Genomic DNA, 288,358 nt, shown 5'->3' on the forward strand with positions numbered 1-288,358 from the left:
GAAGCACTTTATCTGTCCTTCCCTTCTAAATAACAGCTTTGCTGGATAAAGTAATCCTGGTTGTAGGTCCTTGCTTTTCATCACATTGAATACTTCTTGCCAGTCCCTTCTTGCCTGCAAAGTTTCATTTGAGAAATCAGCTGAAAGTCTTATAGGAACTCCCCTGTATGTAACTGTCTTCTTTTCTCTTGCTGCTTTTAAGATTCTCCCTTTATCTTTAACATTTTAATTATGATGTGTCTTGTTGTGGTCCTCTTTGGGTCCAACTTGTTTGGGACTCTCTGTGTTTCCTGGACCTGTATGTCTATTTCCTTTGTCAAATTTGGGAAGATTTTCTTCATTATTTTTTCACATAAGTTTTCAATTTCTTCCTCTTCCTCTTCTCCGCTGGCACCCCTATGATTCAGATGTTTGTATGTTTAAAGTTTTCCCAGCGGTTCCTAAGCCTCTCCTCATTTTTTTCAATTCTTGTTTCCTCAATCTGTACTGATTGACTGTTTTTTTCTTCCTTATGTTCCAAATCATTGAATTGAGCCCCAGTTCCCTTCCCTTCACCATTGGTTTCATGTGGATTTTCCTTTGTTTCACTTAGCGTAGCCTTTATTTCTTCTCTTATACATTTGCCATACTCAAACATGTCTGTGAAGTCTGTGAGCATCATTATCACCAGTGTTTTGAACTCTTCATATGTTAGGTTGTCTATCTCCTCATCCGTTAGATTGGCTATCTCCTCATTGCTTAATTCTCCCACTGGGACCTTGATCTGTTCCCTCTTTTGGGCCATACTTCTCTTTCTCCTCATCTTGAGAGGCTTCCGTGTTTGTCTGCCTCTGTGTCTTAGTCTACCTGTTATATTATAAGGGGTGGAGCTTTAGGTATACATCAATGTGGGGCAATCCATTTCACCATGTTGTGGCATTGTATGTGGTCTGAGAGGGATCAATGCTGCTTACTCAGCATTCATCCCTTTTCCAGGCACTTCTCCCATTTCCAGTATAGGACTGGCACCTCTCTAGCTGTTGCTCTCGTTGTGGTTCCCAGAGTGGATGGGTCTGCAGATGTTCTAGGACCATGGGGGCCTCTAAACAAATGCACTCTGCTGAGAGACCAGCAGTTTCTTTCTCCACCCCCAACCCCCACTGGTCTGCACAATCAGAAGCAATAAGGCTTTATAGTATTCCCTTACTTATCATGGGTATTACGTTCTAGACCCCCCTGCAAAGTAGGAACCTTACATTTATTCTACACTCTTAAATCTATGTAACTTTAACAATATACATATACAGTACCGCAAAATCCTACGGTATAGCAAAAAATCGGCAAATAATAATTAAATATTTTTTAAAATCCCGCGATACAGTGAGGCCACAATATAGAGAGTGACTACTGTATTTTCTCCAGCACTGGAATCATGAGCTGCATGGTCTGGTCTGGGGGAAGATCGCTTCCCAGGTTTCCCTCCCTACTTTTTATAATGTGTGACTGTGCTTTCTGCTGGCCAGCCACAGATGCTACCACAGCCACTGCAGCCACACCACATCCTCTCCGCCCCTCCTACCTGTCAGAATGAGTATTACTTCATTATATCTTTGTTTGCTGGACTTCCATGCAGCTCCATTTTCTGGAACTTCTAGTTGCTTCTAGTTTTGAGGCAGTTGTATTTCTTCTTAGTTGTGGAGGGAGATGCAGCATGTCTCTCTATGCCTCCATCTTGGGTGGAACTCCCAAAGCTTCCTTAAAGAAGAAACTCTTTCTAGTGTTTTTTTTTTGTTTTTGTTTTTGTTTTTTTTTCTGTCCTCAGCACTTATTACAATGCCTGTCTTAACATAGCTGTTCAGGAAATGAATGTGTTTAGAAAATTAGTGCATCCACAGTAGCTGAACTTTGGAGTGCATAGAAGAAATCCAATATGGAGAATGACAATGGAAACTCAAGCAAGTAGAAGATGAGTTTGAATTTCCTCCTCTTGGCAATGGACAAAGGCAGTTTTAAGGCACAAAAATAACTTGATGGATCTTTCTTTTCAAAATATAGATAATAAAAAAGAAAAAAATAAGGAAATTAGAAAGTTGAGGCAGAAAGAAATTTAAGAGGCAAATGCCATAAATCTGGTGAGAGAGAGTGTGAGCCAAAAGCAGGAACACTGTGGTAGTAATTGAGAAAAGGTAAATGTATCCCAGAAGTATTTGGTGGTACAGGTTACCAACAAAGTGGAAAGAATGGGAAAACTGCACATTGGACAGGAGAGACCCCAAGGAGTAGAAACACTGCTTTCCTTCTGCATTAAGAAAGAAGGGATGGGAAGCTGGGTGAGCTGTGGGGTCCCTGTCTTCCAAGATAATTTAAACAATAGATTATCTGGTGAGGGCTAAAGCACATGGTTGAACTCGGGTATGGTGATATGATAAAAGTTTTTTGAATTTATGGAAAAGTGGGTCAAATAAGAGAGAAGTAAATGAATTAGTGAATATATTGTGAATTTACTATATACCTCTGGATGGCTTTAACGTGTATAATTGTATGTTATATAATGGCTTTAAATGGTTAATTGTATGTTATATAATTATAGTTTACTTCAATTATAAAAAGTAGTAAGCAAAAGTGAGAGCCCAGAAAGCATGCCATCACAATTAGTATGAGACAATAGGAAGGAAGGGAGTAGGATTCTCAAACACCATAACATGTTCCGCCAAATGTGCTACAGTTCTGTTTTTACTTTACTGACATGAAACAAATTACAACTGAAATATGGATTTATCTTCAAAGGAAGACAGAGAGAAAAGGCAGTATTGCAGGCAAAAATATAAAATGTACAAAAAGAAAAAATGTAGTTGGATATTGGGCCTTTATGTCAGAAGGGGGAGGGGATGGGTCTGTTTAATGTAAATAACTGGAGGAGTTTTTTTTTCTTTGTGACTGAGTAGAATTCGAGTTATTCCCAAGGATATCAAAGTAATGATGAAACACTCCTTTGTAAGAGTATTTGAAAAAAAGTGACATGTCCAGGTTGATATAAAAGTTGAGGATTTCCTTTGAGACAGTTCTGTCAAGATTTGTGAATATGGGCTGCTCTACAGTAATATGAGTCATCTGTTCGGCCTGGGACATGAAATCCAAGAATGAGGAGAAAAACAGAATGAATTTTTGCATGTCAATATCTTCCTTACATGTTAATATCTCTTTATAGTGCAAGGCCTTTTACCCCAAATCACCCTGTTGTGGACTTGAGTAGGGACAGCCCATTCTTGCTTCTTTATAGACAGAACACAAATACAGCCACCTTCAATGTTTCCCGTTCTGTCCTGCAAATGTTCTTCTCTAAATACTCAGTGCTAAAAACTTCATTGTCGAGTTATTGTCTATTCTAGATAATGATGAAGCATAATACAGCTCATATCAGCACATACAAAAAAGGGCTTACTAAAACTCTGACATGTCATTCCTTTTATCCTTATTCCTTGTGCTCTCTTTGATTTTCACTAGTGCCTCTTGATTTTAATGAGCCTAGATTTTTTCAAGTATCCATGAAGTCATTGGTATTTGAGGAAGTAAGAGGTTGTCTGGAAATAGCTGTGGATAAAAAGAATAATAGGTATTTTTCCCATACATAAATGTTTGCAACCTAATTGAAGAGGGAGTAAAGCACATATGAACAATAGAATCTATCTATTCAGCAAATACATATAACTTATTAAATGCCAGGTACTGGGGTACAGATAATGTCCCTCCTTTCATAAAAATTACAGTCTATGGAAAGACACATAGTAAATAAACAGTATACATGAAACTATATACATAGGTTATAAGGTGATTAAAAGTGGGGAGAGCTCCATTAGTCAAATGAAAAACTTAGACCAAGGCACAATGAAGACAAATGGATTAAATGGTATCTATAAGGGTCCACTAAGCAACTGGTCTAATGAGGTAGAGATAATGTCTGGGAACAGGAGGAGAAAAGATTATAAAGGACCTTGGAAACCCTCTAGAAAACTTAAGAATGAAACAAAGCAATTAATGGCCAAGGAAGTAGTCTGTTTTTAAAATGAGTTTAACAACAGGTCTCACCTCTTTTGTCTACAGTGAGGATTTATTTTTTGTCTTATGACTGAAGAATTTTGCAGGTGAGAAAAAAGAAGTCAGGGAAAAGAACCGAGGACTTGTAGCAATTTGCCACATTTGTCCCTAGTTTCCATGGGTTTTACTTACGTACTAAACTTAAATCATAAAAAGTCTGTCCAGAAGGTATACAGCCACATCATATGACAATAGAGACATTTATTGAAGAAGATACAAGATACAAGAAACACTGTATGTAGGACAATGATGCCTCAGTCTCCTTCAAAGTAGGCACCTTGGGACCTCACACAGTTCTCCCAATGGCCATCAGCTGCCCTATCATATTTTCCTGAATTTCTTCCACAGTCTGAAATAACTTCTCTTTCAAAGGTGATTTTAGTTTTGGGAAAAGCCAAAAGTCATAGGGCGCCAAATCTGGGATGTTGGGTGGCTGAGTAACCTGTGTGACTTGATGTTTCTTGAAAAAAATTCTGCATGAGACATGATGCATAAGCAGGTCTGTTGCCCATAGCTGTGGCCTTCTGAATTATCGAGATCGTTTCTGCAGAGGAATGTTCATACTTATCACAAAACTTGATGCAGATTCATCACTCTTCTTGCTCAGTCATTTTGAATGCAATGGCCACATAGTACACATGCTCACTCAACGGCGTCTGATGACTAGTACAGTGAAGTCATCATTGTTCATGCATGCAAATTCCAGTCCACTTTCCTTGGCTGCCAGGTTATATCGATGTTTTGCAAACTGTTCTAGTTACATTAACAATGGCTGGACTTTTCCAGACAGACCTTATAAATGGAAAGTGGATTCAAAGTGCTAATTTAAATGTAAGTTAAGAACAAAAACATTGCAACAACATGAATGGAACTAGAGAGAATTATGTTTAGTGAAATAAGCCAGGCAATGAAAGAAAAATACCTTGTGCTATTACCTATTAGAGGAGACTAATGAGCAACACAAACAAATGAGCAAAATTGAACCACAGAGTACAACAAGGCTGCCAGCCTGTTAAACCAACCACACCATGGTCTGGGGACAGCCAGCTGACCTTGAGTCTGCAAGATCCTTCCCCATGTGGGAAGGCCACCCACCCCTCCACACCCCCACTCTTATTAGGGATTTCTGGACCCAAGGGTAGGTAGGATGACGACCATGTCCAGCTTGAAGCAACTAGAGGAGCACTAGATAATAAAGGATCTTAAGTCTGAGAGGGGAAAACTGTTATTTTTTATTGTTATAAAAATTAATTAATTAATTAAAAAAGAAGAAGAATATAGGAAAGGGTGAAGCCAAAGAACTTGTATGCATGACCCATGGACATGTAAAAAGGGGGGGATTGCTGGGGGAAAGGGAGTATTGGGCGGAGGGCAGCAAAGGGAGAAAAAAATTGGAATTATTGTAACAACATAATCAATAAAATATACCAAAAGAAAAAAGAAAAAAAGAAAAGAAAAAGAACAAAAACAGAAAGCATCTAGTTATATTATTGAATTTGGAATAACTCATAATAAATATTTTAGCTTCTTTTTACAGCCCTAAGATGCACTTGATTATGGTATACTTTATTATGCAATTAATAGAGCTAAATATGACTTCCAGCCAAGATGCAGGCTTAGACAGACATACTGCATCTCCCTCCACAACTAAGAAAGAATACAACTACCTCAAAACTAGAAACAACCAGAAGTTCCAGAAAATCGAGCTGTATGGAAGTCCAATAAACAAAGATATAAAGAAGAAATAATCCAGACAGGTGGGAGGGGTGGAGCTGGGGCAGAGAGGATGCAGTGTGGTGGTAACAGCAGCGGCGGCAGTGGCAGGCCAGTAGAAACTGCAGTCATACGTTTTAATAAGTGGGGAGGGACAGCTGGTGAGCGCTCCCAGCACCAGACCAGACCGCACAGCTCATGGTTCCAACACCAGGGAATATATAACCTCATTGCTTTTGATTGTGCAAACCAGTGGGGGTTGGGGCGGAGAAAGAAACTGCAAGTCTCTCAGCAGTCTGCTTGTTTAAAGGGCCCCATGGTCCTAGAACGTCAAAGACCCACCCACCCTGGGAATGATGGCCAGGGCAACAACTAGAGGGGTGCCAGTCCCATACAGAAGCGGGGGAAGTTCCTGGAAAGGGGGTGAGTGCTGAGCAAGAGGCATTTTTCCCTCAGACCCCTCCCACACATGCAGAAGCACAATCTGGTGATACAGGTCGCCCTGTACTGACAAATACCCAAGGCTCTGCCCCTTACAACAAAAACATGTGTGATAGCTCTACCTAAGACACAGAGGCAAACAAACACAGAAGCCTGTCAAGATGAGGAAACAGAGAAGTATGGCCCAAAAGATGGAATGAATCAAGGTTCCAGTTGGAGAACTAAGTGATAAGGAGATAGCCAACCTAACAAACAAGGAGGGGATAGCCATCCTAACAGATGTAGAGTTCAAAACACTAGTGATAAAGATGATTACAGACTTGACAAATATGCTTAAGTATGGCAGATGCATAAGAAATGAAGTGAAGACTATGCTAAGTGAAACGAAGGAAAATCCACACAAAACCAATGATGAAGGGAAGGAAACCAAGGTTCAAATCAATGATTGGAAACAAGGAAGAAAAAAACAGTCAACCAGTACAGAATGAGGAAACAAAAACTGGAAAAAAGGAAAAGAGGCTTAGGAACCTCTGGGACAACTTTAAACATACCAATATCTGAATCATAGGGGTGCCAGAAGGAGAAGAGGAAGAGGAAGAAATTGAAAACTTATGTGAAAAAATAATGAAGAAAAACTTCCCAAATTTGGCAAAGGAAATAGACATACAAGAAGCACAGTGAGCCGCAAACAAGCTAGACTCAAGGAAGACCACACCAAGACACATCATAATTAAAATGAGAAAGTTTCAAGATAAAGGGAGAATCTTAAAAGCAGCAAGAGAAAAGCAGAGAGTTATCTACAAAGGTAACTATAGGACTTTCAGTTGATTTCTCAAAAGAGACTTCGCAGGCAAGAAGGGACTGGCAAGAAGTATTCAATGTGATGAAAAGCAAGGACCTACAACCAAGATTACTCTATCCAGCAAAGCTGTCATTTAGAATGAAAGGGCAAATGAAGTGCTTCCCAGACAAAGTAAAGCTAAAGAGTTCATCATCACCAAGCTAATATTGTATGAAATGTCAAAAGGACTTAAGAAAAAGAAGATCCAAATTGTGAACATTAAGATGACAACAAACTCAGAGCTATCAACAACTGAATCTAAAAAATAAAAACAAAATCCAATGAAGCAAACCAGAATAGGAACAGAATCATGGGTATAAGGATCATTTGGAGGGTTATCAGCTGGGAGGGAGAAGGGGGAGAAATGGGGAAATGGTGCAGGGGTTGAGAAGCATAATTGTTTGGTACAAAATAGACAGGGGGGAATTAAGAATAATATAGAAAAGGATGAAGCCAAAGAACTTATATGCACGACCCATGGTCATGAAATAAGGGGGGATGGGACTGCTAGAAGGAAGATGGGTACTGGGTAAAGGGGAGCAAAGGGAAAAAAATTGGGGCTACTGTAACAACATAATTAATAATATATACCTTTAAAAAATAGACCTACAAACTAACCTATGCACCCTTATGTTTATAGCAGCACTATTTACAATAGACAAGTGCTGGAAACAACCTATGTGCCCATCTGTAGATGAGTGGATCAAAAAACTGTGGTACATTTACACAATGGAGTACTATGTAGCAGAAAGAAAGAAGGAACTCCTACCATTTGCAACAACATGGATGGAACTAGAGAGAATTATGCTTAGCAAAATAAGCCAGACAATGAAAGAAAAATACCATATGATATCACCTATTACAGGAAACTAATGAACAACACAAACAAGTGAGCAAAATTGAGCCAGAGGTATGTAAACAAGAAATAAACTAACAGTGACAAGCGGGTAGGAAGGAGGAAGAGAAGAGGGTTAGAAGGGGAAGGGTCTAGTCAAAGAACATGTATAAATGACCCATGGACATGGACAACTGAGTGGGGACTGATTGTGGGAGAAGGGGTGGGCTAGGTGCGGGAAGCAATAGGGGAAAAAGTGGGACAACTGTAATAGGAAAACAAACAAACAATAATTTTTAATGGGGGAAAAATGAAAGCAAAATAAATTAATAAATGAGCCAGCAACCCCCCCCCCAAAATAAAACCCTCTCATGTAGGAGAGTGAACAAAAGAAAATGTAAAGTATGGAAATGTAATTTTAGTGACTATTAGAGAGACAAGGATTTTCCTTCACATTGTATATTTTTCTCCCTACCTGATCCCTCCAGAATTTGGCATTCTGAAGAAGTAAGCAATGACATAAGGTTCTTTGCATAAAACTAATAAGACCAGTTGTTAATACAGGTTTCGTTGACCAAGACTTTGACTGGAAGGTCATGCCTAAAGGAGACATAGTTAAGCTCTGGTTATTACCAAAAAGCCCTGAGGAACTGGCATTGACTTTCGAAGGTAATAAAAGCTCACAAGAAAAAAAGGCCTGGTATCTTGGTTGGTTGTGCGGTCAATGGCAGTCTTTCCAGAGAAGGAATGAAGGTTGTTTTCCTGAAAGATGGCTAGAAGGGACCTTAAAGCACAACTGAAAACCAAAAATACTTGGAAAAGACAGGTGTTTACAGGCAAGGCTGAATGGCAGTTTTGTGGCTCAGTTTCTGTGCCCTGAAGGGCAGACTGAAAGTCACCCTGAAGTTTCCCTGTGTAAGTTCCAGCAAAGCAGATGTAAAGATCATATGTAATCATTTGCTGCTCTTGATGTTTATGCAAACAAACAGAATAAATTAAAATTGGTCTTAATGCAGTCCCTTTAATGACAAGGAGGGTAATCTTAAGGAGAAAAATCACAATTCAAGGAAAACCAGAATGCTCAGTGGTAGACTATAAAGCAATGCAGCTGTCTTTAAAGTTTATTTTCATTTAAAGTTTGTTTTCATTTGAAAGTTAAACTAGATCTGTGACATCATCAAAGATGTTTAATTTACAGGCAAGAAGAATGTAAAATGCCTTGTAATTGGGTGTCTTTCCAATAAGAGAGTCTTGCAGATATAGAGACTGGTTTGTGGGTTATGTTGCATAAATTAACATGTCTGTTCTGTTTTCATAGAGCATAAGCCTATGATCTCATTACCTAAGTGATTGTCCGTATGTATAGGCCTCACTTAATCCTGTCTGCATTGCTGCCTCCTGAGACTCAACGGTTTGGCTGAACTAAGTGGCTGGGTTGGTGAAGCATGGGGTGGTGTGTGGACTTCATTTTAAAACTGGTTTCTCTTTTCTATTCTAATAGCTTGGACAGAAAGGGCCCAGAGGTCTGAGAAGGGGGAAACCTAAAATATTCCCCTCGGCCCAAACTAAGTATAGTGGGCAAAAGGGTTTTGGACAGGTGTGATATGCCTTGCACACCTTCCTCCAAAGAGCCTTTTTTCTCCCAATATGAGACATTGAAAAATTAATCCCTGCTTTTTGTCATCTAGTGCTTATGGATTGAATGATGCCTTCTAACCCTGTTGCCAAATCAGTTGCCCCCAGAACACAACAAGGATGCCAGCCTGTTAAATCAAGCATGTCATGGTCTGGGGACAGCCAACTGACCTGGAGTCTGCAAGATCCTTCTCCATGTGGGAAGGCCAACCTCCCCTCCACACCCCCACTCTTATTAGGGATTTCTGGACCCAAGGGTAGCTAGGACGATGACCATGTCTTGCTTGAAGCAGCCAGAGGAGCACGAGACCTTCAACCATTGTCCTTTATAAGATTATAAAGGGTCTTAAGTCTGAGAGGGGGAATTGTTATTTTTTACTGTTATAGAAAATTAATTAATTTAAAAAGAAAGAAGAATATAGGAAAGAGTGAAGCCAAAGAATTTGTATGAATGACCCATGGACATGAAATCAGGGGGGGTGGGATTGCTGGGGGAAGGGGGGTACTGGGTGGAGGGGAGCAAAGGGGGAAAATTGGAATTATTGTAACATAATCAATAAAATATACAAAAAGAAAAAGAAAAAAAATAGAGCTAAATATTTTTCATGTTTAAAGTATTACTGAGTAGTCCCATGAATGCAAAGTAATAGAGAATCCCTAGGAAAATTTTGAAATATATTTTCTTTTCTTGACTTTACCTCAGCATGATCATCAAACCACTTTTCTAGCTCTAATAGACTGACATTTTCCAGTTTTTACTTAAGCACACTAAATGTAAATAATAATAAAGTAGGTAGAAACTACTTTCAGAAACACAGCTTTATTAATTTAAACTGATTTTTAATTTAATATTTGAGTTACTTAGTGTCTTTCATTCTGCCATCCAAAGGGGTCCTATATTTGTATAATAAAATGGATTTTAAAAATTAAAAAAAAAGAACAAAGTATTAAATAATAATTGCCTATATAATGGACTAGATCAGAAAAAAATAATTTTTATTTGAATGGATATATGGTTACAAATAAGGGCAAAGTTGAATATAAAATTTAAGAGGCTTACCCCACTTTTTTTTAAAAGTATATTTTATTGATTATATTGTTACAATAGTTCTAATTTTTTCCCCTTTGCTCCCCTCCACCCAGCACCCCCCTCCCCCAGAAATCTCCCCCCAAGTCCATGCCCATGGGTCGTACATACAAGCTCTCCCACTTCACCCTTTCATATATTCTTCTTCCTTTAAAAAAAATTAATTAAACCCCCCCTTTTTTTTTTACTTTCTAAACCCCACAATCAGCTATCTGCAAATTATAAAGAAAAACCAGAAGATATCAATGCTTTCAAGTAATTTCTGTAGGAAACAACAAAGATATTTTAATGTTTCCAGAGGAAATACACCTAAATTAATTATGCTAATTATTTTTGAGATTCCTTACCTTCCCCCTCATATAATTTATGAGAATCAGAAGTATGTCTTTTGTTAAATGAAAATTGACGTGATACTTAGTTGAATAGCATGTCTGTTCTTGCATCGTAATAAATCAGAACGTATGTTCTAGTGATGTTGGTGAAAATTGCAGTGGTGAAATCATATAGCATAAATACATCTTTTCCCTGAAACAGAGCCTCCTCTCAAAGCCCCTAGAAGAAACTAAACACCCAAGGACTGATTCCAGGGACACTGGCTGTACACTCTCTAGCAGCTACTTAGCCAAGGACTCCACCTCCAGGGCACGGATCATCATCTCATTAAGTCCTATGGTTGCCTTCCTCACCATGGTTAAACTAGTCAAGCAACCTCTTCTGTCTCTCTCTGTACAGAGGGGGGCAAAAGTAGGTTTACAGTTGTGAATATGACAAACCGAGTTTATTCTTGTGTCATTATTTATTAATTATTGTGCTATTTTCCATATGAACTGTAAACCTACTTTTGCCATACTGTGCATTTCCCTTTTTGTCTCTTTTTCTCGGTTTCTATGTCTCTATTACACATCATTTTTTTCCTTTTGTTCCTTTTAATTTTTATTTTTTTCTTGTTTCTGCTTTCTCTTTCTAGACACATTTCTTTTCTTTTTCTTTTTAAATTTAATTCTATGTCTGCCCCTCCTTGTTTTTCTGCTGGAGCTCTTCTGCTCTTTTTTTTCCCATTTATATTTCTTGCTTCTTTCTGTCTCACTCTCTTCCCTTCCCTATGCTTGGCTTATCCTCCTTTCCTCTACATGACATTTTTCTCTATTTCCAAGATCATTTGGTCTTTTTCCACTTGTTTTTCTTTCTCTCTTTGTTCTTTTCTTTTTTGCTGGCCACATAAAATGAGGTTGGAAGCCTTCCCCCCTCTTGACATTTATGAAATAGTTTGAGAAGGAGAGCTGTTAGTTCTCCTCAGAATATTTTGTAAAATTCACCTGTGAAGTCATCTGGTCCATGGCTTTTGTAGTTGGGAGTTTTTTTCTTTTAATTACTGCCTCAATTTCACTAGGTGTAATCTGTCTGTTCATACTCTCTGGTTCTTACTGATTTAGTTCTGGAAGATTGTGTGTTTCTAGGAATTTATCCATTTCATCCAGAGGGTCCAATTTGTTGGTGTGTAGTTGTTCATAATACTTTCTTACAATTGTTTGAATTTCTTTGATGTCAGTTGTTATTTCTCCTCTTTCATTTCTGATTTTATGTATTTGGGTCTTCTATTGTTTTTTTTTTTTTTTCCTTGATGACTCTAGGTAAAGGTTTGTCAATCCTGTTTATCTTTTAAAAGAACCAGCTCTTAGACTCACTGATCTTCTTGTATAATGCTTTTAGATTGTATTTCATCTATTTCTGCTCTGATCTTTATTATTTCCTTCCTTTCACTCACTTTATGTTTTGTTTGTTGTTTTTTCTCAAGTTCTATAAATAAAAAGTTAGATTGTTTATTTGAACTTTTCTTTGTTTCTTGAGATAAGTCTGTAATGCTATGGATTTCCCTTTTAGGATTACTTTCCTTATGCCCCACAGCTTTTGGGTTGTTGTGTTCTCATTTTCAATTGTTTCAAGGTATCTTTTGATTTCTCTTGATCTTGTTGTTGATCCATTCACTGTTAAATAAGTGTTATTTAGCTTCCATGTCTTTGTGTGTTTTTCAGTTTTCTTCTGTGATTGATATCTAGTTTCATAGCACTGTGGTCAGAGAAGATGCTTGATATGGTTTCAATCTTCTTAAATTTACTGACTTGTTTTGTGTCCTGACATATAGTCTATCCTAGAGAATATTCTGTGTGCACATGAAAAGTATATTCTGCTGTTTTGGGGTGAAATACTCCGTGTATATTCATTAAGTACATTTGATCTAGTGTCATTAAAGAGCTCTGTGTCCTTTTTATTTTCTGTGTGAAAGATCTATTCATTGAAGTTAATGGGGTGTTAAAATTCTCTACTAGACCATTTCTGTGTCTCCCTTTATGTCCATCAAGATCTACTTTACAGATTTACATGCTCCTATATTAGGTGCACAAATGTTTGCTAGGGTTATATCCTCTTGTTGGATTGTTCCTTTTATCATTATTTAGTGTCCTTCTTTGTCTCTTAGTATGGCCTATGTTTTAAAGTCTATTTTGTTTGATATAAGTATTACTATTCCAGCTTTTTTTCACTGTTATTTTCATGAAATATCTTTTTCCATCCCTTTACTTTTAGTCTATGTATATCTTTTAATCTGAAGTAGGTCTCTTGTAGACAGACAGCCTGTATATGGGCCATGCTTTATCTATTCAGCTATCCTATGCCTTTTGATTAGAACATTTAAGCATTTACATTTAAAGTGATTATTGATAGATACATATTTATTGATATTTTATTTTTAACTCTTTTCCTGTTTTTTTTTTTCTCTTTTTCTTGCTGCTTTTCACAGCCAGATGTTATTTGGGTTCCTTTCCTAGTTCTGATGCTTAGGCTGGGGAGCCAAGTTTGGGGTTTAGACCCCACACTTCTCAGGGGGAATCCTCCCAGAACTTCAGCTGCTTTCCATTGGAGCCTAGCCACCCCTCTTGGACTTCTGAACTTCCTACCACTGTCAATGTGGTTACATGGTTTCTTCTGTAAGTCCTTGGTTACAAGGCTTCTCTCCAACTAGTGTTCAGCTGGTTATTCAGGATGATTTTTCTATAATTTAGTTGTAAGTCCAGTTTGGTGCTGGGAGGTTAGTGTAGCTTCTACTTATTCTGCCACAATCTTAGATCCTTTACCACCATTATTTCCTAGGGCAGTATCTAGTCCAGACTTCTAATTATATATTTCCAGAATTATTATCAGCATTTGCTCAATTGAATTAAATTATATCACATCTGTCTTTAAAACCATTAAATTAATAATATTATCAACTGAGACTCAATGATACAGCAGGTTGTATGTAGAGCTGGAGATAGAATTTGTTCACTCCAAAAAAATAACATTTGCTAAATGTTGGGATAATTAATAGAGTTGCAGTATAGCTTCAAGTTTGGACATGGACTTTTGAAAGTCAGGTGTCATGGGATTGAATTCCAGATTGGCATCTTGCTAGTTGCATGTACAAAGAAGGCTAAGGCTGTGCCTATTTTTCAGAACAGCCAATTGTCAATCTTCTGCAGCTACCTTGTACATGCCGAGTTGGCTCAGGGAGATACTTAACCCTTACAGCTTGTTTCAGCCCCAAGGTTCAATATGGCTTTAACTACATTTTAATATTTATTCTATTTATATTTATCATTTATGTAATATAACTTATTATTGGTTTATGTATACTATTTGGGAATTTCTGATAATAATGTTAGATTCTTCCTATGTCAGTTAAATATTGGCCCAATCTTTCTTCTCTTCAAATCAACTTGAAGAAGGATCAAATGTACCAAGCTGTTTTTCCATCTGGAGACTAATGTGATTTCAGATTCCACCATTTGAAAAGTTTAGCAGAAAAGAGGATTTCTCACTATTAAACTGAAAATTTTATTGTAAATTTCTCTTATAGAATTAGGGTTATCTTTGGAGTGGGCTTGCTATGGAAAGTAGTTCTGGGATGCAGACATGAGTCTAATGAGTCTATAAGTTCACTCGATGCTATTCTTATCCACAAGGTCATTGCTATGCCATGACAGGTCTCCAGCACTGCAGAAGGATTTGACTGTGGCTCAGGACTGCCTCACAAGGTCAATGGTGTACTACTAGTTCCAAACCACTCCATGCTCAGTTCTTTTGATGTTCTTAACTTGATGTATTTTGATTCAATCTTTTTATGGTGCCAATCTGATTTGGTAATTTGAACTTGCTGTGTTTACATTAATATGTACCAAAAAACTTCATAGGATGCTGATCCATGTAACTTCCCTTCACTGTCACACTCTGCAAACAGGAACACAAGAGCTGGGAGTGGGCCTGAGTACATGACTGGATGAAGTTTTGATCAATGCCTCTTCCATTGGAGAAGGCCAAATTTTCAAATATAGGTTCTATGTGAAACCTTGAAGCCTGGTAATAGTAAGTAATCAATGTGCAAGAGCATTGTCAAATAAGTCTTGTTTTTAAGGAACAAATTACTCTAATATAGGAGCAGTGATCAAGAGTTTTATTTTGACCTCCAATCAAGATGGAGATGTAGGTAAACATGGCTTGCCTCCTTATACGACCACAGGAGAAATGACAACTACACACCAAACCAAAAATCATCCAGAATTGTCAGAAAGTCGAGGTGTATGGAAGTCTGACAACCAAGGAATTAAAGAAGCCATATTCACCCACAATGGGTAGTAGGAACAGAGACGTGGAGATGTGCAAAGAGGGATGAAGACATGGAATGCATGATCCCACACCCACATGTGGTGGATAAAAATTGGGAGGGGTACCTTGAGAGTGAGGGATCCCAGCCCCATAGAAGACCTCCCAGTCCAGGGCTCCAGTGCCAAGAAGATAGGACCCTGTAACATCTGGCTGTAAACACCAGTGAGGGCTGGAGCAGCAGCAGGACCTGCAGGATCTCAGGAGCCTTCTCTTAAAGGACCCACATACAGACTTAAGACTTACACAGACTCACTCCATCTGGGCCTAGTCGCCAGGGCAACAGCTGGAAGGGGACCAATGGCATATGGGGAGAAAGTGAAGTGTCTGGCATCAGGAGGAGTGCCAGGAGACAGGTTTCTCGCAGAAAAAACCCCAGAGTCCAAGCAGCAGCATTGTCCCCTCTCTAAACCCTCCCCCACACAGAGCCACAGAATGGCAACACAGGTTGCCCTGCCCTGGTGATTACCTAAGGCTCCACCCAATCCAACTTACTGGTGTGCTTGTCTACAATAGGCTATGCTACACTACTAAGGGAGTCAAAGCAGCTCTTCCTAATACATAGAAGCAAACATATTCTTTGAGGAGACAAAGAAATATGGCCCAAATCAAAGAAAAGAACAAAACTCCAGAAAAAGAGCTAAATGAAATAGAAATAAACAACCTATCAGATGCAGAGGTCAAAATACTGGTTATCTGGATGCTCAAAGAACTCACTGGTTACTATAACAGCATAAAAAAAAAAAAAAAAAAAAACCCAGGCAGAAATAAAGGTTCCATTAAGTGAAATAAAGAAAAATCTACAGGGAACCAGCAGTGGAGGAGATGAAGCCAAGAGTCAAATGAACAATTTGGAACTAAGGATGAAAAAAGCATTCCATCAGAACAGCAGGAAGAAATAAAAAAAATTAAAAAACAAGGATAGAATAAGAAGCCTCTGGGATATCTCCAAATATACCAACATCCAAATCATAGGGGTGCCAGAAGGAGACAAGGAAGAGCAAGAAATTGAAAACTTATTTGACAAAATGACAGAAAACTTCCCTAATTTGGTGAAGGAAATAGATATACAAGTCTAGGAAGCAAAGAGAACCCCAAACAAGATGGATGCAGAGAGGACCACACTAAGACACATCATAGTTAAAATGCCAAAGGTTAAAGATAAAGAAGATCCTTAAAAGCAGCAAGAGCAAAGCAGAGAGTTACCTACAAAGGAGTTCCCATAAGACTGTCAGCTGATTTCTCAAAAGAAACTTTGCAGGCTAGAAGGGACTGGCAAGAAATATTCAAAGTCATGAAAAACAAAGACCTACAACCTAGATTACTCTATTCAGCAAAGCTATCATTTAGAATGGAAAGGCAGATGAAGTGCTTCCCAGACAAGGTAATGTTAAAGGAGTTCATCATCACCAAGTCATTATTAGATGAAATGTTAAAGGGAACTATATGAGAAAAAGATAAAAACTATGAACATTAAAATGGCAACAAATTCATGACTATCAACAACTGAATCTAAAAACAAACTAACCAAACAAGCAGAACAGGAACAGAACCAAAGCTATGAAAAACATTTGGAGGGTTACCAGAAGGAAAGAGAAAATAGCGGAATGGGATAAAAGGTTCAGGGATTAAGAAATATAAATTGGTAGGTAAAAATAGGGGTGCCTTGGTTGGTGTAGCTCAGTGGATTCAGTGCCAAACTGTAAACCAAAGGGTTGCTGGTTCAATTCCCAGTCAGGAAACGTGCCTGGGTTGTGGGCCAGGTCCTCATTTGTGGGTGTGTAAGAGGCAACCACACATTGATGTTTCTCATCCTTTCTTCTTCGCTTCCCCTTTCTAGAAATAAATAAATAAAACCTTTAAAAAAGAGACAGAGGGAACAGTATAGGAAATGGAGTAGCCAAAGAACTTATATGACTTATATGCATAACCCACAGACATAAACTAAATGTGGTAAGGGACTGGTGGAAGGAATGGGAGGTACCAGGTGGAGGGGGGCAATGGGGGAGAAATTGGGACAATTGTAATAGCATAATCAATAAAATATATTTTTTAAAAGTTTTGTTGCTTTAATTTCTTAGCACAAATTGAAAGAATCTGCTTTTTAACTCCAAGGAACAGAAGAAGTATGAGGCCTACCATTGGCTGACTTGCGTACTGTCATTTACTGCTGTTGGGTTAGCTCTTCAGAGATTCTACTGCCTTTTATTCTACATGCACCGAGTAGTTACTTGATATTTGTTGCTAAATGAATGAATTAGAAATTTCTCACATTTGTCCCTAGAGAATATAGTGACCCTGTATTCTTCTAAACCCATACCATTAATAGCAACATTAAGAAATTTGAGGTAAAATTACTTCCAATATTCTACTTTTTTGTGCTGACCATAGTGATTAAAGGCCTAAGGGAGTTCTAAAAGAAATAAGTTGATTATTAAACATACAAAAAAAAAAAAAAAAAGTCCTCTCTCCAGCAATAATACCAGTTCCAGAATCAAATGGTAATTGGAAATACTTTATAAAACTCACAGGGACTGAGACTGAAATTAAACTTCAGACAGGAAAACTGAGGTTAATAACTGTTCTCACAAATGAACCATTATTCTTACTGATTCCATAACCTATCTCTGAAAATGGTAAGTTCTAGAGGACACTATAATGACTCTGTCACTCGGACTTTTTTATGACACAAAGCTCAAATAGCACCAGATATGCTACTTGGCCTTCATTAAACCACTGTTCTCTTTTAAAATAGGAGTCTGTGTTTCTTGGCAAAGACCAAGCTCAAAAATCATATGAGAGATTCTTAGCGTCAGGTATGAACACTTTCTCTGTCTAAGCCATATGTGAGTCCAACTCAAAGATAGATGGAATTTATAAATAAGTATCAGGATTCTTTATGAAGACTATTGCACGTTGGAAAGTTCTATTTCTAATAAGAAATGTGGAATTGATCCCTACAGCTCAGTGCATTTGGGCATAATGAGAATCAGAGAGCTCCACCCCCCTCCCCCCAAAATTTATTTTCTCCTTTCTTCCGTTCTTTATTTTTTCTCTTCATATACTTTCAGTTTTTCTACTTCCTTACTTTTCTATACCAATGTAACTGCTGAAATTCATCACCCGCAGTGTATGGAGGTACTTGGGAGAGAAATTACATCTAGTAAAATGGTCTAGCACAATTTCTGGCAAACACTCAATATATGTGACTTTTGCTTTTCTTCCTTTCTCAGGTCCAGTCTACAATGCAGGCATAACTACTCATCAAATATTTGAGTTTTATCTGTCTCTGAACTACGAACTACTGTGCTGCTTGAAGAGTTACACATATATTATGTAATTTTATATTTTTAAACATTTTTTAAATTAATTTTTTAGAGAGAGAGAGAAATATCGATTTGTTGTTCCACTTACTGATGCATTCATTGGTTGATTCTTGTATGTGCCCTAACTGGTGATGGAACCCACAGCCTTGGTGTATTGGGATACACTCTAACCACCCATGCTAACTGGCTAGGGCTGTAATTTTATGTTCTGTTCAAAGAGTTGATAAAATATAGATATTATTCATATAAATTTTTAAAAATACACCAATTTATTAGGTTTTACATGATATGAAGTATCTATAGTGGAAAAATTATTTTTTAAACTGTCAATGAAACACCAGATACATTTCTAATGTGAATGGTAGGTTTAGGAGTGATAAAACTGCTTACTTCAAAGGCACAATATTAACTATGTCTCCCTCTGTTATTCTTTCATTAAAATCTATTTTAGTTTTCATAGTTCCTCTTGTCCTTCAATAATCAGTCACATTCTGGCAAATTACTCTGGTGATTAAAGTTGGAATCAGGGAAAACTATGAGCTTCCACATTATTCAGTCTCTTACTCATTCTCTCCATCATGAGGGTCTGCTTTTTCTAATCTAGAGCTTGTGTGACCAAACAGGGCCAAAGTTAAGGAATGTACCCTCTCAGTTTCCACACCCATTCCAGCACGATCTAGTATCTCATGCTCAGAGAATCCAATTAGTAACCGGCAGGATTCATGTGCTGCTGTCATGAAAATATATCCCACTTGTTTTCTAATTCAGTAAAACTACTGGGTTCAAATGTGAAGCCAGTGAAAGAAAGATGAAGCCAGAGCTGGTACCCCTGAGGAATTGTTTTGGAATAAACTTTAAGGCCTTCCACTCAATTCAAATTAATAGGCCACTGTTTCTCCCTCTCCCTTCACTAGGAAGAAACAAAAACAATTAACATAGTACCTGTGATAATCAACAGTCACATGAACATTTGTTTAGGTTTACCTTCTTGCCTTCCAAGAAAAATAGATATTTAAACACCAGTTCCTGATGATACAATTAAAATTTACGTTTATAAACATAAAAATGAAGAAATGTCATTTGTAGCAAAAAAATTCAAATTAAAATTTTTTATGTTTTTCATTATTTAATGTCTAGACAGCAACAGAGGTAAGATTATTTTTTAATGTGATTTATATCACAAGTGAATCTTGTTTTCTTGAAAAAGGGCCTTTTGAAAATTCCAAGAAGGTCAAAGTACTGTAAAATAATCAAGGTATACCCATTCATACATAAAACCCTTCCACTGTTATTAAAACATAAGTATAATTACACCCAGGAAAAAGATGTCATCAGCAGAGAAAAATGACTTAAGAACTCCTTTTGTTTTCCAAAACTGATGGACATGAGTGAGCTCTGATATCATTGTGCTTAGAAATGGCTTCATCCAGATCCAACTGTATACCATTAACATTCACTTCCATACAGCCATTATACAAGACATTCACTGGTGTCACATTGAAGGGAACAACTGCAAAAGAGAATATTAAAATATCAGTCCAAGACTTTTATCATCTTATCTGCTTATAGTTACAGAAATTATTCAGACCTCCCATTTCCAACCAAATTCTAACCTTAAAGGAAAAGTTAATAATGTAATTCTATTTAGTAAATTTATATTAAAATATTACTATGTATATAAGGTATTGTGTGTGGCACTGAATTCAGCATATATGAGTTCCTCTGATTTCATAAACACAGTCAGTTCCATCCAAACCTAAGATAAATACACTTTAAAAAGAAAGACATAAGCACATTCTTACTTATGATATTCTATTCATTATTGTCTCTTTAAATTTGAGCAATAGTTTAAGCATTGTTAAATCACTTTTCAACTCTAAATTACAGCTACTTAGAAATATTTTTTTTTAATGCCAAGATGAATACATCTCTTTTATTGTTACTGGAATAAAAGCAAATTTCTGCATTTTCCAAAGAAATAGCTTCTTGCTGAGCATACAGGGAATTCACTTTTATGTAATATTTGTTTCTAAAAAATAACAATTTTAGTGATGCTTCAGTGAATAGTTTATGGCCCTTGGGTTTTTCTACACTTTCACTCTCTTTATCAAATTTAATACTTAGGCAACACTCTTGGATTCCTAAGAACTATGGTTCATCTTAAAAACATCCATCTCTCTATTGCACGCTCTCTCTATCTGGCATGTCTTCTCCATGAATCTTAATTCCCAGTGAATATTCTCAGTCCTTATTCTTCTTCCTCAGTACCTTATGCAAAAATATACAGTATAGACTTTAAATTTTCTACCTCTAAATTGACAATACAGTGAATAAAGTCCATACTTTTCTGTGGGCTTATAGCACTTATTAAGAAACCCTTTCAAGTCTGGCTAAGCACTATAGATTATGTCATTATTTGATTTTTATTCATAACATACAATTTAGCATGCCTAGTTTACATATCAACTATAATTTACTTATCCCACATTTTATATTCTTAATATCTCAATTTTCAGTTCCCCTTATTTTTCCTTTCTTTTGCTAAGCCCGTCTTGCCTGTAGTCAGTCTTCAGTGCTCTTACTGAAGTCCTGAAACCACTGAAATTTTCATATTTTTACTTCTTTTGAACTCTGTTTGATTTCCTAAAATCATATTCATATAATTTATGAATAAGATACTAGATGGATTTCAATATAGAATTCATTCATTTGAACTATAATTAAAATTCCTAATACTTAACCATGCTAACTTAACTAACTTCCTAATAATAAACCAACTCGCTTAACTATCTTTATCTATCTATCTTTCTATAACCGTTAGAGCTCATTTACTTCTATTCCCTCAAGGCCAAAAAAAAAAAAAAAAAAAAAAAAAAAAAATCCCTATATGGGAAACAAAGACCCTGATTAGTTCAAGTAATATGATGGTTACTACATGACCAGACATCAAACTCAGAATTCTCCCTATAAGAATAACCTGCAAAGGTATTTGAAAATTCTTCTAACAAACTTTCTGCCTCAATTTTTTGCCATTTAAAGTAAAATATTTACGTTAATTTCATATTTTCCAATATGAAGTTAAAGGTGAACCTACTTTTCCTCGAGTTTTCTCCATCTTGGTTTGAAATCTCCACCCAGTGCTACCACTGCTCATGCCAGATACCGAGGAGATCCCATACCTGCCTTTCAATCTTAAATCCTACCAATTTTGTTTCTCATATACATCCCCCATCAAGTCACTGCGTACCCTCTCAACCACCATCACTCTAGTTCAGCAGCTTCCTCACCTGTTTAATGGAGGTAATAACAGTACCTACCTCACAGAACTATTTTGAAAATTCAGTGTGTGGATACATTCGAAGCACTCTGAACACTTCCCAGACTGTTTATTATGCCCCAGTTGATGGTAGTATAGTTGTCGCTACTGTCATTAATACCACTTCATCATCTGGACTACTTCAGGAGCCCCCAAGTCATCTTGTCACTCTTGCCTCCCATCTGTCCATCTCCATCCATTACATAGGGTGGATTTTTAAAAACTGCTATATTGATGATATACAACTTCCTTGTCTAAAACTTTTTAATGATTTCCATAGCTGTTAAAATAAGACTCAGGACCCTGAATCAGGTCTACCACCTCCTAATCTGCACTGCCACCCCCCCCCCCGCCCCAACATGCTTTCACCATCCCGATCTATATATTCCTCAAGCATGTCAACCCCTTCCCATTTTTCCCACACATAGACCATTTTACTTGCATATTAATGCCAATCCCCACCCACACCCTCACCGCCAGGTTAAATTCATTTAATCCTTCTAATATTTTAATCTTTTCTTCAGTAGCTTGTTTCTGTGCAACCCCCACAACCAGAATACTTCCCCATTTTCAGGCTCTAAAAGCAACCCATACTTTTCCTTCATAGAAGTTATGACAATTTTAACTTTTTATAAATTTTCCTAATTATGTGTTTCATGTCTGCTTCTGCCACTAGATTATGAAAGCCTTAACAGCAAGGATCATATCTGTTTTTTTTTATTACTGTATTCCTAGTGCTTGGGGTATAGATTCTTAAGAAATATTGGGTGAGTGATGGATGAATTGAAGAATAAATATTGAATTCACAAGACTGTTGTAAGGATGAAGTAAAGTAATAAATTCTTTCTGGCAAGGATAGTCAAATGCAACAAAATTTGGTTTCAGTTAATCATTAAAAAAATAAACAAAAATGTTCCAATAAAATGCCGATACAAACCCTCAGGAAAATAATAATGGATACTGGAATTTTGTCTTCCTTCTAATGCTCTTTGACTAAAATTACATATTTAAAATACTATCAATTTCATTAAAAGTATACTTTTTAAAACTGATGAAAACATAAGCAGATACCTGGAAGGCCACCCAGGTAAGTGGTTACTGTTCCTGTCACTGCTTCATCCAAGATGCCAAATTGTCTTTGAAGATCTTCAGAGTAGATGACATCATCTTTAAGTGGAGTTGACAGCTCCAGACTTTTTCTGTTGATTCTGAATTCCAGATGGGATTGTTGATTGGAACACAGACTTACGGCCTCTATCCGAGATATTACAATATTTTCAACAGATACCAGGATATCCTGAAGAACAGACAAACTCAGTATAAGCAAATACTGATGGTAATGCCACTTAAGAGTGACTTAGTTTTTGAAATTAAAAAACAATTTCAATGAGAAAAAAAATACATGACAGAGTCTCCAAGTTTAAATGAAAAAAATTACTAGTTATTATAATAACCATAATTTTAGAATATATATTAGTTTTATAAACTTACGGTTTAGCTAAGATGTAAATGTATGGTGGCTTCTGAAAATTCGATAAATAGAGTTGCAGTACCAACCACAGGAATCACAAGTAGGGTCTTAAGCAATAGTTCCTGTCTATGAGTTCTCCCTAACTTCAAAACTTACATATAAAAAAGGAAGGAAGTGAATCACAATTTGTTGGGAAAAGAAGACTTGAAAAATTTAAAGTGCTTTAGTAAGCATATGCCAGCAAGTCAGAGGGTTTTTGTGCCACCCACGCAATCCTATAGACTTGGGATGAAGTATATGGAGAAACTCCCAGAGAGAAAAATGAGGCACTGCCAGCAGTAGTGACAGAGTATTTATCAGAAGATTCTCAAAAGAAAATGTACTAATTTTGCTGAACTTTTCAAACTACAGGTACACAAAATTACTCAACTTGTTGAGAGTTATCTATGCACAGAGCTCACATAATATAGAGAGGAAATGTAAAACATAAGAGATAAAATAAAATCAAAACTAGGGAGATGCATTGCTGTCATGCTTCCCAGATGGTAGAAAGACATTATGAAGTGTTTACTTAGGAACCCAAGATGCTATGTTAAGTGAAGTCTATAAGTCACAAATACAGGTTGTTCTAGAAAATGTGTTACTGTGTTATACATTCTGTATTCCTGAATTCCTTAAGACTGAAAGATGGTCCGATGAGAAAAAGGTCCAAAATGATCATTAGTGTGTGAAATAATGTCATGAAACAATTACACGGATCTTGAGAAAGCAATCAGACATGCAAAAACAGGGAGCCGTGGAGACAAACACAGAAAGATAAATAGATATAATGTTAAAGATAGAAATTCTATCTTGCTTTAAAAACCAAAAACAAACAACCAAATAAAAAGCTAAAATCCCAATGTAGTAAGCTCCTGTGGTGGTAGATTGGAGATAATAACTCAGCAGGATCTTTTTAGGTGGCTTATGGTTAACCACCAGAAACTCCTCCAAATCATCTCTTAAGTTGCAGACAGCACCCTTTTTATTACTACAGGCATTATTCAATTATGTCTCTTTAAAAGCTTGGCGTGAATGCAAGCTTCCTGCGGTAACTGCTGGAACCCACTGTCAATGACACATGGACAGAGCTATTATCCTCTAACAGAAAGATGAATAATACAGATCTTCTGGTAACTCTCATGTTTCCTTTGAAGTAACGGTTTTTCCTGTTCTTCCTCCTAATTTCAAATCAGAGTTGCCAGCAAGAAGCCAAGCGGACTGGTTTTAGTTTTCTCTAGTCTTTCCCAATTTACCCATGGGAGAAAGGATTAAGTGTGCCAGAAAGCACAAAATATTATAATTAGGTACGGAATATCTGAGAGCAGATTGTAGTCAGGCTCATTCTTATTGTGTTAGTACAGACTAATTCCCGTGATACCTCAAGGATTCTGAGTAAGGGTGGACCCCTATGCACTCTGGGAAGGCACTCTGTGTCTGCCTAATCTTAACTACAAATGCAATAAGCTTTTCAATTTCTGACCCACACGTCTTGGTTCAGACCTTGGAAATAAGCTGGTAAAAAAGAACAATAATGGGCACATTGAGTCTTTAATGATGTGCTAGAGAATATATCAAATACTTTACATCAGTTATCTCATTTAATCTTTAAAATAGTATTTTGTGGTAAAAACTGCTATTATGTCCATTTTACAGATTAAAAAGAAAAACAACAAGGATCATAAAGGTTTAGAATAGTTACCTGAAGCTTTTCAGAGGAGGATTCCACCAAGGACAAGGCAAAGGGCACTGTGTTACCAGAAACCAAAGCAAACATAACGCCAGTGCCCGTGGATGGGCGAATATTCAAAGACACGTTTACTTGCCAAACCTCAGGATTTGATACATTATCTGTTTGAACAATAAAACAAAACTAGAATCAAAGTACACCTAAAGTATACCAGAAGGAATTATTACAATCTTAGTATGAAAGCCAATTTTGTGTGGTACTTGAGATTTTAGTTCTCCCTTCTCAATGATCTGTATAACCTGAGCAAAACAAAACAAAAGAAAAAAATTAATGCAGGCAAGAAACACATAAATGGAGCCCCATATTTCTGTTCTTCCTAGAGTAGAATACTGGGCTACGGTGTTTAGGATTATTATGAATGTTCCCTGTTTGCTCTTTATCTGCTCTTCCTTCTGCTTTGCATGTTCACCAAAGCTCACATCTCAGAGTGGCCATATTTTAAAGTACACATTTAGAAGGAAGCTCAACAAATTTATTATAATGTTTCTGAGGGAAAATTTTGTTATGGCTGCCATTACAACCCCACAATTTCTCATCCATAAAGGGGTCAGGGTAGAGTTATAGAAAGAATAAATATGATTTACATGCATAGGGGAGTTGGGTAGTTTGACTGTAGAGAAATACTCTGCAATCAAAGGCTAACTGACATTTGAATAGAAATTCTCTCTGTGATTCTCTCGCCATAATACCTAACATTCTTTTTCTTAAATGTCTACCACACTTGAATGCAAGCTCTCTATATGTCTCTACCATCACTTGATTTTCTACAGAAGTTGCTCAACAAATATTTGTTGAATTAATATGTTTCCAAAATAGTTTGATTCCTAAAAATGTTAGTTCACAATCTGAATGAAGTCTTCCTAATTTAATATAAAGTAATATATAACAATAACTTAGGCGCTTTAAGAGGGTGAATGTGAATGGAGAAAATAATTTTCCTTTGACAAGATGTTCTTCCTTTTATCCACATCTAATGCTGTTACATTTTTTTCATTATAGTCCTCTAATTCCCACCTATAAGAAAATATATATGTTATGTATAATCATTTTGAAGTAAATTTACTGTAAGGTATTAACAAAATTAAACTTAAATGAATGTGGAAATGCATAGAAATTATAATGTAACATTAAATAGTAATTTAAAAATAGGTCTCTTTCAAATTATTTATTGAAAAACTAATTACTTAAGGTATTTTTTTCAGATACAGTATAACCCTTATTTTCATTTTTTTCTGAGAGTTTTTCTTTTTCTTTCAACAAATTGTTGTGGCCAATTATTTTCCTATGTTCAGTAATTAACCTAATATAAACATTTTTTTAAATCCTTCATTTACAGAATGAAGTAAAAGTTACAGACATTGTATTAATTTGTGTTAGAGAAACAGAAAGTACTGGTATAAGGCTCTTTCTCAAAACTGTAGTAAGCCTTTTTTAGGCTGCAAATAAACACAGTTAAAATAGAATTTTTTCTTACAACAGAGATATCAGACTAACAGTAAGTTATAATGCAAACTCTTAGTAGCTCAAATAATAAACTCCTAGCAGAAAAGGACAAATAATTCAATAAAATAATTAACATAACCATATGAAGAGATATTCAACTTCAGTAGAAATTGAGATAATACTATTTAAAACTACATGTAAGATTTAATTTTCCAAATGTCCAATTGAAAAGAAATCTCAGGCACAAGCCTATTTATTCTGTTGGTAGAAGTATAAATTGATAAAACACCCTTGGAACAGAGTTTGATCAAACAGTAAGAATTACACATTGGCGTAAGCTCTGAGAGAAATCTGAGAATCTCTCCCACAGAATTAATTACATAAGGATAAAAGGATGTATGTCTAAGGATATTCATGGAAGTGTTACTTGAAAAGGTCAAAAATTACATAAGGATACAAGGATGTCTGTCCAAGAATATTCATGGAAGTATTACTTAAATAGGTAAAAACCTGGAATCATTCTGGTACATCCAATTAGGCTGTAGAAAACTGGGAAGAACACTGCTCCCACCCTTACACACCAAGACCCCAATTATCTACATAATCCCAACTTTTCTTGTACTATCAAAGAGCTGAGACTGCAGAGTAATTACTACAGAAACCTAAAGAAAGGTGCTTCCAAGGAGGGAAAGGATGAGGTACTCACTTACCCAAGGCAGACACTAGATACTATACAATTAGCTAAGAAGAATTTAGGTAAAATTTTAACAATTCGCTCATATCCTAGTGGGAGCTGGTGTGAAAATGGAAGCTCTGGGAACTGCAAACACATGAGAAATACATACCCATGCACAGGCCTTCTACATGGACCTTCCCGGGTACTCAAGAGAAAAAAGCTGGGGGCAGAGAAAGAGGAGTAGCAACCAGTAGGAAAGGCACAAAGTCCCACCCAGATCCTTCTCTGTCACTTCTACACAACAAAAACTTTAAAGCATGGGGGAAGGGTAGCAAACCTGCCACAGTAGGACACATGTGAAGACCCTAAAGATTAAGGAAAGGAAACAAACAAAAACAACAACTATAAAATGATCTACCATGAAAAAGGAACAGAAGAACACCTTGAATTCTAACCAGCAGACATCACCCCTACTGATGTGAGGGAGAGAGAGACAACAACGAAGAGTCCCCACCCTGACACCCAGGAATACAGCACTCACCTAAGACTGAATCTGTACCAGAGCAATAGAGAATGCTCTCCCTGCCAGTTCCCAGAGACCAAGCTCCTTTAATATGCCGACAAGTGTCCAGGAACAAGTAAACACTTTGCTGGGTAAGGCAAGACCATGGAGACACTCTTGACACATATCATAAAGAGAATGCCTAAACCATAGTATGGATCAACTACTAAAAAAAATCCTCTGGCAAACCATTTGCCCTAAACTCAAGGTAATATTAAAGGAATTTGAAGAGTAGTCACAGAAACAACAAAACCTAGATTAATTCAACACCCCTCATTAAGGGCCTGGCACGAGCAAAGTTGTGTTCATTTCCAGATCTAAATATTATTTACTCAGTCTCTACTGTTCTATATAAGATGCCCACTTTTAAAACAGAAATTATGAGATACAGAGGAAGGAAGGAAAAAACAACACATGGTCAAGAGACAAAGGAATCAACATGATCAGGCTTAGATAAGACACAGATGTTGAAACTATCTGGGAACTTTTTAAAATTTTGATTAATATGTTGAAGGCTCAGGTGGAAAAACTGGACAACAGGTATGAACAGATAAGAAATTTCATGAAAGAGGTGGACATTTTAAGAAAAGATCAAATGGAATCCTATTGCTGCATTAATCATAAAACTAAATGCAACTGAGAAACTGTTGAACCTTCAATTGAATTTACCCAAAATTAATTAGGCTATGTGCCAATAATCATTAAATAAAAACACATGCATATTCAACTATCCCTCCCCAATACGCTGGCAAAATTTTATAAAACATATATAACATGAATAGGCCTAACACTATGCCTGGCACAAAGTAGGTACTCATAGTGTTTACTGAAGGCATTAATGCTGTTTGTCAATGAATACATTTAGTCATTAATGAGAAAAGAAAGATAAAATGGAAAATCACTTACAATAATCAATGTTAAATTGAGCAACTCCAGAACCAGGATAGTAGGAACCCTTTTCCACAGTGATAAAACAATGCTTATTTTGTTTTTCCTGAATAACCTTCTCTACTCTTGAAGTTCCTTGATTCATCAAATTCCAGCCTCGTATACATCCATCTAGACGAGGATTAATCTAACAAATAAAATACATGTCAAGGAGTGCATTTTTAACTTCTCAGGTTGATAATGGCTTCAGTGATTATATATACAGGTCTTTGTTCAGAGGGAAAACCTTTTCTTTGATGGCATTTTTAAATATTTTAAATGCTTTTAATTTTATCTAAAATTTTCTTTTCAAAGTGTCCTTCAGTAGAAATGAGTTTATGCCATCACAGGCCTCCACTAAGATCCTAATAACTTTGAATACCTCAAACTCTACCTGCCTCTTCTACGTCATTCAGGCGTAACTTTTCTGCTCTCGGATTCCACATATGCTTCTAGCTGTTGACCTGAGCTCTGCGCTGCTTTTGTTTTTCTTTAATTGCATTTACCACACAGGTCTGTCTTGCCCCCAGACTCAGAGCGTCTTCATGAACTAAGGTGTTTCCATCCCTTAGCCTCCTCATGGCATCCAGTCACACTAAAGGCAGGCAGTAGCTATTTCATAAATATTTGATTCTTTTTGAATAATTTACTTTATAGTTAAAAATGTCTTGATCTATCAATTTCAAAGAACAGGTATATTCACGGACATAGGTTAACTAATTCAGGTTTTATATTATATTGCAGAAATCTTTTAAGTTAAGGTAACTGTGAATTGCCATGAGTGAAAGGTAGATATAACATACTAAATATTTAAGTTATACCAGCAGGTGCAGTTGACAGATGGAACATTTAAAACTCTTCAAGGACAGTGATTAGATATTCCACTGTTATTAGACAAACATCATACTCAGAAAATTATCTATTATATCTAACTTCAATTTATGATAGGCTGCAGTTACACTCCCAGTAAAGATTTCTTAAAAATAAAAAATAAAATTTCACCTTTTGTGCCATTCTTATCTCCCAAATTTAAGTCCTATAATAGACCTAAGAAAGTTCTTTGACTGACTTTACAAAATAATGTATTTTTGGATGAAAATATATGTATTTATATATTTAATGGCTAAGTGTGGACTATTATGATGTTAGCATTGAACTGAAACTTAACACTTAAAATAAATTTATTTCTCCATAGGTAATGCGAGAGGGTTAAATGGTATCAAAAACACTACACTCATTTTCTTATTCCTTAAATAATTTCAAGGACCACTAATGTTATTTTTCCATGTTCAATTCAATTTGTCATAGTTGGTATGTTCAATAAAATAAATTCTTTTGAATTTTGTAATACTTTCAAATCTATTAGACAAAAAGACGTTATCCATGATGAATGATATAAGCTTGGACCATTACCGGTTTAATGAGTGTATTCTCCACTTTCCGAGGCAATCCTGCAAAGTATACTTTGGTTTCTACAAATCCATTTGTAGCCTTAAAAAGACTTTTGGGTATATTTATATTCATTATGGCCTCTTTAGCTATTTTCACACTAACACTCTGTTCCAATTCTTCCACAGAGACCTAAAATTAAAAAGACAGAGATTATCAAACAATCAAACATTGTTGCACATCATTTTAAATACTAAGTTTGAAAAACCCTGTTATTATTCCAGTAAACAATTTTCCAAAGTAATCATTTTAATGTAATTATTAATTTGTTCCACTTCATTTGAAATGTCAAGCGATTATAAAGGTGATAAAAATGTGTTTTAGAGGAACAGTACTTGAATGAAAATTAAATCACTATATTTTAAAGTATAAAAAAATCAATATTATTCTGTTAAATTTAAACATCCGATTATGATATGTGTCCTTCAAGCCAGTATACAATAGTCCTTCTCTATATCGCAGTTCGCTTATCGCATCCTCACTGTATTGCGGGATTTAAAAAAGTATTACATTTAATTATTTATCGCAGATTTTTCGCTATATTGTGGGATTTTGTGGTACTGTATACGTATGTTGTTAAAGTTACATAGGTTTAAGAGTGTAGAATATGTTTAAGAACATAAGTAGTGTTCATAAAATGTGGAAAAGGTTAATAAGGGAGTGGGAAAGATTAATAAGGGAGTGGGAATAGTTTATAAGTGTGTGGGAAGGGTTTATAAAGCCTTAAAATATATATAAATACTAAAATAAATGTAAGGTTCCTTCTTTGCAGGGGGAGGGGTGTCTAGAACATAATACCCGAGAAAAGTGAGGGAATACTACCTTAAAATGGAGTTTTTAAAAAAGTGATATACTCTACAAACTCTTAGAAAACTTCTAAGTGTTCTTACTTGGCAATTGTCTGATAGTACACATACAGAATCAATAATATAAATAAATTTCTATATAAATTAAAACAGTGGTTTTCAACCTGTGGGTCGCAACCCCTTCGAGGTCGAATGACCTTTTCACAGGGGTCGCCTAAGACCATCAGAAAACATATATATAATTACATATTGTTTTTGTGATTAATCACTATGCTTTAATTATGTTCAACTTGTAACAATGAAAATACATCCTGCATATCAGATATTTACATTATAATTCATAAAGTAGCACAATTACAGTTATGAAGTAGTAATGAAAATAATTTTATGGTTGGGGGTCACCACCACATGAGGAACTGTATTAAAGGGTCGCGGCATTAGGAAGGTTGAGAACCACTGAATTAAAAGAAATCAGTACATCCAGCATTCTGGTCATTACACACAAATTATATTTTATTTCAAAATTCAAAAGTAATTGAGGTCATTAGGGAGCACAATACATGAAATTAAACTTTTATTTTTTTCCAATTTTGAAAGTAGTTTGGGTTTCAAAATAATTATTGGTAGTGACAATAAACAATAAAAAATCTTCCTATAAAGGCAATTTGAAGAACCACAGTTGCAATCTCATGTAAAACTGCAGTACTCAACATGCAAATTCTTCATTTACTAATCACTTATGGAAGCCAAACAATAGGCATATTAAAGCATCACTGTAGGAAGAGAAAAACTATGCTCTAAAGTAAAATAAATTTGGTAATATTTACAGATTTAGACAGTGTACATTCTGTTCTTAACATAGCCCTAATGACTATTCCCTCCTTGAAAGACATTCCTAATAGCTTCTAGGACCTCAGTCTGGCTTGGTTCTCCTACCTTCTTCCCATTCCTTCTCAGTTTCCTTGCTACATCCTCCTCTTCTTAACTTCTACAAAAAGCCCCAGAGCTCTGTGTTCAGACCTTTTCCTTTAAGCCTTGCAAGTATTTCTAAATGGGCACTCTATTGTCCCAGCCGAGCTTTTGGAAAATTTAGGGTGGGGGTTACTTTTAGTTGTCACAATGAGTAGAAGGTATGTCGACATAGTAATATGCAGGTTAGTCATGCAAAATAAAATATTCAATATCCTGAAAATCTTATGATAATCTCTACTTGATATTCATGCTTATAATTATCTGAATCTGTGTATATATAAACACAAAACATTCACTGTAGTATTTTAGCAGCTACTAAATATTTCAAGATTATAACAGCCTTGTAAACCACAGATGGATTGATGTTTGTTTTGTTTGGATCTTCACCAAGAGTTTTCCACCACTTTGAAAAATTACTATTACTGATAACAACCCCATTTATGCATTTATGTTATTCTAGCTGCCAGTACAACACCCAGCATAAGTCTGCATGTGTAGCTTTCATGTTATTCTATATATAGGAGCAAGATTTGATGAGTATTATATTTGAACTTGAACATTTACATATTGAAATATACATTATTTTCTTATACCTTTCTTCATTTATATAATAAAGTATTCTATTGGTTTTGTGCTAGGGATATGTGAAGGTAGCTTGCATTGTTAATGCATTTCATTGCAGGACAGTAAAGAAACATTATAAATATTTGGGCATTGGATGAGAGAGTTTAGAACTACAGGTTGACATACCCAATTTCATGGCCTTTTAAATTTTTATGCTGAATATTCAAAAGTTTATACCTATCCTGATGGCTTGACCTTAAAAATGTATCCAGAATCTGATCTCTTATCACCCTCACACTATCAGCACTGCAACAAAAGTTGCCATCTTCTCTCTACTGGATTATTACAATGATCTCCTCATCCTATGTCCTGTTCTACCCTTACTCTCTACTATCTAGTTTTCACAAACCCATAGGTCCTGATCAGAATTATCTTTTAAAATGCAAATTAGATTATATCATGTCTCAAATCATCCAAGATCTTTCTATTTAATATTAAAATCCAAGCTATCACTATGTTTCCCAAGGTCCTGCACTATGTTACTACAGATCACATTTCAGACCTCATTTTCCACTACTCTTTTCCTGTCTCACTCCAGTGCATCTACACTGACCTTTGTGTTGTTCCTCCTACACAACAAACACTTCCTTTTGCCTAAGATTCTACTTGCTATTTACGTGGCATAGAATCATCTTCCCCCATATATTACTCATGACTTGTGCCCTCAAGTCTCTGGTTAGATGTAATCTCATCAGAGTTAGCTTTCTTGATTCCATATGCATGCTCACCATTATCACTCTCTATTGCCTGGCCTTTTCTTTTTCCTCAGAGCATTCATCATTATTTGAGAAATCTATTTGTTCATGTATTTTTGGTTTTCATCTCACCAAAAGAGTGAAAGCTCCATAAGAGCAATGTCTTTGTTTTATTTACTGTTGTATCCTCATCAACTAGAAGAAGGAATAGCATATAAAGTGCTCAATAAATATTTTGCTGAATGAATGAAATTATGATAACAAATTAGAGATTTCCCACCAATATTAGGATTAAACCTAAATATGAGGTCTAATCATCACTTACAGGAAATCAATATTTATTTCTATGGGTTATAGCCATCTTAAATACTTAAGAATTACACCTTACAGTCAACTTATCTGGATAATAAAACAATTATGTTATACATTTTAATTTTAATATCTTATTTTTTAAGTATTTTATTTAAAAATTTAAAATAATTTAAATTAGTAAAATAATTGCTATATAGTAAATAGTCCACCTGATAGAGCAATTTAACTTAACAACTTTGTTGATTAAAATAGTAGTTAGACTTCTGGTCAAGATGGATGCGTAGGTAAACACGTTTTACCTCCTCGCACAACTACAGCAAAAATTACAACTAGACTGACTACAAAACAAATATCACCCAGATTCATCAGAAAATCGAGCTGTATGGAAGTCCAACAACCAAGAATTTAAAGAAGCCACATTCATCCAGGTAGGTAGGAGGGGCAGACACAGAGAGGCATGGAGAGGTGGAGAGGTGCAGAGTGACATGGACACATGGAATGGCGCTGACAGGAGGTAGAACAGGAAGTCCCACATTCACGTGTGGTGAGTAAAAATTGGGAGGGATGCCCTGGGACTGACGAATCACAGCCCCACACTAAACCACCCAGCTCAGGGTTCCAGTACCAGGAAGATAAGTCCCAATAATTTCTGGCTGTAAAAACCAGGAGGAGTTGGGGTAGGATGCACAGGAGACTCTTCTTAAAGGGCCCACAAAGGACTCAGGACTTATATAGACTCACACCTTCTGGGATTCAACACCAGGGTAACAACTGGAAGGGCACAAGTGACATATGGGGAGAAAAGTAAAGTGACCAGCAACAGGGTGAGTGGCAGGAGAGAGCTACATCCTGGGCAAATCTCGAGAGGCCAGGTAGTGGCATTGTTCCCTCCCTAAGCCCTTCCCCACACAAAGTGGTGAAATTGGTTTCTCTGCCCAGGTGATTATCTAAGGCTCCACCCCACACAATTTACAGGTGACTTTCCTACAATAGGCCATGTTACTAAGACAGAAAGTCAAAGCAGCTCTATCTAATACACAGAAACAAACATATTTTTTGAGGAAATAAAGAAGTATGGCCCAAATGAAAGAACAGAGAAAAACTCAAGAAAAAGAACTAAACAAAATGGAGATAAACAACCTATCAGATGCAGACTTCAAAACACTGGCTATCTGGATGCTCAAAGAACTCATTGGGTTCTGGCAACAACATAAGAAATACCCAGGCAGAAATGAAATTTGCATTAAGTGATATAAAGAAAAATCTTACAGGGAACCAACAGTGGAGGAGATGAAGTTGAGAGTCAAATCAATGATTTGGAACAAAGGAAGAAAAAAAAATTCAATCAGAAAAGCAAGAAGAAAAAAGAATTCAAAAAAACAAGGATAGAATAAGAAGCCTCTGGGACATCTCCAAGTGTATCAATATCCAAATCATAGGGGTGCCAGAAGGAGAAGAGGAAAAACAAGAAATTGAAAACTTATTTGAAAAAATAATGACAGAAAAATTCCCTAGTTTGGTGAAGGAACTAGACATACAAGTCCAGGAAGCACAGTGTCCCAAACAAGTTGGAACCAAAGAGAAACACAAGATATATCACAATTAAAATGCCAAAGGTTAAAGATAAAGAGAGATTCTTAAAAGCAGCAAGAGCAAAGCAAAGGAGCTCCTATAAGACTGTCAGCTGATTTCTCAAAATTAGCTTTGTAGGCTAGAAGGGACTGGCAAGAAGGATTCAAAGTGATGAAAAGCAAGGACCTACAACAAAAATTACTCTATTCAGCAAAGCTATCATTTAGAATGGAAGGGCAGATGAAGTGCTTCCCAAACAAGGTAAAGCTAAAGGAGTTCATCATCACCAAGTCATTATTAGATGAAATGTTAAAGGGAACTATATGAGAAAAAGGAGATCAAAACTGAATATTAAAATGAAAACAAATTCACAACTATCAACAACTGAATCTAAAAAACAAACTAAGCAAACAAGCAGAATAAGGACAGAATAACAGATACAGAGAACATTTGGAGGTGAAAGGGTGAGAATGGGTGGAAAGGTGCAGAGATTAAGAAGTACAAATTGGTAGGTAAAAATAGGCAGGGGGATGTTAAAAACAGTATAGGAACTGGAGAAGCCAAAGAACTATATGCATGACCCATGGACATGAACTAAGGCGGGGGGGACTGCTAGAGGGAATGGGAGTACTGGGCGGAGCGGGGCAGAGGGGGAAAATCGGGCCAACTGTAATAGCATAATCAATAAAATATATTTTAAAAAAGAAAATAAGATGCTACTTAAAATATTTATTTCAAGTAATTTCTGTGCTGCATAAATTTGTTTGAAGCAGTATGACTATTAATAAACCATCAAAATTATAAGCTGATGAAATATCATGTGGTAATTTTTTAAAATAAAAAGTATGAAGTTAGAAAAGGAATCCTTCCAATATGGGGATGCATTCATAAACTGCTAAAACACTGAATTAAAAATTTAAGAAAAACCACCAAGCACCAAATTGATTAGCAGATTAAAGTTTTTCTGTGACTTGTTTATTGTTCTTCAATTTATTTTTATATAAAATTGCATTCAGTTAAGAAAGGTAGATTTTAACTAAAATGTTTTTTTAATGCTCACCAGAGGACATTTTTCCTTTTCATTTCTTTTAGAGAGAAAGGAAGGGAGAGCGAGAAACATTGATCGGTTGCCTGCTGCATGCTCCAGGACAGGGCATCAAACACAACAGGATTGGGTATCGGAGATTGAACCTGCAACCACCGTATGTGCCCTGACCAGGAATCAAATCCTCAACCTTTCAGTTACAGGATGACACTCCAATCAACTGAGCCACTGGTCAGATCTTAACTAAAATGTTTTCATTGAAACATGGCTAGATATTAAATAGTTTCTTTTAAACAAGGATCTTGAACATAGAGAGAATAATTTATGGAACTGAATTGCCTCCTTCCATCCAACCCTGAATCCTGTCTTTAACAGTATGATTCATGGACAATTCCGTAATAAATACGATCTGCAACTCATGATATTAATTTCACAGGTAAACATTTGCCTTCTTCATTATACATAATATAACCTACTTAGACATTTATCAAAATTCTCCTTTAATCAACTATTTTCTATTTGTATAAACTCTTTGGAAAAAACTGTTTGCTCCCTTTTTGCTGAAAAAGTGATTTTAGTGATTTTAGATACATTACTTTGGGACATTAGGCAGTAAAAATACATTCTTTAGCACATGAGAGTAGGAAAGACATATTAGCAAAGCATTTAATGAGAGCATCAGAAGTCAGAGAATTTTAGTGATTTCTCTGACAGCTGTATCTAAACCTGTGCAGACACTATTTATTAGAGTTAGGAACCCAAAATCTATGGCTGCCAAAGGACAGAGAGCCCCCTTTATGGTGAACCACAGCTGTGCCCAACTGTACTTTATTACTACCTCCGCTGCCTTGCGGCATACCTCTTCAGGGGAAAGGCTAAGGGAGTAAACCCCGACAGAAAATCCGGAGCCGGAGTCCCTAAGGCGGTTTGACGCTGTAGTCAACACCGGCAACTCCTGCGGCGCACCTGAAGCCAAGCTGTATTGACTCGTCTTTCCCTTGGACCCTTCAGCTGCGAAGAGAGGGGGGGTCTGCTGCATGGGCAACAGCAGACCCTCCATATCACCCTGCCCAGGCTCTGTAGCTTCAGCTTCACTGGAGAGGACACTCCAGCGTCATCGCAAGATGTCGATTCAACACGGGAGGAGACAGATACCGTGTCACTCCCGAGTCGGACTGCACAGCCATTCTCGGCGGTGCAGATAGACTCTTAAGAAGCTACACCATCGTCTCTCGAGACGGACGGCTGCCGGCGGCGACTATAACATATTTTACATTACATTGCATCAGTCCATAAACCCACATGTATGTGGACAACTAATTCAATAAGGCAACATAAGCCACTAAGCTATGAGGTACTAAGCTCAAGACTAAGGAAAACCTGTTCTATAGTTCTAGCACCTTGTACCTAGGAACTTAGCACTTTGAAAGTGCTCACTAAAAGCTTATTAAATACATGAGTGCATGAGTGGGTAAATAAAGGAATGAAATAATTTAGTGATCACCTCACATGACTTTGCTGCATGGACTTTTCGTAAGCTCCCACAGACTTAGAAAGTTTCTATTTTGGGCACCACATTTTAAGGTGAAGCTGATCTCATATCTTCTGCTGGAAGCAGCAATGATTCTTTTGCAGAAAAGAATTCTCCCCACTATAGACTATCAGTAATCCCTTATCCAAGAAAATCTCCATTTTAATCCAGTTTATGAAAACGTTATTATTAAAATAAAGCCTATTATTAGGGATTATATAAAATGCTAGATTCTAGGCACTCTGATTGCTACTGGCCAATGTAAACTGTACAGACTGATTATCTATATGCTAATATTTAAAACTGAATTAACTTTGATTTTGTTCCTATGTGTAATTCTCTTTCACTAAAAAAATAAATGACGGCTATCCAGTGTAGCTGTCCTTGGTCAGTGGTGTCTTTGCATAAACTATTATGCTAGCTAATAATCCCTGACCTATAGGAGAGATACTACTGTTCACCCAGTGATAGCCACTAAAAAAGGTAAGAAATTAATCCTAGCCAGTGTGGCTCGGTTAGTTGGGGCATCAACCCACAGTGGAAAGGTTGTGGGTTTCATTCCCAGGCAGGACACATGCCTAGGTTGTGGGTTGGACGCCCGGTCCCAGCATATAAGATTCCCAGTCCAGGCATGCACAGGAGAAGCAACCAATTGATGCTTCTCTTTTGCATCGATAGTTCTCTTTCTCCCTTCTTCTCTCCCTTCCTCTCTCTCTAGGGACAATGAAAAATGTCCTCAACTGAGGATTTTTAAAAAAGGGCAAGAAGTTAAAAGATAGACTAGGTCAAGCATGTATCTGAAAACAATTTCAGTTAGGAGAAATCCTGAATATATTAAATGAGGTTATCCTTCCTCAGGCCATTTCAGATATGCAGAACGTACAATATATTTCATATAATATCAGATTAAATCTACCCCCATTTAGGTTTGGTATCACTATAAAAATAAATTATTAATGATTTATATAAACTATGTCAAAGTGGAAAGATTCTTTATAAAATCTTTACAACATACCATATTCCATACTCCATTATTAATAACTTGGCCTCCAGTTATGACTTGGGTTGTATGTTCATTCTTAAACTGAATTTCAAGCTTTCCATCACGAACTGCAATCAGGAACCAAGCTGACTGGTCAAGAGATTCTGCATACAGGATAACACCTTCTGAATCATATGTCCGGAAATCAAATGTGGCTGAAAATCTAAACAATGGACAAAGAGAGAGTTTTAACAATGAGAATATGGAAGGCTCAATGCATTATTCTTTTTTTCTTGTACTGGCAAAAAGTAATATGTTGAAAGAGTCAACTATTTCTGTCCCTGGAATTAATAAAAGAGAAGAGAAGGATTAGATTGTTGGTATATTATCTCTGGTTCCACGTGTGTTTAAAATCAAGTTATATTTTCTTGCTTATTTTTGGAGACTTTTATCCCATTGAACAGATACTTAGGTAATTTTTCATCTTTTTTTAGCATTTGTTTTGAAGGCACTCTTTCAAATGTCGGAATTAATGCACATGTACCAATTTTAGGCATCTTGTATCTCTCCTGGAACCTTTTATACACTATATAATCTGATTAAGATTCTTCTTTCTGCTGTATCTGTAAGTGATTAGTAAAAGATATTACAATTTCATGATTGGTTTATCCATCAAAAAGCATATTTTCCCTATGATTTCATATCTGTCAGGAAGAAATCACTCACACACACAAAACAGCATCTGGATGACTGCAGACATAGTTAAGCCTTCATGTGGGGTAAAAAAGTTAAAGTCAAAAAATGTATCTGTTAGCTTGATTTCAAAAGGTCTTCAAAACTCTAACTGCATAAATAACTATACTAGAATACATGGAAAGAGAGCTCAAAAGATAGTCTAATATTAGCAAACCAAATTCAACAATACATTAAAATGATTATATACTATGATCAAGTGGGATTCATTCCAGGGATGCAAGGATGATCCAACACCCACAAATCAATCAATGTGATATACCATATGAACAAAATGAAGAATAAAAATCATATATCATCCCAATATATGCAGAAAAATATTTGACAAAATTCGACATCCATTTATGATAAAAACTCTCAATAAAGTGGGTACAGAGGGAATGTACTTCAACATAATAAAGGCCATATGACATATCAACAGCTAACAACATACTCCATGGGAAAAAGCGAAAGCTTTTCCCCTAAGAGCAGGTACAAAACAAGGAGGCTCATCTTGTCACTTCTATTCAGTAAACTATTGGAAGTCCTAGCCATAGAAATTAGGCTAGAGAAAGAAATAAAAGGCATCCAGACCAGAAAGGAAAAAAGTAAAAATTATGATTTGCAGATGACATAACACATATAGAAAACCCCAAAGACTCCACCAAAAAACTTACAATAAATGAGTATGACAAAGTTGCAGGATACAAAATCAATGTACAGAAAACTGTTGTGTTTCTATACACTAAAAACAAACTATCAGAAAGAGAAATTAAGAAAACAATCCCATTTACAATGACATCAAAAAGAACAAAATACCAGGACTTCCGGCCAAGATGGAGGCTTAGACTGACACGCTCGGTCTCCCTCCACAACTGAGTAGGAATACAACTACCTCAAAACCAAAGATAACCATAAATTCCAGAAAATAAAACTACATGGAAGCCCAACGTATGAAGTTATAAACCAGCAGTGCTTGCCCGGATGGGTAGGAGGGGCAAAAATCGGAGCAGGAAGGTTGGGAGGTGCTGTCTGTGGTGACAGCAGGGATAGTGGCGGGACTGTGAGAAATGCCAGGGGAGCAATCCCAGCTGCAGTTGAGACCCATCAGCTCTTGATTAAAACGCTAGGGAACGCAGACCCCCCATTGCCTCAGACGGTGAGGCCCAGAGGGCATGGGGACGGAGGAAGAGGATCCCAGTCTCTCAGCGGAGAGTAGCAGCAGGAATCCATCTTGGACCCCCGTCCCACACAAAGCGCCACAGTGTGGCGAAAAAGGTCGCTGTTTGCCACTGGTGCCTGGGTAGCGACAAGTGCAAGGGGCTCCGACCCCCACAGCCCGCCCAGGAAGCAAAGCTAAACACAAAACTGTCAGGATGAAGCAGACCACAATTGAAATCACAGTGACGCAGCCCACCAGGCAGCAGATGCAGGACCTGACCGATGAACAAATAGAAAATCTTTCTGAGGCTCAGTTCAGAGATATAGTCATAAAGTGGCTTACAGAATTAACAACAGATTTGGAACAAGACGGAGAAGGAATGAAAGCTAGTCATACTGAAATGAATGAAAACACATACGAGACAAGTGGTGAGGAAATGAAAACCAGAGATCAAATCAACAAATTGAAACATAGGGAAGGAATAAAAGTCAAGCAGTGCAGAAAGAGGAAACAAAAGGTAAGGCATGTGAGGAGAGGATCAGAAACCTCTGGGACACCTATAAGTGAACGAACATTCAAATTATAGGATTGCCAGAGGGCAAAGAAGAACTAGAAATTGAAAATTATGTGAACAAATAATGAAGCAGAACTTCCCTGACTTGGGGAAGGAAATAGACTTGCAGGTCCAGGAAGCACAGAGAGTTCCAGAAAAACTGGACCCAGGGAGAACCACTCCAAGACACATTATAATCAAATTGTCAAAAATTAAAGATAAAGAGAGAATCTTAAAAGCAGCAAGAGAGATGAAGAGAATTACATACAAAGGGGTCCCACTAAGACTATCAGCTGATTTCTCAAAAGAAACTCTGCAGGCAAGAAGGGACTGAAAAGAAATATTCAAAGTAATGAAAATCGAAAACGTACAGCCACGAATACTCTATCCAGCGAACCTGTCATTCAGAATAGAAGGGCAGAGAAAGTACTTCCAGGACAAAGTAAAACTGAAGGAGTTCATTAGATCCAAACCACTGTTATATGAGATGTTAAAGAAACTGGTTTAGAAGAAGGAGGATCAAAACTATGAACATTAAAATGAAAACTGCATCACAACAACCAACAACAGAAGCTTGGGAATCAAAACAAAGGCAAACTAAATAGGCAATGAGAGTGGAAAAAGAACTATAGGTATAGGGAACATATTGGAGGGAGGTCAGCAGGGAAGGGGGAAAGGGAGGGAGATGGTACAGGAATTAAGAAGCATAGTCGGAGGGAGTGGAGTAGACAGGAAGATGTTGAGAAGAACTATATGCACAACCAATGGACATGGACTAAAAGTGGGGGACAACTGGAGGGAGGGAGGTCACCGGGTGGAGGAAAGCAGAGGGGAAAGAAATTGGGACAACTGTAACAGCATAATCAATAAAACATATTTAAAAAAAAAAAAAAGAATAAAATACCAAGGAATTAATTTATCCAAGGAGGTGTAACACCTATCCACTGAAAACTATAAGATACTGATTAAAAACAAACAAACAAAAAACCTGAAGAAGATACAAATAAATGGGAAAATATTTTGTGTTCATGAACTGTTAGAATTAATATTATTAACATATCCATACTACCCAAAGCAATCTACAGATTCAGTGCAATCCCTATCAAAATTCCAATGACCTCACCCTCTAGCCGCTTGCCCTCATAGGCTGTCAGAAGGCCTGCCCACTAGCGCCCACCAGGATGCTCCCCGCAGGCCCCATGGCCATGTGTGTTGTCTCTCTCTTTTTCTCAGTCTCTGGTTCTTATTATTCTCCCCTCTTCTTCTCCCTCTCCTTTCTGTTTTCCTGTCCTTGGCTCACCCTCTCTCTCTCCATGTCTCCCTCCCCTGGAACTCTCAGTCTGTCTCCCACCTGTCAAACCACACTCATCTCCATCTCCATCTGTCCCCCTCCTCTCCCCCTCTGCCTTCCCGGTCCATAGCCCCTGCCTTCCGAGTCTATAACCCTCCCTCTCCCCATCCCACAGAGTCTCTCCCCTTTTATCCTCTTTCACAAGACACTGTCCAGGCCTTAGGCCCCAGATCTAGGCACCCCCAGAGCCAACTGGGCAGGGGGTACCAACCCTTGTCCCCATGATCTGTTCCCCTCAACCCCACAAAAAATTCCAATGGCATTTTTTGTGGAACTAGAACAAATAATTCTAAAATTTGTATGGAACCACAGAAGATCTCAAATAGCTAAAGCCAGAGGTATCACACTTCTTGATTTCAAACTATTCTGCAAAGCTATGGTAATCATAATGGTATCATATTGGCAAAACAAAACAAAAAAACCCCACATATATATAGGCAACAAATTCATGGCAAAGGATCCAAGAACATACAATGGTGAAAGAATAGTCTCTTCAATAAATGGTTTTGGGAAAATTGGACAGCTCCAGGCAGAAGAATGAAACTAGACCACTATGTCACATCATATACAAAAGTTAATTCAAAATGGATTAAAGATTTGACTATAAGACCTGAAACCATAAAATATATAGAACACAGGAGGTAAGCTCCTTGACATAAGTCTTTACAATGTTTTCATGAATCTGACTCCAAAGGAAAGGAAAACGAAAGCACAAATAAAAAAAAGGAACTACATCAAACTAAAAGCTTCTACACAACAAAGCAAACCATCAACAAAATGAAAAGGCAACCTATTGAACTGGAGAAGATATCTGCAAACCATACATCCAACAAGGGATTAATATCTACAAAATTCAAAGAACTCACACAACTCAACAGCATAATTTAAAAATTGGCAGAAAATCTGAATAGGCATTTTCCCAAAGAAGGCATACAGATAGCCAGCCACCAGGCACATGAAAAGATGTTCAAATTTACAAATAATTAGAAAAATGCAAATCAAATATACAATGAGATATAACCTCACACCTGTTAGAATGCCTATTATCAAAAAGACAAGAAAAGCCCTGGCTGCTGTGGCTCAGTGGATTGAGCGCTGGCCTGCGAGCCAAGTGTCACTGGTTCAATTCCCAGTCAGGGCACATAACTAGGTTGCATGTCAGGTCCCCAGCTGGGGGCACGAGTGAGAGGCAACTGCACAGTGATGTTTCTCTCCCTTTCTCCTTTCCCTTCTCTCTAAAAATAAAATAAACAAATTAATTATTTTTTTTTAAAGACAAGAAAGAACAAGTGTTGGATAAGATGTAAAGAGAACCCTCATACACTGTTGACAGTAATGTAAATTGGTACACTACTGTGGAAAACAGTATGGATATTCCTCAAAAAATTAAGAATAAAACCACCTTATGATCCAGAATTCCACTGATGGATATTTATTCAAAGAACACAAAACATTAACTGGAAAAGATAAATGAACCTCTACATTCAATGCCGCACTATTTACAATAGCGAATATATAAAAAACAATTTAAGTGTGTGATGGATGAATGGATAAAGAAGATGTGTCGCGCGCGCATGCACACACACACACACACACACACACACAAACTCACACACACGACTATTACCTAGCCATAAAAAGAATGAAATCTTGCTCTTTGAGACAAAAAGAATAGCGTGAAATAAGTCAAAGGGAGAAGGCCAAATACTGCATGAATATAAAACAAACAAACAAAACACACCAAAACAAATTCATGATACAGAGAATAGGGTGATGGTACCAGAGGGCACGGGGTTTTGAGGAGTGGATGAGAAGGGTGAAGTGGGTCAATTGTACAGTGAAGGGCAGTAACTAGACTTTTGGTGGTGACCACTCTGTGGTATAAACATATATCAAATTATAATGTTGTATACCTGAAACTTATATATGAGGTGGTGGACCACCCAAAATGGAATTATCTTCCAGAGGGTGAGGCCCATGTAGTACAGGCTTCCCCTCCTAGATGAGTGTTCTAGGAACCCATCTGTATCCATGTACCAGCTGGCGTTGTTGTGAGAGGCTGCATTTGGCTCCCATGAATTTTTTTTGAAGATTATTCCAATGCTTTGCCCATTTGATGATGGGTGATTTACTGAGCACAACTGCCCATACTGCACCCCCATGTCCCACCCACCCTATTCACCTGATCTCACCTGGAGCAACTTTTTTTTGTTTTGTTTTCCAGGATGAAAAAAGTATTTAAAGGGAAACATTTTGCCAATGTGGATATGAAATAGGCAGAAGCACTAAACGGCATCAAAATTGACAATTCAAAAACTGTTTTGAGCAGTGAAAAAGTCTCAAGAGGTGTAGTGCATCAAATGGAGAGTACTTTGAAGATGACTGAAGGTTAACATGTAAGAATAAATACACATTTTTTTAATAAATAAATTATAGTTTTTTTGCCCCCCCCCTGCCCCCCGTAATGTTATATACCAATTCTACCTTCAAAAAAGACATAGTTTAGCTATGTGTTTTGGGGTATCAAAGCTCTGGCAATGCCTGTTGCTGTTAAGACTCTGGACATATATGTAGCTAATGTAAGGGAGAAAAATATCTTAAGGATACTATATTTTAAAATAACATGTATTGATTCAATGCCCACAGGAAACTTTAATAAGAATCAGCAATAAAGTATCCAAGGAACTAGCAAATCAATATGATAAAAAAAAAAGACAAAGAATACAAAAGTAGTTATGTAATCATTAGTCATCTAAGTTAGATTAAAATAAAGATAGTTTAAATTAAAAATCTGGGACTTCTGATTATTGCTAAATAAGGCAAGGAACCCTACACCTTATCCCCACATACAGTAATAACAACAGTGAGGCACAGATCTACCTCAGAAGGAACAAAGAAAAGGTGATAGGATAAACTTTTTAATCTTAGAATTTCACAGAAATATTCTAAAGAGGTAAATGTGAAGTAAAGTGTCTTATATGGATAACAATGTAGTAGAAATTTACTGAACTCAGATTATTTTATAAGAAAATTAAATTTTCTTAGAATAAGAACTTCTCTTTTCACAATCATCACATTTTGCTGATAAGAAGCATGTGTTATCTTGCCAAAACCTAAATCTGTTCATGCTCAGAATCTTCCATAACAATTCTATGACGGAGATAATTTGTCTCTTTGTAAAATCATGCTGAACCAGTAATTCAGAGTCATGTTCTTCATATTTTCTTTCTGAAATACATCAACATACTGATTCATTACATTGGGGAACAATTCATTATCTTTTTCAGAAGTATTGTATAATAAAAAGAGTAAATTTGTTAACTTTTGGGTAGAGTATTTGATCATGGGAATGAGCTAAAGGAATTTGCAAAAACAGAATAAAATAAAAAAGCACTAGCTATTCTTTTTGCTGGTTACACAGATGGCAGTTCATAAAAATTAATCAAGCTGTACATTTAAGACATGTACATTTCTGTATATATTATACCTCAATAGAAAGCTTAAACTAGGTAATTAACTAAATAAATAATATTAGGAAAAATAATTATTTCGCCAATTTGATGCAATGACAGGGCCCAAGCTACTGTGAATTTTCTCTGAGAAATGAATACCCCGAACATGCCTGAAAGTATTCAATAATTATTTTTTCCTCTCTCATTCTCATTATCTCCAATCTATCACTAGATGATATTATTTGTGCTGAGATGTTAAAGGGGAAAACCAGGTCACAGCAGAAAATAGAGTGTTGAAGAAGCACAATTACATCAGTGAATCTTAGAATATATTTCAATGATTCTTAATGCTAAGATTTCTTTGAATTTACATTTAATGAAAAATTGCTCTTACATATAATAAATTAAATTCTAAATATGTCTGCTTAATTAAAATATTTTAAAATTTGGACTCTAACCACTCTCAAACATGTTTACATTATTCCAACTCCAATTTCTTTTTCAAATGGTGTACAACTCTGAGAAAATTTGATAATTAAAGTAGAATCATGACTCAAAAACATAACAACTACTTTCTCCCCAATATCATCCTAACTACAGGAATAGCAGATAAAGTACTCAGGTAGTCTACTAAAATTACGTGATTCATTTCTTCAATTGTACTGAAGCAATCTTATGAATTTTCCTTAGTAAGTATAAATATAACCATATTTAACCACAATATTTTGAGTATTTTCTTAGTTTTTAAAACATACATAAAAAATAATAAAATTTTACATATACACTAAATCTATTTTCCCAGCTTCTTAGTAAATGTGCATTCACTAAAAAAGGAAGAATGAGAGAATATGGTAGAAATGATCACTGGGAAACACCAGCCTAGAGTGACCCGAACTGGTTCTAGCATGAAAATTACATGTGTGAAGGAGTGAATTAACTTTAGGGTTTTTGACATCATCTGATTGATAATATACCTAAATTATCTGATTTATAATGCAACTTCATACATTTCAAGCTTTTCCAGTCACTTCCATCTTCTATCCTGACCTGCTTACCTCTAGAAATTGTCACTGACATTGGTACCTCACCTGATAACATCTGGTAAGCGAAATTTTAGATATAAAACAACCCCTACAAACTGCTCTGCCAAGTAAAGTAGTTCATAATTTTTGTCAAGGTTCAAGGGAAGGCACACTGGAACAGCCTGGAGAAAAGAAAAGAAAACAAAACAAACAATTCCATCAGTATAATTTCGAAGCATAAGTGTGTTTTAAAATCTTGTTCAATGTTTGTGGCTTCATATTTTTGTCTTTATCCTTTGTAAATCAAAATCCAAAACACAAATTTTCCCTCTAGTAGTAACATGTAATGTGTTATTTCACTGATACAAGTATCATTCCTTCCATGAATTATTTCTGAAAATTATTTTTATTTGGAGTCATAAACAGGTGAGAAAATTAATATACCAATAAATGGTGCATTTATTCACTTATTCATTAGTAAGCAAAAATTTTCTGTGCTATCCAGACAGGAAAGGGAATACTGAAAAAACTAGATGGAAAAAATATATAAATAAGATATCATTGTAGACTTCCAGCCAAGTTGGAAGCCTAGACCGACATGCTTTGTATCATTCCACAACTAAGAAGGACTACAACTACCACAAAGCCAGAAATAGCCAGAAGTTCCAGAAAATAAAGCTACATGGAAGCCCAACGTATGAAGTTATAAACAAGTGATGCTCGTCCGGACAAGTAGGAGGGGCGAAGCTGGGGTAGAGAGGTCAAGTTGGGCTGGCGGCGGCGGCAGCTGCAGCGATGGGCGACAGGACTGCAGTAAACACAGACACCCGTATTTAAGGAGAGGTGAGAAGCGCCTGGGAGCACCCCTAGCTGCAGACCAGACCCATCGGCTTGCGATTCCAATGCCAGGGAAGGCAGACCCCCATCGTCTCGGACTGTGAGGCCCAGAGGGCGTGGGGACGGAGGAGGAGGCTCCGGTCTCTCAGCGGACAGTAACAGCAGGAATCCTCTTGGACCCCCGCCCCCACGCAAAGGGCCACAGTGCGGTGAGAAGGGTCTGCTGGGTTGTGATGAGTACACAGTGCTCTGCCCAATAGAGCGTAGGAGGTGTGACAGCACCCCGCCCAAGAAGAAAAGATAAACAGTCAGAATGGCAGAATTAATGATTAAAATACCAATCATGCAGCTAACCAAAAAGAAAATATGGGACTTAACCGATGAACAAATAGAAAATCTTTCTGAGGCTCAGTTCAGAGCTATAGTCATAAGGCAGCTTACAGACTTAACAGCGGGACTTAATTTAGACAGGGAAGGAATGAAGGCTAGTCCTGCTGAAATGAACAAAAATGCATACGAGACAAGTGGTGAGGAAGGGAAAACCAGGGATCAAATCAACAAATCGGAACATAGGGAAGGAATAAACAGTCAACCAGTGCAGAAAGAGGAAACAAAAAGTGAGGAATATGAGGAGAGGCTCAGAAACCTCTGTGACAGCTATAAGCGAATGAACAGTCAAATTATAGGATTGCCAGAAGGTGAAGAAGAACTAGAAATTGAAAAATTATGTGAAAAAATAATGAAGCAGAACTTCCCTGACTTGGGGAAGGAAATAGACTTACAGGTCCAGGAAGCACGGAGAGTTCCAGATAGGCTGGACCCAGGGAGAACCACACCAAGACACATTATAATCAAAATGTCAAAAGTTAAAGATAAAGAGAGAATCTTAAAAGCAGCAAGAGAGAAGAAGAGAATTACGTACAAAGGGGTCCCAATTAGACTATCAGCTGATTTCTCAAAGGAGACCCTGCAGGCAAGAAGGGACTGGCAAGAAATATTCAAAGTAATGAAAATCAAAAACCTACAACCATAACTCTATCCAGCGAAGCTGACATTCAGAATAGAAGGGCAGAGAAAGTGTTTCCTGGACAAAATAAAACTGAAAGTTCTTTAGATCCAAACCACTATCATATGAGATGTTAAAGGGACTGGTTTAGAAGAAGGAGGATCAAAACTATGAATATTAAAATGAAAACTGCATCACAACAACCAACAACAGAAGCTAGGGAATCGAAACAAAGGCAAACTAAGTAGGCAACGAGAGTGGGAAAAGAATTATAGGTGTGGGGAACATTATGGGGGGGGCTCTGCAGGGAGAGGGGATGGGGGGAGATGGTACAGGAATTAAGAAGCACAGTAGGCGGGAGTGGAGTAGACAGAAAGATGTTGAGAAGAACTATATGTACAACCAATGGGCATGGCCTAAGGGGGGGGACAACTGGAGGGAGGGAGGTCACAGGGTGGAGGAGAGCAGAGGGAAAAGAAATTGGGACAATTATAACAGCATAATCAATAAAATAAAAAAATAATTTAAAAAAAAGATACCATTGTAGTCTCCAAGGAAGCTACCAAAAAGTGATTTAGAGTCATTTCTGAAATCAAGTACTTTTTTCTCAAAAAATAAAAATAAACATTAAAATGGAAAGTCTTGTAAGGATAAATTCTTATGCATATATATGACTATTTTGGAAAGAATTGTGTACATAGCAATGTATTAAATCTAGGTCTAAAAATAACATTTCATCTCCTTTTAGAGCTTTAAGAAACCTACTCAGAGACAGACGATGATATGTAACTACAACAAATATTCAAATTATAATAGTAAGTTACAAAAACAAAATAGATGTTCATACAGCATGGCATTTCAAGTAAGTACTTCTAAAGTTACTACATAGGCCAACTATTTCACCTTACCATCCACTACCAAGTAGTTAGCATAAAACTGAATGTTACATTTTTGGGGACATAATACAACTTTGTCTCGGTGATAAAGAGGCATGTGTATACAGTACACAGGATTAAATCATTATTTAGAATTTTGTCTTTTTACTGTTTGCCTCAGAATCACATAAAATCTCACCTTCTCTTGTAAAAAGTAAAAGAGATATAAGAATTAGACTAAGAAAAAAAAAAAAAAAAAAAAGAATTAGACTAAGGATCACTAACACATGATTCTTATTTAAAAAAAAAAGCTTCAGAGGTTGACATATTTATTTCGATAAAGGAAAAACTAGAAGCTACCCTCAACATTCAATTTCTGGGTCAATTATGTGTTAAATCTGAATAACTAAAAACAAGTTTAATAAATAGAGATAAACAAAATGAGCCTCTAAGAATTTTTATATACTTAAGCCCCACTAAATCTTCTAATCTGACAAAGTTGTGTCCACCTGAGATTTTATGAGCACCCTTGTAAGTACTAACATGCCTAAGGTGTGATCAAATTGTCAGAATGGTGAATAAAGAAAAGTAGACACTGGGAAATGTTTACACTAAAGTTTCTACAGAAGATTTTTTTCTCACAAAGTTAAGTATAAACCTCAGCTTTCCTTAAGTTTCTTAAATTAACATATATTTTGTATTTTGTACAAAATATATAAGCCTCTGTGCACTGTGACCCTGCAGCTTTTCTTTTTACTCGGGTAATAATTATTCCTCATTGTTCATGACTTTACATGACCATAATCAGTAAACAGATTGTAACTTGCAGCCTAAACAGAACTATAGCAGTTATTGTAGAACATCTGTATTTTCCTGAAAAGTACCTGAGCTCTTATTTTAGAAAAGAGATAGGATGCTTAGCATTGCAAAATGTTACCTCACAACTCTTCTGATCTTGGGCAAGTTTGAATCCTTTCTTTCCATCACAGTAACAAGAGTAACCTCCAGGGTAATTGACACAAAGTTGAGCACACACGTTGTCAGAGCATTCATCCACATCTGGAGTAAAAGAGAACATAGATCTTAATATCTCCTACATGCTCAATCTAATAGAAGAAGGGGTATTCTGATTTTAGTTTGAGATATCAGTGATAATAGATCCTTAGTGAAAGAGACCTCTATGATACCAAATTACTTTTAAACACTTGGCATGAAAATGTAAATGAGTTACAAGTGTAATTTCTATTTATTTACAAACCTGAAACAACAAATTTAATGTATAAATTTCATTAGTAAATAACAAAAACATGACAACTTTACTAATTTTCTGACTTCGAAGGAAAAAAGACTGAATCTCAAGTTAGTTGTCATTTCTGATTATACAATTCCATTGAGACTACCTCCCAATTCTTTTCTTCAAAGAAAAGAAAGGGAAGGAAGAGAGGAAAAGAAGGGAGAGGAGGAATGGAAGGTAGGAAAGAAAAAATACCTTTTAACTGAGGGTCGATGTAATTGAAGATTAAATGACAACATCAAAACCATTTGACTTTTCATAATGCAATAATTAATGGTGGCAATAGATTTAAGAATATACCTTTATTTCTTCTTTAATTTATTTTTAAAAAGAAAAATCTCACTGTGCTGCATTACCTCTCATATTGTGAAATCTTCTAAGTAGTCTCTGTTTCCACTCCATAGTTTGAGAAAAATTATTCTTGAAAAGTTGTAATAATAAGCTTCAGCTAACATCCACTTCAGAGCTACTAACCTTTTCAATGAATGCACCCAATGAAATCTCTGAAAATTCTCAAATTCATAAGTGCTATAGTAACACAAAATGCTTTAAAATAGAACCTCAAGATTAGTGATCCCTCAGTACCATTAAAATTAATGTTATATGATTAAAGTAATATTATGTCACATAAATATTTTTTAAATCTGTCATTCATTGAATAAGAACTACAATATAGATGATAAAGTTGGCTAATGATAAATCTACAAATGCTTAGGGATTACCATAGCCATTTCTATCTGGAGTGGCAAGAGGGCAGAAATTGTGTGCGTGTGGAGGGGGTGGTGGTATTTTCGGTGACTGCTTGAAGAGGTAAGGCCTCAAAACCTCAAGAGGAGTATATATAAATGAAAAGCCCTATTCTAAAATTATTATTAATTTAGGCAAAAACATGGAGACAGAAAGTAGATTAGAAGTTACCAGGGTTTGAAAGAGGGAGAAAGGGGAATTATTGCTAATGGTTCTGTTTGGGATGGCGAGAAAGTTTTAGAACAGATTATAGTAATGGCTGTGTGACCATGTAAAACATAATTAATGCCACTGAATTGTACACATATAAACAGTTAAACAGTCACATTATATCTCATATATAGTTGGCCACAATAGAAAATAACTATTTATTTTATTAGTTTTAGTCATGGTATTAAATTCATTTTGAAATTTTAAAAAATTTAAAGGAGGATGTGAGATAATTTGTATGTACTCATGACAAAAAAAGTAATCCCCTAATACGTACATCCGAGCTGCCTGCAGCGCACGTGCAGCAGCACTGCAACCAGATGAGGTAATGCCAGTCCAGGGACCTCTCAAATCCACAGGCACTGACAGTACTAATCAGCACTTCTCTCATTCCTACTGCTCAGTTATCATTTGGTTATGATTTTCTTTTTCTTTTACATGTATTTAATTATAATAGAACTTTGTCATTTCTAATTTTACACACCGAAAGTCATAGATAAGAGTGATATAAAATTGAGGGTTTCTAGCCACCCTTGTAAGTAATGCCCACGATTTTTAAACTTGTCTTTCTTTTTGTATATGTGTGTTATTCCTTCCAGCTTAAAATTTTTTTGATCTTTGAATATTATTTAAATGATGTAAAAATGTGTTTATTTTGATTTTCTCAGACAGGGGAGGTCTCCAATCCATGGTTAGCTTACAGAGCCGATCAGAGCACATAACACTAAACCTAACGATCGTGTGTCTTACATATACTTTTACTCTGGAAGGAAGCCAATGATTACTCAACTGGACAAACTATAAGATGGATTTTACCGTCTTAGAAAATCTGACTGTTGATGTCAAACAGAACCAACACTTCCAATATCTAATCAGGGTTCAAACCCACTCTCTCCACCATCAACAATGACACCACCACAACTCTACCTTCACAAGACTTGGATGTGGGATTGTATCTGTAACCTTCAGCACATTCACATTCAAAGTCTCCTGGGATATTCTTGCACACAGCTGTGCCACAAATGCCAGGCCTCACAGAGCATTCATCCACATCTATAAATGAAACCAACATATTAAAGAACATTTTTCTCATACCAGAAGGTACTAGCAAAGAACCCTTGATCTGTGTTTCCTGGACCTGGTTTAATATATGAAATAAGACAAATATTAAATCTATAATTCACTAAATATGATATCTGTATGCAAATGCAAAGAATTTGATTGATGTTTGCAATGTTCCTGTGTAATTATTAAAAGAAAAACAGGATTTCAGTTAATGTCTTATCTACCAGGTTACAGTATGAAAATAAATAGGATAAGGGATTCACCATATTCTTAATGTGTATTCCTAAATACATGTGACTGAATTATAGTCTTAAAAGTATATTCACTGTGTATTATCACAAATATAAAAAATAAAAATGGGAAGGTTTATCAGTTTTATGTTTTTTTCCCTTGGAAATGGACAATAGCTAAATATGCATACCACTATTGTTGCCTAAAATATTCAAGAATGATTCAGATTTAAAATGAGATTCACTGTGAGAGGGAATTGGGGAGCTGGAATGGGCAGAGTAGGGCAAAGGGGGAAAAACTGGGACAACTATAATGGAATAACAATAAAAAATTTAAAAATAAAATAAAATGAGATTGAGTAAGGTCTCAAAGTATTTATAAACCTGCAGTTAATCCAATACAAATTTTAGTGCTAAGTTAATAGTCCTGAAATTTCAGATGCCTTTACCAGATTACATAGTAGAGAAGGACACAAAATATTGATTGCAGTTAGTTACTAGATAAGCACCTGTGAAAAAAACAAAAGTAAATGACAGAGATAGTTAAATGGAAGTCTAATTATAAGTTTACTTTTCTCGTTTGTACTCTCTGAAGGAGGTCAAGTTAGAATGAAAAATACATTTCCTACTCTAAAAAGTTGGGACTTCAATTTTTTCACAGACTAATAGCCAAAATTTTAGACATTACTCTATTTAAAACGACATGCACAAAAATAATAGAATCAATCCCTTGTGGTAAGAAAATTGTTCTGTATTTAGACTGTATCAGTGTCAGTATCTTGGATGTGATAATGTACTATAGTTTCGTAAAATGTTACTATAGGGAAAAACTGGGTAAAGGGTACTTGGGATCTCTTTTTATTATTTCTTACAACAGCATATGAATCTACAATTATTTCCAAATAAAATATTTATTATTTTTAAAAGAAAGTAAAAACATATGCCTAAATTATTTGGTCTGAGAAAAATTACAAGGAATTATTTAAATCATATGAGTTCAGGTTATAGCACATTGATTTTATGACTCCACAATGATTGATGAGAAGTTTTATTCTTGAATTATTAGACATTTACTGGCAACTTGATCCAAGCATATTCTCATGTTGGCAAAGGCCTTATTGTAATAGTTGTATATATATTCTTCTAATAATTCTGTACTGTATTCCTTAGTTATCATGGATAAAAAGCTATACAAATGAAGATCATAGGTTCTGGTCATCAGGGACCTTCTTATTTATGAGTACTTTATATACACATATACAAGTTCAGTGGTTAAGGATTAAATGCCTTTTAATTAAAAATATAAATCACAAACTCTTCAGAAGGACAGACTAATTAAGTTTTTAAGTATAGAAGTCTGTGTGGTTATTATTTGTTTATGGCATGCATATGGTATTCAGCATTGTGATGGTTTTCTATAACCGGAGTTCTAGTGGTATTCTATATTTCTAATCTCAAACAGACTTTCAAAAAGGCAAACGAGAAAGATATATGGTCACAATTTAGATATATGCTTAGAAGAAACTGTTAATACAGTTTACTTTAGTCATTTAACTGCACTTTAATATTACTAAACTATACTATACTAAACACTACAGTGCAGTGAGGGACAGACCATTCCTTGACTATTTAATTTGGTGGATTTACCAAAGTAGATAGAAATGGAGTTGAATAAGAAAACTTTACATTTTAAATTACTAAATTTTTTAACTTTGTAGAAGAACAGGATGAGGAGAAGGAGGAGGAAAGGAAAAACAAGGACAGAGGGAGAAAGAAGGAAGGATGGAAGGGATAGAGAGAGGGAGGGGAAGAGGGAGGAAGGGAGGAAAGGGAAGAAAAAAAAAATTCTCTTCCAGTTTCTAAAGGCAAAGTTTAAATTCAAGCTGGAAAATTCATTTTTAGTCATCCACATGCCTGGCACTTATACTTGAACATTTAGTTATGGCAGTTAAAGCAGTCTAATGGAAAAGACATTATGCAGAAAGAAAAAGGTCAAAATGTGGGGAAAAGAGAAGTATAAAGAAAAAGAAAAGAAATACACTAGTAAAATGACTGTTAAAAAGCTAAATTGACAGAAATTATTTAAGTCTGAAATTTAAAAAAAAACAAAGACTAATGAACAATCATGTGCTCTTATATGTATAAAAATAAAAAAAATCAGTTCTGCATTTTTCCCAAATTAGAAAGGCATTTCTGACAAGGAAATATAAAATAGAATGAGAAAAGTTACTAAGGATTGTGCTGAATTTCTTTGTATAGTCTGTTTATCTTATTGTAATGAAGGAAATAATATGATAGTGTCTGAAAAAGAAAGTATAAATAAAATTCTGCAAACATTGTAGTATGCAAGGACTTGAACTGAAACTTAACTTTTCACCATATAATGAAATTCTTTATTAAAATGTAATCATGTGTGTACACACACATACACACACATAAGAAAATAAGAAAATACTCTATAAATAAACTACAGTAAGAAAACAATAAAATATAAATAATAAAATTCCTTATATATAATAAACTAAAAGGTAGTCCCATAATATCACAAGGCTTCAAAGTGGATAATAATGTGTATTTATTATAAAAGTTTATAACCAGAGAGTTTTCCAAGAATTTCCTAGGGAAATTTCTCTAACTAAATTTTGCTCTCACATGGTAAATACCTTCTTATTCTACCTTCTTGTGCTTGCTTACCTTTGCAGTCTTTTTTATTTGGAAGTAGAATAAAACCAGTTATACAGGAACAATAGTAACTTCCAGGTGTATTATCACAAATCTGACTGCAACCTCCATTTATATTTGAAGGATTTTTGCATTCATTTATATCTAAAAAGGAAAAAAGAAATTATTTTCAAAATGATAAAGCCTTCAAAAAACTTTTCAGGAAGTCAATCCAGATAAGCCATATGGGTTTATTACACATACCAAATTCACACTTCTGTCCTTGCCAACCTGATTTACAAATGCAAGTGAATGTAGCTTGGCCGTCTTTGCAGCTCATATACCCATCTTCATTGCATGGCAGAGGTTTACACTGGTCTGGAATGGCTAAAGGAAATAGACATCTATTTAATTTTTACCACGTACCATTGTAAAATAAAATTATATGCCTTTTAATAGAAATCCTGTGCATAAAGCCTATAATAAACCAAAAAAATTGTAACTCCTTCCTTCAAATAATACTACTTCATAAAATAGTGAATCCACAAATCTTTATAATTATTTTGCAAAAGGAAACTACTCTTATATTTGCAAAGATATATAGTATTTTAGAACTGTAATTTAGATATTTCTTTCATATATATTACCTTATTTGACCCTTAAAACAATTCCATGAGATACGCAGAACAAATAAAACTACTCTCAATATCAACAGGAAAAAAATTGGGGACTTCCAATTTGGGCTAAAATGAAGTAAAAGGGACCAGATTTATCCCCCTGCCTTAAATAAATATAACTCTGGTCAAAACAATGGTTTTCAGACATTAAACAACAGGTAGCAGAGTACCGTCATTCTTAGGGGAGGGACATTTTCATCATAAAATGTCAGATCACTTTAGCACTGCCTTCAATGATATGCCCATTTGTATCTTTATTCATTTGTGGTTTCTCTCTCCTCACCAGACACTGCAGCAGTCCCTTGGTTCCCACACATTTCCACACCTGCCTCTCAAGCCCTCCTAGTCAGCCCTGGGGGTTCCTTCCATCCTGCCAACACAGTCCCTTCTGTTTAAGTTAGCTAGAAAAAATTTGTTACATGCAAAGAAAACAAAACAAATATAGCTAAAACTTAATTACTGAATTTTTCAAAAAAGATGTCCTTATAAGTTCATCATTTTGTTCTTTTTTTTAAGTAGTAATAAGTTAGGTACTAGTTAAAATGACAGAAAAACTAATCAGGAGATTGTTATCAAATTACTTCCCTGTCCTTCGGTAAATTAAAAAAAGATAAAGTGTGAATTAAATATATGTGTTCAAACAGTTTTACTTATGTAAGTATAACCAATTTTAAATTAGAGAAAATATAGATATCTAGATATTGCCAACACTGCATTAAAATATTCACTGAACAAACATCCCAACTCATGTCTTGCAATTTCACCTTTTTCTCTCTGGCTTTTAGTTGGGAAAGTAGTAAATTAGAAAAACATAATGTACTATGTGAACTTCAGAGGGAGAAGACTAATGTGGTATCATAACATTTTCCACATTTATGTTATTGATACCAAAAGTCAGAAGAATAAGCATGGCTCCATTTTGATCTGTTAACTATAGTATTTGGTCACAACAGCCAAAATAAAGCTGTCAGGAATAAAATTCTGAAGTCTATGACCTAAAGCTTAGTAAACAAGGCACACTGTTCAATTGAAACATTAGGTGGAAAAGTCATTTTGACTAAAACAGCAGCATTTACATATGAAAAACATTCCTTCAAATACATTTTGAGAATACCTCCTTGTTGGGCAAAACTTTCAAGTGGTTCATTTGTTAACTTTTAAACATTATATTTTCATGAGTATGCTTTACATGCAGGTTTTTATTTGGTTTTTAAATTGATTGTAGAGGTGGTTACCATTGACACAGCTCCTTAGATCAGTTGGAGCATTAGTTGACTGACGTGCAGCAGTGAACAATCCAGCTCGGAAAGAGCCAAGACAAGCTGTAAATAAAAAGAAATGTAATCTTGTTAGAGTAGACATGCTTACTTGATCTGAAATCATGGTAAAAATTATGCTCCTATGGATTTACAGGAGTCAGCATTCAAAAAACAAGATTGCAAAAACACAAAATTATGAAAAATAGGTTTATAGAGAAGAACCATAAAGCCAGAAGTGAAAAAGATCTTGAAGTAGCAAAGAAATTTATTGTCACATAAATCTATTTTCTTAATTCTGTAGCAGACCTACATTTATCCTCAAATCTGTACACCAGAGCCTAATTCAGAAAGTGTCTACAACTAAATCAATAGAAATTGTTAGTGTTTCTGGTTGCTGTAGACAACTTCCAATTCTTCCAATGTTGCACAGAGACTAACATAATATTTGCATAATACCTCTACCTTACAAAGCAAAGCAGGTTTACTGCATTCAGTTCATTCCTCACTCCATCCCTATGAAATCAGATATGACAATCTGGCAGAAATAACCGTTGAAATAATAGAGATAAAATAGTTATGGTCTCTAAAGTAACTAGAAAAAAACAAACAACCCAATTAAAAATGGTCAAAGGACCTAATAGACACCTCTCCAAAGAGGACATACAGATGGCCAATAGACATAAGAAAAGATGCTCAATGTCACTAATCATCAAAGAAATGCAAACTAAAACTATAATGGGATATCACCTCACACCTGTCAGAATGACTACAATAATAAATCAACAAATAACAAGTGCTGATGAGGATGCGGAGAAAAGGGAACCCTAGTTCACTGTTGGGAATGCAGACTGGTGCAGCCACTGTGGAAAACAGTATGGATATACCTCAAAAAATTAAAAATGCATCTGCCTTTTTACTTAGTGATCCCACTTCTGGGAACATATCCGAAGAAACCTAAAATACTAATTCAAAGAACATAAGCACCCCAATGTTCATTGCAGCATTATTTACAATAGCCAAGATATGGAAGCAGCCCAGGTGTCCATCAGTAGATGAGTAGATAAAACAACTATGGGACATTTACATAATGGAATACTCCTTGGCCATAACAAAGAAGAAAATTTTACCCTTTGCAATAGTATGGATGGACCTGGAGAACATTATGCTAAGTGAAATAAGCCAGTCAGAGAAAGACAAATACCATATGATTTCACTCACATGTGGAAGCTAATGTACAAACTGAACTAACAAGGAAAATGGGGACAGACTCATAGATGAAGAGCAGATGACAACTGGGGGTGAGATTAGGGGGTGGAGGGATTGAGCAAAAAGGAAAAAGGACTCATGGAGATGGACAACAATGTAGTGCTTGCTAGGGGGAGACGGGTATAAGGGGACTAAATGGTAATGCAACAAACATGCAATAAAGATTAAATTTTTAAAAAAGTAACTAGGGCCACTTACTGCCGACAGTGTAACATTTCTCAGTAGTCACTGAAGACAACAATATGCATATAAATTCACTGTGCAAATAGTCACTCGTTTACTAAAAAACGTGGATTTGATTATCTTTTGCTAAAAACAAACCCCAAAATTAGTAGCTTAAAACAATCAATTAATTCTGCTTATTATTTGTGCATCAAATATTTGGAAAGGGTTGGGCTGAACTGTTTCTCTGCTGCAGGTACTGTAGGATGCACCTCCAAGATGGCTTTTCACCCACAAGTGACAGCTCAGGCTCCGTTTGGCATGTCGTGCTGCAGTGCTGCTACATGTGATTGTTTCTCTTAGCGTGTTGGTACGCAGGTGGCACTTCTTTCATGGCAGCTAGCTTTTAAGAGGACTAAAGCAGAAGGTGCCAGGTCAATTGGGTGGCATTTTTGTCACTTCCACTTTTCTACTGATCAAAGCAATCCCAGGTTCCACACAGATTCAAGGGGGAGAGGTGGCAAGCACGGACTCCATGTGGTGAATGGGAAGCAGCTAGATGGCACTGCAAAGGAGAACGTGTGATGGGAGATATTTTTGCAGTCATTTTTGGAAGGCACAATTTATTACAGATGGATTCAAAGGGTCATTTGAAGTCAATGTGTACATTAGTTTCCTATCGCTGCTGTGGCAAATTACCATAATCTTAGTGGCTTAAAACACCATAAATTTATTCTCTTACAGCTGGATATTTCAAGGTAGAATCTATTTCCTTGTCTTTTTCAGATTCTAGAAGCCACCTGCATTTTTTTTGGCTTGTTGGCCCATCCTCTTGCTACATAGCAGGGCCCTCAAATTCCCCAGAGCCTGTGGTTTGGGGATGGGGGAAGGGGACAGCTTTCAAGATGCCTTTGCATATTATGCAAATGCCTTGGTTCTTCCAAGGCACCAAGGAGATGGGAGGGGTTTTGACCACAGAATGGTGAGGAAAAGGCATACCGGGGCTGTGCAAGGTTCTGTGAATGGTCAGAACCAGTTACCCTGCCCACTGCGTCACTGGCCTTGGTCAGGGATTTAAAAATAAGGCGGCAGCCATTTGCAGGGAGACCACCATGAGGTTTTAGAAGGAAAGAGAGCACCATGCGGTTTTGAAAGGGCAGAAGGAGATTCATGCAGTTTTGGAAGGACAAGAGAGAAGCACGCATGATCCAGTGCAACATGGCACATGTTTCCTGGACTATTAGACAGACACTGATAACATCGTACCCCAGATCCTGAAGAAGACAACTGACAGATAAGGGATGGGAAACTTCTGGGCATGTTTTTGGCTTCTAGCCTTTTGGGGAGCAAAGGAAGTGCTGGGTCCCATGGGAGAACAGGGATCTGAGATGAAGTGCTCACCACCCTCCCCAGGTTGGAATATTGTAAATAAAGCCCTGTTTTCCTCAACACTAGTTGTTGGGTTTTACACCAAGGTGCCAAGTGAAAGAACCCTTTCACTCAGTAACACTCTCATCACTCCCAGCTTCTGCTCCAGTGTCATATAACCTGCTCTCTACTCTGATCTCCTGTCTCCCTTGTATAAGGACCTGTCTTAATCTGCCATTTCTAAACAATAGTTCAAACTGCAGTTGCCACCTAAACAACAGTTTTATTGGGAATATAGTGGTCAGTCTCACAAATTTTTCTTTTCTCTGAGAAACCAGCTAATAGCCCTTTGTCTTTATTTTTTAACTATATTTTATTAATTATGCTATTACAGTTGTCCCAATTTTCCCCCTTTGCCACCCTCCACCCAGCACCCCCAATCCCTCAAGCATCCCCACACCATCATATCTATGGGTTGAGTGTAAGTTCTTTGGCTACTCCATTTCTTATACTGTACTTTACATCCCCATGGCTATCCTGTAACTACCCATTCATACTTCTTAATCCCCTCACTTTTTCACCCATTCCCCTACACACCCCCTTCCCATCTGGCAACCATCAAAACACTCCCTGTATCCATGATTCTGTCTCTGTTCTTGTTTGCTTAAATTCAATTGCTGATAAATATGTATTTATTGCTGTTTTATTATTCATACTTTTGATCTTCTTTTTCTTAAATAAGTCCCTTTAACATTTCATATAATAATGGTTTGGTGATGATGAACTCCTTTACTTTTTTCTTGCCTGGGAAGCTCGTTATCTGCCCTTGGATTCTAAATGATAGTTTTGCTGGGTAGAGCAATCTTGGCTGTAGGTCTCTGCTTTTCATGACTTAGAATATTTCTTACCAATTCCTTCTAGCCTACAAAGTTTCTTTTGAGAAATTATCTGACAGTCTAATGGGAATTAGGCTGCTGCTTTTAAGATTCTCTATCTTTAACCTTTGGTGTTTTAATTATAATGTGTCTTGGAGTGGGCCTCATTGCATCCGTCTTGTGTGGAACTCTGTGCTTCCTGGACTTGTATGTCTATTTCCTTCACCGAATTAGGGATGTTTTCTGTCATTATTTTTTCAACTAGATTTCCAATTTCTTGCTCTTTCTTTTCTCCTTCTGGCACTCCTATGATGTGAATGTTGGAAGGCTTGAAGTTGTTCCATAGGCTGCTTACATTATTCTTGTTTTTTTGGACTGTTTTTTCCATGTTCTGATTGCTTGTTTTTTGCTTCCTTATGTTCCAAATAATTTATTTTATTCTAGGCTTCATCAATTCTATTGTTTCCCTGTAAATGGTTCTTTACTTCAATTAGTGTTTCGTTTCTGACTGGATCTTTTTAATACCATCGAGGCCCTCACTAAGTTCCTTGAGCATCCTTATAACCAGTGTTTTGAACTCTGCACCTTATAGATTGACTAGCTCCATTTTTGTTTAGTTCTTTTTCTGGAGTTTAGATCTGTTCTTTCACTTGTGCCATGTTTCTTTATCTCCTCATCTTAACAGCTTCTTTGTCTCCTCGTTTTAACAGCCTCCCTGTGTTTGTCCAGTTAAGAGTCCAGGGGCACATCCTCCCCTATTACCTAAGCTGGGTACTTGAGGTGAACCCATCCTGTGGGCTGAGTATACCCACCTCTTGTAGTTGAGCCTTGAATGCTGCTGGCACATCAATGGGAGGGATTTACCCAGGCCAGTTAGCTGCAATAACTTGCTGTGACCACTGACCACCAACCTCTGCCCTCCATGGAGGATCAGCTGTGCAGGGGCAGGGTGGTGGTGCTCCAATGTGGTCTGTAGCTGTCCACTAGGTGCGCAGGCACTGGGGTTTCCTGGGTGGTTCAGGCCAAGGTAGCCCCCACCTGTGTTCTGCCCAGGGCCACCCTGCATGAGCTATAAAGCAATGTGAGATGGCTGCTACTTGTGCTGGGCTTGGAGATTCTCAGGCAAAGCCAAGCTGTGAATCTAGGCTGGCTGCTTCTAGGCCAGGCCTGGGGTCATTTAGTTGTTGCTTGTTTGATAGGATTTAAGGAGTTGTGAGCCAAAACCAGGCATTCACATGGAAAAGTCATGGTTAACAGTTTGGATGTGCCTATAAGTTTGGTAGGACAGTCTCAGGGGATCTCCAGGGCAGGGCAAACAGTGTTAGCCAGGTTGGTGAAGTCTCAGATATGGCACCTGCCTGCCAGCTCTGTTGCTCCATTAGGGGAGGTCTCAGAAAAGTGACAATGGCCTCTGCCCCCCCCCTTTCTGTCTGGGAGAAAGCTGTCCCCCAGCTCCTGCCTTGATGTCAGACACTTCAGTTCCTCCCTGTATACCACTGGTACCTTTTAAGCTGCTACCCTGGTGGTGCTGGAGCTCAGAGGGAGCATGCTTGTGTAAGTCTGCATAGGGACTCTTTAAGGGGAACTCTTGAGACTCCAGGAGTTTCTTCCACTGACTCAATCCCTGCGGGTTTTTGCAGCCAGAAGTTATGGAAATGTATCTTCCTTGCACTGGCTTCCAAGATATCCCGCTCAAATTTTATCCACCACACATGAATGTGGAATTAGCCTGTCACATTCTGCCCCTCCTACTAGTCTGGATGGATATGATTCCTTTAATTCCGTAGTTGACAGACTTCCATTCAACTTGATTTCTGCCAGTTCTGAGTGATGGTTGTTTTATATTTTACTGTAATTTTCATGTGGTTGTGAGAGGAAGCGAGCCATACTTACCTGTGCCACCATCTTGCAGCCCTCTGTCTTTAAATCATCGAAGATGCCACCACATAAAAGTCTAAATGTTTGCTTATTTTGATTTCAGAAGAGGAAGACTGAGTTATTCATACTCCTTTCTTGATGATATATTACTATTATTCATCTTTTTAAAGTCTGTTGCTTGCTGCTTTAAAAATATATATATATTTCTTTTTATCTCCATTTCTACTCCCATTTACCTCTTATGCAAGCATTCTAATGAGTTAATGTGTATTCTTTATTTGTATGTGTTCTTATAAAATATGTATTTATTGTGTCCACGAGTTTTCATTTCTGTAAATGGTTGTGTATTATAAGTCATATTCTCTGACATTTCTTACTTAGCATTGTATTTTTATGACCTATTCGTGCTACTACATCTAATTTATTGCTTCTAACTACTAAACATTACTCATGGCATGCAATTACCATTTAAAAAATCCTCTCTACCTGTGATACTCAAATTGTTTCCAATTTCCCACCTCTACAAGGGTAGTGCTGCAGTGAATATCTCCATGCATGTCTCGTTAGTACATTCATAAAAAATTTCTTTGAGATAGGTTCACCATTAGATAGGCATGAACTTAGTGGCTAGGTGCATTCCCACAAGCAGAGTATATGAATTTCTATATTCTGCTCTGGCCAGTGTGGCTCAGTTGGTTGGAGGATTGTGTCATAAACCAGAAGGCTGAGGGTTCAATTCCAGGTCAGAGCACAAACCTAGGTTGCAGTTCAGTCCTTGTTGGAGCGAGTACAATAAGTAATTGATCATTGTTTCTCACTCATGTATGAGAGACTACCAATCAATGTTTCTCTCTCACACTGATGTATCTCTCCCTCTCTCTCTCCTTCTTTCTCCTTTCTCTAAGATCAGTCAGCATGTCCTTGGCTGAAGATAAAATAAAAATAATTTTCATATCCTGGCTTTCTAATTTTTGTAGAATAGGTAATAAAATGATATCTCATTGTTTTTCTGATTTCCAGTGAGATGGAGCATAGCTTCATGTCACTTTAAAATATTTTGGGTTTCCTCCTCTGAATATTTTATTTTGTAACCACTTTTGTATTGGCACTTATTTATTGTTCATGTGGGTTTGCAGAAACTTAAACATTTATAAATATCATCTCATTATTTTATGTCTCTTTTTAAAAAATGTTTACTGTTTTTTGAGAGAGAGGAAAGAGAGAGAGAGAGAGAGAGAGAGAGAGAGAGAGAGAGAGAGAGAGAGAGAGAGAGAGAGAGAGAAACATCGATGAGTGAGAGAAACATGGATTGGTTGCCTCCAATATGAGCCCGGACTGGGGACTGAACTCACAACCTAGGGATGTGCTGTTGGGGATGATGCTCCAACTGAGCTTAGTTGGTATACGGTACAACTGAGCCACACTGGCCAGAGCCTCTTATCTTCTCTTAACCTTATTTTTATGTCTGTCTTTTAAGAGAAGTTCTTAATTTTGTTGTAATCAAATCTACCAATTATTTTGTGTTATGGTTTTTGCATTTGAAGTTTTTGCTCCATGCCATTGAGCATGAAGATATTCTCATATAGTTTTTGTTTAATTTCATAGTTTTACTTTAACATTTGTGTTTTTATCTCACCTACAATCCATCTTTACATTTGGTGATAGTTAGGAACACAGATTTATTTTTCTGATTATAGTTAGCCAGTCTTCCCAACATGATCTTCTAAACAGTTCAAAGTGATAGGTGGTATCATCTTGATCAAATATTAGGTTGCCAAATATAGATGTCTCTGTCTCTGAACTCTTTGTTACGTTCATTAATGTACATGTTCCTCTGACAATAGCAAGTGATTTTCTTTCTACAGTTTTTTATTATTAATATTTGATGAGGCGTTTCCTCCTTTGCAATTTTAAGGTTCATTTAGGCATGTGTAAATTTATTCCCTGATTTAGATACTATAGAATTCCTTTAAAGAATCCGGCTGGGCCCTGGCTGCTGTGGCTCAGTGGATTGAGTATCAGCCTGCGAACCAAGTGTCGCTGGTTCAATTCCCAGTCAAGGCACATGATCGGGTTGCACGTCAGGTCCCCAGTTGGGGGCGTGTGAGAGGCAACCACACATTGACATTTCTCTCCCTCTCTTTTTCCTTTCACCTCTCTCTAAAATAACAGATAAATAAATTAATTGATTAAATTAAAAAAAAAAAAAAGAATCCAGCTGGAATTTTAAACAGGACTGCCCCAAATATATAGGTTACTTAAATCTTCATAACATCACTCAATTCAAAAGCATGAAATATCTTTCTATGATTTCAGTTCATTTTCTATATCCTTAGTTTGATTTTTTTTCCCTACAGAAGTTTTATATATTCTTAAGATATTTCTAGATATTCTATGAGATTTGCTGCTATTGTGAATGGCACCAACTTCTTATTTTTTAGTGGTCTACTGTGTAAAGACCTACTACTGATTTTTTTATGGGGAAGACTTAGAACTATTTAATATCTCCTATGTGTTCTAATATTTTGTTTATGGATACTGTTTTTTTCTAGGTATATTATATCAATTACAAATATGTAATGATAGACATATATTTTGCCTTATGATCTACACAATTCTTATTTCTCTCTCCTTATTGAACTATCTGTAACCTAAATTGCTTCCATTCTTGCTCTCAATCAAAAAGAGACTATACCTAAAGTTTATCCATTAAGTATAATGTTTACAGTATTCCCTCACTTATCGTGTGTATTATGTTCTAGACCCCCCTGTGAAGTAGGAACCTTTCATTTATTCTACACTCTTAAACCTACGTAACTTTAACACCATACGTATACAGTACTGCAAAAATCCCATGATATAGCAAAAAATACGCGATAAATATATTTTTAAAAATCCCACGATAAGTGAACCGCCATATAGAGAGGGACTCTGAACTATAGATTTTGTTCTTTTTTTCTTCCTTTCTTTCCTTTCTTCCTTCTTTCTCCTTCCTTTCCTTTTCTTTTTCCTTCCATCCTTTCTTTCCCTCCCTTCCCTCCTTCCTTCCTTCTTTCCTTCCATTCTTTCTTTCTCTCACATTGTATGGATATCATTAGCATGCCCATATATACCAATTTATCCAGGAGAGTCATACTTATTTTTTTTTTACTCGACATTTATCTAGTGTAGAATTAGTCCTCGACAAAATATAAAAATCTGGAAGATAAATTATATGGCTACTCTATATAATCTTTACCAAGTTCAGAAAGTTCTCCTATAATCATAGTTTGCTAAAAGTTTTTTCATCATAATTAAGTGTTGAACTTTATCAACTGCTTTTTCTGTATGAACTGAGGTAGTAATAAACTGTTTATGTGGAGAATTACATTAATGGAGTTTCTGATGTTAAACCACCCTTGAATTTCTGGAATAAAGCCTACTTCACCATGATACATTATTTTTAATATAATTTACATTAGATTGGATGTCATTTTATTTAGAATTAAATTACAAATGAAATTTTTTGTCCTTATCTGGTTTGAGAATCAAAATTACACCAGTCTTTTCAAATAAGCTCACAGCATAGATCTTTTTCTATTTTCTAGGACAATTTTATGAGAAACTTTAATAATTTCTTTATGTGGAAGAACTCACCTATAAAACATCTGGGTCTGGATTTAGGGGATTACAGAGAAGATGGCTTTGGAGTTTTAGCTTATTTATACTCATCTGTATGAACAAGTTCTCCATTTCTTCCTATAAAATTATAGATGTTTTATAGTTTTCTAGAAATGTATCCATTTTACCATTGCTAAATATATCTTATATAGCTACTTGTAATATTTTATGATTATATTTTATTTCATCAATATGATGTTGTTTATTTTTTAATCACAAATCTCATCTATGTTGGGGTTTATAGTATTTCCCATTTTTATCCTATACTTTGTTCTGGCATTCTTTCTTTCCTTTTTTCTTTTCCTGGATTATTCTTGCCAGAGGTTGGTCTAACTTATTATACTTTTCAAAGAATGGGATTTTGCTTTCGATAATCTCTCTTTTGTTTTCCATTTGATTTATTTCTATTCCTTTTTTTGTTATTTCCTTATTTCTTGTTACTTGGGGTTTACTTTAATTTTTATTTTTTTCTTGGTTGGAATGTTTAGATCATTTGTTTAAATATTCCAATCTATCCTCTGAATACTGCCTCAGCAATGAGAACTCCAATTCCCATATGCACATACTAGATGAAGCCAGCCTTTACTCTACCCATGGGTTTCTCATATTTCTTTAATTTTTTTACTTTATTTTGTTATTATTCATGGCTAGACGCTACTGTTTCTCTTGAGATGATTTTAAGAGAAGTCAGCATTCTGGGCTAACTCACCAACTGGCAAGAATGAGAAATTAAAAATTATTTCTAATATTTATATTTAGGCTCATAATTTAGCATTCTTCCCAAGAAGTTTCTCTCCCATTAATAGATTCCTCCACTCTATCAGGTGATAATTTAAAGGTCAATATAGATGATAGAGTTATTTATTCTATTTTTTAAGGAAAAGAACACAACTTAAAAACCCAGAGTATTTCTGTCCAAAATCTCTTTTCAATGCAGTAATGGAAGCTGTGGATAGATTGAAGTGCTTTCTGAATCCCTGAAACTCTAAATCTCAACACTGTCCAAAAAGTATGGGTTACTAGTGGTCTAATATCCTTGGTGTTCTTATCTCGCCATAAGGCACTCCATGCATGGGCTGTGGTAATTAGTAAAATTACTGTTAGGTTTACCAGGGACAGAATTATAAAGGTTTCTATCAAGTAGGAAAATCTGGTCTACAGGATAAATACAATTTAATGACATAAAAGATAAACTAAGAGCATTTCTTTTCTATTTTCAGCCATAGGATTCATCACATATGCCTATGTGTAAATAAGGTCCAAAATATTGTATTTTAATTTAAAAAATAAGCCATAATAAAAATAAATTTTTGTTTCATTTAGGGGTTGGTTAAATAACAATACATTTAAAGAAAGCTTGATCCAATAAAAAGTATATCTCCATAAATAGTTATTTAGTATTCCCAATAGCTCTGGAGTTAGAAAATACAGCATATATTTAAATACAGGACCTGGAAAGCTACATAACTTGCATAACCTGACAGAGTAGAAATTTTTATGATTAGGACTAGAGCCTATATCTTATTTATTTACTCATTTGATATTTAGATTTTCTACTATGCTGCCAAATAAGACAGACCAGAAGAGAAAGTTAGGTTGAACCAACAAAATGGAAGCTGAGAGGGATAAAACAAGAAAAAAGAAAAAATATTTTATCTAAGGTACTCCTCCAAAACACATCATGTTGTATTGAAATGTTACTTATCTTAATCCAAATAGGTTCTGTGATCAAAGGTATATATTTTCTAGAGTGTTGACATCTACAGAAACAATCTCAATACAAGGACCTAAGAGATGGGGATTAATACTATGTTTTTTTAATGCAAGCTTGTAATGTTTAATAGCCAAATATTGTGTTTTAGTATAAAATATTCAAATTTCTACCTAAAATTGAGAAGCTTAAATAGTCTTATTATTGTCTTGTCTCCACTTTAACAGAACAAACCTGTAGTTTTTGCTTGACAAAGTGAGCCCTGTATAAGTTTACAAAAGAAAAGATGTTTTTCATGGATGTGTATCTATATCCCATTGTTCTTTTAAGATGTAGCAGATAAAGATTTCAGAAAATTTGTCCTGACTGTGTGGCTCAGTGGATTGAGTGCCAGCCTGCAAACTGAAAGGTCGCTGGGTTAACTCCCAGTCAGGACACATGCCTGGGTTGCAGGCCAGGTTCCCAGTTAGGGGCGTGCAAGAGGCAACCAATGGATGTTTCTCTCCCTCTCTTTCTCCCACTCTTCCCCTCTCTCTAAAAGTAAATAAATAAAACCTATAAAAATTAAAACAAAAAAGATTTCAGAAAACCTTGTTGCGTCTTCATATCCGGAGACAAAAATAGTATCACTACACAATTTTTATAGCATCTCCTTTCCAAATTTGAATTAAACTATTTAAGTCTGTTATTAGTGGCTAGAAAAGGGAAGTGGATGAAGGAAAGAATAAAATGGAAATAAAGAAATCACAGAAAAAAATTATCATAATTTTAGGATCTTGCAGAAGTGCTGGATTGGAAATTATAAAAAGAATTGTCATAATTCAACTGGAAAACACCTAGCAGCCCATTGAACAGAAGTACGTCATGCCATGGAGTTCTAAAGAGAGATGCCACTGAACTGAGGTCCTGCAGTTAACGAGAGGGTGAAATGAAATGTAGTATGCTATAGTGGAGTCTCCTTGGCTCGGGACGTGCCATGCAAACAAGATTTGGACCGTTACGGATACTCAAAAATGAAAGAGTAACTACTTCAGGACTATGAAAAAGAGCACTTGGCACTAAAAGGGTCTTCTACACAGTAGTCTTAAGCTCTTATTTGTTGATTGTTCTGAAGGGTTGTTATAAGTACATACCATCATTTCAATGGAAGGCTCCCTAGGAAAGGGGGAAAGGAAGAGATATACCCAATCGAAGCTGGTCTCTGGAATCTTTACATGGGTATTCAAAATTAAACAAAAGCAAACAAAAAGTAAAACCCTAAATTGTAATTAAACCTTCTAATTTCAAGAGAAATAGTTTAATAGAAAGTTATTTGCAAAATTATATTAATACATTTTAAGCTACATAGTAATTAATATATATCAGAGTACATTTCCACTTATTTCCCAAGATTCACTTTTCATTTCTAAAGGGCTTGCAGCTCAGGTTGACTGGGATGACAGCGGGGTGGAAAGATGCACAGACAGGGAATATTCTGAGCCTAAAGGAGGGTGAAGAGAACACCTCTGTGAGCTGAACCTACAGAGAATCCCACCAGAAAGAGGCAAGCAAATTATACTCAACTTTTATTACTGAAAATGCCGACAACTATCCCAAGAAATATTAATACAAAATGTTTTTATATTTGCTTAAAGCAAACCAAAATCTTGTTATCTTTAATTGATATTTAGTTGAAATCAATTCATGTATTTGGATATGGAAATGACACCTCATTCTTTGGGAGTCCAGAATTGTGTACAAAAGGGATACTGCAAGGTATGACGAAATGATGTTGCCAAGAGAGAAGTCGTTAATAATTTCAATAATTATTTATGCCACAAGCTCCAGAGAGAACAGAGATCATTCCTTTCATTAAAAGATAACCCATGACATAAATATAACTTAACATTAGTCCAGTGAGTCTATGAGAAAGACAGGAAATTGAAAAGACTACAAGTCAAAATTCCATGTTAATTAAAGAACCATTCTAAATTTTTCTGTGTAAGTTTAATAAAAGGACAGCACTATTGCATACATAATGGGATCTTACTCCCAAGGCTAATGAAATTGTATTGGATGAAATATACAGGTGGAGGATTGGACTTGATCATATCTAAGTTCCCTTGCATTTCTAGAATTATATGAATAAAATCCTTTGAACTTACCTAAATATCTTGGATAAAAATATTCCTAGAAAGAAAGAAAAGTAAATAAATTGTCTTAGCAAACCTAAATTTCACTATAGAGTTAAAACAATTTTAAAATGTGTTTTTATTTTAAAGATGCAAATATTTTTTTTCCTTTTTATTGAATTTATCGGGATGACACTGGTTAACAAAATTATACAAGTTTCAGGTGCACAATTCCACAACACATCATCTGTGCACAGTATTGTGTGGTCACCACTCCAAGTCTAAAGATATTAATAAATTACATATAACTGTCATTTCCATAAGATTTTTTTCTATAGAAAAGTATACGAGGAGTAAATAAAATAACATTAAGCTAATAAGATTCTTAGGATCAATTAAATCATGTTTCAAAAGCTTCTAATCTGAAAACAGGTTCTATTGAAGCTGTTAAATGTAATCATATATGCCCCCTTTTGTAAATCCTTTATTTTTTCCATAATGATTAGATACCCATTTGACACATTTCATGTCAGGCTGATTACACACAGCAGATTCAATGCTGAATAACACTGGCATCATCAAAGTCAACTGAAGTGGACATTTATCTTTTAGCATCATAGGTACAAGTAATACGTTATGTATTAATTGGTTATGTACCAAAAGTCTGTCTGTAAGCCAGTAATCTGGAATAAGAATGCACTTTACCAGGCAGAGAAAAATGTTAAAAAGTGATTTCTAGTAGTAAAGTTCTCAGGCTGTTTCACAAAAGCCTTCTTAAGCCATAATGTATTAATGTGTAACATTACTAGCACAAGAACACCTCATGAGAAACCAGTGTTTCTATACAAAAACGTACTTAAGTACAAAACATAACTTCATACAGTACAGAAACAAAGTCCTCACTGTTTTCTTCTCTCACGTAAAAACCTACAAAACTCTTATCTACTAGTTTATAAGGATGAAATACCCCATCAAATACTTCAGACAGTGGTGTTACTTCAGACAGTGGTGTTACCTCCTACAAAACAAAAGTCAGGACGATAAGCAGCAATGAATGGGTTCAAAAGGAGATTATGTGCTGGGTGAAAGAAATATAGTATTAGGCATAATGGAGAGGTAAACAACAGGGTAGAGATTGGAAATGTGGACTAGAGTATTAGGGATGTGGGGCAGCATAACAGTGAGAAGAAATTACAAATGTTTTTTCTTTTATTTCTTCCATTTCTTCCTTTCTCTGTTATATCTTTCTCTTCTGTCAATGAGACTGATGTCAGAATGAGTGGAATGGAAGCACATTCATGAGTTTTCTTCTCCACTGTCTTCCCATCTCTCCATTATCATCTTCGACCTCACTCCTTATTTGCTACTCATAAGAAGTATAAGAACATATCTACAGGGTTAGAAATACAGACTCAAGTATTTCTGTGTGATATAATATGATATCTCAGGCATGCACACTTGCTTTAAAATGTTGCAGCAAAACAAAATAAGAGTGGAAACAAAATCGGAGTAGAAAATAGGCAAAACACTTAGAGCAGATTATTGATCGTTGTTGAAGAGGGAGGAAGGTATGCTGGGGTTTATTATATTGTTCTCTGTACTTTAGTATATATTTTAAATTTCTATAATAAAATAAATGTGTGTGTGCACATGTGTGCTCATGTATCTGTTCTCTACAAAATAAAAATACTCTGTATATTGTGTAGAATAAAATATTTTTGTCTTAAAAATTGCTTATCCATGAAGAGCAACAAAATTGAGAGAAACAGTTTGATGCAATGCCAGAGAATATTCAAACTGAATCTTTGGGTATGTATTAGGGTAGATGGAAGTAAAAGAATGGAAGAGAACACAAGTTATTACTGTCTTAGACAAGTTCTCCAACTACAGAGATGATTCTTGCTTGTTATCTCTCAACTAGTTTCAAGTTCAAAAAGCCATGGCAGAGGTAAAGGAGGTACTTTGCATATGTTATCTCCCTCATTTCCCTTTGGTTATATAGTTCATCTCAGAAAAAAATATCTGAGGTAACTGCAAAGATTACCACACTTGAATTCTTAGACTACCCACAGGATATGCTAAAGAATATCCTCCACTACGAAATAAGAGGACTAAAGATAAGGTCATATTTTTGTATGATATTTAGAGATGTTTATGAGTAGATTTTTCTAAACTAACTTGAAAACATTTGTACACTAAGATGTAAATTCTAACCCCAGGAATAAATGATGACATAACATGGCTCAGGAAATTTCTCAAGAGTTTATGGAATAAATTAAAATAGACTCAGGGAACACAGTGCTGAATGAATTCTTCAGTAAGCATTCACTGAGTACCTATTATGTACCAAGCTTTATATTAAAGGCTGGTTAAAAATGCCAATGGGGAGATTTAATGAATATAGTGATAACAATGCAATCACATGCTCTAATGGTCAAAGCACATTGCTTTTAGCTATAGTGTCTTCCTAACCAGTCCACCTTCCTTTGAAGGTACTTCTTTCTGAAATGCTTAAGTGGTTATGTGTGAAACATGATATATACACAATCATTAACTTTAAAAAGGCACCCAATGGAATACAGACTCAAGCTGGAATCATTCTGTCTGTTTGCATGCCTAGATAAGCTAACATTAATTTTCATCAGTTCTTACCGTTTCAGGGTAATTTTCAAAGACCTCCCTGGCTTCTTCTTTATTGCATACTTCTTCGATGCATTCTCTTTCAAGATTACCCTTGAGGGTTTCTTCAAACATATAATTTGCACGACGTTTCCTAACCAGAACTTGTGAAGCATGTTGCTTTGACAAAACTGAAGGGAAAAAATAAATTTATATAAATAAATCTTTCATCTCTCCACCCAAAATATATTATTGTATTAAAAAATGAGAATTAAAATAATTTTCTGCCTTTAAATTGTATGACATTTAAAATCACTATGGTTGAACTGAGAAAAAATGCAGATACATAGCACTTGGTTAACAACTCAAAAAGTAAGTTTGGTGTACAACTACAGCCTTTTTAATGATCTACAAAAATTATTCAAGTTCCTGCTAGAGGTCATACATAGCAAACAATACTTACTGTTTACATTATAACTACACTGGCAATATTATCATGCTGAAATGACTATGTCAAAAATCATAGCCATACCATCTTGAAAGCTACTCTTTTAATTTTAATGGAAAACTTCCATGATCACTGAAGCAGGAATATAGTCCAATCAACTATTTAAAAGATACCGGATAAGTTAACACACTTAATTATTTCTACCAACAGGAAAAAAAAAATCATGGTAAAAGCAAGTCCAAATAGAAGGCTCCTGAATCCACATGAACTAATCCTATCATTCCCTCTACAACTTTCTTTATCCCCTAATGAAGGGCATTTAAATCCCATCAAAAAGGCCCCATTTCTTTGCTCTCCTTGACACAGTGGTCTGTATTTATAGTGCCCATATCCTCTCCTCCCATCCTTTCGCACACTCATACCAATCAGCCATGCTGCTTTCATCAAGGTCATGATACTAATGCTAATGGTTAATTATCAGTCGTCATCTTACATGACCTACCAGCAATATTTGACAGCGTTGATTATTGCTTCCTCAATACAATAGTTTAGTTTAACCTGATTTACAGGTCATCAGGCATTCTTCATTATTCTCATTTTTCACTGGCCAGGCCTTAGTCGACTCCTCCTTTTAATGACCTCTTAAAATTGGTTACTTTAGGTTTCATGGCTGCATCCTAATAATACATTATATCTGCAGCTCAAGCCTCCCTCCTCACTTCGCATCATACATCCAGTTGGCTACTGGATATCCCCACCTGGATGACCAATAAAAATCTCAAAGATGGCATCACAAGAGTGAACTTTCAGTTTCTGCACTGTGACTGGCTCCACGTGAAGCTCCAGTTGATAGTAACTTCTAGGAGCTCAGGCAAAAAATCTTGAAATAATCCTTCATTGCTTCCCTCCCAACCCTATCCCACATCCCAGTTCTACCTCATCACAAAATCCTCTCAGGTTACTCTTCAAGATTTATAGAAAATATGACCACTTCTCATCACCTCAACTGTTATTATTGATATAACTATTTTCGTTTTAAAACTTCAATGATAAAAATTAATAAAACATTTTCTTTAACCAACTATGAGTCAAACCTTAAAAATCCGGCAATACTATATGGCACTTGAATATGTGAAGAATAAACGTTTTTACAAAGTTATTGGTAATTTGGGGAATTTAACTAATTAACTAATACCATTCATTATTGTGACAAACCAATATGTATGTATGAGTCTGTCTATCTTTTTTTAAAAAAGGATTAATATAATTTAAAATGGCTAATGTATTACTTTTTCCTACTTGGAACTATAATACTTTTTAAAAATATATTTAATGGCATTATCTAAATAATATAAAAACAACAGAAGGCAAAGAAAAATATTTTAATAGTTGAATAACAACAAAAATGACATAGCATAATTCAACATCAAGCAACAGATTGGAGGGAAATATTTGTATCATATAGAATAGAAAAATACATCCAGAAGTTATAAGCAACTTTGGGGTGAAAAAAAAAAACCAGCAACAGGATGTTTGAAGATGGCGGCTGAGTAAGTGGAAACTGAGTCCACTTGCTCTTGCCTCAAACTCAGTTTTTCAGTTCATCTTCCAACAATTAACCTGAACAATCAACGGAATCTTAGCTGATAGGAAGTTCTGAAGCCAAGGAGTACAGATGATACTTCGTACTATCCATTAAGGAGATTTTACAAGTTGAACGGGGAAATACCGGGTGCGTGGCTCCTGCAGCAGCTGAGAAACAAGACAGAAATTCCAGCTTTGGAGTTTCCTTCCTATTCAGAGAAGGGGTTCTTAGTACAACACAGGGATGCCCAACTCTAACTGCAAAACACTTGGGGGGATATACAGAATCTGAAAAACCCAGACTACACACACACACACACACAGTGATCAGCACATCCATAGCTGTAGTGCCAGCCTGGAGAGTTCCAGATATGACCAGGTTGCTGCTCCTGGGTCTGTCAGAGGCACCTGCAGACTGCAGCCAGGCGTGATCTTCATACACATTTTGCTTTCTGGGGAGGCTGTATGTGGGAGAACCACACAGTGACTCGGTACTGCGGTGCAGGAACTGCATAGACTTTTTAAAAGAAACTGAAACGTGGTTGGACAAGGACCCCGCACACAGCTGCTCTGCCAGCAGAGACCAGATTGAAAGCGCAGTTATGAAGAGAAATGTAGCACAACGGGAAAAGTGCTTCTCTTGGACTGTCCTGAACTTCTCTCTGCTGCGCAGAGCCGTGCTGGACTTACAGGTTCTTTCGCACTGAGACCAGCTGGGCAGAGAGATCAAAGATTGGCACAATACAGGGAGGAGGCCAGAACAGAGATCTTGTTGCGCAGATTGGGAAAGAAAACTAGTTTTCCGAGTCTCAAGTATGTGAACAGGGCCCCACCCCACGCAGCTCCCCACAGCGAGCAAAGCTGCTGCTGCTGCGGCTGTGGAGAAGAACCTGTGGAGTGGGAAGATTGCTTTTTGACCTGTTCTGAACTTTTCTCAGCAGCAGCAAGCCACTCTGGATCTCCGGGTCTGTTCCTACTGAATCCAGCAGGGCAGGGAGATCAGAAATTTGTGCAACAAGGGGTTTGTTGGCCCATGTCCAGCTCGGCTTGCAAGCAAGCTGGGGGCTACGTGGAACAGAGTTCTATACTGTCTCCAGCAAAGGCTGTGGGCTGGGAGTTAGACAGGCAAGAGTGGAACACCTGAGATGATTTTCAGCCAGGCAGACCCCCTCATAGAGTACAAATCTCTGGGAAGGGAGACATGTGTCCACCCCCTTCCTGCATGGTTGCAGACACCACAAACAAAGGGGAACTCTGTAGAACAGTCCTGCTAGGTTCAAGATCCCCCTGCTGGGCGCATTTCCACAGGGGGAAGAAAGAGGCACTCCAAAAGGGGCAATTCTGAACTTTTTTCAGCTGCGCCGGGCCACTCTGGCTCTTCGAGTCCTATCCCACTGAAACCACCTGGGCAGAAAGGTCAGAAATTGGCACAGCAAGGGGTGCTCTATGCCCCACCCAGCTCGGCTCACAAGGAAACTGAGGACTGCACAGATCAGTGTTAGGGACTGTGTCTCTTGCAAAGGCTGTGGGCTGGGAATTGAGCAGGCAGGCAGACACCCCTGTAAAGTACAATTTCTGGGAAGAGAAAGGTGTGCCTGCCCCCACCCCAGCCCTCTGCAGAGCGACACCATATCCGATGGGGAAACTCCACAGAGCAGTCCTGCCAGATCCAGAACTCACCCAGTGGGCGTGTATGCACAGGGGGAAGAAGTAGAAACTTTAAGCAGGGACCCTCAAAGTGTGAGAATTTCGAATGATAGCATCTGGGAGCAGGACAGAGAGCTTAGCCTCCTACTGAGGTCTTAGATTGAGAAAGAAAGTTTAGCCCCCACCTAGGGTCTGGTTTTGCCCCAGACCCAATGGGAGGCTCTTCTGACCTATCCCTTGAAGTATAGAGCTGCTGAGCCCACTCCTGCAAAAGGGAAATAGGAAAGTACCCATCCTGAACCAACAGTGAGCCACCTGAGGAAGCAAGAGCTCCAATCTCTGACAAAGACTGACGGGGCATGGCTTTGAGTAGGGGCTATGCTCCCCTCACTAAGTGCCCTACAGACTGCAATTCTAACAAAGGGGAAACCTGCTAGCCCTATTTCAACAGACCTGTTCTCAGCTTACAGGCCCTTATCAAAAAGTTCTGGAGAGAAACCAGGAAACCACAGGGAAGGGCAGAGGCTCAAAGAGGGAGTCCGACCCCGAGAAGCCTCAGCTCTTACACAGAGCTGCCATCAGCACCAAACAGGAAAGAGCTGACCCTTTTATACAGATTGGTCCCTCATGTGAAATGGACAGCGATCTCATCAGAACTATACACTACTGGAAATAATCTGGGAAAGACCAAGGCGTGTGGCTCAGGGGTTGGGGAACACACCCACCATCTTCCCTGAAATCTGAATGGCTTCTCCCAGGGGAGATCCAGGGGTCCCATCTTCCTAATTGCACCAAATCCCTCTCATAAACAGACGGGTCAGCGGCTAGGCTGAGACTAAGGGCAGGACTGCAGACAGAGGCAGGTGGAGGTGGTAACTGGACATTGGATGACCGACCCCTGGGCCTTGTGTTGATAAAAAGTCAGCAGTGAAGAGCAGCAAAGACAATCTGATCACAGCCAAGCCTGAAGGAGACAACCACAGACTGGATTACTTGTAGCTTGAACAGGCTGCCTAGAGCTTGACAGGGACAGCAGCTGAAATTGGCTTATACCAGCTTCAGACAACATCACAGTTGTATCTAGGAGGAGATCCCAGCAAGCAAGCACTAAACCCTAAGGAGACAAAGTTCACTTCATTCAATTTCATTATTTGTATTATTTTTGCCTTTCTATAACTTTTCCACATCTTTTCTTTTTCTTCAAGTTTCTTCCAGTTTTTCACTATTATTTATCTCAAATCTCATATTGTACTTTTTTCTTACTCCATTTTGCCTTCCTCCTTCCCTTTCTTATTTTCTTTTATAATTTTATTTTTCTACTTTCTTCAGCTGTTTGTGGCAATTCCTTGTTCCTATTCCTTACTCTTATTATTTCTCCTTCCTCTATCCTCTCACAGTCATTTCTCTTTCCTTTAGCAGCTCATATTCTTTTTTTATTTTTCATAATATTCTTATTCTCTTTCCACCTTTATTACTCTTTCCTAACTTGTCATTAATATTGCAGTTGTTGTTGGGGGGTATTTTGTTTGTGTGGGTTTTATTCTGTGTTGTTTTGTTTTCTGTCAGCACCTGTACAACAGTATCTAAGATACGGTGGGGGTTGAGACTCTCAAGTCAGCCAGCCAGTGGGGAGAACCCACAAATGAACAGACCAACAAGTATCAAAACTCAAATATAACAGAAGAGCCCACACAAATTGCATAAAGGACATCCCTAGAGCATCCAGCTCCTGAGATCAAGGAGACTGCACCACTGAGTCCCACAGGACCCATACCACATAAGGCCACCCCACAAAAACAGGGAGTCAAACCAGATAAATCTAATATATACAAAAATAAAAAATAAAAAAGGAATCAGCTAAAACGAGACAAAGAAATCACCTCCAATCAAAGGGAAAGGAGGAATTCCTAGAAAAAGAACTAAATGAAATTGAGGCAAGCAATTTATCAGACACAGAGTTCAAAGTAATGGTTATAAGGATGCTCAAAAAAACCTAGTGAAAATTAAAATGAACTTTATGGGAACTACAAGGAACTTAGTGGGAACTACATCAGCATAAAAAAAAGGACATAGAAACTATGAATAAGAAGAGGTGGAAATGAAAAATATAATATCTGAAATTAAGAATACACTAGTAGAAAGTGAAAGCAGGCTAGATGAAGAGGAGGAACAGATTAGCAAGTTGGAAGACAACAAAGAAAAAAATACCCAGTCAGAGCAACAAAACAGACTTAAAAAAAATGAGGATACTTTAAGGATGCTTTGGGACAACATAAAACATAACAAAATCCACATCATGGGATACCAGAAAAAGAAGAATAGAGCAAGGGATAAAAAAACTGTTTAAAAAATAATGAGAGAAAACCTACCTAACCTGGTGAAGGAAAAAGTCATGCATGTTCAGGAAGCACAGAGTCCCAACCAAGATGAACCCAAACAGACCATATCCAAGACACATCACAATTAAAGTGGAAAATTTTAAAGACAAAGAGAGAATCTCGAAGGCAGCAAGGGAGAAACAGCTAGTAATATACAAGGAAGCTCCCAAAAGGGTATCAGCTAATTTCTCAATAGAAATAATACAAACCAAAAGGGACTGGCCTGAAATATTCCAAGCAATAAAAAACAAGAACCTGCAACCAAGACTGCTCTAGCTAGCAAGGCTCTCATTTAAAATGGAAGGCAAAACAAAGAACTTCCAGATTAAAAAAAAAAAAAAAAAAGCTAAAGGAGTACTTCTCCACCAAACAGCATTGTATGAGATGCTAAAGGAACTGCTTTAAGAAGATGAAGAAAAAGAGAGAAACACAGGTACAAAGGGAAAAATGGCAATCAATAAGTACGTATCAATAATAACCTAAAATGTAAGTGGATTAAACACTCCAATGAAAATATATAGTGTAGCTGAATGGTTAAGAAAGCACAACCTGTGCCCTGGTTAGTGTGGCTCAGCGGATTGAGCACTGGCCTGTGAATCGACGGGCTGCTAGTTCAATTCCCAGTCAGGGCACAGGCCTGGCTTGTGGGCTAGGTCCCCAGTTGGAGGCATGCAAGAGGCAACCACACATTGATGTTTCTCTCCCTCGCTTTCTCCCTCTCTTCCCCTCTCTCTGAAAATCAATAAATAAAATTTTTTAAAAAAGACAAGAAAATATGACCTGCATATATGCTGTCTACAGGAGACTCATCTAAGAACAAAAGATACACACAGGCTGAAAGTGAAGGGATGGGAAAAAATATTCCACACAAATGGACAAGAACAAAAGCTAAGGTAGCAATACTTATATCAGACAAAACAGACTCCAAAAAAGACCATAACAAGAGACAAAGAAGGTCACTACATAATACTTAAGGGAGTAGTCCAATGAGAGAATATAACCCTAGTAAAAGTATATGCACCCAATATAGGAGCACCTAAATATATAACAAAAATACTGGAGGGCATTCAAAAAGAGATTTATAGCAATACAGTAATTGTAGGGGATTTTAACACCTCACTGTCAACAACGGACAAATATTCCAGACCAAAAAATCAACAAGGATATAGTTGCATTAAATGACATTCTAGATCAAATGGACTTAATTGATATTTACAGAAGCAACATTTAACCCCAAATAAGCAAAATATACATTCTTCTCAAATGCACATGGATCATTTTCAAATATAGACCACATGGTAGGACACATAAAAAGCTTCAACAAATTCAAGAAAATTGAAATAATATCAAGCACCTTCTCAGATGACAATGACTTGAAACCAGAAACCAACATCAAGAAAAAAAAAAAAAAAAAAAAAACTCAAAAACATTCAAATACATGGAATTTTAATAACATGTTATTAAATAATGTATGGGTTAACAAAGATTCCAAGGAAGAAATAAAAAACTCTCTGGAAACAAAAAAAAAAAAAGAGAAAATGAACACACAACAACCCAAAACTATCTGACACAGCATAAGCCATCCTGAGAGGAAAATTCATAGCACTAGAGTCCTACTTATAAAAAAGAAGAATCTCAAATAAACAACCTAACCCTACATCTGAAAAAACTAAAGGAACAACAACAAACAAAGCTCAGAGTGAGTAGAAGGAATAAAATAATCAAGATCAGAGCATAATTAAATGACAAAAAACTAAAAAAATTTTTTTTTTCAAAGAATCAATGAATCAAGTAGCGGGTTCTTTAAAGAGAAACAAAACTGACAAACTTTTAACCAGAAAGAGAGAGGACCCAAATAAATGAAACCAGAAATGAAAAAGGAGAAGTAACAACTGATATCACAGAAATACAAAGAATTGTAAAAATTACCATGAACTACTATATGTCAAGGAATTGAACAACCTGGGCAAAATAGATTAATTTCTAGGAACATAAAATACTGCAAAACTGAATCATAAAGAAGCAAAAATCTGAATAGACTGATAACAACCAGGGGAATTGAAGCAGTAATCAAAAAACTCCCAGCATGCAAAAGCCCTGGACCCGATGGCTTCATAGGTGAATTTTACCAAGTATTCAAAGAAGAACTAACACTTACCCTCCTCCAACTATTCCAAAAATTAAAGAAGAGAGAAGACTCCCAAACTCTTTTTATGAGGCTAGTATCATCCTAATTCCAAAACCAGGGAAAGACACAACAGAGAAAGAAAATTACAGGCTAATATTTGTGATGAACATAGATGCTAAAATCCTCAACAAAATATTAACAAACCAGGTCCAGCAATACATTAAAAAATCATACACCGTGATCAAATGGAATTTATTCTGAGGATGCAAGGATGGTACAATATTTGCAAATCAATAAACATGATACATTACATAAACAAAATGAAAGCCAAAAATTGCATGATCATATCAACAAATGCTAAAAAAAGTATTTGATAAAATCCAGCACCCATTTATGATAAAAACACTCAGCAAAGTGGGAATACATGAAACATACCTCAACATAATAAAGGCCATATATGAGAAACCTACTGCCAACATCGTACTCACTGGGCAAAAACTAAAACAGTTTCCCTTAAGATCAGGAACAAGAAAGGCCGTCCATTTTCACCACTTTATTCAACACAGTACTAGAAGTCTTAGACACAGTGATCAGACTAAAATAAGAAATAAAAGGCATCCAAATTGAAAAGGAGGAATAAAACTGTCACTATCTGCAGACAACATGATAGTGTACATACAAAACCCTATAGATTCCACCAAAACACTACTTGACCTAATAAGTGAATTGGAAAAATTAGTGGATACACAGTCGATATTCAGAACCTGATAGTATTTTTTGTACACCAACAATGAATTATCAGAAAGACTAACTAAGAAAAAATCCCATTTACTTACTATAGCAACAACAACAAAAAATAATAAAGTACCTAGGAATAAATTTAACCAAGGAGGTAAAAGACCTGTACTCAGTAAACTAAGGAACACAGAAGAAAGAAATTGAGGAAGATACAAATAAATGGAAGCATATACCATGTTCATGGATGGAAGAATGAACATCATTAAAATGTTGATACTACCCAAAGCAATCTATATATTTAGCACAATTCTTATTAAAATACCAATGACATATTTCACAGATCAAGAACAAATATTTCAAAAATTTATATGGAACCAAAAAAGGACTCCAAATAACCTCAGCAATCTTGAGAAAGAAGAACAAAGTTGGAAGGATCACAATACCTGGTGTCAACCTATACTACAAGGACACTGTAATCAAAACAATCTGGTACTGGCGTAAGAACAGACACATAGATCAATGGAACAGAATAGAGAGCCCAGCAATGAACCCATGCTTCTTTGGTCAATTAATATTTAACAAAGAAATTGTGTTGGGAGAACTGGACAGAGACCTGCAAAAAAAAATGGAGCTAGATCACCAATTTATACCTTACACCAGAATAAACTCAAAATGGATAAAAAACTTAAATATAAGTCGTGATACCATAAAAATTCTAGGAGAATACATAAGCAGTAAAGCTTCAGATATTTCATATAGCAATATTTTTGCTGATATATCTCCTAGGGCAGCAGTCCCCCACTTTTTTGATACCAGAGATCAGATCTGTAGAAGAAAATTTCCCATGGACCAGGGAAGTGCGGATGGTTTGGGGATGACTCAAGAGAATTATATTCAAGATCACCTTCTGTTGTGCAGTCTGGTCAGGCCCTGACCGACAACAATCTGTGGCCAAGAGGCTGGGGACCCTTGTCCTAGGGCAAGGGAAATAAGGGAAAATAAACAAATGGGACTGCATCAAATTAAAAAGCTTCTACATGGCTAAAGAAACCACCATTAAAATGAAAAGGGAACTGACTGAATGGGAGAACATATTTGCCAATGATACATTGGACAATGGTTTGATTTCCAAAATATATAAAGAACTCATATGACTCAACACCAGAAAGACAAACAATCCAATTAAAAAATGGGCAAAGGACCTGAATACACACTTTTTCAAGAAGGACATACAGATGGCCAATAGACATATGAAAAAAATATTCAATATCACTAGTCATCAGAGAGATGCAAATTAAAACCACAATGAGATATCACCTCACACCTGCCAAGATGGCTATCATCAATCGATCAACAAACAACAAGTGCTGGCGAGGATGTGGAAAAAACAAAACCCTAGTGCACTGTTGGTGGGAATGCAGACTGGTGCAGCCACTGTGGAAAACAGTATGGATATACCTCAAAAAATTAAAAATGTAACTGCCTTCTGACCCAGAGATCCCACGGCTGGCAGTACACCTTAAGAAACCTGAAATACCAGTTCAAAAGAATTTATGCACCGCTATGTTCATAGTAGCACTATATACAATAGCCAAGTATTGGAAACAGCCTAAATGCCCATCAGTAGATAAGCTGATTAAAATCTGTGGTACATTTACACAATGGAATACTACATAGCAGAATGAAGGAAGGAATTCCTACCTTTTGCAACAGCATGGAAGGAACTGGAGACTATTATGCTAAGTGAAATAAACCAGTCAGTAAAAGATAAGTACCATATGATCTCACTTGAATCTAATAAACAAAATAAACTAATGAGCAAAACAGAACCAGAGGCACAGAATCATGGAATGGATTGAGAGCTGTGAGAGCGGAGGAAAGAGGTAGGGACTGTTTGAAAGAAGGTGAAGGGATTAGTCAAAGAACATATATGAAGGATCCATGGACATAAACAATGGTGTGGGGAATGACTATGGCAGTGGGGACAGGGTGTGGTGGAGGGTGCGAAGGGGAAAAAATTGGGACAACTGTAATAGCATTAACAATAAAAATAAAATATTTAAAAAATAAAAATAATTAAAAAATTAAAAACAGCAACACTAATGTATTCAGTACAGGAATATGTGCAAGATTAAATACAAAATAATTTAAATAATATAAATAAAATACAAACAAAACTATAAATAAAATCAATAAACATAAGTACAGAGAAAAATTATATGAATAAACATATGAAAGGATCTTCAATACAAATTTAAGAAAACAATTATATCTTTGCCTATTGAATTTGTAAAAATTTAAAAGACTGATAATATCAAGTATTGGTGAGTGTTAAGGGAAACAAGTATTCTTGTACAATGGTGGTCAAATATAAACTGGTAAGCATTATTGGAAGGTACTCTGGTAGAACCTGAAAATATAAAGCACATATATTCTTCAACTCAACAATTCTGCTTCCAGGTATGTTCTACAGATACGTACTTATGGTAGAAAATGAAATGCATAGAAAGTTTGCTAAAAGACTGTACTATCAAAAAAGTAAAAAGAACCTAAATAACTATCAAGAAGGGAATAGGGAAAAACAGTCTGAAATACACCTGTGCTGTAGAAAGATAAGCAGCTATTAAAAAGAAGGAAGACACTTTTACATTGAAGATCTCCAAGATAAATTAAGTTAAAAAATGCAGCCCTGGCTTGTGTGGTTCTGTGGATTGAGCACCAGCCTGCTATCTGGAATGTTGCCTGAGGGATTCTTAGTCAGGGCACATGCCTGGATTTTGGGCCAAGTCCCCAACTGGGGGCCTGCGAGAGGCAGGGGATTGATGTTTATCTCCTTCTCTTTCTCCCTTCCTTCCCCTCTCTCTAAAAAGAAATAAACAAATTTAAAAAGGCTCTTGCCTTTCAAAAACCATTAAAAAAAATAAAATGCAAACTGTAGACTGCCACAACTCTGGTATAATCCTATATTATATATCAGCCAAATTTGTAGAGATGTAAATACTATGTAGACAGATACAGAGAAAAGAATAAACACACTGAAACTACTAACTGCAATTATATTTAAAAAAATAGACTATATATATTATAGTTTTGACTTTGTTATTTTAGTTTATGAACAGAACAAAGTTTTTTAACAAAAAATTTTCACAGCACAAATATAACCTATAGCTAATTTTTTAAATCCTGATTGTAACCACAAATGGTTCTTTCACTAAGAAAATGACCAAGTAATATAAATAGCTCAATTTGTTTTTCTCTTATTTCCCTTATTAGATGATAATAAAAAATGAATACTCAAAGTTGACAATAAAAGAAAGAAAAAAAGCAAAAGGACTATTTATTCAATAATCACCATAATTATTGGTTGAATAATTAAACATCTTTCAAGGGCTAAGTACTCTTACTTTCTTTCTCTTACTTGCCAAAACAGAAGTTTAAATGTGATAAGTAACTAAATAAGTAAGGTGTTCGAGTTATATTTTTAAATCCATTTATTACCATCTTTATCACTGTTCATTAAGATAAATATTAAATTAAGTCTGTGAGTCTAAAAGATGCTCTTCTGTGAGTATGCTACCTGCCAAGTGTATTATTGATTGAAAAATGGCAGCCCTGTCAACAATAAAAAAGTCTGATACAGGCAGTTCTCTCATTTATTTAAAGTAATTTAAAGTATGCTATTTTATAATACATATAGCAAAAATTTGGCCCTTCTGAACTTCAAAGCAAATACATGACTATCTTTCAAAGGTAAATACACTGATTCAATAATAAAAAAAAAGTCAAGGTCAACCAACCACAAACATCACTCTTTGGCATTTCTTCCTCACAAAATATTGATATTTAAGAATATCCCTTTCCCTACAAGGGTCTCCACTACAGGACACAGACCAGTATAACAAAACATATTAATGTTTGTGAAAAAAGAAGTTATCAACTGTCCAGGAAGAACTAAAGGTGGTGGTTTAAAGGAATGCCCACATACGTTTACAAAACTAGAAGGAAACATAATAACCTTCATTGCTTTGGAGATCATGCAACTCAGGTAAAAAGCATGCAAGACAGGTGCCCGACATCATAAAGCTAATAAATAGCAGACGTACAACTTAGATCACAGATATCCCAGTGCTCAGAACCGTGACCATCCATTACAATTTGCTGCTTCTCGGACAACAAGCGCAAGTCTCTGTGTTGATTGACAGAGGAATATTTAAAAGAATAATTATTACACATTTGACCTAAAGGATAATGAAGCTAACAATAAAAAACTAACTTTGTCTAAATAAATTTTGTCTGAATTTGAATGTTTATGTTTTATTTCATCCAGGTTCAACCCAATAATGCTTCAAATTGGCGTAATATTTAATAATTTTCAAAGTATATGTTAATTATTTCATTTGATTCTCAGATAAACAATGAAATAAACTACAAGATAGAATTATCATTCCCATTTTCCTATTGAAGAAATTTGGAGAGAAAGAAGTTAGGTGATCTGACCAAGGACACAGAGTTAGGAAGTGGTGCTAATGGGACAGGAATTTAAATATATCCCCATCCTCCTGCTCCAATGCTGTCTTCTGTGTATGCGGTCACTCAAATATCCACAATATACTTTGTTTTCTTTAAAAAAAGAAATTATGCGGCCGTGAAGCTGACAAGTTTGATAGCTTAAATAAGACAATTACTGTCCTTTGTAAAGCAAGCCTATCCAAGGGAGTGTGTTTTCAAAGGAGTTTTTCAAACATGGCATCATAGATTCAAACTGAGAACTACAAAACTATAGGATAAGACAAATATGTGATTAGACAGGCTTTTAACAGCTAGCTCAGAGTCCATACATCCAAAAACATCCACCTTACTAGCCTGCAGAAATGTCTAAATAATTCCGTTATATATCATAGTAATAGCTATGACACATAAGCAAATAAATGCTGTTTTTGCATCATCTCCTTTAATCCTAATCACAACTGCTCTAAGTAGATAATAATTTTCCCATTTTATACATGAGTAAAACTCAGGGAAGAGTTGAGTTTAATTTTACCAAGTTCCCAGAGCTGAGAACAAAACCAAGCCTGCCTCCAAAACCTGTTTTCCTTTTGCTTTGTAATCATGTTTCACTTCTTTAAATGAAGATATTTTCAAGAAAGTCCTTGTTAAAACCCAACTATGTTGCTTGAAAAGTGTTACATTCAAATTCAAAATTTTAGGTTATAATGTTTAGTTATGTGTCTTTTGAGATTAAAAGTATGACTATATCAGCTTTTTGTTTTTTTTAACTTATCTGAGTCAACCCTTCTCCAGAATAGTGATCTTAGCAGGTTGAACAACTATTGTCAATAACAACCACTGTTCAAACACTAACTGGAACTCTCTTAAAACTGTCTTCACAGCCTTCACATGTTCCCTTCAATATTTTCTGTCGAGGCAAATCTTTGCTTTTTTTTGGTTTTGTTTTTTTTGTTTTTTGTTTTTTTTCAGCATAAGTTTCATTGTTTTATCTCCAAAGAAAGGTAATTTATTATTACTAGTACTTCACTTAGGCATCTGTAATAAGGATAGTGAAGTTAGTATTGCCTTAACTCACAGGAAAATTCCTCCACTGTTCAATTGGTTGGCCCTAAGTCAAGGGGAGGTCCTTTCTTCAGACCCCTTTCCCACTTGGTTGTCAAAGCTTGCTCCTCTCTCTGTTCAGGGAGGCCAGGGCCATTGATCTGCAGGTTGCCCAAAACTGACGAGTCAGATGAGGAGGAAGCAGCAGATGGAGGAGGCCCAAGCTTTAGGACGGCTCATCCTCTGAATCTCTTCCAGTCTGCTCTCTTGTCCTTGCAAAGATTATTTGTGCATTCCTCCCTCCAAAAATTGACCTCCTTTTTAGTTTTGCTTTCTGTCTTTCTTCTCCCCAGGTCTTTATTATTTGGCATTCCAGACTGGAAAACCTGCCCCTAAGAGAATGTATCTGAGAAGAGAATCCTTGGCTAGCATTTGGGTTGGCAGAGTCTTTGAATCTTTGTTTCTGCTTCAATGTGGGGCGGGGTCAGGGAAATGGTTTTCAAAGTACAAAGAGAGCAATGAGACAATAATTTGAGATATAATTGTGCCTCTTACATCTCAATTGTTAAAATGCCATATTTTCCTTAAATCAAAGCCTGAAAAAAATAGAACTACAGGTTAATATATAAAAACTTTTCATTAATAATAATAGGAAAACATATGGTCATGTATTACATATTTTATTTTAAATTATCACATTAATTAGCTATAAAATCTTTCACTTTTTAATAAAGAATTCTACTACAGAAGGTTTTCAATTAAGGAGGGATATTTAAAACCATGAAGGTTGCAAAGAATAAGAAAAATCCAAAGGCAGATTTTTACTTAGGCATTCATCAGCTTATATAATTATGAACTTTCAGAAAAGCTTGTGTTAGCCTTCAGAAAGAAATGCTATGTCTTTATATATGCTATACTTAATCTTTTAGATATTTTTTTAAGAGAAAGCTTTTCTCTAAATTTCACTTCATATTGAGCACTCTACTGCTGAATAACTGAGTCTCCGCATATCACTATGTTAAGGGTTAGAAGAACGTTAGAAAAAGTATTTTCTAAAGGTGAACGATGCCTCTGTCCTTCAAGAAGAGTGAGCAACAAATAGGCTGACTTTAAACAAGTCAATATCATAACAGATAGGTCTAGATAAGGACATAAATCTAAGAAAGAAAAAGATGAAATAATCTGTGAATTATATGCTGCACACATAAAGGTGAGTTCTAAAACATTTGGATTGCAAGGGGTGAGGGCTATCATTTATTTAGAAATAGGAAAGCCATTGATAACGTTAAAAAAAATTTTTTTTAACCTATGACCACTGACCCCCTCTGGGACAGATCAATGAATGATTAGGGAAACAATGCCTAAACTGTCTAGCCACACAGAAGTGAAATAGTCCTCTTCTTACTCCAAGATTTAATTATAATTTACAGCATCAGTCTAGGGAAAAGAAAAAAGTAATAAATGAAAGACTCTGCCATTGTCTCCTAAGATGAAAATCTTTGATGTAGCCAGAGAGAGAAAGCAGGACATTTTAGTTATTCCTTCCAAAACAAATACTTCTACCCAAAAGACAGAATAGGCAGCTTATTACCCAGAAAGTAGTTACACTGATCATCTCTTTTACTTGACTTGTTTGCTCTCGGTGAGTGATAAATTACTGTACCTCATCCGAGTTTAGATTTTGGTTAAGATATTAAGAGGAATTTTCTATAGCCTGTCTTTTCTTCTCTCAGCTACTACATTGCCAACTGGCTACATGTCCTAAGGCTAGAGCAGAAGGTCTCTTTTATGATGTGCAGCAAGAATATCCACTCAGTTGTTTCCATGCCTTCTTTATTTCCTACACATGAGGAAACCAAAATACCATCTAATTTTGACATCATGTATCAAGAAGTTACAGCTCAGGAAATGTCTTGTTTTTTGTATTACAGTAGTCCCTCTCTACATCGCAGTTCACTTATTGCAGCCTCACTGTATCACGGGATTTTAAAAAATATTATATTTAATTATTTATCATAGATTTTTCCCTATATCACAGGATATTGCAGTACTGTATACGTATGTTGTTAAAGTTACATAGGTTTAAGAGTGTAGAATATGTTTAAGAATATAAGTAGTGTTTATAAAAGTGTGGAAAAGGTTAATAAGGGAATAGGAAAAGTTAATAAGGGACTAGGAACAGTTTATAAGTGTGTGGGAAGGGTTTATAAAGACTTAAAATATATATAAATACTAAAATAAATGTAAGGTTCCTACTTCACAGATTTCCACCTATCACCAGCGGGTCTAGAATGTAACACCCACGATAAGTGAGGGAATACTGTATTTGATGTATTTTGTTTAGGATGCCATCAATTATATTACTAATTCACTGGCCTTCTGTGTATATTTGGAAAAGCAACAGGCAAACTGTTTCTGGACAGTTTTAAAGGCAACAATGAGAGAGTTGGCCTAATTCTGCAATATCCCACTTCCTGCAATATCACCCAGATCTCCCCAATAAGCAAGTCTGAAGTATACTTAGAGGCTTAGAAAGACTTTTGATCTCAATGGCTTCCCTTTGATTCTTACGATGTTATTTATTTTTTTTAAAGTGCTGATATGGATGTGAGATTATTTGGAATATTGACTGTTTCTAATTTAATATAATGTTTGTCAGCCTCTCAGAATTCCCTGTTGACATTCCAAAAAGGCTATGAGACACAGTCTAAATAACAATAGAATAAAATGATAACTTATATCAAGAGTAAATGACTGGGATAAGAAGTCAGGGAAAAGAAGGAAAATAAACAAATTATAAGGAAAGGTGCATTTAACATATAGAAACTCAGGCCCACTTAAAATAATAAATAACCACAGACAAAATATAAAACTAATTGTTTTCTTCCATAGTGATGAAATAATAAAATAAGCATTTGTGTTCTACTTGACAAGTCATTATGGACTGAATGTTTATGTCTCCCCCAAATTCATATGTGGAAGCCACAATTTCCAGTGTGGCTGTATTTGGAGATGGGACTCCAAGGAAGTAATTAAGGTTAAATTAGATCATAAGGGTGGGGCCCTGATCCTACTGAATTAGTGTCCCTACAAGAAGAGACAATAGAGAGTTCCCAAGTGAGATTATCTTAAGCAGGGATTACTTGAATGAATAATAATAATAAAAATAAAGCAAACAATCTTGCAAAAAATAAAAATAAGTTGCCCTAAAAAGTAACTAATAAAAATATATAAATGTTAGGGACTCAGTAGAATATAGCTAGTAGTTTAAACTGCTGACCAATGAGAACAGAATGTCAACAGATTTATACTGATGGCCTAGAACTAGTGAGAACCAGTTCCTTTTACTTTACTTACCTATAGAAATACTCAAAATATGTTTAGATAAATTATATTTATTTTACTCCCCAATAAACCTGAAAGATTAAATTTCTATCTTTAGCACAATGTAATATAAAGAAACATCTTCAATAATGGGGTTGTCCCCATACTAGAGTTAATAACAACTTATTATATTTTTTAAAAAGTAATAAAAAGCACTATAGCCCTGGCTGGTGTGGCTCAGTGGATTGAGCATCGGCCTGCGAGCCAAGTGTCGCTGGTTCGATTCCCAGTCAGGGCACATTACTAGGTTGCACGTCAGGTCCCCAGTTGGGGGCGCGAGTGAGAGGCAACCACACACACAAAAAAATAAATAAATAAATAAATAAATAAATAAATAAATAAATAAAAAGCACTATAACTCAACTTTCCAAATACATTCACTATTAAAATATTATCCACTTCCTTTGAATCTTTTTTTTTTTTTTTTATTATACAGAGAATATTCCTCTTTTTGCTGGGTATAATTGACATATAACATTAGTTTAGTTTCAGATGTACAACATAATGATTTTATATAAATTGTAATTGTATATACATATACATACTCTCTCTCTCTCTCTCTATATATATATATATAAAATCACCCATATAGTTAATTTTGTGTCTGTGAGAACTTTTAAGTTCTACTCTCTTAACTTTTAAATATACATTATTATTAACTATAGTTACCATGCTGTACATTTTATGCCCAGGACTTACTTATTTTATAACTGGAAGTTTACAACTTCTATACTGAGTATTTTCTTTTAAAATTATTAAATTCTTAATTGCAATTATATTACAATATAACAATGTCAAGTTAATATGTACACTTAAATTTTCAGTTATGACAAATACATTTCAATTTAAAATATTTAATAAAAAACTGTATTCTTGCACATCTCCCCAAATAATTATATGTATTTACCAGAAAACTTTAAAATAAAACAGGAATACTTAGATTAAAAGTATTTGCATCACTTAACAGAAAAGAGTCAACACATATTATTGTTTTCTGTAGCACCAAGTTGGCTTTTTTCTTTTAGCATAAGAAAACATTACCCTCAATCAAAACCTAGCAATTTAAAGATAAAATTTAGCTTTGCTAATGTCAGCTATCATCCTGCCAGCTTTCATTCACTGAATGGTGACAGAAAATACCAATCCTACAGCTGCCAGAAACTGAGCTTGGAAGAGCTTCAGATGAGACCTCAGCCCTGGCAGACCCCTTGATTTTTGCCTTGTGAGAACCTGAGCAGGTGCCTGGACTTGCGCCTGGACTTCTGACATATGAAACTAGGAGATAATACATTGTTTTTCTTTATGATGCTAAGTTTGTGGTAACTGCTACACAGCAACAGAAAACTAATACAAAAGGCATATAGAATTTTGAATCAGGTCAAACGTGTTAATGTTGCTGATTTCCTTTTATGGGCTAGCTAGGGCCACCAGCTTCAATTCTAACACTTCTCTCAGTTGGCTAATGCCATCCTAAAAGAAACCTCAGCACATACTAAAATAACACTGAAAAGCCAGGCATTCCTTGCTATAATGTAAAAGAAAGAATTCACAAAGACTAGGAGACAGATGTTTGGCTTTAATATTTCATGTGGTTCCTACCTATTCACCTCCTCGCTCCTTCATCCCACCGCCCCCTCCCCATACATTAAAAAAAAAAGAGAGAGTATTTCCATAATTATCATAGAAATAGATTATTGAGAAAAATCATTGGAGTTTTTTAAAAAGCATGTTACTGGTAATCCTGCCTAGATCAAAAACACTGGTGGGAGGGGATAAATTTGAAATGGGTTCCCTGCTTTCAGGTGAAATGGAAGGAACCTGGGGTGATTGAGCTTAGGAGGCAGCCTGGACGCACCTAAATCAAAGGCAGGGTGAGTGTAGTGATCAAATCTTCGGGAAAAATCTCCAGAGAATGAGATAGAAAGACAACTCACAAAATTCTTCATTGAGTTTTTCTCTCCAAATGTCCCTGTTCAGTCACAATACAAAGACATCATCATCTCTGTAATTACCAGTCTTGAATCAATTGATGAATCCACAACCACTTGAATGGAAAGGAGAAATACCCATAAAGAACTATCTGTAAACAGTACTGTGAACTTTTCTCCCAGCTTTCTCCAAAACAAAATAATTGCACCAGGTGTAACTGCACAGGTCAACCTGCAACAGTCAGAAACAAACAACTAACAAACCACAGCTTCTCTCAAGGGTGATACCACGGATCCATGGTGAAATGATACCCTCCCAATGGGCAGACATATAAGCAGTATTTCTCACTGTCCACTTTGCCTGGAATGATGATTTATCTTAAGTGAGACTCTATTCTACTTCCTGAATTGTTGCAAATGTCCAGTTGTTCAGGGGCCTTTAAAAGAGCTAGATCTCAGGCCTGGGGACGAGGAAGTTTGGGCAAGAACTGGCCCAGAGCTGAGATATTTGTGTTCCAGGTGACTGTTCACAGGATAGCCCCACACCAGAGAAGTTCTTAATCAGAAGAGGGGACAGAATGACCCACTTAACGATTGTCAGTTGTGTTTCTTTTCATGGCAATCTAGTACAAGTGTCACAAACACAAAAACCTATAAGTGTCAGGTATCATAAACAAGGGGAGAGAATTTGGTGAAAGACAATGGCAGATGCTTGGAATTGTGGCAAACTGAGAGGGTATTTCTGTCTACAGAAGGCAGCTCTGAATCAGCACTAGCTCAATCTTACCATGTTGGACTGTGGGCCCAGTGTTGCTGATCTTCCTTTATCTGTTTTTCACGAGACGTCACAAAACCTTCAGCTGTTGGAAATTGGACATATTACAAAATCTAATCAGACACCTAGTGGATGGTTGATTAGTTAGGGCTTTTCTATCAGGGAGGAACAGCAATTTGTACTCAGAGAAAGATATTTATTCTGTATTTGGGTTTAACTTTTTTGTCAGGTCCACTACCGGTAGACTAATTCAGTGCTCTATGGTAAGTTATATAACATTACCTTTAAGGAATTAACTCAATTAAGAAAATAAGTGAACAGGATGATTATTATGGTTTTCATTGGTCTTACTGTGTACTCTAATACCTTGATGGAGCTAGCCTCAGGGAATGATATACTGACCAATTATTGAGGGCTCAGTCGCTGCCTTTGGCTTACAACACTATCTTCCAATGAGGTTTTTTTCTTTTTTCAAAAAAAGGTAGCACCTTCTCAGTACCAGTAGCCATTCATATACGGTACTCTTTTTCCTAAAGCCAAAATACACAGTTCAGGAATGGAGGTAGAAATAAGGAAGTATCTTTCATGATCTGAGGCTTAGTGATGGTTATGGGTTGAACTATGTCCCCTATAAAGATGGTGAAATACTAATTCCTCAGTACTTGTGAATATGATTTGACGTATTTGGAAATAGGAACGCTGCCAGTAATGAAGTTAAGACAAGGTCATAAGTGTGGTTGCTCATTCATTATGACTGGTGTTCTCAACAAAAAGGGAAATTTGGAACAAGGCAGACATGTACAGAGCAATGACAATGTGAAGACATAGGGAGGATGCCATATTCAAGCCAAGGAATGTCTTTGGAAACCAGAAGTTAGGAGAGAAGCATGGAACAGATTCTTCCTCACAGTCCTTGGGAGGAACTAACCCTGCTGACACCTTGATCGGAGAATTCTAGTCTCCAAAACTGTGAGAGAATAAATTCTGCTGCTTAAACCACCCAGCTGTAGTATTTTATTCCAGCAGACCTAAGAAGCTAATCCAAAGACCTATTCTCAAATTTTTTGCTTTCTTCCCTCACAGATGGGTTCTGCCCATCCAGAAATTTAAAAACCAGGGAGGAATACATTCATGACGGGACCCAAAATATTTTCTGCTTAATTAAAAGCTGAGACTGCTTTATGGCCTTTTTAAGTTTCTTTACTCTCGTCGACAAAAACACGAGAGAGAGAGAGAGAGAGAGAGAGAGAGAGAGAGAGAGAGAGACAGAGACAGAGAGAGGGAGAGGATTATCCTGGAATGACAATAATCAAGGCAAAATAGTGCTGTTGCCACATATAAATTGGGGTTAAAAGGATTGTTACTACTCCATGATAACTACTGCACACAGTAAAAACGGTAACAAGAAGAGATGGATACAACCATCCACAGGTAGGAACAACAGGGCTTGGATTGTTTCCGATGAAGGGTGTGGTTCATTCAGCTCCTGGAGCAGACTAAAATCCAAACATGAGGCACTGCCTAAGATAAGAGGAAGAGAGATACGAATTGAGTAGTGAAGGATGAAGTCCTTCATAAACACCAGCTCAAGCTTATAACCAAAAGAGCCTGGCAAGCCCTAAAGCCAGTACCTATATTTCCCTCTTTTTAATTATTTTTTGGCATATAGGAGGTGTTGGTACACTACAATGTATCATTTTGTCCGTAAAGCATAGCACATTGACAAGGGATTGTGACAGAACTAGAGGAGGCATGGACATCACCCAAGGATACTAAACTACGAAATGGTAGCCTGGAGCCTTCCTCTCTGGTTATGATGACTAAAATCTATTGAGGAGGAGGTACTTTCTGTTGTACATTACTTGCTTACATTGTATTAGAAATGCATGCATATATTTGAAATACTTTCAAATGATTTAATAAAAAGAAGGTCATGTATATTGGTTGTACAGCCAATAATTAGAATGTGTAGACATCGCTTGTTTCTGCTTCCTTCCCAGCATTTACTCCTTTGTGGGAGCTGTCTAGGCACTCTACATCACTCTAATGAGCTATCAGTCACAAAACTCCAGAAATAAGCTAAGCCAAAATGAGACTCTCTTTTCTAGGAATTTCAGTTGTGAGTAGAAACACACAAGACTAGAAGGCAGTTAGAACAAAGTCGGATGGTGGCAGCTCCTAACATAGTGAGCACAGGGGGCTCTACTATGTAGACCACCTATATGCCCAAGTCCCTGGCTTCCCTAGGCCTGGTGATTCAGTAGCCTCAAACAAATCCACTCACCTTTCTTCCTTCCTTCCTTTTTCCTTTCTTTCTTCTTTCTTTCTCCCTTCCCTTCCCCCTTCTCTTCGCTCTCCTTCCCCCTTCCCTTTCCTCCCCCTTTGCCTCCCCTTTCTTTCTCTTCCTTCATTATCATTACTGTTACTTGTAGCTAAAGAATACTGATATATGTAGTACCAGGCTTCTTATATATTTTTCTCATAATATTTTGAAAGTTTACATATATATAGAACATTTATCTATAAAGAGGCTATTAAACTTGGTGAAGAGAAAAGGTCTATTATGAAAAGTATTATTGTGTTTCCTAGCATAGATTTAATGGTAAGAGAATATGGCATGGGTTGTTTTTGTTGCTGCATACCAGAAATTGTTTCTAACTCTTCTAGCACCAACCTCAACTCTAACCCCACCTTGATAAAAATCTCTCCATCAATGCAACATTTTGCATTCTGAAAAAAAAAGGACTTTAAGTAAAGACAAAGATAAACAGTGAAAGGAATAGTTAGAAATGAAAAGAGTAAAAGACAGAAGGAAAATATGAGTCAGTAATGTCTATAATAGACTGCATCTACCCAGAAGTATAAGTCTCAACAAGGCTGCATTAGCACAGCCAAAAGGGGACATGCCCTTTCTTCCAGTTTTCTTCACCACAGCCCTTAGTGGGGAATGACATAAAGTATGTAGACAGTATGTTTTAAATCTCTCTCTCTCTTGCTATGTATTTCATATATATATATGGTCTGAAAATGAGTGGAAAGTCAGTTAACTCTCTGAACAATTTTTTATTGTTAAAATGAAGAAGTTAAACTAGATGATTTCTTACTCTCTCAAAACTAAGCCTGTGATTTGATTTTCTTTAAATAGCAACTATATTTCCATTAACTAAACATGAATTATAAATGAATTGTTTAGAGTTCTAATTCTAAACTATAAAATCTCAGGGAGTATATTTCATCTGTATCACAGTTTCTTCATCAGCAAACCAAGATGACTTTCAATCCAATTGAACTATCATACCTTTTAAAATGAAGAGACTATAGGGACTTCATATGCTATAGTGGTAGAATTAATTTATCTTTTCTAATAGTATGTATATAAAACAAGTGTATTTCTATATATATATACAGTTTGAATACCTGCATACACACACACACACACACACACACACAAACACAAACTTTTTAACTCTGCCTGGATTCAATGAAAATATAACAATTTCTATTTTTTTAAAAAGGGCCTAGCAAATTCCTGTGATGACAAGCAGTAAGTGTGGCAAGTCACTTTTGCCTCTTTCTCTTCTCCAAAGCACTGGCTAACAGACAAATATTTGATTGTCCAAATGAACCACATAGATTATAGGGTAGTGCCTACTGTCCACATGTAGGCTTAATGATACAGGTTTGAGTGTTGAAGTTCTGGTATTATAGCTCTTTAATATAAAATCAAAAATAATGTTTTAGCCTCCAAATCAGAAGGTAAAACACCTCATTCATCCTGAACAGTAATTAATAAAAACTAGTGGATTGTTAGTAAATTCCTATTTAATTTTCCTGGCATTACTTCTTTGAAATTTTTATACTGCAGCTTTATGCAACCTAAAAGTTATTTGTAATTCAGAGTTTCTCTCTCCCATGCCATTCCTGAGAATATAACAGCACAAGCAAGCATTTTTAATCAATGAACATGCTTAAACTTCAGAAAACAAGGTGACAGCTCAAATGGTCTAAATGCCTTAATACTCTTCATATATTTTTCGAAGAAAACTCATTATCCTGCCTTGAATCCAGGAATGGGAACTGGGAATACAAAAATAAGGACAAAAAGTCATGCCACAGCTTCAGATCTGTGGCACTCAGTGTCAAAAACCCTCAGTACAAAATGATCTGAACAATACGATATTTAACAGTCCTTCTGATTTCAATGTCAGAAAATGACATCTGCCAACTGCTATGCAAAACTGCACTCATCCTAAAACAATTCGTTTGTCAATGTTGAAATAAGCAAACCAAGCTCAAAGTCGAGAAATTGCAAAAGGGAGATAGGCTGCAGCAGGGGGTGCTAGTTGGGGACAGGCGCCTGTACAAAGGGAAAGCAGTGGGTTGCCTTTTCCCCTACTTTTATACAGTAATGTGCTTATCCCTGTCCTCTGACTGGGAACTTCAGCTGTTAGGGTCAAACGGGTAAGGTGTGCTAACTCCTTCTTTAATACCTACTGTTACTCAGGTTCTTCAGTCTGTCCCGTAGGCAACACATCATTCCCAGAGCAGGGCAGGTACTGACCCTGCCCAAACATTACACCGCCAGCGAGATCCATGGCTGCTTCCATCAGCCGAGTGGTTGTCCGGACTTGCCGGAAACTTTCAGGGAGACTACAGCCCTTGAAAAGACAAGCCAACAAGGCTGGCAGTTCAGTTGGCATGGCTGGGGAAAGGAGAAGACAAGACGCTATTGATTACTCACAGTATGCCTCTGCGACGGGAATCACTACGACGAGGCACGCCAGCAGCGCTCCGCAGCGCCCACCGAGGACCCTCATGGCCAGGCCGGCAGAGGCGCGGGCGGAGACCGTGGCGCGTCGCGGCGGGACCTGAGCGCTCGGCGCGCGGCAGAGCTGCAAGCCCGAGCTGCGCTGTAAGCCCGGGCGCCGCTGTTTGAGGACTGCGGTGCGGCGGCGCCAGCAAGCGAGAGCGCCCGCGGAGCAGCGGGAGCCGGGGGTGGAGAGGACCGCCCGCTCCCAGCCCCCAGCCGGAGAGGGGAAGTGATAACGAGGACATTTCCAGGAAGCTTTTGGGAGCTGGGGGCAGGGTTCAGGGAGCGTGCCTGAGGCCTAGTAAACACTGTGGAGACAGCCTTCCTTGCTAGTTCCCCAACTCCAGCGTTTTGTTCCAGGTCTCCCGAATGGGGAGTTTTCAAAGGTCGGGGGAAGCGAACGCAGTAAAAACCTCCTGCGAACTAAGGTGGGAGGCTGAGTGGCCAAGAGAACTTTGAGGATGTAGAGGACAGGGTATCGCTGCTTAGAAGGAAAAATCATGAGATCGACGTTGGGGATGAGGACGTTAACTGAAACCTAGAAGTGAATGAGGACTCTAGAAAGACTTGGCAGAGAACAGAGATAGTGGAAACAAATGGGATGGTTTTGATCATCACCATTTTTATTTTGTACCTGCATGTATGGTGTAAAAAAAAAACTAGCAAAAAATGTTTTGAGAAAAAAATATCAAATTCTATCACCTTCGAGCAACTCCTTTTGTTTTTTATATATTACCTCTGCTTTTTCTGCTTAGACATACACATTTGAATATGTTATTTAATGTTGAAAGCTGCCTGTGGAGCTAAACTGCCTGGATTTAAGTCGGAATACTCTGCCTTACTAGTTATGTAACTTTAAGCAAATTGACCTCTCTAAATCTCAGGTGTATCATCTGTAAAATGGAGGTAATAGTGTTAAAGTGTTAATGTAAGGCTTTAAAGAGATGACACATGTACAGCAATTAGTGGGTGTTAAAAAGTAGCACTTAAGGCTTATTTACAATGATCACTTATAGTATTTGACCAAATGAACATATCAATTGATTTCCTATAAGGCTTATTTACAATGATCACTTATAGTATTTGACCAAATGAACATATCAATTGATTTCCTATGTGTGTGAGCAAAACTTGATAGACTGATCATTTTTCAAGCGTCTCTTCCAGCTCCAGCTTTCTGTGCTTTCGTAACCCAGCTGGATAGAAGTTGATGCTACTCACTTTTATTTTTTAAAAAAAAGAACATTTGCAAAGGAATTATTGAATTTTTTTGAACCTTCCCTCTTTAAATTGTTTCTTACTGTTTGACTCAACCATATCAGTCTATTCATCACTTTATTCCCAGCCCCAAATCATTTAATTATAAATATAATTCTAATCTCTGTATTTTGGTGTGCTAGCATTCATAACAAACAAACTAAGTAGTTATGAATTTATTAAATGCATTTAGGCCACGAGTCTTTTGAACAAAGCCTTGATTTGAGACTCTCCTCACTTTTGTGAGAAAGAATTAAGAGTAGAATATCAACTTTGAGATCCCAAAATTTCACAAGGAGGGAAAACCTCCCAAATTGTCAATCAACAACATTCATAACAAATCACCTCTGAAACAGATATTTAAAAAAAAAAAAGACTATAAAGAACATGAAGAAGGGAATGTTAGAGAAACAGAGGAGTGGATAGGTAAAAGGAAAATCCTATTCTTCCAAAAACTTCAGGTGAAAATGAATGGACTTTCTATGGTGAATTAACCAGAATTCAGGCATGCTGCAAAGAAATAGAAGAGGTAGCACAGGTTTTTCCAGGATCCTCTTCATATCAAGCAGAAATGCAGTATCAAGATTGCTTTTGATTGAATGACCATATCTTCAGCATGCTGTTTTGGGGTTATATATTACCTACAGATTTTACTGATGCTGATTTGAGTGGTAGTTACAATTGTTATTTAATCTTTGGTTGCAGTAAAGTGTGCATGTGTTTAGGGTTTGTTTGTTTGTTAGTTTTTTCCATCTAAATACTGTGCTGTTGAGAATTACACTAGTTTGGTTTTTAGTATTAGCAAATCAAAACTATATTAGCCCTCTTGTGTGGGCAGCAGCTTATTAGATGTTGACTCATTTTGTAATTTGTATTTTACTCTCTTAGATTCCATATCCTACCACCAGCACCTATCACCCTTCTCACTCCAATAGGATCATAGAAAACTGCTTGCCAAAAAATAAATGCCAACTAGTCTTTGATGGGTGCCTGTTAGTGGTAGATACTGTAAAGTCTCTCTCCTCAATGGAACTTAGTGTCTAGTTTGAAATATAATTAATGCGTATCTGTTTAAAAGCAATGTAGACAATACAAAGAGTGTTATGAATTATAGAAAGTGTGCTATAGAAATTCAGAGATGGGAGAAAAAGTTAGGGTGGGTTTGGGATTTGAATTAGGTTATTTTTGATAGGGCAAGTTTCCAGCAATTTATTCATTTTTGATGTACAGTTATCCTGGTATTTTACTGGATTTTAGCATATAATTTATAGTTATTTGTTTTTGTGTATTTGTTAATTTCCTGAAGAGCAATCTGATCTCTTGTGTTTCATGTTTCACCTTAGTCACAAAAAGTATAACACCAACATTTGTAAAACATGAATATATTTTTAATACCACAAATATGCATCACAGTGCCAGCAATTGTAGTCAGTGCTGAAGAATTATGTATTGTACCTATATTGTAATGTCAAGCTTTGAAAATTTATGTACAGAAATTTTTAATACTAAAATTCAATAATACATCTTTGAATAAAATTTTTGGATGTTTAATTTATCTCAGAACTTCTGTCTGTGATGGTGATATCTGGCTTTAGCTCAATATCAATGAGCACTTGGTCAATTTTATTTGGCCAAAGTTTGTTTTCAGTACAGTTCTAAATATCCAACTAAATCCTATCTGAAGTTTAATTCCTAATCTCATACCATTCCCAGTCCTAATCCTAGCCCCATTCCCTTTCCCAGTTTTATATATCTTCATAGAATCTACTAATATGTGGTCCAGTTTACTTGTGTTTATTTTCTGCCTCCTCATCCTTCCCGCTACTAGAATGTAGATCCTTGTAGACAGAAATTTTTTTTTTTTAATGTTTTGTTCACAACTATATTCCCAGTGTCTAGACCAGTGACTGGCACGTAAACATTCAACAAAATTCAATTAAACAGTGCAAGCCTGGGAATATTCATGCCAAAATATCCACAGCGGTCATTTCCAATGGTGGAATTATGGATTATTTTCCTTTTGCCAATTTATATAGGGTGTGCAAAAGTAGGTTTACAGTTGTGAGTATAGGAAACAGTTAATTCTTATATTATTTTTTATTAATTATATTATTTTTCATACAAAACAACTGTAAACCTACTTTTTCCCACCCTGTACAATTTCTTTCTACAATAATATTTTAATATTTTCTTGGTGGAAACAATCAGGCTAAAGTGTTTAAACCATAGGCAGTGAGGACTAGTAGTCTTGTTTTATTTGCTTGTTTTTTTGTATGTTTGTTTTAGAAAAAGTAGTGATTTTTATGGTTGTACTTTAAGAATGTTACCTTGTAAAATGTTTACAAAATGGATCAGAGCTGGGGAAGATTAGAAACCAAGTAATGTTGAAATCAATGTTGGCAAGAATATGGTAAAATGGAAACACTTGTACACAGTTGGTGGGAATGTAAATTGGTGCAGCCATATAGAAGACAGTATAGAGGTTTCCTGAGGAATTAAAAATAGAATATATATACACACTGTATATTTATAGTAACATAAAGTACTAAATATTTTAGTACTAAAATATTAGAACTATATATATATATATATGCAGAACTACTATATGTATATAGCACATATAGAAATACTGTGTGATCCAACAATTCCACTTCTAGGTATAGAACCAAAGAAAATCAGATCACTATCTCAAAAAGATATCTGTGCATCCATGTTCTTCGTAGCATTATTCAAGATAGCCAAGATATGAAAACAGTGTAAGTGTACACGTATGGATCAATGGATAGGCCAATGTTATATGTAAATGCATTATGTAGTTATATGTTATATGCACCAGATCAGTCGGCAGCCGTCCGTCTCGAGAGACGATGGTGTAGCTTCTTAAGAGTCTATCTGCACCGCCGAGAATGGCTGTGCAGTCCAACTCGGGAGTGACACGGTATCTGTCTCCTCCCGTGTTGAATCGACATCTTGTGATGACGCTGGAGTGTCCTCTCCAGTGAAGCTGAAGCTACAGAGCCTGGGCAGGGTGATATGGAGGGTCTGCTGTTGCCCATGCAGCAGACCCCCCCTCTCTTCGCAGCTGAAGGATCCAAGGGAAAGACGGAGTCAATACAGCTTGGCTTCAGGTGCGCCGCAGGAGTTGCCGGTGTTGACTACAATGTCAAACCGCCTTAGGGACTCAGGCTCCGGATTTTCTGTCGGGGTTTACTCCCTTAGCCTTTCCCCTGAAGAGGTATGCCGCAAGGCAGCGGAGGTTTTTTGGAGTCAGAGTTTTCCTTCTCTGATGTGCCCTGACTGGAAGATCAAACCAGCGACACTTAGCTCGCAGGCCGACGCTCAATCCACTGAGCCAAACCAGCCAGGGTTATGCACCAGATATATACTATATATTCATATATGTTACATATACATGGATATATAATAGAATACTATTAAGACTTAACCCACCTCCCTAAAAAAAGAAATACCGCTATTTGCAACAATATAGATAAAACTGGAGGATAATATGCTAGTGAAATAAGCCAGAGAGAGAAAAACAAATACTTCATGGTATTATTTATATGTAGGATTAAAAAAAGGTAAACTCATAGGAACAGAGTAGAATGGTGATTGCCAGAGGCTGACAGTTATGGGAAAAGGGGAGGGGTTGTAAAACACAAATTTTCAGTTTTAAGATGAATAAGCTCTCTTCCCGTAGCTAGCCTGAGGTGATGTCTGAAAATGGTTCACTATTCACTTGACCCAGAAAACCCCACAAAATCATGAAAAGCAAGAGGTTCAAATCTTCATGTTCACTTTAAGTACACTTGTGAAACTGCTATGCATATCTATAAAGCCACCAGTGTCTGAAGGATGTCACTTTACAGAAACAACGTGTCATTCTGTTGTTACAATGGTGGAGTTAATAGATATGCTCAGGCCAAACAGTGGGGCTGGGCCCAGGGTCGGTGGTCCCAACATAGTGCTGAAATTTTGCTGGACATGCTTCAAAAGGGAGAAGGTAATTCTGAACTTAAAGGTTTAGATGTAGATTCTCTGGTCATTAAGCACATCCAGGTGAACAAAGATCCGGAGGTGCAGTGCAGAACCCGTACATGAGCTCTCCCTTCCACACTGAGATGATCCATACTCAAAAAGAGCAGGTTTTTCCTAAACCAGAAGAGGAGGTTGTATAGAAGGAAAAGATATCCCAGAAGAAACTGAAGAAACAAAAACTTATGGCCCAGGAGTAAATTCAGCATAAAATAAATGTTTAAAAAAAGCAGAAAATAAAAGACAAATAAGCTCTGAGAATCTAATGTACAGCATGGTGGCTATAGTTAATTATCCTGTATTGTTCACCTGAAATTTGCTAACAGAGTAGATCTCAAATGTTCTTGCCAAAAAAAAAAAAAAAAAGTACGTGAGATGAGGAATGTGTTAATTAACTCAATTGTGGGAATTATTTCTCAATGTATATGTATACCAAATCATTATATTGTACACTTTAAATGTATTATGGTTTTATTTATCAACTGTACCTTAGTAAAGCTGGAAAAAATAAGAGAAACCAAGCAATGTTTAGGATACTATTTAAACAATCCCTTGGAGATGAAATGAGGTTCTTAACTAGAATGATGGCATTATTCAGAATAAACTAGGTTATAGTGTGATAAAACAGTCACAAAATTACAATGGCTTTACTTAACAAGTGTTTATTTCTTGCTCATTAGAAGTCTACTGTAGGACTTTGCGAGCAGCTGTCCTCTGTGTGTTGGCTCAGCATTTCATGTTGTTTTGATTCTATATTACTTCAAAGTTAACAAAGGCTTCCACAATTAACATTGCAAGGGAAGGGAGAATACAATGAATTGTGCAGCAGCTTTTAAATGTTTTCACCAAGAAGTGACACACCTACTGTCATATACATTTCACTGGACAAAGCAAGTTCATGACTTTAGGAGGTGAGAATAATGAATTCAAGTGGTTGCAAGGAAAAGAGAACTAGCAATAGTGAGCAACACTTAAGTTTACCAAATCAGTTACTATATTGAAAAGTAATAGTCAACTTAGTTATCTAATTGACTGACTGTAAGTTGGTACCAGAAATGTTTGGTAATGTATCACACTATTAGAACTAAGAAAGCCATGAAATAGAGCTGGGTTGGTTATATTTTTGGGGGGGAAAAAAGGTGTTGAGCATGGTTCCAGAAATGCTCAAGAAACATGCACATAGTAAGTGCCTCAGGCACGGAAGTAATAATTGGATTCTCTAGGAAAACATTTTTAAAAAGGAAAGCAGAGGGATCTTATTTGGATCTTAGAGAACACCTATAGAAAGCTGGAAGAGGAATGATCAGTGAGATCAGAAGAGAACCAGGATAGTACAGAATTGTGAAAAGCTAAGGGAGGAAAGAGCTTTAGAGGAGATAACTGTATTAAAAGTATTAACTAATGTGAAAGAAAATAAGAACTGATTTAGTAATTAGGAAGACATAAGCTATAAAATGTGTTTTGGGTAGTCTGATGGGACAGAAGGCCAATCACAGTAAATTGATAAAAAGAGTGGACAGCAAAAACAGTGTTTTAGCATTGTGAACCATTAATTTAAGAAGTTGTGTTGTGGCATTAAAGAGTCAGCAGAACAGTAGTAACCTGGCTCCTGTTTAAAGAGGAATTGTGGCCTTATCTTGCCCTGCCCACTTAACTCCACCCCATGCTGGTGATTATAGCTTATGATCTAGGGAAAATATGGGGAGGGATATATGATATTTAAAATATTAGATCAAGAAGAAATAATTAAAGAAACGGGATTTCATTAAAGTGAAATAATATTTGTCAGAGTCCCAAGAAAGCGGTTAATCTTGGAAAATAGGTGCCAGATGTCCTGAGTTACTAGAAATTAAGAAGAAATGGATAACAGGGAGGAAAGATAACTCGTGAAGGTATGATATCATTTAACTTTTTCATTAGTACTGAATAATAGAGGCATTTTAGTGTATGGACAAGACAATCTGGGCAGAGACAGCACCTAGTACTGGTGAGAAAGGACATGTTCAATTAGGAAAATCAGTAGAAGTTATACATCCATGAGCAATTGGAAAGTTGAAGATATCAAGGCAGGAGAATGAGAATGGTAAACAAGATCCTAGCAGTTTGGAGAAAGGTAGGAGGATACGTGCCATTAATGTTTAAGGGACAGGTAATACCAACTTCGAAATCTGCTCTCTACTATTTGTTAGAAATTACACCTGAGCTTTCTTTCTCTCATTTCATCATCTTAGCAACTGGATGTATACACAGACCCCTATGTATTATGAATGCATTATTTTATGTAGAAATGTACTTTCTTTTTTCAAGAATATAGAAAGAAATGCAGATATTATATATCTCTTTAAATAAAACAAAACAGGTTACAAAACAGCCAGTAGAACACTTTCTCCATTTTGCAGAAACCAAATAGCTAGCAATCTGTGTATCTAAAAATCCTGGAAAGAACATACATCAAAATGTTAACACTGGTTATCTTTGGGTGGTGAGTGTGAGATATTATTTTCTTCATCTTATTCCTTTTTTAGTGGTTTTTTTTTTTTTACATTTTCTACAATGAACATATATTTCTCTAGTAGTCATACCCCCCATAAATATACGATTTCTTTTCACATTTTATGTAACAGCAATAACATTATACCGATGAAAACGTCACACTCATCTGAACTATTTACATAATTAGCAAGTGAGTTTTTTCTTGTCCTTATAATTATTGCCCCAGTGTATTCCTTCTATAGTAGTGCAATCAAGAGTCTGCTGTAATCTCAGTTCATCCCCACCCGTGGTGCACAAAACAAAACAAAACACACCCAGCTGTGGCTGGAGACAGAAGAGGAGCAGCACCCTTGGCTGGTAACACACTTTTGGACAGGTGTACTGGTAAATCTCACCTGAGATTTCTCCGGGATCCCTCAGTTCATTTCAAGACGCTCCTGTTGCCTAGCAACGAGAACCACTTTTCTGGAGCTCCCCCTCCTACTTTTATGCCCCTCCCCCTTCTTCCTCCCACCTCTACGGCAGGAACGTGGTGTGGGGTACAGGGCCCCTTCAGCCACTCAGAGGCCCCCACCGTTGGCCCTCAAACGATGATTGGAGGAGTGAGTGGGCGGTGCTTGGGAGGGCCTTTCACGCCTGGGAGGGACGTCAGCACGTCGACGCGGGGCTTTTTTCTGGTCGGCCCTGGCAACCGTCCCTCTTTCTGTAAATCTGTGCCTTTTCCTGTGCTGTTCGTGGCTAGGAGGGCAGTCGTCCGGTCGCAGACAGGCACAATTATACGAGCTTTGTGCTCGGACTGACGGTCCTCACCTCCCTCTGGTTTTTACCTCCCGGCCTAACCGCGTTGAGGCTCTTCGGAGCGCAGGCAGCTTCGGGATTCGGCCCGGGGGCAAATAGGGGCCCATCCTGGCTCCAGGCTTGGATGGGAGGCGGAGGGAGGAGCGACCTGGGATGTTCAGTCTGATGGCCGATTGCTGCAGCTGGTTCAAGCGGCGGCAGGAGCCTGTCAGGTAGGCTGGAGCCGGCTGGCCCCGCGCCTTCCTAGGACATCGGGACAGATGTGCCCTGAGGAACTGGGAGAAGAACCCCCTTCCCTGTCCTGTGCGCGGGTCGATCTGTCCCAGGCCGCGAGGGATGCTTTCACTGTTTGATTGCTCCCCGGAGAGAAGGATAGGTGGATGTAACATTTTTATCTACTTGCATTTAAGTCTTCAATCAATTATTGTTATAATTTAAATGGGTTCAGTTTCCTTAAAAAGTTGTGGATTTTGTACCCGTGAGTATGAAATTGGAAACGGTCCGCTGTGTATTTTTCCTCTGAAGTTTTTGTAATGGGAATTTTTTTTTCAGTAGAGAAGCATGGGTTATAGTTTCCATTAACACCCACACATCCCTTTCCAGCACACACACACACGTTTTGTTTGAGGACTTACTTAGGCTTGAAATCTGGCTTCACTACTTCATAATTACAATGTATGACTTTAACATTCTTTGCCCCACCCTCCTCATATATTAAATGAGGGGTGATAATATCTATGCCTTACAAGTGTTGCATTAAATGCAAGTAACTGATGGAAAGTGTTTTTCTTAACTAGTTTAGCTTCAGTTTTCTTAAGAAATCTAGTTAATTCTTTTAATTGAAGGAGTCCAATTCTTAACTTTTTTTTGAAATGCTAGCTAGATATATTAATATTCAGTACCTGCTATGAGATATTCATTTCTCAACAAATATTGAGAAATATGTGCCAGGCACTGTACTAGGAAGGAATCAGTGAAAATTATGTTTTTCTAAATTGAGAAGCTCAACCTATAAAGAAAGCATAGGTTTGTTACTCTATATAAATAATATTGGCTTCTTACAGTTCTACTTTGGAATTAGGTCAAGGGTAAATTATACTGAAGTTTTGGGTTTTTAAATTGTTAACATTTCAAACTATTTGCAGTAAGGATGAACTGTCTTAAAGAATACATCTGAAAAACTATACTTGTATATTATAAAAGAAAAAAATGTCTACATTTGGAAAAGAAATTTTCTCTAAATGAAACTTTTAAAATTATTTCCCCTTTATTAAGTCAGCTGGATTTCAACTGTTTTAAATATAAGTAATATGATTGATAGAGTGAACGATGTGTTTGGGTGTATAGTTTTATTTTAATCATGTTCTATGACAGTGGTTCTCCACCTGTGGGTCGCGAACCCTTTGGGGGTCGAACGACCCTTTCACAGGGGTCGCCTAAGACCATCGGAAAACACATATATAATTACATATTGTTTTTGTGATTAATCATCATGCTTTAATTATGTTCAATTTGTAACAATGAAAATACATCCTGCATATCAGATATTTACATTACGATTCATAGCAGTAGCAAAATTACAGTTAGGAAGTAGCAACGAAAATAATTTTATGGTTGGGGGTCACCACAACATGAGGAACTGTATTAAAGGGTCGCAGCATTAGGAAGGTTGAGAACCACTGTTCTATGATGATTACAGAGTCTCTACTAAGATTTGAGGATCATTCATATAAATGGTCCCTTAATTTTTTTCTATTTCTGCTTTTTAAAAATGTGTTTTGTTTTTTAAAGAGGGCACAATACCATGAGTCCTTTTAACTAAAAACACTCAAACAGCTTGCACTCCAAAGGAGTTTTCAGTCTAAATCATCATTGTTTTGTGTTTGTTTCTCTTAGTAGGCATAGTGTAAAGTTGGGGATAATGGTTTAAAGAGAAGACAGAGTTCAGAGAAAGGAGAATGTGTTGATGTCCAAACAGCTTCTAGATCTGTGTTGTCCAGTAGAGTAGTGGCTAGCTGCATGTGACTGTTGAGCATTTGAAATGTGGCTAGTCCGAATTGAGATGCTATAAGTATATAATACAGAGTGGATTTAGAATTTATTATGCAAAAAAGAAAATAAGTAAATATCTTATGTCTTTTTTTAGTGTGATTACATGTTGAAATAACTTTTGCATATAGAGGATTAAATAAAATATAATATTAAAATTAATTCATCTTATATTTTCACTTTTTAAAAATCCAGTTACTAGAAAATTTAAACTTACATATGTGGTTTACAGTATATTTCTATTCGAACTCCATGATCTAGATCATGACCTCATATAGAGGTCATAGATAAATATCTCTCAGTGTTGGACAGGGTTAACTGTCAAAGGAATTAAGAACAAGTTGGATTATGCACATCTTTTAAGTATCGTTGGTCAATGCCTAGTTTATAATGGTGGCTAAATAAATATAAAATGTAGTATGTAGTTTAATCACTCCTTGGCAATAACCATCTTAATGTAAATAATGTTAGCAAGTAGTTCCAGTTACTAGAATAAATGAGAGGTGATCAAACTGATTTAAAGTATATATCAAATTTTGTGCTTTTATGATTTATTGTTTTGTACTTTTCAAGTTTTTGTCTATGCTGTTCCTTAATGAGTTTCCTCTTCATGTTTGCACTTTATGAAGCTATTTTTGCAAATGTGAGTGTAAAAGATGTTTATTAATACGTTATGTTCTAAGGTTACTTTGCTGACTTATCTAATATATCCTGCACTTTTTGGGTTTACCCACCTGTCCTCACCGAGATGCTCTCCCAGTGAGCATATTATTCTAGAGAATTGGGATAACCCTGTCCTCACCGAGATGCTCTCCCAGTGAGCATATTATTCTAGAGAATTGGGATCAGGTTTAAGGTGCAGTATTCAGAATGTGTGATGAGGACAAGGTAGAGTCAGAGATTAAGTGTAAAGGCACCAGTATAGGTCAGAAGTCAGGAACAGTATGCCAGGCAATTCAGGGACAACATGCATGCTATTGTTAACCACCAGTCGGAATCTGAACCTAGGCTTTCAATCTATGTCAATTAGTTTTGAATAGACTAATACCTAGACACATAGTTAAGTAAGTGTTTTGATCCTACAAAAGCAGTACAATGTAGTGTGGGTTTTTTTTCTTTTATTTAACTTTTTTTTATTTTGAAATTAATTTTGGTACAATACTATTTAAAGAATTACAGAGTTTATTTTGAGTTGACCAGTTTAAGCACCTAATAACCTTTTTTTTCTGTCCAAGATCTATTCCAGGATTCCACATTGCTTTGTCATATCTCTTTGGCCTTCCTCAATCTGTGATTGTTCTTCAGTCCTTCTTTGTCTTATTTTCCCATTTTTTAAATTATATTTTATTGATTATGCTATTACAGTTGTCCCAATTTTTTCCTCTTTATCCCCCTCCACCCAGCACCCCCCACTCCCTCAGGCAATTCACACACCATTGTTCACGTTCTTGGGTTACACCTATAAGTTCTTTCGCTACTTTATTTCCTATACTGTACTTTACATCCCCATGGTTATTCTGTAATTACCTATTCATCCTTCTTAATCGCCATACCTCTTCACCCATTCCCCTACACTCCTATGCCATCTGGCAACCATCAAAACACACTCTGTATCCATGATTCTATCTCTGTTCTTCTTGTTTGCTTAGTTTGTTTTTTAGATTCAGTTGTTGATAGGTGTATATTTATTGCCATTTTATTGTTCATAGTTTAGATCTTTTTCTGTTTCTTAAATAAGTCCCTTTAACATTTCATATAATAATAGTTTAGTGATGATGAACTCCTTTAGTTTTTTCTTGTCTGGGAAGCTCTTTATCTGCTCTTTTATTCTAAATGATAGCTTTGCTGGATAGAGCAATCTTGGCTGTAGGTCCCTGCATTTCATGACTTGGAATATTTCTTGCCAATCCCTTCTAGCCTGCAGAGTTTCTTTTGAGAAGTCAGCTGACAGTCTATGGGAACTACCCTGTAGGTAACAAACTTCTTTTCTCTTGCTGCTTTTAAGATTTTCTCTTTATCTTTAACCTTCGGCATGTTAATGATGATGTGTCTCGGAGTGGGCCTCTTCACATCCATCTTGTTTGGGACTCTCTGTGCTTCTTGGACTTGCATGTCTGTTTTCTTCACCAAATTAGGAAAGTTTTCTTTCATTAATTTTTCAAATACATTTCCAATTTCTTGCTCTTTCTCTTCTCCTTCTGGTAAGCCTGTGATGAGAATGTTGGAACACTTTTAAGTTGTCCCAAAGGCTTATACTGTCCTTGTGTTTTTTTTTTGGGGGGGGGGGTTGGATTGTTTTTTCTTGTTTTGATTGCTTGCTTTTTGCTCTATCATGTTCCAAATCATTGATTTGATTCTTGGCTTCATCCACTCTACTATTGTTTTCCTATAAATTGTTCTTTATTTCAATTATTATATCCTTCATTTTTGACTGGATCTTTTTTTATGCTGTTGAGTTCCTCACTGAGTTCCTCACTAATTTCCTTGTTTTGAACTCTGCATGTGATAGATTGTTTTTCTCCATTTTGTTTAGCTCTTTTTCTGGAGTTTTGATCTGTTCTTTCTTTTCTTTTTTTTTTTTTAAAGTATATTTTATTGATTATGCTGTTTCAGTTGTCCCAATTTTTTTCTGTTTGCTCCCCTCCCCCCAGAAACCCCCTTCCCTCCAGCAATCCCCCCCCCTTAGTTAATGTCCATGGGTCGTTCATGTAAGTTCTTTGACTTCACCCTTTCCTGTACTTTTCTTAATACCCCCCTGTCTATTTTGTACCTACCAGTTATGCTGCTTAACCCCTGCACCATTTCCCCATTTCTTCCCCTTCCCAGTCCCATCTGATAACACTCCAAATGATCCCCAGACCTATGATTCTGTTCTTATTCCAGATGTTCGCTTAATTTGTTTTTGTTTTTTAAGATTCAGTTGTTGATAATTATAAGTTTGTTGTCATTTTATTGTTCATTGTTTTTATCTTCTTTTTCTTAAATAATTCTTTTAACATTTCATATAATAATGGCTTGATGACGAACTCCTTTAGCCTTTACCTTGTCTGGGAAGCACTTTATCTGCCCTTCCATTCTAAATGATAGCCTTGCTGGATAGAGTAATCTTGGTTGTAGGTCCTTGCTTTTCATCACTTGGAAAACTTCTTGCCAGTCCCTTCTTGCCTGCAAAGTTTCTTTTGTGAAATCAACTGATAGTCTTATATAAGAACCCCTTTGTAGGTAACTTTCTTTTTTTCTCTTATTGTTTTTAAGAATCTCTCTTTATCTTTAACCTTTGACATTTTAATTGTGATGTTTGTATGTTTGGTCCTCTTTGGGTCTAGCTTGTTTGGAACTCTGTGCTTCCTGGATTTGTATGTTTTATTTCCCTTGCCAAATTTGGGAAGTTTTCCTTCATTATTTTTTCACATAAATTTTCAATTTCTTGCTCTTTGTCTTCTCCTTCGGGCACCACAATAGTTTGGATGTTGGTACATTTAAAATTGTCCCAGAGGTTCCTAAGCCCCTCCTTGTTTTTTTTAATTCTTGTTTCTTCATTCTGTACTGGTTGACTGATTATTTCTTCCTTATGTTCCAAACCATTGATTTGAACCCCAGCTTCTTTCCCTTCACCATTGGTTTCATGTGGATATTCCTTCATTTCACTTATTATAGCCTTCACTTCTTCCCTTATGCGTTTATCATACTCAAACATGTCTGTCAAGTCAGCGAGCATTGTTATCACCAGTATTTTGTACTCTGCGTCTGTTAGGTTGGCTATCTCCTCGTCGCTTAGTTCTCCCACTGGAACCTTGATCTGCTCCCTCTTTTGGGCCATATTTCTCTGTCTCCTCAACTTGACAGCCTCCTGTGTTTCCCTCTGTGCCTTAGGTAGAGCTGTCATACCTGTTATGCTGTAAGGGGTGAAGCCTTAGGTATTCATTAGTTTGGGGCGACCTGTTTCATCATGTTGTGGCACTGTATGTGGGGGAGAGGTCTGAGAGGGAACAGTGCCGCTTGCTCAGCACTTGCCCCTTTTCCAGGCACTTCTCTCCCTTCCTGTATGGGACTGGTGCCTTTCTAGCTATTGCTCTGGTTTTGGTTTCCCAAGTGGGTTGGCTTGCAGATGTTCTAGGATTTCCTGGGCCCTCTACACAAATGGACTCTGCTGAAAGACTGGCAGTTTCTTCAGCCACTCCAACCCCCACTAGTTTTTAGTCAGAACTAAAACTGTGCATGAACTGCACTGTCTGGACTGGGGCTGGGATTGCACCCCACTGTCCCTCCCACCTTTTATAATGTGTGACTGTGCTTTCCGCTGTCCAGCTGGAGCCACTGCCTTACTGCCACCACCATCTCCGTACCATGTCCTCAGATGTCACAGTAAGCAGTGTGCATAGAGCAGTATGGTATCTGGTAAAGCATACTGTGATGGGGTATGTCATCTCTGCTATGATTTCTTTTTTCAGTGGGGGAACAGTTAGCACCCTAATAGCCACCTTTTTTTGGTTTAAATAAATATAGCTATAAATCTATACTATTTATAGAAATTGCTGAGTTCTGAATTTCTTAATTAAGCTGTATGTACAGATTAGCAAGGATTATCTGATGTGCAGTATGCAGAACTGGAATATCTTACATTTCTTTTTATACCCCTACAGCTTCTTGTTAATTGAGGCTAAGAATTTTAGGATAGGTAGGGACCTGGAGATATCCTGATTCTACCCCTTTATATTTTAGAAACAAACAAACTGACACTAAAAATTTTACTTGGTCAAGACTTAAAAGCTAGCATATGATTTCAAGCTTGCTCCTTTTCCTATTTATTAGTGCTCCATAAATTTAGATAGTGATTTTGGTGTAATATTATTCTGGACTGTACAATCTGAATTAAAATGTCAGAAAGTCATGGACTTGTACAGAAAAATCACATCATAAATTTTTTGGTAGCTTTTTTTATAGTGTCTTTTTTTGCGGTAGGTTTTTTTCACTCTCTGAACTATATATCATTAAACAGTCTTCCCGAGTCCCTTTTCATATACGTGTTTACTTTTAAATTTAAAACTTGCTCCATGTAGTTTTAAATATTTTACTTAATAAATATCAGTTTGATGTGTCAACTTTTGTTTATTGTTTTTAGCAAAATGTTTATTTTGACTTGAATAATATTTTTGTTAGTAATACTCATTTGAAGTACTGACTTCCTTAGTTAACAGATGAGGTTTAGAGTGTAGATGTTCAAATGATTGCAATAATGTCATTCAGAAAAGATTCAAAATTCAAATGTTTTCTAAGTTCAAAATGCCAGTATTACGTTGCTTATATTTCTGATATGCTAATTAGTATCTTTTCTATAAAAAGGGACCATGAGATAAAATGTATAAAGCAGTTCTTTGGTCTCTTAATCCCTACTTTTCATTTTTTTTACTTGGAATTATTTCAGTTTTAAAAATCTTTTTGACTGTCAATTGAGATGAACATTGTTAATTGTTACCCTGCAACCATGAGCATGTAAATGTTTTAGAAAAATTTTAGCCATTTTGATGTTAGAAGATAGGTGATATTCATTATATTCTCAAATATTGTAGTTATTTTGGTGTAAAGATTTTTACAAATTAAATTCTATACAGTATTTTTTCAACTTGTTAAATATTTTAATTGTACTTAGTATTTACTCACCAAGTAGGGGGTCAGAAAATATATTAATGAAAATATATTCAGTAACTCTTTACTGAATGTGCCCAGCACATTTGATCCTGGGGTTATGGAGTTGATGAAGAGAAATTGACTATATGTTAAGTTGTGTGACAAAGTTAGGGTCTGTTTATTGTGGTCGCACAGATGGTCAGATTGGATTTGGGGAATCCCTGGTCTTGTAGCCTGCTGGGGAGTGGCAGAAGAACAGGCTGCAGAGTTTGGACTTGATTCTGTTTAAGGATTTTAAGCAGAAAAATATACCATGTTTTGATTCTCATCAACATCATGGGTACCTTTTATTAACACCCTGCAATTCAAGACTTTAGTTCATTTACCTATTACTATGTAATATACCTTCTGTTAGGTCCAGGAACTAGGTTATAATTGTGATAGGCCTAAGTCTGGGGAAAAAATTACAAAATAGCTTGATGAAAATGAACCAGACTTCCTGGATACCTGATTATCTGTGTGTGTGTGTGTGTGTGTGTGTGTGTGTGTGTGTGTGAATAAATTACAGGGTAAACAAAATAATTCAAGTTACTCTTTAAAATATGAATAATTATTATTGTTCTTAGAAACCACTGTAGTTAAACTTCCCAGGAAAGCTGCTGTTGACTAACTTATTAGCACTGTAACCTTGGGTATCTTGTACCTGCTCTACTTGCAGGGACAGTGTGGAGATAAATGACAGAATAAAATAGCTTTGAACCATCAAGGCATGCTATATAAATTCAAAGCATTAGTAATTTGCAGGTTTTGGGAAAAGCTGAGAGCATTTATTTCTGAGGTACTTAATTTGGAGCAATTACCAAAAAGATACTCTATCTTACAAAACTGCAGTATTTGATTCTGTTCACTTTTTGACCCTTCTGAAGCTGTTCCAGTGCTGCCATTTCTTGGGTCTCCTCATTTTTTTCTGACCACAATTTTAAGGGACTCTTCAAAGGTTCTCAGAGTTCCATGGGCTCCTTTTCCTCCTGTGCTCTCCCTGGGCTTTTAAAAAATCTGTCCTCATAGTTTCAACTACCACGGATACATCTCATAAACCCAGTTCAGATTTCTCCTCCAGCTTCAGACTTCATTGTGAGACAAGCACCCTGTCAACATGTGCAAAACTGAACCCATTAATCCTCCTTTATTACTTGGTCCTTGTCCATCTCTCTGGTCTCATCTCCAGGACTCCCTGTCTTGAATTTAATGCTGTAATAAGAATAGCTGTTGGCTGAGCACTTGCTATATGCCACAGGCGTTGCACATGTTACTTGCATTGTCTTATTTAACTTTAGGGTGCATATTGTTATTATCCCATTTTGCTGATAAAACTGAGGAATTAAATAATGTGTCCCAGGTCATTTAACTTGGAAATGGCAAATCTGGGACTTGAACACAAATCTAACACCAGGTTTGTGGCTGTATATGAGTAACATAATCCCTATTATGTTACTTATTACTAGTACAAATACATTGTACATCTTACGATACCAGAGTTCTTTTCATATCAGCCTTTCTAGTTTGGTATATAACTAAAGGTCAGGAATAAGTGATCACTTTCAACTTCTGGAAAAGTCAGATTATTTACTATTTGATGATACTGGTTTCTTAAGTAATAGTATGTCAAGTTCCCTTTTCACTCAATACGTATGTCAAGTTCCCTTTTCACTCAATACGTAGTTGTGTTGACTTGTGATTATGTATGAATCTGACAAGCATGTTCTCCTTTTGTTTAAGGTTGCTGTACTCAAGTGTGGTCTTAACCCCTTGTTTTAGCAACACAACACCCTGCCTATTTTCACTTTCTTGATGTGGTGTCTTTTTAGGCAGTGTTCTTAGTCTGGATTCTCTTCCTACTTTTTCTATTTTCACCTTCCCCTTGATAGGCAAACTTCTCCATTTTAAGAACTTAGCTGAGGCCTCACCTTGAGTTACAAGTTTCCCTGATCTTCTCTTGTATCTCTAGGCTGGATAAAGTCCTGTCCCCTTGCTCTGTTTTCCCTTAGCATCTTGTGTCTGTAGATGAGCATTTTAAACTGTTATCCTGTCACAGTCTACTAATATTTGTTTACATTTTAGTCACTCTCATTAGGGATGAGCACTCTAGCTAGAAAACACACCTCAGGCATTTTTGTGTCCACAGTGCCTTATGCCTAAAGTACTTTTTCTTGAATTAACTGTCTGACCAAATGACTAAATGATTGATTTATTACTAGTCAACTTTTCTAGATACTATAAACCTAAGAACACTGTATATTATTTTTTCAATCGAAGGGCTAATGTATTTGATCAATCTTTTATTTTAATGTTGGTCATAGAGCACCACAGCCAAACTGTTTCCAATCAGTGATAATTTATTATATTTTAAAATGCTATAATGAAATGTACATTTTAACATGTGTTTGATTGTGTATCTTCAATATTTAAAGAGTTGCAAAGAATTTTGAGCAGTAGATAAATGTTAACTTTTTATTTTTTTATTAAAAAAATAACAAAACAGCTTCTCTGTAGTAGTAATAGCAACGATGAAAGACAAATTTCACTTACCTTTTTTTTTAAGTATATTTCATCGATTATGTTGTTACAGTTGTCCCAATTTCTTTTCCCTTTGCTCCCCTCCAGCAATTCCACCCTCCTTAGTTCATGTCCATGGGTCATGCATATAAGTTCTTTGGCTTCACCCTTTCTTATATTATTCTTAATGTCCCCCTGTTTATTTTGTACCAACCAATTATGCTTCTTAATCCCTGCACCATATCCCCATTTCTCCCCTTTCCCCCTCCCAGCTGATAACCCTCCAAATGATCTCCATACTTATAATTCTGTTCCTGTTCTGGTTTGCTTAGTTGGATTTTGTTTTTATTTTTTAGATTCTGTTGTTGACAGTTGTGAATTTGTTGTCATAAATGTTAACCTTAAACCCACTCTACTATTAACATATAAATTTAATATTTTATTAGGCATCGCAGGAATTCACACTGTGATTTTTATTTGTACTGCTGTTATGTTTATTCATTAAGGCTTTAATTACCTCAAATATTTAATTAAAACCATGGTTTCAAGTATATGGCTTAATGATCTTAAAAATTGACTATTTGCAGGGTTAAAGTAAAAGTAGAAATCCAGAGAGGCTTATTTTGTGCTAGTCTAAGCATGGTTATAATTTTCCTAAGTGATTTTCATGTTTGAAGGTTTTTTAATTTGAACCTAATTTCCTATTAAAAAGTGGAAAAAATTTAAGGTAAAAGCTAACATCCTTGATAGCTAGCTTTAAGAGCCATGTGTAATAGTAATACTTTGGAAGGTTTTTTTTTTTTTTTTTAACTGAAATATTGACAAGAATGGGGGTTGGGAAGAATATAAGACACTACCCATGTAAGACAATAGGATCTATTTTCCTTGACAATGTTTATGTATATTTTTTACTTTGTTTCATAAGGAATGAGAAAAGGTTTTACGATGTTTCTAGGAACTGCTGTATATTTGTAGTGTGGTTTTCTTTGACTTCTAGAATAGGCACAGCTGCCTGTTATCTCTTCCTGCAGCTGCCTGTGCTTTCCCTTTAAGAGAGTCATCACACATAATTACCTCTCCAATTCCTGTTTTCTTGGCTAGGCTCCAAAGTTTATGAGGGCAAGGGATTGTGGATATTTGTTTGCTACTCTATAATAGGTGCTTAACCAATATTTATAGAATAAATGGTGCAAACAAGCAGAAAATAGTTACTTGTTCTCAAAAGTAATTGTTTTGGTTCATGGTGATATTAGAAGCACTTGAACTGCTTTATAAATTATTGAAAGAGCAATTGAATTAGCTTAAATATAATTTTAGTTTAATTCATTGTATATCTAGTATCTTGGTTTTCCTAAACTATTGTTTAAAATACTAGGGACAGGTAGTCCCCTAGTTATTTATCTTTTTTAGTATAGTCATTTACTGTATTTTGTTTAGAAAGTTATTTTGCACTTAAATCTTGTTGCTTGATATTTAGTAGTTATGAATTCTTCAAACAAAATAATAAATTATACTCTGAAGAAGTAAACTAATCTTTCCAAGTTGATAATACAAGTAAAATTTCCCACCTGACTGGAAGTACCTACATGCTACCTCAGCTCCTTAAATTCATAGTCTGCAGATGATCTCCTGGGCACTCTCACTGACCTCACCACTGACCAGAGCTTTAGGTATAGGTTGCTGCTAATTGAAACTTACGTTATTCTTCACTGACTCAAGCATTGATATCCTTCCATTTATTTTCCATTGCGGGTAGGGATGGTTGAAATACTTAGAAAAAAAGAAGCCTTCTGGATAACAAAGGAATTAACTTGGAGAGTATATTAATTTCACTCACAAAAGCCAAAGTCCTCAGTATGGCCTGCAAGGACCTACATGATCTTGTCTTTGATGTTCTCATCTCCTGCCCTTTCCAGTGCCTTTCTTACTGGGTTTTACCACACTTGCTGATACTGGAACATTCCAGCATGCCCCACTGTAGTGCCTTTGCCCTAGCTGTTCTCTGTTGCCCCAGATATTTGCATGACTAACTCCCTCCTTCAAGGCCTTGCTCAGACTTTATCCTCTCAATCAGGTCTACCCTGATCACACTACATAAAACTGCAACCCACCTCCTTTCCCCATTAGTGCTCCCCTTTACCCTGCTCTGTTCTTTTTCCTGTAGTACTTAATCACCTTCCAACATACTATATAATGTATAATTATTTCTTATATTAATAATTACTGTTTTCTGCCACTAAAATGTAAGTTTAAGAAGGAAAGAGTTTGTTTTCCAGTGTTTTGATTATTTTAATAAACCGGTGTATCAATTATCTAAAATACTGGTATCTATCTGGTGCACAGAATATGGTCACTAACTATTTGTTTAACAAAGGATCAATTTGATTTTTGCAAGACTGAGTTTGTTCTTCCTCATCTTGTGACCCATAGCTGGACTGCCTCACATCCCTACCTCTGTCTTTTATCTTTGTTATGTGAACTTTTTTGAATATAACTGGATTTTTTAAAAAAGTCCGGATCCAAGAACCAGGTCTAGAGAGAGAAAAGAACACCCTTCCTTGCAATATAAGCTCTATTTTTTAACCTGTCTTGGGATGATTGTGAGTAAAAAATGACTATGCTTGGTAGAAACCCTGACTCTACCCCACAAGAGTGTGGCTCTGTAGTTTTAACACAGCAGCTGTGCTATATTGTGGCTTTCTCTGTGTATTCTCAAAACCATGGTGTTAATGGATGGTCTCAAGTTTTAAATTGTGCAATAGTGTAACCTAGAACAGAAATGAGCTTTAGTGGTGGATTAAATTATCATGTTAATAGCATCAGTATAATAGGTTTGTTCCTTTATACCTGTTCCCGGTTAAAGAATTCCCCCAGGATTTAGGGTGAATTAGGTTCTGGTCCTTTATAACCTACTCATCATCTTCTGTCTTCTGTCTCTGGGCTCATATTTTTTCACTTGTAAAGTTGAAATAGATTGTATTTTTTTTCCTGATTCTGAAGTTTGACTGTATCATCAGAAACATTTTTAGCTTTATAATTTTAATCTTCTTTCAAAATATGTTAGCACTTAAGTTAATCATGTTATTATTGCTATATTTAAGATTTGTATTCGGTAAGGTGCCACACATATCTAAAAACAGAACTGAGCACACAAGTAGTGCCTAGAATATAACAATAATTATTTTCTTATGTAATTTCACAAGAAAAAACATGTTTGAGATAATCCTTAGAATTCAATTTACTAAAAAATTTATTCTTCAGCCATTATGCTTAACTCATAAGTTAAAATCCATCTCCCTTTCTCCATTTTTATCTTTCCCTTATTTCTTTTGTTTTGATATTGAAAATATTTAATGACGTTAAAATTTTTTATAATACAATGTTAAGGTGAAAAGATACAAAAACATACATGTATTATTATCCATATATTAGAATACAAACACACTCCACTCATACTCTCACACCTCATATATGGAATGTATCCACAATCAGTAAGTCCTCACTTAACATTGTCAGTATGTTCTTGGAAACTGAAACTTGACACCAATTTTTTTTCATTTAAATCTTATTTTTTTAGTATACTTTATTGATTATGTTATTACAGTTGTCCTAATTTTTTTCCCCTTTACCCCCTTCACCTAGTATGCTCCTTCCCTCCAGCAGTCCCCACCTTAGTTCATGTCCATGGGTCATGCATATAAGTTCTTTGGCTTCTCCATTTCCTATATCATTCCTAACATCCCCCTGCCTATTTTTTTATATAACAATTATGCTTTTTAATCCCTGCACCTTTTCTCAATTTTCCCCCTACCGCCTCCCAGCTGATAACCCTCCAAATGATCTCTGTACCTATGATTCTTGTTGTTTGCTTAGATTTTTGTTTGTTTTTAGGTTCAGTTGTTGATAGTTGTGAATTTGTTGCCTTTTTAATGTTCATAGTTTTTGATCTTCTTTTTCTTAAAAGTCCCTTTAACATTTCATGTAATAATGGCTCAGTGATGATGAACTCCTTTAGCTCTATCTTGTCTGGGAAGCAGTTAATCTGCTCTTCTATTCTAAATGATAGCCTTGCTGGATAGAGTCATCTTGGTTGTAAGTCCTTGCTTTTCCATCACCTTGAATACTTCTTGCCAGTCCCTTCTTGCCTTCCAAGTGTCTTTTGAGAAATCAGCTGACAGTCTTATAGGCACCCCTTTGTAGGTAACTCTCTGCTTTTCTTGTGCTGCTTTTAAGATTCTCTCTTTATCTGTAAACTTTGGCATTTTAATTATGATGTGTCTTGCTGTGGTCCTCTTCGGGTCCAACTTGTTTGGGACTCTCTCTTCTTCCTGGACTTTGACCTGTATCTCTATTTCCTTTGCCAAATTAGGGAAGTTTTCTTTCATTATATTTTCAAATACATTTTCAATTTCTTGCTCTTCCTCTTTTCCTTCTGGCATCTCTATGATTTGGATGTTGGCATTTTAGATGCCCAGAGTCTTCTTAGACTGTCTTCATTTTTTTCAAGTCTTGTTTCTTCTTTCTGTCCTGGTTGAATATTTATTTCTTCTTTATGTTCGAAGTCATTGATTTGAATCCTGGATTCCTTCACTTCACTTTTGGTTCCCTGTAGATTTTTCTTTATTTCATTTAGTGTAACCTTCATTTCTTCCTTTATGTTTTTGCCGTATTCAGTGAGTTTTCTGAGCATCCTGATCACAAGTGTTTTGAACTTTGCATCTGATAAGTTGGCTATCTCCATTTTGTTTAATTCTTTTTCTGTTTTTTTTTTTTTTTTCCTATTCTTTCATTTGGGCCATATTTCTTTGTCTCCTCAATTTGGCAGCGTCCCTGTGTTGGTTTCTGTGTATTAGGTAGAGCTGCTTTGACTTCCTATAAATTGTGTGGTGCAGAGCCTTAGGTAATCACCAGGGTGAGGTAACCCGCTTCACTGCTTTGTGGCTTTGTGTGGGGAGAGGGCTTGGAGAGGGGACTGCTGCTGACTGGCTTCTGGGGTTTTGCAGGGCACTTGTCCCATTTTTAGTTACTTCTCCTACTTCCTGTATGGGACTGATGCCCTTTCAGGTGTTGCCCTGGTGTTGAATCCCAGACTAGGTGGGTTTGCATATGTTTTAAGACTGTGTGAGCCATTTAAGCAGTTTTCTAAAAATACAGTAATTTCTTCTGCTGCCCCAACCCACACTGGTTTTTACAGCCAGGAGTTATGGGGATCTATCTTCCCAACCCTGGGCTGTGCAATCTGGCCTGGGACTGGGATTCTCGCTCCCAAGGTATCTCTCCTGATTTTTAACCACCACACGAGAATGTTCTGCTGCTGCCATTGCCTCTCCTTGCCACACCGCGTCTCCTCACCTCTCCATCGCATCTCCTCACCTCTCCACTGCGTCTCCTCACCTCTCCACTGTGTCTCCTCACCTCTCCACTGAGTCTCCACGTCTCTGCCCCTCCTATTCATCCTGATGAATGTGGCTTCTTTAAATCCTTGGTTTTTGGACTTCCATACAGTTCAGTTTTCTGATAGTTCTGGGCGTTATCTGTTTTGAGATTTAGTTGTAATTCTTTTCTGTGGTTGTGCAAGGAGACAGAGCGTGTCTACCTACGCCTCTGTCTTCACTGGAAGTCTTTTTCCCTTATTTATTCTCTATCCTTCAGGTTATCTGTTGTACAATTTCCCTTTTTTTGCTTAGAGTACGAAAGAATGACGCTTTAAAGTATTTTTCATAAATTTTGCTTTTTAAATGTTTATTCATCATTTTACCCCTAGTGTCTAGCAGATTGTCTTGTACAGTAGATGCTCTTAAATGTTGCTTGAATTAATGTATTTGCTTTTATTTTTTTCCCAATACATATTGAATTAACTCAGAAAGTGATTTTTTAATTTTTATTATTTTAAGGAAGGTGACTCTTGTGATGGTGGGACTTGATAATGCTGGTAAAACGGCAACGGCAAAGGGAATCCAAGGAGGTAAGCTGAAAATATTTATTATTAAATTATTCCAAATTGTTTACTTATTTAAATTGCCTTGTTACATATTTATTAAGTACAGCTAGTGTGCACTCTATTACTTCATATTCTCACTGTACTGTGGCTAATGTGGTGAATAGACTCTAGCTTCATAATACCAGCCTGTTGTCATGTGTTAAATTTGAATAAATGCAGAGTTTTTTTGAGGTCTTTTAAGGATACCCATCTTCTACTTACATATTCTTATCCAGAATTCAGTCACAAGGCTACACCTAAATAAAAGGGAGGTGGAAATATAGTTAGCCACAGAATTGTCTGCATCTTTTGATTTTTTTCAATACGATATGTAATTTTTAGAGTTATGTTAAAGATAGGGCCTCTGTGTTATTAAAGCATTTTATCTCATTTATATTACAACTCATTGGATGTATTTCTTCAGTCTTAATTTAATGATTTGTACTACAATTTAGAGATAACTGTGCTAGAGAGTTTTTTGTGTACGTAGGAGATGTGGTACCATTCAGGAATCTTAAGGGTATGAATTGAAAGGAAACCTAACATATATTTGTTTCTGAAAATAGATGTTTGAAAAAGATACCATGCATCCAGATTGGGTGTGGGGGGCCTTTTATTTATGAAAGTTTATGAAAGAAAATTAACACTTGCAAAACCTGCTGTTGGAGAAAAACATTTTGTCACCCTGAATGTAACATTAGGTGTATATGACACATTATTGTCTGTGGATTCTTCTAATGCCTTTTGGTACTCTCAGGCTATCTTATAGGTATCCGTGCAGAGCATTCACTGTCATCATATAAACCAGGGTTGGCAAACTTCTGCAAAGAGCCAGATAGTAAATATTTTAGACTTTGAGGACCATATGGTGTCTTTCCCAACTATACAGCTCTGACATAGTAGTATGTAAACATCCATAGACAGTATGTAAGCTAATGAGCATGGCCATGTTCAATGAAACTTTATTTGTTGTGTTATGAAATTTAAAATACATTCTTAGCCTGAGAGCAATATAAAAACAGGTGGCAAGCCAGACTCCTTTATCTAAATGTCTTCCCTTCTTCCATTCCTTCAAAGCCTTACATTCAGGGGTGCAGACTCTAAGAATCTGCTAATCATATCATGTGATTTGTTATGTGTACTTAGAATACCTCTTTCCATTAGGTTCTTCCTCTTCTGATTTCCACCTCCATATATCCATTGGTTCCTTTGTCTGAGCTTAGAAAATGCTCAAGGTTTCAAATGAACAAGTAGTCAAAATTGCCTTCAACTTTGAGCTTCTTTTTGGCTCTGTTTTTGTTCTTCATCTTATATTTACTATTCAGCCTACTCCAGTGACTGGTTTTTACCTTTTTTCTCTTAAAGATTCTCGTTAAATAGAACTACATGAACTTTTCCAAATTGAGCCTTTCATGCCTTTGTATTTTTGTTCTGTTCCCATGTGTCTTACTGAAGAGAACATTTCTGCTTATCTTTAAAGATAGAATGTCTACTTATCTCTGAAGACATGGCTTTGTAATGTAGTTTCCTTCTTAATGAAATCCTTTCTGATCATCTGCTGCCTTCACCTATTACCATCAGTAGAATTAACTACTTTCTCTGTTTTGACATACTCTTACCTAGATCTGTTTGTATCACTACTTACCGTATTTTTTGCACTATTAGACGCACCTGACCGTAAGACACACCTAGGTTTAGAGGAGGAAAACAAGAAAAAATATTCTGAATCAAATGGTGTAATAAAATATTTAATAAAATATAACAATAATATTTCAACCATGTAAAGTGAATAGCAGTCAACAGTGGTATTAAGAATCATCATCGCTGTTACTAACAAATGAGGAAAGACTTTAAGGTTCAAGTATTCTTCTAGTTTTCTGGGAACCCCAAGAACTCATCATCACTAGTGTCAGAATTTATGAAGCTCAGTTGCTCACAATCACTGATATCACTTTCTTCGCTATCTTCATACTGACCAGACGCCCTGAGATTCAACAGTAGAGTGAGACATTTAAGCATCCGCAGGGGTTTAGCATGGGCCTACTGCTTCCTCTTCTAACATCTGTTGCCACCACTGACAGGTCAGGTAATACACATCACAGTCTATGATGAAATATTTGCTCCATAAGACACACAGACATTTTCCCCCTACTTTTTGGGGGGAAAAAAGTGCATCTGATGGAGCGAAAAATACAGTAATTGCCCTTTTGTTTATGTATCTCTCAACCTCTCCAAGCTAATTTCCCAAAGGGTAGTTTTATTCATTTTGGTGTCCTAGTTCAGGCCATGCCTAAGTGTAGTGGGCAGTATTCTTAACACATTTAACTCATGATTTCTTTTCAGATTATTTCAGTTTCTTCTCTGATGTTTGTTTGTGTCTTTGTTTTGATATTTGCTTGTTTCTTTCGAGATATATCTCCTTCCTCTCTAACTGTATTGCTTTTGTCTAAATCCAGACTACAATATCTTTCATCGATACTGTGATAGTATCTTCCTAATATAAGAATCCTTTCCCTATCTTGAGCTTAACTTCTTTTAGTCAACTTTTCTTCACATCTATGAAAATGATTGTATTAATTAGATATAGGTTTGATTGTTGTAACAGAAGTAAAATAAGAGCAGCTTAACAAAATAAAAGTTTATTTTTCCCTTAACAGCAGGCAAAACTAGTCTAGAGCAGCATAGCATCTCCATGGTGTTAGGAACTCAAGTTCCTTCTCCTATTTGTTTTGCCATTCCAAGTGTTCTCTCTTGCCTATCTGGTGCAGCCTGGCTCATGACTAGAGTGCCTTTCAGCTGGAAGGAAGGGATAAAGGGCAAAAGGGGACCTTGTTCTTTACTTTAAGTGTGTGACCAGAAGCCAGCACCTGCCATTCAGTTTACCTGCCATTGACTAGAATCAGTGGTGTTCTGGATCTGGCCCTACTTGTGCTTATTGCCTTATATCAGTTAGTGAGAGCTAAATATGCACATCTCTTTTCCAACTTTCTGTTCAGGTACTTTGTGTTGGTAGTTTGAAATTGGCCATAGTGGGAGCATTTACACCATGGAAATTGGCAAACACATATTTCCCCTGACTCCATTAAACATTTACCAGTATACCACTAGCAGACTACCTAGAACCTGTTCTCAAGGCCTCACCTAACTGCCCTAGAGATTAAGGAATGTAGTCTTTATCTTAAATAGCCCTGTGCTCAGCTAAAATAATCTAGGATGATTCTCTGTCCAATGCTGTTTCCTAAAAGTTCCTAAAGAACTATTGGTTTTTTGGAGTAGGAAACTTCTTTGTGTAAATTCATCCCTAGCATTGCTGGAAATTAACACATTTTTATTATTTGTAGTTATTAGTTTACATTGGGTTGGACAAGAAGTTCATTTGGCTTTTTTTCCGTAAGATGACTCTAGTAGTGCTTAGTTGTCTTTAACTTCATTTGAAACAACTTCGTTAGATTGTATTGTGACAGCTGTCATATCATTGTGTATTTAAAAAAAAACTGATCAAAATTAATAAATTTTTGTGTAGCTTTTTTAATATTGAAGATGGGAGAAAATACACAACATTTTTGTCAAATTATGCTTTATTATTTTAAGAAAGGTGAAAACGCAACTGAAAGATTTGTGCAATGTGTAGAGAAGGTGCTATGGCTGATTGAATGTGTCAAAGTAGTTTGTGAAGTTTTGTGTTAGAGATTTCTCGCTGGACGATGCTCCACGGTCAGGTGGACCAATTGAAGTGGATAGCAATCAAATCGAGACATTAATTGAAGACAATCAACGTTATACCACTGGGTGATAGCCAACATACTCAAAATATCCATATCGAGAAAGTTATTGGTGAAAATGAAAGATGTGCCCCTTATTTTACAGAAAATATCATATGGACTTTTTGGCCAACCCAATATGTTTCCCTTTTTTTTTTCTCTACTGTAATAGCTGTTTAAGATCAGAAGATGGATCTTATTAATCTTTGTATATCTAGAACCTTACATAATGATTAGCATATAATAGTCAATAAATAGTCATTCATTATATATTTTCATTATACCTTGGACTTTTTAGTTATTGTCCTAATGCATGTACTTTACTGAAATCCTCAGGGTTGGGAACCATATATCTTTGCACCTTTGGTTCTTGTGTGATGCTTGATCTGTATAGAATAGGCTCTCAATAAATGATCACAAGCATGGATGGATGGATAAATATATGAAAGGAAAAAGGAAGAATGAACATAAGGACAGCAGCTTTAGCTATCTTAGCACTCTGGTGTTGTGAAATGAGCCACTGTATACTTTGTGCTAAGTGCTAAGATTACGAAGACAGGTCCCAGCTATTGGGAAGTTGTAGGCTATTGTGAAGACCAGCAAGAAGACAGACTTTATGGTAGAGGTTGTAAGTGGTACTAAAAGTAAGAAGGACTCGTCAGAGATGGATAGGGGAAGATTATAGCCTGAGTATTTGTCTTGTGTGTCAAAACACAGAATCATAAGTAGAAACCAGAGGAAAGAATAAGAAAAATGGGGTAGGGTGTTCCATGAATCAAAACAGACAAACAAAAAACAGGCTTATAAAGTGCTGAAGACCTGGATTTAAGTTCTGGCTCTGTCTACCATGTAGCCTTGAAAGAATTATTTAATCTGAATTGGTTTCCTGGGAATATTGCCATCATTTTATCTGTGCTTACATTGCTTCCCTGCCTAGAATGTTCTCCCTTTGTTATAATTTTGTAGCTTTTAAGACTTCACTGCCATTTCATTTCCTTTCTCAAGTCTTTTTAGACCATAACTCACCCTTCCCTCCTCTTTGCCCTTTTCCTTTTGAATGCCCTCTATCTCAGTTTGGGCTGCTATGACAGAATGCCATAGACTGGGTGGCTTAAACAACAGTTATTTCTCATGGTTCTGGACACTGGAAGTCTGCAGTCATGGTGCCAGCATGGTTAGATTCTTGGTGATTCCTTCTTGGTTTACTAACATTCATCTTCTCGCTGTGTACACAGGTGGAGGAAAGAGAGAGGAAACAAGCTCTCTCGTGTCTCTTACAAAGGCACTAATCCCATCAAGGGGGCTTCACCCTCATGGCTTCACTTAAATCTAATCACATACCTCCCCAAGGCCCCACCTTCAAGTACACTCACATTGGGAGTCAGGGGTCTAACATAAGTTTTATGAGGATACAGGCATGCATGCAGTCCACAACACCTTCACACTATCCTTGCCAGACTTTTTCACAGAACATATTGGTTCTTACACTATTTGCATTGATGGTCTGTCTCTCGGTATTGCACTGTGTATAGGACAAAAACCCTGTCTTATTTATCTGTACATCCTAATGCCTAACTAAATCCTGGTACTGAGTAGGTGTTTTGTACATTTTAATTTCCTTATTCCTACTCCAACATATTTATTTTCACTGATAATGTCCTGAAGATATCTCGCAAATCACACTCAAAGACAGATGCCTATTTTAAATGTGGAATTCAGTTTTGTCCTGGAATAGATTCACATTTTTAAATGTATGGTATCATCCTGTTTTTTTAGTATCAGGCTGCTTATATCGCTCTTATACTTGCTCATTTATCCTACAAAAGGAAGTGTTACAGAAATGCGACATGTAAAGTCTCTGTTAACTTTCTTGGGAGCTGTGTAAAGTGTCCTGAAGTGCTTGGTAAAAGGGAGTGGTGCATTGCAAGTCTATTTCTCAGTCACACCTAAGCCTAGCAGCAAAAGCCTTTCAAATTTATCTTTATAATAACCCATTTTGAATGTGGGATAAGTTCCTCTAAACCAACATTATTCATTAAAGCTTTCTGCAGTGATGGAAACATTCAATATTGGCTCTGTCCAATAGGATGGGCAACTAGCCACATATGGCTTCTGAGCACTTAAAATGTAGCTAATACAGCTGAGGAACTGAATTTCTAATTTTATTTAATTTTGATTGATTTAAATTTAAAAAGCCTCATGTAGTTTGTGGCTGTGCAGCTATACCAGTGGAGTAATATTTGTTGTGAATTCTGGTGGTGGAGAGAGAATGGAAGAGACAGACATGGAGTTTAAACTCTTTTCCATAACCATTGAGACACCATGTTCTAGTGTTCATTCATAATCTGTGTTTCTCTCTTTTGATTTGCACGCGTCTCTGAAACATGGCTATCATTCACATTTCCAGTCAGTTACAGAAACTTTTATAAAGATGAATCTTAATAAAGTACAACTTCAGTCGCCTTAATTATATTATTTGTCTGCTGAAATACCTTCTGTGGTTTGCAATTCTCTTATCTTCAGAACTTTCTTTAGTCTGCATTAAGGGTTTGACCCAACCACAGTGTTCAATTTGTTTGTACTTCTTTCCTTTGCCATTTCTGTTACTTAGATCACTTTTCTGTCTAAATCCTACCTAGCTTTAAGGCCTAAGTTGCAGCTTCTAGTTCAAGTCTTTCTTGAACTTTAGTGATCTTTTTAATCCCTATTGTCATTACCACTCCTTGGCATTTATAAGCATATATATTATACACCTTGTACCTTCTTTGTGTTGTCATATACAGAAGTAAAAAAAAAAAAACTCAATTATAAAATTACAAGAGCATCCAAAACATGTTTCTATAGAAATAATGAATTTACTCTTTATATTTGTAAGCTGCCCTCACAAATCTTTTTATTCTAATTATAGCTTGAATTCAGTTAATTAAAAAAGAATGATCATACTCTTCATAGCTTCTGCTGTTCTTTCGTTCTTTTAAACTGTTCTCTGAATGTTCAGATTTTCTTTATAAGTCCACAGATCTTATTATGATTTCTGGGGGTGTCTGTGATGTTGAAGGGTTGAAATTTTTATTGTTTGTAACTTGGAGAATAAATAAACGTAAGGCAAAAGTTCATTTATTTATTCATTTAAGTACCTGTTATGTGGTAGGCATTATATTAATAAAAAACAAACAAAAACAAAGAAATTCCTGTCTGCATGGAGTGTAAATTCTAGTCAGACATTTTTATACTATCTGCTCTTCCCCCAAACTAGCAGAGCTTATTCTGTAAGAAAATACTAAACATTCCATTCCATCCTACTAAAGTATGATACTTTATATTTCATTTTAAGTTGTGAGTTTAAATTGTTATTAATTTAAAGTCTAAAGATTTTTTTTCAATATCATTTGAAACAGAGTATCCTGAAGATGTAGCTCCTACTGTTGGATTTTCCAAAATTGATCTTAGACAAGGAAAATTTGAAGTCACCATCTTTGACTTGGGAGGTGGAAAAAGAATTAGGGGAATCTGGAAGAATTACTATGCTGAGTCCTTTGGGGTAATATTTGTTGTGGATTCCAGTGATGAAGAAAGAATGGAAGAGACAAAAGAGACAATGTCAGAAGTACTAAGACATCCTAGGATATCTGGAAAGCCTATATTAGTGTAAGTAATGTTGATTTTATTATAAATGTGGAGGCAATGGCATTAGCCAATATAGAAATTTACCTGAGTTACAGAATACTGAATAAGCTAACACAGTCAAGCCTTAGTATAAACAAAATGCATGTTAATTAACTGGGAGTTGTTAATTTACTGAGGCCTTCTTATAATGCTATCTGTAGGGATTAAAGGTTGACGTTGTATTATGAAGAAGCCTTATAATTAGAGCTCCTGGGTGTTCAGATATAAACTCTTTGTTTTACTTGATAATTTACGTTTTATCAAATATTGCATTTTTAAATAGTTTATTAACAAGGTTCTGGAATGGTTTTCAAATGTTTCCTCCTTTAATAACCAGTTTGTCTTTTGCCTTTGTTCTTTTTTCCTTAAAGAATATTCATTTGAAAGTTATTTAAATGGTTTATTCTTCTAATGCCACATTTATTTCTCAGTTTTTACTTCTATTTTTACAAATTAAACATGTGATCTGTCACTTAGTCACATGCTTATAAATTTTGTCTAGCTGCCTAAACCGTTTTTTGTTTTATTTTAAGATTTCATTTATTTATTTTTAGAGACAGGAGAAGGGAGGGAGAGAAACATCCATGTGTGGTTGCCTTTCGTGCACCCCCAACTGGGGACCTGGCCTGCAACTCAGGCACCTGCCCTTACTGGAAATCAAACCAGTGACCCTTTGGTTCACAGGCTACCGCTCAATCCACTGAATCACACCCGCCAAGGCTTGCCTAAAGCTTTTTAAAAAACTGACAAGAGAACTTTTGCATTACTTGCCCTCATAGCATTTCTGCATAGTAAACACCAGATGGTGCTATAACTACAAGACAGCAAAGTGAAAGGAGTTTAAATTAAATTGCCTTTAAGATTGGAGTAAGCTGAACGTGTGACCTTGCCTTCTTGTCCATTTGCCCTCATTCTTGTGATTCGTTACTAAGACTAAAACACAGACAAACAGGTAGTTAAATGAGAAACTGTAAGCTTATACTGTTTAATTTTTATATATCTAACCAATTAGAGAAATTATTTGATTTATATAATAAATTTTCACCATTTTGAATCTGAAGGAAACTTTAATAGACATATACACAAAGAGTGCGTGTTGTTGAACCCTGTAGGCTAAATTAGTCTCTACAAATGTTTAAGTAGAAAATCAGTGTCTTCTAAATAAAAAATATTAATGATTGATACTCATTTGTGAAGTAATTGTGTATGCTTGTTTAAATCTAATCGTCATTTAATTTATGCTCTCATGCATTATTCTTTAATGTATGCATTAATTTAGCAAATATTTATTGAACATCAACTGTGTGCTAGCGATTGTTCTGATGATGGGGATACATTTGAAAACAAAAACAATAGAAATCTGTGTGTGACCTCAGGAACTTATATTCTAGGGGGTGAGACACACTGAATGTAATAAATAAATTATATTATTAGTTAGATAATAAGTGTATTGAAAATAAAGCAGGTAAAAGAATATTGGGAATCCTGTGGTGGTGGTGGTGACGACAGGGGCATGTTACTCTTATAGTTATGATAAGCAGGGTAGATTTAATTAAGAGGATGACACGTGAGGTGAGAGAGTCGGTCATACAGATGGACGTGGAAAGCCCCAAAGGAGGGGCTTGCAATTCATGAGACTACAGTGATTACTGAGTAATCAATTGATTGTCAGCAATTCCATCACCTCTCAGCTAGTAAATTTCTAGAATAGAAAGAAGAAATCCACAACTAGGGTGATTGCTTCACCATTGTAATTTCATAGTCAGTGAGATCTCACAAAGATAGGAGAATTAATTATGGCTGGAATAATGTGTTTATGAAATATGGTTTGCCATTTGACCAGTTTTTTAAGGGAGTTTTACAACCATAGAATTTTTTATTAAGAAAGGTAAACTGTTTTTTGAAATGAATGTGCTTCAGAAATATACAAGATGTACAACAAAGTATACTCTTAATAAATTTAGAAGATACAGGAAAGAATGAGTTTTAAAAAAAATGATTGACCTACCATACAGAGTGAACCATTTCTAACGTTTTGATGAATCTCCTGTGCATATTTTTGTAAAAATATAATGTATGCAGTGATCATATGATATATAAAATTTTATATCCCACTCCTTTTTATGTTTATATCCCTCTTAAATATCTTCCCCAAGCCCCATATTCGGGGTTCTTCTCCTTACCTCTTTCTCTCTGACCTACAATTACTGTATTTTTTGCACTATAAGACGCACCTGACCGTAAGATACACCTAGGTTTAGAAGAGGAAAACAAGAAAAAATATTCTGAATCAAATGGTGTACTAAAATATTTAATAAATTATAACAATAATATTTCAACCATGTAAAGTGAACAGCAGTCAACAGAGGTATTAAGAACCATCATCGCTGTCATTAACAAATGAGGAGACACTTTAAGGTTCAAGTACTCTCCTAGTTTTCTGGGAACCCCAAGAACTCATCATCACTAATGTCAGAATTTATGAAGCTCAGTTGCTCACAATCATGATATCACTTTCTTCGCTATCTTCATACTGACCAGACGCCCTGAGATTCAGCAGTAAAGTGGGACATTTAAGCGTTCCCAGGGGTTTCGTGTCAGCCCACCACTTCCTCTTCTAACAGCTGTCGCCACCCCTGACAGGTCAAGTAATACACATCACAGTCTGTGACGCAATATTTGCTCCATAAGACACACAGACATTTTCCCCCCCTCCACTTTTGGGGGGAAAAAAGTGCATTTTATGGAACGAAAAATAAGGTAATTTCTCTTACTGATGTTACTGTCTGAATATCCTTCAGATCTCTTTACTACTCTATTCCCTTTGATGTTACCTCTTTTCATTACTCTTCACTTTCCCCTGGTGTTATAAGAGCAGTGGTTTCCTAGCCAGCCTCCCTCCCTGCCAGAAGTCTTGCCTATACTCTAATCTCCTGTACATTCCTTGTAGGACCTCTTTGAGTTCTTTGATATTTTCTAAATTACAAAAACTGACATATGTTTTTATGCTTTAACAAGTGATATACAGCAAGAATATATTAAAAAAAATGAGTGTTCTTTTTAAAATGCAAATTGATCATTTTACTATTTCTTTGCTTTAAGTCCTTCAGGTTACCTTCAGAGCTCCACACAGCTAGGGAATTTTGTTTTTTAACTCATATAATTCTAGCACCTAATAGGTATGGCATTGAAAAGTCTACTGGATAATTAGTGCAAAGGGCCTCCAGCAGACCAACCCTAATAAGCTCAGTGCTAGGGCCTGGTGGGCTTTGGGGAAGTATGGGGAGAGGACCTGACTTAGGAGGCAGTTTACAGTACTCCTTGTTGCACACACGTCTCAACTGCAAAGTCCAATCACAGCATCTAATTTCTTCTATTAACCCCTTGTCTGAGCCTACTCTAGCTGATATAAGTCCTAGAACGCCTCTTAGAACTCACTTAAACACCTGTATGATCTTTTTCCCCACCCTTTAAAAATGAGCATATGGAGAACAACCACAGACCTCTAAGAAGAATCAATCATTTAACAGAAGAAAATAAACCAGAAAAATTAGGATCTTGTCTGTAATCACAGTATTACAAATTGATAGAGCCAGATTCCTTCATATTATGGGAAGCAGACTAGATGGCCACAGTAGCAGGTCTGGGACAGTCTCTACCCCTGCCTGACTTGCTCCTGCACACCAGTAGGACAGCATATGTCAGTGCAGAGGGAGCCTCAGCCAAATTTCACGCTATGTTATAGACCTGAGGGTTCTCTTGAAAGGTCAATATCATAGAACATCGTTAGGCTTCTGTGTCTTATTAGCTCAGAAGTTGTTTGGCAGATAGTGGTTGAATACCTCTTCTATAATAGTAGCTGTAAAATACTGTAATTGTGCATTTCTATTCATCAGTGTATAATAACATGAACCATACTGTAGCCATCCTGAGAATCCATTTCAGTAAAATTGATTTGTATCCCTTCTAAAGTGAGCAAAAATAGATGTCATCCAAGCATTCTGCTCTGTAATTCACCTGTTTATTTACCTAGAAAGTCTTTCTTTTTCTCTTATATCTATTATAGAGATTAATTTATATTCTGATTTACTAAGGTGTGAACTGTCATCTGCCCTCATGCCCCGCACTTATGTTTAAACCATTTATAACTTAATTTTAAACCTAAAACTAGATAATACCAATAGATAAAGACCTTTTCAAAAGAAAAAAATAAACAACCTTTGCAGTTTTATATAGCACTGAAATCAGCAGTAATCCCAAGTTTGAAGCTCAACATCCACCATAGACACTTTCCATTAATAATACAAGGCATGTAGATGTTTCCAGCATAGCTATCATTTAGAATTGAAGGGCAGATAAACTGCTTCCCAGGAGTTCATCATCACCAAGCCTTTTATTTTTTTCTTTTCTTTTCTTTTACCAAGCAAACATTTTCATATGAAATATTAAAGGGAGTTATTTAAGAAACAAGATGATCAAAACTATGAACATTAAAATTCACAACTATCAACAATTGAATCTAAAAAACAAACTAAGCAAACAAGCAAAACAAAAACAGAGTTATGGAGATCGTTTGGAGGGTTATCAACTGGGAAGGGGAAGGGGGAGAATGGGGAAAAGGTGCAGGGATTAAGAAGTACAAAATGGTAGGTACAAAATAGACAGTGGGATGTTAAGAACAGTATAGGAAATGGAAGAGCCAAAGAACTTAAATGCATGACCCATGGACATGAACTAAAGAGGGATTGCTGGAGAGAATGGGGGGTACCTGGTGGAGGAGGGTAAAGGGAAAAATTGAGACAACTGTAATAGCATAATCAATAAAATAGATTAAAAATAACACAAGACATTATTTGTTGATTACCTATGGAAAGAACTGAGCTGGGAGGTATTTTAAACAACATATTGAAATTGTCAGCGTCCACAGTTACACCGATGTTCTAAGAAGGCATATGCTCTTTCTGCATCTCCTCTCTCTAGTATAGTCTTAAAAGTTAGTCTCAGAGAAATAGTAAATTACCCTTCTTTTTTAATGGTTGAATCTCCTAAGATTTATCATGGGGATAACTCTGGAGACCCACAAACTAAAAATTTCTCCCAGGGTAGTAACAATTCTATGTTGTGTTAGCACACTTGAACTCTTGGAATTGTATCACTTTCTCATTACATACTATCTGCTTTTCTGTGGAATTTTATGACCTAACTTAACTTTTGGCCAAATCTCACAAATTGGGTGCTTCACAACAAAATGATAAATATAGAGAAGTTTCACTAAGGGAAGAAAACGTAGTATCTTTGATACGATCTTATTAGATGTTACAAATATTTCAATAAAAAGAGGTTTTATTTCTACATTTAAAATGTTTATTAAATGTTCCTTGTTTCTGATTCAGGAGATGTCAGAGGGGCCTGGGTTCTTGTTCCAGAAGCAGACAGACGACACAGTGTCAAAATCTAAAATAGGTTTTTGATCTGGAGACTTAGCACCATGAGTGGCCTCCCAGGACCCTCTGAAATCACATACACTATTCTGAGTGTATGTGCATTTTCCTCTTTTTTTTTTTTACAGTATATTTTATTGACTATGTTGTTATAGTAGTCTCAATTTTTTTCCCTTTGTTCCCCTCTGCCCAGTACCCCCCTTTCCTCCATCAATCCCACCCCCCTTAGTTCATGTCCATGGGTCATGCATATAAGTTCTTTGGCTTCCCCCTTTCCTATATTATTCTTAACTTCCCCGTCTATTTTGTATCTACTAGTTATGCTTCTTAATCCCTGCACCATTTCCCCATTTCTCCCCCATCCCCCTCCCAGCTGATAACCCTCCAAATGATCCCCATATCTATGATTCTGTACCTATTCTGGTTTGCTTAGTAGGATTTTGTTTTTATTTTTTAGATTCAGGTGTTGATCGTTGTGAGTTTTTTGTCATTTTAATGTTCACAATTTTGATCTTTTTCTTAAGTAAGTCCCATTGACATTTTATATAATCATAGCTTGGTAATGATGAAGTCCTTTAGCTTTACCTTGTCTGGGATGTACTTTATCTGCCCTTTCATTCTAAATGATAGCTTTGCTGGATAGAGTAATCTTGGTTGTAAGTCCTTGCTTTTCATCACCTTGAATACTCCTTGCCAGTCCCTTCTTCCCTGCAAAGTTCCTTTGGAGAAATCAGCTGATAGTCTTATAGGCATCCCTTTGTAGGAAACACTGCTTTTCTCTTGCTGCTTTTAAGATTCTCTCTTTATCTTTAACCTTTGGCATTTTAATTATGATGTGTCTTGGTGTGGTCCTTTTTAGGTCTAGCTTGTTTGGGACTCTCTGTGCTTCCTGAACATGTATGTCTATTTCCTTCACCAAATTTGGAGAGTTCTCCGTCATTATTTTCTCACATAAGTTTTCAATTTCTTGCTCTTCCTCTTCTCATTCTGACACCCCTGTGGTTCAGATGATGGCATGTTTAAAGTTGTCCCAGAGGTTTCTAAGCCTCCCCTCATTGTTTTCAATTCTTGTTTCCTCATTCTGTACTGGTTGACTGTTTTTTTCTTCCTTATGTTCCAAATCATTGATTTGAACCCTAGTTTCTTCCCCTTCACCATTGGTTTTGTGTGGATTTTCCTTTGTTTCATTTAGCAGAGCCTTCACTTCTTCCTTTATGCGTTTGCTATAATTAAGCTTATCTGTCAAGCCTGTGAGCATCTTTATCACCAGTGTTTTGAACTCTGCGAATGTTAGGTTGGCTATCTCCTCATTTGTTAGGTTGGCTGTCTCCTCGTTGCTTAGTTCTCCCACTGGAATCTTGATCCATTCCATCTGTTGAGCCATATTTCTCTATCTCCTCATCTTGACAGGCTCAGTGTCTTAGGTGGAGCTGTCGAGTCTGTTACATTGTAAGGGGCAGAGCCTTAGGGATTTGTCAGTATAGGGCGACCTGTTTCACCACATTGTGGCGCTGTATGTGGGGGAGGGTTCAGAGAGGGAACAATGCCGCTTGCTCAGCACTTGTCCCCTTTCCAGGCACTTCTCCCACTTTTATATGGGACTGGCGCTTCTCTAGCTGTTTCCCTGTCTGTTGTACCCAGAGTGGGTGGGTCTGCGGATCTTCTAGGGCCGTGGGGACCCTTTAAACAAGCGGACTCTGCTAAGCAACCGGCAGTTTCTTCCTCCACCCCAACCCCCACTTGTTTGCCCAGTCAAAAGCAATGAGGCTCTATTTTCCCTGGCTCTGGGACCATAAGCTGCGTGGTCTGGTTTGTTGCTGGGAGTGCTCCCCAGATGTCCCTCCCAACTTTTTAAAATGTGTGACTACGCTTTTCGCTGGCCTACTGCCGCCGCCTCCACTGTACTCTGTCCTCTCCGCCCTGGCTCCACCCCTCTTACCTATTGGATGGGTATTTCTTCTTTCTGTCTTTGTTTGTATCCATGCAGCTTGATTTTCTGGAACGTCTGATTTTCTCTAGTTTTGAGGTCGTTGTATTTCTTCTTAGTTGTGGAGGGAGATGCAGCGTGTCTGTCTAGTTCTCCATCTTGGCCAGAAGTCCGTATGTGCATTTTTCTTAAAGAGCAGATCGTAGCTCTCATCAAATACTGAAAGGATCTTCATGACCAAAAAGGTTAAAACCATGACAGTGAGTTTCCATATTATGAGAAATGATAATTAAATTTTTATTATTACTTTTTCAATATGGGATTTTTGTCTCTGACCTTTATATGCCTACTTGACTCACCTTCCTTCTAGATAATATTACAGGCAAATATTAGTTTGCAACTGTTTTTTAATCATACTCTTTATTATATGAACCGAGGTTACGATTTTCCTGGTACTCATTACAATTTTAGTCAAATGTACTTTTACAAAATAAGACTTTTAACTAATAAATAGAAGAACCTGGGTCCTCTCTGGAGTGCTTAGAAACCCAGAAGTATGCATTACCTGTGTTACTTGATCCTTAGATACAGCAGTGAGTCCCTTCATTTCACTATTTTTACCATTTGAAACCCCTGCTTACTGTATTTATACGATCCATTGGCTTAAGATTTCTTTTCTTTCCATGGAACTTTACCAAGCTGTCATCTTCATAAACCTTATTTAGTTACACTGTTTACTCACCTCCAGACTTCCTTGCTGAGGACTTCCTTTGTCTTTCAGGGCATCCAGCTTCTATCATAGCAGCTGTAGTTTACACTAAAGCTTCTCAGCTTGTTCATTTTCTTGGTAATTCATGCACAAGGAGCCTGAAGAGGTTCCCATCCTTCTTCTCCCATGCCCTAGCACACTCCATTTAAAGACAAAATAACAAAGAAAAGCCTGTAGGCAGTGTTGTTAAGCAGCGAGATGTTGTCTAGGGAACACCTTCATCAGCATCAGCCCAGGCCTCCTAAATTTTAAAGGGTAGGGCCAGGACTGTTCCTGTTTTTTTTTTTTTTTGTTTTTTGCCCCTACAGGTTTTTCCAGCTCATTCTGATGCACAGCAAAAATTAAGAGCTACTGGTAAGGAAGGGAAAAGTGTGGGCTTTACAGTCAGTCCTTGGATAGCTTACTCTTTCTGAGCTTCTGTGTCTCCACTTGTAAATAAGGTTTTTAATCCCTGTGTTGTCATGTGAATTTCAAATAATGTGTTTAAAGCATCTAGTGCAGTGCTTTACTGGTGTTCTATAAATGTGATGGTGGATATGAATAGTTACTATTAATGATACATTGTGTCCAAATGGAGTGAGTTAGGAGATTCAGTTTTGAAGTATCTCATCATATGAATTTACATGAAGCTTTTGATTACAGAAAATAATGTAGTTTAGTGGGTAAGAATATGAGCCCAAGTACTCATATTACTTTTATTTTTAATATTGCATACTTTCAGAACCAGTAGGTTACTAATATTGTACCTCCAATGCTTAAGAATTTTTTCAATTAAGGTATTGATTTTAAGGAAAAATTACTAGTAGTGCCTATTCAGTATGTGAATAAAATATACAAAATGTTCAGTAGCTGATTTGTTAAATATCATGTTATTTTGATTGCTTAGGTTAAGATGTACAATGGTCTTAAAATATAACAAAGTTGTATGTGTGATACATTGCTGTGAACATTTCTGTGCTGAAATCTTGCTTTCAAAGTGCCATGTATACATATGAATGCTAATAAAATTATTATTTTATAAATCCATCTGGATATAACGATGCCAAATACTTAATATTCTCAGTTTTCATGATAAATAATTTAGGAGCAACTGTAAACAAGTATCAGTAAGGCACTAGGTAAAAAAGCATAGCACAACTTTAGAAGGGACAGAAGAAATATGTCCATCACCACCTGATTAGCTTGAGAGTTTATCATCCATTTTAAATTTATCTTTTTTATAATGTTCCTTAAACATTTGAAACTGGCATATGTGAAATGTCTTTTTCTTCAGTAATGCTTAATAATTGACACCGTGGAAAGCTCTTCAGTTTCTTTATATTTTATAAATTAAAAATTATTTAATAGTGTTAGGAGGTGTATGTATGTGTATTTCTGCTCTCCCTTATTTCCATTGTGCTTTCCAGTTAATAGTTTTGTCTCATACTTCCTTGAGAAAATAGAAACTGTCCTGTAAGAAATCCCATTTTCCCACCACCAAATTTGCTCACCTATCTGCTTTTATTCCTAAACCTTGCCTTTTTTCCTATAATATGAAAGAATTGTTTCTGCTGCTATCCAAGGTCAGCTTCTGCATTCATACTCCAGATTCCAGCCCTTTCTATGTTGGCATCTTATCCCTTTCCTTTCTTATATCAAGAGTTTCTCTCTCCGGATTATTCCTATTAGCAGAATGTGCTCTCGTGTTTCTTAACTTTATTACCAAGTTCTCTGACTCCACATCCCTCTCCTAGTTCTTCACTCCTTTTCATAGTCTGTTCAAACTTTTGGAAAGAATTGTCTATAGTAGCTATTGTCATTCTTCATATTGCATTCTTTCCTCATATACTCCGCTTGTGCTTCCATCCCTACAATTCCTTGAAACTGTTCTTGTTGGTATGAGTAAATTGTCTCCATGTTCCCAAGTTTATTGTCACTTTGCCATTCTTATATTACCTCAGAATTGACAATTTCCTCAACTTTATTTTTCTTAAACACTCTTCTTTGCATTTTTCAGTACATTTCATGGTTTTCCTCCTACTTCATTATTGGTTTCTTCTCAATCTCCTTTACTAACTCCTTTTTCTGCTTTAAATATAAATTTTGGAATAGCCCAGGCTCCTCTCTGGACTGCCAGGTTTTTTTTTATATCTATGTACCTTTTAGGTGACTTCATCCTGAAGTCATCTGATGTAAAATACCATTTATTTACTCAAATGACCCAGATTTATACTTTCAGCCCTGTCATCTCCCAGGAGCTCCAACTGATATAACTAATATCTTATAAACCTTTACTTGGACATTTTATTATCCTCACAGATTCTCTTAGTCCAAACCTTTATTTCTGTCTTCCCGCATCTCAGTAAATGGTAGTATTATCTCATCAGTATTCTATAGTTTCTACCTCTTAAGTTGATCGAGTTAGTCTAATTTTTTTTTTTTTATCACCACTGTATAATACATAGTAGTTAAGAGCTGATTCTGAAATCATACTGTAGGTTCAAATCCTGACTTTAGATACAGCTTCTGTGACCAGGGATGGTTTGTTTAGCCTTGCATTGTATATCTCAGTGTTCTTGTTGGTAAACTTGTAAAATTATTAGAACAATGCTGAAACATAGCAAGTCCTTCATTCATCTTGAATATGAGTACAACTGCTGCTACCACCATCACCACCTTCATTCCCATTCTAGTCCAGGCTTCCATTATCACTTACTGGGACTGCTTATTAACCTTCTCATTGTTTTCTATACCTATATGTTTGTCTTCCACTCATCTGCCCGAAATCCATGCACTAGACAGAATGATTTTTCTCAAATACAAATTATGTAACATTATTCCCAGGCCAAAATCAGTCTGGGAGCTTTTCCTTGATTATACTTGATATAAATTCCAGACTTCATGGCTTACAAAGTTTTAACAGTAGCCCCTGCTGACCTTTCTTAACTTCATCTCTTCTCTCACTGCTCTTTTGCCACTATGTTACAGTCGTACTATTCATTTTTCTTTGGATGGAGTAAATTATATTATACTTCCCTTGGGGTCTTTCTACTGTTTGTATTCTATGCCTGGAATGTATCACTCTTTGTCCTCATCATTTAGATTTTCATTTAATATTACCTTTCAGAGAGGCCTTCATTGACCACCCAACCAAAAGAAGCCGTGCTGATAGTCTCTGTCTCATCATATCTTTATTTTAAGTCTGCCAAGAACTTAACATGATCTGATATTTGTATTTGTTTGTTATCTGCTTTCCCCACTAGAATGCGAGTTACAAACGTCTATTCTTTTGGGAGCTCAAACTATATGCCTAGCCCATAATGCATGGCTTTACAAAAAAAGTGATAGAGAAACTTTTGAGAATACAGTTACCTTTATTTTTTACTTTATTTGCTAACCCTCCTGATTTGTGTGTAATACAGTGTCCTAAATGGACCCAGGTTCAGAAAAACAGTGCCTTAATTTACCTTCTTAGGCCTTAAACTAGATTCAGCTCTTGGTTGCCAACTAGACTCTTCATCAAGTATGTAGTTGAGTTTATCAGGATTTGTTGACCACTGAGTTATTTGACATATCTGAGCATAAAAGATTTGATAACAGCTTCTGGTTTAATTTTGCTTGAATATAACAGTCTTTGAGGTCTTGTTTTATACAATTTTTAACTACCAAAATATTCTCAAATGAGGTAAAGGATTGTTAGTAGTTGTGAAGCGTTGACATTCATCTTCTAAAGGCATTGGAAATTACAAAAATATATAATAGAGCTTGATACCTGATTAGAAACTTAAGATCATTCATCTGATTTTCAACAGTTAATATACTGTTTTTAGTTTAGTAAATGAAGACATTGTATGTCACTGGCTTCAGAAGTTTATGTAATTCTAGTGGGTGAGGGCTAATGGGGTAAATTTTAACTTACTAGTGATGAAAGGTATGTGAGTTAATCTGTGAAAGGAAGAAAAATAAGACACTGAAATATGAGACATCCTTCATTCTAAAGCTGGAAATTTTTCTAAAATAGCTTTTTTATTTTAAGCCACAGCATGGACAACACCAACAACACAGTACCCTGCAAGGATTTCTTTTTTTGTATTTTACAGCTAGTCCAAATTTCTCTTTGGTAGTATTAACGTACTCTTTTGTACCAGTCACTATGATTTCAATATTGTTGATGCTTTCTCCCTGTTCCTCTACTAAAAGAGATATCTGAATGAAAAGCTCCCTTAAATCCTTTATTTGATTTTCTAAATTAACAAGTTCCTTATGTCTCTGTTCTATCTCTGAGAGTTGTGCTTTGGTAATACTGATTTCTGTAAGCAGGCTTTCATTAAAAACTTCCCATTTTCCTTGCTGAAGCATATCATTTACTTCTTCTTCAGGTACTTGTTTTCCAGTAACTTCAAGCTGACGGAAAATAAAGGTCTTGCACTTCTCTTGCTTTGCTGCTATTGTGTCATTGTATATAAACATAGTTTGCTGAAAATGGCGGAACATTGCAGCATGCTGAGATTTAAGTATCCTTGTGACCACTGATGACTGACCATTTTCCGCCTCTGATTTTTTTGCTTCTTTTACTAAATTATCCAAACCTCTCATAATGTCCTCTGCTTGGATTTTTATTTCCTTTATAATGCTAGACTCTTTCTTAAGTAGACTAAACCTTCTCATTGAAGCCACGAGACTTTTCTGTTGCTGCCCAAATTTTTGAACACCATCTGTCAAATTGTTAATACTCTCCCGTAGTTTTTGGATCTCATATAGGTATCTCTCTGCTATAGGCTCTCTTTCATAAATGACAGCTTGCTGCAAAAACATTCCTTGTTCCTCTGCTTCTGTAGTTGGCGCATGCCTGTCTCTAGAGAGTTCAAGTTCCTTTGTTCGTTGTTTTAGTTCTTGAAGTCGGTCTTTCATCTTCCCTTTCCTCCTAAAAAGCAAAAATGGTTGTGTTGAACAAACAAAAGTTTAGTATTTTCCCCTGGAGCAGTTGGCTTCACCTAGCTACACCTATCTCCCCCTGAAGATCCTCCTATATGTCTGAAAAGAGATTAAAAATTTTTTAAAATCCCTAAGAATGTTCTCACAAACATCAGTAAAATAGAAAAAGTAATGTATAATAATTTGTGAATTGCTTTGCATGATGTGGGGCTGTTATGAATCCCATTCAGTTGAGTGAAGTAGCTGAAAAAGCAGTGATAAAAATATAACTGCCCCCAAGTAATTTTTTGTGTCATGAAACTGCCATATATAATAAAATTGTTTTTGATATAGGAAGATATATCTTTTAATGGAAGACTTGACTTAACTATATTTTTAGCTTTTAAAGTTAAAAGGGTACCCTGAAACTGCCCTTATTGCTAAAGATACTGTTCCTGGTTAATTTGGTCTCTGTAATGTTAAAAATATACTCACTTTGCTAAATATGCATAATTTAATTAAACCAGTACAGTGACCAGGAAGATTTCATATGAAGCTTTAAGCAATATGGATAATGTTGAAATTATCTTAAAATTTCTGAGGCTTTGGATTAACATATTATTTGACATAGTTTTGTTTTGTTATCCATTGCATATGTATAAGAACATATTCTTGGTCTGATTAAGCTGATTTCTCATTCTTAGCCTACCTTTCAAAGATATCCAGACTATTTTAGAACAAAATTTATACAAAGTGATATTTTTACAAACATGAGAATATATTAATATAAAATTTATTTTGGGGGCACCGATTATATTGACATTAATCATACCTTACCTTGGTAGTTATCCAAAGGATTAAGTTGATGTGCATAATTTATACATAATAATATATATCATTACATGTGTATATACATTATACATATATATAACTAAAATGAAGTGAATAAAAAGCAATTTTGTTAATAAAATACTTAATTTTCACAGACTATCTTGACTTAAGAAAGACCTTTAGACATCATGCCTTTTCATGATATTTTGGCAGCTATGAAGAAGTTGTTAAGAAAGCTACAATAGTTCATTGGAACTACATAATATCAGAGAAAAAGGTCTCTAATGTTATGCTGTGGAACTCAGTTTTGGTATATTCATGCAAATATTTTTTATCAGTGATGTGGATGTTGTCATGAAGTCATCCTTATCAAATATGTTGATGGTACAGAATTTAGAGATATCTGTATTATGTTGAAGTACAGAGTTGGGATTCAAATAACATGGAATACTATACTAAAAGTAACAAAAATGTGTTTAACCAGTGATATTTCTTTATCTAAGAAATATTCACCAAGTTGTTTAGAAAACACCTTTACATCTACAAAAATGGAGGACCTTTGCATTCATAGCAGTGCTTATGAAAATTACTGGAAATTTTAGTTAATTATGAGCTTTCTATGAGAACTATCATAATAGTCATTGTACTCTTATGAATAATAGTGTGTTACCTAGATTGACTAAGAAAGCTGTTTGATCCAGTGACTGTGCTAGTCAGAGCAAGTGGGAGACGGACTATGTTACATTCTTAGTGTGATATTTTGAAATTAAAATTCATAAATTAGAAATTTCTATACTGTCATGGAAAAGATGAGATTGAAAGACCACACAGTACATGGAAATTATTCAAAGAAATGGAAATATAGAAAATATCTACAACTGTTTTCTAAAATGTGCAGGTTTGTATATGTAAAAGGAATTAGACTTACTTGGCATAACTCCAAATGGGAATGGGTAGAAATTACATGGAGAGGGGTTCAATTAGGTATAAAGAAGACTCTTCAAACAAGTGGAGGTGTTCTGAGATGGAATGAACTGGTTCGTGAGGTAATAAGCTTGCTGTCACTGGAGGCCATCAATGAGATGTTCTTGAATAATGATCCAGTCGAGGATGTTGTAAAAATAATGCCTACATTGCATAAAAAGTTAAACCAATGTCCTGATAATATATATTCCTTTGGTTTTAAAGGACTGACATTTTGTCAAATAATTCCTGAGGCTTACTATATGCAAAGTTTTAAGCACTGTAGTATACAAGTATATTCAATAGTACCTATCCTTGAATAATTTACTATGTGAAGGGAGATGGACAGTATACAATTAAAAGTTTTAAGATGTCACATCACTTTTGATATAAGCTTTTCTTTTTTCAAATTGGCTCTTAAACATGATTTTTATTTTCCTGAAGTTAATACATATGCACAGTTTAAGAAGTGAAATGATTTCAAGGCTTATAAAGATACACATCCACCATCTACCTGCCCCACCGCATTTCATTTCCAGTTCTCAAATCCTGAAGGGAGTCATTGTTAGCTCCTCAGCTTATGTAATTTGCTTATGTAGGTGTTTCTACTTTTTCAGATTTAAAAATTATACTGAATCTTTGTTATGAAAGATGTGGATTAAACTTTTTCTGCAACCCGCCCATCCTTTCCTCAGTTTTTACCTGTCAATATAGTCATATCACAATCTTTGGTTAATTAATATTCTTTATAACATTTTTATGATTAACCAAAAAATATACATACCAGAGTTAAATAAGGCACTATATACTGTCTTTCTCAAGTAAGTTTTTCTTTTTTGTTTCTAGGCCATGTCTGTGCATAGAACTAGAAAATTTATACTTTTAAGAAAGCTTTTCGTTGACCTATTTACACATATATAGAAAGTACCCAAAACAAAATGTATAATTTAATAATTTTTCACAAAGTGAACACACTCATGTAATCATCACACTGATCAAGAACAATTTAACTTTTTAATTTTTTGAAATTATTAATTACCTATGTTTTTCAGTTGTTTCGTTTAATACGTATACATCACTGATTCAATCTAAAACTCTTAAATTGACCTGAAAATATCTTAATATATTTAGAATTTATTAAGTTATTCTGTTATTTTCTTTCATTTTATTATTTCATCTTTTGAGGCTTATAGCTTGACCTGATTTACCAGATAACTCCTGTGTTGGGAGTTTTTTCTTCTTTCTTGTATATCTCCTCCTGATTCCTGATTCCTGATATCTATTCCAGGTTTATCATTTGATTTGGGTACATGCCATAGCTTTCTTTTAAAATGTAAATGTGATAACTTTTATTTCTGAAAATGTTTTTATTCTATTCTTATATCTGAATGATATATTTTCTGTGGATATATTTCTTACATAGTCCCTTAGAATTTTGAAAATTTTGCTGTGTTTTCTTCTAACTTTCTTTGTTGCCCTTGAGAAATCTGCCATCTGATTCCTGTTATATATATTTATTTATTTATTTATTTATTTATTTATTTATTTATTTATTTTTCTTTCATGAAACTCTTGGCCTTTTCTTTTTATTTCTCGTGTTCTAAAATTTCACAATAACATACCCAGGGTAGGTCCTTCTGCAGTATTTGCTAGATATTTGATAGTGCTTTTCAATCTGAAAATTCTTATATTTAGGATTTGGTGGCAGGGGAGGGGTCCTAATTTTTTAAAGAACTTCAGCTTCTCCATTTTCTTGGTATACTTTTCTTTGAAGATCTCCTTATTTGGAAGTTAACTTCCTTAACTATTCTAATTTTCCTAGTGTCTGCAAGGTCAAGTTTCTTGTCAGAGGCCACACAACTAAAAGCGGCAGAGGCTGTATTCAGATATACATCTACCTAATGCAGATTTGTGCTTTTCCTCTAATCCATAGTGATAGATATTGTTTGTTGTGCTATTTTTAAAACAGACTTGTGTTCCTGATAATATGGAACAAAGAAGAGTAACAATATTGGAGACTGAGATTAGCAATGGGGAGATCAAAACATTTTGATTTTTTTATTTGTGAGAATTAAGTTCTATCTAATGTTTATGTAACTGTTAAGAAGCATTTAATAACCTTTAAATTTCTCAAGAACTACAATGTCTCCAACTTTCTCTTTGGTAGTATGACTTGGAACAAATCCTAAAACAAATCCCTCTAATAGTTTTATAGCTGCTTAGATCTTTCTTTTTAAATTAAAAATAAATCATCAATTCTATCAAAAGCCTTTTTTTCTAAAGCATCATAGCTTACATTTTTTAAAGAAATAGAATATTTCATATTTATATTGTAACACAGTATACCTTTGCAAAATACTTTTGGGAAATTCAATTTTACTGTCACTGACTTTGGAAACCAAGATATTTGACCCTTGTAAAGGCCGTCTTTTCCTGGGTTGCTGTCCATGGAAGAACAGTTTCTTCAAGGAGTACCACATTCATATTTGAGTAAAAGGTACTTGAAGAAACTCTTCAAAATATATGGATATATGTTTTGTATTCATTATTCTTAATTTTACTAGGAAAAATAGTAAATATGCTGAATCTCTTATATATATATTTTATATGTTACTGATACTACAGGAAAAAGTCAGATTTCCTTTCAGGGCTGTATATCATGGCATATACATATAATAAAGTAAGTAAATGATGTTTATATGAAACTAAAATTCATACTGTGTTCATCTTGATTTATAGATCCTATGTGTTTTCTTTGAATAGTTAAAGGGTATTTATGTTAAAGATCCTTTATACTGTTACGTTATTTTTGGTTTCTGAGGAATAAATGTCTTTGTTGTAGCCACTGAGAGTTTGCCTTGGTGGAAGGCAAATGGATTTAGTGAACTTTGTCAGTAGTTTATTTCCAATGAGAAATTGTATTATACAAGAATGCCTGGAGTGCCCTGCATTGTAGATACATTTTTCCCCCCAGTATCCAGCACTTTATTCCAGTTCCTGCTAGTCAGGTTGAGCTGAAAGAGGAAAACACCCCACATTCCCGACTTGGACATCAATCAAGGGGTTAGAAGAAGAATATTTAACTAAAATGATGTTTTTAAATGGGAAGCAGAGATAGGCTTACAGTACATCGTCTGACACAAAAATGTGGGTGCTCAGGAGTTGGAAGGTTAAAAAATAATAAGAGTAACACTGGGTATAGAAGACAAGCTGTTCCAGAACCTCAGAGGCAGGCTCATATGGCCTCTCCTAGCAATCCTGCCTGTGGTCACCCCTGGAGTCCAGCTTGCCAGAGCCAAACCCACTTCTGTTCCTACTACCTCGCCCCCTCAGAAGCCCCCATGGTCCCTGCCTCGGCCTCAGTAGCCTCCCTGATCATAGCCTCCTCTGCCACCATGACGATCATCTCCATAGCAACCCCCATATGAGAGCCTCCTGGTCCCTCTCCCAGGCCATCTGGTTTAGGATTCTTACACTGGTTGCATTCATTCCTGCAAGAGAAGTTTATATTCTCATATGTAGGATTAGGACACTTGCAGCCCCTAGCTCGCTGCTGTCCTCCACTGCCACCACCTCCACTGGGGAATCCTCCCTGGCCGCTGCCACTGTCACCATCTATCTCCATAGCCCCCATGGCCCATGGGTCCTCCTCACTCTTGGCCTCTATGAGCACTGCCACCATCCCAATTGAAATCTCACCAACTAGAAAATGAGACCTTGATGTGATTCCCAGAGAATTCTTTACCATCAAACCAGTCAATATCTGCTGTAGCAGAAGTGGGTCATCAAATGATACTGTTGCCTCTCCCTTCACTTGCCTGTTTCCCTGGGTATAGATTAATCATGGGCTGCCCTATTTTCCTATTTGTCTTAACAATAATAATACCAATCTACTTAAAGTTATCAGCCACAGATTCAATTGTAACATTCTCACCCAGGCCTTGCATGAAGATGGTGTTTTGTCTAAATTATCCTGTTCAATCATGACAGGATCCTTGGTTCTGAGGGCTACCAAATTACTGAAGCCACCACAGTCACTTCTGCCCACACTGCCCCTGCTTCCATGGCCACCTCCATGACCTCTGGGTTCACAGCCACCAGCTACCCCTAGTGGTTGTGACCACTGCCACTGCTGCAGTCTCATGCCCCATGGTCCTTCTGGCTGCCCCTGCAGCCACCACCGCCATCACTCCTCTGGTCCTGATTGCCATAACCTCAGCCAGTGCTGCCACCGCTCAGGTGGGACTGATCTTGGCCCTTGTTACCTCCATCACCCCCTCCACTGCCTCCACTGCTGCTGTTCTGCTGGTTCTGTTGTCTGTAGCACTGAGGAGGATTATGGGAGCTTTGCTGCTGTCCATGGGTAGGCTGCTGACCACCACCCCTATTACCGTCTCCGTAGCTTCCAAAGCCCATGGGTCCTCCTTGCCCTCAGCCTCCATGACCCCCACTCTGGGGCTGCTCCTAGTTGCTGCTCTGAGAACTGCTGCTGTAACTTCCCGAGGTGCTGCTAGGAGCTGGCTGCTGGCCATAGTCAGGGTGAGACTGCTTCCCCCAAGATGACTGAGAAGTCTGGTCACAGCCATACCCACCAGTTGATCTGTGTCCCTGGGGATTGACTGAGTGCCATAGCCTGTGTTCTGGGTCTGTCCAGAGAACCAGTGCTCAGGCCTTAGCCACTATAACTGCTGTCCACAGAGCTGATTGTTCTGCGAGGGATGACCCTGCCCAAGCAGAGTGGGGCGGGCCCCAATAGCTTTGGGTTGCTTGCGTATAGTCATGAGGCCAGGATGGTGCACATGCACATGGGCCAATAAGCAACAATATTCCTCCAACACCACAGAGCAGCAACACCTTGAGGACTTGGGATACATCCTTCACCCATTTTTGTAGTTGTCACTACTAGGGCTCCATGGAATTTGCCTGTTGTAGCCCAGGTAGTATAAATATGGGCCTAATTTTTCTCTACTGTTGTAATCCTAGAGAAACCAACAGAGATTTTATGGTTTCTGTGTATAGACTGTTCCTTTTTTTCTAGTTCACTACTCACTGCTTCATATAGGAAGTTCAGTTTTAGTTCCCTGTTCACAAACACTATACCCCAGCTCCTAGTAGCTCATGGAGTTCCTTTAATTCCTGCTTTCTACTTTGGTTGTATGTTCCTTCCATTTCTGGCACTTGGCAAATTCTCCTTCAAATGTAATGATGTAGTTTTACGGGTTTTTTTTTTTTTTTTCTCAAGATCATATCAGACACTTCTGTATGTAGAAGAGGGAAGAATTTCTGTTCTGTGCATCTTAACTGAAGGTCACAGCTGATTATTGGTATAGAGTTAACATAATTTGAAATGTTCCCCAAATCCTTGTTCATCTCTGCAGAAATTGTCTTAATGTAGGTACTCAGGTGCACTTACATACAGTATACAGATTGCATTTTCTAATAGGTGCATACTCATAACTAGATGTATATTTCCAAATCAGTTGCTTAATCATATATCTTTATAAAATCGAATATTAGACAAAATGAGACATCTAAGCACATTAGAATTTAAGTTGGGAGAGACAAAGTTCATTAACACAAAATATTAAACTCATAGTTATCAGATCATTTAATTGCTTAGGGTAGGTGAAACTGATGAGACTACCATTTTACACAATCTTTTCTGTGCCTTAAATTTATTTTCTTAATGTTGGAAGAGTTCAATTCAAATATGAATAATCTTTCAGCATGTTTAACTTATTGCATTGCTCTATATTTTTCAATTCTACTGTCAATAACTGACTATATTTTTGAACTTAAACTTGATATTTGCAAAAAGAAGAAACACTAATTAATAAACATGGTAACCAACTTAAGACAGTTTGTTCTGGGAAATGGAAAAGTAAACTTGTATGAGTCAAGTAAAACTTTCTACAGACAAGGAACGTTACCAGGAACAGAAATATGAATAAAAATTACCTAGTGCTTTAAGAAGTGTACTCTTGGACAGGTACTGTATAGACTTATATATATATATATATTTTTTTTTTTTAATTTATTTATTTGTTTGTTTACTTATTTTTTATTTTTAGAGAGAAGGGAAAGGAGAAAGAGAGGGAGAGAAACATCTCTGTGTGGTTGTCTCTCACTCGCACCCCCAACTGGGGACCTGACGTGCAACCTAGTAATGTGTCCTAGCTGGGAATCGAACCAGTGTCACTGGGCTCGCAGGCCTACACTCAATCCACTGAGCCACAGCAGCCAGGGCCGACTTATATACTTTTAGAGAAAAGGTTTTTTAAAATATTTGTTATATTGATTAAATAAAATATTTCAATAAATGTAACCAGTTCTTATCTAACATAAAATGAGGGTTTTTATTTTATTGTTGTTGTTGTTGTTCTGCTTTATGTATGAGTATGAGGACAGCTTGCAGAATTTCCCTAGTTCAAGGTGAAAGGAGCTCATGTTATTGGAATAGTCATCTCTTGGTTACTTAAATGAGGAAAACAAACAAACAGATATTGCAAGTTGCCTATCTCTTCTCTAAGTTTAAATTATCTGCCATTTTCGTAATGCAGTCTTTCAGGGCCTTTTTATATTCTACTTTTTATTTAGTGTAAATAAGTTAATTGTTAACTGACTTGTTTAATGTAACCATAAGACCTTTCTTGTTTAAATACTAAGACTTCTGTCATTTTGAACTCTTACTTTCCTGATGGAAGTATACTGTACATACATAATATAATTTTTATTTTAAATTTAAAACTGTATAGCCATGAAGATATGTTTTAGATGTTATATAGCCCACTTTCAAAGCTACCCTTAAAACACTTACTAAACGCCATTATCTTTTTATTTGAAATGGGTTATTTATTAAGTTCTAATATGGTAACAATTATAAAATAACTTTGAGGAAATATCAAGAAGTAAACTGTTTTGGTTAAGTCTTTATATACTGCTTAATTTTGAAAATATCAGCTCTGTTTATATATATATATATATATATATATATATATATATACACACACACACACACATATATAGCATTAAAAATTATTCTGACTTAAAAATGCAAAACTACCAAATCAAATGTAATATTTGTATTAAATATTATAATTATACTTTTAGTACACTACCTAAAACATTTAAAAAATAAGTACTTTAATATTTTACAGTAGTTCCTCTTACAATATTATTTTATAATTTTCTCAAATTAATTTTAAAATATTTTGGGAAACAATGAAGAAATTAAGACCCTCTAGAAAGTTATCTTAAGTTTTTAAAAGTTATGCATATGTGTCTAATTTGGGCATAAGCTTTTCAGAATTCAATATAAAAAAAGTTTTCTTTAAAGCAAGCACAGTATGACTAATTTATAGTCAGTCTGTAAAAGAATATTTTAAGCTTGTTTTTATAAGATCTGACTTTCTAGTATTTCCAAAATGAGAAGCTATTTTTTAAAGGACTTAAAAGAAAAAGTTAATTTTTTATTATAATGGTCTATTTCTGAGATCTCTAAACCCAAATCCTGTTCAATTTAGTAGTTAATATGAGCAGATTAGCTGTCGGTAGCCCAGTCCAAATCCGAGCAAAACAGGTAATTTTAATTATTTGTTTAGCTATTTTAAATGTCACAGATTTCAGGCTATCAGTGTCTCACATTAAAAAGCACAAAAGAGTGGTTTATTTACCTTGTCTTGTTCCTTTTGTTGCTTTTCCACCTGCGGTGTTGGAGTCCTGACTTTGAGAGGAAAACTGAGTATCACCTGTTATATTTTGATCAAATTGTTTCTATCTTGTAGTTCACAGGCAATTTCTATGGGGTTTTCAGATAGTTAAGTTAATTGAAACCAAATTATGAGGCCAAATAAGTTAGAGATAAAGTTGTCTTTTTGCTGAAAGAACAAATTGCTTACTTCACACCTGGAGAATCCGGTTCTGCCTGTTAACCTCCCAGTCTTTAGATTAAAGAAAGATCATTTTCATTGGAGCTAGTTGGTAACAGGAAGTTCTTGTTAAAATGCCTACATGGAGTAGTTGGCACAGGCTCTATATTATATATAAAATACATTAATCATTTAAAAGGGGGTTTGAATTTAAAACAAAGTTTGTTTTCTTTAGGTATCAGAACTTGTTAAATACACAGAATTTGGAACAGGAATGGAAAGAAGCTTGGTGTAAAGGCTTTTTGTTCCTTTTACTTGAAAATGATTGAATTCTATCTTATTTTAGGACATCTCAAGGGCTTCGTTCATAAAAACATTGAATTTCAGAACTACAACTGCCAGAAAAGAGGTCCTGTCTTTAAACCTTGTACCCATTTTTTATTATATCTGTTATTTTTATTTTAAAATAAATTTCATGCATAGTTTTCAATATACAAAGTAAAAGTTATGCAGCAATATATGTTATGCTGTTTATTATATTAATATAATAATTGAAAATTAATTTTTACCAGAGTGAAGTATTTGTTTGAAAAATTAGAGATGAAATGTCTCTAACACTGCTAAATTTCCCTACTGTCCCCTTTTTTTCTGCCTGATTTTTATGATTTGAGGGTGAGAAGAAAGAGAGACATTGGTATAATTTCTATCAAAATAACATTTGCATTTATTCTTTCATTTTGTATCCCCACATCCTGGAATCTGTTCCCAAAATAAGAAACAAGTCTTTCCTACACTTATTCTTCATAGTCCTCTCTGTAAAAACAAAACACTGGATGGAAACAACCCAAAAGTCCTTCAGTGTGGGTCTGGCTGAATAAACAATGAAACACCTATATAATGAGCTTTTTGCTCATTTATAAATAATATACTAATAAAGAAGATGTATTTTTTAGGATTTACTGTTTTAAAAGATGGAAGGTGGTACACAGAGTATAATATGTTAGTTTTTGAGAAAGAAAAGAATTGTGGAGACACAAATATACAAACATCCCCCAACTAGTCAATAGTAGTTAACATCTATAGTGCCCAAATTTTGATCTTTAAAATATAATTTTGCCCTTATACATGTTTATATTTTCAAAAAGAAATAATGGGGGAGGGGCACGATGAACTAAAAATAATGAAAATGGTTACTTACAGGAGAATGGATGGAATAGAGAGAGGAAAAGGGACAAAGTTGGGTTATACTTCTGATTGTATTTTATTTTAATAGTTTTGAATTTGGAACTACATAAATGTTTTAAAAATTAAACCTTAAAAAATAAAACTAAAAAGCAAAAGCAGGCTGAAACAAGTGAACTTAGCTATAAATCTAGATGGTGATGTAGCCATAAAGAGAGGGATTATTTCAAGTAATTTTAAAACCCAATATTTTGATTGTGCACTCTTGTGGGATATATTTTAGAGACAAGAATAACCACAAAGATATTTTAACCTGCATTTAGTAATCTTATTTTTAGTAATAATATTGGTATTGTATTGAAACTCATATATTGTAGGATAAGGCAAATAATCAATGACAGTGCTACTAGGAACTGTAGTTTTCAGCTTAAGAAAAAAAGTTACACAATCTAAGAAACTAAGTAAAAACTTGGTAGTATTTGATTTAAAATGGAAAAATCAATATAAGCTGATGATGTAAATGTCTTCTTTCTTAAAAATACACACACACACACACACCCAGTTTGTTAACTGAAAAGATCTAGAAAACAATGGCAAGTCAATAGCAATAAATGTCTATAATGCCCCAGGCTGTGGTAATTAAAATACCACCCGTCCAAAAGGAAGAAGGCCTCCTTAGGCAATGGCTGATTCTAGGTGTGGAATATTATTTCTTACAAAAAAGCAAAAAGATACCAAAGAGTATGGAAGTTGTAACAAAAGAACACAGGAGCCAAATAAAAGAGAACTCCCACTGACCAAGAATGGATAATTGAAAAAGAACAGTAACTACAATATATTGAAACACATCACATATATTTTAATAATCCATTATTTCATAATGATGTTCCCCACAAACCAAAGAAAGCAACTTGGTCACCTTTGGAGGTTGGCAGAACACCCATATATTATTATTAATATTAGGAAATGAAGGCAAAGGATTGAACATTTATCTTGACTTTTCTGAGTTGTATTTAAGTAAGAGTAAGCAAGTAGTTGATGAAAGCTTACTTTTTAGCAAAAATCCAACTAGTAAATGCAGAAAGAATATAGAACTAGAAAAGTCACAATTTTATAAGCTATTATAAAATAATGGAATTTAGCAGAGGTCAACAGATTCTAAAATCATTTGATGGTAGTATTTTGGCTGAATCAGGTTGACTCCAGCTGAACCACTGATCTGTTTTAACATCACTAAACATGGTACAATCAAATGCCTCCTGAGTACCAGCACCATGTGGATAATTTTTAAAGGGAGTTCATAAGGGTTCATTAGATATTTTCTTCTATGTATTTTTTAAATAATATATATTTACCCGAAATGTCTTATCAAACCCTGACCAAGACAGTATTTTATTAAATTTTTTGACCTCTGCTATCTGATAAGAAACGGTGGTATTTTATGATAACTTTTTTTAGAACTTATTTTGGTTTTTCATTTTGTTTCTAATTGAATATAATGTTCTTTATGCACACTGCTATGCAAAGTAAATTATAGATAGAAGGGGCCCCAGCTCTCCAGTAGATTGCACATTTATGTGGACGCATTCACAAACTGGAAATGAAGATAAGCTCAAATATTACAAGCTCATACTAAATATTTGGGTATTTAAAACATGAACACTTTGGCCCTGGCAAGTGTGGCTCAGTTGGTTTGTGCGTCATCCCATGTACCAAAAGGTTGTGGCAATTCTAGGTCAGGGCACATATGTGGACTGCAGGTTCTGTTCCTGGTCGGGACACTTAAGGCGGCAAACCGTCTATGTTTCTCTCTCTCCTTCCCTCTCTAAAATTAATACATCTGTCCTCGGGTAAAGATAAAAACTTTTTTAAAGCATGAACACGTATTTTAAGAAGATAAGGACATAAGGGCATTTACATCTTGATGCAATGTATTTTAAGAAAATACAGACCTAATTAATATGAAAATTAGAGCTGATGTGGCTGAGGGCTGTGGAAACTAGTCCATTTCTCTACTTGTAGACTTTTTTGTTGGCCTGTGGACATATTGCTTCTTTTCTTGACACTTGTCTTCTCTTTCTTAGGGCAATTCTTACAAATTTATTTTATCAGTAAAATAAAGGGAAAATGATGAAATGGATTCTACAGTACACTCTTAAACTGATTTGTTCTGTAGTCAGTAAGTTTAAAACTTTGGAATGAGAACATGGTCAAAGTGGCTGTCTGAGTATATATTTGCTATAAAACCACTTTATATCTCTCTAGGTTGGCAAATAAACAAGACAAGGAAGGGGCTTTAGGAGAAGCTGATGTAATTGAATGTCTATCTCTGGAAAAAATGGTCAATGAGCACAAGTGCCTGTGTCAAATAGTAAGTTTTGGAGTTTGTTTTTTGCCCTATCGAATATGTTCAGTATAATTTAGTTTTTGTAAAGGTGATAGACAATTAGGTGTAGACTAAATAAGTAATTCATTAGTGTTTTAAATGAAATTTTTTTACCTCAGAAATGACACTCTCACTGTTTTTTAAAAAAATATTAATATTGTAATATTTGTTTTCTATTTAGTTATTGACTTTCATAAATTATCTTCTGAGATTTTAAAGACTAGGTTTGCTTTTTGTTTAAGGTATTGCTGACAGGACTTGTAAGCTATACAGACACGTCTTGCTATAAATTTTGTAAATGGTTGAAACACATAAAAACAAAATTTAAACCTAGAGGTTTAAATGAGTTTTAAACCATCATATTAGGAGAATTATATAATCATAAGACAGATGGACAGAGGACTTAATTATTCTGGTTTCAGAAGATGATCGTTAGACTGTCAATCTTAGATCACTGCTATAAATTCCCAGGTATAAGGAATTCAAACTTTCTGCTATTTTTAATAAGTAGGGGTATTTTTCTTCTGGAAGTTTAACTTTGTTTTCCACTGAGTTTATTTAAAGTTCTGACTGGCACTGTTGACTTCCTGTGTCATAATATCTCATAGCTTACAGATATTGTACTTAAAATATTTCAACTCCTCCGTTTAATGTTAGTGGTCATTGCAAAGGTATGTTTTGTAAGTTAAATAAACAGGTGATTATATCATTGATTTAACAGGTTAATTTTGATTTCCCAGAAATTACACTTAATGGTTTATGAATCTATTTTTGTGGAGAACTTTTAGTTTTAATCTTTAAGTCAAATAAATTGCTGTGTTTCAGGAACCTTGTTCAGCAATCTTGGGCTCTGGAAAGAAAATTGACAAGTCCATTAAAAAAGGCCTTTACTGGCTGCTACGTATTATTGCAAGAGACTTTGATGCCTTAAATGAACGCATCCAAAAAGACACAACAGAACAACGTGCTCTTGAGGAACAAGAGAAGCGGGAAAGGGCTGAACGAGTGCGAAAATTACGAGAAGAAAGGTAAGTAGATCAATTTTGTACCACAGTGCACTTGAACAGTCAGAAATACAGCAATATTTTATGTTTAATTTCTTAGTTTTTATCTATTCAGTTCCCTTTTTCTGTCTGAAGAAAGACACTAGGTAAATTTTCTACTTCTATGGATCTTTCTCTATACAAGTTTGGATGATAGGATTATAATTTTCCTGGTGGTGTTATGGTAGTTAAATTTATTCCTTATGTATTTATCATTTCTAAGAGTTTTAAAAATTTTATCTCCTGTTTCTTATGGGTACTTTTATTGCAGTGGTTTTTGAACAGTAAGCTGATTTTGCTTCTCAGAGGGCACTTGGTAATGTCTAGGGACATGTTTACTTGTCATAGCTGAGGGAGATGGAGTGCTACTGGCAATGTAGTAGATTGAGGCCAGGAAGCTACTCAGCATCGAGTACTGCAAAGGACTGTCTCCCACAATGAGGAATTATTGAGTCCACTATGTCAATAAATTGAGAAATCTTCTTTAGTCTCAGCAACGACAGAAGGTAATCTGTTAGTGGATCAATCAACTGAAGCAAAATCCAATCTTCATCACTAGTTTTGTCAGAAGGTAAACTAAATTGTGCTGTCTCAAGTTTTTAAAATATATTTTCAAATTATTTAAAATATATATTTCCTGAAAGGAAACTTTAAAACTAAATTTAGCAAATTCTGAATTAAAAAAAAATGATTACATAAATTCTACCACAGAATAACTTATAATGAGCTTAATGATGAAAATAAAAGCTCAGATCTGATTAAAAATTTAATTTAGTAGTTAATCCCAAGATTTATCTTTTCTCAGTTGGATAGTTGCTTGCATGGGAGGGGAGGGAAGAAATGAAAAGATATTTAAATGAGTTCCTATAAGATCCAAAGTTGTCTTCTATGTACCTAAGTAATATTAGCCATCCTTGTGCCTTAACATAGTTGCAACCTAGTAGAAATGAACCCCCTTGGTGATGCCTTTGTGAGGTGTCCTCTTACACTGTCAGGGAAATCCTCTGATTACAGGCATCTTTCCTTTAATTTAGAGGTAGACTTAAAAGAAGGAAATACTTGTAGAGATAACTCTCCATCCCCAAGTGCTCAATAATATGTGCAGGTTATTTATCTATGTCTCTCTTGATGCTGATAGGTTTTATAAAGTTCCCGTGAGAGTCTTTGGTTTTATATTGTATAGTATATTTCCATGATATAAAGCTCAGTACAACCAATCATTCATGTAAGCCTACCTTTTATATATTTATAAAAATAAAATATATGCCCATACTTTTGTGAAGACTCCTCTTCCATTAAGAAAAGAGAAAAAAAAAGAAGAAATAATTGAGTTGGATAAAAGAAACCTGATGTTAGTCATTTCTTTTCCAAGGTCTTACCTTTTCCATAAGATATTCTAGGTCATGTTATGGCAGGCTTTTCCCATACCCTTTCCCCTCTCTTCCTTCTCCTAACCATAGCACATGTGGCCTGAGGCATCTCTTGTTCAGCAGAGTCTCCATAATGAAAACTAAATTGGCATTAAGAGAGGAGTGATTTAAAAACAAACAAACAAAAAAAACCTTTTTACTTCATTAAATCCAATTAACAGATTCAGATATTTTTGGAAAACTGTAAAACACGTCATTGTTAGTATCTGAAAACAGTATTTTAATACTAGATACCTGAAATTACTTGCTAATAAATTAATAGCATTAATAACAATTGCTATCCCCTAAGCATGTTCATTTACAGAGTCCTTTCACATATATTTCTTTAGCTGATACAACCCTATGGAGTAGGTATTTTTATCCACATGGGAAAGCTATTGCTCAAAGATCTAGATACATGTCCAGGGTCACAGAAGTAGTAAATTGCAGATCTCTAAATCTTGGTTTGCCCGGTTCAGAATGAAAGGATGTATCTTTACATCAGAGGACATAACAAATGTCATAGTAATGAACGTTCACATTGCTATTCTATACTTGCAGCCTAGTTGCAGATCTATACTAGTCATTTTTCATTCTTCAGCTACTTGTTTTATAACTTAATTACTCTTCATGTGTGGGATTACATTAACTACAAATCACTGAGATAGTAAATATTTCAATAGTAATGAATATTTAAATACTTATTTAATCTAAATGATACAGTGCAACTTACCTTTATAGACTCTTCTATTATACAAAGCAACAGTCGTTATCTACTTCATGTGTGAGAAATAATTTGACAGCCCTTCAGTAGAGAGTTAACAAGAGGACTTATCTGTTAACTTCAGTGAAGAGGATAGAATTGGTTTGGGATAGTAATTAGTAAACTGATAAATATTAACACTTATCACATACTAAAATGATTAATATGCACTGTTGACATTAAGAAATCAATCATAGGGAATGTTATTTTTGCCAGCATTTCATTCTTTTAAAAATTGAAATGAATAATCTTTACATGGGGATAGAGGCCTGTTACCTGCATAAGGATTTCTGAAAAGCCACATCCAGATGTTTAAATTACTAAAGTTAATAACCTTAATCCTATTACAAGTGTTCTTAAGCATGGTTCATCATTTTCTCAGGAATTACATTTTTTTCTCTCAAACAATAGGGAACAAAGAGAACGAGAGCAGGCTGAACGTGATGAAACCAGTGGTCTTGCTGAGGTGGACTCAGAACCAATTATTGTTAATCCTTTCCAGCCGATAGCAACTGTAATCATTGAGGTATGGATGGTGGCAAATGTAATTTTTATATCTTAAGTTATAAAGTTGGAAGTTAAGATAGGACACAGGAAATTGGGAAAGGGGGCAGAAGTGTTTCACCAGAGATGGATTATTTCTAAAAGAATTAAATGGGAGAGACAGGTTAAAGGTTTGTTGCTTTTTTTCCTCTTCAACTTTACCTTGTAGTATAAAAATGAAAGGTGACTTCAGAATTAACTGAGAATAAAAATTAAAATGGAATGTAGCCACTGTAATACTGTTCTGAAAAATCTTTTATTTATTTCCTATGGGAGTAATATATTTACTCTTATTTACATTGTGTCTTTGTCTCAATATTGCTGTTACTATCATCTCCTTACAGTAATATTTAGATGCTTATGATGCATTATAGTACATAAATGAATTTATTTTTTGCACAGGATACTTAAGTGTTTCAAACTATAACAAATTCTTCTATATGTAAATGTGATTTATTTTCATTGTAATTGTCAGAAGTTTTAGCAAAATTATCTTGTAGATTATTAATCATGAAGAAGTTAAGGGGTTTTGTGCATGTGAGTACGTGTGTGTGTGGTGTGTGTGTGTCTGTATTATCTTTGTCTTCGTTTTCATTTTCTGCTGGTGCCCAGAGTTTGCAGTTTACTCGCCCTGAGCAGCCATGTCTCCTCTGACCCTCAGAGCTTCCTAAACTTGCTCTCCAATCACCAGTGCTTAATGTGGCAGCTGGTTTGCTGGTCCCACTGCCTATATGTTCTCCATTCTTCTTCCCCTGTCAACTGCCTCCTTCCACACAGGTGCTCATCTGGAAAGGTGGATCATTGCTTCTTCCTTGGGGCTGCTGCTGAGGAGGGAGGCAGCTCCACAGGTAAGGAGATGGTTGGATAATTTTTGTATTGCTTTATTTTGCAAAATCATTGGAATATGAAATATTTGGACTTAAGTTGCTTAGGTACCAGAAGGTTAATTGTATTTGATCTTTTTATTAACCTCATTGCATTTAACTTAATTAAATGTGTGTTTTTCTAAATACAGTGAAGCTTTTTTTAAAAGCTGTCTTAATAAGAAGCTATTGTTTTATCTCCCTCCTATTAAAAATTATTTTTGTCAAGTTTTGTCTTATGCTCTTTAAAAAATACTGATGGAGAAGAGAGAACTCAAGTTTGGTTTTTCACTTCGAAACATTAATTTATATGTGTAATAAAGCTCATCTTGTAAATAATGGCCAGTTTTCTAATACTATAGTTACTTAGAAAAGGCCTTAATTCTTCTACCAACATTATATTTTTCATTGAATGAAGATGTGAACAATACTGGTGTACGAAGTAGTATGCCTCATATTGGAAATCCCTGAATTAATTAGTGGTGTGGAGAAAGTATACCAATTACGCTTTTAAGCTACAATAATTTTAAGAAGATTAGTAAAGAAATGAAACAAATGGAAACAAATTACCTATAGTCCTTTATACCAAGCATATTTTCCTTTTTTCCCCCAACAAAATTTGTTCCTTAAAATCTTTGCATTTTAGAGAAGCACCTTACATTTCTTTGATTTTTACCACAGATAAAAATGTTGAGATAGTGGTTCCAATGGAACATTAATAAATTTTGAATAAACCTAATTATGACTGAGCATTTTATGTAACATAAAAATGACATTTCAGATCTGGGAGAAGAGAATGTTGGGACAACTGAACAATCATTTTGAAAAAAGTACAATTATTAAACACTGTATATACCATACTAAATCCAGAAGACTTAAATATATTTTTTAAAAAAGAGCTAGCACATAATATAATTAAACATTTGTATATATTTGGAGGGGGGAAACTTTCAAAGCAAGACAATCAAGCCTAAAATCATGAAGTAAAAATGGATAGATCTTATTATGTTCAGTTTTTTTAAGCGCTGTTCTACAAAGTTAAAGGCAATAAAACCCAAGCACACCCCTAATGAAAAATATTTGAGACACAGAGGACAAAAACGGAGCCCTTAAAAATTACTATGAAAATAATGAGAATCATATAGAAAAGTGGACATTGGTTTACCATGGGTAGTTTCCTAAAGAAAAAGAAAAATGGCAATAGTGGCATATTATAGCTCATCTGCATAGTGATAAGTAGTAGTAAAAACAGTAAGTTAAACCAACACTCAGGTAAAAACACTTACTGGTTTGATGAAGATATAAAAGATGATAATGATACACAGCATTCAGAAAGATGTATGGAGAAATATCAACCTCTCAACCTTTTGCCTAGGGTGTAAATTGACTTTAGTTTTTCTGAAGGGAAGGTTGTGGTGTATCACATTTTAAAATGTGCTTTTCCATTATCAACAGTTCTAATGTTAGGGATTTATTCTAAAGAACTAGTTCAATATTTGTGTTTCTTTTAGTGACAAAGTTAAAGTAACCCTTTTGTTCATTGATCAGAAATTTCTAAAATAACTTATGATATAACTATTCAAAATGATAATGTAATGGTGAAAGTAATCATAGCTAACACTTATATGACACTTGTATAGATAACATTTTATAAGGTGTCAGGCACTGTTCTAAAGAGAGAAATATATATTCTTAAATAAAATGTCAGTTTTTTTGTTGTTTAAAAGACAAACACATAAATATGTATATACAAACCATCTATCACATTTATGTGTGTTTGTGGTGGTGTATGCCTGTACATGTGTGGTAGGCAAAGAAAAGCATCTTAGTGATTATGCACCTAATAGTGGTCATCTCTAGGTTGTGGAGTTACTGGTCATATTTGTTTTCTTCCTTTATACAATCTGCTTTCCGAATGTTTGGCAATTAGCACGTTTCAATGATGTGTTTAACAAATAATTCTTAATGGAATTTTATCACAGTTTTTTGAAGTTACAGAATGTTCTTGGATTATTTGCTTTTCCCCTTAAAACTACCTTAGATACAACTGTTTCATTAAAGATGATTTATTTCATTTTTGTTAGAATGAAAAAAAACTTGAAAAAGAGAAAAAGAGGCAAAATATGGAGAAGGACTCTGATGACTGCCTCCTGAAACACAAAGTGGAGCGTGAGCAAATAGAGACCCAGAGCCAGGTCAGTGCCAGCAGCCAAAAAAACAATGAGTTTGGAACAGTAGATAATTGTACCGAAGCATTAACATCGCAGTTGGAGGATGAAGATGAGACACACCAGCCGTCATCAGAATCAGGTGATAAATCTAGTATTAAATAAAGAGATTACATATGTAATGTATAGAACTTAATTATACATGTCATGATTTTTTTCACAATTACATTTTTTTGTCTCTGCATACAGTATTTATCATGGTTTTCTCATAGTTTTTAGTTACTCATTAGTCAATTTGCTAACTTATGTTTTTATTCAAGATGCCTTCAAATGTAGTCTTTTGCAACTTAAAAGAATTTCAGCAGAAATTTTCAATTTTATTTTTATAAATTTGGAATGCATTTAATACTTTGAGGCTTTTTGAGGTTTTTGTTTGTTTTTTTAAACCTCATAATGCTATAATCAGCATCATTTCCTTTATATTGACATGCTATTTTTATAGAATGCAGCCACAATCAGTTGAACATTTTAAGTCTTATCAAATAGCCATTTTTCTCTTATTTTAATATCATATAAAAGTTTCAATTCATAATTACTTTTCTTTTTCTAAGTGGTTGTGTAGTTTAACAGGAAGTTCCTATCTTTTTGTATCATAAAGACACAGCTTATATCTGGAATCAGACAACCTGGGATAGAACCTTGACTTTTTGTTATATTGACAATGGTTAGAATTTTTCCAGAAACAGACCTCTATATTTGATCTTCTGCTGAGACAAGTCAACACCTCTCCTCTTTCCCCAGGTCATTCTGAGTTTTATGACATCCTTACATTTAGATAATTGCACTTACTTAATATAACATTTGAAAAAAATATGTTACTTTTTGGAAATGTGAACTTTTTTGTAATCTGATTAACTTCTCATAGAACTTAGAATATAGGCTTTTTGTTGTTTGTATCATATTAATCATTTAGTAAACAATCATTTAAAAATTTAATTTTTAGTAAAAGCAAGTTCACATTTTGTTATTGATAATAATTTCCAACTTGAAGATGCATTTCTATGGTAAAATAATATCAATATTCTAGTTCTAGTCTTCATTTTTATTATATAAGTTTAATTTTTCCCAACTTCCATGTTTATATTCTTGTAGATAACAGTAAAAAGAAAACTAAGAAACTAAGAATAAAAAGGAGTCATCGTGTAGAACCTGTTAATGCAGATGACTCTGCTCCTAAGAGCCCAACACCACCTGCACCTCCTCCTCCTCCTGGTGAGTAATTTGATATTGATACTGAATTTAGAAATCCTGCTTAAACAATGAAGAAAAAGAAAGAAATTGTGTAGTTTTTATTCAGTATATTCATTATCTTGTGAATTTGTAAAAAAGGTAGAATTCTTTGTTGGATTTTGTTCATAATTCATGAACATAAGTACTTATTGTTTTTTAACTATAAAGTTTTATTAAGGTAAAAAAATAATAAGTAAAAATTAATAAGAAAACCTTACCCAGGCACTTCCCAGAATAGATTGAAATCTTAATTAAGATATCAGTGCACAGATTACTAAAAGGAATTTAAGTATAATGGATGGCTAATATGAGCTTTTTAAAAACTGCATCTTTTATCCTGAAAGTTAACAGTTGAAACCAAGATACATGAATTTTTCCATTGTATTTCTGACATACATACCGACCTTCTAAGTTGTTATGAAATACTGTCTGTAAAGCACTGGGACATATTAACTGCATAATAACTATAATTAATTTTTCTGCACTAGGCATAGTACCTTGTGTACTCTAGGTACTCAATAAGTGTCTAAATGTATATTTTTATACTGTACTCTTAGCCCCGCTAGAAGGCTTTGGATGGTAACATTTTCCTTTGAGAATTATTTGAAGACTCGTTTCTAGTATTCCATTTTATAAGTAAACATTTCTTGTAGCCTCTGCTAGAGGTTACAATAATAGCTTAAGGTTATTTACGGTAGGGCGAAGATGCTTATATTTTTAACTAATAGCAAATAATATTTAAAGCAAATGTTAACATCTATGACATTTTTAAATAAAAATTTAAAATGGGTTTATGGCTAATTATTGTGTCATTCAGTATGTATGAATTGACATCAAATATTATATAGAAAGGGATCCTCTCAACCAACCTAAAGAGACATTATTTAACAGTATTTAAATGTTTTTCTTTTTCTTTAGTTGGCTGGGGAACCCCCAAAGTCACTAGACTTCCAAAACTTGAGCCTCTTGGTGAAACACGTCATAATGGTAATGCAAAAGGATCAGTTTTCAAATATTCTATCCATACTACATTCACTTTTCTTTACCTCATTACTTCAACAAACTTTTATTTTTGCAAGAATTCACAGCCATCCTTTTTCATTAGAAATTTTTTTTTAATTTTATTTAATATTTTTATTTTTAAGTGCCCTTTCCTCTAAATAAGTTGAATTAATGTTTACCTTAGAACACAGAAGTAAAAATAATCATAGCATGTGTTTATCTATTATACTCATTTATTTATGGAAATTGTGATGGAAAGTGAAAGGCTTTACAACAATTGAAATTAAATAGAAATTATAATGATAGTGTTTTAAAAACTGCATTGTCTTATACATATGTGCTCAATGTACTCAGTGATGCCATATAACTATTCTTTTTGTTTCTAGTAAGACACCAAGTTGCTGAATATTAAAATGAAGTAAATATCAACACAATTATAGGATCAGAAATAAATCAAGTATACCAATAATCATTGGTGAAAATTAAAAGATTTATTTTCATTTCTAAAGACAGAAAAATTTGTCCTTGGGCTATATCAGAATTATAGTGAAATCATATCTGTTTGATTGACTGACTTTAAATCACAATGCTTTTATTGACTATAATAGTTTAGTTTCTATTTTATTATACTCTGAAATTATGTTAGAATACATTATCAATTTAAATATTCAGTGTGTTGTTAGAAAAAAATAGGTAATGTTAATATAGACATACACATATATATAGAAAATATTAATATCTCCTATGACATATTTTTTCTTACTGAATCAGGTATCCAAAGTATTTGACACAACCTAAAGCATTGGTGATACCAAGATGAATAAGATATAAATTCCACCTTTCTGGGGATCCTAATCTAATAGAGAAGACCATACTTTAGCTTATTTTACTATATGACAATTCACAATATACAGTAATAAGTTCTATGTTATAGAGTTGGAGTACTGAACACAAACTGTTGGGACAGTTAGTGAAAATGGTATTAGAACTGTGCCTTTAAAGGAGAAGAGTCTGTCAGCACAAAAACAGTAGGCTTCAAAGGTAGAGAGGTTGGAATGGACACTGGGTATTTGGAAAATATGAAGTTACTGTGACTGGAGCTTATGTTCATGTGGATAGAGTGGGTAAGAGAGGAAATTAACAGTTATAGAGAGTGTTGAAACTGGAGTTATGGTTTAGGGACTGATTGTGAAGGGCCTCACATATGTTAAGATGTCTGGATTTGCTATAATTTTACAGGAGACACTATACATTTTTAGCAGGGAAATAGTGTTACTAGATTTGTTGTTTAGGGAAACTATTTTTGACATAATGTCAAGTCCAGACTTGATGGTGGCCACACCTGAGGTGAAAATATCCCAGTTTGGAAGCTGTTGCAGTAGTCAAAGTGAGAAGGGAGGAATGGACATTGGAATGGAATATAAAAAAATGTATGGCCCTGGTCAGTGTGGCTCAATGGATTGAGCACCCTCCTGAAAACCAAAGAGTCACGGTTTGATTACCAGTCAGGGCACATGCCTGGGTTGTGGGCCAGGTCCTCAGTAGGGGGGCACTTGAGAGGCAACCACACATTGATGTTTCTCTCCCGCTCTTTCTCCTTCTCTTCCTCTGTCTCTAAAAATAAATAAAATCTTTAAGAAAAATGCGGGCAACTAATATTTGATGAATGTACGTATGGACTGAGGGAGAGATGACTAGAGGATTATTTGGCTCAATGGGCTGGAAGGTTGGTGCTACCTGTAATTGAAAATGCATGAGGAGGAAGAAAACCTGCTTTGGAGATGTCTGTAGGCGTATCTGTTTGGAAATGTCTATAATCCAGTCCAAGTAAGATTCTAGAGCTCAGGAAAAAAGAAGAGCACAGGGTTTCTGGGAGAATATGTAGATAGATATATGTTGTTTTTAAATTTCAGTTTTCATCACACAGTAGGAGTGTTTTTCCCATGATAAGTGTGCTCTGTGATTATTTACTGAATGAATGCAATTGAAAGAATGATAATTTCCTGTTTCTGAGAGAAAATATGTCAAATACAGGGAAAAGAACTAATGGTAGCATCTAGGGGGAACATTATAGATAAGGGCAAGTGAAAAAAAACGTTAAAAATGGCCTGAGAAGGTTGTTTTGTTTTGTTTTTTCTTTTTAAAAAATTAGAACTGGGGAAGAATTATAATAACTTACTGCACTTAAGTTTAGGAACACCATATTCCTATATTTAAGTTAATTTTCTGATTGTATCAATAAATTTAACTTCCTATAGCAGAGGAGAAAACTTCAAAAGTTTTTAAAACATCTTTTTTTCCCCCCTAAAGTTTAAGCCAGAGTATACCTAAGCTTGGTTAAAAAAAAGAAGGATGTATGGTCCCTTTTCCTTATATTAATGGAGAAAAAAAGCAGATAAGTTAAAATTTTTAATAAAAATAATTTAATAACATAATTTTTAGAGTTTATCATGAGATCTTCATCTGAGATACTGATAAGTTCCGATGTCATAATTGCATTCTCTTTTTTCCTCTTTGTACACATTTCTTTGCATTTGGTTCATGGCAAGTAGATAGAGTCATGATGAACTAGCATGGATAAGTAAATTTAACTGTGATTGGCTTGGCACTTAAAACTTACTGTCATAGCCCTGGCTGGTGTGGCTCAGTGGATTGAGTGCCGGCTTGCAAACCAAAAGGTGGCTGGTTAGATTCCCAGTCAGGGCACATACCTGGGTTGTTGGGGCCAGGTCCCCAATTGGGGGTGTGCAAGAGGCAACTGATTGATGTATCTCTCGCACATTGATGTTTCTCTTCCTTTCCCTCTCCCTTCCCCTCTCTCTAAAAATAAATAAAATCTTTTTAAAAAATTACTGTGATAAAAAGGATTTGTTATAGTCAGGTGGAAGTTTTTAAGGCAGATTCTTACTTGTTCTTTGTATTTAGACATTTAGCTTGATAACAATTTGATTCTTTTCTAATTGCTTTTATTATCTATAAAGCTTATTCAGTGTAACAGGTTAAGACAGATGCATTCAGGGAAGAGATAAGCATCTATTTTCCCTTTGTAAACATTCCCAATCCATACTTCATTAACATGTTATGTGTTGTACATTATGAGAAATAAAAATACCAAGTGTATATACTAGAGAATATTTTCAAAATTTAAAATTCTGTATGTAGTATTACTGTTCTTCAATTTTTCATGTTAAAAGTGTTTGAATGCTTTATAAAAATAGGTGTGAAGTTGGTCAAACCAGTTGGACACTCAGGTCAACTTCTATTCCCTATAGTTAAGGTGATAAGAAACCTACTTTGTAGAATGATTTTAGGTTTTCTGGCAAAGAACTAATTCAAAATCAACTGCAAAAATAGTATTTTGGGAGGGAAAAAGATACTTCTTGGTACGTTTTCTATCTGGATACTGGTTCCCTCAGCACTTCCTATTTATGGAAGTCTGTTCCAGTAAACTGAGACTCCCTGTGTTTGTTGAATATTGGAGGCCATGTTTTGTTTTGTGACCTATCCTCTTTTATGGATCCAGGGAGAGTTGGTGATTTTTCAGTCTGTTCAGCTACTTACTTCCTGTTAGGATGGAGTGACGACTTCCAAGTTTCTTAAATGCTGTTACGATTTTGTTAAATTAACACTTATAACGTAGAAGCCCTGTGTGCTGTGTATGGTAAGCTTGGATTCTGAAAGACCACAAGAGAAATTGCAATAGAGAAGTTTATTACCCACAAGTTTTGGAGGAAGTACATGGCATGCCTTGAGGGTTCCACAGGGGGTGCTCAAGGCAGGCTGTAGGCAGAGAGATCTACAGGACCTGGGGTCCTTGCCTTTCTTAGGGTATGTGGGTGATGTGCTTTGTTGTTCTCAGGATAAGGCCAAACTTGTCCATTAAAACCAAAAAGAATGGGGTTTTGTTAAGTTCTGTTGGGGTCTTATCTGAGAAAAGGCCTTGAAGGGTGAAGGAGACTCTTGACCACAAGGGTCATTGGGGAAGTCATATTAGGAACTTACTTATGACTCCAGGCAGTTGTTGAGAGCATGTGCTTGCATGAAGGGCTTCTATCTGTTTAAGCCCCCCCACAGCCACTTGGCCAAACAAGATGGATGCTGAGGCAGCAATACCATGGAGTAGCTTAGCTCAACTCCAAACACATGCAGAACTAGAAATGGAAATGGGCCCCAAATACATTTTCTTTATTTTTTTTTCATTAAATTTATTGGAGTGACATTGGTTAATAGGATCATACAGTTTTTAAGTGTACATTTCTATGGTACATGATGTCTACGTTGCATTGTGTGCCCACCTAATACATTTTCAATGTATTTGTTTAAAGTAATTCTGAACACCTATGCTTCTAGAATAATTGTAAAGGATTAAGCCAGAAAATGATTACTTACTGAAAGTTTAGATATGCTATTAAATTTATAAGCCAGTTTGTGATAATGAAGGGAGGACCTTATTATGAAGTAAAAAATAAGACTTTTGTATCAAATATGCCCTAAATCACTAAACTGTATTGAGGCATCAATATAAAAGATTTCCAATTACCAAAACACTAAGATAACTAATTACTTCTTCCAAATACCTAAAAGTAATAGCAATTGGATAAGAACATGGTTTGTACAAGTACTGACTTATCTGGGCTTTGATAACAGGTTCCATAAATTTTGAATATTTATTATTCATTCTCTTCTAATGTGAACATGTGATTGGAAACAAAAATAATAATGTATACATTAGGTGCAGCTTTTTATTAAATCAGGAAGTAGAGATTAATTTGTAACATAGTGCTGAAGATTTACTCGAGTGGTTGTGTTCTGAATTTATTCAAGTTTTCTTGGATTTTGATTTTTTTTTCTATACTTTCATTGCTTCAACTGTCAAGTCAGAGTGCCTTTTTTTTTTTTTTTTAAGGCATTGGTTGGCAAATAATGAATTGTGTCAAAAATACCTATTTTCTGTAACTTTTTTATTTTTGTTATGCCTTCTATACATAGATTTCTACGGGAAGCCACTGCCTCCCCTGGCTGTGCGAAAGAGACCTAACAGTGATGTTCATGACATGATCTCATAACCACACCATGTGGATGAGCTGTCTTAGTATCAGCAAGATGAGCTAGAGGACCTTCTTTCTCAAAAAAAGAAAAATCCTGGACATTGATGACTGAGACAAGAAAACCATAGCAATTTCAGTGAGGAGATTAATAGCCAAAGATTTGACTGACTTATCCATGCTATTCATGGTACTGAAAAAAAAAGAGAAAAGAAAAAATAGTGAAGCAAAAGACCAGCAGATGGGATGAACATTTTGGACCAAATTAGTAAGAATTAGTATTGACTCTGCTTCATGCACCTCCACTCATGAGTGTATTCCTGAAGTAAAACCTTTCAGAAAAAGACCCAATGGACTTTGTACACTTTCAATACTATTTGTTTAATAGTCTTTATTTCTCTACCTTAAACACTTTTTTGTAAGATATATGTGCATGGAAGGGGAACTCTTGGGAATTTATAACCTAAATTTTTAACTTTTTATATTTTTCTCTAACTTTTAAGAATTTTAATTACTGTGATATTGACTATACTTTTCTATAATGCTTTGTTTTAAATTGTGTCTGGAAAATAGAGTTAATTTACTGGATGAACATTAACTATACAAATGATATATTTATTTGTTTTGAGATATATTTTATAATAGTATTGTTCTTGAAGTATAGATCCTAATTTGACCTAATTTTAAAATAATACTTTTTAAAAATAGAATCTAGTTCTTTATTCTAACAAATTATATTATTTGAAAGCACCACCCAAGAAGAGTTTTAATTTTTTTTCTTTGATGATGATCCTAATAAAAAGACTCGAAAAATAAAATATAAATGTTATGTGAGATATTATTAAAAGTCCCAATAAACCCTTTTTAAAAAAGTTTAAACCCTTTGAGAGATGAAGGTACTCCTTCTCACTCCCTTCTTTACCAGCAGCTGCAGGGACTCTTAGGTTATTGTAATTCTTTAGTGCCTTGAAATTAAAGGCGGAAAGACTGAAAAAACTACTGTAGGCCCAGAGACTTGTGTTTATGACAGGGAAATGCTGGGTACTAAAGCATTAAGAATAAAGAAACAATTCCAAAATAATTTCTCAATTTTAAAATAATAGCATTTCTCTTGTCCTCAAGGATGGTATCAGCAGGATTATTTGGCGTTTAAACAAACTTTTATATGTATATTTTGATAAATAGGTTCATAATGTTGCATTTAATTGAAAGCATATATTTATATCAAAGTGAAAATACTATTAATGGTATGATTCCTATATTACATTGTCAATATTGATCAGTTTGGTAACTTGTGCTGACAATAGACATATACTAGTATCTGGCAATTACATGATAAGTATGATTAAAGCAGTTTAGTGTAATTACTCATTTTTAAAGTTTTACCTAAGAGACTAACATTTTATTCACATTTTAAACTTCCTGAACGTCCATTAACCAGGTCACTTACTACTCTAGTCAGCGTCGAACACAATTTTTTTGTTTTGTTTTGTTTTCTGTTTTTACCTAGCATTCTACTTCAGATGTAAAATTTATAACCTAAATTTGATAGGTGGCTGATGTGTAAGGAAAATCAACACAAGGAGACATGTGTAAATTTTGAGCTGGATTTTAGAGACGATAAAACTCATTTGTACATCTTTTTTGTTTTTATTTTTATAAATTTATATTTCTTTTTAAAAAAAAAACCTAAACTTATACTTTTTGCATCTTTTTAAAATTCATCTAGTTTGAGAATAAATATGTTTTTTAAATTTGTGATTACTGTAGTGTACAATATTTACTGAGTCCTTTTAATTAACGTGATTTTGCAATTCAAGGTATAATGGGAATTAATATTTTATATGTCTCAAAAATTTATTTGTATTCTTAAAGCATTTAAAAAATATTTTCAAAGAACTTTTATAAATCCAGGTGTTTTTTAACAGTTAAATGCCTATTTTGTTACATGCTTCATTTTTATTCTTAACCATTGTAAATTATGACATTTTCACACAATAAAAATAATTTATATACATATGCTGTTTTCTCTTGTCATTTGATAAATTTAAGTGATTTCTTTGGCATAAAAAATAAGAAAGGCTTTTAAAATATGATTGTTGAAAGATATTTGAAGCCAATAGATTAAAGTAATTTTTTTGTTATTTTACATGAAGAACTTTTTTCTGCAGAAGGCTTTATATATGTGTCAAATATCATTTTAAAGACAGTTAAAAATTAGATTATATTGAAACTGAACCCACGTTCAGCTGCCTATTGCAATGAAAGCCAAGCTTGTGAGACAGGTGCTGGTAAGAAGGAAAGTGATTTATTCCAGTGCTGGCTTCTCAAAAAGATCGGTGGATTCCTGTCTTCAAAAACTCATCTTAGAGACTTCTGACAGAGATGGAGGCATAGACAGACATGCTACATCTCCCTCCACAACTAAGAAGAAATGCAACTACCTCAACACTAGAAACAACCAGAGTTCCAGAAAATCAAACTGCATGGAAGTCCAACAAACAAAAATATAAAGAAGAAATACTCATCCAGACAGGTAGGAGAGGCGGAGCTGGGGCGGAGAGGACACGGTGTAGTGGTGGCAGCAGTGGTGGTAGGGTAGTGGCAGGCCGGCGGAAAGCACAGTTACACGTTTTAAAAAGTCAGGAGGGACACCTGGGGAGCATTCCCAGCTCCTCACCAGACCGAGTAGCTCACAGTCCCAACACTGGGGGAAATCAAGCCTCATTGCTTTTGACTATGCAAACAGTGGGGGTTGGGGCGGAGGAGAAACTGCCAGTCTCAGCAGAGTCCACTTGTATAAAGGGCCCCCATAGCCCTAGAACATCTGCAGACCCACCCACTCTGGGAACAACAGCCAGGGCAACACCTAGAGGAACCAGTCCCATACAGAAGTGGGAGAAGTGCCTGGAAAAGGGGCGAGTGCTGGGCAAGCGGCATTGTCCCTTCTCAAACCCCTCCCCCACATACAGCACCACAACATGGTGAAACGGATCACCTGTACTGATGAATCCCTAAGGCTCCACCCCTTACAATGTAACAAGAGTGACAGCTCTACCTAAGGCACAGAGATAAGCACACACAGGAGACTTCTGGCCAAAATGGAGGTCTAGATTGACACGTTCCATCTCCCTCCACAACTAAGAAGGAATACAACTACCGCAGAACCAGAAATAACCAGAAGTTCCAGAAAAATAAATGGAAGTCCAATGTATGAAGTTGTAAAGAAGTGGTGCTCATCTGGTCGTGTAGGAGGGATGAAGCTGGGGCGGAGAGGTCAAGCTATAAAGGCGGCGGCAGCGGGATGGTGGTAAGCACAGACACCCATATTTAAGGGGAAGTGAGGGGTGCCTAGGGAGCATCCCTGGCTGCAGACCACACCTGTCGGCTTGCGGTTCCAATGCGACTGAGGGCAGACCCCCATTGCCTTGGACTGTGAGGCCCAGAGGGCATGGGGATGGAGGAGGAGGCTCCCGGTCTCTCAGCGGAGAGTGAACAGCAGGAATCCATCTTGGACCCCCACCCCCACAGAAAATGTCATAGTGTGGTGAGAGGGGTCGTCTGCTTGTGACGAGTGCACAGGGCTCCGCCCCGTATAGCATAGGAGGTGTGACAGCCCCGCCCAGGAAGCAAAGGTAAACACAAAACTGTCAGGATGGCGCAGATCATGATAGTGCAGCTGACCAGACAGCAAATATCTAATCTAAAGGCTCAGCAGATAGGAACTCTTTCTGAGGCACAGTTCAGAGCTTTGGTTATAAAAATGCCTGCAGATCTAACAGTAGATCTTAAACAAGATGGGGAAGAAATGAAGGCTAGTCCAGCTGAAATGAACAAAAACACATACGAAACTAGTTGTGAGGGAAAGAAAACCAGGGATCAAATCAACAAATCGGAACAAAGGGAAGGAAAAAACAGTCAACCAGTGCAGAAAGAGGAAACAAGAAGTGAGGAAAATGAGGAGAGGCTCAGAAACTCATGGGACAGCTATAAGCAGGCCAACATCTGAATCATAGGGTTACCAGAAGGTGAAGAAGAAGAACTAGAAATTGAAAAATTATGTGAAAAATAATGAAGCACAACTTCCCTAACTTGGGGAAGGAAATAGACTTACAGGTCCAGGAAGCACAGAGAGTTCCAAAAAAACTGGACCCAGGGACAACCACACCAAGACACCTTATAATCAAAATGTCAAAAATTAAGGATAAAGAGAGAATCTAAAAAGCAGCAAGAGAGAAGAGAATTACATACAAAGGGGTCCCACTAAGACTATCAGCTAATTTCTCAAAAGAAACTGCAGGCAGGAAGGGACTGGCAAGAAATAATCAAAATAATGAAAAGCAAAAACCTACAACCATGATTATACTCTATCCAGCGAAACTGTCATTCAGAATAGAAGGGCAGGGAAAGTGCTTCCAGGACAAAGTAAAACTGAAGGAGTTCATCAGATCCAAACCACTGTTATACGAAATTTTAAAGGGACTTGTTTAGGAGAAAGAGGATCAAAACTATGAACATTAAATTGAAAACTGTATCACAACAACCAACAACAGAAGCTAGGGAACCAAAACAAAGGCAAACTAAGTAGGAAACGAGAGTGAGAAAAGAATTATAGGTATGGGGAACATTTCTAGTGGAGGTCAGCAGGGAGGGAGAAGTGGGGAAAGGGAGGGAGATGGTACAGGAATTAAGAAGCATAGTAGGAAGGAGTGGAGTAGACCGGAAGATGTTGAGAAGAACTATATGCACAACCAATGGGCATGGACTAGGGGGGGCAACTGGAGGGAAGGGGTTCACTGGGTGAATGAGAAAAAGGGAAAAGAAATTGGGACAACTGTAACAGCATAATCAATAGAACATTTTAAAAAAGTAAAAACAAAAAACTCAACATCTCTGGTCAAGCTAGCTATTATTATAGGGTGTTGGTGGGAATTAGGGTGGGGGAAGGGAACTTCCCAGGGACAGGACACATGTGCAGGTGCTGGTGAGAGAGGCAGTTGGGAGTAAAGGTGGCTGAAAGAGGAGTCATGCAGCTTTGCTCAGGTTATTTCTTTCATTCTGGTGTTCTCTCTCAATTTGCACTAGCATTCTTCCATTCCATGGATACCTGTGGCTTAAATGCAATGAGAGCTAAAGCACAGAGTTGATTATATACTTTGATTTGTTATAGAATACATAACTTTGATTACAGTTGGGAGGTACTAAATCATGGTTACAACTTAACAATTTAGTGCAGGCAGAGGATTTTTTGAGAATGAAGGAGAGGAAGAGCAGAAAAAAGAGCAGGGGGAGGGGTTGTGGACATTCAGGTACTGTCCTTGCTGATCCTGATATGGATCTTGATGGTCAGTGCCCTTGAGTTAGCCATCTGGTCTTTATCAGCTTAGCAGGACTCCAGGTCAGGTTGCTTCTCAGGTTTACATAGGAATTGAACCTATTGATTCTAGTAAAGTATACTTAAAAAAGAAACTTTTAACATGTAAACTCTGGCTTTGAGAGGGAAAAGAAATCAGATTAGAGTAACAAGCTGGGTTTAATATACTAAGATTAATATGGGTAGCTTGATAATTATAGTATATTCATTCCCTAGTACAATATCATGATTGTGATTCAGTGTCTGTCTTAAGTTAAAGCTACTAACCAAAAGATATCTTTTTACTTATTTGAAAGTTAATTCTGTGTGCCTTTGTGTGTAAAATGCATGTATAACATATATACAATACAATCAATGTGATTGATTTCATGTATAAAACTACACATGGAAGCAGATTAAAAAGAAGTGTTGCAAAATGCTAATAGTGAAATTTCTAGAGTTATTGGTTGTGTTTTTTCCTCAAATTTTCAAACTAATTTTTGTAATTTGGCTTTTATAATGGGAAAGCAAATTTGTAATTTTGTAAAAAGTAAATGCCATTGTTCTGCAAGTTTAAAATTAAGTACTCTTTTGCTCTGGCCAGTTGTTCAGTTGGTTGGAGCATCGACCCATACACCGAAAGGTTTCAGGTACAATCCTCAGTCAAGGCATATATGGAAGACAACCAGTCAATGTCTCAGTCTCTTCTCTTCCCTCCCTTTCCCTCTCCTTCCCCCTCTTTCCCTCCCCCTTCCTTTTTCTCTAAAATCAATAAAAAGTATTCTCTGGTGAGGATTTAAAAAAGTACTCTTTTAAGTGCCATATGAGAGACTATATATAATTCGCTTAATATTTAAAATTTAATGTGAATAGCTAAGAGACACTCAACTGTAAAATATGCCAGTATACTTGCAGCGTATCCATTACTAAGTATTCTTTTAGTATGCCAATATTTTGGTTTATTTGTTACTTGGTTCTATATGCTATGCTATTTATCTTATTCAATTCCTTCCATTCCACACTAAAGAAATCCAGTGCTCCCAGGTGGCAAAAGCTTATCAAAACTGAAAGTGCTTATACAAATAAAGTAGTAATTTATGAACTGTATTATGCTTGGCTTTAATACCTAAGTTTTTCTCTAAGTGAAGTGTATGTTGCAGCTAAGATTCTGCTAATACTAATTTTTCAAGAAATATAGTCCAGTTGATCCAAAGAACAAACAATTCAGATATTTCAAAATTATTTTAAAGTGTGGTATAAATTATTAAAATAGCAATAATCCATTAGCTATGTAGAAACAGAAGAAGCTCTTTTTTGAGAAAAAAGATAGCAAATTGTAAATGAATTTCTTTTAATAAGGGGATCAGCTTATAATTAAAAGGAAAACAGGAAGAAAATCAGTTACATGTTTAAAGCCTGAGTTGTACATTCCTTATCTGTGCTGATGAGGAAATAGAATTTATGACCTAGAGAATGAATCAAATTTTTTAAATAATATTTTTTTAGTAAACATTTTGAGTATACATTTATACTAAAGTTATTATATTAGTTTGCTAGGACTGCCATAAAGAGTACCACAGATTGGGTGGCTTAAACAACAGAAATTTATTTTATGATGATTCTGAAGTTTGGAATTCCAAATCAAGGAGTTGTAGGGATGGTTTCTTCTGAAATCTCTCTTCCTTAACTTGCACATGGCCTCCTCCGTGTGTCCTCACATGGCCTTTTCTCTGTGTATGTTCTTACCTAGTGTATCAGTGTGTCCAAATTTTATCTTTTTTATAAGGAGACGAATTAGGTTGAATTAGGACCCACCCTTAAGGCCTTCTTTTAACTTAATCCTCTGGAAATATCTTATTTCCAAATATGTCACATTTGAGGTACTGGGGGTTAAGGGTTTCAACATACAAATTTTGAGAGTATAAGTTTCAGCCTATAACACTTATATACATGTTTTACTGCACTTTGTATATATATCCCCCTAAACACATCTTAAAGACTGGATAAAATTAAAATACAAGTCATTATATATGCTTCCCTGTCCCAGTAGATTGTCCTCTGGAGTCTGTACACAGCACTTGGGAAGCCTAAAGTAATACAATAAGAGTCTGTCTCAACTACTCTCCCTGAAGTTGACATCCAAGAGTGCCTGCAACTATATTTTGTTCTCTTACTTCGATGTCAGGTTTCTCTTGTGTTTTTCTGCCATATTAACATTCTCTTAATGTCAGATTGTTTGACTACAAAGCCTGTCTCTTCCTTTTGACACATAGACTTCTATATGAACATGAAGGTTTCTGAGAGATGTTTTATGTAAATATGAAAATTAATGAAACAGTGGAGATAGTCTATAAAGTACTTATTCTGAAACATTTCTTAGATCAAATGGCTTCATGATAAAATTGCTTAGATATGTAAAAATTACACAGGGGAACAATTTTTAAAATAATTCCTGTTGAGTTTGATTTTTCATCTGTTTTAGACTTAAATAGGCATGTCGATTTCAAAACTGCAGTTAGTTTTCTTCTATCACATCAAGTTTTTCTCTACAGCTTATCTTAAGGTGACCACTCTAGGCTGGGTTGAGACCGGATCAAGGGAAGCACTAATGCTCTCCTATTGGCTGAGAGCAAACCTCCCTTGAGTGGGGAGGGGTCGGGGATGACCTTGGAGACCAGCAACAGGTTCATATTTGTCTAAGCTATTCAGTTACACATGAGACACTGTGGTGAGAGGTTGTGTGCTGCTCTATATAGTGAATCATATTCTGAAGTGTAGTCCGAGTTCTTGTCTGTATACAAGGAGTTAATAGAATTTATTTTTTTATATACATATGTATTTATCTCCTTTCCTTCAGATCATGTCTGCCTCTGCTATTTCTCGCTGTAAGTGCCTAAACAAGCCTGATTCATTTTGTTATACCTGTAGCAGTTTCACCATTCCCAAAGGACAAACATCAGTGCATTTGTCAGGCAAGCCCATTTTGCATATTTTAAAGTAAAACTTGGTGATCAAGGTAAGTCTTGGGCCCCTCACAAGGTGTGCAAGTCGTGTGTTGAGAGTTTACGGATGTGGACGAAGGGAACATGTGACAAATTGCCATTTGGTATACCTATGGTTTGGTGAGAGCCCAGAGATCATTCAAGTGATTATTACTTTTGTATAGTGAAAACAAGAAAATGTTTAAATGTAAAATAGAGTACCCTAGTTTACCATCAGCTATATGCCCAGTGCCTCATTCAGCTGAAATCTCAGTGCCAGTTTTCATTGAACTACCCTCTTTAAAAAAACAGAAGTATGGTGAAGAACTAAGTGACAGCAACAATGAAGATTTTGAAATTGAAGACGACTCAGTTCATAAGGGATTAGATCAGCATGAGTCGAATGATTTGGCATGAGATTTGGAACTATCCAAAAAGGCTTCAGAACTCCTAGCATCAAGAATGCAGGAGAAAAACTTGCTCGAAAAAGGAGCAAAGGTATCCTACTTTCGATCAAGAGAAAGTGCATTTCTGCAGTACTTTCAAAGTGATGGAGGCTTTGTGTACTGCCATAACATACATGGTTTAATGGAGGAATTGGGAATTCCAATCTACAACGCAATTGAATTGTGACTGTTCATCGATAGTGCAAAGCGGAGCTTGAAGTGTGTCCCCCTCCACAATGGCAGTTTATTTGGTGCAGTCCCAATTGGCCATTCAGTTTGTTTTTGTGAAGAATATAAAGACATAAAGAGAGTCATTGATCTGTTGCAATATCACAAGCACAGTTGGATCATCTGTGTTGACCTTAAAATGGTCTGCTTCCTTCTTGGTCAGCAACGTGGATACACAAAGTATCCCTGTTTTCTGTGTATGTGGGACAGCAGAGCTCACGAGAAGCATTGGGTGGAGTCGAATTGGCCTCTAAGATCTGACCTCAAACCTGGTGATCCAAACATTCTACATGAGCCATTTGTTGACAACATTATATTCCCACCTCTGCACATAAAACTGGGTCTCCTGAAGCAATTTGTTAAAGCTTTGCCAACTGAAGGACTGTTTCCAGTATCGCATTTCGGCATTTCCTAGTCTGTCGTTTGAAAAGATAAAATATCTTAATATGTATGTTTGGTAGCAGAACGTTACTAATACACAATTTGACTTACAGTAATAATATATATAGCCTTTATATGAATAAAATAACTAAATAAACAGTATATTCAGGTAATTTTTCTTTTCCTTTTCCTTTGTATGTACATTTTGTATGATTTTGGGGACAAAGGGAGGGTATCCTGTACCTTAAAAAGTTGACGTGATAGAGAAAAACTGGTGTCATTTTTGGATTCAGATGCCAAAATTTAGTAAAAAACAAGTGTCAGATCTAACTCAATGAAAATTGTGTTCCCCGGTGTTATTTTTCTGTTTAGTGTTAAGTTCTTATTAACATGCTTTAGTTTAGACAGTGAATATGCTTTGTAGTTTAAGCATATTCATGGTGCTAAATGGTATTTCAATTAAGCCAACTGTAGTATGCTGATGTATTGAGGGGAGATGTTATATACACATATATACATATAAATATATATGCACACACAGCAAGAGCAGACAAACTCCTCTATCATTTATAAATTACTTCAGGAAAGTATTCAGACTACCATCTTCTGGCGATGAATAAACAGCAGATATAAGAACCTAGAAGAATAAGGTAGGTACATCTTTCTGCTTGTCAGCAGAAGGAAACCATTCTTTCTGAGATTGTACAGTATCTTTGCACCCTCATCAAGAAGGTATCCAAGATATCCTGGATAACTGTCTCCCAGTTTGTGTAATTATCATTCAGGTTAATTAATTTGACTATCTGCTTTGGAACAAAAAAAGATGCTTCATTCATTAACACTAATAAAATTTTTTCTGATATTTGTGTTAGTTCTATTTCTTATGTCTGCAGTGGTTTAAAATAAGTCTGCTTCTAACAGTTTTTATTCTTAAAACTCTAAGTGGAATTTTGTTTATTTTTCTGTAGTTATTTGGTATGTGGTAGGGGGAATCTGTTACCATTTTCATGATACACTGATATTGACTTTAGATAGATTAACAAGTTAAATATTAAAGATCGAACTGTAGAAAGAAGGGAGGAGGGGAAAAATAGGAGTAGCTTCCCTCGGTGCAAAGAAATTCCCAAGCCTAAAAGCAATGGAATCAATTAAAGTCAATTGGCTGCATAAAAATTTAAAATATTTTCATATTTAAAATGATTGTAGTAATAATTGGGAAAGTACTTGAAAATGTGATATAGTTAACATCTCTAGTATAAATATGAATAAATAAGAACAAAAACACTAAGATAAGACATCTATAGATAAGTGGAATGAGCAGGTAATTTACAAAAGAAATATCATAGCTAATAAGATTTGAAAACCTGTCCAAACCAAGGACATAATAAAAAATAGTAAGATTATCAGATGTGCAAACATCCATGAGCAAAATGTTTATCAGTACTAGGGAGATAGCTAGTAAATATGACAATGTCCAGACCTTCAATACTTGAAACATCTAGAAAATATGCATATGAAAAAATTTTTTTTAATTTATTTTTTTCCTGTTACTTTTCAATCCCCTTATACCTCCTCCCCTGTCCCAGAGTTACCACACTGTTGTCCATGTCCATGAGTCCTTTTTCATTTTTGCTCAATCCCTCTACCCCTACCCTCTCCCAAACCCCCAACTAGCTTTCATCTTGCTCTCCTTCTATGAGTCAGTTTTCCTTGTTAGTTCAGTTTGTTCATTAGATTCCACGTGTAAGTGAAATCATATGATACTTGTCTTTTTCTGACTGGCTTATTTCACTTAGCACAATGTTCTCCAGGTCCAACCACACGGTCACAAAGGGTAAAATTTTCTTTCTTTTTACAGCCAAGTAGTACTCCATTGCGTAAATGTCCCATAGTTGTTTTATCCACTTATCTACTGATGGACTCTTGGGCTGTTTCCTTATCTTGGTGATTGTAAATAACACTGTAATGAACATTGGGGTGCCTATGTTCTTTTGAATTAGTGTTTTGGGTTCCTTTGGATATATTCCCTGAAATGGGATCACTGGGTTGAAGAGCAGTTCCATTTTTAATTTTTTGAGGTATCTCCATACTGCTTTCCACAGTGACTGTACCATACTCCTCTGAACACGCCCAATCTTGTCTAATCTCAGAAGCTAAGCATGGTTGGGCCTGGTTAGTACTTGGATGGGAGAACGCCTGTGAATATTGGGTGCTCTACGCTTACTGCTTCTTGGCCTTTTGGCTAAGATCAAATGTATATGAAAAATTCTTAAGAAAATGCTTATAAATAAAGAGAAGAGGATGCATAATATAGAGTGGTCATCCTTGAAAATTTATAAAATTAGAGAAATACACCAAAATGTTCATAGTGATTATCTCTAGTGGCATTATACTTAATTTTCATTCTCATAGGCTTTAAGCATTTTTTCTTTATTGAGCATTAGTTTATTTAAAATGAGAAAATAGAAATATGCTAAAAAAAAGTCACAAAACAATATAATAGAACTAATATGGTCTCTTCCCAAGCATAACATATCCCATTTTTCTAATAGAAATATAGTATATGTGATTTCTAATAACCCTTAAAAGTCTTTCATATATCTACATTGTAAGTATATTACCATTTTAATTCATTAAATGTAACATCATGTAATGACCATAAAAATTATATAACATCTCTACAAAATCTCTACAAACACAGGCTGAAAGGCAGACTAGTGAGTTTTCCCTAACCATCCAACAAACGAAGCATTTAATCATTTCACTTCCTAATGCTATATTTCTTCCCCACTAAATCCAAATGTTCAGATTACTGGAGAACTTGTTTAAATAAGCATATTAAGCTTCAAATTACATTAGTGGTAATAACATTTATCTGTTTACATGGTCCAAAGATTTGCACCTACAGTATACATCTGCACTGGTATTTTGAGTGTCAAGGGTCTCAGAATCATCATGCTCAGTAAATATTAGGGCTCCCTTTAAACCCTGATTTTCTCTGATAAGTTGCTGATTGTGTTACAAGGGAGCAACTAAAGAGTGACACTAAAAGAGCGAATAAACTGCTGTTCCTACCCGAATGGGTGTAATACCTCCAGAAAACCACTAATGCTGCCCCTAGGAAAGGTGGGTGAGGTGGCCAGTCTGAATGGTCATTTTGATCTTTTCAGGCATTTGGTATCAGAACCTGATGATAATCATAAAAATCAGGAATGTGAAAATAATACACAGCAACAGTAAATTTCCTAGCCTCTGCGCTAAGCGCTTTACGTATTTCAGTCAATTTAATAATTATTTAACCCTCCCATTAAAAGAATTATCCTAATGGGACACCTCTAGAAAATACGCCTTAATTCTTTTGCATTATAACTATCCTTATATCTTGAGTTCTGAATACCTGGGCTAACGGGGTCATAGAAGTTGGTAGATGTAATTCAGCAACTAGCTTTGCTCCTGATATTTTAAAACAATGATCATGCAGCAAAACCTAATAGTGACAAAGACTTCCATCCTTTCACGGAGTTCCATGCATCCCAAGCACACAAAAGCCAGAGATGGCTCAGGGATAGGAGTTAATTTCTAAGGTACGCCGGCCCCAAAACTCCGGCCTCGGCCGGTAGTAATTACCGCCTCCTCCAGCCACCCAGACTAGTAACGTCGCTAGTGCTTCTCGCGAGACCTACGCTTTCACAGCGAGATTTCTACAACACAGGCAAAGCGGTTTCTCGCGATACGTTGAGCCGGAAAAGTACAGCAATGAAAGGAATTCCCGCGAAACTCGTAAGTCAGGCAGCCTTTTTGGTGCGTTTCAGGTTTATATGTTGGAGGTGTAGACCTCTTGTTTGGTACCTCCTGGCGAGATGATATTGCCTCGGGTCAGGGTTTCGACCCGGCAACCCTCTGACTGAACCAGACGCTTCTTTAAGGGCCGAGGTGGAGGGCGAGGGGACTGAGAGGAGGGAACTTCAGAATTCCTGGGTTTTTCTGGTTTCACGGTCCAAAACTCTTGCTCGTGAGCGTTGTCTGTTGTTTTCTTCCAAGACACCTCTGCTTCAGGTAGCCTGTTTGCTCTCCAGCGCGCAGACTTTAGTACCTATTCCCTTTGGTTTTGCGCAGGTTGCCGCTCCCTGCGCGCTGAGACTGCCTTTGTCAGTGCTCCATTCTGGGGGCTTAGAACAATGCTCTTAGTTACATAGTTGGCCCTCGAAAAGCTTTTCTTGGATGAGTAAATGAAAGAATTGCAAAGAAGTTTACGAAGAAACCAGAGTGACTTCTTCTAAATGAATATTATTTTGGAGTAATTCTACACTTACAAAAAAGTGGCAAAGATAATACTTCCCATTAGCTTTTCGCTCAGATCCCCCAAATGTTAACATCTAAAGTGACTTATTTAAGTTGATTTTGTTCCTTTGACTTATTTAAGTTGGCTTTCTGTGTTAACACCACTTGATTATGCTTTTAACATTGCTTTACATTTGGGCAATAATTATTTGGAGAAAGTTTTTTAAATAAGAGTATGGTAATCAGTTTGCTTATGTGTGAAGTACTGCTTCCATTGCAAGAACTAGTAATTAAAGTGTTAAGAAAAAAGACTGCTAACGTTGCAGTTCAATAAATTTGTAATATAAGAGTGTATCGGCAACTTTTTCTTATCATTATAGATGAAAGCAAAATCAGAGAGGAAGCTTGCAAAACAGATTTGCAAAGTTGTATTGGATCATTTTGAAAAACAATATTCCAAAGAACTTGGAGATGCCTGGAATACAGTCAGGTTAGTATAATTCATCTCTTGATGCTATGTGATACCAGAAACCTTTAGGGGAGAGGGTTTCTGTGAGTATAAAAATAAAGGAACTAAACCTGGCTGCCTTTTCCTGTTAAGGCTGCAGAAGTAAAGAACTAGAAGGAAATAGATTAAGACATGGGAACATAGAAAGGGGAGATAAAAACTTTGTAATGACAATAAACAGAATTGTTATGCCCTTGAGCAAGTGCTTTGATCTTTGAAACAGGAATTCCCACAAGTTTGATAAAGTTAGCTATACTGGTAACAGAAAAATCTTTAAATTTTTGAGGATATTTGACTAGTTTCTGAAATTCAGAAGATAATATAGCAAATCTTTAAAGCCAACATGGCTTTATCTTGTTTTAAAGTATATTTTATTGATTATGTGGTTACAGTTGTCAAATTTCACCCTCTGCCCCTCTCCATGTGGTACTGCCTTCCCCCCATAGTTGATGTCCATGGGTCCTGCATATAAGTTCTTTGGCTTCTCCATTTCCTGTACAGTATTCCCTCACTTATCGTGGGTATTACGTTCTAGACCCCCCCTGTGATAGGTGAAAATCCACGAAGTAAGAACCTTACATTTATTTTAGTATTTATATATATTTTAAAGCTTTGTAAACCCTTCCCACACACTTATAAACCGTCCCCAGTTCCTTATTAACTTTTCCCACTCCCTTATTAACCTTTTCCACACTTTTATAAACACTGCTTATGTTCTTCAACATATTCTAGACTCTTAAACCTACGTAACTTTTAACAACATATGCATACAGTACCGCAAAATCCCGCGATATAGCGAAAAATACACAATAAATAATTAAATATAATATTTTTAAAAATCCCATGATACAGTGAGACCACAATAAGTGAATTGTGATATAGAGAGGGACTACTGTACTGTTCTTAACATCCCTCTGTCTATTTTGTTCCTACCAATTATGCTTCTTAATCCCTGCACATATTCCCCCATTTTCCCCCTTCCCCTTTCCAGCTGATAACCCTCCAAATGATCCCCATACCTATGATTCTGTTCCTGTTGTGCTTGTTTGCTTAGTTTTTTAGATTGAGTTATTGATGGTTGTAAGTTTGTTGTCAATTTAATGTTCAAGTTTTGATCTTCTTTTTCTAAAATAAGTCCCTTTAACATTTGATTTATTAAGGGTTTGTGACGATTAACTCCTTTAGCTTTACCTTGTCTGGGAAGCACTTTGTCTGCCCTTCCATTCTAAATGATGGCTTTGCTGGATAGAGTTATCTTGGTTGTAGGTCCTTGCTTTTCATTCCTTTGAATACTTCTTGCCTGCAAATTTTCTTTTGAGAAAACATCTGACAGTCTTATGGGAACTCCTTTGTAGGTAACTGCTTTGCTCATGCTGCTTTTCAGAATGTCTCTTTATCTTTAACTTTTGGCATTTTATGATGTGTCTTGGTGTGGTTCTTTTTGGGTCCAACTTGTTTGTGACTCTTGGTGCTTCCTGGACTTGTATGTATATTTCCTTTGCCAAATTAGGGAAGTTTTCTTTCATTATTTTTTCAAATAAGTTTTCAAATTCTTACTCTTCCTCTTTTCCTTTTGGCACTGCTATGATTCCGATGTTTGCACGTTTTAAGTTCCAGAGCTTCCTAATTCTCTCCTCAATAAAAAAAAAAAAAATTCTTGTTTCTTCTTTTTGTTCTGGTTGAATATTTGTTTCTTCCTTTTGTTCCAAATCATTGATTTGAATCCTGGCTTCCTTCTTTTCACTCTTGGTTCCCTGTATATTTTTCTTTATTTCATTTTGTGTAGCCTTCACCCACCCCCCTTTTTTTTTTGCTGTAGTCTATGAGTCTGAGCATCCTTATCACCAGTGTTTTGAACTCTGCATCTGATAGGGTAGCTATCTCCATTTTTTGGGGTTTTGATATGTTCTTTCATCTGGGCCATATTTCTTTGTCGCCTCAATTTGGCAGCCTCCCTGTGTTTGTTTCTGTGTATTAGGTAGAGCTGGTTTGACTCCCTGTCTTAGTAGCATGGTCTGTGTAGCAAAGACACCTGTAAATCGTGTAGGACGGAGCCTTAGGTAGTCACGGGGTGGGGCCACCTGCTTCACTGTTTTGTGGCCTGTTTGTGGTGGGGCGCTCAGGGAGGGGTCAATAGCCTGACTTCTGGCTATTTTCCCAGCTCTCACCCCATTTCCAGTCACTTCACCCACTTCCTGTATGTGATTTGAGCCCTTCCAGTTCCTGCCCTCGGATTTGCGTACATTCTAAGACCTTCCTGGCCCTTTAAGGGGTGAAAATTTGGCAGTTTTTCTGCTGCTCCAACCCCCACTCGTTATTACAGCCGAAGGTAATGGGGGTTTATCTTCCTGGTGCTGGAACCTGGGGCTGTGTGATCTGGCTTGGGGTTGGGATTGCTCCCTCCCAGGTTATCCTGATGATTTTTATTCAGCACAAATGGTGTGTGACTGTGTTCCGCTGCCACCACTGCTTATCCAAGCCATACCACCTCTCCACCCTGTCTCCATGAGGTCATCCCTTCTACCCTCTGGAAGAATGGCTTCTTTAAATCTTTGGCTGTCAAACTTCCATATAACTCGATTTTCTGATGGGTCTGGTTGTTACTTGTTTTGGAGATCTGGTTATAATTCTTCCTATGGTTGCACGAGGAGGCGAAGCGTGTCTACCTACATCTCCATCATGACCAGAAGTCAACACTGCTTTATCTTAAATTCACTTTTGCCAATCATATTTATTCCCTGTCTGTGGCTGGCTGTGTTTTGAACAAACATGTATGCACACACACACACACACACACACACATTCTTGAAATGTATTCTAGAAAACAAGCATTTCATCTAAACAAGTAAGTGAAAGAAATTTGGTGTGTTTAGCGAGCTTTGCCTTTTGTCAGAATGTTACTGTATGGGCTCCTTCCCATTGAGTTCCTGATAACGGTATCCCATGCCCTGTGAAATGCAAAGAGCAAGAGAGTCTCCGGGATCAGTCTGCTCTTTTTTAAAAAATTTTTAAAGTATATTTTATTGATTATATTGTTACAATAGTTCTAATTTTTTCCCCTCTGCTACCCTCCACCCAGCAACCTCCTCCACCAGAAGTCTGCTTTTATTGTCGTGTTCATGGGGGAGCAGAGCATGGTTAAAACTATATAAACCTCTTATTCTATAAGTATCCTGATAGAAATAGACAGGAGTACTTGGTCTTATCTAACAAAGGCTGACGGTGCCAGCAAAGGCCTGAGGAGAAGCCAGGTCTTGGTGATGTAGAGTTACCTTGGCAAAAGGAGCCAGGCATTTTAGGTTGAGGGAAGAGAGTGCACTGCTTGTGAAGTTAGGGTGAAAACCCAGGTCCTTTTGCTCAGGGAAGAAAAGTTGCATGGCTGTAGATACTATCTGGAAGTTGGGCATATAGTTGTCTTATTCGTTTCTTCTTGGCTCAGCCCCAAAATTTCTTCTTTGTAAAGGAGAGTTTTAAGCACTTTTTAAAACAGAGATTAAGTCTTGACTAATAAAGTCTGAGGTGATTCTGGGATAATTTTAGGACAAATTAAGGTGTTTTAGTAACTTGTAAATACTGTACTATGAAAATATAGTTTATTGTTGCAGTTTTTATTTAAAAACTAGATTTTAAAATAGGTATTTTCTGTCACAGGGAAAGAATGAGAATGAATAGTGAAGTATATAGTAAATTCATGAGATTTTCATTATGCAAAGGTATTCATAATAGCCAAAAAAGCAAATATCTATTCATGCTGATTATGTGCCACCCAATACTAACTTATGTGATCTTCAGCATAAACCTCTGAGGCTTGTTTCCTATTTTTCACCTGAAGGAACTGCACAGAGTTTAAGTAACTTTCTAAGTTCATTCATCTAGTAAGAGGCAGAGCTGGGATTTGTGCCCAGGCTCTCTGGTTCAAGAACTCCACTGCTAGCTTCTATTCGATATGCCTCTCATACCTGTGATGTAATTAGGAATACATGGATGATTTTTTAAAAAAGAGATTTCAAGAGGTATATTGTCTTTAGACATTATAGCAATCTGGCTACTCATACCTTGTAATGAGTTACTTTTGTATTTAATGTGCTCAGACCGGTTTATAAATTATTATTTGACCCTAAACAAAACGAGCAGTGAACTGCAAATCCATTTAATTAACTGTGCCTTCTGCTTCATCTACCTTTTTGTTGGGTTTTCATGGTAATTCAGGTTTTGCATAAACATGTGCTAAATTTGCCATAGGCAGAATAAAGCCTTTCTCAGTGTAGAAAGTAGTCTGAGCATAGAAGATAGCATGGAGAAATAAAAAGCCAGAAATATTTTTGTTTTTTAACTGTGTATTTGCAAGACATAATGTTTGCAATCTAGTTTGCAGAGTGTACTTCTAGGGGAAGGCGAATGTATTTTAGTCCTACCTAAAAAGTAATTTACTCGAAATTTTCAGTTTTTTGTGGTAGTGGAGAAGATTTAGTATTTATTTTGATTTTATTGTTTTGTAATAGCCTTTCTTGCAAAGCAGCCCTTTAAAGTTGGAGTTTACCCTGGTTCACTTTTTGCTGTGCCTGTTGCCTGCATGTTCTCGGTCAGTGAGCCCATTCATGGCATGACTGTAAACTTCTCTCAAAATGCTGTCATTTCAAGCTGTGCAGTCCTTCCCAAGCTTCAGTCCCATATTTTTAAGTGTTTCCTGGTAACTTCATTTAGTTTTATACCAGGTAAACTCAAAAGCATATTATTATTTCTTCTTTCCAGACCTAGGTTGTCATTTGCTACTTGGACACTTCACCTCAATTTGAAGGCATCACCATTTCTCTTTTTCTCACCTTCACTACCTTTGCAGTAAAAAATGACCTTTACTCAAGGACAGGTTTGGCATTTGCCCTTAGCTTCTTGGAGATGACTCTATGCCCTTGGCATGTCTTGCCTAAGAGTGTCTTTGTTTACCTGGGGGCTTGGGGCACTCAGGGAAGTCTAACAATGTGATTTATGGTTAGGGCTATGGGCCATGACATCAGCTTGGCCTGTGGCCTTTCACTTCCAGTCTCCAGAGGGGCTGAAGACTGAAGATCAGCCACATGGGCTGGCAGTCATCTCTGTATGGCTAAGTCCCAATAAAACATAGACACCAGGGCTCTGGAGACCCTCCATGGTTGGCAGGGCACCTATGTGTGCTGTCACACGTTGTTGCAAGGAAAAGTTATCCTCTGTGTTTCCGCTGGAGAGGACAGCAGGAAGCTTTGTCGTGCTTTCAGCTTTTTTGTACTCTTAATGATGCATCTCTTACCTTGACTTTAATCTGTGTCTTTTTGCTGTCATAAACCATAATCATAACCATGAATATAACAGTGAGTTCAGTGCATTGTCCATCTTATAAGTAAACCTGAAAGTGGTCTTGCAGACTCTGAACTTAAAATTGGTGTCAGAAGTTAGGGTGGTCTGGACCTGACTGGTGTGGCTCAGTTGGTTGAGTGTCGTCCCACAAACTGGGAGGTCGCTAATTCGATTCCCGATTGGGTCACATGCCTGGGTTGCGGGTTTGGTCGCAGATCAGGGCATGTGCATAAGGCAACCGACCAATGTTTCTCATGTCAATATTTCTCTCCCTTTCTCCCTCCTTTACCCTCTCTCTAAAATAAAAAATTAGAATTAAAATTAAAATTAGGGTGGTCTTTGGGATCCCCCTACGTACTACCACACACTGCTACCTTGCCCCCATCAAAATCTAAATGCCCACTAAATACTTTTTGCCTACTTGAGAAATTTAATTTAAATTTCCTTTTATCACCGCTATTACTACTTAGGCTTTTATCATTTCTTACCTGGCGTATTGCAACAGCCCCTCTCCACAGCCACCCGCCTTTAGCATTCATTTGCTTGCTTATTTTAGCAAGCACTTTTATGCCGCTATATGCCAGGCAATATCCTAATCATTTTACAAATAGTAACATAATCCTTTGTACAGCCCTCTGGGGTAGTTATTATTTCCACTTCACAGATAGGAAAGCTGAGGCATACAGAGGTTAAGTACCTTGCCCAGTGATACACAGCTCACTCACATTTGAAAGAGCCTTGGGTCGCGGGCAAGAGGGGGGTGTCTTATCTATTATGTCGTGCTGTTTCTTTATGTAGCCATATACCATGTGTCATTCCTGGAGTACAGGCCTCCTTTACTACCCTGCTATTTGCAGTGTTATGTTGGGAGTAAATATCTTATCTTGACTAACAGGCTCCTTTTTATCCCTAGGGACTGGATATGATGTTTCCTCTGCCAGGAATGACCTTCTCCCTTCTCCCTTCTCCCTCTGTACAGTGGTTAAAGTGTGGGTTCAAATTTCACCTCTGTATCTTACAGCATATGACTTAGCTAAAGTACATCTCTGTGCTTCACTTTGCTTATCTATAAAATGGGAAGAATAGTATCTTTCATATAGTTATCTGGGAAGGTGAAATGAATTTATACACACACACACACACACACACACACAAAGGGCTTAGACTGTTTGACATATGGTAAGACCTTGATACGTGTTAGCATTATTTTTATTGCTGTTACTATTACTAACCAGTTCTCTTATCAAGCTGTCCCATATTTCCTTGGTAAAATAAGTTGTGCCTTTTATGTTTGCATTTTATTGATACAACTACTGTAATTCTTTCAAGATTATATTATCATAATTTAGTAACTTGCTTGTCTCTTCCCTGTCCAGGGAGGCTCTTGAAGAACCAATGCCTTAAGATTTGGGCAAGTCATCTACTTATTCATAATTTAGACAGTGTTTATATACTAGGTATTGTGCTAAGTGCTGGAGATACAAAGATGGATTGTATATAGTCTCGCCTCAAATATGTATGAGAGGAGGATTAATTGGAAATCTTTATGAACTTTTGAAATTTTGTGGGCTCTTTGTAGAAAGCATAGAGAAAAAAAGCTCCTGTTAAGGCTGGTCTGTCTGTAAATATTTCTTTTTTTTTGGACATTGTCCTCACTGACCCAGAGTTCACATAGGTCACATTTAGAGAGGAAAATATATAACCAGATTGCATTACTGGAATCTGAAGAGGGACGGAGAGAGGTAATTGGGGAAGACAAATTAACTGAAGCTTGGTTTCTATTTTGTCCCTTATGTTGGCTTTATGTACATTTTCAGCATTAAACTGTGAGGTAGTAGCTTTTAGCCCCTTTTAAATAAAGTCAGAGGTTAGAAAAATTGCCTGTTGTCTCAGTTTATGGCCAGTTGAGACCTGTGACTTAGAAGTCCATGCCCTTTCTTCTTCCAAGTGTGCTGCTGAGAAGGATCTGTAGAACAAGCCTTGGGAGTGTGCATACATTCCCTTATATAAGGGACTCCTTGTGTGCTGTGTTTTCAGTCTTCTGTCGTCACCACTAGAAACACAAACCTTCACTCAGGACTTCTTATCTTGAGGTGCTGCGGATTACAAATATGGACACAGATTACTCTTCTATGAGACAAGGAGGAAACAGTGTCGAGAAAGAGTAGGAGGCAATTCTCATTACTAGAATTTTTAAAGAATAAAAATAAAATGGCTGGAAAATATACTTTGGTGCACTTTCATGAATAGATTTATTCATTTCCAAACCAGACTTTAAAAATGATTGAATGAGCGCCCTCTTGTGGATAATAATAGCAATAAAACAAAAAGGATTTCTTTTAATCGTGAAGATTTGATTGGTTTTGTGATCTACAGGGTTGTACTAATTGTGCTTAGCAATATCTAGATAAAATGATTTTTTGGTCCTAGTCATTATATAGAAAGGTATAATGGATAATAGAATAGTAAAAGATCTAAGGGAGAAAAATTGAATGAAAACATATTATTAAAAAACAAACATTGTCCATATAACACAGTGTGCAATCTTTTTAAAGGGTTATGTACACACAAGCAGGTTAAAGTAGTCAACTTACAAATTCTCAACTTCCATATATATGCTCTTTAAGAAAATTACTTTGCTTCCCTGTGCCCCTAAGGAGATAATATTCTTCTTTCCCAACCTGTCTTTCTACAATTGTCTTTCTCTGACTTTTCCCATCCCGACTCTGCCACACTGCATTCCTCCAGGTATCAAAACCTGCACATGCCAGAGACTACTGGAATGTCATTGTAAGGGTTTAAGAAGTGAATGACTCAAGACCAAAATTCTTTGACCGGTCAGATACGTTCCAAGTTTTGCCTTCAATAGAAGTAAAGGAGCTCTAATTGAATTGTCAACTAACAGGTCATTTAAAATATTTTTGATGAATAGGTGATTAAATTATTTGGGAATATAACTCAGAATTTGAACAGAAGGGAGACACTACTGTAACAAAATTATTTAATTCTCACTTATTTAAGGAGGGTTTTTCTCAGCCTTTATAAAAACACACAATGAGAATAAAGTTGATTTTGAACTGTGACTCATTATAGCACCAGGTATATTTATACTTGAATATATGAAAACAACAACAACATTAATTTCATTAAGAGATTTGTTTTCTATGTCTTTATTATTTAATAATGATCAAATCTGTAATGTTGTTTTGATCAACTTGTACTAATAATTTTATTTATAACTGAACCCAGAAGTTATCATTTTAACGTTTAGTGATTTAAAGTCACAGTGAAAGCAGATTTAGTGTGTGTGTGGCAGAAGTATGATAGGGTAATAAAAAGGATTTCAAGCACGGTAATATATTAGGATAAAGTTACTTGGGGAAATAGAATGTAAATAAAAGAGAAAAAGGAACAGTGTAAAATTAACACCTGTTTGAGAATAGTCTATGAATTAAATAATTACTTATAGAGAGAGGGGAGCGGAAGGAGAAAGAGAGGCAAAGAAACATCAGTGTGCCTCTCTCTCAGTGCCTCCAGCCGGGGATCTGGCCTGTAACCCAGGCATGTGCCACTATTGTGAATTGAACCGGTGACCCTTCAGTCTGCAGAACAATGCCCAACCCACTGAGCTACACCAGTCTGGGCTAGTCCATGAATTTTTAAATGGACAATGATGGGTTTCAAAATCACTGGTATTTAGGTTCCAGTGGATACATTTTTAAAGGTGGTACAATTTATATTTTAACAGTCAACTTTCACAGTATGTTGGAAATCACATTCTTAAACATAATGAAAGTTTTGATGTCAACTGAAAATTTGCTAGAGGGTACATTGTTTTTTCACAATGATATTAGTGAATATATTAGCAAAACATTTGCCAGTCACCAACCTTTTGGGTCCCAGTTCTGCTGGCTACTGCTATACTTGAACTTCTGGCTTTGGAGATCAGTAAGTGGAGCAGCTTCAGACTCCTCCTCATGAATCTTGGAAGGAGGCCTGGAGTGTGGCACCTGGCCAGTGTCGTCTTGAGTTTTCTAATGTACACACTATCTGCTGGGTTAGTAGCCCATCCCTCAGAGCTTTAGACTTGAGTAGCCACTGGCCTGCCTGCCCAAGGTTGTATCCTACCAGTGCAAGCACTAGAGTGTGTGTGTTTGTCTGTGTTGGGGGGAGCTGAGACCCACATTAATATACCACTTTGCTTTCTCAGGGCTAGGAAGCACCAACTGGAGCAGCCTGAGCAGTATTTTCACTGAGTTGGTCCTGTTGCAGCATGTGTCAAGCTATTCCCTTTGTTAGAGACATTATTAGAGACAATAGCAGGAATGCCAGAACCACAGGCACTAGGTGAGGGTTGGCGTAGAAATTTTCTGCTCTTCTCTGTTGTATACATCAGTGCTTCAGTACCAGGGTCTCAAACTTCTGTTAGGTTTTAAAGCCAGCTAGATTTTGAATCAGGTATTTCTGCTTCATAGCAAATTGACCTTGGGTAAGTTCCCAAATTTCTGAAAGCCTCAGTTACTTAGCTTCTAAAATGGGGTAATAGCTGCCTTTCATGGTTGTTGTGATGGTTAAATGAAGTAAGTGTGAAAAATGCACTTTGTAAACATCTGATCATTAATTATTAGTATTATTAATGTTATTGGATTGATGTGGAACGGGTGGGTGGGTGGTAGGTAGAAAGGCTTGCCTCTGAGTGGAGAGTAGGAGAGTCAGCCAGGCTACAGGTGGGTGAGAGAGGAAAGGTCATTCTAGGCAGAGAGCAGTTTATGTTGAACCCAGTAAAGGCTAAAGAAAACTTGGCCCAGGAAATTTAAGAAGTTCAGTCAAGTTGGTTATAAGTTAGGAGGGATCAGAAAATCTTTTGTTCTCAGTAAGGCTATATTTTGCTCTTGTTAAACAATGAAATAAAATAATTTTGGGAGATTCTTGACTTAACTCTTCCACAAGTACTTGTTTTTAAATCTAACAAGGTTCTCCCCCCTAGAGTTTTTCAATGACTTTCTATCACTTAACTTTTATCATATTATACGTAATCCTTAAAATCGCCTGCTACAAGCCACACCAGACTGCTTTTAATTCCCCAGATACAGTGCCCTTCATACTCTGTGCTTGTAGTGTGCTGTTGCCTTCACCCAGGAACTTCCTTTCTCATTGTGTCCTGTGGCTGCTAATTCCTCCTCATCCTTGAAGATACTGGATAATGGAGAAAAATCAGGAGTATTCCTTAGCTAATAATCCTTTTATACAATAAGACTAAAAGGAAATAATGCAATATTAATAGCCTTTACTAAGGGATCTGAAAGAAAATGTGAATAAATGGAGAACATATTATGGTTAGGGTTGGAAACACAATACAGTGAAGATGTTAATTCTCCCCAAATTTAGTGCATTTAGTATAATTCTAATCAAAGTTACAAATATTTTATAATTATTTTAAATTTACTACCTGATTCTAAAGTTTATCTGAAAGAATTGAAAGAATAAACATATAGTAGCTTCGGAAATTCTAGAGAAATAAAAAGAAGAGTGAAGATTTGTTCTGTCAGATTTTAACCAATTGGAAGTTTTTTTATTCTACCTTTTGTTAGCTAAGGGGTGGACACATGATGTAAGCCAAGCCATTCCAGTCTGTATTAACTATGTTTCTGACCATTATTTCTCTGTTACTACACGACTCAAAACTGGACAGATCTTCATTCAGTTTGAAGAGTAATATTAGGATGGACTGACATAAGATTTACATTGGTGACATTCACAAATTTCCCTTTGGGGTGCATTTTAATGCAGTGGTTCCCTAAGTGTGGTCTTGGGGATCAGCAGTATCAGTACCACATGAAAACTTACTAGAAATACAAATCCTCACTTCCCACCTATGACCTACTAAATCAGAAACTATGGGGATAGGGCCCAGCAGTCTTTTACAGACACTTGATGCATGCTAATATTTTGAAGCACATTATTAATGAAAGAGGTTGTCATTCTCTAGAATGGCTGAAACAAATACATTGGGCTCATAGAGTGAGCCATCGTAATAAGAGGCAGTGAAAGGAGAAAGCAGTTTCACGTACAAGCCCCTGATGGAAATTCTCATGGCATGCTTCAAGTCACAGGTGTTACATTTCAATCTCGCCATTTCTCACATAGACAACTCCAGGGTGAGTAGCAGCTGGAATTTATTTAATTGATGATGGTTAATGAGGCTCCCAAATAACTCAGCTAGAAAGGTCAGCTCATAAATAAATATTTCCTGCTCTCATCTGTCAGTTGATGTGAATTTGTGATTGTCAAGAGATCTAACTGTTGGACCCAATAAAAAAATAGGAAGGTTAATTTATTGGGGCAGGGGTGAGAGCCTGCATCATCCATAAGTGATTTTTAAGTCATCTGAGCCACTGATCACCTCACTAATTCTGTAACTGTAGAGTTTGCTGTAGTTAGCTGTCCATACTTTTATCTTCTTCATAAGAAGAGTTTTAACACTCATTAATTTAAACACTTTTTAATGATAGGACTTTCCACGTAATATTAATAGTCTCAGGTTTTAAATTTTGTCTCTGAGAATAACACTTCCTTATGCAAAGAGTGAATTGACTAAAATCTATTTTGATAGATTAAGAGGTATGTAAAGGCAGGCCATGGTATTTTTGGCAAGATATTCTGCAGGGAGGGACTAAGCTGAGGCAAGTGAGGGATTCTTCAACAGTGCAGAATTTTAGGGGCACCTGAAACTTGGTCATCAAGATAAACAGTATCTTCATGGTCAAAACTGATAGGAAAAACCCAGGATGAACAAAGATTTAAATAGAGACAGGATCAAAAGTGCTGGGTTTAGTCATATTGGAGCCTGAGGCAAGAAGAAAAGTCAGTAATACTGATCTTGGCTGTGAAAATCTCAGGTAAGTAAAATGTAAAACTAGGACCACATTTACTTGATTAGTAATATAAAATTGTATTGTGTTTATAATAATATTACTTTGTTTTTGTATTTCTAGGGATATACTGACATCTCCATCATGCTGGCAACATGCTATCCTTCTCAACCGATTCAATTATCCTTTTGCATTGGAAAAGGATTTACTCTCCAAGGGTTATCACACACTCTTCCAAGGATCTTTACCCTATTATCCTAAATCAATGAAGTGTTACCTTAGCAGAATTCCCAACCGGATGCCTTCAGAAAGACACCAAATCGGAAACCTAAAAAAATACTATCTCCTCAATGCTGCTTCTCTTCTCCCAGTACTAGCTCTTGAATTAAGGGATGGAGAGAAGATTCTGGATCTGTGTGCTGCTCCTGGAGGCAAATCCGTAGCTCTGCTGCAGTGTGCATACCCAGGTAGTATGCTTTTTTCTCAGTGATCAGCCACTTTTAAATGTCCATCTGTGTGAAGTACTTTTAAGAGTCTCATGTTCTACCGACTGAGCTAGCCGGGCTGTGTGAAGTACTTTTAAAGTATTGAATACATGGGGAGAAATGTAAGGTTGAATTTGCATACCAAGAGCATGAAAATCAGGGCAATAGTTAGAGAATAGAAATTTTAGCTAAGGAAATCAGTATAAATACATTTTTTCCCCCCAGCTACTTAATCCTAGCAGGTAATTGGGAACAAAACTACATTTGGGGACTGAAAATCTAGCAGATAATATGAATCCTTATAAACCAATGAGAACATTGTATACTTGAGTCTTATATTGATTTCCTTGAAACAGAAATGTATACATTTAAAATAATTTTTTGTATCATTGGACCTTAAAGTTCTAAGGCAGTTTTGTCCAATAGTAATATAATCAAAAATTTAGAAATAATTTAAAACTTTTGAGAAGTCTCTGTGGGGCTAAAAAAAAAAAAAAATGGCCCCTCCCTCCGCTAATAAACAAAGTAACAGACACAGATTAACAGGAGAAAATGTCCAAAGTTTATTACAGATGTACATGCCAAAGGTTATCATAAGATATGAGACCCCAAAATGCATTGGGCTGTTGAAGTTTATGTGAGGGGGACACCCACCAAACAGAATTTATTTATTAAAAAATTGTGCATTTATTCTTACATGTTAAAACTTCAGTCACTTTCAAAATGACTGATGCAATACACCTATTGAGATGTTTTTTTCCATTGCTCAAAACAGTTTTTAAACTTGTCAGTTTTGATGGCTTTTAGCGCTTCTGCCGTTTTTTGTTGCACCTCTTCCACATTGGCAAAATGTTTCCTTTTGAGGAATTTTTTCATCCAGGGAAACCAAAAAGTTTTGGTCATTCTGGGAGAGATCGGATTAATAGAGAGGGTGGGACACAGGGGTCACACAGGTTTTTGGTCAAAAACTGCTGAACACTCAGCATGGTGTGGGCAGGTGCACTTGTAAATCACCCATCATGAGATGGGCAAACGCATTGAAAGAGTCTTCAGAAAAATTCACTGAAGTCAAATGCAGCCTCTTAGAACAATGCCAGCTGGTGCACTGATACAGATGGGTTCCTGCAACACCCACCTAGTGGGGAAGCCAGTACTACAAGGGCCCACCCTCCAGAAGAAAATTACATTTTTATTTTTTGGGGGTGTCGCCCTTTGGATGTCATTGTGGACAAAGGAGAAAGGGGACAGAGGTCTGAGATTTCAAAGGAAATGGTCAATTTACAGATAGTTGAGGAAGAGCAGAATGCATTCTGGAGGCCAGTTCTTACTAGGCAACCCAGAAACAGTAGGAGACAAGGAGTAATCTAGTTAACAGGCCCCTGCTTGGAGCCCTCTGACAGTCCACCATACTTCATTCAAATTAGGCTAAGTGAATATGCTAAGATTTCTTTTTTGGACCAGGCCTTTCCATCTGAACCTCATGGGCAGGAAAGGGGCAGAATCAAATTTTTTTCTGAGTCTTAAAGTCAATATCCCAAAAGTTAGTTTTAGAGTGGCAAAACTTTGGTCCTTTTCATCTCATTAAAAAGGTAGAAAGAAATGGGTGAAATTAATTTCAATAATACATTTTAATCCAGTACATCCAAAATTTCATTTCAACATGTAATCAAAATAAAAAATTTAATGAGATATTTTGCATTCCTTTTTTTATTTACTTTAGTGATTATGCTGTTACATTTGCCCCAATTTCTTTTCCCTTTGTTTCCCTCCAGCCAGTGAATACCTTCCCTCCAGTTGTCCACCCTCCCAGCCAGTCCATGACCATTGGTTGTGCATATAGTTCTTCTCAACATCTTTCTATCTACTCCATTCCCTCCTACTATGCTTCTTAATTCCTGTACCATCTCCCTCCCTTTCCTTCTTCCCCCTCCCCCCAATATGTTCCTCATACCTATAATTCTTTTCCCACTCTTGTTTTCTACTTAGTTGGCCTTTGTTTCAGTTCCCTAGCTTCTGTTGTCGGTTGTTGTGACACAGTTTTCATTTTAATGTTCATAGTTTTGATCCTCTTTCTCCTAAACAAGTCCCTTTAACATCTCATATAACAGTGGTTTGGATCTGATGAACTCCTTCAGTTTTACTTTGTCCTGGAAGCACTTTCTCTGCCCTTCTATTCTGAATGACTGCTTTGCTGGATAGAGTATTCGTGGTTGTAGGTTTTTCCTTTTCATTGCTTTGAATATTTCTTGCCAGTCCCTTCTTACCACACTGGTGTTTTGTGTGGGGGCGGGGGTCCAAGATGGATTCCTGCCATTCACTCCGCTGAGAGACTGGGAGCCTCCTCCTCTGTACCCACACCCTCTGGCCCTCACTGTCCAAGGCAATGGGGGTCTGCCTTCTCTGGCGTTTGGTCTACAGCTGGGGGTGCTCCCCAGGTGCTTTTTGCCTCCCCTTAAAATATGGGTGTCTGTGCTTACCGCCGTCCTGCCACCGTTGCCGCAGCTGCTGCCGCCAACGCAGCTTGATCTCTCCGCCCCGGCTTCGCCCCTCCTATGCGTCCATACGAGCACCACTTCTTTATAACTTCATATGTTGGACTTCCATGTAGCTTTATTTTCTGGAACTTCTGGTTATTTCCAGTTTTGCATTAGTTGTCTTCCTTCTTAGTTGTGGAGAGAGAGGGAGCATCTCAGTCTAGGCCTTCATGTTGGCCAGAGTTGTTCTGCATTCTTATTTTCTTACAAAGTCTTCAAAATTAGTGTTTATTTTACATTTACAGATCATTTCATTTTGAACCAGCCACACTGAAGCTGCTAATAGCCACATGTGGCAAGTGGGGGTAGTATTGGACAATGTAATTCTAAAGGATTTAAAAATTCTTTTTTAGAATTGATGTGAATTTTATTTTTATTTAACTTTCTACTAGTTTAATTTTATTGTATATTTTCCATTACCATTTATCCTCCTTATACCTTCTTAACACTTCCACCCACCCCCTCCTCCAACAATTTCTTTACCCTCTCAACAACCCCCTGAGACCTGTCAGCTGACTCTCTATCCATGAGTCTGTCTCTGTTTTGCTGGTTAGTTCATTAAAAAGTTCTTTTGAAGTAATTATCATTTCTAGTATTATTAGTACAAAAGTGATGAAATGTTGTAATGTACATTTTCATAAATATTTGTTAAAAGTAGTTAGTCAACATTCATCATAATTATTTTCTTAATGAGGCATGGGACTTTAAAAAGAAATTACTTCAGGTTTCCCTGGGTGACTTATAGCTAGATGAAACAGGTTTTACATCAATTCTGTCTGGTTTTTGTTTAATGGTTTTGTTTTTATGAATGCAAATGATATTCTTCACATAGATAAGAAGATGGAAATAGTGGGAGCTGCGCTATATAGTAGTTCCACTAGTTTTTAAACTCCAGAGTTGTAACCTCAAATCACACAACTATCTTTCATCAAGCCTTATTTTAATTATCAACGAGGTGAGCACTCTCTGAGTTCATTTTTTAATTTTGTTGAAGGCAAAGGATTGGAGCCATCTCAATTACAAAAGGCTTTGTTTATCGCCTAGTTGTTAAAATCATTCACTTTCTCAGCCAAGGTAATGTGTTGAACTTTTGTGCTTTGGAGGTTTCTACACCCTGGCACAATTTTTAGTAATAAGATACTGGATCGGTGGGAAGCTTGCTCCTCCTCATAAGTGAAATTGGTGAAGGGCCATTGAGAAAGGAGGTGCCCTGACTCAAGGCTTCTCCTCCTTTAGGAAGTTGATCTGAAATAGATTGTTTTGAAACTGTCCAAGTGCTCATAGAAAGTTGTATGTATCCCCAGGCCATGAATATCCCAGTTTGAAGACTGCTAATTTGTATCTCCATTTTAGAGCAACCCATGTTGAAAAAGATTACACAATTTTTTATGGGAACTTTGAATCCAGTTATACTAGGCATTGGTACAAATATATCAGTTAATTGATTATTTAGGAGAAAACAACCTATGTATTCCAAAATTGTGGCTAAAACTCTGATATTGAAGCTTGCTGTATTTTTTATGTAAGAAATGATGAGATTATTTTAAAAATTATTTTACCATTTTAAACTTTGAGCTGGAGTTCTGTGGAATCGTGTCATGAGGAGTACTTGTCTTTGACTCTGTGTTTGGTTTTTACATCAATTTTGAAAATAGAATTTTTAGTATTACAAAAGATGGAAGAGAATGTCAATTTGGGGCACCATTTTGAAGAGGGGGCATTTTAATCTTAAATTATCCTTATTAGTAGGCTGTAAATATTTTATATGCTTATGGTAGGGAAGGTGATTGTAAGGTCATTAGGAACCCAAAGACTGATATATTCTATGATTTTGAATTGGAGAAGAATCTTACTGTTCTTACATCAAAGGCAGAGAACTAGAGTCAGTGTTCCAAGTAAAGTAGCTTTTCATCTAAGCAGGTCTAATGATAATGGTTTACTAAGAAGTACAGATGTCTTCATGCTGATGCTCAAAGCCCATATTAGGTTAGCTACACTGCTTGAGTTTGGAATGCAGAAGCAATGCTAATCAAAGCTTTTATAAGCAAAACTTAAAATGATGGCTTTGCTAAATGTGCATTTATACACCAAATTCCTTTAGATCAGTACTGGCCTTTATTCTGGACCAAGAGGCTCACAGCTTTGAATAATTAAAAAACTTATGTTTTAGGCTGACTTAAAATTTATTCTTCTTCTCTGTTGGTTCAGCTGCTCCTCTTTCAGTGGAAGCGGGGTTCTTGCGGTGTCTAAAGGAAAAGAATTTACTGAGACCTGCACGGGCGGATGTGGCTCTGTGGTATGGTTTATTGAAGAGGTACAATTAAGGGGGTTCCTCTCCTGACTTCCCAATATTTCATATTCCTCTCTCACCATGGAAAATATCCAACCATGTCTGCAGCAATTCCAAGACAAAAGCCAGTGTCCAGAGCTGTTGCTCCATATTAAAGCTTACTCCTTTGGAGACCTTGGGCGGCTGCTTAACAATCTCAGTTCCCATCCGGGTGGCTTAGCTTGTTTCAGGATGCTCTGGGGGCCAAATCCGTGTGGGTGTTGGCCATGCGGCTGTCAAGGCCACATGACAATGAGGAGAGAACATGTGAGTGCACAAAGCAAGGGCATTACTGGGTGGGGGTGGGGAGGGGGGAGAGAGAGAGAGCTCGCGCATTTGAGAGCATGAGAGAGTTTCTTGGGATTGTATTAGTTTCGGTTTGGGACAGACCGGTTGCCTTTTCAAAATTACCAATTTCCCAGGCTTCCATTGGCTTGGGATGGGTTTACACCCCCTCCTTAGACTGACAGGCTCTATGGTCCAGCACCTCTCCCTGTACCCCCCAACAATCCAGTAGGGAAGAAGGGAAGGGAGGAGTGTTAATCCACTTGGAGAAACTGCTGAAATCCCCTGAGGTGTGAAGCTGTAGCTTCCTGGCTGAGCAGGGAGGCTCATGCTCCCCAGTTCATTAAGCTCAATGTCTAGTTTCTATTGCTCCCCGTCTCAGTATCTAGCTAAACAGTAGTGGAAACACTCCTATCTGTTAGCATAGCAATGGACTGTTCATTGTTTTTTGTTTGTTTGTTTGTTTACTTTTAGTCAACATAGCCTTTGATATGTCCTGGTCTTGACAGAAAAAGAACAAAAGATTCCGGTACTAAACAGGAAAACATTAAATACACTAAGTATGACCAAGCTTGGCAGAGTGGCTTGATCAGTTTTCTTGCTAAGGGTTATAGCACTCCAGGCATGAAATTCTCTTTGTGGTTTGTGATATCTTTTTGACATCAAGTTAGTCTTTGGTGGCAAAGAAAATTAGACCTCTTTCTGTACTAAATTGCTCTTGCCTTCCTTCCAGCTCCCATCACACCCTAAAGGCACTATTTACTCATGTTTCCTCCCCTGCTAACTCCTTTCTCTTCTTCGGTTTTCACTCAGAAATCAGCTTCCCTGAATTAGGTGTGTCTTCTTTGTAGTAATAATAAAAGTAAAAATAATAACCATTTTGAAACATTCAGTATGTGCCAAGGACTGTATTTATCACATTGTATAAATCTGGGTTTTTCAAACATTTTTAGTAGTCTCTGCTTCCAGCGTTTTAGGTTGAATCTCCTTGTAAATATCTTTCTGAAGTCCTAGGGCTCTGAGGAACACAGTATGACTACACTGTTGTATATGATTTTATTTAACTCTGCATCCTATTTTTGGGAATTATTATCCCCATTTAAAAAATGAAACTGAGACAAAAAGAAGTTAACTAAAATGTCCTACATGAGTGACAGAGCTGGGATCTGAACTCAGGTTTTCACTCATATATTAGCTCTTGCCTCTGTTCAACCTTCTCCAACTGTTACTCAACTGCTGTCTTACCCAGCATCCTCCATTAGACAGCTTCTGTGGCTTACCTTTGAGCCAATTGCAACTAGCACTTGCCCAGTCCTTAACAGGTACTTAATAAACCAGAACCTTAATGTTTTTGTACTCTCAAGAGTATTTTAATCTATTGTCTACCACTGTTTAACAAATTCATTATTACCATTTTGGTTTTTGCGTGTGTGTGTGTGTGTGAATTTATTACATTGTTTTCAGGTAGCCCAAAGAATCTTACAGCCTTTATAACACTTTTACTATATGGACAGTATCATTTCAATTTTTACATTGGGAAGGACATATAAAACAATTATATTATGAGGTATCTCCATACTTCTTTCCATAGTGGCTGTATCAATGTGCATTCCCACCAACAATTCATGAGAGTTCCCTTCTTTCCATATCCTCAACAATACTTATTGTTTGTTGACTTTTTTTATATAATAGCTATTTGATAGATATGAGATGATATATCATTGTGGTTTTAATTTGCATTTCTCTGGTGATTAGTGACATTTAGCATCTTTTCATATGCCTATTGGCCATCTGTATGTCCTCTTTGGAGAAGTGTCTATTCAGGTTCTTTGCCCATTTTTTAATTAAATTGTTTTTTCTCTTTTCATGTTGTTATATGCATTCTTTATAAATTTTGGATATTAACCCCTTATCTGAAGTATCATTGATGAATATGTTCTCCCATTCAGTGGGTTGTCTTTTCATTTTGTTGATGATTTCCTTTGCTATGCAAAAATTTTTTAGTTTGATGTGGTCCTATTTGTTTATTTTTTTCTTTGGTTTCCCTTTCCTGAGTAAATGTATCAGAAAAAATATTGCTGCAAGAAATGTCCAAGATTTTACTGCCTATGTTTTCTTCTAGGCATTTTATGGTTTCAAGTCTAACATTTAAGTCATTAATCCATTTTGAGTTTATTCTTGTGTACGGTTTAAGAAGGTGGCCTAGTTTTATTTTTTGCACAATATCTGTCCAATTTTCCCAACACTCTTTATCGAATAGACTGTCTATACAATAGAATACCCTATTGTATGTTCTTGCCTCCTTTGTCAATAATTGATGTAAAGACATGGGTTGATTTTGGGCTCTCTATTCTGTTCCATTATCTATGTCTGTTTTTAAATTAAAAATGGAACTGCCTTGTGGCCCAGTGACTCCACTTCTGGGAATATATTTGAAGAAACCCAATTTCAAAAGAATATTCACACCTCTGTGTTCATTGCAGCATTATTTATGATAGCCAAGATTTGGAAGCAGCCAAATGCCCATTAGTAGATACGTGGATATAAAAAAGCTGTGGTACATTTACACAATGAAATATTACTTGGCTATAGAAAAGGATATCTTACCCTTTGTCATAGTATGGATGGACCTGAAGAGTATTATGCTAAGTGAAATAAGCCAGTCAGAGAAAGACAACCACCATATTTCACTTATATGGGGGAAATCCAATGAACAAAATAAACTAACAAACAAAACAGACTCATAGATACAGAGAACAGACTGATAGCTGTCAGAGGGGAGGGTAATATGGGTGCTGAGTGAAAGAAGGGATTAAGAAAAAAAAAAAAAAACACCCACCAAAACACAAAATCCTCATAGACAACAGTATGATGGTTATCAGAGGGTAAAGGGAATGGGGGAGGTAGGAGAAGGTAAAGGGATAAGTGGTGATGGAAGGACACTTAACTTGGGATGGTGAACACACAATACAATAATAGATGATGTATTATATAATTGTACACCTGAAATTATATAATTTTATTAATATCACCCCAATAAATGCAGTTAAAAAATTATGTAATGGCCAATGGATCCAGGAAATAATTAGCAGAACTGAAAATAATTCTTTTTTTTCCTAAGGTGTACTAAGGTAAATTAATGAATGAAACTTGTAGTTTCAGGTCCTTTTCATGTGTAAATACAATCCTGGGTATGTAAATAATTATATGGCTTCCTTTTGATGGAGAAGTTGGGCATTTCTTGGAGGGGGTGGATGAAGAATGAGGTGAAAAAATGACATCACAAATGCATAATTCCATTGATGTAAATTTTATGTGCTGGTATGTGCATGAAGAGCTACAGTATGGTTATTGATCAAAATGTTAAATGGCAGTTACCTGAAGACAGAGCTTCAGGTAATTTTTTTATGTTTCCTTAATACATTTATCAATATTTTAAAAATATGCTTGTATTTAAATATAATATAACTTATATAATTTATAGTATAATATATATTCAAATAAAAGAAAATCAAAACATCAGTTTTATTAGGGAGAGAACCATTTGCTGAGTGCCTTCTGTAAAGTAGTTTCCCCTCATCCATGTTTTCTTTCTGTAGTTTCCGTTACCATGGTCAACTGTGGTCTGAAAATATTAAATGGAAAATTGTAGAAAGAAACATTAAGTTCTAAATTATGCGCCATTCTTAGTAGCATGATGAAATCTTGCACTGTCCGTTCCTACCCTGTCCCAGATGTGAATCATCCCTATGTTTAGCATAACTTTGCAGTGTTTGCTACCCACCAAAGTAACAACTATAATTTGAGCCCATATTTTTCTAACCACACTGCTAATTGCACTTTTCATGCTTTTTTTCTGCATACTACATATCTTTTGTTATTTAAATGAAGGTGTTCTGTCTTGGATGGAGCTTAATATATTTAATAGAGTATGTTATTTAATCTTAAGAGCTTTAGGGGAGAACTGAGGTATTGGTTGTATATTACAGGTTTTCATCTCCAAAATTGAATTTGAATGAGTAAATACTGAGAGCTTCTGAGAAGTTATATAGGCAAAATTATTGTTTTATGTAGTGTGTGTTTATATTTTTTAAGGATAAGAATCATAATATTTACATCTGAGTCCTATTTCTGCATAATTGTAATTTACTTTTTTGAAATTTACTCAATTAAAGATAGAAATATAAAAATTCTATTGTATTAATTTTTAAACTTTTAAATTCTTTATTTTCAGGTTATCTTCATTGTAATGAATATGATAGTCTGAGACTGAGGTGGCTGAGGCAGACATTAGAATCTTTTATCCCACAACCTTTGATAAATGTAATTAAAGTATCTGAACTGGATGGCAGAGAAATAGGAGATGCCCAGCCTGAAACGTTTGACAAGGTACTTTTATTACATTGTGACAAACTGAGGGACTCCCAGTGATACCGCTGTTATGTTGCTTTTTTGTTGTTTTCCCTCTGCTTCCAGACAGAGCCTGTTACAATTTTTCAGTACCCTGGGAAATTTTGATATAGTGAACATGGAAGCAGTTTTCATTTGATGGTCAGCATGGTTCAAAGGAAGCAGTAACATTAGGATTGGAGATTATAGAATGTTTTTTATTTCCAGGTACCTCAAAGATGCTTAGGAAAAGATCACATATTATTTGGGTCAGTACACAAACATGTGCATTGTATTGCTCTAATTCAATAATATTTCATATTAGAAAATGATAGTTGAAGAAAAAGAGAACATTTCAGTAAACTAAAATTGAAATACTAGTTTCTAAAAATAAATGCTGAGAATTCAGAAATATAATGTGTTTAAAATGAGTCACTTTTGTAAAATGTTTTGCTGTAATTCTTAAGAACATGAAATATCATTAGACATTAGTAGACTTTTAGCCTTCTCCTTCCCACTCACACCCCCAATTCAAACACTGAAAGTGCACAGTAAATTTTGCTGAGAAATATTAGTGAAGAAATATTATAAGAAGAACTTACCATGATGTGTTTTTGACTTTAAAAGAAATATCTTTGCCGTTTTTTTGGTCATGTCTTACATATCTTCCCTAAATACTTTGTGTCTGAGGATATATTTTCAGCACATATTTGCATTTTGTGTCCTCTTTTTAGGTGTTAGTTGATGCTCCATGTTCAAATGATCGAAGCTGGTTGTTCTCTTCTGATTCTCAGGAGGCAGCCTGTAGGATAAGTCAGAGGAGGAAGTTGCCTGTTCTACAGATAGAACTGTTAAGGTAAGGACTGTTAATACAAACATTTATTTTGATTTCTAGTGTAATTTAAATAGGCGTGACAAAGCACGACACAGGGAAGCCCCCAAATGGAGGGTTTCCTATGTTGGTGTCACTAATTATTCCTCCAAAGTCTGCACCTAGACGATTCTCAGGCTGTAATGGTACTTACTGCCCTCCCCTGTCAGTGAAATGCAGCATTACTGTGCATTGTCTTTTAAAGGACACTAATGATTTTACAGTGGTTTAAAGTTGTTTTCTTACTAGGACCATCCTAAGCTAGGGTTTATCACCCTGTTCTTTCACTTGAATTTGAACCAGAATGTTTTGTTTTGTTTTCTGTAACGAACACATTGTTCTGGATGAGTCAGCCTCCTAGGAAGTTGTAGTGAATTATTAGCACCTATCTCCCCTCTAAGAATTTTTCAGAAGGGTTTGACCACTGAAGGTACTAGGTTTCCTTTATAACAGGCATTTTGGGACTGTCCTGCTTTCAAAAAATTTTTCTATTAGTACTCCACTCCCAAGTAATCCCTGTTGTTTAAAGCTGAATACAAATTCTCTGGAATATTTAAGATATAGTTAAATGTTGCCTTATCACTCATTATTTCTTACATGTGGAAGGAGAATGAGTGACTGCTTCTATGCACTGTTGACAATCTATCAGATTCCTTGGTGTGATAGTTAAATCTTCTTTGGGTATGGTTGCTGCTTTTTTCACTAGCCTTATCATCTCCGGATTCTTCTTGCATTGTGTTCCAACTGAGCAGCTCCTCAAACTCACCTTAAAGGAAGTGTCTCATTTCTGAGGCCAGTGTATTTCCTGTTCCTCTTGCTTTAAAAAATATATTTTCAGTTGCTCTGTTTGGCATTTGGCCAGTGGTTGTCTCTCTCCTCAAGTGGACGTAAGCCCCATGGGAGCAGAGGTTGTCTAATGGTTTTTATTCTCATCATATAATTTGTTGTCAAATGTAGAAGGAGGTCAATGAATAATTATTTTAAAACACTAAATTACAAGGGCTGTACATTTAGAATTTACATCTGTAATTGAGTTTATAGCAAAGTTAATCTGACAAAAATAATGATATGATCATTATTGTGCTGCATGGTAATTAGGCATAAATGTAAAGCAGTTCACATAATTTATTTTGATTAGTATTGCTTTTACATAACCAAAGCACGGTTTTATTTTTAGTTTAGTTTTTTCCCCATTTAATACATCTCCTTTAACATCCTATAGCATTTCAGCCATCATCACGAAGATCAGCATTTACATAAAGTACACATAGCCACCCTCTTATGCCCTTACAACTAAGGCTCTTCTTTAGTGGCCACTGCTGTCTCCCATCATCTTACTCCCCCAAAGGAATGGCGTTAGCACCACATCAATTTAGTAGCATATTGACTGGGCACAAACGGACATCTCAATCACACCGAGTGTAGGTTTGTATGTAATCCTATGTGATTGGGAAAGACCATCATACCAGCCATCTCCCATTGTTTTCCTTGAGCAGCTGAACTGTATGTCCTGCCTCTGATGCCTGCTCTTTGTGAGAGGTTTTGGAGGCACTTGAAGCAGCTGAAGCTCTGAGTCCCTTGGCTGTGTGAATATAATGAGGCACAGAAAATGGTTCTAATTCTCTGACATCTACAAGTCTAGGGGTTAAAAGCCCAAGGAAAAAACGATAATTCTAGCCACAGTCTTTTTTATCTCCTGATTCCAAAAATTGAAGAAAGTCTGTAGTATTTTTCTTATCAGGGATGGCTGCATCACTATCACATACAAAACAGGTTCTATTTCTTTAATCTTCTTCACCTAATTATCACATTACTTTAACAAAAGGCAGTCCTTTTTTCCACAATAAGAAATAGATCTTAAATGCAAACATATGCAAGAGAGTAAATATATTGATGTGTGTGTATTTTAGTCAAAGGTATAAAGAATTGACAGTGGATCCTCATTTGTGTTTGCAAAGAACAATTAGAAAGCAAGCAAGCAAATATTGTCTAGCCTGGTATTGTGGGCAGAAGGTGGCCCTCAAGAAGGAGTAAAGAAGTGGAAGGATATTTGAGAGGCAAATAAGGAAAACATTTTGATTGCACTATTTTGTCAAATACTAGAATAATATCTACTTTTGTCTTCTGACAGTTATGGCACTCAAAGGTACTTTATACTCTCCATGGATATAGATTCTTTACCATATCAGAAATCATACTTACATTAAATAAGCAGCCTGCATAGTATTCAGAATTTTAGCTTTTGAAAACAATATATTCTATAACCAAATACTCTACAACCAAATATTAATCTTGTTCATATTTTTAAGTATATTTTATTGAGTATGCTGTTACAGTTGTCCCAATATTTTGCCCTTTGCCCCCCTCTACTCAGTAACCCCCTTCCCTCGAGCAACCCCCCCACCCCCCCAGTCCATGGGTCGTGCATGTAACTTCTTTGGCTTCTCCCTTTCCTATACTATTCTTAACATCCTCCTGTCTATTATGGTCACACCAATTATGCTCCTTTTTAAAAGAATTATTTATTCATTTTTAGAGAGCAAGGAGAGAGAGATAGAAACATCAGTTTGTTGCTCCACTTAGTTATTCATTCATTGGTTGATTTTTATATGTGCTCTGACCAGGGATCAAACCCACAACCTTGGCATATTGGATGATGCTCTCACCAACTGAGCTATCTGGCTGGGGCACCAATTACTCTTCTCAATCCCTGCACCATTTCCCCCATTCTCCCCCTTTCCCTCCCAGCTGATAACCCTCCAAATGATCTCCATATCTATGATTCTGTTCCTGTTCTGATTGTCTTCTTATTTTGTGTTTTTCTTTTTTAGATTCAGTTATTGACAATTGTGAGTTTGTTGTCATTTTAATCTTCATAGTTCTGATCTTCTTTATGTAAAATAAGTCCCTTTAACATGTCATGTAATAATGGCTTGGTGATGATGAATTCCTTTAGCTTTACCTTGTCTGGGAAGCACTTTATCTGCCCTTTCATTCTAAATGATAGCTTTGCTGGATAGAGTAATCTAGGTTGTAGGTCCTTGCTTTTCATCACTTTGAATACTTCCTGCCAGTCCCTTCTTGCCTGCAAAGTTTCTTTTGAGAAAGCAGCTGACAGTCTTATGGGACCTCCTTTGTAGATAACTTTCTGCTTTTCTCTTGCTGCTTTTAAGATTCTCTCTTTATCTTTAACCTTTGGCATTTTAATTATGATGTGTCTTGGTGTGGCCCTCTTTCGATCCAACTTGTTTGGGACTCTGTGCTTCCTGGACTTGTATGTATATTTCCTTTGTCAAATTAGGGACATTTCTTTCATTATTTTTTCAAATAAGTTTCCAAATTCTTGCTCTTCCTCTTCTCCTTTTGGCAGCCCTGTGATTAGGATGTTTGTACATTTAAAGTCCCACAGGTTCCTAATTCTCTCCTCTTTTTTTCTTTTTTTTTCTTTTTTTAATTCTTATTTCTTCTTTCTGTTCTGGGTGAATGTTTACTTCTTCCTTTTGTTCCAGATTGTTGATTTGAACCCGGACTTCCTTCCCTTCACTGTTGGTTCCCTGTATATTTTTCTTTATTTCACCCTGTGTAACCTTCATTTGTTCCTTTATTTTTTTGCCGTACTCTATGAGTTCTCTGAGGATCCTTTGGCAGCTTCCCTGTGTTTGTTTCTGTGTATTAGGTAGAACTTCTTTGACTCCCTGTCTTAGTATCATGGTCTGTGTAGCAAAGGCACCTGTAAATTGTGTGGGGCAGAGCCTTAGGTAATTGCCCAAGTGGGGCCACCCACTTCATCGCTTTGTGGCTTTGTGTGTGGTGGGTGGCCTCGGAGAGGGAACAATGTCACTGTCTGGCTTCTGGCGATTTTCCCAGCTCTTCCCTCATTTCCAGTCACTTCACCCACTTCCCGTACGCGATTGGTGACATTCCAGTTGCTGCCCTGGGTTTGTGTATGTTCTAAAACCATGTGGGCCCTTTAAGTGACAGAAATCCAGCAGTTTCTTTCACTCCCCTGTGCAGGCACTTTAAGCAGCAAAAATCTGCATTGCGGTTTCTTCTGTTGCCCCAACCCACACTGGTCATTACTGCCAGAGGCAAAGGGATTTACCTTCCCAGTGCTGGAGCCCTGGGGTTTGCGGTCCAGCTTGGGGCTGGGATTCTCGCTCACAGGTTACCCCTCCTGACTTTTAGCCACCACGCGTGCTTGCGTGACCGTCTGTTTCACTGCCGCTGCTGCTGCTTGTCTGAACCACACAGCCTCTCTGTCCCATCTCTGTGACTCTGTCCCTCCTACCTGTCCGGATGGATGTGGCTTCTTTAAACCCTTGGTTGTTAGACTTCCATATAGCTCAATTTTCTGACCGTTCTGGTTGTTATTTGTTTTTGAGATCTGGTTGTAATTCTTTCTATAGTCGTGTCTACCTACGTCACCATCATGACTGGAAGACGCTTTCATCATTTTTATTAGTTTTGTAATTAAGAGTTCTAAGTTGTGTGCGTTGTTTCCTACTCAGGATTTTTGAGTGTCAGTTTCTAGGAATATTCTTTTGTTTTACACTGAAAAATTCTCTGCCTGAGCTGCCTCTTAATTAAGGTAGAACTCATTCATATAGTTGTTAAACAAATATATTTTGAGAACATTCTTTCCAGTTGTGTTATGTATAAAAAATACGAAATGAATATAATATAAACCCTGTTTTCAAGGAGCTAAAAGTTTGTTGCTTGGGAAAAACAGAAAAGGGAGAAATTCTATGGGAATCAGTGAAGGTTTCAGAGACTATGGGAGCTTTGAAGTGGATCTAGAGGGATGAAGAATAAAAGTTTGGTCAAAAGGAAACCAAAATAATTATGTAAGCATTACAACTTGCTAAGTATCAAGAAGGGTGAGGCAAAGAATGAATTTTAACTCCTTGACGTGATAGTTAATTACACAACAGTGTCTGTCTTACTCTATGAAGGGCAGAAGTATTGCATCAGGGTTTGTTCAGAGAGGAATCTCTGCAGATGATGTAAGCAGTTTATTGTAGGGATTAGAGCTTAATTGTGGGTGCTGGTTAAGCAGTGTATAGAAATTGTGTATAATTGTGTCCCTACTTCTTGGATGGGGCTCAAAGTTAGCAGGGCCAATGACAAGCACAAGAAATGGGAGGGAGCAAAGGCACACTAGAACCCAGAAGGAAAAGGAGGAACCATTGTCTCTGTTGCGGGGACTAAAAAATATGAGGTGTGTCCAGGAAGTATCCAGCCATGTAGTATGAAAAATAGACATTTCTTGAAGAAGGTACAAGGAACATTGTACATGGGACAATGACGCCTCAGTCTCCTTCATAATAGTCCCCTTGATACCTCACTCAGTTCTCCCAGCATCTCTTCTACTGTTCAAAACACTGTAAAAATCTCTTGATGGAGTCTCTATCAGTTACTCCATCATATTTTCTTAAATCTCATCGATGGTCTGAAATCTCTTCCTTTTCGAAGGTGATTTCAGTTTTGGAAAAGCCAGAAGTCAAAGGATGCCAAATCTGGGCTGTAATGGGGCTGAGTCACCTGGGTGATTTGACGTTTTGCCGAAATTACTGCATGAGATGTGATACTTGTGCGGGCATGTTGTTGTGATGAAGCTGCCAATTACCAGTTGCCCATTGCTGTGGCCGTTTTTATCATATTGTATCTCTCAACTGATAAAGAATATTGAGGTAGTACTCCTTATTAATCATTTGGCCTGGATTGGCATACTTGTGATGGACAACACCTTCCCAATCAAAAAACACAGTTAACATTGTCTTGATCTTGCTGTGACTTTGCTGTGCCTTCTTAGGATGTGGAGAACCAGGCAACTTCCATTGGGGTGACTGGGCCTTTGTTTCTGGATCATAGCCCTAGACCCACAATTTATCTCTGGTTATGACCTTCTTGAGGATATCTGGTTCATTGGTAGCAGTTTGACTCAAGTCATTAGCAACTGCAGCACGATGTTCCTTTTGCTCTGGTAGCAGAAGCCACGGAATGAATTTTGCCATGACATGTTTCAAGATCCTGCATTAAAATGTTGGACACAGTAGTTTTTGGAATCCCCAGATTAGCTTCTAGTTCTCGCACTGTCAGTCGCTGATCTTTGTTCATTGCAGCCTGTACACATTCAACATTCTCAGGTGTTTTGCTTGTTGCAGGCCTTCCAGAATGTGAGCCACTTTCAACAAATTCTTGACCATCTTTGAAGCATTGGTGCCACATTTTTATTTACATTGCACTCATTGCATTGTCCCCCAAAGCCTTCTGAATCATCTGAATAGTTTCCATGGGGGGTGCTCAAGCTTTATGTAAAATCTGATGCAGATTCATTGCTCTACTTGCTCAGCCATTTTGAATGCTATGGCCACACAGTACACATGCTCACTCAATAACTTCTACTGCCCCCACTGACTAGTACAGTGGAGTTGTCATTGTTCATGCAAGTGCATTCCAGTCCACTCTCCGTGGCTGCCAGTTTGCCTCGATATTGCACAAACCATTCTTGTTATATTAACAGTAGCTGGATTTTTTTTCCCCGGACAGACCTTGTATATATGAATACTTCTTCCACCTTTTAAGTTCTCCTGACTGGGCTAGTTATCAAATTTAGCAGAGAGGTTAACAGGGAAAAAAATCAAATTTTCAATACATGTGCATGGGGAATTCACACAGACATGAAGATTCCATGAAAATTTCCAAGACAGTGAGGCAACTTTGGGTGTCTAAGACATTTTTGGACAAAGGAGAAAGGGCAGGAACAGGGTATTAGATATCATAAGTGAGAATGGATGATTTACAGGAAGTTGAGCAAGAGCAGAACAATGCATGGCAGAAAAATTCTTGCTAGGCAACTCCAAGACAATGGGACACGGTGGGTATCTAGCTAACAGGTTTGGAGTCTTCCTGCAAGGGTTAAGTTTCTTAAGGTTATTATGCCAAGGCTCTTTTCCCAAAGCAGGTTTCTCTGTCTGAATCTCTGGGGCAGGAAAGGGAGGAGGGTCAAAGGTTCTTTCTAAGACTTGTTTCTTAATAAACAGCTTAAAATCAATATCCCAAAAAGGCAGCTTTAGGGTGGCAAAACTTTGGTCCCTTCACTGTCACCAGAACCTGCATAGGTCTCTTACCACCACTAAACACCAACTTTAATGACCTGAGTGATCTGCAGAAGCCTAGGGCATTTCGTCATGGACCTGCATGGGTTTCTGGTCTAGGATTCAGAGAAGTTGGGGGAAGATCCTGTGATTGCTGGAGGAGCTGCCCTCACCCCCGCCCCCCACAAGTTGAGCCAGTGAATCTGTACCAACATATGGGTACACTAAGCTACATGTTCGTTTCAAGGAATTTGACAGTTACAGAGGCATGTGTAACCCAAACCTCATCTAGTATAAAACATTTTCATCACCCCAGAAAGATTCCTAGTGCTTCTTTAGAATCCATTCACACCACTCACCAGAGGCAATTATTGTACTGATTTCTTTTACTGTAGAATAACTTTGCCCATTCTCAAACTACGTAAAAATGTAATCAAACATGTACTCTTTTTTTATCTGGGATATCTCCCTCAGCAGAATGCTTTTTAAGTTTATTAGTGTATGTATCAGAAGTTTGTTCCATTTGATTAGGTGAAGTATGAAAGCAACATCTTTGCTTTTGGACTGAATCCTATTGCCTACACAATAGGCTTGAGGCCTCTGTCTTATTTCTGTAAGAGCTACCTCTTCAGGGATACCTTTTTATCACTATTTCACTTCGGGGTACACAATCTGTTGACTTTACCAACCCTGCAAGGCCCAAATTACTAAATTTTTAGTTAATTTAGATTATAATCCACAGGCAGAGAGCCTTTCTCAGACCTGTATTTCTTCCGTATTCCTTCCATCTCTGTTTCCAAATTCCCAGAATCTTTACTGAACCATCTCTTGTTAACACACACTAATGTTTTGGATTTTCTTCTAGTCATTCTAGAGTTATATAAGCTTTGTTTAGCATGTGATCTTTCATATAGTGATTTTATTAAGTGTTTTCCAATGGGACAGTAAGGGTTACTAGCTGTATTAAGGTTCTCCAGAGAAATGGAATCAAAAGGGTGTGTGTGTGTGTGTGTTCCAGAGAAATGGAATCAAAAGGGTGTGTGTGTGTGTGTGTGTGTGTGTGTGTGTTCCAGAGAAATGGAATCAAAAGGGGGTGTGTGTGTGTGTCTAGGGAGTTTGTAAAGGAATTGACTCACATGGTTATGGAAGCTGACATGTTCAGAACCTGCATTGTGGGCCAGCAGCCTGGAGATCCACAAAAGACTGGATGTTGTGGGTCAAGGCCAAAGGCTGTCTGCTGGCCAAATTCCTTCCTGTTCAAGGGAGGTCTTTTTGTGCTTTCCAGGCCTTCAGCTGACTGAATCAGGCCTACCCACATAATAGAGGGCAATCTGCTTTACTCAAAGTCTACCAATTTGTATGTTAATTATAGCTGAAAATACCCTCACAGAAACATCCAGAATAATGTTTAACCAAATATCTGGGCGCTATAGCCCAGCCAGGTTGACACATAAAATTCGTAATCACAGGCTTTCTAGCCTGTAGTATTTGTTAAGTCTGAGAAGGCTTTCCAGGGTTGATTGCCAGACTCTACAAGCATCAGGGATTGAGGCCCCATCTATCTTCTACCTCATGGTCCAGGGTTGCTATTCCAGCTCTTGCTATTTAATCTGCATTTTAACTTGTAGGAAGGAGCAAAAAAGCATAACTCCCATTACTTTCACTCACATCTCATGAGTCAGACTTAGTCATATGACTACCTTTAATGAAAGGCAGTTTAGGAAATTAGCCTTATCTGTGCCCCATTAAAAATCCTGTTACTACTGAACAAAATAAGAACAGATACTGAGGACCAATTAGGAGAATTAGGTTGGCCAAAAAGTCTGTATGTTTTTATCCGTAAAATAAGACACTTTTTTTTTTTTATTTTCACCAATAACTTTATTAATTTGGATATTTTGAGTATGTTGACTGTTTCCTTCATGATATAATGTTGATTATTCTCAATTAATATCTCTATTTGATTGCTATCAACTTCAACTGATCTACCCAACTGTGGAGCATCATCCAGTGAAAAATCTCCAGAACAAAACTTCACAAACCACTTTTTTAAAATTTTTATTTTTTGGTTTTTCAATTACACTTGTCCCATTTTTTCCCCATTGCTGCCCCCCACCCAGTCCACCCCTTCTCCCACAATCATATCCCTCCCCCATGTCCATGTCCATGAGTCATTCATATACGTTCCTTGACTAAACCCTTCCCTTACTTATCCCCCTTCTCTCCCTCCCTCCTCCCCCCTATTGACTGTTATTCTGCTCCTTGTCCTATTTAGTTGATTTGTTTATGTTTTTCTTTAGTTTCCTGTATTAGGTGATATCATATGGTATTTTGCTTTCTTTGCCTGGCTTATTTCACTAAGCATAATTCTCTCTAGTTCCATCCATGTTTTCGCAAATGGCAGGAGTTCCTTCTTTCTCTCTGCTGCATAGTATTCCGTTGTGTAAATGTACCAGTTTTTTGATCCACTCGTCTACAGATGGGCACTTAGGCTGTTTGCAGCACTTAGCTATTGTAAACAGTGCTGCAATGAACATAGGGGTGCATAAGTTCTTTTGAATTAGGGTTTTAGGATTTTTCAGGTATAATCCTAGCAGTGGAATCACTGGTTCAAAAGGCAGTTCCATTTTTAGTTTTTTGAGGTAATTCCATACTGTTTTCCATAGTGGCTGCACCAGTCTGCATTCCCACCAACAGTGCAGTAGGGTTCCTGTTTCTCCACATCCTCGCCAGCACTTGTTGTTTGTTGATTTGTTGACGATGGCCATTCTGACAGGTGTAAAGTGGTATCTCATTGTGGTTTTTATTTGCATCTCCCTGATGGCTAATGATGTTGAGCATTTTTTCATGTGTCTATGGACCTTCTGTACGTACCTTTCGGAGAAGTGTTTGTTCAGTTCCTTTGCCCATTTTTTAATTGGGTTGTCTGTTTTCTTGATGTTGAGTCGTATAAGCTCTTTATGTATTTTGGAGATCAGTCCCCTGTCAGAGATATCATTGGCAAATATGTTTTCCCATATGGTTGGTTTCCTTTTCATCTTGCGGATGTTTTCTTTTGCTGAGCAGAAACTCTTTAGTTTGATGTAGTCCCATTTGTTTATTTTTTCCTTTATTTCTCTTACCTTAGGAGATGTATCTGTGAAAATATCGCTACGTAGGATATCTGAAATTTTCCTGCCTATGTTTTCCTCTAGGACTTTTATGGTGCCACGGCTTACATTTAAGTCTTTGATCCATCTGGAATTTATTCTCATGTGTGGTGTAAGTTGGTGGTCTAGTTTCATTTTTTTGCACGTCCCTTTCCAATTCTCCCAGCACCATTTGTTGAAGAGACTCTTCTCACTCCATTTTATGTTCCTTCCTCCTTTATCCGATATTAGTTGACCGTATAGTCCTGGATTTATTTCTGGACTCTCTATTCTGTTCCATTGATCTATATGTCTGTTCTTATGCCAGTACCAGACTGTTTTGATCACAGTGGCTTTGTATTATTGTTTGATGTCTGGTATTGTGATTCCACCTGCTGTGTTCTTCTGTCTCAAGATTGCTTTTGCTATTCAGGGTCTTTTTTGGTTCCATATGAATTTTTGGAGTATTTGTTCTAGGTCAGTGAAATATGTCATTGGTATTTTAATAGGGATTGCATTGAATCTGTAAATTGCTTTGGGTAGTAAGGTCATTTTGATGATGTTGATTCTTCCCATCCAAGAACATGTTATTTGCTTCCATTTATTTGTATCTTCCTTAATTTCTTTCTTCAGTGTTATATAATTTTCAGAGTACAGGCCTTTTATCTCTTTGGTTAAGTTTATTCCTAGGTACTTTATTTTTCTTGTTGCTATAGTAAATGGTATTTTCTTTTTTGTCTCTGTCTCTGATATTTTATTGTTGGTGTACAGAAATGCCTTAGATATCTGTGTATTTACTTTGTACCCTGCTATTTTGCCAAATTCACTTACTATATCGAGTAGTCTTTTAGTGGAGTTTATAGGGTTTTCTATGTACACTATCATGTCATCTACATATAGTGATAGTTTTACTTCTTCTTTCCCAATTTGGATGCCTTTTTTTTTTTTTTTTTTTTTTTTTTTGTCTGATTGCTCTGGCTAGGACTTCCAACACTATGTTGAATAGGAGTGGAGAGAGTGGACATCCTTGTCTTGTTCCTGATTTCAGGGGAAATGCTTTCAGTTTTTGTCCATTGAGTGATGTTGGCTTCAGGTTTCTCATATAGCCTTAATTATGTTAAGGTATGCTCCCTCTATTCCCATTTTGCTGAGTGTTTTCATCATAAATGGGTGTTGTACTTTATCAAATGCTTTTTCTGCATCTGTTGATAAGATCGTGTGATTTTTGTCTTTCATTTTGTTTAGGTGATGTATTATATTTATTGATTTGCGAACATTAAACCATCCTTGCATCCCTGGGATGAATCCCACTTGATCGTGGTGTATGATCTTTTTGATGTATTGCTGGATCCTGTTTGCCAATATTTTGTTGAGGATTTTAGCGTCTATGTTCATCAGTGATATTGGCCTATAGTTTTCTTTCTTTGTTGTATCTTGACCTGGTTTTGGAATTAGGGTAATACTGGCTTCATAGAAAGAGTTCGGGATTTTTCCCTCTTCTTGAATTTTTTGGAATAGTTTGAGGAGGGTAGGAGTTAGTTCTTCCCTAAATGTTTTGTAAAATTCGCCTGGGAAGCCATCCGGTCCAGGGCTTTTGTGTGTCGAGAGATTTTTGATTACTGTTTCAATTTCCTTCTTTGTTATGGGTCTGTTGAGACTTTCTACTTCTTCTTGATTCAGTTTTGGAAGGTTATATGTTTCTAGAAATTTGTCCATTTCTTCTAGGTTGTCAAATTTCTTGCCATACAGTTGTTTGTAGTAATTTCCTATAATCCTTTGTATTTCTGTGGTATCAGTCGTGATTTCTCCTTTTTCGTTTCTGATTTTGTTTATTTGGGTCTTCTCTCTTTTTTTCTTGATGAGCCTGGCTAAAAGTTTGTTGATTTTGTTTATTTTTTCAAAGAACCAGCTCCTAGTTTCGTTGATCTTTTGAATTGTTTGTTTGGTCTCTATATCATTTAATTCTGCTCTGATCTTGATGATTTCCTTCCTTGTTCTTGCCCTAGGCTTTGGTAATTGTTGTTGTTCTAGTTCTTGTAGCTTTAGGGTTAGATTTTTTATTTGAGATTCTTCTATCCTTTTCAGATATGCCTGTATTGGTATGAACTTCCCTCTTAGGACTGCTTTTGCTGTGTCCCATAGGTTTGGGCTGTTGTGTGTTCATTATCATTAGTTTCTAGAAATTTCTTGATTTCTTCTTTGATGTCATTGTTAACCCTTTCATTATTTAATAGCATGTTATTTATTCTCCATGAGTTTGGGTGTCTTTGATTTTTTTCTCTGAGGTTGATTTTTTTTTTTAAGGCATTGTGGTCTGAAAAGATGCTTGATGTGATTTCAATTTTCTTGAATTTGTTGAGGCTTGTTTTGTGTCCTATCATGTGGTCTATCTTTGAAAATGTCCCATGTGCCTTTGAAAAGAATGTATATTTTGCTTCTTTGTGGTGAAAAGTTCTATATATATTAGTTAACTCTATGTAGTTTAGTGTGTTCAATGCCTGTATATCCTTGGTGTTTCTTTGCTTCGAAGATCTGTCTATTGTTGATAATGGAGTGTTAAAGTCCCCTACTATGAGTGTGTTGCTGTTAATATCCTTCTTGTGGTCTTCTAGTATTTTCTTTTTGTATTTGGGTGCTCCTATGTTGGGTGCATATATGTTTATCAGTGTTATATCTTCTTGATGATTGTTCCCTTAAGTATTATGAAATGTCCTTCTTTGTCTCTTTTTCTGGCCCTTGCTTTGAAATCCGTTTTGTCTGATATGAGGACTGCTACCCCAGCTTTTTTTTTATGTCCGTTTATTTGGAATACTTTTTTGTATTCCTTTACTTTCAGCCTGTGTAAATCTTTTGTTTTGAGGTGTGTTTCTTGTAGACAGCAAATATGTGGGTCTTGTTTTCTTATCCATCCCGTTACCCTGTGTCTTTTAATTGGAGCATTTAATCCATTTACATTTAAGGTTATTATTGACATGTATTTATTCATTTCTCTTTGTACCTGTGTTTCTCTCCTCTTTTTTTCTTCTTTTTCTTAAAACATTCCCTTTAGCATGCGAGCATGCGTTGCAATGCTGGTTTGGTGGAGATGTATTCTTTTAGTCTTTCTTTGTCTGGGAAACTCCTTATTTCACCTTCCATTTTGAATGAGGCCTTGCTGGGTAGAGTATTCTTGGTTTGTAGGCCTTTGTTTTTCATTGCTTGAAATATTTTTGACCATTCCCTTCTGGCTTGTAGTGGTTCTGTTGAGAAATCGGTCTATAGCCTTTATCAGAGCTCCCTTGTAAGTTATTTGCTGCTTTTCTCTTGCTGCTTTTAGGATTCTCTGTCTTTGAATGTTGCCATTTTAATTATGATGTGCCTTGGAGTGGGTTTTTTTGGGTTCCTCTTCATTGGGACTCTCCGTGCTTCTTGAACTTGCATAACTTTTTCTGTCATCAGGTTGGGAAAATTTTCTGTCATTACTTCTTCTATCAGCTTTTCTATTCCTCGTTCTTCTTCTTCTCCCTCTTTTATTCCGATGATTTGGATATTATTTTTCCTCATGCTATCCTGTAATTCCTTTATATCTTCTTTGTACTTTTTCAATCTTTTTTTCATTTTGTTGTATTGTCTGGGAACTTTTTTCTACATTGTCCTCTAACTCACTGATCTGATCCTCTGCTTCGTTTAGCCTGCTTTTGATTGATTCTACTGTGTTTTTCAGTTCAGAGATTGAATTCTTTATTTCTTCCTGGTTCTTGTTAATAGTTTCTGTGTCCTTTTTCATGCTGGTGTAGTTCTCCGTAAGTTCCCTGTAATTTTCTTGGAGCTGCTGGTAACTTCCTTGGAGGTTGTTGTATTTGTTTTTAAGGTTGTCGAATATATTGAGCTTCTTCACCACCAATGTTTTGAATTTGGTGTCTGACATTTGGGCTATGTCTATTTCATCTACCTCTCTGGGGATTCCTCTTTTCTTTTCATTGAGAGGTTGTTTCTGCATCTTACTATTTTGGATTCTTCTTGTTTGTTTGTTTGTTTGTTTGTTTTATTTGTCTGCTTTGACTTCCCACCTTTGTGGTATGAGATTCTTATAGGAGATCTGGGGACAAACCACTTTTGACGTGTTCAATCAATCACACCTTCTTCACACACTGCACAAATCTTTTTTTTTTTTTTTTTTTTTGCGTTCTGGTTGCATTTTTACCTTCCTTGAAATAATAAAGGATAATATGCCAAAAATGTTGTGCATTTTTTTTTCCATCTTCAGTATTAAAATGGCTGCACAAAAATTTAACATTTTGATGTTTTTTTAAATGCATGCTGATACGACAGCTGTCAAAATACAACCTAACAAAATGATTTCAAATGAAGTTAAAGACAACTAAGCACTACTGGAGACATTGTACAGAAAGAACGAAAGGAATTTTTTTGCTACCCCAATAATATTTGTTATAAGTTGGAAATCCCCTGATCAGAGAATACTGGAGGATGTAAAGAAAATTAATAAGAAAATCTTTTAGCACGAGAACCAGTTGAGAGATTTATAATGGTCAAGTAGTAGGTGACAAAGGCCTCAACTAAGTGAATGGGAGGGGAATAGAGACATATAATCATATTTGCAGGATATTTTCAATGGAGAATTAATATAATCTGGTGATTGATTGGCTCTCCAGTGGGAAGGAAAAGTATGTGTCAAGGACAACTGGTTAAGAGCACACAACTTACAGCTCTAGTGTCAGGATTTGAATCCTGTTTTGGGCATTTACTAATCGAGGGGACTTGTACAAGATGCTCAACTCTCTTACCTTAGTTTTCTTATTTGCAAAATGAGAATGATAATTCATGTCTCGAAACTTAATTGAACCCTGGCTGCTGTGGCTCAGTGGATTGAGCGTTGGCCTGCGAGCCAAGTGTCGCTGGGTCGATTCCCAGTCAGGGCACATGACTAGGTTGCACGTCAGGTCCCCATTTGGAGGCGTGAGTGAGAGGCAACCACACTGTGATGTTTCTCTTCCTCTCTTTGTCCTTTCCCCTCTCTCTAAAAATAAATAAGTAAATAAACAAATAAATAAATTAAAAACCACTAGCAATTAAAAAAAAAGAAACTTAATTGAAAGATTGAATGAAATAACAGATGTAAAACATCTAACTTTAGCAAAAAAGATAAAGCAAGGATAAAGTTCTAGGGAAAACTGTTATTTAAGGGATAGGAAGAATTGGAAGGGTCCAAAGGGGGCCAGAAGAGAACTTCAGGGACTTGGGAGATGAACACAGAGTGCCGTCCAGGAAGCCAAAGCGATAAAGAATTTTTTGAAGTTGAGGATGAATGATAGACTCCAACAGTATAGGAAGGGGAAGCTACAAATAAGCCTTTCAACTTAGACTGGTTTTGTACTCATTTTATATAACAAGCTTCTAAGGAAAACAGGTCTTTTAATCTACCTTTTAGAGTGCATAAGCAAAATCTGGGTAAATGAATTACCAGGTTATTTGGAATAATTACCAAAGTACTCCAAATTATTTGGAATTTTAATGACATAAACTACCTTTGAGTTTCTGTTGAGTCTAATTCATTAAAATTTTCTAAAACTATGATTTAGATATTAGTCTGTGGTGAAGAGGTTGAAATTATGTCTCAGTATGAGGTACTTACTTTCATTTATTTCATCATAAATTCTGTGCAATAGCACTTTAATAGGTGAAAGTTATATGCTCTGTAAGAGAAGCAGGTAGCCAAAATTCTCAGGTCATAGCTTCAGACCTATTAATTCTTAGCTTTTTTGGGTTAAAAATGTCTAAAGGTACATAGTTATCCTTTACCTCCAGTGAGTATTTGGGACAGTCAGGGAGATAAAATGTATGCATGTGGCTTTCTCTGTTTTACTGCCCCAGATTCCATACTTATTTTAGCAGTGGTAATATTTGCTTCAGGGTATTTAGCACTGTTAAAACTTGCAGGGGTATGGACTTGGGGGGGATTGCTGGGGGAGGGGGGTGCTGGGTGGAGGGGAACAAGGGGGAGAAAATTGGAACTGTTGTAACAATATAATCAATAAAAAACATTAAAAAAAAAAACAAAAAACTTGCAGTCCCCAAAAAGCCTTAGGTTAAGGTGGAAGTCATTGTGCTGCTTTAATTGACTGTGTAACTTCAGGCAAGTCACAGAGTCTTTGTGACTTTCCATTTGATAAATTGGTCAGACTGTTTACCCTGCATACCTCATAAAGTTTTATTAAGACTCCATGCGTGAAGCTCTCTTTAAATTAAGCATCAAATAACATAAGACAACATTATTAATTAGGCTGATCTCTTGTCCTCCACTCGTTAACATAGGATAAGCATTTCATTTGATTCCCAAACCAAATCCACATTCCTGTTGATTCAGGAGTATTCTATTCTATTCTATTCTAGTCTAGTCTATTCTATTCCATTCCATTGCATTCCATTCTGTGTGCTGTGTGTGCATTGTCCTTTATAAGCATATTGCCTTTTCGGTTTTGGATTTAGTTAAATTGTCATTTGGGCAGTAAGATACAAAGACTGCCAGTAGCTCTCATACATTTTTTCACACTGTTAATTATATAACTTTTCTACATAAGTTGTAAGTGACCTTATAAGGTAGCCTTACATAGAATGTCTGAAATATTAATCGAATATTAAATGGTTACAAGGAACCAGTGGCAGAATTTATGCTCCTGTAATTTTAAATATTTAAAATTACTAATCTTATTTGGTTTAAAAAAATGTTTAATGCTGGAGTTTCTAAGATGAGGGGAACAGACTTGCTAATACTATGGCAATAAAGAATCTTTAAATCTATTTAACTTGATTGCTTCCCCATATTTTTACCTGAAAGAATGGTAGCTGTTGCCTTGATGCTTTAATAGTAATAGAAGAGACAGGAAGAAAGATGAAGAATAAATATATTAATCACAGTAATGTTTAGCTGTAGTCTTAATTGTTCAAGAGTATATACATCTGTGATTGCTTTATTTATGCATCGTGAATTGTAGGAGAGACAGTGATTGTAAGTTGAAACATGTTACAAGGAAGACATAAAAAGTTACATATCTCCTGGTGCTGAGTCATTAGAAGTAATAAAAAGGGAGAAAATAACTTTCTGCTTTGGACAAAAGATGGCACTATTGCTGTGCTGATCCTTTTCTTCTGCAATTTGGGCTCAGGCTTTTTAAATGCAGAAAATAGTAAAATTTAGTGCTCTAATTAACACTGACTCTCCCAAATGAGTGCCAAATTTCTAATCAAGGGCCTGAAGAATAGACCAAAAAAGTGGAATTTATATTTTAAAAATGTGTTAGGTTGTTTTAATAACTATTCATAAAAATAACATTCTCTGAGATTCAGAGATTTGCCATAGGAACAGCAGGACACCTTCCTGCATCATGTTTTCAGTTATCATTAAGTTTGAAATACCCTCCCTTTCCAGCTTTGACAGCTGTCAGGGGTTTCAATATGTTTTAGTTTTTTGTTTGTTTGTTTAGTTTTTCAAGGTCATGGAACTTATGTTTTCATTAAGAAAATACTTTTTTTTCTTCAGATATTAAAATTGGGTAATAATTATTTTTAAAAAAATTTCCTGGGTTGTCATACTTTACTTACTGGTAGTTAGAAAGCTACATAGACTGGTCTGGAAATAAAGAAGTGGTCTCTCTTCTTGTGCTGGGAAAGCAATACTTTATCTTCTTGTTTCTAAGCCAGTATCTTAAGTGACTCTCGGGACTTGGTTCTTTATTTTTCTCTAAGCAGATCTTTCAAGTATGGAGAAATTCAGTGAAAAGCACTGAACACAATGACAAAATGAACTCCTGAAAACCTGGATTTATTATTGATTGTGCAAAGTGCCCTTTTAAAAATAACAAACATAGAAATTAAAACATCCTTTTGCGGGGGATTGGGGAGTTGCTGAGGAAACCTTGGTGTATTGAGAGGACACAAAAACAATCCAGTTTTCCTTCTTATTTTGTATTAAAAGGAAACACTGTGGACTCCTTCACATAGACTGCAGATTTGCCTATCTGATGCTTTTTAAAGTTAACATTTAACTGGTTTACTTTTAAAAAGTAATTAAATTAAGCTTTCATCTAATAACTATGGGGCTAGTTTTTCATGTCAATATAGTATAGAAGACATTTACTTATAACTCATTTGAGTGTAAAATACAAGTACAAAATCTTAATTCAAAACCTTTGAGGCCAGATGTGTTTCAGAATTCCATTTTTTGGAGTTTGTATTTATTTATTTATTTACTTCATCCTCACCTGAGGACATGCTTATTGATTTTAGAGCTAAGGGAAGGAAGGGAGAGGGAGAGAGACATCCATGCAAAAGGGAAAACATAGGTTGCTTCTGGTACACGCCCCAGCCAGGGACCAAACCCACAGCCTAGGCATGTGCCCTGACCAGAATCAAACCCTTGACCTTTTGGTTTACTGGGCGACGCTCTAACCAACTGAGCCACACTGGCTAGGGCTTTTTGTTTGTTTTTAAAAAGGAATAATATACATATTTGGTATATCTCCTCACTCAGTAGTGTCTGGGCAGCACCCTGTAATCAAACAATATGTTTTCAGCAAAACATATAAATATAATGAGTTATATCACCGGGGTTAAGTATTGACCATAAATAGCTTTATATCAATTTAGGTCAGATTTTGAGGCCAAATGAGTCTTCCGCAAAGTTAAGAAAAAAACTGTAAGTTGCTGAGCTTTTTCGGTTTCACAATAGTTGTTATAAGAGCTAGTAGATATGAAGTACCATTCAGGTATACTCTGTGTACTGCCAAAAATCAACAGGGTTTTCCGTTTGTAAATAGGGAAATTTTAATTTAACATTATATTCTATTTAATGGCTTTATTTTTTAGAATATGTTTTGATCTGTTTTTTAGTTGCTTTACTAACTAGGTGGTTCAAGCACAGAATGTATTTCAGCCTGTTCCATAATACACTGAAAGACAATTAAAGATTTGGAGAATTTTGTACAATCAATCTCTGCCATAAAGCAACAGGATATCTAGCATACATTCTGTGGCAAAAAAAAGCCATCATTCTTTTTCTGTTAGGAGTACTTTGGGTAAAAGCATTTTCCATTCTATTTTATGCTATATTATTAATCAAGGTCAGCTTCATTTCCTACAGCAGTGCTGTAAGATAGAATCTTTTTTCAAGAAGAGCTAAGCCTAATCAGCACTTAGATAGGAGGCTTCTGAGGGGAACATATATATTTCAGGAAAATTGTAGGATCGTATTATGTGGCAAGTCTGCTTCCTTTAGAAATACTTCCCCCAGCTCTGCATTACAGTTGGACATTGTGTATTGAATAATATATAAAACCCAAGATAATGTCTTCTAGTTTTCATTTCAGTTTAAAGTATTAGGTTTGCCTTCTACCTAATCTGATCAAAATAATACTTTTGCTTCATCTACTATAGTTAGTCATGACATCTTTTTCTGCCTTTAACTGGTACGTATGATTAGAAAGCTCTGCTAACCCTCTTTTTAGCATCAGTTACAGTTCAGTGGTAAAGAATGCCAGTCATAATACAACTTGTTTTTTTAGTCATTTCATGCAATATGGTGCTATAGCACAGGTGAAAAACAACCCATTACTCAGGATATTGTTAAGATATAAAACTTAAAATCATTGAGAAGTCAAGAGGCATAACTGATTTGGAGGAGATTAGCAGCATATAGCATTATGCCAAAATGGATGTTGTTTACGTAGTGGTTTGGTTTTCCTTTCTTTTATTTAAAAAAAAAAAGAGAGAGAAAAGAAAAGAATAACTTTGTCCTGGCCAGGTGGCTCACTGGTTGCAGGTTTGATTCCCAGTCAGGGCACATATGGGAAGCAACCAATTGATATTTCTCTTTCACATCAGTGTCTGTCTGTCTGTCTGTCTCTCTCCCTTCCTCTTTCTAAAATCAATAAACGTATCACTCAGGTGAGAATTAAAAAAAAAAAAAGAATAGCTTTTCATGGCACAGAAATTTATACAAGCGTAGAGAACCCTTTGCCTTCTATTAGAACCCAGCTCCAACATGTCTTGTTTTCTTTCTCTAAGCCTACCCGATCTTTCTGTATCATCATTACCACAACTTTCACAATGTATTAGTATTACTCAAGTCTCTCTAACTTCTAAATGTTTTTTTCACCCTTCAGAATTTAAAATTTTTTACTGGGCTTGTTAATAACTAAGCAGTATCTTTCTTTCATTCTTATTTTTTTCCTGAAGCAACACAACCTTTCTCACACCTTACTGTCTGTCTTGCAAATACACATAAAGCCTTTGTATGATTTGGATAAAACCTATAATAATAGTTACTAGATTCTGGTGGACTGTTTTAAAACATGTGAATTGTTATGGAAGCAGATGATTTACCCTTGGCGCTACTGTAGTGGGCAGAGTACTGTACATTTAGGTCCTTATATTTTAGGCATGTGTTAATTTTCATTTAGTATATTTAAAAAATATCATAAATGTATCTTTTGATTTTTATTGGAATACCAGTATCAGAAGTATTGGTTTTTAAATCATTTAACTAATTTAATTATAGAGTTGTTAAATACTCCAGCCGTAATTAAAATTGAGTACCTAGAGCCATTTTTGTATCAAAAGCAAAGAAACTCTTATGTGCATTGGTAAATGCTAATATAGAGATAGATTTCTACTTTCTCCAAAACCAGTGGTGCTCTTCAATATGAACTGGTTCAATTTATGAGGAAAATGCTGTCTATGACATAAAATAATTCTCAGCATAGAAAAGTCTTGGCTATATGAATCCTGGAAGTGAGTTTTTTTTTTCTCATTGCCTATTTTCCTTGATCTTTAAATACAAGTATTTTTAAAATCTACAACTGCTACAAACCAAAGGATAGAAATCATATTTAAAAAATAGTCATCAGCAACAAAATAGCTACAAACCATTTGACAGGAATCCCTAACATTTTGCTGTAGGGTGTTGAGATTAATCTAATTGGTAACAAAGCCTTTCTAAACAATTTTCTTGTTTAGAAATTAATTAGACCAGTTAAGTTATGCCAACCTAATTTTAGAAAGATAAATTGTGAACGTTGGAATGGAAACAAAGCAGAAGAATCAGCCAACGTTGGCAACATTATAGAAATTAATTTAAATTTGCATCAAGCCAGAAACATATTGTTTGTAAGTGATAAGACTTCTTTGTACTTTTGTACAGCTGTAATGAGAAAGAATTATACTTACTTGATTAGGCATTGATTTTGCTAATTGTGGAAGTAAGATCAAATGCTATAAATTTACAGATAATCTGCATTCAAATCTGCATACATTCCTTGCACAGTAATCTAACTTTTTAAAAGAAACTCTTATCAGTTGCTGTAGTCCACTGAAAATGATCCAAAATGAGTGTAGTTGTAACTTACACAATTTTAGCAAAATTTACTGATGCTTTAGCAAATCATTATTAAAATATAAAAAATACCATCACTGAGTATGCATTTGTTTCTTATTGCTGCTATAACGAATTACCACAATCTTACACTTCTAGAGGTTATAACTTTAAAATCAAGTTGCTGACAGAGCTACAGTTACTTCTGGAAGCTCTAGGAGAGTGCAATAGACTGAATGTTTGTGTTCCCCTTCCTGCTCCCAAATTTATATGAGGAGCTCCTAATTCCAATGGTGGCGGTATTAGGTGAGACTTTTGGAAGTGATTAGGTTGTGAAGGTGGAGCCCTCATGAGTGGGATTAGTGCCCTTATAAAAAAGACAACAGAGAGGTCCTTGACTTTTCACCATGTGAGGGCACAGTGGCCATCTGTGACCCAGGAAGCAGGTCTTCTTCACCAGATGCCAAACCTGCCAGTGCCTTGGTCTTGGACTTACCAACCTCCAGAACTGTGAGAAATACATGCTTATTGTTTAAATCACTCAGTCTATGGTATGTTTGCCTGAAAGGATAAAACCAGTTGACAATCATTTCCTTAGCTGTTCCTCTAGAAACAGCTCATATTCCTTGGCCCTTGGCCTTTGGCTGCAATCCTGTCATTCCAGCCTTAGCCTCAGTCGTCACCTTTCTTTCTCTGATTCTCCTGCTTCCATTTGCCATTTGTAAGGATCTTTGTGATTACATTAAGCCCACTCAGATAATCCAGAATGATCTGTCTATCTCATAAGTCTTAATTTAATCACATCCGCAAATACTCTTTTGCCATGTAGGTCTTTATTATAAACCTCAGTTATTGGGATGTGCTCTTGTTTAAATAGATGTGAGATATGGGGCTGATTATATTTTATATCCAGTAAAGGTTCTGGAACATGATTTCTTTTTTCTGTTTTTAACTTATTGATTAGTAATTGCTCTGAGGACCAGGACTAAAACTCACTAGGTTTATGTCTCTGTAGATGACATTGCCTCCCACTCAACTCTTCTTATCAAGGCTGTCTATCATGACCCTTCATTTCCCTTAAAACATCCTGGTTCCCTGTTCATGCTCCCATCCTGATTCTGATGAAGAGCTGAACCCCATCTTTTCAAAGGCTAACCTCTCCATTTGCACTCTGAAGCCTGGGACTGCTCCTCTGCTGGATCTGCATTTGAAAATATTTGTAGGTCTTCCCTTCAAAACAAACAAACAAAAAAACCTTTATTCCCATAAGCTGCACTTTCTTCTGGTGAAGTCTTCTTAATTAATTTTCTAATTTCTGCCTCCCTTTAAATATAGGCATTCTCTGAGCATCTGTCTTTAGTCCACTTTTTTTTTCTTGCTCTTTTTCTGGGAAATCCTACTATTCACATGACTTCAGCTATCACTGAGCCCTAACCCCTTTCTGAAGTTCAGTTGCTCCACTCCACCTATCCATGCGTACGACTCAATGTAGTGAGAAACAAACCCATTATTTCAGGTTCTACCCCATCCTCCTATCCTTAAAAGAACAAAACAGCAAACCAGTCAAATACACTCTGTCTTTCCCACATTGATTGCCATTTTCCTAGCCATCCACAGATACATTAGGAAGAAATAGTTATAAGGCTAGAAAACATCAAAAGTTATTGCAACCCGAGTCAGAGTAAGGTTAGTTTCAAGTATGTAAGCTTCCTTGATCTTAGACCCCATAGTTTGCTTTCAACGTAGCTAACCAGTCTAATGCATTTTCCTGTTTACATACAGGTCTGCGATTAAGGCATTACGTCCTGGAGGGTTACTTGTGTACTCTACATGCACGCTTTCCAAGGCAGAAAATCAAGATGTGATCAGCGAAATTTTAAATTCCTACAGTAACATCATGCCTGTGGACATTAAGGAAATGGCAACAACTTGCTCCCAAGACTTCACATTTGCTCCCACTGGCCAGGAATGTGAGCTCTTGGTAATTCCAGAGAAGGGCAAAGCCTGGGGCCCAATGTATGTAGCCAAACTGAAAAAGTTGTGGACTGTATAAAATTGGTGGTTTGAATTTTGTAAACCATGTCAATGTATTATTATATTTATTTGGGGGGGGCTTTGTACATGTTAACATTTAAATTTACAGAGTCACTTTCCCCGGGTATGTTTGGGATCCTATTTATTTAATATTCTAGCATCTCAGAGATTAGGCTTGAGAATTTTCCAGGTGTATATTTTTCCTAGAAATATATCTATAACAGTGATTTAAGGTAGTGCAGATGGTGTTTGTTCTTTATAATAAATCTGCTGTCTTTTACTTGGCATTTTGTAGTTAAATTAATTTAGCTGGTTTTATGCATAGAAAGTTTAGGAATACATTCTATCCATGATGTTGGTACTTTGAACCTTTAAAAATGCACATTTGCTGGCCCTCTTATAATTTTTCTCCTTATACAAGAATACAGATTCTTCAGAGTTTTCCTCCCCCTTTTTCTGTAAGATATGATTGCTATTCTGAGACTAACTTCTTAAGCAACACTATTTCTAGTTCTAGCAAAGTGAGTTTCTTATTTGCTAAGTTGTTTCTTGTTAAGGACCATCTTCTGTTTACTGCAAAGGTCAGTGACTAATGACACCAGCTTTATTTCTCCACTTTTTTGTATTCACAACTACAAATTGAAAGGGTAAATTATGTTGAAAGGCCATTAGAATAGCAGATTCACATGCACGTGTTTGACTTTCGATATTCAGCTTATACAATAATGGAGTGTATCCAGCAGACTATAAAGCAAGTACTTGAAACAAAACCAGAATGATTAATAATTGCAATAACTGAACTATATCTGGAGAGTTTTGTTACATAATTGCAGTTATAATGAGCATCACAGAATCTGATTATCTTACAGTTGCAATCTGGAGGGCCTTTTTATTTCACTCTGCTATGAAATGTTATATGAGAGTGTGATGTCACATATTTATGTACTAGAGGGAGCTGCATAATGAGAGTGGATTATGCTATTACCAAAACCCAATACATTTACTAAGTGGCTCTTCCTGTTTACATGTATCCCGGGAATACTGTGCACATTTTTGTATGTACTTGGGGTTTTAGTTTCAGGTTTGGATCATGTGTTTTCTCTAGAAATTGCTTTACTTAGAGTCCAAACATTTTTTCCAATTATTAAGAAAAAGTATGTAGCATACTTCAAAAGTTATATCTATTTGGAAATTAGCTTTAAAAAAATAAACTCTGACTGTATAAAATTCTGCTGAAGTTGGATCATTTTGAATTGTTTATTATATTCTGTGCACTTAAATTAGAACTATTTTTTTATTAAGTTTTTTGTTTGTTTTACAAGCATATATAACTGGGTTCCTATAATTGGGAAGTCCTGGGAAGAATGTCTGTTTTATACCTTCATTCCATTACCCATTTTTTCTTTCTATCTAATCAATGTGTTTAAAGAAAAGCTGGATCTCTTAGATTCAATCAGATATACTGTGTTAATATAAAAGATTAATGATAATGGAAAAGATACTTGTGTGTGTGTCTCTGCTCATCGTTTTTTTTTTTTTTAAATTTGAAATCCTGTCTTTAGATAGTGTAAGTTTAAAAAGTGTATTCATTCTGAGTAGGTTAATCACAAAGTGAATTTTTATAGTGCACTTTGTTGAATGTTATTATTTTCCCAGCGTATTTCCATTAAGCCTACTCTGAGCACTCAGTGTGCCATTGGATTAGACCTTCCTTTGATTACTGAAAAAAATGCAACTATATATATATGAATATTTGTATATATGACTCACTTTATATTATTGACAATAATTATAACGGAACACCTGGCATTTATTAAGCATTACATATTCAAATTATTTATGTTATCTTTTTTGATCTTTTAAACAACTTTGGAAGTAAATATTGTAACCACCTTCTGTGAATGAGAAAACCCAAGCTAGTGAGTGCTATTCGTAGCTAGCCAAGGTTGTAAAGGGTGGATCCAAGATTAAGACTAGCTTCAAAGGCCATGCCCTTCTCCCTACACTGTGCTATCTCACAGGATATAGGTTATAGGAACCCTCAAGGTTATCAACTGGCTTCACCCTTATTCTCCATTGCTCAGTTTTCTAATGCGATTTGCTATTCCCAGGGCATCCAGGGTTAGTCAGTACTTGGTGTAAAAAACCTTTGAAATGTTTCAGAGTATATTCTAAAGAAGTCTTCTAGTGATTGTCATACCCAAAAACATCCCAGTGAGGTATTCTGTGCATTCCTTTTCTTTGCAGATGCTGAACTAAGGAATAGAAATTTGGAGCAGCCTTGCAGTGTCAATTGAAAAGCAAAGAGTAATTGATACTACTTTCTGTGGCATTGAATTACTTTCAAAATAGCTTTATAAAAATGTAGGGCTTTTTTATTTCTTTTTTTTTACTAACACATTAACTTCTTTCTGCCATCAGCACACTGAACAGCCACTAGTTTCAGAAATAGACTATGAATAAATGTAATCTATTTAAATGGTTTGTATTGAATTTTTAAAGCACCATACTATCTGTGGTTTGGAATCAAAGCAGTCTGCAGTCCTTTATCCAGTTACATATATCCATATAGCCTTATCCTCAAGATTGCATGTTACCCCTTTAGCAGTATTGTGAAAAATATCCATTTATACAATGTGAGTAGGTATAAAATAATAGAGACCAGAACTTTTGCTACATAACTAAATAAGGTAATCAGAAATCTAATAAACTCTTATCCAACTAGGCTTTATTTTGAGAGAGAAGCATCAGATAATCTGCATAGGATAATGCAACTCATCTGGAATACAAAGAGAAAATTGGAACCAATAGCAACAATTTTATTAGATATCAGGAAGTCCTTTGATGCAATGAATGTGCTACTTGTATTATGTGCTGGTAAATTTGGCTTTGGGGACAAATATAACAACACAATTTATTTTCAACCCATTTATATGGTTCAGCTCGGTGGTTTATAGTCTCCTGTTCCTTGCCTTATTGCTGCCTTGTGGAGGGAAGTAAGGATGATGCCCATTACTGGTGCTACTCTCAGGCTGACATTGGAGCTATAATATCCCCCAGGTCCCATGGGTATCTGAAGGATATTCACATGAAAGTTCATAAGTTAACTAATGTCTGCTGACAGTTTACTTCTTGTTCTGAAAGCCCTAACAGCATCTGTTCTGGAAACATGAAAAGGAATGTCATAATTTTAAATGGCGTCAGGCTGCAAAGTCATTGTGAGTGAATCAAATCGTATTTTTACAAATGAATGTTTTCATATTGCAGCAGGAGGTGGTAATTACCCGGAAGAGGAATTGCTAGATTATATGGTAGTTATATTTTTACTTTTTTAAAGAAACTTCGTACTGTTTTCCATAGTGGCTGCACCAATTTATAGTCCTTATACCTGAAAATTATATTTATTAATCAATGTTACCTTAATAAATTTAATTTAAAAAAAGAAATACTATCTTGATAAAATAGTTTGTTATATTACTTATTGTGCGGCATTTAAAATAAAATGGAAAAGAGTTGATTTGGGATTCTCATTAGGAAATGCTTAAGCAATAGAGTAAAAAAATTTTTTTTAATTGACCTGTAATTTAGTGCTAAGGTTTTTAAAAAATAGATTTGATTAAATTTAGGGAGAAAAAAAATCATGGTAGAATGTCTACCTCTTTAAAATTTAATTAGCTCAATCAAATATTAACTCCATACCTTTCTGCAACTTTTCATAAATGAAGTAATTTCCTCATTCATATGAGACCATATAGTCATGTTGAAATGGCAAAAGCATATGCTACCTTTGGAAGAGGACTGCCTCACTGGAAGCTGTTTGCTGGACTATGCCATGACTCAATTAAACTTGCTATGACTTGTCAAAAAGAATTTTCTGCTGCATATTGCTGTGTAAGAGCATATTACACACAAATAACTACAACCTAACAGAATCAACAGAGACTGAAAATGTATAGCCTATTGAAAAATAAGAAACAGGACTATGACACCCAGCTATTTCCTTGTTCTTAATAACAAGTAGGAATAAAATTGTAGCTATTAATAAAAATGAACAGAATTAAGAGAGATTAGCATTGGTGACAGGAGAAAAGAAGGACTGGGCTTATTTCACCATATAATTATTAACTGAGAGAGATTCCTCACTCACCTAAACAAAGTGTTAACAACCTTTCCAAAATGGTGAAGGTCTTTCCCCTTCCTGTATCACAGTAATCATTGGCAGGAGAGGTGGGAGAATGAGAGGACCAAAGAACTTGTGCTGACTCATGAGTTGTTAGTAGGGAAGGGTTACTGTCAGTTTGTAGATCATAGCTGCCAACTCTTAAGAAAAGGAAAGTGGGACATGGTAGTGGCAACTAGCCTGATGCTACTGGAAATTGTTTTGTGTGATGTGTGATATTTTTAGCCATGAATAGCCAACATAACTAGCTGTACCACACTTCCACATGGCTAGACATCCCTCTTGACTTGATCATAAAAGACTTATGTGTCTTAGATTATGACAAATGTGTTTAATAAATTCAACAAATGTACACGAACTACCTATGCTCTTCAATAAAAATAATTGCTTTTCTCATATATTCTAGTATAGATAGTCTTTGTTAAATTTTCCACACGAAACAGTAGCTATGCCTATAAATGCATTATTTTCAGCGATCTAGTTAACCTGACCATAGAGTTAACTCAGCAGGCTCCTTTTCTATCCCACGGTATTGAGTGGGCTGGGGCAACTTGATACAGTTCCAGAAGAGGTGATTTTTTGAACCAAGAGAATGATTTAGGAGAGGTGTAAGTGGGATCTGGAACATCACTCTGGGGTAGGGCTTACACTGAGTCAGTCAAACATGTTTTGAAAGCGAAGGACACTAGGATAGGCCTGAAGGGTTTATAAAACAGAGGAAGCACATTGCAACTCCCAACAAAGTTTATGTGTTCATCTATCTGGTCACACCCACCATATTCACTGAGGATATTAGCATCTAGCTCGTATCTTCTTTATTGCAACAACTGCTGGCAGGAGGAGATAGCTGGAGGACTTTGGGCTTCCTAGGGGCTTTTGCTGACCTTCCTCTGGGCCCTGTTGCTGGTAAAGGCCAGCCTTGGTGCACAGCTTGATCTTTCCTGCATAGGCCCAGCAGAGGCAGCCACAAAATGTAAGTTGCTCTGTAGCTCCAAACAGGCTTCCCAGAGTCAGTGACAGGGAGCATCTGACATTGCACTGCACCAGAAACCCTCCAAAGAGGCCCCAGAACCAACACACCCAGTGGCCAGCTTCAGACAACACTAGAGCAGGATGCAATTAGCTTCACAAGAAGCACATCCAAGGGAGATCTCAGCAGGCACCAGAGTCTGCTGAGGCGAATTCTACTTCATGTGGTCAGCATCTACACAATAGATCGTATACTGTGGTTAGGGTTGATCCTCCCATCCAGCCTGAGGGTTGACCTCATGCACAAACAGGTCAATAGAATCAAGACACAATTACAAAAGGAGAGTCCACATAACCCACACAAAAGACATCCTGGAGCACCCAGGTCGGTGATCAGGGAGACTGCCACTGGGTCCCACAGGATGCCTACTATATAAGGCCACCCTACCAAAACTGGGAGTCATAGCAAATCTACCTAATACATAGAAACAAACATAAAGAGGCAGCCAAAAATGAGGAGACAGAAACATCCCCAAAATGAAAGAACAGGAGTAATTTCCAGAAAAAGAGCTAAATGAAATGGAGGCAAGAAATTTATTAGAGTTAAAAAAAAGTGGTTATAAGGATGATGAAGGAGTTAGAGCTACAACAGCATGAAAAAGGACATAGAGACCAAAAGAAGAACCAGTCAGAAAGGAAGAATACAATATCTGAAATGAAGATTACACTGGAAGGAATGAACAGGTTGGATCAAATCAGCGATTTGGAAGACAAGGTAGCAGAAAACACATAATCACAAGGAGCAAAAATAAAAAGTATTTTAAAAAATGAGGATAGTTTAAGGGGTCTTTGGGAAAACATGAAGCATAACAACATCCACATCTTAGGGTTACTACGAGAATAAAGAGAGCAAGAGATTGAGAACCTATTTAAAGAAATAATGGCTGAAAATATTCCTCACCCAGTGAAGGAAAAAGATGCACAAGTCCAGGAAGCACAGAGAGTCCCGCACAAAATGAAACCAGAGGCCCACAACAACACATCACAATTAAGATGGCAAAGGTTAATGACAAGAGAATCTTGAAAGCAACAAGAGAAAGACATTTACCTACACGGGACCTCCCACAGGATTGCCAGCTGACTTCTTAGCAAACATTTCGGGACAGAAGGGATTGGCATGAAATATTTAAAGTCATGAAAAGCAAGAACCTACAACCTAGACTACTTTATCCAACAATGCTATCATTTAAAATTGAAGGAGTATGAGGCCCCGGGTTCGATCCCCGGCATCTCCACCAAAAAATAAAAAATAAAAAATAAAAAGATAAAATAAAAAATAAAATTGAAGGAGAAATAAATAACTTCCCAGACAAAATAAATAAGCAAGTAAATAAATAAATAAATAAATAAATAAGTTTGTTACCACCAAACCAATATTACAAGAAATATTGAAGAGTCTTCTTTAAGAAAAAGAAGAAAAGAACATAATTAAAAGAATATAGTGACAATAAGTACATACTTATTAATAATAACTTTAAATGTAAATGGGCTAAGTGTTCCAATCAAAAGACATAGGATAGCTGAATGGGAAAAAAACAAGACCCATATATATGCTGCCTATAAGACCCACCTCAGAATAAAAGATACACACAAACTGAAAGCAAAAGGATGGAAAAGGACATTATGCAAATTGAACAAACAAAAAGCCGGGAGAGCAATACTATATCAGACAAAGTAGAGTCCAAAACAAAAACTATAATAAAATACAAAAGAGAACACTACATAATGATAGAAGGATCAAATTAACAGGAAGATAACACCCTTATGAATATTTATGCATTCAACATAGGAGCATCTACACATTTAAAGCAAATCTTGATGGACATAAAGGGAGCAATTGACAGTAATACAGTCATAATAGGGGATTTTAACACCCCGTTGACATTAGTGGGTAGATCTTTGAGACAAAATCAACAAGAAACTAGCAGCCTTAAATGACACACTTCAGAAAGAAGCACAAAATTGAAAAAACCACACTACCTGATATCAAACTAAACTATAAAGCTATAGAAATCAAAACAGCATGGTGCAGGTATAAAAAGACATATAAATCAATGAAACAGAATAGAGAGCTTAGAGAACCTAGAAATAAACCCATGCCTTTATCATCAATTGATATTTAATTAGGTAAGACAATGCAATTGGGTAAAGATAGTCTATTCAATAAATGATATTGGAAAAATTGGACAGATACATGCAAAAAAGTAAAACTAGACCACCTTTTTACAGCACACACAAGAATAAACTCAAAAATGGATTAAAGTCTTGCCCAGCTGGGTAGCTAAATTGGGTAGAGTTGTCCTGATACACCAAGATTGCAGGTTCGATCTCCAGTCACGGCACATGTAAGGAGCAACCAATGAGTGCATAAATGGGTATGAAACCATAAATCTCCTAGAAGAAAATAGGCAGGTAGTAAAATCTCAGATATTTAAAAATACTATTACTTATTTTTTTGGAGAGAGGGGAAGAGAAGGAGAAAGAGAGGGAGAGAAACATTGATGTGTGAGAAAATCATTTATCAGTTACCTCTCACACTCCCCCAACTGGGGACCTGGCTTGTAACCCAGGCATGTGCCCTGACTGGGAACTGATCCGGAAACTTTCAGTTCCCAGACCAGCACTTAATCCACTAAGCTACACCAGCAAGGGCTCAGATATTTTTATATCAATATTTTTTTATGATAGTTCTCTGGCAAGGAAAACAAGAAAAAATATAAAAAAGTGAGGTTACATAAAACTTAAGTTTTTGCACAGCAAAGGAAACAATCAACAAAATAAAAAGACAACCCACTGAATGGGAGAACATATTTACCAATTATACATCTGATAAGGGATTAATGTACAAAATTTATAAAGAACTTATACAACTCAACACCAAGTGGGTAAGAAGGGAAAGGGTCTAGTCAAGGAACTAGTATGAATGACCCATGGACATGGACAACAGGGTGGGGATTAACTGTGGGAGAAGGGGTGGGAGGGGTGGGGGGAAGCAATGGGGGAAAAAGTGGGACAACTGTAATAGAAAAACAATAAAAATTTTAAAAAAGAAAATGGGCAAAGGACCTGAATAGACACTTCTCCAAAGAGGGCATACAGATGGCCAATAGACATATGAAAGAATGCTCAGCATCACTAATCATCAGAGAATGCAAATTTAAACCACTCTGAGCCCTGGCTATGTGGCACAGTTGGTTAGAGATTGTCTCATACACCAAAATGTTGCAGGTTCTATTCCAGTCATGGCACATACCTAGATTGAAGGTTCAACCCCGAGTTGGGGCGTGTAAGAGAGGCAACCAGGAGGTGACTGGGAAGCAAGTGATTGATGTTTCTCTTACAATGATATGAGATGGGGGTGGGGTGGGGTGGTGGACACACAAAGAAAAACAGAATTATTTTCTGGAGGGCGGACCCCTTGTAGTACTGGCTTACCCCGCTAGCTGAATGTTTTAGGAACCCCCATCTGTATCAGTGTACCAGCTGGTGTTGTTGTCAGAGGCTGCGTTTGGCTTCAATGGATTTTTTTTTTTTTTTTTTTTTGATGACTCTTTCAATGCTTTTGCACATTTCATGATGGGTGATTTAGGAGTGTACCTGCCCACACCATGCTGAGTGTTCAGCATTTTTGCACCAAGAACAGCATGACCTCTGTGTCCCATGTTCCTTCCCTGTTCACCTGATCTTGCCGCAAGTGTCTTTTTGTTTCCCTGAATGAAAAAAGACCTCAAAGGGAAAGGTTTTGCTGATGTGGAAGAGGTGAAACAAAAAACAGCAGAAGCACTAAAAGGCATCAAAATTGACGAATTCAAAAACTGTCCTGAGCAGTGGGGAAAAAATAAAGTAAAATGTTTGAATAGGTGTATTGCATCAAATGGAGAGTACTTTGAAGGTGACAGAAGTTTAAACATGTAAGAATAAATACACAATATTTTATAAATAAATTCCAGGTTTTTTGGGTCCCCCATCGTATTACTCTCTCCTCCCCTTAGTCTCTCTCCCTCCCTTATTCTCCCTCTCTAAAATCAATCAACATATCTTCAGGGGAAGTTTTAAAAAAAAAAACAATGAGATATTACCTCACATCTGTCAGAATGGCTCATTAATAAATCATCAAACGATGTGTTGAAAAGATGTGAAAAAAATAAATCCCCATTCATTGTTGGTGGGAATGCAATTTGGTGCAGCCATTGGGGAAAGCAGTATGGAGTTACCTCAAAAAATTTAAAATGGATCTTCTTTATGACCCAGTGATCCCACTTCTGGGAATATATCCAAAGAAACCTGGAACACTAATTAGAAAGAGTATATGTAACCCTGTGTTCATTGCAGTGTTATTTACAATAGAGATTGGAAGCAGCACAAGTTTCCATCAGTAGATGAGTGGATACAAAAGGCTCTGTTACTTTTGCACAAAGGAATTCTTACCTCTTGGGACAGTGTGGATGGAACTGGAGAGCATTATGCTAAGTGAAATAAGCCAATCAGAGAAAGACAAATACCATATGATTTTACTTACATGTGGAATCTAATGAACAAAATAAACTAACACAAAATTGAAATAGGCTCATAGATACAGAGAACAGATTGGCAGTTGTTAGAGGGAGGGGAGTAGGGGACTGAGTAAAAAAGGTGAAGGGATTAAGGGGGAAAAAAGCCTCATAGACACAGACAACAGTATGGTGATCACCAGAGGGAAAGGAGGTGGGTAGAGTAGAAGAGGTTGACGGGGGGAATAAATGGTGATGGAAGGCGATTTGATTTGAGGTGGTGAACACACAATACAATATGCAGATGATGTGTTATAGAATTGTACACTTGAAAGCTATATAATTTTATTAACCAATGTCACCCCAATAAATTTAATAACAAAAAAGAGAAATTTAAAAACAAACAAAAAGTATCCCAGCTTATTGGTTGGGATACCATTTAAGTAACTTGCCTCGTTTCGCACTCCATAATCAGTTACGGTTCTACCAGAGGACCTGATGTTATTTTTTTCTAAATGTTCTAGGTATTTAGAAGTATAGTCGTAAGCACTGCCTTTGAACCTGATGTGTCTTGTTTGTAGCTTCACGGGCCAAGCAACAGTGCTAGAGCATAAGGACTTGTTATAACTGGGGCTCTTCAGCTCTCAACTGAACTGCTCTTTTAAAAACAAGGTACATTAAAAAAAAAAAGAAGTATAGTCGTTTATTTCTTATACTTCTCTGTGAAAACAATATAGATATATTTTAGGCTGCAATACTTAGTTTTTTCATAGTGAATTGAAAGAGTAGTCAAACCATTTTCAAAAGCTTGTGCATTGGACTGAGAGTTGTAAATTAAATAGAGAATCTACTATATTATGGGCATGCTTAGTCATGCATACAGTGTGGGAAAATTTCAGAATGAAAGAGCTCAGTAATAAGGTTGGAATGCCAATGGATAAACCCATAATTGTCTTCTAAAGGATATTTCAAACCTGCAAGGAATATCCAAGGGCAGAACACCAGATGAAAATGTCTTAAAATAGAAAAAAAAATTGTACCTCAGCACATCAAGGAGAGTAAAAAATAGGTTATTAAAGTAACACTTGCAGAAACTATAGCAAAATCTTATTCTGTATAAACTTACCAGTTACACTAGAGTTTTTCTTTTTTCTTTCTTTGAAATGTGAAAATTAATGTGATTTGGGAGTACTTCTAGCTTTAACTTGATCCATGACAGTAAATGGCTCTTGGACTTTCTAAACCTTGGTTGGGTGATTTTTAAAGTAAAATAGGTTATTTTTAAGAAAAGAGAACATATTGTGAGCCATTACTCTATCATAGGTATTGTTTTAAGCATTTACATACTCGTTATTTTATGTAATCCAATCTCTTTTCCTTCTTAAAGTTCTCTGACTATAACTGAGTTAGAGGTAAAGGGCTAATACTGTTTACAAAAGTCCAGCAGGAAAACAGGCGATAATGGAGAACCAAAGAAGATCTAAGAGGAGTTGATAAATAGAAGAGGGAGATCTGCGCAGGCAATGGGACTGACGGGAGAAGCAGGCAGAAGGGCCTAACTGGAGAGGACAGCTGCTTGTGTTAGTTCATATTCTTGGCAATTAACAGTTATTTTGCTAAACTGACGTGCCTGTGAAGCCTGGTTGCTCCTGCTTGTTTTATTGCAGAAAAGCGGTTCTCGTTTCCAAGCATGGTGTTTTTCACTCTTACGTATCTCACACTTTGGTAATATAGGTACGTACCTCTTATAAAAAGCAAAAGCAAAGATTCTCTGAGGCCAGAGTGGTTTTCTTTTTTTTTTTTTTTTAAGATTTTATTTATTCATTTTTAGAGAGAGGGGAAGAGAGGGCAAAAGAAAGGGAGAGAAGCATTCATGTGGGAGAGAAACATTGACATATGAGAGAAACAGTGATCGGTTGTCTCTCGCACGTGCCCCAGCTGGGGACTGGTCTACAACCCTGGCATGTGCCCTGACTGTGAATTGAACTGGTGACCTTTCACTTTGTGGGACACCTAGCCAGCTGGGCCACACCGGTCAGTGCCGCCTCAGTGTTTTATCAAATATTTATTTAAAATTGGCACAGTATATAACACATAGACACAGACAACAGTGTGATGTTAGAGGGAAAGGGGGGGTAGGTGGAGGCAGGCAAAGGGGGGCTATGGAAACAGAAGGAGACTTTGCTTGGGGTGGTGGGCACACGACGCAGTATGCAGGTGACATCTTGTGGAGTTGTACACTTGAAACCTGTATGGTTTTGTGAAAAAATGTCACCTCAATAAATTCAATTTAAAAAAAGAAAAATATAAAGCAGTATAATAAAGTTCTGTATACATACAGTTTTATACAACTCCAAAACCAAAAAACCTTATAAGGCTTTTAAAAATTAAAAAATAAAGTTGAAATGAATAGCATTAATTTAACATCTCAGACAATGCTGTTCTGTTGAAATCCAAGCATGGTACTTATTATTAAGACATCGGAGTTTAGCCTGTCTCAGCTACCATGCACCATATATTTTCTCACCTCTTTCACCAAGTTCCTCTATTTGGACTTAGGAAAAAAAATCCTTCATTTCATCATGTTCTATTTTGTCTCTAGGTTGTCATTAATGCAGAATTTATATATTAAGAACACTTTAGGGGTTTAAGTTATTATGTCATAGATATTAAAATAATACTGCTAGATTTTAACTAGGTGATAACAGAAACATCTAAAGGACAGGAATATTACTGTAAGTACCTAAATGATGCAGAATATGCCTATATTTTATTTTTTAATATAGAATAGCTTCAAAGGGAATATAAACTTACCCAATTTCTCTTTGGGAGCTTTGTTAACTAAGAATTATTGAGAACCCTCAAGTGCATGAGCTTCAGTCTGAGAAACACTTTCTCTGGGCTTTATTGACACTCCTGGATAGGAAAATGTGGAGTTTCCTCTGACAAGTGTGTCTCAGAGGATTTGTCAGGAGAAAGAAAAGCACAGGAAAATCATGAATTTAAATAAAAGAACAGGCCATCTTTGGTGCACAGCCTTTCCTTACAAATCTTTATTTTCAGGCCAGGGACATTTTTCCTTTGCTCATGGAAAGGGTTGTCATATAATTTATCATCCATCCAGGATATTTTTGAGAGTGGAAGGGCAAGCTATTACTAATGGACAACCAGCTCATGTGGTCCCTCTAAATGTGCATGGGGCAGAGTGGGGATGGGCACTCATTCATTTCAGTAGATCAATAGAGGAAATAGATCGTGAGAAGGGCTTGTGTCCTTCCTGCACACTCTCCTACATTCCTCCCTCTCTGCAGAAATGAGATGCTCCCCCATCTCAGCACAAATAAAAGCCTCTTTAATTGCAGAATGACCTCTTTTCCACTTCTCTGTCTGAAATCTAAAGCATCAGGGTCTCCTTTTAACCAGCAACTCAAATGCTACACTCCAAACACTCTCTGATGACTTCGATCCGATGTTATTGTTTTTATGGAGTTTTGACAAGATCCCAGCTGAGATAACTCATGGTAAACATGAATAGTCTAAGTTAAGGCAGTTGCTTTCAAACTTTTGTAAAACAATGTGAATCACATTTGTAAAATGACATACATATGTAAACCCATAGATGCAAAATAGTTTTATTCCACAATATCCTTAAAGTTGAGATACACCCTGCCCCTTATATATAATTAAAAAAAAACTGGTTGTGACTTAGTTGATTTCAGGACTCACTAATGGTTTGTGGTCTGTAGTTTGAAAACACTGCTAACAAGCATTCCCCCTTTTTGTGTGGCATTAAGCAAAAGGGTACATAACTGTACTATGTTAATTTGTACTGTGCTGATTTTCATGTGTCCTTACAAAATTTTAATTTACTATTCTGTTACTGGTTTAAGAGTCGCTTTCAAAGCACAAAATAATCTTATCTAAGACATTGTGCATTATGTCATTCAAAAGCCTCCCAATATAAGGACCTGATAATTATTTTTGTTAGATTTCAATGAACATTTTTAGATTAGGAAGTCTATGTAAATCAAGATTTTTAAAAAATTTCATATTGCATTGGTTGGTAAGAAACATAGCAAAATACTATAATCAGTTGCAGAAAATATCTTTCTTTATCTCTCTGCGCATACCTCATTCTCCACATGACTTTTATTCTCCTTTCATCCTCCTTTTTTGATAAAATGGTCATGTTGTGGAAGATGTACTGGTTAAGGGTGTATATATATCTATATATATCTATATATAGATATATATAGATATATATATCCAAGTTAAACAGCTTACTTAGTCTCTGATGTTAATCAAGTTACTTAACCTCTTTGTATCTTAGTTTTCTCATCAGTAAAATTAGGATAATAAAACAATAGTATGTGTATAATATAGGTTTTTGTTACAGTTTAGTGTATAGTAAGGGGGCAACGATCAAAGCTATTACTAGTACCATCTAAAATTTGAGAAGCAAATATAAAATTAGTTAAGGAATCCTTATTTCCCAGTGTTACAGAACCAGGAAAGTCCCATAAATATAGTCTCATCTGAAGTTAGCATATATAAATGTGTCTCTGCATCTTATTTTATAAACATCCCTTTGTCAGATGAATTAACAGATGAATGTTTTGTCTTGGATTTTAAAGCTGGGAATTCCACCCTACCTCTTACTTACTTCTTTGTCATATTTATGTATGAGTTTATTTTCCCACTAGTAAGCAATAAACTTGAGGGTCAGGGATTGTCTTATTAATTTTTTAATTCCCCCAGCACTTCATTCAATGTTTTCCTACAGTAGGTGTTTCATAAATCTTTAATGAAATAAATTAATTAAACAGATTCTTTTCAATGTCAATACAGTAAATACAATCTCAATGGAAAGGAGTAAAAATCCCCACAGACTTTGATGAAAGCACAGGGAGAGTTTGATATTCAGAAATTAGCTGAGGCCATGAAACCAAAGGAGAATGCTCAACTTTCCTAGCAGCCATGTTAAAGAACATGGGCTTTGTTAGTAAATCTGGACATAAAATCCTTTCTCTGTCACTTGGACAAGTTATGTAACCTCTTTAAATGTCCAACCCTTTAGCTCTACAATAAGGGCAATTAAAAGATCATGAATTTAAGTTGCTGAGTGGTGCTGTCTATATAGAAAGTAGATGTATTAGGTTTTCTTTTACTGTGTTACAAACTACTACAAAGTTAAGAGCTTAAAGAACAAAACATTATTATCTCACAGTTTTTATGAGTCAAGAGTCCAGAACATTTTCATTGGGCCCTCTGCATATGGTTTCAAAAGGTCAAAATGAAGGTGTAAGCCAGATATGCACTCATCCAGAGATCTGATTAGGGAGAGACATGTCTCCAAGCTCCCTTAGGCTATTGGTACAATTTTTATACTAGCTGTTGGCTAGAACCACTCGCAGCAACTAGAAGTCACTGGCAAACTCTCATCACATGGGCCATTCCATAGGCCCTCTCACCTTATGAATTTCTTAATCTCTTCCTTCAGGAAAGCCTCCAGTCCCTGTAGGTGCTCACATGATTAGGTCAGACCCACCTAAGTTCCCTTCTGATGAACTGAGAGCCAACTATCAGTAAACCAATCATAGAGGGGAATTCCATCATAGTCACAGGTCTGGCTCACACCAAGAAAAGGAGATTATATGAGGGTGTGGATCATAGGAGGTAGGAATCTGAGAATTCTGCCTAACACAAGAAGTAATTTCAGGTCCTCTGAACAAGTATTTAATTTTTGGGGAACAAGCGACTAAAAAAGAGGATCACATTTCATTCCACCATCCAACACTCAGTGAGCATGTACACTGTAGTGAGTATCAGATGAGAGACTTGTGGCTGATGTTCTTCCACTGCATACCTTTGTTACTGTGAGCATCTTTCCAATTTGGATATGATTATGATGTGTGTGTGTGTGTGTGTGTGTGTGTGTGTGTGTGTGTGTGTGTGTGATGGCCCTTAACTGTTTAGTTAGGAGCCAAATTGAAGAAACATTTTTTTTCCCTAAGATTGGAGGAAAAGCTGTCTGTGTTAGATTTCTTGGCCATTGGTGATCTCCAATATAGCACTTTCCCGAGATTTTCATAGATAATTTTATATGCTATTTGCATTTAATACTCTGTTTCTAGACCCTAAACTCGACGAAGAAACCACCTTACTATATTGTTCCTGTTACTATTATTGTCATCTAGGACAGCTGGAGATAAGCAATGAGAGAAATATGATTGAAAGGGAAGAGAGTTAGAAAGACATTGGTTCTCTTTTTTATCTGTACTGTACCAAGCTGTTTAAACAGAGAGTTTGTTATAACTTCTAGTTGAGTTATATTCAACATTGTATGGAGGACAAAAAATATGAAATTACCTTTATTATCAATACATTTTCAACCCAGTTGCAAAAGTAAGACACAAATATGAAGAGTTAAGTTGAGAAGAAAGTGGTATATAATTATAAGCCCAATGAATAGTGAGTGTTAAGTGATGGAGTTATAAGCTGCAGATGTGAAGGATGGCTGAGGCAAGTAAGGATCATGGCTAAAACTACAGAGGTGCCCAGGGTGCCATCAGATGGAGCGAATGCAAGGGGATATTCCAGGAGACTGGAGTAGCATGAGCAGGTGTGCACACAATGAAACATGTTTATGGCAGTCTGGCTGCAGTCCAGACTTCAACTAAGTATATAGAAAGAGATAAAGTAAAAAAATGTAGATATTATTTGAAACCTCAAATATGAGTCCAAGGAGTTTGGACTTGATTCAATAGGCAATGGCAATCCTTTGGCCCTTTTTCAGAAGAGAAATGCCACACACATAATAATATTGAGTAAGTGTTCTTAGAAAGAATGAATGAATACATAACAAATATATTATTTTAAGGAGAGTAATAATTTTGGAAGATTGAATTGGTGGAAAAAGAATATTGCCCTGGTCTGTACAACACCAAGGATCTGAGGTATGGCCTGTGTAGTCATAGGATCTGTCTTAGGTCGTATCATAGCATTGGGACTTCAAAAGGAGGGATAGATGGAAAGGAATAATTAATAGGATTTGAAGACTAATTAGGTATGGGGGAAGGAAAACAGAAAGAGAACTAATGATAAGTGGATTTCCAGCCTGGGTAATTTTAAAAATGATGGTAGCACTGTATACTTTTACTATGTGTAAAATCAGGATAAAAAAGTATTTACCTTATAGTTAGCATGCATTTGTATTATTTTTGTTATGTATATATAATATCTAACACAGTGTTTGAGTGATTGTTGGTTTCTAATAAATAGTTATTTTAAAATTGTCATCATCAATAATATTCTTTAATTCACAACCCCTGAATTCATAAAGCTCTGAAAATATATTATTTGACAATGCATTCAATAACCTGACCTTAAGTCTTTTAGTAGCATAACCGTTCCTGAATTGAGAAGTTGTTATATTTTTATTTATTGTGGAAATACCAGTACATTTTGTTCCCTAAATATTAATATGTTGAAGGTGAAAAAAGAAATTTGTTTCAACTTCATGACCGAGACGTGTCTGCTTTCCCAAATCAACTCCTTAGCATCTTTGCAAACATAACAATAGTAGCTCTCCTCTGGTGTCTAGCTCAACCAAAGGAACAAATTTGGATACTGACAGAGATATTCCTGAGAGTGTTAAAAATATATATGGTATATGTAATGTATTACTTTCCTAATGTTTGAAAATATCTAATTTCAAATCGTATACACTCAAGGGTTTTGAACATAGGATAGTGAACCTGTATTACTGTTGATGGAAAAAGGAAATGAGAGTTACTTTAAGAACAAAGAGTTCATTTAGGGTATGTTGGGTTTGAGGTGGTTTTTCATATCCAAGTGGAACTGTTTTCCAGGCAATTGGAAATACCTGACTGGAATTTCAGGCAAATGAATGAGAGACTTATATGACATTTAAGTAAAATTTTTAAAAAATGACTAAGAATGGGTTCTTCTAGAAAGACTCTGGGGAGAGGGAAAAAGGCAGGGAGGTGGTTACTGAAACATGGGGTATGCACTCAGTGCATGTGATGAAAAGCCCTGGCTAAGCTGTTGCAGTGCAAATGTTTAGTCAGGGTCAAAGCTAAGACAGTAGGAATAGTTTGAAATGGAAAGAAAAAGGACAATTCCATAGCTGCCAAGGAAAGAACTAATTTAAAAAAAAGAGCTATTGATCACCACAGTCAAGTGCTATGTAGAAGGGTCACAGGAAAAAAGACTGGATTTGGTAATTTTGAGGTTCAAAAATGGTGGCTGTGTCTGCTAAGCTCCTAGCAGAAAAGTGAGAGCAGAAGGCTGGAGGATTTAAGGGGGAGAATAGCAGCAGCCTATCTGGATTTTATTACTTTTTGAGTATATCCATTGCTGGTTGATCCAAGAACACAAGATTCAAAGAATCATAGAACTTCATAGCCAAATCTGATACTTTATTTTATTCCTTTGCTTTGTAGTTAAGGATGCTGATACTCCCACATTGGTTAAGATTCTGCTAATGGTCACTTAATAGCAGAATTAAGTCTAGAACATGAGTACTGGGACACCCCGTTTAGTGCTGTCTCTGCTATGTCTTAGGTGTCTAAGCAGGAGACCCATCTAAGGGCACGGTTTGAATGATGCCTTTGGATATTCCTGTAGCCCCTTCATACAGAAGCAAGTACTCCTCCCCCAACCTGCTCAAGTATAAAGAGGATATATATATATTATATATAACTTGTTTTATATATACACGGGGGTGAGCAAAAAACAGAGTTTATTTATAAAAAATTGTTTATTTATTCTTACATGTTTAAACTTCAGTTACCTTCAAAGTACTCTCCATTTGATGCAATACACCTATTGAGACGTTTTTTTCCACTGCTCAGAACAGTTTTTGAACTCATTGATTTTGATGCCTGTCGGTGCTTCTGCCATTTTTTGCTTCCTCTCTTCCACATTGGCAAAACATTGCCTTTTGAGAATTTTTCATCCAGGGAAACAAACAAACAAAAAATGTTGCTTGGGGCAAGATCAGGTGAATAGGGAAGATGGGGCACGGGAGTCATGCCATTTTTGGTCAGAAACTGCTGAACACTCATCCTGGTGTGGGCAGGTGGACTTATAAATCACCCATCATGAAATGAGCAAGTGTGATGAAAATTAAAAACAAAACAAAGCACTCACTGATGTTGAATGCAGTCTCTCAGAGAAATGCCAGCTGGTGCACTGACACAGATGGGTTCCTAGGACACTCACCTAGTGGGGAAGCCTCTACTACAAGGGCCCACCCTCCAGAAGAAAAATTTTTTTTTTAGGTACCCTTTCATACATATATATTGGCAAAGGTAGGTTTATAGTTGTTCGTGTGGAAAATCGTAGTTAATAAATAATAATACAAGAATAAACTCTGTTTTGCATACTCACAACTATAAGCCTACTTTTGCCCCGCCCTATATATATTGGTTTTTATTACAAAGCATTTTCTTCACACTAACTTGCCTCTCACACAATTAGTATTTTATGGAGAATTGAAAGTCTCACACATTCATATATTACAACTTTTAGTGAACCCAGTGCACAGCTCCTTTGTATCAATATCCATGTGAGAGGATCAGCTTCTCTGTCCATAAACTCTTTCAGTAGTTTCATTTCTCTTAGGCTTCATCTCTGAAATTTGCTGAATCCCAGCAGCTTGCGAGGAGTGCTGCAGGATAGTGAGCTCCTAAAAGGCAGGGATTTTAATCTTATTTCTGGCACCTTAGAACAATGGAGCATAGTATGTGCTCAGTAAATGTTGGTTGAATGGATGAATAAGTGGACAAATGAGTCAAGGAATGAATAAATACAATGTTCAGTAAACCTCATTGAGGAACAGTGGTGAGAAAAGTTATTTGGCACAATTTTCACCTAGCTTGTGCCTACTTTTCTGTCTCAACTCCAGGAGAAATAGGCCTCAGCATATTTGTAAATACAATAGTAGCCCTCAATCAAAGAAACAAATCTGAATTGTCCCTCAGAATTATTAACAGATTTTACCTCTGTGGATGTCAATGACCTTTAATAAAGATTTGGGTCTTGGAAAGGTCAGGAGGGCTCTAAAGGAATACATTGATACTGCCTCTAACATTCTTGTTATGTACTTCTTTGCCACTCAGTCCTCCTTTGGGCTCTTTGTTTCTTCTGAAATGCAGCCAAGGTGACAAAAAGATGTACCAGAAAGTCCAGCCTTATTTGAAGATCTCTATCAAAAATGGCTTGCCAATACTTAAGCACATTCACAACTTCAGTGCACAAATATGCCTTATTTCAAGAAATGTGTGAAATATTAATCACATATATCACTCTGTACTATAAGAATATTTTCTTTCCTGAGTGTGATGTGATCTCAACTCATAGCATCTAATGTCACAAATTTCTAGCACTGCCAGATGAAAATACCTCAAAGACCTAATGGCTCCCGAGTGTCTCACCATAAGCCGGCTATTGCTAAGCAAATGCCCGTGCTTTGCTCAGGAAGCCATGCATTACGCTGGCAGGCTGCCTCACTGGTGAGTACATTTGAACAAAAGCCTGTCAACAGTGGAACACTTTCTCCTTAAAGCCCTTTATTTGCTCCCAACCCCCCACCCTCATCTAGGTAAGCCTGTATTTCTAAAACAGCAATTATAAAGTACTAGTTATTTTGTCAGGATTTCTAGATAAATTAGCTTCACTAGCTACATTAGTGGAACTATACCTCCCTGCCTTCTCTGTCAGCCTACCCTGAGAACATCCTGGCTTAATTCCCATCTTTAACAAGACCAAGAAGACAGTCTCTTACCTCTCCACATGCAATGTATTTATATAGTCAGAAATCAGCCTGAACTAAGAGTATGGAGAATAAACATTACCTTTGTTCTTTTTCCAGTTCAAAGTTGAGAATTTAATTCTTGAATATGATAAGAGCTAAAAATTGGCAAAGGGCAGATGACAGCAGTGATGTGACAACTGTCAAAAGCTTGTGTTGATCAGTGAGGCCCCTGCCTACCCTGTTCATTCCTGGGCTCTCGAGGGCTTGGCTGCCGTTTCCCTTCTTCCCCGTTCCTTCTCCTGGACTGGCTTCTCTGGGCCTGACAGGGGCAGGGCAGGCGTTTCACAGCTCACACTGCCGGATTTTGATATGCATGGTGGGTCGGTATTAAAATTCAAATGAGTTATTTTTTAAGCAAGAAATGTCACCGTTCTATTTCAGAAATGAGAACCTGAGTAATGACTCTCAAGAGAAAAGATTGGTGTCAAATAATGGGACTGAGCATTGTACCTAGATTTATGTATAGGAATGCATATTTTTTTTGACAAAGAGCAAGATAAGATTGTAATTATATTTACTTGGCAAGTTAATGTTGGCTTTGTTTACCTTTAAGTCATTGGCATACATGTTGTATGTGATGCACACTTATTTAATACACGCAGCAAGGACATGGACCCAGGGCAGGTGCTTGGCCACTGGACCACAGGAAGTCTTCAAAGAATTCCATGGGATGAGAGCAGCCTCTGTCTTGTGATGGATATTCTAGACCACTCATGTCATTCTAGGAGCACAATGCCTTTAGCTGTCATCCCTTTCTCTCCCTTTTGTCTATTAATGCTACAAAAAATTGTCTTTACCTCTGGCAAGTAGAAAAATTGACATAAGGACCACTGGCCCTTCAAAATTTGTTGAAAGTACATATTCAGGTTCTCCCTTTCTCCATCTTTAGTGGAGCATGCTGTTTTAACAGTCAAGCTACTTGTGTATCAAAAAAATAAGAATTACAAATCATCTAGGTCACCTTAACTAAGGAATAACCATGAGTATGAACACATGATATTTCCCAATGGGGTATTAAGTTTTATTCTGCTTACTTGTCAACAGAGCTGATTAAGTGAAAACCATTTGATCCAAATTCATAGTCATGAGATTAAAAACACGCTATCCTAAAATATGAACTTATTGGCATATTGAATATTTTAAGCTGACAGAATTTGAGAAACAGTAGGTACAGGAAGGACTCTCTTCTCCCACAAATAGATCACAGGACTCTTTGTGACAGGTTCCCTCCTTATAGCCAAAGTTAAGGATCCTTATCTCCCAAGGAGCTCGGAGAAGAATCTGAAGGAATGGGTGTTGCTGTTTGCCCATTTACTACCCTTAGCTCATATGCTTTTAATCCATCACATTTTCCTATGACTTTCCACTCTTCTTCAAACCTAGCATAAAAACACTCAGGATTAATAATGACTTCTGGTCTTCATTATTTTTATGAAGGCTTCCATGTCATGTAAAAGTTATTTTTAATAAATTTGTATGATTTTCTTCTGCTAATTTGTCTTTGGCTGTTTAATTTTCAGGCCCAGCCAGGGACCCCAAGAGGGTTGAGGAAACTTTTTTCCTCCCTTACATTAACTACTGCTGCCCTGTTGAATTCAGGCTGCACTGGAGAGCATGATCCTTACCTTTCCACCAACACATGAAGGGAAGTCTCGAAGTCCCATGTATGCAGAGCAAACTGTGTTCTGTTACCTGTAGATTCCATTATATATATAGCCCCTTCAGTAGAGAACAAGAGAGAGAGGAGGTTCTGAGTCGTATTTAGCATTATGCCTCATGAAGCATATGAAAACTTGTTTGAGATGTTAAGAAGAGATCAACACAGACACTACATGCAATATTGCACTTACGTTTTAAGTTTGTGGTCCCTTCTTGTGTCTCACACTAAGAATCCCAAATATTGCCTTTGTACATTCAGGACTGTTATCAATGCTATTATTCTCCCATCACATGCCCAGGAAAGTCCTTGAAGAAGAGAAATGCCTTATGCAAAGCACACTGTCTTTGAAATGAGTCAGATGCCTAATAAGCCATTTGGCTTCTGGATAGTTCTTTTTCTCTTCTGTGAAATGTAGATGCTAATACTGTCTTAAAGATTACTGTGTGGTCTAGAAGTTAAAGACCTCCAGGTAGGAAGATATCTCCCAGTCCATCACCTTTTCTCTTGGCTGGGCCTCATTCACAGTGATCTTACTGCCCTGGGTAGTTGCTGGTTGCCACACACAGAGTCAAGCCTCTGTGTGTTTTTCTTAATGTGTCCAGTCTAACAGCTATTCTCATTGGTGTTCTGAGACTCAGCACTGCATGGACTATATGTGTTTCAGATCCAATAAGCTACTGCTTTTAATTAGTGTTTTAAGTTATTTTTCCTCCGTGTATGTATAACTTGAAGTTTTCTCTCCCAGAGTCAGGCCTATGACTTATTTAGCCCTGCAATCAACTCCCTACTCAACCTCAACCTTATAGATCCTCCTTATACTGTGCACCTTCTTTTTCTTTCACGTATCATTAACATGCCGTATAATTTATTAGTTTTTATTGCTTCTTTATCCACTATAATAGACACCTTACTAGGGCAGGGATCTTTGTTTTATTCACTGATGTATCTCAAGCAAATAGAACAGTGCTTAGCATTCAGCAATATTTGCTGAGAGTTTAGAGTTGATATATTTTAGGACCATGGAAAATGGTAAGTTAGATAGCTCTTCCAGAGAACAGTTCATTCAGGCACTTTCTTGGGGCCCTTTAAAAAATGATCAGAGTTTCACATTAAATATCCATTTTTCTTCTGTCCCATGAGGCAAACAGAGTATTACTCACTTCCTCTGGGTCCTATGTGAGCTCTTGATCTCTTAGGGTCTGTGCCCCCATCATCATCTCCTCATCTAGTCTACAGGCGGCTCTTACTGATTCTTGCCTCCTGGAATTCATACTCTTCTGTAGTTTTCTTCTATGTTGAATAGGGAGGATCTGTGCAACTGGTAGGATATTGTGGAAATGATGATGTGTAATTTCTGAGGCTAGGTCATAAAAGACAATGCAGCTTCAGCCTTTCTCTTTTGCATCATTTGTTTTTGATGAAGCCAAGTCTCATGTCACAAGGACATTAAAACAATCCTCTGGAGAGGGCCACATGGCAGACATTGAGGCCTCCTGCCAACAGCTGCCCTGTGAATAAACCATCTTAGAAGTCCATCCTTCAGCCTGAGTCAAGCCTTCTGATGACTGCAGCTCTGGACAGCATTCTGTCTACAATTTATGGGAGACCATGAACCAGAACCATCCAGCTAAGCTGCTCCCAACTCCCGACCCATAGGAGCCGTGAGAAAAAAAAACATTTATGTGCCCTGGATGGTGTGATTCAGTGGATTGAGCCCTAGCCTATGAACCAAGGGGTCACAGGTTTGATTCCCAGTCAGGGCACATGCCTGGGTTGCAGGCCAGGTCCCCAGTTGGGCCATGAGAGAGGCAACCACACATTGATGTTTCTCTCTCTCTCTCTCTCTCCTTTCCCCTGTCTCTAAAAATAAATAAATAAAATCTGAAAAAAAGTTTTTGTTGTTTTAAGATGCTAAGTTTTAAAGTAATTTGTTAAATAAAAGTATTTGTAAATATCATCATCACTGCACTTCTTGAATGCATTCCATGTTCAAGAAAGTATATGATTTCATTCTTCCACTAACCCTTTGAGTTGGTAGTCATATCCTCATTATATGATGAGAAAATAGAGGCCCAGAAAGGTTTCTTCACATATATAGTGAGTGGAAGGATTAGAATTTTATTACAGATTTTATTTTTAACCACCATGCTGTTCTGAGCAATATAACCTTTAGAGTATAAGGCTCTTGCTGGTAGTGTCTGAACATGATACCTGGAAAACTGGCAGTCATAAACTATTTTCAGTTGTGTTCCTTTTAAGGCACAAGTTGAGAGAACCTAGGTACTTTGAGTTTCAGGAACTGTCCAAAGCTTCCCATAGTTCCCCAGGATAAATGCACAGGTTCTCTAAAATAACAATCCTTATCTCATACTAAGTTATTAATTAGCTACTCAGCTAGCTGGTTCCCAATGAAATGAAACACAAGAGAGGGAAGTTTGGATAGTAGAAGTAGATCAGGGAAAATGACATCGAGAGAACAGAGAGATAACAGAAATCATGATTTTAAAACGTGAAACATAATCTGTCATTTCCCAAATTCTCCACCAATTATGCATAGCCTTCAAAGAAAGATACAATTTTTCAAAGTAGGTGGCAAATTACTTTCCCTTTTTTTGGTGTTTTCTACCCTAGTATTTCATCTTAAAAATGGTTATATCTAACAGTGGAGGGAAGAATATAAGAAATACATAAGAACATAGGGAATGTCTGACCTAAACTTTATCTATACCCCCTCCCATTATATTAGAATGTTTCTCTATCAGTCTGAAATAGGATTAACCATAATTAATTTTCCCAGTGATACCCTACCAAAGTAATACAAATGTGTATTCTAATGGTTTAAAATGTTTACATGAGATTCAGACACAAGACTTACGTCTGTGAAACAGGTGCAAGCTTTGAAGCTACCTGATGTGTGCTTAAAGATGACAATCTTAATTTTGCCAAATGTATAAACTACCTCATATTGCCATTTTTGTGTTCAGTATTTCTATTGTCCTTTGTGTTTTAAATTCTTTTGCTGACTTATTTCCTGCACCATTTTTCTACAGTCAGCATCCTTTAAAATTGGCTTAGAATTTTGTTGCAGAAAATGCTGAAAAATATCTTGCTGATTGTGTATGGCATGCACCCCACATAAAATATACTATATCTCATTTTCTTTTTGCACAATGCTTATTATAAACATGAAATTACAAGGAAGTTGGAAAAACTCTCTAGAAATGAACAAATGATTCTTATGGGGTAAATAATAGTCTCCTTTCTATGGGAACGAACACTACATAATACTTTGAACCAAAATCCAAAATACAAGGACATAAGTATAGAGAAGAGAAGGTTGGATGTCAGCACAAATAGTCAAATGGGAGATATATTCAGCAGGAAACTTAATGAACCAACAGGGTGTTATGGCAGCCAATAAAACTAGTAGGTATTAATAGAAGAATGCTACCTAAAATGAGAAAGGTGATGGCCATACTCTGTTCATACAGTTGTTGAGATATTGCATTATATTTTGAATAGCAAACTGTTAAAGAAATAGGGACAAATGAAGCTATCCTCAGATAATAAAATTCAAAATGTTGGGGTATTTAAAATCTATGTCATATGAGAAGCATATTCAAATATTTAATGAGCTCAGTAGATTCAAGGTTTGTATTTTCAGTTAAGTTTCAAAATCTGGACCTAGAATCTATGCATAGAAGAAAATAGACTGAATTTAAAAAAAAAAAAAAGGCAGTATGACCAGAGATTAGGTGATGGTGTTAGCCATGCAGATATCTTAAGGGAAATACTAACATGCAAACTGATAGGAATGATTCAGTAAAAAACCAAACAAACAAACAAACAAAAAAACCTGTTGAGATTGAATTTTTTTATTAACTAGGAAATGTTAACAATATAGTGTTCAGAGAAATAAGCAGGGTATAAACTCTATATTCAGTATTACAGTTTTTAATTATGTACACACATATTCATTTTCCAATAAATATTTATTAAGCACCTATTTGTTTATTTTATAAACATTTATCTAGTGCTTATAGTTCAGGCACTGTTTGAAGCATTCCAAAATATTAATGTCATTGAATTTTTATAACTTCATAATGAGGTAAGAGCTATTTTGACCTTATTAGTGGTAAAAATGTTAATAAATTACCTAAGGTCACATGGTCAGGAAAATCAGAGCAAGGTTTTGCTCTGAGTTTGTGTTTTTGATCCACTTAGTTGCTCTCTCTTCCTTGTTAGGTACTGTTTGGGCATGGGGGAGGAAGCAAAACACACAAATATGTGCCTAGAAAATGTTAATATTGATTTTTCTGTGGGGGTAAAATTATAGATAATATTTACTATCTTGCATACATTTGTGCATTTTCCAAATTTTCTATAGTAAAGACATTTAAAATTATAACTAGAATATTATATATTTTAATAGTACAGTAACTTTTACAGTGCTTATAATAATAATAGCATAAACAGTTAAAGCTTAAAGGAAGAGCTAGAACATGACTTTGGTCTCCCTTATTTTAGGTCAGTTTTTTTCCCCTTAGCATAGTGTATTCAGCATAATGATAGAGAAAAGACTACTGGAAGCCAGACTTGGTAGGGACCTACTTCTGACACTGGGAAGCTCTGCACTTTCCAACAAGTCACTTAACCAGTCTGGACTTTGGTTTCCTCTTCTGTAAAATTAGAGAATTGGACTATTTGGTATCTGGTACCTTCCATATATGACTTTTCATGATTCTATGTATTACAGTAACTAAAAGGCAAGTGATTTTGAGGTAGACACTAGAATACCATTTTATTAGCTGGCAGAATAAAATTAAGTGACATGCGAACAAAAATTCTTAACGTCTCTGTTATAAATTCATTTTCTTGATGTAAGCAAACTACAGAATCTTGGACATTGCTTGTAGCAATATTTTATTGGATATACCTCCCCAAGCAAGGAAAACAAAAGAAAAAATAAACAAATGAGGCTACATCAAAGGAAAGAAAAATTATCAATAAATGTACAGCAAAGGAAATTATCAATAAAATAAAAAGAGAGCCCATAGAATGTGAGAACATATATGCTGATACATATGATAAGGAGTTAATACCCAAAATTTATAAAGAACTTACAAAACTCAACACCAAAACAAAACAAAAACCCAATTTAAAAATAGGCAAAGGGCCTGAATAGACACTTCTCCAAAGAGGGCATAGAGATGGCCCATAGACATATGAAAAGATGCTTAATGTCACCAACCATCATAAAAATGCAAATTAAACCCACAATGAGATACCACATCACAGCTGTCAGAATGGCTACAGTAATAATCAACAAACAAGTGCTGGCATGGATGTGGAGAAAGGGGACCCTTTTTGCACTGTTGGTGGGAATGCAGCCACTACAGAAAGCAGTATGGAGATACTTCAAAAAATTAAAAATGGATCTACCTTTCAACCCAGTTATTCCACTTGTGGGAATATATCCAAAGGAACTTAAAACACTAATTCTAAAAAACATAAGCACCCCTATATTCATTGCAGTTTTATGCACTATTTACACTCACCAAGATATGGAAGTGACCCAACTGTCCATCAGTAGATGAGTAGATAAAACAACTATGGGATGTTTACACAATGGAATACTCCTTGGTCATAAAAAAGAAGAAAATTTTACCCTTTGTGACAGTGTAGGTGGACATGGAGAACATTATGCTAAGTGAAATAAGCCAGTCAGAAAGACAAATAGCATACGATTTTACTCATATGGAGAACCTAATAAACAAACTGAACTAACAAGAAAAATGGGGATAAACTCATACATGGAGAAAAAGATGACAGATGATGGGCAGTTTAGGGAGTGGAGGGATTGAGCATAAAAGAAAAAGGACTCATGGACGTGGACAGCAGTGTGGTGGTTGTGGGGGGGTGGCGCGAAGGGGTATAAGGGGACCAAATGTTAATGGGAAAAATGTAATAAAGATTAAATTAAAATATTATCTTGAAGATCAAAAATAGTCAAATATTAGCACATTTATAACTTAATACATGGAAAGACAATAATAATAAGCACTTTATTAAGTTTAAAGTTATTCTGGCATGCATAAAAATACTTGGGGTTCAAATAATTAGAACATTCTACAGTATAGACTTGCTGACTTTAGAGTCAGAAGTTTGCTTTTGGAATCAGAATAAGAGAACAGACTAACTGCTGTCAGAGAGGAGGGGAGTTGTGGGGCTGGTTGAAAGCAATGAAGGAATAAACAAAACAAAAACAAAACAAAACAAAAAATAAAACAAAACAAAAACAAAACCTTATAAACCCTGGCAACAGTATGGTGCTTAGCAGAGGGGAGAGGGATGAGGAGAGATAGAAGGGAGTGTAGGGAGGACAAATGGTGATGGAAGGAGACTTGACTTGGGGTGGTGAGCACACTATGTAATATACAGATGATATGTTATAGAACTGTACACCTGAAACCTATATAATTTTATTAACCAATGTCACCTCAATAAACTCAATAAAAGTAAAGTAAGATAAAGAGATTATCCAAAGAATTAAGCTGTCTAATGACATCAGACTATGATAGCCTACCTACCTGGAGATTCAAAATCTGTTGCCTATAACCTCCATATGCCACCTCCATCCAAACTCACCAGTGGGACTAGGACACCTTGAAATCTGTTGAAGTGTTGAGGCTACTTTTTTTTTTTTTAACATATTGCCAAGGTTAGGCTCTGCCAAGATTAAGAGCCCCCGTTCTTTCCTTTTTCTTTGCTTCCTGGATGGATGCAGAACTTCTTTCCCTACGGGATTGGCTGCTTTGAATGACTTTGCACATCTATTGATACATCTTTATTCAGGTTACAGTTTAATACTCTAAAGGCTTTTTCATTTTATAAATTTCCTAGTTTTTGAAAAAGATGAACAATTCACTATAACCCCAAGTATTAATGACACAATTTGCTCCTTTGGCACAGCACAAGATCCTGTTGGTCTAGAAGAAGCCACTTTTCCTCAAAATTCCAGACTAAGAATAAACTGAGTTACCTGTGAAGCCACTAGAGCACCCAGACTCCTCCAGAAAGCTGTTACTAGCAACTTTGCTGTCCAAGAAAAGAAGCCTCAAGTGCACCCGCAAGTCAGTCTTGTAATTCACAGATGGGGTTATTAACAATGTGCACCATCTGGCAGCTTCTTGTTTTTGACTAATTTGTCTTGCTAACTAGGCTCAGTTATGGTCTATGCTGCTGAGGAAATGCATGTGCTGTCAACATGTATATATAACTAATTTTAAGATTGCACAACCTTGAAATTACTATTTTAAAAGTTTTTTTTCCCTCTAAGTTTTGACTCCCCAGCTCTAGATGTTGCTTTGCTTTCATGTATACAGCCTCAGTTTTCATATATCCTATGTTGACAGGAAACTTTTAGAGAATTTTTCTTTTAATCAAATGAAGAAATATCTATGGGGCACTGAAATAGTAAGCACTGCAAAGTTATAAAAGCCCCCACATTCTGAAAATTCAACAAAACTATTATACCTGTTATTGTCTGTTATACAGTTTCAAACTCCTCATATTATATGAATTCTCTGGACTCTCTAAGGTGGTCTGTTCATCTAACATTATCCTATGGCACTAATATTCTGCAGGTAGCTATCATTAATTTTCCGTTTCTTCCTGCTCAGTATCCTCTTTATTTTAACCAGGAAAGAGCAAATTATATTATTGTCTGGTATACAGTTGCTGTGGAATTATTAAATACAGTTTCAATAACTTTCTGATCACAGCTACACCTTGCATTCTTTATGAGAGATTATCTTGCCTATTGACAGATTTTTCAGATATTTTAAAATTATATGAGACAGATACTTGATTCAAACCAGCCTAACCAAAACAATGGACTTTATTGATTAAGCACCTGGTAGAGTAGATAAGGAGTTGGCACCAGGTACGAGAGCTCCATGATACAAACGGTATATTCAGGTCTTTTTCTCTCTATGAGTCAGCCCTGCCTCTCTATTTCAATTAGTGTCAGTCTCTCCTATTGTTTTCCAGCTTTTTTCTGCTGGCACCCTCCAGCTTCTAGAATACCAAGTTAACATCTTCAAGATAAAAAGAGCCAACCTTTTTCTCCCAGTTTCCATGTTGGAATCCTGGGTCTCTTTCTTTTCTTTTTAAATTATATTTTATTGATTATGCTTCTACAGGTGTCCCAGTTCTTCCCCCTTTGCCCTCTTTCACCCAGGCCCTCCTACTCCCTCAGGCAATCCATACCTCATTGTTCATGTCCATGGGTCATGAATATGTGTATTCTGGCTACTCTACTTCTTACGGTGTACTTTACATCCCTGTGGCTATTATGTACTACCAATATGCACTTCTTAATCCTTTCACCTTTTCGCCTATCCCCTCCTACCCACCTGGTAACCATCAAATCGTTCTATAAATCTGTGATTCTGTTTCTGTTCTGCTTGTTTGTTTATTTTGTTTTTTAGATTCTATTGTTGATAGAGATGTATTTGTTGTCATTTTATTGTTCATAATTTTGATCTTCTTTTCTTAAATAAGTCCTTTTAACATTTCATATAATGCTGGTTGGGTGGTGATGTACTCCTTTAGCTTTTCTTGTCTTGGAAGCTCTTTATCTGCCCTTCAATTCTAAATGATAGCTTTGCTAGGTAGAGCAATCTTGGTTTCAGGTCCTTGCTTTTCATTACTTGGAATATTCTTTGCCAATCCCTTCTAGCCTGCAAAGTTTCTTTTTGAGAAATAAGCTGACAATCTTATAGGAAACCTCTTGTTGGTAACTAACTTCTTTTCTCTTACTGCTTTTAAGATTCTCTCTTTGCCTCTAACCTTTGGCATTTTAATTATGATGGGCCTCTTTGGGTTCATCTTGTTTAGGACTCTCTGCACTTCCTGGCCTTGTATGTCTACTTCCTTCACCAAGTTAGGGAAGCTTTCTGTCATTATTTATTATTTTTTCAAATAGTTTTCCAATTTCTTGCTCTCTTCTCTTCTCATTCTGGCATCCCCATGATGCAAATGTTGGTACACTTGAAGTTGTCCCAGAGACTCCTTATGCTATCCTAATTTTTTTGGATTCTTTTTTCTTTGTGTTGTTCCGATTGGTTGTTTTTTCTTCCTTATATCCCGTCACTAGTATGAGCCTTGGTTTTATCCACTGTACTTTTTATTCCTTGTAAATTTCATAAGTGTATCTTTAATTTCTAACTGGTTCCTTTTTTGTGGTTTGCATGTCCGTTTTTGTTTTGTTGAAGTTCTCTATGAGTTCATCTGTTCTTCCCTGAAGTTCATTGAGCATCCTTATAACCAGTGTTTTGAACTCTGCATCTAGTAGCTTGCTTCCAAGGGTTCCAGCAGTTTCTGTCTTCCAAAGCCTCAATCCCCTTTGATTTTCACAACTAGAAGTTATGGCAGTTTCTCTTTCTGGCACAAGAGCCCTGGGCTAGGGACCCTGTTGTAGGGCTGAAAACCTTCTCTCCTGAAATATCCCTCCCCATTTTTATCCACCACGTGTGGGTGTAGGACCAACCCGTTTCACATCTCTGCCCCTCCTACCAGCCTTGATATAGTTTGTTCTTTAATTCAATAGTTGTAGGACTTCCATTCAGCTCAATTTCTGATGGTTCTGAATGATGGTTGTTCTATAGTTTAGTTGTAATTTTGATGTGGTTGTGTGAGGAGACAAGCCATGTTTACCTATGCCACCATCTTAAATTAGGTCTCAGGTCTCTTTCCATATTGGATCCATGCTGGATCCTGGCCTGGTTGCTTACCCACCAGTGAACAAAGCACAAAGGCTAGGATGGTATGGTGTGCTTACATGGCCAATCCTTGTTCATTCTTTAGGCAGAGGATGGGGAAATGAGCAGTATTTATCAATACAAAATGAGGGAAGAAATGCTTGCATATCATGCAGGCAAGCAGTAGCTACCATGGCTTTCTATGCTCTCTAAAAGAAAGGCATTTGCAACATTATATTTAACTTTTCATCATGGTAGCCAAATATCCTGGATTTTCTGGAACAGCCCTGATTTCAAATATTCTATCCTGCTGTGTGACCATGTGTTCAAAGTTTTGGATTGGAAAATTTCATCATTATGCTCTAAGGCATACAGTGATTGGCTCTCACAAAGTAACATTTTAATGGCTTTTACATGACAATCTATGTATGTTTTTAAACTTTAATTAAAATGTCCTAAAGTCTAAATTCAGGGGCACATGATCAACAATAGGTGGTAAAGAAAGTAGTAAAATACTTGTATAAAATAAAAACTAGCTCGAGTTTCTGTGTAAGCCTTCAGATCTTGCCAGCAAATATCCCTTCCCTGGTCACATATAAACTTCTGTAACACTCAACAGTGACATTAGGCTACTATTTTCCTGGCACTTTTTACAAGCTCATTAATTATGCTTTGAAATTTTACTTTACAAACTATTACTTTTTAATGAGAGCTCATTATTTTCCATTGGAGGTACTTCACTGCCAAGTGTTACCATTTCATAGAAGGTAGGCAGATTTTAATTTTAAGTGGCAGCTCAAGGCTCCAATCTGCTGTCCTTTCCCCTACCTGCTAAAATAAACATTTATCCCAACCAGGCATACACTTTCAACCTCTGGAACTTAAAGTCCAGATATCAGGGGTTTACAAATTAATCTGTTCTACCTTTGCTAACAGATGAGAGGGGTACACTGGCTGAACTCAAGAGATTTGCAACACTGAGAGTAAGTGTGAAAACTACAGGCACTCACTGTATTTAATTCACCAGACCTTGACATTTTGTTAAAAAGTGGAAACACAAGCCCCTTCCTCATTACCCCTCTCAAGTAATTTCTCCTTTATCGGGATGTAATGCTCTTTTTAAAAAGCCCCCAAATGAGCACAACAACCAGATGAGACCAAGAAAACTGCATGAGGCCAGAAAAGCTAAATATCATAAAATGCCACCAAAAGCTTCTGGACCCAAGGGACTTTTTAAAGTCGGTGTCCACCATTTGGATACGATACTTGCATTGTGAGACTAGAGGGAGAAGCAATAGGCAGATAAGAATACAATGCAGACACTGTGTGCCTTCCAGCACAAGTTACTCAAGAGGCACTGCCAGTGTGGCTGTTTAAAAGTGACAGTGTGTTTTGGAAAGTGAATTTAAAGTATGAGAATACTTTGTCGTAGAATGGACAAAGTACACTGTGGGCTTTTAGGAATCATGAGAGAGTTGGGGTATGTGGTGTTCTGATTTAAAATCCTTTTAAAGATTGCCTTTTCCCCTCTGTTTAACCCTTTTTCATTTCCTGATGATAGAACAGAAAGCACTCCGTGGTATGCAAGTGACACATCATTTTATGCATCCAAGTGCTTTATTCGCTTAACCATTTTTTTCAGCAATTTAAATAAATCACAGAGATGGAATTAGATTTTCCTGAAGAGCTAGAGAAACACAGAGAGGCTGAGTCACAGTTAATTTCTACTGAGCTAATAGGAATTTCACTTCCTCCATTTAGGTGAGAGTCATGTAGTTTGGAGAGTAATGTCTGGTATCTTATCAGCCTACTATAAAGGCTGCTTAAGCTCCTGACTAATGAGTCTCCGGAATGTTTCTAATGAATGATGTGGGGAGGGGTATGAAGTACCCTCATGTTTATTCATTTCCTCCTGGTAATGCTGACTGATAGTCAGACTAAAAGATTGAGCACTTAAATAATTAACTCATTTAAAATGTGACTTATATACATGATTTTCCTGACATGCTACTTGTGAAGTGGAACACACACTAAAACCTCTCCACACAGGAGTAAGGTAGAGAGGAGAGCAAGTTATTTTACGTCTGGCAAATCTGAGAAGGAACATTAACGGGAATGGAGAAGCAGAGGTTCAGATACTCAGTGTTCTTCCAGAACAGGGGTTGGCAATCTTTTTGCGTAAAGGGCCAGAGGGTCAATACTTTAGGCTCTGAAAGCCATATGGCCTCTGTTGCAGCTCTTCAACTCTGCTGGTGTAGCATAAAAGCAGCCATAGACAGTACACAAATGAATGGATGTGGTTTTCTAACAATAAGGCATAATTTATTGACATTAAAATACAAATTTCATATAATTTGAAGTGCCACAAAATATTATTTTTCTTTTGACATTTTCAACCACTGAAATAGAAACCACTCTTAGCTCACAAGCAAGACAAAAACAGTTAATGGAACTGTGGGTAAGAGTTGGTGATCCCATTCTAAATGACCAAATACAAGGTTCTCCACTTAGCTCTGGAATGACGGGTCCGGGCCTTGAGGTAGGACAGAGAGTTATAAAGTTGTAAAATGTTAAATTGAAATGGCCCTTAGAGATTGCCCAGTCCAATGTCCTCATATCCTCACTTTAATGATCATCCCTAGCATTTCTAGTTCACTATTAAGTATGGTAGAATATCTATGTAATAATACAGTACAATACTTGTTTTAGGATTTGCTTCTTGGTTTTGCAAATCCAATAACTCTTATCAGTGCCTTAGTGCTTTAGGTTTTCTTATACTAGGTAAGGTTGGTTCATGGTAAACTCAGGATATTAACTTTAAAAAATTATTTATTGATTTATTTATTTTTAGATAGTGGAAAAAGGGAGGGAGAAAGGAAGGAAAGAAACATCGATGTGTGAGAGAGAAACATTAATTGGCTGCCTCTCCTATGTGCCCCACCTGGGATTAGAACCTGCAACCCAGGCATGTGCTTGACTGGTAATCAAACTGGTGACCTTTCACTCTGCAGGATGATGCCCAACCATCTGAGGCACATTGGTGAAGCAGATTATTAACCTTTTAAAAGCCCCTTTCTCCTTTGCAATCTTATTAAACGCAAGGATATGTTTTTAGAATAATTTTTTAAAGTCATAAAATAAAATATGTTTGCCAGTGATTGTTATAATGAAAAAGATGTTAAATAGCTATAAAATGATAAAAATTTACGGTAGAGTAAATATACCTCTTAATTATTTTAATAAATAACAAGTTCTAATGAAGTAGTGATAAACATAAATTATATTTTACAAATACTTCATGTTGCAATGTGATATGAAAAGATCTGTAATTTATTTTGGAAACAAACCTTAGATACTATTAAAATCTCCTATAATAAAAAATAAAATAAAATAAAATTTTCTACAAGTCAGAATGCCAATTAATAATTTTTAAAGAGGAATAGAAACATCAAGCAGACCAAGTCTTCCTATTTTCTTGACTATATTGTTTCTTCCATAGGACAAATTCATAAGTTAAAGCACAGGGAATTTGCTTTATAAGCCAGAAGTAGAGCAAAGGTGGTTATGATTGAAATCATCTGATTTCTTCATCTCCATAGGTAACTATACAGAGGGACAGAAGATCTGTCTGGATATTCTGGGTGTCTTTCTCCTTGGCAGTACTTGGATGGATACTGCCAGTATTTGCTGCAATGGCAGCTTTGTCTTTTTGCATTTGAAACAACTACTCTGAATGATGCACTCTTTATATGACAAGTTTTCTTCTGGCTCATCTACATCTGCAAGCAAGCCTCCCAAACAATTTCTGCAATCCTTCAGTAGGGACCTTGCAGATGCTCTCATATAAGAACCTCTCCTGCGTTATATTGCAAAAATGACCATAAATACACACACACACACACACACACACACACACACACACACACACACCCTCTGTCTATGCCCTATTAGCACACCCTTCTCACACACGTCACTTTTCAGCTTGGCAGTGTGATTTTCTTTGGCTAACAAAACGTGATCAAAATAACTCAAACTTTGAAGTTGGCTTTTATGTTTTTCTTATAATGTAAAAGAGAAAGGCCTTAGTCAGGGCTTGCCTGTTGGATGATGGGAGACACATGGCCCACAACAGAAAGACCATCCAATACCACACGGCTTGTGTCCAAACCACACATGAGTGAGCAGAAGGGACATCAGCTCAGTTTATCCCAAATCAGTAGAACCTTCCAGCTGATGTACAGAATCTAGATTGATAACACAGGTTCGTTTTAAGGCTCTATGTTGTATGATGATTTGTTCTGCAGCCAAAGCTAACCGCTTACAATATCATTCCCTTTACCCTCAGACTTCATCCCTTTCCAGTGATAATGTCCTCAGAGTTCATGGAGATACCATGATGCTTTGAAGGCACTCTGCTGAAGTTCATTTCCTCCCTACTTTTGCCCATCTCTCAGTACTACTCTCAGAGAAGTTGCCTCAAGCATCCCAAGTCTAACACAGACAATGTGTGCAAATAACCCACAGACTTGGTTCCAAAACATACCTGCTCCGTGAGGAGGAAAGATTGTGAGAGTATAATAAATCCCCTTGTTAGGGGTATTTGAAGGTAGAAAAATATATCACAGATAAAATGCAAGGCTTTACACCAAGGAATAAACTGCTAGTGATAGAATTCCAGGTATCATTTGAGATATTTATGGGCAATTTGGGTTTCCTAACACACCTTAAAATTAAATAAATGTATTTATTGAGCTTATATCAAGTCCACAGCCAGCAGCAGGACTAAGTTGAAGTCAGCAAGTTTCCTAGTACACAACATTTAAGAAGTCATCTACTATTAGGGTCATATACGTGCAGAAAGTAAATGTCACCTTAAATTTTGTGCCTCAGGAGCCCTAATCTCATTCTTGGTCCCCAGCATTATGCTAGGCATAGCACTTAACCAATACTTGCTATGACTGTGACAAAACACTGTTGGCTGCAACCCTAATAACCATTTCTCTTCTTTTTGTCATGCTGACAGAGACCAAGTTTTGTTCAGGTGCCTCCACAGACTTTTGTGTTCAAAAATGAGCCTCTGCCCTACCTCCATGTGGCAAGTCATGATCTTTGAGTCAGGAGAAGTCTAAGGCCTGCCTGGTGGTCCCAGACCTCTTGCCAGCGATTCACAAGCATGTGATCCAATACTGGTGAGTGGGACCTGGAGGAATTCCACTTGGGGTGCTCATGGGAAAGGTGTCCTCCCTAATCAAAAAGAATCCACAGGATGGAAGCCTCTGTTCTTTGTTAAACATGGTCCTATTGGGAAATGGTACCTAGCCCCACTACTTCATCTGCATTCATGAGGGATGAATTGCTAACATGCTGGAGATGGCAGATTAGTGCAATGTCAAGCACCTGGGTCCTTAATGACAAGACTGACCCACAGAATTAACCACAGATGAATGCTATCTCTGGACTTTTAAAATATGACATGAAGTTTTAAGCCACTTTTAGAGAATTTTCTGTTAGTTGAAGCTGAACATGTATTTGATGCAACCAAATAGTCTGAATTTGCAGAGTTATTTCCATGGAGGAGACTGCCACTTCCTTGATGCTTTAATTAAACAGCACACAAAGATATCTCCTTTCATTTCAAGCATGATTAAAGAAACAACAAACAACATTGGAGACCTGAGTTTTTATGAATTTACCTGATTTAATTTGTGGAGTGAGCTCCATAGCCAAAGGCTTGATATTAATGAACGCATACAGAAGCCTGCAACCTCTTGTTATAGAGAAGGTATCTCAGGACACAGGGTGAGAAACACAGGTGCTTATAGTTTCAGAACAAGAGGAGTAACATAGAAATTGGTGGAGAAAAACAAGACTCATATTAATCCACTGAGATACACATCAGTAATGATTTAGAATAGCTTAGTACCTATTTGATGGCTACTTAGCTATAGAAACAAATTGAGTAAAGACATGGCCTGTTCTTGGAGACTTTATTTTTAAAGGAAATTAGAGGTATGAGAAGAAAACTGTGATATCATAACTGTACATGTTTTACAAACTAGGTTTCTCTTAATAGGTCTACCCCATCTCTGCCCTGGGAATATGAAACCAGGGAGGAGTTACTATGGGGAGAGAAAGTAAAGTAGAGAACTGGATGAGGAAATTAAAACTCCAGAAAACATGAAGCAGAAAAACAAAAATGAAATACACTATAAGGAACAGATGAGAGAGAGAATTAAAGAGCAAGCAGGAAGAGAAAGAATGCTTATTGTCTACCTACCACCTTCGAGCCTCTTTAATATGCTTATTTATTTAATTTTCTCACCAATTCAGAAAAGCAGAACAGTGGTACCTTGGTACTTGTCATTAATTCATTCTGGAACTTGTGGTAAGTGCTGAAACTGATGAGTACCGAGCAAGCACTGAGTGTTGAAACATTTTTTTCTCATCAAAATGTGATGAGTACAGGGTTTGATGAGTTCTGAAGCCAATGAATAATAAGGTGTGACTATATTTTTACCTGCATTTATAGATAATGAAACTAAGGCTCGGTAAGCTTATGTGACTTGCCCATCTTGGTGATAGGATTGGGATGCAAACCCAGGTCCACTGTGTCACATTGCCACAAATAAAAAGCCTTTGAGTTTACAAAATGGGCTTCAAAGTCTGTAAGATGGGAGGAAAAAATAAAAAATTTGTTACTAAATAAAACCTATATTTAGAATCCTCCATGTTGTGAGTCAGATGCAAGACCAAACAAGCTGACTGATCTGGGGCAGTGGATGGGGCCGAGGTGGGAGAGGAAAGTGTTTGCCTTGAAGCAAGGGGAGAGGGAAAGGTGGGTTTCTGGGAGATGCAGATTCAATTTGAATGTGATCTTGAGTAATTCAATTCTATAGGAAGGCATTCTGTTACGGGACAGCAGACAAAAACAAGCAGTTATGAGATGTGCTGGGGGACAGGGTATGGGGATAGAGTTAGCGACCCCATTAACTCAATACCTGAAGCTGTCCCATGTGGTCAGTAGAAAAGGTCGACAGAAGTAACTGACTGGGCGCGGCAGTGGTCCTATGAGGCACCACAGGTTTTACCTGCCACACAATCCTATTGGCCTCTCCTGGTCCCTATTCAGCACCCAGCTTTGTATTCAAGCTTGAGAGGCTTCCTAAAAGGGACCACTGTATATCCCAAGTACAAAGGGACTATGATTTTGCCTGGATTCTCTGGGTTAGCTCTCCTGGGGCACGTAGCCAGGAAGAGTAGCCACAAGCTACCAGAACAGGAGGAAGAAGCCATCAAGAAAAACCCTAGGACATCAGTCATAAAAAGCCTCTATCTTCCAGACCATTTATCTTGATGTTTCATAGATACCTCACTTTCAACATGTACCAAATTGAACTCATTTTTTTCCCCCTTGCCTTCTTTTTTTGGTCTTCCTAACCATAGGCAAAAACATCAAGGCACCATGCCAGAAACTGGAATCATCCTGGGTTCTTCCCTGTCCTCCTCTGACACATCATGGCTTCCTCCAACCTTACCTCAATTGTTTTCGCATCTGTTAACTCCTTTTGTGCACACTTCATTGTCTTGCATTATTTCCCCACCAAATCTCATCTGGAGTCTTCTAGCTAGTCCTGTCCTTCTCACCCAGTCCCTTTTAGATTCACCCACCACACTGCCCAGAGTTAACTTGCTACCATATGTTCCTGCCTGATTAGTTCCCGTGACCTACAGAATCAAGCCCAAGCTCTTTAGCTACTCAGCATAGTCCATGAGTCTCTCCAGTAACTGGCCTTAAGTAGGTCTTAACCTTTATCTCTTTCTACTTTCTGCTTTGAAATTTATTATTTAGCACTCCCTAACTTGTAGTTTTCAGAACATGTCATATTGGCTCATGCCTTAAGTTTCTGTTCATTCTTGGATGCCTTTCTAATCTTTCACTACCTTGCTAACTCTTTTTTAAAGTATATTTTATTAATTTTGCTGTTACAGTTGTTCCTATTTTTTCCCCTTTGTCCACCTCCACCTGGTACCCCTCTTCCCTCCAGCAATTCCTCCCCGCTTAGTTCATGCCCAAGAATTATGCATGTAAGTTCTCTGGCTTCACCCTTTCCTACACTATCCTTAATATCCTCCTGTTTATTTTGTTCCTACGAGTTATGCTTCTTGATCCCTGCACCATTTCCCCCATTGTCCCCCTCCCCCCTCCCAGCTGATAACCCTCTAAATGATCTCCATTTCTGTGGTTCTGTTCCTGTTCTGGTTGTTTGCTTATTTTGTTTTTGTTTTTATTTTTTAGATTAACTTGTTGAAAGTTTTGAGTTTTTTGTCATTTTAATGTTCATATTTTTAATCTTCTTTCTCTAAAATAAGTCTCTTTAACATTTCATGTAATAATGGCTTACTGATGATGAACTTCTTCAGCTTTACTTTGTCTGGTAGGCAATTTATCTGCCCTTCCATCCTAAATGATATCTTTGCCGAATAGAGTAATCTTTGTTGTAGGTCCTTGTTTTTCATCACTTTAAATGCTTCTTGCCAGCTTATTCTTGCCTGCATAGTTTCTTTTGAGAAATCAGCTAATGGGAATACCTTTGTAGGTAACTCTGATTTTTTCTTGCTGCTTTTAAGATTCTCTCTTTACCTTTAACCTTTGACATTTGATCCTCTTTGGATCAAACTTGTTTGTTACTCTCTGTGCTTCTTGGACTTTTATGTATATATCCTTTGCCAAATTAAGGAAGTTTTCTTTCATTATTTTTTCAAATAAGTTTTCAAATTCTTGCTCTTCCTCTTCTCCTTCTGTCACCCCTATGATTAGAATATTGGTATATTTAAAGTTGTCCCAGAAGTTCCTAATCTTCTTCTTGTTTCTGTCAATTCTTGTTTCTTCTTTCTGTTCTGGTGAATGTTTATTTCCTCCTTTTGTTCCAAATCATTGATTTGAATCCTGGCTTCCTTTTCTTCACTGTTGGTTCCATATATATATATCTTTTACTTCACTTTGTATAACCTTCACTTCTTCCTTTATTTTGTGGCCAGCCATACTCAATTATTTCTCTGAGCAACCTTATCACCAGTATTTTGAACTCTGCTTCTGATAGGTTGACTATCTACATTTCATTTAGTTCTTTTCTTGGGTTTTGTTCTGTTCTTTCATTTGGGCCACATTTCTTTGCCTCCTCAATTTGGCAGCCTCCCTGTGTTTGTTTCTGTGTGTTAGGTAGATTGGCTTTGACTTCATATCTTGTATGGCCTAATGTAGTAGGTGTCCTGTGGGCTCCAGTGCACAGCCTCCCCTATCACCCAAACTGGGTACTTGAGGAGTACCTTTCATATGGGCTGAGTATAACCTCCTATTATAGTCAAAACTTGGTTGCAGTTTCTTCCACTGACTCAATTCCCACTGGTTTTTCCAGCCAGAAGTTGTGGGGACTTATCCTCCTGGCACTGGAACCCTGGGCTGCAGGGCCTTGTGTGGGGCTGGGACTCCTCACACCCGAGCTATCCCTCCCAAATTTTATCCACCACATATGGGTGAGAGACTAGCTCATTCCATGTCTGTGTCCTTACTACCTATCTCGATGGATATGGTTTCTTTAATTCCATTGTTGTCAGACTTCAATTCAACTCAATTTCTGACAGTTCTACCTTTTAGTTGTAATTTTTTTTTTGAGAGTCAACACTCAGAAAGGCTAAATTTTATTATCTTTTTTTCTTTTCTTTTTCTTTCTTTCTTTAAAATTTATTTATTGTTTTTCTATTACAGTTGTCCCACTTTTTCTCCCATTGCCCCCCCCCCCAATCCTGCTCACTCCCTCTCCCACAGTCAATCTCCACCCTGTTGTCCATGTTCATGGGTCATTCATACTAGTTTCTTGACTAGACCCTTTCCCTTATTTTCCCCCTTCTCCCCTCTCCCCTCCCCCCTGGTCACTGTAAGTCTGCTCCTTGTTTACATGCCTCTGGTTCTATTTTGCTTGTTTGTGTTGTTCATTAGTTTCCTGTATTAGGTGATATCATATAGTTGTAATTTTGATGTGGTTGTGCAAAGAGATGAGCCACATATGCTTATGCCAGCATATTGACTGGATCCCCCTGGCTAACTCTTCAGTCATCCTCTCCAGTACATGAGTCTTCTTCTGGAATCCTGAAGCAAAGACAAGGCTTAATTCTGTCCATTCGTCCAATCCCTTCACTTCTGTGCTCCAGATAGAACCCTCATTTTATCTATAATTTATTGAAACTAACTATTTTTGTCTGCCTTCCTCAGAAGATTATAGAATTCTAGATGGCAGAGTCTGGGGCTTTCTTAGTTTTGTATCCTTAAAGGTGTAAGATAACTAACACATATAGGCAGATAGTTAGTATTTATTAACCTAAATTGAAGTGTTTACAATGACTAAAGTTGGCTCTTAGGATTGACCATTCATGCAATGCACACACTCCATAAACATACTCAAGTGGGATGAATACCCCTAGGCTGGTGGCCTGGGTAATATTTGTTATAATGTCCAATTAAAAATCCTCATCTCCTCAGTGTTTTAAAAGAAGTAAACAGAAGTGTTCTTTTTACAAATAACTTTTTAAAATAATGCAAACAAGATTTGGGGACCTAATGTTTAAATCATTATAAGAAAATATACTGCAGTTATTTCTTGGCTAAATTATCATCTGCAAATTGAGCTCAAACATGAACCTCCAGGGAACATCATTTTCAGGTCTCTCTATCATCTCCCCCCTTTTCCCCTTGTTCGTCTCTAAAAACTAGTTTGCACCTCACCACATTGCAACCTAAGTATGGATTCTGTGGGCTAGGCTTGAGGTCTTTAGCAATTTGGGAAATTTTTTTCCTGAACTTTCTGTGGAATAATTTACATTATTTTTTAAGTATATTTTATTGATCATGTTGTTACAGTAGTTCTAGTATTTTTTCCTTTTGCTCCCCTCTGCCCAGTACCACCCTTCCCTCCAGCAATCCCAACCCCCTTAGTTCATGTCCATGGGTCATGCATATAAGTTCTTTGGCTTCACCCTTTTCTATATTATTCTTAACTTCCCCCTGTCTATTTTATACCAAACAATTATGTTTCTTAATCCTTGCACCATTTCCCCATTTCTCCCCCTCCCTCCTCCCAGCTGATAACCCTCCAAATGATCCCCATACTTATAATTCTGTTTCTATTCTGGTTTGCTTAGTTGGATTTTGTTTATATTTTTTAGATTCACTTGTTGATAGTTGTGAGTTTGTTGTCATTTTAGTGTTCATAGTTATGATCTTCTTTGTCTTAAGTAAGTTCCTTTGACATTTCATATAATAGTGGTTTGGTGATGAAGAACTCTTTTAACTTTACCTTGTCTGGGAAGCACTTCATCTGCCCTTCCATTCTAAATGATAGCTTTGATAAATAGAATAATTTTTGTTGTAGGTCCTTGTTAATCATCACACTGAATACTTCTAGCTAGTCCCTTCTTGCCTGCAAAGTTTCTTTTGGGAAATCAGCTGGTAGTCTTATAGGCACCCCTTTGTAGGCAACTGTCTGCTTCTCTCTTGCTGCTTTTAGGATTCTTTCTTTATCTTTCACCTTTGGCATTTTAATCGTGATGTGTCTTGGTGTGGTCCCCTCTGGGTCCAGTTCACCTGGGACTTCCTGTGCTTCCTGGACTTGTATGTCTATTTAACTTTGCAAAATTTGGGGAGTTTTCGTCCATTATTTTTTCACATAAGTTTTCAATTTTTTGCTCTTCCTCTTTTCCTTCTGGCGCCCCTATGATTGGGATGTTGGCATGTTTAAAGTTGTTCCAGAGTTTCCCAAGCCTCTCCTCATTTTTTTTCAATTTTTGTTTCCTCATTCTGTACTGGTTGACTGTTATTTTCTTCCTTATGTTCCAAATCATTGATTTGAACCTGAAGTTTCTTCCCTTCACCATTGGTTTTGTGTGGATTTCCCATTGTTTCACTTAGCATAGCCTTCAATTCTTCTCCTATGCATTTACCATACTCAAGCATATCTGTCAAGTCTGTGAGCATCTTTATCACCAGTGTTTGGAAATCTGCATCTGTTAGGTTGGCTATCTCCTCGTCTCTTAGTTCTCACACTGGAACCTTGACCCGTTTCCTGTTTTGGGCCACATTTCACTGTCTCCTCATCTTGACAAGCTCCTGTGTTTGTTTGCGTCTGTGTCTTAGGTAGAGGTGTTGCTTCTGTTACATTGCAAGGGGCAGAGCCTTAGGGATTTGTCAGTACAGGGCTACCTGTTTCACCACATTGTGGCAGTGTATGTGGGGGAGGGGTCTGAGAGAGAACAGTGCTGCTTGCCCAGCACTTGCCCTTTTTCCAGGCACTTCTCCCACTTCTGTATGGGCCTGGTGCCTCTCTAGCTGTTGCCCTTGCTGTTGTTCCCAGAGTGAGTGGGTCTGCAGATGTTCTAGGTCTGTGGGGGCCCTTTAAACAAGTGGACTCTGCTGAGATACTGGCAGTTTATGCCTCCACCCCAACCACCCCTGGCTTGCACAGTCAGGAGCAACGAGGCTTGATTTTCCCTGGTGCTGGGACCTTGAGCTGTGTGGTCTGGTGAGGAGCTGGGAATGCTCCCCAGGTGTTTCTCCTGACTTTTTAAAATGTATGACTGCACTTTCCACCAGTCTTCCACTACTGCGGCTGCTGCCACCACCACATTGCGTCCTCTCCGCCCCTCATACCTGTCTGGGTGAGTAGTTCTTCTTTATATCTTTGTTTGTTGGACTTCCATGCAGTTTAATTTTCTTGAACTTCTGGTTGTTTCTAGTTTTGAGGTAGTTGTATTCCTTCTTAGTTGTGAAGGGAGATGCAGCGTGCCTATCTATGCCTCCATCTTGGCCAGAAGTTCTGTAATTTATATTATTTAGGCCTGCTGATAAGCACAAGAGCCTCTGGGACTGAGTTTTAAGAGCTGACAAAGTGGATGACTTATAGCCATCAAGCTTTCCTTGATATCAAGGACAGTTGAAATAATGATGGTTTTCTCTTGCAAAAATAGACTTTGCAAACTATAATACTGGAGGAAGTGAAATTTGTACAGTTTGTGCTACAGACATAGGTATGAGGTGTTTTTTCTCCGTTTTATTTAGAATTCTTTTTGCCAATTGACATGTACACTTTCAATTGCTTTCTTAATAGGTGTGAAATTATAACAAATAATGATTATACACCCAGAGCAGTGAGTGCCCTAAGTATGTGTGGACCCAGCAAATGTTGCTTGTTGACAGTGCAGGTTTTACCCATCTCATCACAGTGAGTGGAAAAGCACTAGAGGTGGAGGACCCTGGCTCTGTAGCTAATAAGCCTTGTGTCCTTAGAAATGTCAGTTGTATTCTCAGCACCTTAGTTCTCTCATCTGTAAGATGCGAGGTTGAACTTTATGGCGTTAAAACTATCTCTCTAGTTTTAAAAATTTACATTTGGTACTAAAATATTTAAAGTTTTAAGGCTTGGATAGTGCTTTAAAAAAAAAAAAAAAAAAAACCTCACCCAAGGACATGTCAATGCTTTTAGAGAGAAGAAGGGAGAGAGAGAAACAATGATGTCAGAAGCATCAATTGTCACCTCCCATTTACTCCCAGACCGGGGATAGGACCCGCAATCTAGGTATGTGCTCTGGCTGGCAATTGAACCTGCAACCTTTCAGTTATGGGATGATGCCCCAATCAGCTGAGCGACACCAGCCAGGGTGAATGATGTAGTTTTGATCACTTTTACTTTCTTTATTTTACTTTTCTGTGTTTTCTAATTTTTCTCAGTATTTTACTGGCTTTTTCCCCCCTAGAAAAACAGAAATGGTATATGGAATTAAATTGCTTTAATGAAAAACTTTACATAGCATTATTATATATGCCATGGTACCAGTACATAAATTATCTCATTTAATTACCACATCTACACTGTGAGTCAGACATCATTATTCTCACTTATGATAAGGAATCTAAGGCATAGAGAGATGAAATAACTTTCCCAATGAAACTAGTTAAGTTACAGTATCAGGATGCTAAGCTCTACATACAAAATCCTAGTAGACCATGTTGCTCCTGTTTAAAACATTTTAAGAAAATAACAATTTCTCATACATATTTTGAAATAAAGTATACAAGGAACTTGGGAATGAAAAAGACTGGTCTAGAAGTTAATTGGATTATTAAGAAAAATGCAATAAGAGGCTATGATTAAAACACTAGGTTTTCTGTTTTATAGTGGTTGAATTTTTAAAATGTACCAGTATCATCGGTAGCTGAAGCACATTTGCCATCTTTTGTAAAATCTCCATGTCCTGGCTATCCTTTTCGAATTGAGTAGTGTATGCAGGTCTCATCCTCAGGGATGTATGCTGTGCTTCAAGCCACCGGTTTCACCATCAATCCAGCTCTGTACTAGCTGTTACCCAGCATTAGTGACAGATTTCAAGCAAAACTCTGCAGACTCGGCCTCCTACCACTTCACACTGCCTGACTTTAATTGCTTCTTAATCCTTTCATTAATCTCTTGTCGATCCTTTAACATGGTCTGCACAAGAGCTATACCAAACCTTCACTCACTTCCAATTCAGGGTCCCTTCTTTCCCTCTCATCTTGAAGTGGACAACTTCCCTTCTTTATCAAGAAGTTAGAGATTATTTGTGGTCTTCTAAAAAATCTATTCTCTGTGCATGTTCTGTCTTTTTATTTTTTAAAACAACTTGAGCATAAAAAGTGTCTTTCTTCAGGGCTAACAATTTCACTTGAGCCAGGGTGTCATGCCTTCATCACCTCTCCCTCCAGTATCATTAGTATTTTTTCTCAACTTCATTTTTTTATACTTCCATCACTTGAAATATACATTCCTTAACCCCGTACTCTGCATCACCCAAGTTCCAGTAAACAGTTCTTTCTTTAACTTCCAAAAATTATTCTATTTATCTATCTTCAGTATCTGCAAATTGGCAGCATCCATCCCCTCTCCAGTTCCTTACAATATTGGATTTGAAGTTCCAGAGTCTAGTGAAGCTGCTCTCTCAAAAGACCCCAGTGACTATATTCCATTTTCTTATGAAATACAATGGCCTTTCATGATTCTTCTTTTTGATATCTCTTAACCACTGGACTTGGTTTTTAGTTCTCTTCTTCATGAATTCTTTTCCTCATTTCCAAGATTTTTTCATGACTCCTCTGACTTCTCCATGGCTCTTTCCATCCTTTCTATGTTCTTCTGATTTCATTTCATACGGAGCCTCTCAAATATTGGACAACAAACATGTGTCTTTTCTAAGTTTTAATCATGTGATACTTAGATATTCTATTAGTTTCAGTCTCTGAATTCATTCCATCTAAAATTAATTTTTATTCCCCCACAATTTTTTTCCTTATTACTTGAGTGATAGAAATAGGACGACCAGTGCTCTACTTACCCAAGTTTCTCTTCACTTTAATCCAAGCAACACCACCTGTGTAACTGTATTAGTTTTTTATGCTTCATAACAACTTACCAAAAAATCGGGCCACTTAAAACCACATAAATTTATTTTCTCACATTTTCTCTAGGTCAAGATTCCAGGCATGGCTAACTGGGTCCTTGGCTTAGGGTCTCATAAGGCTAAAGTAAAGATATTGGCTGAGGGTGAGGGTGCTTCTGAAGGTTCAACTGGGAAAGGATCTACTTCTAAGTCCCCACAAATTGTTGGTATAACTCCTTCCTCCCTCCTCTGTTCCCTTTCTCCCTTCTTTCCTTCCTTCCTTCCTTCCTTCCATCCTTCCTTCCTTCCTTCCTTCCTTCCTTTGTAGGTTTAGAACTCATGGTGGCTTTCTTCTTCAGTTTCAATGCAAGAGTGAATTTTCAAGAATATCAATTGCCTGTCTGTCTGTCTATCTATTAATTTACCTTAAGCAAGAAAGTGACATCTAATTATGCTTACCATATTCTTTTGGCTAGAGACAAGTCACAGGTTCTGCCTAGACTAAAAGGATATGGATTATACAGGCCATGATACAAGAGTTACCTTAGAATTTTGTCTACCATACTGTTTTTCTACAGGACTCAGGCCAGGGAAAGAGGTGCCTTTTATACCCTGCTATAGGAACAATTTTGGAGCCCCATTGAATAAGCATACAAAATTCAAAAAAGAAGCTTGAGTTTACTATTGAGATCCTAGAGAGGGAATGAAGTTGGGTTTTAAAAGAAACAAGCAGACAAGAAGGAAGAATAGAAGGTGAGAATGTGTCAGAGAGGAGCTGCCATAAAATTTCCTTTAAATGTTCTAATTTCATGCTTAACCTACCTGTGGTGATGGACCAGGATTTTTGTTTGTTTGTTTGTTGTTTTTACATTCAGTCCATTACAGGCCAACACTTTCATGAAAGTAAAAAAAATAAATTACTAGAAAAATAAAATTAAAAGGGAGAACAAAGACATAGAATATGAGCTAAACTTCTTTGTTGGCCAATAAAGAAATAAATAAAAAATAAATAAATAAATAAATAAATAAATAAATAAATAAAACAAAAAAAGAAACCCATAAAATTACTCTGTTAAATTGCTACAAAAATTTCTCAATGCTTACTTTTAATATCTATACCTATCTCACTGAAAGTAGGTGACAGTGTGAAGACCAAGAAGCACTCTCTGTAGTCCACGCATTGAACAGAACTGATCTAGTTTACTCATACAGTATAAATTCTCCCAAGTATATGTTGATTCCCTTTACTAGATTCCAGTCGAGATCTCTTTGCTGAGCTTTTTTGTTAATTTGAAAATGAATTATTCGGCATTTATTGTTGTTCAAGTACCATGCATGACTAGACAAAATACTAACAAATTAGTAGCTTCTCTTTGCACATCTTTACCTCAGGATTCAAATGACTTCAAACAAAGCATGTCAAAGAGTGAACTTACTATCTTTCCTCTAGCCTGCTACCCCTCCTTATATCTGTTAGTTCTGTACTTGACACTTCCACCCACAAGTTGCCAAAGTCAGGATTTTATTTATCTATTCCTAATTGCCTCCTATTTTCTTTCCAAAATATCCAATCCATCTATTTACATAATCTTCAGTGCTACAGTCACCAGGCACCACCATTTCTCTTTGGGACCATAGTAGCAGTTGTTCTTGACATAATTCTTGCTTTTCTCTGTTCAACCCCCACAGTGCATTTGGAAGATCTTTCTAATGACACTGCTTTGCTAAAAAAACCTCAAAGGTTCCTCATGAACCTGAAAATTTATGGAGGTTTCCAATGTCCTATATAGACTAATCTCTGATTACTTCTTCTCTTGCCTCACTTCCTCTTGGGAATTTTATTTTAGCCAGACTGAATTATTTGCACTTCCCAAATGCCATATTCCCTCTTGCTTCAGGTCTTTGTGTCTGTTGCATATCCTCCCTAACAAATCTCTCACCTGTTCCTTTATCTGGGCATTTCTTTTGGCTTCAGCAACAGATCATCTTCTTCCAGGAAGACGCTTCTGCTGCATCCCCATTCCTTACCTGTGTTTCCCTTAATTATTGCACTGTTAAATGAGGTTGTAATACAAAGAGGACATAGATGGAATGTTTCTGTCATTAGACTGTGAACACTTGACGTTGGAGACTCTATCACATTTTCATTGATATTTTGAAATGGATAGATGGAAGGATTCTAGAGAATAGGTAGTTATGCACATTTTTGGAGGCAAACACAGCCCATTTAATAAGCCCAGATTGATCTGTCCTTCCTCTTCTGTTCTGGCTGTTTCCACTCCAGTTTAAGATAGCATTATAAGGTATCTGGAATATCACTACCGTCTTCTATTTTCCTCCTGGACTCTACTCACTTCCTCAGGTTCCATTCAAATGCCGTTTTCTGAGGCTTTAACTCTGCATTTAGAGATACTCAAATACATATTTGGTTAAATGCATTTATTTTATCAATAAAAAAATTTTTGAACACCAACTCTGCCAGTCACTCTCCCTGATGCTTTGGCTACATCAGTGGAAAAATGAAATGCAAACTCTTGTGGAACTTACATTTCTTTTACTACATTTCTGTTTATAAAATTTCATTTACTTTATTTTTAATATTAAAATATGCAGACAGCTCAAATTACATAGATGCAGTCCCATCCCACTAGCAGAGAAAGCCATGGCTCCCCATGCATTTGCAAATGCTACATCCACTCTTCTCTCTCAGTTATGTGTTACCACAGCAATATGTTATTCTGTGCAGTAAACCATCTCAAGCACAGGAGCTCAGGAGAATAAGCTTGTGTTTTTGCTTATAAATCTGTGAGTCAGCTGGACAGTTCTGCCAATCTGGACCAGGCTCAGTTGCTCTCAACTGGACTAGTTCACACATCTGTGGAAATCTGGCAGATCAGCTGGGGCTGTCTCATCTAGAATAGCCTTACTCACGTCTGGCTGTGTGCTAGTTGCTGATTGGGGTGATGGAGGTGACCGGGTCAGATATATCTCACCATCTACCCATGTAGCTTGGGCTTGTCACATAGTGCTGGCAAGCTTCTAAGAGAGAGAACAAGAGTGTTCTACGCCTTTTGAAACCTAAGCTCAGAATTAGCACATGGACTCCTTGGCACTTTCTATTTTCCAAAACAATTTAAAAGGCTAGTCCATAGGGTGGGTAAATGGATTCTAACTTTGTGAGGGAGTAGTGGGTCACACTGTAAAGGGCATGAATTTGGGAGGGAGAAATTGAGGATATTTTGACAATCAATCTACCACAATTTCTTCTTTACTGATCTAGTATACGATAGAATACTTATACAGAGTTTTTTGTTTGCCAGCAATTTTACACAAATATCTTATTTCTGCATGTTTCATAACTTACTGTGATATATAACACTACAATATAAACCCTTGGGTCTTTGTGAGCTCCTTGGGGACAAGGAAGATACCTAACTCGATTCCTCATCATTCATGGCACATTGCACAGAACAGATGTTCAAAATATTGGCTGAATCTATTATATGAATCCGCAATAAAAAGTACATGGAGTACCATGTTCAGATGTTCTTTTACATCTAAGTGGCTTTAAAGGAACATGAAAATACTGTAACTCAAAGTATTTTCCCAATATTATTTGGATAGCTGAAATACTTCTGCATTTATTGGGGAAAACAGCTAAAACACATTAAACTTGACTAACAGTCATCTGGTGCTTCTGAGAAAGACAAAGATTTATTTCTTCATATAGTTAAAATGCTGATTAAGAATAACAATAAAACAGAGGACTTCTGGCCAAGATGGAGGCATAGACAGACACACTGTGTCTCCATCCACAACTAAGAAGGAATACAACTACCTCAAAACTAGAAACAACCAGAAGTTCCAGAAAGTCAAACTACATGGAAGTCCAGCAAACAAAGATATAAAGAAGAAATACTCATCCAGACAGGTAGGAGGGGCGGAGCTGGGGCACAGAGGATGCGGTATGATGGCGGCAGTGGTGGCGGCAGTGGTGGTGGCAGCAGTGGCAGCAGCAGTGGCAGGCCAGTGGAAGGCGCAATCACACATTTTAAAAAGTCAGGAGGGACACCTGGGGAGGGTTCCCAGCTCCTCACCGGACCTCACAGCTCACTGTCCCAGCACCAGGGAAAATCAAGCCTTATTGCTTCTGACTGTGCAAACCAGTGCGGGTTGGGGTGGAGGCAGAAACTGCCAGTCTCAGCAGAGCCCACTTGTTTAAAGGGCCCCCACAGTCCTAGAACGTCCAAGGATGCACCCACTCTGGGAACAGTGTCCAGGGCAGCAGCTAGAGGGGCGCCAGTCTGGTGCAAAAGTGGGAGAGGTGCCTGAAAAGGGGGCGAGTGCTGGGCTGGCGGCATTGTTTCCCCTCGGACTCTTCCCCACATATAGTGCCACAACGTGGTGAAACAGGTCGCCCAGTACTGACAAATCCCTAAGGCTCTGTCCCTTACAACATAACAGGAGTGACAGCTCTACCTGGGACATGGAGGCAAACAAACACAGGGGCCTATTAGAATGAGGAGACAGAGAAGTGTGGCCCAAAAGGGGAAACAGATCAAGGTTCCAATGGGAGAACTAAGTGACAAGGAGATAACCAACCTCACAGATGAGGAGATAGACAACCTAACAGATGCAGAACTCAAAACACTGGTGATAAAGATGCTCACAGGCTTGACAGATATGCTTGAGTACGGCAAACGCATAAGGGAAGAAGTGAAGGCTATGCTAAGTGAAACAAAGGAATGTCCACATAAAACCAATGGTGAAGGAAAGGAAACCGGGGTTCAAATCAATGATTTGGAACATAAGGAAGAAAAAAACAGTCAACCAGTACAGAATGAGGAAACAAGAATTGAAAAAAAAAGTGAGGAAAACTTCCCAAATTTTGTGAAGGAGTTGGACATACAGGTCCGGGAAGCACGGAGGGTCCCGGGTGAGCTGGACCCAGAGGGGACCATACCAGGACACATCATGACCGAGAAGTCAAAGGTGAAAGATAAAGAGACAGTCCTGGGGGCAGCAAGAGAAAGGAGGAGAGTTGCCTACAGGGGGGAGCCTATAGGACTATCAGCTGATTTCTCAGAAGACCCTTTGTAGGCAGGAAGGGACTGGCAAGCAGTATTCAATGTGATGAAAGACAACCTGTAACCAGGATTACTCTATCCAGCAAGGCTATCATTTGGAATGGAAGGGCAGATGAAGTGCTCCCCAGACAAGGTAAAGCTGAAGGAGTTCATCATCACTAAGCCATTATTATATGAAATGTCAAAGGAACTTACTTATAAAAAAGAAGATCAAAACTATGAACATGAAAATGACAACAAACTCACAACTATCAACAACTGAATCTAAAAAATAAAAACAAAATCCAACTAAGCAAACCAGAATAGGAACAGAATCATAGGTATAGAGATCATTTGGAGGGTTATAAACTGGGAGGAGGGAGGGGGAGAAATGGGGAGATGGTACAGGGACTAAGAAGCATAATCAGTTGGTACAAAATAGACAGGGGGAAGTTAAGAATAATATAGAAAAGGGTGAAGCCAAAGAACTTATATGCATGACTCATGGACATGAACTAAGGGGGTTGGGATTGCTGGAGGGAAGGGTGGTACTGGGCAGAGGGGAGCAAAGGGGAAAAATTGGGACTACCGTAACAACATAATCAATAAGATATACTTTAAAAAAAAAAAGAATAACAACAAAACAAAAACAAAACAACTACAAAGTGAAGCCAAGGGCCCAGAAGTTCTGTCCTGTGCCACAGTGAAGTTAAAATAGGTGAAGCTAAAGCCATATGACCTTCAGGGAAGAGGAAAGGTGTGGGGTGTGAAAAAAAACCTATCATACACTCACTTTAGTTGAACGAAGGTAATGATGTTAATAAAGGAGAAAGCAAGCCTTTCACAATAAGCATCTCAATTATTCCCACAAGCCACTAAACTATATGCAGATAAGATCCAGGTAAAAAGATAAAATAAGGAAAATTATAAAGACAAGCCATCTTCACTCATAGAATTTGAGAGACATTTTTCTGCTCGAAACTCTGATACTAATAGAAGAGGTTTTTTTTTAAAAAAAATAAAATTAAAAAAAGGAAAGAGGAAAGCTTCTTAGTGTAAATATTTTGCATTTTTAAATGGGAATCTGTCAATTTTTAAAAGTTGCAAGGAAATGAGATAGATATATGTTTAAAAAAAATGAACAAACAAGAAAAAGAAACAAACAATAACTCATAGACACAGACAACAGTACGGTGGTTACCAGAGGGAAGGGGTGTAGGGGACAGCAAAGGGTAAAGGGGCTCAAATATATGATGACAGAAGAAGATTTGACTTAGGATGATGGGCACACAATGCAATACACAGATCATATATCATAGAAATGTACACTTGAAACCTATATAATCTTATTAACCAGTCACCCCAATACATTTAAATAAAGAATAAAATCACTTGAAACAACTGCAAAAACCCCAGAAAAACCAAACCAAACCAAAAAATGACTTTATAAAAATTGGAGAGATGATTAATTTTTAGTTATATCCTAGTTCATTAAAGAATAGTCTATTTTCTTTAGGACAAACCACATTTTCTCACATGTTATTTACTTTACAAAGGATGATTAGGATTGTTTAAATTAAATTCTACTTTTAAGAGTTTGTTTAAAATGAAACCAATATCAAGGTATACTCAAAGAAGAGGGTAGAATCTCTATCATGGGTGATATAGTATAATTATTAGAGTATTATTTTAATCACAATAATCTCTAATGAATGTAATGAAGTGATAATATTTATGTAAACTACTGTACCCAAAACGTTTATCTTTTTAATAACCTGGGCCATCAGGTTTAGGACTTACAACTGCAAATTTTTATTTTGCCTAAGCTCTGCAGATCTTATTAGTATAGGCAAACACTATTCAGGAGACAAGTGGATCATGTAAATACCATTAATATTATTCATGAGTTTTATTCCCACAGTAAGTTGGAAACCTGCTACAGATATTCTCTTGTGAATGATCTTATTTAACTTCTGATATTGCATTTTTGCATTAGAATTTGAAGAGGCTGTGATTTACCTGCCTGGTAGATTGTGTTCTTTTGTTTCTGCCTTTTGCTCCAGTTTTCTTAACAATGTTTCTCTTATTTATTTTCCTTCCTACTTAAAAAACAAATTGATCCTTACAGACCTCTTGGCACCAGTTCATATCAGTAGTCAGTATTGCAGGCTAAAGTTAATAAGTTTAGCTTAGACAACACACAGATTTTAATCTCTGTGTGTGTATGTTTAATTGGCTTGTGATTTTTGACTATTTCACTGTGCCACCCCCTGGCAGAAATGAGACCATTAAATACTTGTGCTACAGGACAGATTTGCTAAGCCCTACTGCTCATATGACATGCTATTTTTGGGTATATTGTGCCATCAGAAGAATGAAAAAATATACAGCATCAAAAACTAGACAAAACTACTTTTGCACTTCATATATTAACGTATTTTCTGATTCCTATAAACAATTTTTCCATTTTAGTAAAAATAATATTGAGTTAAACTGAGTATTCTTAGGAAATGAGGTCAGGAATTGGGGTAAAGATTTTTAAAATTTTAAATAAAATTTATTTCCCTTTATAGTTTAGTTAACCACAGTCACATTCAGTAATGCCATTTATTCATTAATTTACAATAAATATTTCTTGAACAGCTATAATGTTCCAAGTTGATTCTAAGCATTGGAGATAGAACAGTGAAGAAAACAAAGTTTTTGATCTCTTGGAGTTATATTTCTAGTTGGGAAAGACAGAGAAGAAAGAGAGAAATTAATCAGGTGCTGGTAAATGCTAGAACAAAAAGTAAATCAAGAGAAAGATATTCAATGACAGGTATGATTTTTAGATAGTTCATCAGCATCATCCTTGACAGGTGATATTTGATAAGGGCTCTGCATGAAATAAATGAGTGAATAGTATGACTCTGTGCAAGAAAGAATGTGTTTGGTGTATTATTGAAGAAGAAAGCCTGTTTGGCTGGAGAGAATAAGAGCGAGACATCAGGTTGGACAGGTGTGCACTGGTGTAGACCTTGTAGAGGGTAGTGGGAGTTAATCATACTTAGCCCTCTGGGCCATGGAAAAGGTTCAGAATTTTACTGAGCTTCTGAGAAGTCATGGGAAGATTTTGAGTAGAGGAAATATAAGCTCTACCATGAGTTTTTGAGTTAATATTTAAAGCAATTCTATGTTTATAGTCCAGTAGCATCAACTATATTTACATTGTCGTGCAACAGATCTCAATTTTTCATTGCACAATTGAAACTCTATACCCATTGAACAACTTCCCATTTTTCTCTCCTATCAATGCCTGTAGATCACCATTCTACTTTCTCTTCCTTTGAGTTTGATTACTTAGATACTTCATCTAAGTGGAAAAATACAGTATTTGTCATTTTGTGAC

General features: G+C 36.5%; 4 protein-coding genes, 1 non-coding gene and 1 pseudogene across 8 annotated transcripts; 3 read left to right on the forward strand and 3 right to left on the reverse strand.

The window, feature by feature from the left end:
- Window positions 1–18,893: 18,893 nt before the first annotated feature.
- On the reverse strand, window positions 18,894–99,168 carry PROS1 (protein S). The gene is made up of 15 exons (XM_090276008.1): window positions 98,904–99,168; window positions 73,636–73,793; window positions 71,017–71,041; window positions 57,929–58,015; window positions 56,281–56,403; window positions 56,050–56,181; window positions 52,988–53,113; window positions 50,747–50,868; window positions 47,158–47,273; window positions 38,853–39,042; window positions 30,245–30,412; window positions 28,811–28,979; window positions 25,176–25,324; window positions 23,035–23,260; window positions 18,894–20,157 (listed from the first exon to the last, which is right to left on the reverse strand). Exons 1-15 carry the CDS (start codon window positions 98,977–98,979, stop codon window positions 19,997–19,999), a joined length of 2,028 nt encoding a protein of 675 aa, XP_090132134.1. The 5' UTR covers window positions 98,980–99,168; the 3' UTR covers window positions 18,894–19,996.
- Window positions 99,169–107,412: 8,244 nt separating this feature from the next.
- Window positions 107,413–172,353, forward strand: ARL13B (ARF like GTPase 13B). The gene is made up of 10 exons (XM_090292090.1): window positions 107,413–107,767; window positions 123,683–123,753; window positions 130,928–131,177; window positions 157,335–157,440; window positions 158,281–158,483; window positions 161,082–161,196; window positions 164,161–164,386; window positions 165,397–165,516; window positions 166,453–166,521; window positions 171,526–172,353. The coding sequence occupies exons 1-10, from the start codon at window positions 107,709–107,711 to the stop codon at window positions 171,600–171,602; spliced, it is 1,296 nt and encodes a 431-aa protein (XP_090148216.1). The 5' UTR covers window positions 107,413–107,708; the 3' UTR covers window positions 171,603–172,353.
- Window positions 142,685–153,938, reverse strand: STX19 (syntaxin 19). Of its 2 annotated transcripts, none has more exons than XM_090291988.1 (2): window positions 153,693–153,938; window positions 142,685–144,235 (listed from the first exon to the last, which is right to left on the reverse strand). In XM_090291988.1, the coding sequence occupies exon 2, from the start codon at window positions 144,220–144,222 to the stop codon at window positions 143,338–143,340; it is 885 nt and encodes a 294-aa protein (XP_090148114.1). In that variant the 5' UTR covers window positions 144,223–144,235; window positions 153,693–153,938; the 3' UTR covers window positions 142,685–143,337. The 2 variants fall into 2 exon arrangements, with proteins under 2 accessions (XP_090148114.1, XP_090148050.1); XM_090291924.1 differs by lacking the exon at window positions 153,693–153,938 and adding an exon at window positions 145,985–146,053.
- On the reverse strand, window positions 149,140–152,846 carry LOC150021337 (uncharacterized; annotated as a pseudogene).
- A 12,339-nt stretch (window positions 172,354–184,692) lies between the features above and the next one.
- NSUN3 (NOP2/Sun RNA methyltransferase 3) lies at window positions 184,693–233,976 on the forward strand. 3 transcript variants are annotated; one of them, XM_090292265.1, is made up of 6 exons: window positions 184,693–184,750; window positions 185,632–185,741; window positions 198,086–198,429; window positions 207,830–207,984; window positions 208,719–208,840; window positions 232,228–233,976. In XM_090292265.1, the coding sequence occupies exons 1-6, from the start codon at window positions 184,727–184,729 to the stop codon at window positions 232,496–232,498; spliced, it is 1,026 nt and encodes a 341-aa protein (XP_090148391.1). In that variant the 5' UTR covers window positions 184,693–184,726; the 3' UTR covers window positions 232,499–233,976. The 3 variants fall into 3 exon arrangements, with proteins under 3 accessions (XP_090148391.1, XP_090148325.1, XP_090148431.1); XM_090292199.1 differs by having other exon boundaries at window positions 184,718–184,771; XM_090292305.1 differs by having other exon boundaries at window positions 184,718–184,771; window positions 208,779–208,840.
- An 8,746-nt stretch (window positions 233,977–242,722) lies between these two features.
- LOC150021339 (small nucleolar RNA SNORA50) lies at window positions 242,723–242,858 on the forward strand. Its single transcript, XR_016513695.1, has one exon. It is a non-coding gene; the product is annotated as a small nucleolar RNA SNORA50 (small nucleolar RNA).
- The last annotated feature ends 45,500 nt before the right edge of the window (window positions 242,859–288,358 follow it).

Source organism: Furipterus horrens, unplaced genomic scaffold (assembly GCF_987537825.1).
Source record: "Furipterus horrens unplaced genomic scaffold, mFurHor1.1.pri manual_scaffold_1, whole genome shotgun sequence".
Classification (NCBI taxonomy): Eukaryota; Metazoa; Chordata; class Mammalia; order Chiroptera; family Furipteridae; genus Furipterus; species Furipterus horrens.

Coding starts and splice junctions, on each gene's coding strand:
- NSUN3 (XM_090292199.1), top strand. CDS start 184,727: ATGAAAGGAATTCCCGCGAAACTCGTAAGTCAGGCAGCCTTTTTG. Junction 184,772..185,631: donor TAAGTCAGGCAGCCTTTTTG/GTGCGTTTCAGG, acceptor TTATCATTATAG/ATGAAAGCAAAATCAGAGAG. Junction 198,430..207,829: donor GCTGCAGTGTGCATACCCAG/GTAGTATGCTTT, acceptor CTTTATTTTCAG/GTTATCTTCATTGTAATGAA.
- ARL13B (XM_090292090.1), top strand. CDS start 107,709: ATGTTCAGTCTGATGGCCGATTGCTGCAGCTGGTTCAAGCGGCGGCAG. Junction 161,197..164,160: donor TAGCAACTGTAATCATTGAG/GTATGGATGGTG, acceptor CATTTTTGTTAG/AATGAAAAAAAACTTGAAAA. Junction 166,522..171,525: donor TGGTGAAACACGTCATAATG/GTAATGCAAAAG, acceptor TTCTATACATAG/ATTTCTACGGGAAGCCACTG.
- PROS1 (XM_090276008.1), bottom strand. CDS start 98,979: ATGAGGGTCCTCGGTGGGCGCTGCGGAGCGCTGCTGGCGTGCCTCGTC. Junction 50,869..52,987: donor CACATCCAAGTCTTGTGAAG/GTAGAGTTGTGG, acceptor CTTTTACTCCAG/ATGTGGATGAATGCTCTGAC. Junction 23,261..25,175: donor CCTCCTCTGAAAAGCTTCAG/GTAACTATTCTA, acceptor TCTGTTCTTCAG/GATATCCTGGTATCTGTTGA.
- STX19 (XM_090291988.1), bottom strand. CDS start 144,222: ATGAAAGACCGACTTCAAGAACTAAAACAACGAACAAAGGAACTTGAA.